At 45.0% G+C, this 263,119-nt stretch overlaps 1 protein-coding gene and 1 long non-coding RNA gene across 4 annotated transcripts; both read left to right on the top strand.

Moving 5' to 3' along the window:
• Nucleotides 1-30,816: 30,816 nt before the first annotated feature.
• On the top strand, nucleotides 30,817-137,553 carry C2H1orf35 (chromosome 2 C1orf35 homolog). 2 transcript variants are annotated; one of them, XM_029588291.1, is made up of 10 exons: nucleotides 30,818-31,198; nucleotides 52,953-53,033; nucleotides 63,916-64,014; nucleotides 73,484-73,637; nucleotides 82,341-82,386; nucleotides 91,743-91,825; nucleotides 92,959-93,031; nucleotides 101,444-101,526; nucleotides 108,672-108,788; nucleotides 136,186-137,553. In XM_029588291.1, exons 3-10 carry the CDS (start codon nucleotides 63,921-63,923, stop codon nucleotides 136,460-136,462), a joined length of 927 nt encoding a protein of 308 aa, XP_029444151.1. In that variant the 5' UTR covers nucleotides 30,818-31,198; nucleotides 52,953-53,033; nucleotides 63,916-63,920; the 3' UTR covers nucleotides 136,463-137,553. The 2 variants fall into 2 exon arrangements, with proteins under 2 accessions (XP_029444152.1, XP_029444151.1); XM_029588292.1 differs by lacking the exon at nucleotides 52,953-53,033 and having other exon boundaries at nucleotides 30,817-31,198.
• Nucleotides 137,554-139,324: 1,771 nt separating this feature from the next.
• LOC115084026 lies at nucleotides 139,325-189,201 on the top strand. 2 transcript variants are annotated; one of them, XR_003854445.1, is made up of 4 exons: nucleotides 139,325-140,347; nucleotides 182,522-182,717; nucleotides 184,793-184,872; nucleotides 185,227-189,201. It is a non-coding gene; the product is annotated as an uncharacterized LOC115084026 (long non-coding RNA). The 2 variants fall into 2 exon arrangements; XR_003854444.1 differs by lacking the exon at nucleotides 139,325-140,347 and adding an exon at nucleotides 171,867-172,195.
• Nucleotides 189,202-263,119: the final 73,918 nt, after the last annotated feature.

Here is a 263,119-nt window from a genome sequence, read left to right as displayed (position 1 = left end):
GGGTGCCAGTCTTAGACACCCTTCCACGGGGTGAGCTAGCTTTTTTGGCCAAGGTAGGTTCCTTGGAAGAGGGCTCTCTTCATGTTCTGTGGAATCCCTCTCTCCCCCACTCCACTCTCCTAAACTATTTGGCTATTTTGTTTTTTTCCCTGTGATTTAAGGTTTATGCTCCAGGGAAAAAAAAAAAAACCAGTAGGAATGTCATTGTCTATGTCCCTGTTCTGATTTCTAGCCAATTGAATAAAGTTTAAAAAAAAAAATTCATATAGAGCTTTTGGGAGATCAGAGGTTGTCCTGGTGTGTTTCTGTGCAGAGGCAAGAGACCACATCTTTTTTTTTTTTTTTTTTTTTGGCAGTACAGTCAGCATCAGCAGCGAGAAATGTTGTCAGGCTCTTCAGAGCATGAGAAGATTATTTCTCGTGGGGGAGGAGGAAGAGTATATTGCCAGCATGAGGGCAAAGATGACCAGCAGGAGAAATTACATCCAAATGTTGTTTGTTTTGTTTTTTTTGTTTTGTTTTTTACTTCAGGGGGGTCTGCATTGGTGGGTCCAACTGGTCAGTCCCCACCAGTGGGTTTAATGCTGTTTAGTGGCTATTTTGGATCCACGGGAGCGAGCTGGCAGGGGTTATGGACCTCCCTTGCTACCTATGGAGTAGAATGCTGGTTTGGGAACAATTATCACAGCACATGCAAAGGCAGCAGGAACGCTGGCTGCCTTGTCAGATTCTGCTACCTCTTGGCCTGTCCTTTCCATGGAGTTTATAGAGTCCCTCTAATAGGCTTTTTGTGTTAGGTCAGTGATGGCTAACCTATGACACGCGTGTCAGAGGTGACACGCCGAGCCGTTTTGGCTGACACGCGCAGAGTTTCGAGGACTATCAGGAATTTTTTTTTTTTTTATCGGCTGCGCCGAGCCTTTTCTTTTTCAGCTGCGCCGAGCCTTTAAATGTGTTTTTTAGTTTCCCCCTACCCTCCACCAATGCCCCCGGGCGCAGGGAGGCTCATGCGTCACAGCGATGAGGCTCAAGACAACGCGCTGATGCTCCTCCTTCCTGCCTGTGCGGCCCCGGAAGTAAACGTTGCCGGAGCCGCGTGGGCAGGAAGGAGGAAGCAATCAGCGCGTGCAGAAGAGGAGGAGCCGCCGCGGGTCGCTGCGAATCCCAAGTCGCAGCGACCCAAGAAGAGGAAGAGGCCCGGTAGCAGGGCTGCCGCGGCCCGATAAGATCAGGGCCGCTGCAGAGCCCATCCTGCGGCGACCCGCGAAGAGGAGGCCCAGAGGTGAGAGAGAGGCTGAGGGCCCGTAGAGTGCGTGTATGAGGTGAGTTGAGAGAGAGGACCTGAATGTTTGCAGAGACAGCATGTGAAAGCGTGTGTGTGTGTGAGAGAGAGAGAGAGAGCATGTGCCAGTGAGAGCCTGTGTATATGAATGAGCATGTGCCAGTGAGAGCCTGTGTGTATGAATGATTGTATGAGAGAGAGCATGTGCCAGTGAGAGCCTGTGTGTATGAATGATTGTATGAGAGAGCATGTGCCAGTGAGAGCCTGTGTGTATGAATGATTGTATGAGAGAGAGCATGTGCCAGTGAGAGCCTGTGTATATGAATGATTGTATGAGAGAGAGCATGTGCCAGTGAGAGCCTGTGTATATGAATGATTGTATGAGAGAGCATGTGCCAGTGAGAGCCTGTGTATATGAATGATTGTATGAGAGAGAGCATGTGCCAGTGAGAGCCTGTGTGTATGAATGATTGTATGAGAGAGAGCATGTGCCAGTGAGAGCCTGTGTGTATGAATGATTGTATGAGAGAGCATGTGCCAGTGAGAGCCTGTGTGTATGAATGATTGTATGAGAGAGAGCATGTGCCAGTGAGAGCCTGTGTGTGTGAGAAAGAGAAATGCATGTGAGAATGAGAACCTGACTGTGTGTTTGAGGGAAGAAGATGGAGAAAAAAAAAACAGAAAAAAAGACAATATAAAAGGAATTGGCAAAAAAATAAGAAAGGGAAGGTGAAAAAAAAGCCTGTGACCAACCAATTAGAAAACTAAGATCAGACAGCAAAGGCAAAAAAAAAAAAAAAAAAGTACTTTTTAGTGATTGGCACATGTACTCTTTGGGAATGTGCAAGAATAGCACTTTCTCAACGGATCTCACAATGTACGAGATCAGCATGGAGAAAGTGGAAGCCCACGGGGCCTGCACAGAGGAGGCAGCAGAATGGACTTCAGTGTCAGTAGCAGCAATCGGCACCTCCGCAATAGCCACGCGGCATCAGTGACAGTGGCAGCAGAGGAATGAGAGAGGTTCTGAGGTTGCTGGCAAAAGAAAGAGAGGGGGGGTCTACCTTTAGTGTGTGAATGTGTATGAATGGGACTCTGCCTGGGGGTGTATGTGTGTGAATGCATGGGTGCCTGCCTGGGGGTCTGTGTGTGTGAGAATGAATGTGTGCATACCTGGGAGATGGGGAGGGAGTGTTGTGAACATGAATGGGAGCCAATAAAAGAAACCGACTGACAGATGAAGTTTGTAACGCTTGCTTGGACTTGAAGTGTACGAAATACCAACCTTCAATTGAAGATTTAGCCAATGAAATTCAGCAACAAAAAAGTCACTAAGCAGGTAAGGTAAAGAATTATTTGTTTTTGCTTTATTAATAAATACAGTATATATATTAAAATTATAACTTTGTTGATTAGAGCTACAAATATCACAAAATTATGGATTTTTCTAGAAGTGACACACCACCCGAGTTATGCTCGGTTTTTTTATGAATTTTGACACACTGAGCTCAAAAGGTTGGCCATCACTGTGTTAGGTGGAGCTCAAAGCTGACTTCACTCCCCCTATGAGCCTCAGGTTTGTCCCCGGTGCCATAATCGAGATCTCCCAAGTCTTCTTGGCCAATGTGACAGCTGACTCTGTCCCAAGAAAATTGTGGAGAAGCTGGACTACAGTAAACCCTGGGGTTGGCTGCACCCTATACAGTAAGTTGATTTTCCTGGCAACTGGCAGGCAAGAGGTGAGATTTTGCCAAGGTGGAAGCTGGATAGTTGAAGGTCAGGAAAATATTCACATTCATGTTCTACAACACTTCCAATCAATGAGGTGATGTCATTCGAAATTTTGTTAAATGCAAATTTTAGTTGCATCAATGGGCTTGAAAGGAAAATTAGTTTCTTACCTGATAATTTTCGTTCCTGTAGTACCAATGATCAGTCCAGACTGCTGGGTTATGCCTCCCCTCCAGCAGATGGAGTCAGAGAGAAAACTGAAAGCACCCCATAGATATACTGGTGTGCCACCTACGATCCCTCAGTATAATTGATATCAAAGCAGAAGGAAATGGAAGACCACCCTTCCACCAAAGGAGCCAAGCCTTAAATATGGCAACTGACTAGAGAACTGACTAGATCAAGTAGTAAAATTCTTTAAAACAAATACTAACATTCTGCAAATAATTAACCAAACTCAACTGTAAACGAAATGGGTAAGCACTTACCAGATCAAAATTACAGGAAGAAGTTCAAGCGGACTCTCGTGAACACAGTCTCGGGCGGGCGCCTGGACTGATCCTTGGTACTACAGGAACGAAAATTATCAGGTAAGAAACTAATTTTCCTTTCCCTGTACGTACCAGGATCAGTCCAGACTGCTGGGATGTACCCGAGCCGACTTAACAGGGGTGGGACCCAGAGAGTCCCGCTCGAATTACACTGCTTCCAAAGGAGTCAGCGGACGGCCCTCTAACATCAAGCCGATAATGTCGAGCGAAGGTATGCAACGACTTCCATGTGGCCACCCTGCAAATCTCTTGGCTAGAAACCAGTTGACTTTCAGCCCACGAAGTTGCCTGAGAACGCAAGTAATGGGCCTTGAGCCCCTCAGGAACAGACTTACCGCAACCAATGTATGTAGACGCGATAGTGTTCTTCAACCAACGGGCAATAGTTGCTTTGGACGCCAGTAGGCCCTTCTTGGGACCCTGCCACAACACAAACAAGTGATCTGACCTCCGAAAGTCATTGGTGACCTCCAAATAACACAGGAGTACTCGACGGACATCTAAACACCTCAAATCTGGACCTTGAGAAGACTGCAGCTCTGTTGCCAAGAAAGAAGGCAATTCCACCGTCTGATTAACATGAAAGGCTGATACCACCTTAGGTAAGAAGGAAGGGACCGTTCTCAAGGACACGCCGGAATCCGAAATACGCAAGAACGGTTCTCTGCATGAAAGAGCTTGTAACTCCGATACCCAACGTGCCGACGCGATGGCTACCAGAAACACCGCCTTTAGTGTTAAATCCTTTAAGGATGTTCGCCGTAGAGGTTCAAAGGGGGCCGCATTGAGGCCTCTGAGGACTAAGTTCAAATTCCAGGAAGGGCAAGGGACCCTCAGAGGAGGACGCAAGTTCCGAACGCCTCGTAAAAATCGGGCCACATCTGGGTGACACGCTAGAGAGGATCCTTCAACCTTACCCCTCAAACAACCCAGAGCCGCCACCTGGACTCTCAGAGAACTGTAGGCCAAACCCTTCTTCAATCCATCCTGCAAAAAGGTAAGGATATGAGCTACAGAAGCCCGACATGGTGATATTTTGGAGACACCGCACCAGGAGTCAAACACTTTCCACACTCTAGAATAAGTGTAGTGGAAGGCCTACGCGCGCGGAGAAGCGTGGAAATGACAGCTTCCGGGTATCCTTTCTTCCTCAACTGCCTCCTCTCATGAGCCAAGCCGCCAGACAAAAGCGATCCGCCAGATCGAAAAATACCGGCCCCTGTCGAAGGAGGTTCGGTAGATGCCCCAGATGCAAAGGCCCGTCCACCGCGAGATTGACGAGATCCGCGAACCATGGGCGTCTCGGCCATTCTGGAGCCACTAGAATCACTCGACCGCAATGGGATTCGATTCGCCTTAACACCTTGCCTACTAGGGGCCACAGAGGAAACACAGAGGAGGATGTGACGAGGCCATGGAAGCACGAGTGCATCCACTCCTTCCGACCCGTGCTCCCGCCTTCGGCTGAAGAAACGCACCACCTTTGCATTGTGCCAAGTCGATATCAGGTCCAGACGCGGAACCCCCCAACGCAGGGTGATGAGATCCATTGCTTCGGCCGACAGCGCCCATTCTCCTGGGTCCAATTGTCGACTGAGAAAATCCGCTTGAATGTTGTCCACGCCTGCAATGTGGGTGGCCGCGATGCGGGATAGATGACTCTCCGCCCAAGCCATTAACAATGTCGCTTCGGCCGCCCCTGGCCAACTTTTTGTGCCTCCCTGGCGATTATATATGCTACCGTGGTCGCGTTGTCCGATAGAACCCGTACCGCCCGACCCTGCACCATCGGGAGAAGTTGGCGCAAGGCTAGACGTACCGCTCTGGTCTCCAGACGGTTGATGGACCAAGAGGCTTGGCGAGGAGACCATGTCCCCTGCACCGCTCTGGATTGACAGACCGCTCCCCAGCCTGACAGATTGGCATCCGTTGTCACGATAATCCACGGAGGAGGATCTAGGTCCACTCCCTGCAAGAGATGTTCCGGGACCAACCACCAGGCCAGGCTTGACCGGGCCGGCTCCATCAGTGGCAACTCCAGGCCGTAATCCTCGGACCTCTGGTCCCAGCGAGAAAGAAGAGCCCTTTGCAAAGGACGCATATGCGCAAAAGCCCACGGCACCATCTCTAGAGTAGAAACCATATGCCCAATGACTTGTAAATAATCCCAGGCCGTAGGTAAGGGGAGATCCAGTAGGTTCTGCACCTGAACCATCAGATTTACCATTCTCTGCTGAGTCAGGAATATCTTGCCCACCAGGGTATCGAATCAGGCCCCCAACAACTCCAATTGCTGACTCGGAACCAGCTGACTCTTTGCAAAGTTGACTACCCAACCTAACGACTGAAGCTGCTTCACTACCAACTGGACCGCCCGCTTGCAAAAGTCCTCAGACTTTGCCTGGATGAGCCAATCATCGAGGTAGGGATGCACCAGTATTCCTTGACGGTGCAGAAAAGCCGCGACTACTACGAGAACCTTGGTAAACACTCTCGGAGCCGTGGCTAACCCGAACGGAAGGGCGCAAAACTGGAAGTGTTCCCCCAACACCATGAATCTCAGGTACACGTATAGCCGGCGCCATTTTGCCTTACGGCAAAACGATTCGAGTTTAGGAGGCCGTTCCCGGACCCCCGCTGGACTTTTGGCAAGTCTTGTGGGGGTCAGGAGGCCCCCCCAAACTGGCCAAAAGTCCCTGGGGGTCCAGTGGGGGTCCGGGAGCGATCTCCTACGCTCCTGACGTCGGGGGACAAAAAACAAGATGGCGCCGGCGCTACTTCTACAACGCACCGCAGGCCCGAGAGTAAAAGATCACACCGGGACCCCCGCTCTGGACCCCAGGTAATTTAAGGCATTTTGGGGGGGTTCGGGAGGGTGGGGGATTTATTTTAAAGGGTCTGGGTGGGTTTTAGGGTTGTTTTAGTGTGCCGGTTTTTCCGCCCTCCCCCTGATTTACGATTTTTGACGATAAAACGGGGGAATTCCTATTGTATCGCGCTTCTAATGATTTTTGACGATTTAAAATATATCGGATGATATTTTAAATCGTCAAAAAACGATTCACATCCCTACTTATTATCACCCAAGTCTTTGATGAGTTGGTCCAACTCCTCACCAAACAACACCTTACCCTTAAAGGCAAAGGATCCAAGACGCGACTTGGAAGAGGCATCCGCCGACCAACGACGGAGCCAAAGCAAACGCCTAGCTGCAACTGCCAATGACATAGGGCGGGCCGAGGTTCGTAGCAAATCATACAATGCGTCCGCAGTGTAAGCGACCGCGGCTTCCACACAGTTGGCCTGTTCTGCTTCGTCCTGCGGAAGCTCCTGTGTTGTACGTAATTGTTGAATCCAGCGGAGAGTGGCCCTCTGGACCAAACTACTACAAGCCGCTGCTCGGACCCCCAATGCCGCCACCTCAAAGACGCGCTTCAATAAAATTTCCAACTTCCGGTCCTGGAGATCCTTCAAGGCTACCCCTCCAGTGACGGGAATGGTAGTATGCTTAACCACGGCTGTGACTGCCGAGTCCACCGAAGGGTCCTTGAGGACCTCCAAGGACTCCGATGGCACTGGCCGTTTCCGCGTGGCCGCCGTAGGTCTTGTCGGGGGGGGGGGCCGAGGAGCTTCCAGATCAGAGCCACTGCGCGGGCTTAAAGCAGGCGGGGAGGGAGGAGGGGAATCCCCCTCCGACGCTGAATCGGGCGACTGCCGCGTGTCCAAGATGGCCGCCACCTCACTTTCGATGGGAGGCGGGGCCGACGATCGAGCTCCGGACACGGTCGGACTGCTGTGGGCAGCGCTCTGCCCCCGAGAGGTTCCCTCGCCCCCAGGGATGCAGGGGGAGCGGAGACCCTCTCGGGAGAGTCGCGCCCCCGCCCTCCCGCAGGCCGAAGAACGCGCATCAGAGGCCGTGAAGAAAAAGCGCGCCAAAAATGAGTACACTGGGGAGAGCCAAAAACGCTGGGTGGAATCGCCACCCCCTCCGGAGTCCCTGGTCAGGCTATGAAGCGCGGCAGGCTGGGGCTGTACGTTAGGGCACTGCCTGCCGCCAACAGGACTTAAGTGTCCCCCTTTCCTTATATATTCTTTTTTTTTTTTTTTTTTAAACAACAAGAAAGCCCCCTTCAGAGTGAAACTCCGGTAACACTGCAATTGGGGGGGGGGGGGGGGGGGAGGGTGACTGGCCCACCGGTAAACTCTCTCCCAGGACCAAAAAGGGACACACTAATCCGGGAAAAAAATAGTGATAGCAGCGCTCTCACTGCCTGCTTTTATGCTGCGCCCACGGAACAGAAGGAACAGAAAGAACTTCAACAAAAACTAAATATATACTATAACTTTCCTTTTTTTTTTTTTTTTTAACACAAAGAAATAAACCAGTTGATCTAGTCAGAAATAAATTAATAAAGAACACCTGTAAATGATTTGAAAAGCTTGACAGCACAGACAGGACCGCAGGTTATGCCTCTCAATCTGCTGGAGTCAGAGGAAATACTGAGGGATCATAGGTGGCACACCAGTATATCTAGGGGGTGCTTTCAGTTTTCTCTGACTCCATCTGCTGGAGGGGAGGCATAACCCAGCAGTCTGGACTGATCCTGGTACGTACAGGGAATTGATGATTTTCCCTTGTGCCAGCACTTGTATGACCTTTGCTAAACCTCTCATCCTGAACAGGTCTGATTGCTTCAATGTCCTCCTTTGGGACAAAGAAAAAGTTAATACCACAAAGAGCCCAATAGTATCACAAACCAGGGCATGTTCCCAAAATCTCTGCCACAACACACTGCTAACGCCCTTACCATACTTCCTTGTGAAAGTGATACTTTTGCATGTTCAGACTTGCATGCAGTAAATAACAGCACAATAAAATGTTCAGTTTGAGGGATCATTTATAAAAGTATGTCAAAACAAGATGTCAAGCTACAAGCATGGTAAGCCAAGCTTCACTGCACTGTAAAATTTCATATTTCTAGCTCATTTGCTTATTACAGAGCAGGGTGCCAAAGATGCCTCTTTTTAACATAGCTCACCCCTGCATGCAAATGATGCATATCATTAGGGCCTTAATTCTGACCAAAGCAAGACTGGATCCAAAATGAAACAGAATGACTTCTGTTGAAAGAAAGATGTTCTTTCAAATGACATAAAAAAAGAAAAGATTTAAAAACTACATAGTAGAGATATTTGCACCTGAAAATTGGCAAAAATTTGAATTAAAATGACCTTGTGTTTTTGTGTAATTATATCTTTGCTTCCAGTTGCCTATAAAGCCTCTTAGTGCAAATCTTATATGTATATGCCATGTGCCATGACTACTGGTCCAGTCAGAGCATGAATCAAAGTATAGGTCAGGAGCAATGAGAAGTCAAAGTAGGCCTTATATTTTTTTTGGTAAAGTTTCTGGCATACTTTGCTGGCCCGTACTAAGGGAGGCAAGCTCATGTTATGTTCCAAACTTTGCACTGGGACTTCCCACCACTGCTTGGACCAATCCCCAAAATTTCAGGCCCCTGAAAGGTGGTGTTGGGCTGCAGCTGGACATAATGGCTATTTTAGGTTGCACAAACCTCCATTCGACTGCCTCTATTTCTCCAACCAATAGAGATACAGGTGAAAAATTTAGTATGGTTTTGTTTGAGATCCTAGAGAACATCTGTGCAAAATTTAGTTTAGTTTATTTTATTTAACAACTTTTTTATACCAACATTCGTGGGTACATCATATCGGTTTACAATGAACTAAAAGAAATACAGCAAACAAAGGAGGGAGGGGGGGGGGGAATAACAGGGCAAAGGCATAACAAAAAGAATTATATAATGTATGGTGGAATAACAATAAACACAAAACATAAGTTACAAAGGAAACAAAATAATTAGCATAACAATAATATGGTAGTTGACATAAAGCTAACAAAACAAATTAGCTTAAAATAATAACATGGAGGAGTAATCGAGGGAGAAGCTGGAAGACTTATGCTGGGAATGCCTGCTTAAAGAGCCAGGTCTTTAGCTTTTTCCTAAATTTGTACTGGCAGGGCTCAGTACGGAGATCAGTGGGAAGGGCATTCCAACAGGTGGGTCCTGCAACTGAAAGAGCTCGCTCCTTCGTGGAGGTGAGATAAGGGAGGGGTGTGGGGTGATTGTGGAGGATGAAACGTAGAGGCTCTTCCAGCCAGTTGGAATTGTGCTTGTATAGTGTTTTATGGATAATGGTGAGAGTTTTGAAGAGGATACGTGAGGGTATGGGGAGCCAATGAAGATTTTTGAGAACAGGGGTTATATGGTCGGACTTGTGGGAATTAGTGAGGGTTCTGGCTACTGCATTCTGTAGCATTTAAAGTGGTTTGATGGTGGTGTATGGAAGGCCCAGGAAAAAGGAGTTACAATAATCCATTTTTGGGCAGATGGTCACTTGTATGACTGTGCGGAGATCCTGTGCCTGGAGTAGGGGTTTGAGTTTCTTTATAACATGGAGCTTGTAGAAACCTTCTTTTAGAACTGTGCCGATGTTATTTGAAGTTAAGTTGTTGGTCAATCATGACACCAAGATCACGTACAAATGGCTGTATAGAGGTCAAGTGGAGAGAGGGGTTGATTGAGAAGGCAAGCCTAGGGTTCTGTGGATTTGATATGATGAGCAGCTCTGTTTTAGTAGTGTTGAGTGATAGTTGGAGGTTCATGAGGAGGGTGGTTATGGAAGAGAGGCATTTCTCTCAATGTTTTAGGGAATTGGTATGGGTATAAGGACTTGGACATCATCGGCGTATATGAAAAATTTGAGGCCAATGTCAGAGAGGAGATGGCAGAGAGGTAACAGGTATATATTGAAGAGAGTGGAGGAAAGTGAAGAGCCTTGTGGAACGTCTTGGGAGAGGGGGATGGGGGAGCATTCAGAATTTTCTATTTTTACAGTGTATTGTCTTTTGGCTAGGTAGGATTTAAACCAAAGGTAGGCAGAATCTGATATGCCTATGTCTGATAGACGAGAAAGGAGGAGGTTGTGGCTGATAGTGTCAAACGCAGAGGAGATGTCAAGGAGGGCAAGGATATAACATTGACCTTGGTCTGTGCCTTTGAGGAGGGTGTCAGAGAGCGAGTAATAGAGTTTGTGTGTTAAAATGCTTACGGAAACCAAATTGGGATGGGTGAAGAATATTGTGGGTGTCAAGGTAATCTTTGAGTTGGGCATTAACCACCTTTTCCATGATTTTAGCTATAAAGGGAAGGTTGGAAATAGGACGGTAGTTGGAGGGATCCTTAGGGTCAAGGGTAGGTTTTTTGAGGAGGGGTTTGATCACAGCATGTTTTAGTGTGTCAGGGACTTTGCCAAGGGAGAGGGAGCAGTTAATTATGTTGGCTAAGGGTTTGGCAATGATTTGTGGGATGGTTAAACAGTACTTTTGTAGGGATAGTGTCAGATGTGTGGGTTGCTGGTTTGATTTTTTTCAGTATAGAATTAATTTCTAGGGAGGCATTGGCAGTGTTTGGGAGTGGGTTCATAGAAATGGGGGTGGTAGGAAAACTGCTAAGGATGTTTGATATTTTGTTGTGAAAGAAGTGGGTGAGTTCTTCGCTTTTACTTTTAGCATCTACGTCGGTGATGAGGTGTGGGACAGATTTAGTGAGGTTTGCAATGTAGGAAAATAGCGCTTTGACATTGAATTTGTATTAGTGTATTTTAGTGGCATAGTAGTCTTGTTTCATCTTAAGGGTGGAGAATCTGTAATTGTGGAGGGAGGTTTTGTATATTGAGGCGGGGTAGAGTCTTTGCGCCATGATCTCTCTTTCAGTCTAAGGTCATTTTTCATTCTTTTTAGTTCAGGGGTATACCATGTTTTTTTGGTTTTTGTGCTTGGTATAGATTTTTGCTAATAATAATGGAACTAAAAGAAATGGCACATATTATTGCCCCTACTCTAGCTGCCATAATAAACAAATCACTTGAAGATGGTCAACTACCAGCCAACCTAAAAACTGCTATAATCATTCCAATTTTGAAAAAAAAGAACTTGGACCCCAAAGACCTGAATAATTACCGTCCTATTTCCAACCTTCCCTTACTTGTCAAATTGACAGAAAAAGCAGCATTAAAACAACTCAACGAACACCTAGAGAACAACATTTTTCATCCCTCACAACACGGTTTCAGAAAGACCGTAACACAGAAACCCTGCTGATCAATTTATCTAATAAAATAATTACAGGATTTGACAATAAATTAAGCCACTTATTAGTCCTACTCGATCTCTCTGCAGCCTTCAACACCGTAGACCACAAAAATCTAATATCAAGACTTGCCAGCATAGGACTAGCAGACAAAACTCTGAACTGGTTCACCTCATTCTTAAAAGACAGATTCTTCAAAGTCACCCTCAATAACATCGCCTCTGATCCATGCCCCCTTGAAACCAGAGTACCACAAGGATCCGCCCTCTCAGCCACACTGTTTAACATATACCTACTCCCACTCTGCCAACTCATCTCAAGTCTAGGCATCACCTTCTTTATGTACGCCGATGACATCCAACTACTCATTTATTTATTTATTTAACGTTTCTTTTATACCGATGACCGTTCGCACATCGCATCGGTTTACAGTTAACACAAAACCATTGGGCGAGGCCCTTACATAAAACAGATAATATATTGAACTAGGTCACATATAATTAAACTTGGGGAGGAGCCCTTACATCAAAACTATTTACAACAAAACTATGTACAAAAATTAGTGCACAGTATCAAATCGACAGGCATAAAGGCGTTCATATCAGGATATCAGAGTAACATCGGGATATCCCAATAACCTCTACTATCGAAGATGTAATCAACCTCACAGCAAACCACCTCATCTCTATCAGAAACCTGCTGATTCAACTAAAGCTATGTCTCAATATGAACACAATAGAATGCATCATCATTAAAAGAAGCAACTCAGATCAAATAACCCCAATGCCTTCCTTACAAATTGACAACAATAACATCCAACTAAAGAACTTTGTAAAAGACCTCGGAATCTGGATAGACAATGAACTGAACCTCAAAAAGAGCACCGCAACGAAAACGAAAGAAGGCTTTCACAAACTTCATATACTCAAACACCTTAAACCGCTTTTACACCAGCAAGATTTCAGAACCGTCCTACAATCACTCATTTTCTCAAGTCTCAATTACTGCAACTCGCTTTTGGTTGGCCTTCCCAAATCTACACTAAAACCACTCCAATTGCTACAAAATGCCAGAGTACTTACAGGCAAGAAGAAATCTGACCACATCACCCCTGTTCTGAGGAGTCTTCACTGGCTACCGGTCGAACAAAGTATCAAATACAAGACTTTAACTATTTTACACAATGAAATTCACAAAACAGATAACACCACCCTCGACCACATGATTCAACTATACAAAGCACCTCGCACGACAAGAACCACCAGCAAACTACAACTAATATTACCCTCCCTCCCCTCTGCTAAATTAACCAACACCAGGAATAGAGCCTTTTCTATCGCAGGACCAAAAATATGGAACTCTTTACCAGACTACCTAAGCTCAATCAGTGACTCCAAATCATTCAAAAATGAACTCAAAACTTGGTTATTTAGACAAACATTCACAGACAAAGTTGGGTATCCCAATCCCATCTGATCAGACATACTATCCCTCCCAGACCTGCATTAACTAACATCTTTCCACCCCTTTTTCTTTTCTCATTAACCCTCTTACTTTAACTGTGTCCTATTTATTTTGTCCCCCCTGCGTCTCGAGAACCCTTCCTTCCCTCTACCTCACCTTTGAAATACCCTCATTAACACACCACCTGCGTGATGTTACATTTAAATTATGTCTTTATATGCTTAGCTTTATATGTTTCACACATCATAAAGCAGATTCAGGTTGTTCTCCTTCATACACGTTTACACACTATCGCTCCATGCCTAAATGTAACTAGTTGTTTGTACTTGGTTTAATATATGTTATACGAATGTGTTATATGTATTAAGTTATTGAAATGTAAACCGGAGTGAAGGCTGACTGCTATACTTCGGTATATAAAAAAGTCTAAATAAATAAATATTTAATTGGCAATTTTGTTAGTAAGGTTATTCTATGCAGCGAGTACTGTATCAGGAGAGGAGCAGTCAAGATCATTGAGAGAGTCAGCGAGAGCGGAAATCAGATCCTCTGGAGCAGGGTTTTTTTTTTAAGATGATGATGTTACTGTGTGATGTGTTGTGTGTGGAGGGGCGAATTTAAAGAGAGGGGTGCATATATAAGTGAGTGATCTGACCAAGTTTGGAGGAGGTTGAGCATGGACCTCTGCTCCACTTGATATGGAATGACCCAAAGGAGATAAGGCATTTTATTTAACTTTTTTTTTTTGTTTGGACTACTGCATACATGTGAGCCTTCAACTCCTGGATAGCATTCTCTTTAAAAATTTCCTTCCAATATGGCAGCATGCTTTCACTAGAACAAAAGCTTTATTTATCTTCTCATTTTCCTTGTCTCAGTTCCTGCCCCCCAATTATTCCTAAACAATAAGCCCCATAATGGGTTTCAACATATTTAAATATAACAGTGTGGTGAACGAAATAGGAGAAGGCATTTTTATTTTATTTATATGTCGCTTTTCAGCCACTTCAAAAGCAGATTACAGTCAGGTATGGTAGGTATTTTTGGCTTTTTTTTTTTTGTTGTAAACGTTTTTTATTGGTAATCAGTACAACAAACAACATATCACAGCATATTCTTCTATGAGCCAAAAGTGAATACAACCCAACACTGACGGAACGATGTGAAGAATACAGAATTAACATCTGGAAATAGCAACCTGCCACTGATACCATTTAAAGAACCTACCATACAATCCCCCTCTGCACCCCACCCCTCTCCCACACCTCCCCCCTCCCCCCTCCCAGGACCAGACCAGTCAGGTACTGTACATGAGGAATGATCTGCCTTCAGGGACCAACTTGTCAGCTGATCGCATAGTGTATGCCGGTAACAAGAGAACCCACCCATTCAAACCAAACTATATGACATAAACAGAAAAGATTACGGGAGAACATCAGGGAGCTGGCAAATTTAAACCTGTGCAAGAGTCCTGTAAACGTAACCAGTCCGTATAAGGCCTCCAGACTTTATAAAAGTCCGCGACTCTATCTCGATGTAGCGCCGTGAGATGATATAACCTGTAGTAAGCATGTAATCGCTGCTGAATAGCTGCCAGGGTCGGGGCCCGTTCCTGTTTCCAGTGCAGTGCTATCTCAGCTCTGGTCGCGATGAAGATCTGTAGAACTAGTCTCTGTTCCATACGAGTGGCTCCAGGAACCGGTAGCCCTAAGAGAGCGTGCCATGGTTCCACCGAAACAGCTATATAAAGGGCTTGAGCAATCCAGTCCAAGACCTTCTTCCAGCAATGGGAGACCTCAGGACATTGCCACCATAGATGAAAATATGTACCCCTTGCCGCACATCCTCTCCAGCAGGTGTCAGGAACGTCCGGTGCGAATTTGTGAAGGGAAACTGGAGTATAATGCCATCTGTAAATTAATTTGTAACAGTTTTCTTGGAGCCCCGCTGAGATGGAACATTTTCGTGCAGCCAGGTATATTTGCTCCCATTCCTCATCCCGTAGAGGAGCACAAAAGTCGCTCTCCCATTGTTTCTGATGCCGTGGCGTGTCCAGTCTCCGGCCATTCAAGAGAGCATAAATCTTGGAAATCACTCCTCTGATAACAGAAGCATTCTTGCACAGAGATTCAAACAGTGTCCCTTTAATTCGGAGAGAACCTTTGCACAACCCCTTACATGTAAAATGGTATAGCTTAGCGTAAAGAAAAAAGTCAATCCTGTCAAGGTTATATGCTGTACATAATTGTTCTTTAGTAAGTAAAGACCCTTGTTGAAACACATGTCCAAATTTACAAATACCCGCTTGAGTCCAGTGCTGTTGATCCCTGGAACCTTCCCCCCATGGGGTAACCACATCAGTAAATAAATAGGACATCAAAGAAAACTGTTCCGGACCCACCAGAACCTTTTTCCATTGCCTCCAAACCTGCAAAGTAGTGTTCAGAGCATATGTCACTACTATATTCGTAGCGGTAGGGAGTGACGGTTGCCAGGGGATGGCATCGATGGGAAATCGGCCCAGACAGGCTTGTTCCAATTTAACCCATTGCGGCCTATCGGTATTGCTATGAAAAACTACCAAAGCACGCAGCTGAGCCGCCCCATAATACCAGAGAAGGTTAGGAACCTGTAATCCACCCCTCAGTTTGGTCTGAAACAATGTAACCCTGGCGATCCGCGGCGGTCGCCGCCTCCAGATAAATTGACCCAATATTTGCTGCCAATTCTGAAGCAATTTACTAGGGAGATAGATGGGTATGGTAGTAAAAAAATATAAAAAACGCGGTAACACATTCATTTTGATTATGGCTAGTCTGCCCAGCCAGGAATGTGAATGCTCCAACCATTGATCCAGATTAGCCTGTATCTTAGCTATAAGCGGTTTATAGTTCAGATCAAAAAGTGAATCATTGTGAGGACCCAATCGAACTCCTAAATATTTAAGGGAGGTAGCTGCCCATTTAAATGGAAAACTGCGCTGCAACACAATAGCTGCCGAGGCCGGTACCGTTAAATTTAATATTTCTGATTTGTCATAATTAATTTTCATTCCCGACCTTGCTGTAAACTTCTCCAGCTCCTCCATGACTTGGGGCAGTGAACTATGCGGATCCGTTATGGTGAACATAACATCGTCCGCAAAAAGGGAGATTTTGAACTGAGCATCCCCTTTCTGGATCCCTCGGATGGCCCCATTATTCCGAATGCGTATAGCAAAGGGTTCTAAAAATAGGGCGAATAATAGGGGAGACAAAGGGCACCCTTGCCTAGTACCCCGCTGAATGGGAAACTGCGGGCCGTAGCTCCCATTAACCTTCACCCTAGCCACAGGGTTATTATAAAGTTGACGTAACCAGGTAACAAACCTAGACCCGAAGCCCATGGCTTGTAGAGTGTGAAACAAGAAATCCCAATGAACTAGGTCAAACGCCTTTTCGGCGTCTAATGCTAGTAGAATAGCTGAGTGACCTTCCCTGTGAACCAGATCGATAATATCCACTATCCGCCGTACGTTATCCGCCGCTAGGCGACCCTGCACAAACCCCACCTGATCATTATGAATGAGCCCAGGTAAAACCCCATTCAACCGAGCTGCTAAAACCCTGGCCAGTATCTTCAGATCTATGTTAATGAGGGAGATCGGTCGGTACGAACCGCAAAGGGTTGGGTCTCTCCCAGGCTTAGCAAGCACGGTGATACCTGCAGTGTTGGCGTCCATCGTGAAAGCCGAACCATCTAATAAGGAATTAAAAGCTTTAACCATCGGCTCCACCACCACATCCGCCATTTTACGATAGTAGCTACCCGTGAAACCATCCATTCCGGGTGCTTTACCCTGCTTCAACTTTTTGATGGCCGCCAGCACCTCATGGGAAGTGATGGGTTTGTCTAGAAAGGCTTGTTGAATAGGTGTAATGTGAGGCAAAGAGACATCCCGCAGGTAAGCTTGTATGTCATCAGCCCGTATGGAATCCTCCCTAGTATACAATTTAGAGTAAAATTCGGTGAAAGCCTGACGTATGTCCTCAGAAGCGGTCACCGTTTGCCCCCCAGAGCTAGAGATCTTGGTTATAACGGTTAAGGCTCGCGCCGCCCTCAATTGCCTAGCCAAAAATTTACCAGCTTTATTTCCCCCTTCGAAGTATTGCTGTCTTAGAAGCGTGAGAGAATGACTGATAGCAGAGTCCTCTATTGACTGCAGTTGGGATTTAACGGCAAGGATTTTCTGATATAATTTTGTAGATTGTGATCGACTATGTTGTTTTGTCAAATCAGCTAGATCTGCTAGCAGCTGTGCCCGTCTGGCATTACGTTCTTTATTACAATGCGCAGACTGCGCTATGCAGTGCCCTCGAATCACAGCTTTGGAACACTCCCACACCGTCAGAGGGGACATACCCTCCGTTTGGTTATCCTTAAAAAAATCTTTGAGGTGTGATAGCAGAGTGGCGGCAAAAGATGGATCAGCTAGGAGGCTGTCATTGAGCCTCCAGGACCTAAGGCCTCCCCCTGACTCACTCAACCTACAGACCATCCACACTGGGGCATGGTCTGACCAGGTGATGGGGTCTATGTCTATTTTGTGTACTCGGGTCTGAATAGTAGCAGAGGTGAAGAAGTAGTCAATGCGCGTATATGTAGAGTGGGGGCAAGAATAAAATGTGTAAGACCTGGAATGCTCATGCCTGGATCTCCAGTTGTCCACCAGCCCCCATTTGGTCACAACCGCCTGCCAAGCCTGTCTTATGTCAACATGTGACTGTGCACCTGAACTAGAATCCAAACAGGGATCCATGACAAAATTAAAATCCCCTCCCACAATGATCTCCCCTTCAGCATGTTGGAGCAGCAAGTTAGATATATGTTTAATAAACATTTTCTGACGTTGGTTGGGAAAATACACATTTAGGAGCGTAATAATCCGATTATCTATTTTAATTTTGTTAAGTATATACCGTCCATTAGGATCCTTGACAACTAAAATCTGCTCATGCACTACAGCAGCAGCAAATAAAATCCCCACCCCAGCATATCTGAGTTCCCGAGTACTTGCTGCCCAAATAGCAGTGGGAAATTGGTGAAATTGCAATAAACTCTCATGATGTTGTTGTACATGAGTCTCTTGTATAAAAACTATGCCAGCTGCCTGTCTTTGCAGTTCTCTCTTCAGGAGCTGCCGTTTTTGGGGCGAGTTGAGACCCTTGACGTTAAAAGAAAGCAATTTAGTGGCCATATTGGGTCAACGACCTCTGTCTCCTCCCCTTCCCCAACAGTGTGATAACCATACTTGCTTCAAATCGCACCCTCCGGCTCTCACTAAAGCAGAGCTGACCCTGAAATGTCCCCCCATTCTCCAAACAAACTGATCTGTAGTGATCTGGCCTGAGCCCTACACATCCTTCGGTATCCCGGTGCCAGCCATAGGATACCAGGTTCCCGAGGGCCCGTGGGCTCCCGATCAGAGGTAGCCGCAGTTGTATAACTCCGTCCTCAATCCCCCCCCCCCCCCGGACTCATGAAAACATATCCCATGATGCAGAACATTCCGAAACTATAAACATGATATATAACTATAAACCTTCATAAAGTAGAGAGAAACCCCTCAAACACCAGCGTCTGTGTCCAGTAGTTACCAAGTGTGTGTCCGCTTAAGCCTCCTCAACCTGCAGGCCACTAAAAGACCTAAAACTTGCAGTAATGAAGGCACAGCCATCTTCATCCCTGTTCATGTTGCAAGGCTTGAGACCCCTCAGCGTGGCGACGAAGCCTCTTGCCACCTTTCCCAGCTCTTTGCCATCCTGAAGCTTTAGCTGTAGTTGCAGCCGATGCTGTTGTAGTAGGAAGGGAAAAAGACACCGGCAGTTGGGCCGTTAAGAATGCTTCATGTGCCTCCGCTAGAGAGGCCATTTTATATGAGATGCCCTGATGTTGAAATAACAATCCGAATGGATAAGTCCATCTATACCGTATGTTTCTTTCCCTGAGTGCAGCGGTAACCTCACGCATCTCATAACGCTTTTTAAGGGTAATAGGAGCCAAGTCCTGATACAAGGCAATATTACAGTTTTGCCAGGTAATTGTCTTCTGTTGTCTGGCTGCCGCCAGAATTCTTTCCTTCAGGGGAAAACTGGTTAAACATAACACAATGTCTCTGGGCTGCTGATCCCGACGGGGACCAAGTGCTCGGTGGGCCCTTTCAAAACTTATAGAGGGCGGGAGGTCCTCACTTTCCCCCTGTGCGGTCCCGGCTTGTTTTAGAATAAAGAGGCAGATGTTAGACGCTATTTGTTTTACGTCTAAAAAATCAGGAGTTTCAGGAACCCCTCTGATCCTAAGGTTATTTCGTCTGCCCCTATTATCAAGATCTTCCAGTTTGTCTTGAATTGCCTTGATTTCAGCATTAGAGGCATCACGCTGGGTCACCAGCCCATTCAGCAACTCACCCTGGGCATCTATGCGGGTTTCAGTTTCCTCCACGCGGCATCCGAGAGCCGCCATGTCCGCCTTCAGATCCGCTACGGACGCCATGATGTCGGCCTTATTTTTTTTCAGATCGGCTCTCAGCTCCATGAACCATCGACGCGCCTCATCACGATCCAAAGGAGTGAGACTGGTTCCTGCTCCGCTTGCCGTATCAGGCTGCAAAGCACCCGCCATCTCCTCCGCGTCAGACAAATCGCCATCTCGGCCCGCGGCGCCATCTTGGTCTGGATCTGGTGGCAGTTTGTCATAAGAGAATTTTCGGAGGTCGGTCGTTTTTCGTTTGCTGGTCATCTTGAATAAAAGCTGGAGCGATACCCCTCAGCCTCAGGGCAAAGTATGTCGAGAAATAATGTGTTCTTTACCGGTTTCGGAGCGATTTTAAGCCCGGGGAGAGCGGAGCTAAGGAAACCTGCGTCCTCTTACATCGGATGCAAACCACGCCCCCGTATTTTTGGCTTTTTGTCCTTAATCTGAGCCAACATTACAGCAATAGCATACTTTGAATGCTTCGACAAGATCAGAGGAGGTTCCAACTCCCTCCTCTCCAACCGGAGTGCCAGAAAAAAAATGGCTGGTCCTACCCAAAGGTAGGCGCTAATTTCTTCAGGCACAGAAAAGCAGTAAAAACTGCTTTTCTTTACACCCTCCGACTTAATATCATGGCAATATTAAGTCAGAGGTCCTGAAAGTTTCGAAAAGTAAAAAAAATAAAATAAAATTTGAATTCGGTCCACGGCTGTCGGGTCGAAAACCGGTTGCTTAATTTTGCCGGTGTCCGGTTTCCGAGCCCGTGGCTGTCAGCGGGCTCGAGAACCGACGCCGGCAAAATTGAGCGTCGGCTGTCAAACCCGCTGACAGTCACCGCTCCTGTCAAAAAGGAGGCGCTAGGGATGCGCTAGTGTCTCTAGCGCCTCCGTTTGCCCGTTTTTACCACCGGGCGGACTTTACTGTTTCAGCCTGAATGTTTCATGTTCAGAGTTACCACAAAGAAAAAAGATCTAGGCATTGTGAACAATACTTTGAAATTGTCGGCTCAGTGTGCTACAATAGTCAAAAAAGCAAACAGAATGTTAGGAATTATTAGGGATGGAATGATGGTGAATAAAACTGAGAATGTCCGTTTTATCTCTCCATGGTGAGACTGCACCTTGAGTACTATGTTAAGTTCTGGTCGCTGCATCTCAAAAAACATATAGGTTTATTGGAGATGGTACAGAGAAGGGTGATGAAAATTATAGAGGGGATGGAACAGCTCCATTATGAGGAAAAGCTAAAGAGGTTAGGACTTTTCAGCTTGGAGAAGAGATGGCTGAGGGGGGTCATGGAGGTCTACAAAATCATGAGAGGACTAGAATGGGTAAATGTGAATCAGTTGAATACTCTTTCAGATAATAGAAGGACTAGGGGGTACTCCATGAAGTTAGCAAGTAGTACATTTAAAATAAAATTGAAGAAAATTACTTTTCATTCAATGCACAATTAAGCTCTGGAATTCATTGCCAGAGGATGTGGTTAAGATATTTTGGTTAGCTGGGTTTAAAAGGTTTGGACAAGGTCCTGGAGGAGAAATCCATAAATTATTAGTCAAGTTGACATACAGAATAGCCAATGCTTACTAACCGGCATTAGTAGCATAGGATCTATTTAATATTTAGGTACTTGCCAGGTACTTGTATTCAGGATTGGCCACTATTGGAAATAGGATGCTGGGCTTGATGGACCCTCGGTCTGAACCAGTATGGCATCTTCTTATGTTCTTAAGGCACCTAAAGAGGGATCTAGTTGGCATAGCAATACAAGGAACATAGTACAATATATTCAATAAATACTTATCCAATAAACTCAAATACATTTTTAATGTTTGACCACTGGAGGGAGCTGGGCTTTTATATATATATATATATATACACACACACACACACAGATACATACAGGGCCCAGAGAAGAGACTAAATCAATCAGGTGGGGTGTAAGGAACGCAGAGTAATTTTTAGCACAGAACATCAAAAATGCTAGCAACAGCATTGCTCCCCTTTCTGCCCCTCATACTCCCCTATCATCCATTTGCCCTCCCCACTCCCCTCTCTGCCCAAAGGAAAATTGGTTCTTACCTGCTAATTTTCGTTCCTGTAGTACCTCGGATCAGTCCAGACAGTGGGTTGAGCCTCCTGTCCAGCAGATGGAGACAGAGAAAAACTGAAAGGGTATCCTATATCAGGACAGTGCTCACCCTGCGTCCCTTCAGTATAAACTTTATCAAAGCAGACAACTAGCAGTTGAAAAAAGTGAACCAGAAGAAGATCAAGCAAGTAACCAACTGTATCCTTCAACTGAAAACAAGAAATTCAAACAGATAAGAATTTGCTCTTTCATAAACAATGTAGTGAGTACCTCCGGTGCCTTATATATATCAGATAGGAAGTAGACAGATCCAAAAATTCTGTGAAAGAAACTTCGAGCGGACATATAAAAAATAGATGTAGTCAGGGCGGGAGTCTGGACTGATCCATGGTACTACAGGAATGAAACTTAGCAGGTAAGAACCAATTTTCCTTTCCCTGTACGTACCCGGATCAGTCCAGACAGTGGGATGTACCAAAGCTTCTCTAAATAGGGTGGGACCAAGACAGTCCTGCTCGAAGCACCTGCCTTCCGAAGGAGCCAAAAACTTGTGCCTGTACATCGAGGCAATAATGACGAGCAAAAATATGCAGAGACTTCCAAGTAGCTGCTCTGCAGATTTCCTGCGGAGAGACCGACTGACTCTCCGCCCAAGAAGTAGCCTGTGAGCGCAAGGAATGCTGAGATTACTTACCTGATAATCTCCTTTTCCTTAGTGTATGCAGATGGACTCAAAACAAGTGGGTATACTGTGCTCGTGCTAGCAGTTGGAGACGGATCTGACATCAGCACGGGTACATATACCCCCACAGGAAGTGCAGCAATTCAGTAATCTTCCTTGCAAAGCTGTTATGGATATATGAGTACTGACTGATCGATTAATTAAACAGGATTACGCTGACCGATTGATAGAAGCTGGAGACCGCCAGGATTCTCAACCGGAAGGCGTCGACACCCGGCAGGGTGGATGCCCTATTATAAGAAAGACATGGCTTACCGTGAGTCGGTGAATCCCCATGTATGCCGGCAGCCGGGCGGGATGCTGAGTCCATCTGCATACACTAAGGAAAAGGAGATTATCAGGTAAGTAATCTCAGCATTTCCTAGCGTGTAGCAGATGGACTCAAAACAAGTGGGATGTACAAAAGCTACTCCCGGACTGGGCGGGAGGCTGCCCGGGGTCCGTTCAGGATTGCCCTCGCGAATGCCCTCCCTGGCCTGGACATCCAGACGGTAGAATCTGGAGAAGGTATGGAGGGAGGACCACGTCGCCGCTTTACATATCTCTGCAGGCGACAGCATCCTAGTTTCTGCCCAAGAGGCCGCTTGCGCTCTGGTAGAGTGAGCCTTGACCTGTAGAGGTGGCGGTTTCCCCGCTTCTATGTAGGCTGCCTTGATAACTTCTTTGATCCAGCGGGCGATGGTTGCCCGTGAGGCCGCGTCCCCTTGCTTCTTCCCGCTGTGAAGGACGAACAGGTGGTCCATCTTTCATACTGCTTCTGACATTTCCAGGTATCTGGACAGTAGCCTGCCGATGTCGAGATGGCGTAGAATTCGACCTTCCTCTGACTTCTTCAAACCTTCTGTGGTAGGTAAAGATATGGTTTGGTTGAGGTGGAAGTGTGAGACTACTTTGGGTAAGAAGGACGGAACCGTGCGAAGATGGATGGCTTCCGGAGTGATCCGGAGAAACGGATCACGGCAAGATAGTGCTTGTAGCTCTGAGATGCGGCGTGCTGAGGATACAGCCAGCAGGAACACCATCTTCAAGGTTAACAAACGGAGGGACAGGCCTCGAAGAGGACGGAAGGCGTGTCCCGCTAGAAAGTCCAAAACTAGGGACGGGCGCCTATCAATGAACGGGCGCCTAGTAATGTGCGCCTATCGCCGTGCACGTAGCAATAGGCAGGACGCTCCAGGTAGAAGGCGATGGCGAGCAGGCAAACAAAATGGCGACCCTCTTGACGGGCCGCCCCAGAGGCACACTCTGCTACTCCTCGGATCCTTTGGAGATCAACAAGTAAAGATATATGCCTTACCTTGTCTTCAGCGCTTCCCGGCTGCAACCCGGGTGGTCTCTGGCTGCGGGGGGAGAGGGTGAGTACCTTCACCGCCGCACTCGAGGAGGTGCACCCGCTGCCTCTAGGCCGCGCCCGAACTCGTCTCGGTCGGGGGCCAAGTCCACTCAGGGACCGAGGCTGCCTCTAGGCCGTGCCCGAACTTGCCTCGCTCGGGGGCCAAGCCGCGCCCGAGCCCTTCTCACTCGGGGGCTGGGTCCTTGCCGCGAGTCGGCCACCGGACCGAGGCACTTACCTCCGAGGGACCACGGAAATCACCTCGGGAAACTCAACTGGGGGAGGACCGACTGGTATCACTGCAGGAGTGCGGGGCTCGTCATTAGGAGATGTCGTCTATGAATTTAGTAGTTAGAATTTGGAAGAACGCTCAGCGAGCGTGAGGTAGCTCCAAACTGCTTTGGAGACGGAAATTACTGAATTGCTGCACTTCCTGTGGGGGTATATGTACCCGTGCTGACGTCAGATCCGTCTCCAACTGCTAGCACGAGCACACTCTACCCACTTGTTTTGAGTCCATCTGCTACACGCTAGGAAATGGGCTTTTAAGCCCTCCAGAACCGTCCGGCCCCAACAGATATACGCCGACGCAATCGCAGCCTTAGAAACCTTGTTTCCCTTATTTGGGCCACTCCATAAAACAAAGATATGATCAGAGGCTCGAAACTCGTTTGTAACCGGTAAATATTGCACTAGTACTCTTTTTACATCAAGGCGCCGTAGTGTTCGCAATGTCCTCAGAAGAAAAAGCAGGGAGTTCCACCGACTGATTGACGTGAAAGACACAACCTTCAGCAAGAATGAATGAACCATCTTAAGGGAGACACCTGAATCAGAAAAACGGAGGAAAGGCTCCCTACAAGACAACACTTGAAGCTCTGACACCCTCCTGGCGGAGCAAATAGAAACAAGAAAAACTGTCTTAAGAGTTAGATCCTTAAGTGTGGCCTGCCGAAGGGGTTCAAAGGGTGCCTCGTTAAGAGCTCGAAGCACCAAGTTAAGGCTCCACGAGGGACAAGTAGCCTGGACAGGTGGATTCAAGTGCTTGGCCCCCTTGAAGAATCGAATGACATTCGGATGAGCCGCCACCGTGTAACCATCGATACTTCCTAAGAGGGATTCGAGAGCAGACACCTGGACCCGCAAAGAGTTGAAAGACAAACCTTTGGAAAGGCCATTCTGGAGAAAAGAGGGAACCTGGGCTACCGGTGCCTTGCGCGCCAGCACTCCTGACTCCACACGCACATTCTCAAACACTCTCCACACCCGAACGTAAGCGAGAGAGGTAGAAGGCTTACAGGCCCGCAACAGAGTGGATATGACTTCTTCCTTTTACCCTTTCTTTCTCAGTCATCACAGCTCAAAAGCGATCTGCCTGATCGAAAAATACTGGACCCTGACAGAGTAGGTTTGGGATGTGACCGAGGCGAAGAGGACCGTCTGTCGCGAGGTTCACCAGATCTGCGTACCACGGCTTTCGAGGCCACTCTGGTGCTACGAAAATGATGGGCCCCCTGTGGAGTTCTATTCTTCTGAGTACTTTTCCCACCAGAGGCCAAGGGGGGGGGGTGGAGGAACACAGAGGAGAACATCGTGAGGCCAGGGAAGAACCAGGGCATCCACCCCTTCTGAGCAGTGCTCCCTTCTGCGGCTAAAGAACCTGGGAGCTTATGAATTGTTCAGAGTAGCCATCAGGTCTAAGTGGGGGATCCTCCACCTACAGACGATCAGATCCATCGCCCCGGACAATTTCCACTCTCTGGGGTCTAGACGTTGACGACTAAGGAAGTTGGCTTGAACATTGGCAGCTTCCCACATTGCGGGAAGGAGAATCGATCCAGGTGATGCTCCGCTCCGCCCAGGCAAGCAGCTTGCTGGCTTCCAGAGCCACCGGACGACTTCTGCTGCCCCCCTGTCGATTGATATAAGCTGGCATTGTTGGAGAGCACTCGCACCGCCTTGTGACGGATCGGGGCAGAAAGACCTTGAGTACCAGACTGACCACTCGAGCCTCCAGGCGATTGATGTGCCAGTGGGATTGAACTGGGGACCAGCATCCCTGCGTAGACTGAGTCTGACACACCGATCCCCAGCCGGAGAGACTGGTGTCCGTAGTTACAATAGTCCACTGAGGAGTTTCCAGGGGCATCCCCTTTAACAGGTGGGCGAGAGAGAGCCACCACTGTATGTCGGTGAAGGTAGCATCGGAGAGCAGTCGAAACGCCTCCGAGACCGGTTTCCAGCGGGACAGCAACACTTTCTGTAAAGGACGCATACGCGCAAAGGCCCACGGAACCAAATTATAGTTGATGCCATAGAACCCAGCACCTGGAGATAGTCCCAGGCTGTGGGAACCAAGAGAGATACAGATGTTGCACCTAATCCATGATTTTGAACACACTAGTCTCAGCTAACAACACTTTGCCCACACAGGTGTCGAAGCGCGCTCCCAAGAACCTGAGGACTTGGGAGGGCTTGAGGTTGCTCTTGGAAAAATTGATTATCCACCCGAGGGAGGTGAGGACCAACGAGACCCTATTGACCGCCTTCCCACACAGTTCCTCTGACTTTGCCAGAATGAGCCAGTCATCCAGGTGCGGGTGGACTAGGACTCCTCCCGACAGAAGAAGGCCGTCACAACCATAACCTTGGTAAATGTGTGGGGAGCAGTGGCAAGACCGAACGGGAGTGCCCGAAACTGATAGTATCATCCCAGAATGTTGAAACTAAGGAACTTTTGGTGGTCCTGACGAATCAGGATGTGTAGGTAGGCCTCTGTCAGATTGAGAGAGGAGAGGAATTCGCCTGTGTGCACCGCCGCTATAACAGCCCTCAGGGTCTCCATGCGAAAGTGGGGAGCACCCTGTTGACTCTCTTGAGATCCAGGATGGGATGGAAGGATCCGTCCTTTTTTGGCACAACAAAGTAGATGGAATACTGGCCGGAACCCTGCTCCTGAGGTGGGACCGGGACTATGGCTCCGAGGGCTAGAAGCCTGTCCAGAGTCTGGTAGACTGCCAGCCGCTTCTGTGCACCGCAGGGAGAGATTAAGTAGAGGTCTGGGAGGTCTCGAGCAAATTCTAAAGTGTAACCTCTTTCGATCACCTCGAGGACCCACTGATCCGCAGTAATTTTGACCCATTCCTTGAGAAATAGGGACAGCCGACCACCTAAGTCTGGAGCGGAGGAATGGGCCGGCCGCATCTCATTGCGAGGGCTTTGCGGCGGGGCCTTGGTGGGTGCCGTCTCTGAAGGATAGTCGTCCCCGAAAGGACTGGGAACATGCTTGAGCTCTAGTGGAGGTGTTTCGTTGAAAGGCACCTCTTGGCTTACTGAACCAGCGTTGGCCCCCGAAGCGAGAGCATAACGGAAAAAATGATCTGGACTGTTTGGGGCGATTCGCAGGCAGCTTATGAACCTTGTTATCGCCTAAGGATTTGATAAGCTGTTCCCAGGTCCTCGCCAAAAAGCAACTTACCCTTGAAGGGGAGCATGCCCAACTGTGATTTAGTAGGAGTCTGCGGCCCAATTCCTCAGCCAGAGGAGACGCCTGGCTGAAACCGCTGAGACCATGGCTCTGGCCTGAACCCTGAGGAGATTGTAGACAGCATCAGCTCCGTAAGCCACCGCAGCTTCCAGCCGTTCTGCCTCTGCAGGCGGGAGGTCCTGGGTGCTGAGTAATTGCAGAACCCACCTGAGACTTGCCCGCTGCATGAGACTGCTACAGACTGTTGCCATAACTCCCAGTGTCAGAACTCCAAAGATCCTCTTGAGAAGCTCCAGCTTCCGATCCTGAAGATCCTTCAAAGCCGTGGCTCCTACCAATGGGATGATGGTGCGTTTGGTGACTGTGGGCACAGAAGCATCACTTTAGGTAGCTTAAGCATCTCCAGACATTGGTCTGACAGAGGATAAAACTTGTCCATCGCCCTTCGCACCCTGAGGCCTGACTCGGGAGATTCCCACACCCGAAGCAGGAGCTGCATAAGCATGGGGTGGAATGGAAAAGTACACGGCAGAGCCCTCAATCCCATCAAGACCGGGTCCATGGTGCTTGAAGTTAAGGCAGAGGGTGGCTCCTCCGACAGAACTTCAATACAAAGTTCATACAACACAAAGGGAATGAGTGGGTCCAGCTCTTCCCATTGAAACAGTCTCAAAACTCGTGGATCGTCCTCGTTGGCAGGCGGATTCGGGAGAGCCAGATCTGAGTCTGGATCGTGATCCGGCAGAGGCGATGGCTGAGGAGTGTCTGGAGGATCCAGTACTCCCGGCACGGTCCTGACCTATTTGTACCCGGTAACTCTGGGGGGCCCTAGGGCCCTGACCATGCCCACCCGAGGAATCTTAGCCGGGGGGGGGGGGGGGGGGGAGCTCGGGGAGGGATCATTCTGTTCCTCTAAACTAGCTAGAAAAGATTTATGCATTAAAAGGACAAGTTCTGTAGAAAAACGATGCTGAACCCTCCCAGGCAAGGGGGGGGGGGGGGGGGGTCAGAAACTGGATCTGGGGAACCCATGGGGCTAAGATCGGGTGGTGAGGAGTTAAAAATCAGCTCTGCGAGTTCCTCAGGGCTTGTATTAGAAGGGAGCTCCGGAGACAAAATGGCATCATTCCCATGGTTTTTCGTGAGGCCGGCTTAGCAATGTGCTTCACGGCCCGACCCCGGACCACCAACTTAAACGCTGCCTCGGAGGGGTCCTCCCGTCCAGGAAGGCATAAGGAGCAAAACCCATTGCGGGAGAGCCGAAAGGCAGGCTCCCCGCAGGCAAGGCAGGCCGAGGAACGTGCATCCGCTCCTGGAGGGAGGGGCGGGGGGGAAAACACGCTTGAGCCGAAGAAATGGCAGTGCCTGGCTGACAAAGCTGAAGCATGGAAACAAGCCCTGCTATGCACCTTCCCCTGTAAGTGCTGCTGAAAACGATGCCGATTGCCTTTTGACTGTTAGTCTGATAGTTTTCTTTTTTTTTTTTGTAAAACTTTAGGCAAACAGAGGAAAAACCACCTCTCTGCTATAGAACCCGAGGCAGGAGCCTCTTCTGAGTCAGACTAGGCAAGTAGGGGGAGTGACTGGACCACCAGCATCACCCCAAGCAGCCAGGCTGAAGGTCACTGGGAAAGAGGGTCCTGGGCTGAATATTCAAGGGGAACAATCCCCCTGGGACCCAGTAAGAGCTAGGAGACAACTGTCTCCCTGTGCACAGATTGTTTTGTTTTGGTTTTTTTAAACTGGAATAAATGATACTTGCTTGATCCTGTATCAACCCAGTGGGAAGAAGAGAAAAAAAAAAATCACAAAATAGAAGAAAGATAGATAACGCTAGGGAACCGAAAGGTTCAACTGCCAGCATCTGCTGAAGACAGAGTAATACTGAAGGGATGCAGGGTGAGCACTGTCCTGATATACGATACCCTTTCAGTTTTTCTCTATCTCTATCTGCTGGACAGGAGGCTCAACCCACTGTCTAGACTGATCCAGGTATGTACAGGGAACTCTTTGTTCCTCTCCCCTCCCTTTGCACCCCTCTTTTTGACCCTCCCCTCCAGAATTTCCCCTCACTTTTCTTCCCTTTCTGCCTCTACCTTCCCTTGACACTGCATCAGTATCCCCACATTCAACCTTCTCTTTGCCCTCTTTTCATTGTGCTCAACATCCTCCCCTTTTCTCCAATCCCCTTTCTAACCCCCTCTTGACCCCAACCAATCCTACAGACCTACACTTTCTCCCTTCCCCAGGAAAAAATAAAAAAGCTTCTTTCCTTAATCGCACTCATTTTCTGTTTTACCTTCCCAGGTAGGAGTTGGGTTAGGGGGCTTCATTAGATAAAGTAGGGAAATCAAAAGCTTCAGGGTAGAATTCAGCAGAGATGAAAGCATAAAGCTGTTTAATCAAAAAGTGAGAGCAGCACGATAGAGGTATACAAGAAAAGCTCTCCTGGGGGAATTCTGCACAAAAAAATTAAAAAATTCTGCACACAAACAAAATTCTGCAAACTTTATATTGGTCAAAATAACAATTTACATGTAAGTCTAAGTAATTACATTTTAAATTACAGAAAAAAGTTATTACTTAAAATTGCAGAATTGTAAATGTTTGAGCAGAATTTCCCTAGAAATTCATTGTAAGTGTCCCTTCCACATACACACACCCTCATACAGGCTCCCTCACTCTCTCACACACATCCCCCTCATACAGGGCCCTCTCTTGCATATACACACACCTTCTCATCCAGGGCCTTCTCCCTTGCATACACACCCACACAAGCTCCCTTTCTCTTTCACACATACATCCTCACACAGGCTACCTGTCTCTCTCACGCAGCCCTTCACACAGGCATCTCACACATACACAATCCCTTCAAACAGGCTAGCACCCTCACATACACACAATCCCTTTTTCATACACATGAGCTCCCAATCTCTCACACACATACACACTCCTTCACAAACTCCTCATATAGGCTCCCTTTCTGAAACCCACACTCAAGCATCCCCCCCCCACTCCCCCTCTTACCAACCAAGCTCTCACCCTCCCCCACACCCCCTCTCCTCTCTCTCTCACACACATTCTCTCTCACCGGCACGCCGCGGGACGCGCTCCGTTCGCGGCGAAGATGAAGGCCCGGCGCGCCATTCGCAGCACACAGGGGCCTTCCATTCTCGTCTTGAGCGGAGCACAGTCCGTTCACGGCACACGGGGGGGGGCTTTCCTTTTCGCCGCGGGTCGCGCTCCGTTCGCGGCATGCCAGGGTCCCCTCTGCTATTTTCTGCGCAGAATTCCCCCAAAAGTAATCTGTGCCGTCGCCTGCACGCTCCTCTTCCTTCCGTACGCCGTAATAGTCAGTGGCCTTTTGCGTCTGTTCCTTTTTTATTGTTACCTCTGATTGGCTGGTGCCGAGGTGTCATCACTCTGCGACTGCTGGCTGGGCTGCCCAAGGCAAAGAAAAAGGCGCCAGTAAGATAGAGGGCTGCTAGCACGCAGCTACCCAGTCGTCCAAGCCCAAGAGTAGCCCAGCACGCATAAAAACTATTTTTCCCGCAAAACGGGAAAAGTAGCCAGATTAGGCGTGTTATAGTCCTAATCTGGCAACGCTGATTCTTGTCGCGCAGTGGTGACGTTCTTGATGCGCGACCGCAGGTCCGGTACTGTCTTGTCTGTGCCGGTGAAAAAGAAACGAAGCTGGTACCGCGTAGAGAGGCTGCGCTGCCTCTTTTCGAACTCCGGCATTATTGTTAGCCTTATGTGTTAATTTTACATTCTTAATCCTGAGAAGCGCGCCGCTGTCCTCGAGCACAGAATTGAAGAGCTTGGAGGTAGGGGAACAAAGAAAACAAAATACAGAGAGCAAAAAGAAACAAAAAAAAAATAGTAAAGAAAAACGAATAAAGACAAGGAATTAGTTTTTTCCTTGTGCTCTGGAAATAGAAGGTCTTCACCAGGGATAGGTAACTGGTTTTCAGGATATCTACAGTGAATATGCATGAAATATGTCTCATACGATATATTTCATGCATTTTCACTGTGGATATCCTGAAAACCAGACCTGTTTGTGGACCTCCAGGACTGGAGTTGTCTATCCACGGTCTACACATTAGTTGTAGGCTAGTGTTTCTCAACCACTGTTACTGGTCTCTGGCAGTGTTTCTGCTGGTCTGTGGAGCAATGGTGATTGCAGGAGAATGAGTTGGAAGCAAGACCTGCCTTGCAGCTGGACACACTCCATGCACCATAGCTAGTGGAGACTTTTTCTTACCTTCTTCCCTGTCTTGCAGAATTAAAAGAAAAAAAATTCTTAAATGGTTAGTTACTATGTGAACATTAATTACCTATAAGATTAAATACCAGATGAGTGAATATATCTTCTCCTCCACCCCTGGCTTTACAGTTTTCTGGGGAAACCTCTATCTCCCTCCCCCCCCCCCTGTTTATCAGTGCTGCAACTGGTCCATGTAATTTATGGAAGGTAGCTATCTGGTCCCTGGCATACACAAGGTTGAGAAACACTATTCTAAGTGATGCCTCACATCAAAATTTTGACTGGTCCAAAATTTCCATTTCCTGCTCTGTTTAGTGTTTGTATTGTAGTGTTGGTGTTCTCGCGCCTCTCCTCTGAAAGGGACTGGGGCACTTTCTGGGATGTCTTTATCTCTTCTTTGTTTATTATTATTTATACACTTTTATAATCTTGCTGATTCCAATATAATTGTTCATAGACTACAATAGGAGAGTCATAAAAGCATAAGATAACATGAATCTGTAACTTGTATATGTTTAATACCTTGTACTTTGGAAGCTCTCTCTCATGTTATACTAGGTCTCTGGAACGTCAGTTGTAAGCGTATGCATGTTGGAGATTTGTGCTGTTTTTTATATTTTGTTGCTGTCCCCTTTTTTAATTATTTCACATTCATATGGTGCTCTAAACCAGTACACTTTACAGCAGATTTCATACAGGGACAATGAATCCCTTGCTCAGAAAGCTTAGAGTCTAAAAGCAAGATATGACATGAGATAAAGTGGCTTGTAAAGTGCAGAACCGCGTCAGTGGCAGAAAGAACTGAACTCTGGTCTCCTAGTTCCCATCTCAATTCGCTAACCACTACTCATTCTTGCTATAAAATAAAATTGAGGGCTGTATGAGTACCAAAATCTATCTGTTTCTTAGCATTCAGACAGATTAATCCATACCAGTGGGATATGCACCTCTACCAGAAGATGGAGACAGAGCAAAGTTAACGTCACGGTATATATACCCCTGCACTGACAGCCACCCAGTATTCTCTGTCTCCAGCAGATGGTGGATGTGCAGGTCCCTACTTGGGATTGCTTAAAAAAAAATTTGTAGAAGGAGAAAAGGACATTAATTGCCCCACTCTCCTGTGGTGATACCTTATGGTTCCTCCCTCAGTTGAATTTTCCTGAGGTGATTTCAGATGAGTGCCTCAGTCTGGGAGCTGGTTTTCTGGCATGGATTTATCTGTAGAGAGACAAACAACTGATAACAGGTGCAGGAAGCAGAGTATGATGGTGAGGGCCATTTTCCCTCTCCCCTTGCAGCCAGAGACTGAATCTGTACTCTGCCGGGATGGGCTGAGCTCAGGTAGAGTAATAAAAACAGAAAAAGGGAAGTTAATTTTAGGGAATCCATCCCTGCTGATCTGCAAGCTCGGGCGCCGATCTGACGTCTGTTGCCATCTTCAGGGGAGCTTGGGGAGTCATGGCAACTTGGCAGGTTGAGTAGCCTTTTTGGCTAGGCCCCGTTCTCAGGTTTTGCTTGGTTGCCGAATGGTAGGCCATGGTGGCGTTCGCGTGCTTTTCTGCACACAAGGCTGCCGCAAAACAGTGTCTGACATCGGTTGTGCTTGCGTGCCCAGGTGTGCACTTAGATGTGCTGATAGCGGGTGTTTATCCATGGCGCTGGTAGCAAAGAAGCCTAAGCGCCTTACCCTTTGTGCTGTTTGCCATATTCAGGCATCACAGCCTGGCATCCCCTCAAACCTGGGTCAGTGCTGCTTTGAGGCTTGGGGAGAATTTTCTCCGACTGATTTTGCTAAGCCCGGTCCTTCCTAGCATGATGCAGGAATGGAAAAGGAGGGGGAACTGCCAGAGTTTTCACCTGATTTTGGGGCTCCCCAAACTGGTTCGTCAGTGGGGAAAGGTAGTTCAATGGGCGCAGGACCAATGCCTCCTGGTTTTGGTATGGATTCCTCTGCTTTTTCATGGGCTGCAGTCCTTTCTTCAGGCACAGTTGGCAGCCCTGGCTAATCCTAACAGTTCAGGATCGCAGGCTGCGGGTAAGCATCGGAGTACTTCTAGACCTGCTGCGGGTCACGCTGATAAGGACTCAGATGGTACAGATGATGAAGCTGATCCTTACACCCTGGAGGATGGGGAAATTTCTCTGGGATTGGAGCCGTATAGAACAATGTTGCATTTCTTTCATAGAGACGAGTTGCCGGCTCTGATTTTCCAGACACTGAAGATGCTGGATGCTGATTCCATGTCTAAGCTAAACAAAAATCCCATTTTAATTTATTTGCGTAAAGCTTCATGTTTTTTCCCCAATCTGGAGGCTATTCAAGAATTGATTGATCTTAAATGGAGTGCCCCAGAAGCCAATTTTAAAGGGGGGAGGATGAGCCTTGAAGGGCTGTACCCCATGGATCCGGCTATGGAGAGATCAATTGTGCTTTCCAAAAGTGATGCGCTTGCGTGTGCCATCATCAAGTGGATGACTATCTCTGTAGAAGGGAGCAGTGTTGAAGGATGTACAAGATAGGAGAAGTAAGGCTATCCTTAAGCAGGCCTTTGAGGTGAAGGCATTGAATATGCAGATAGCCTCTTGTTGCTCCCTGGTGGCTTGCTCTTGTTTACTGCTCTCTCAGGGAGTCGATGAATCTGGTGTGAGTTCCAGGGCGGTGATGTAACTGGCAGCAGCCTTTTTGACAGATGCGGGCTGCGATCTGGTGTGCACTTCTTCCAGAGGGATGGCTTTGGTAATAGTGGTCCAAGAAAACAAACCGGTAGCCGATCCAAGATGGCTGTCAGCAATGGAAACACGTGGATGGATCGGTATAAAACAAGGTATTTATTGAAGCTTGCCCGACTCTGGCCGAGTTTCGCTCAAAGAGCTGCCTCAGGGGCTAATATAAACAAATAAAATAACACACATACATATAAAATTGAGACAACAAATAAAATGTACATCAAGTCTAAATAAATTATGTAGATAAAAACAATAACCATAAATCATATAAAACACACTTAAAAACATAATATATTAAATGAATTGATCAAATAAAATGAAATGATCAAATAAAATGCATCACAGTGTCGATATTGATATATATGATTATATTAATCTGTTTGACAAATATTACGTGTCACAAATATATAAATGTCATAATTGTATGTGTGTACTAATTACAAAAGCATACACTTGAATTGGAGATATGAACATAGGGTGTGCACGTATAGACAAGGTAAAAAAACTAAAAATAGAAATATGGAGAAAGCAAAGTAAAAAGTACAAATAAAAAATAGAAATAATAATAAATATAGAATGAAAAAAAAAACGTGTATTCAGGTTTAGATAAAAGTTGTGTGGATGGTACTAAACGTGATTGAAAATATGTAGGAATAAAATAGGTACCTTACAAGCCAATCGATTTGGCTTAAAACATCAAAGTTAACATGTAATGAAGACAATGATGATTACACAGCAGATTTCTCGGAAATTATGTTCAAATGAGGTCCTTTTGAAACAGAGGTTTAAAAATGTAAATATTATATAAATTCAAAAAGTAATAAGAAATAATAAATAATGTGTAACAATGTGCTAGATGATTGTCTGTGAGAGAACTTTTTCTAAATAAATTTAAACCAGTGAATTTTTAGCTGCTGAATTGGTAAATACATGAATAGACTCAAGGACTGTGAATGTGAAACTGTTCACTATTCGTAGAATCCGACTACACAAATTTGGAACCAAATATCGGTGTCCGAATATTAATAGATCCACAATTTAAAAATTGTAGTAAATCACATATGGTCAATGTCAGCCCTTAAACAAAGAATGTAAACCCAAGGGTTTTGCAATATATTCTTCAAATCAGGTGGGTTAGAATACTGCCGTAGCTTACTCTATTGACAGTAGTATAGATTTAGAGAATGCCTCAACGAGATTGTGTCAGCACAAACTGTATATGTCAATTGCACTTATACTTAGGACCTACTGTACCTAAACTCCGTTGGTTGCTATTCGTGGAATCCGACTGCACAAATTTGGCGCCAAATATCGGCGTCTGAATATCAGTAAATCTATACCAGTATGATTAAAACATAAAATATGCTGTCACTGCCGATTTATTTAAAAAATGTGATAAAACACATATGGTCAGTGTCAGCCCTTAAACAAAAAAGGTAAACCCGAGGGTTTTTCAATGAATTCTTCAAATCAGGTGAGTTTGTCAGTAATGTCAATTTAGTAATGGAGAGAATGTCTCAGCGAGATGGTGTCAGCACATCGCTAACTACATATGTCAATTACACTTATCAACGACTGTAATCTCCGTTGTTTATTAAAAAATGCTGATAACCAGAAATACTCAACGGGTGGTAATTCAGCATAAAAAATATAAGACAGATAATCTTACAATCGAAGCATAAAATAAAATCAATGTGCTTTAGTGGGTTTGTGATTAGTATGAAACCATAAGTGCTTAAAACCTACTGTATCTAGACTCCGTTGCTGGCATTGTAAATATGGCGCCAAAAAACGGCGTTCTATTGACCCAGAGTACAAAAATCACAACACAGAATGGTGAAGATGCAATTCTGACTTTCAATACTAGTTTACTCGAGGAAAAAAAACGGAGAAGGAACTCACCTAATGAATGCTCAACATGGATACTCGCAAGAATTGAACCAGACAGTCTAGCAAGTGATTTTATACCTCCTTGTACCGCACCAAATCTCGCGAGACTGAGTGATATGCATATCTATGAAATACAATGAAATACTACATTGTGAGTCTTATCTATTAAATATACAAATTGACCACTATTTGTAAAATAATTATCCCAATAAAAATTGATTAACAAATTATTTTTAAAAATTATTTTTAAAAAATTTATTTTTAAAACATTTTTTGTGTAGTCGGACCTAAACGGTAATAACTATCTATATAGAGCATTGAATCACCCGATCTTTTTTCTGAACCACAGACTCATACTCAAAAAATCATCTATTTAGAGGTGAAAAAGTAAATATGAGCTTGTCTATGACCATCCACAACATGATTATTTCAGACCTTAAAAAATAAGTAAATAAAACAAAATAATAAACATATATAAGAAAGATGAATGATAAAAATGATAAAATAATAACAAAAAATACTAAGTGAATAATCTAAATTGTCTACTTTGCTTTCTCCATATTTCTATTTTTAGTTGTTTTACCTTGTCTATACGTGCACACCCTATGTTCATATCTCCAATTCAAGTGTATGCTTTTGTAATTAGTACACACATACAATTATGACATTTATATATTTGTGACACGTAATATTTGTCAAACAGATTAATATAATCATATATATCGATATCGACACTGTGATGCATTTGATTTGATCAATTCATTTAATATATTATGTTTTTATGTGTGTTTTATATGATTTATGGTTATTGTTTTTATCTACATAATTTATTTAGGCTTGATGTACATTTTATTTGTTGTCTCAATTTTATATGTATGTGTGTTATTTTATTTGTTTATATTAGCCCCTGAGGCAGCTCTTTGAGCGAAACTCGGCCAGAGTCGGGCAAGCTTCAATAAATACCTTGTTTTATACCGATCCAGCCACGTGTTTCCTTTGGTAATAGTGGCCAGGCTTCAGCTATGGCTTAGGAATTGTTCGGCCGATACAATTTCAAAGTCTTATCTTACGAAATTTCCCTTTAAAAGATTACTCTTGTTCGGGAGTGAGCTGGAAAAAATGACCAATAAGTAGGGTGAGTCCCAGGTTCCTCTGTTACCAGAGGATAAGAAGCATGCATCGTGCTCCTTCAGCACGAGAGGTCGTGCTAGGGGTATCAAACGATTTCAACCCTACAGAATAGCAGCTTCTCAAAGGGCTCGACCTTTAGGTAGGTCTCAGTCTTTTTGGCCCAGGCAGTCCAGATGGGGCGCAGGCTCGAGTGGCAGTGCCCCCTGAACTTCTCAATGAAGGTGTGCCAACCTACCTCAGGGAACAGGAAATAAGAAGTCTCCTCTCTTTTTTTATCGGAGGTGGGTCGAAATCACTTCAGACCAGTGGGTTCTGGAGGTAGAGATGGCTTTGCTCTGGAGTTTTTCAGTGATTCACAGGACGTTTTCATGGTGTCTCCCTGCAATTCTCCACAGAAGAGGCAGGCAGTGGAGTGTTCGCTGTCAAGACTCCTCAGCCTGCGGGCTGTAGTTCCAGTGCGTATGTCACAAGAAAATACAGGCTGATATTCCATTTATTTCATTGTGCCCAAGAAGGGAAGGTTCCTTTCTCCCCATCCTAGTTCTCAAAGGAGTCAACTGTCATTTGTGGATGACTTGTTTCCACATGGAAACCTTATGCTCAGTGATAATGGCAGTACAGTCGGGGGAGTTTCTTACATCTCTGGATTTGGCAGAGGTGTACCTATATATTCCTATACGGCTGGATCAACGGTTTCTGCATTTCGCTGTTTGGGGTGACATTATCAGTTTCAAGCGCTGCCCTTCTGTTTGGCCAACATGCCCAGAACCTTTTCCAAGGTCATGGTAGTGGTAGTGGCAGTGTTGAGAGAGGATGGCATTCTGGTCCATCCATAATTAGATGATTGGCTGATTTGGGCCAAGAGTATGAAAGAGAGCCTTCAGGTCTCATGCAAGATGATCTCCTTGCTACAGGAACTAGGTTGGGTGGTGAACTTGGCCAAGAGCAATCTACAGCCATCCAAGATACTGGAGTATCTTGGTGTTTGTTTCGACATGATGCAAGGTAGGGTGTTTTTGCCGGAGATCCACATTCAGAAGCTGATGGCGCATGTGTGACTGTTAACAGAAACAATACGCCCGATGGTGTGGTCTTATCTACAGATGCTTGGGTTGACAGCAGCCACCCTAGAGGTGGTTCCGTGGGCAAGGACACATATGCGTCCTCTTCTGCGCACACTGCTTGCTCGTTTGAGTCGATACGGCTTCCCTTACCAATGGAGATCAGCATCCAATTGCAGTGGTGGTTGCAAACAGATCCTCTAAGGAAGGGAGTTTACCTGCAAACACTAGAGTGGCTAGCACTCAAGACGGATGCGAGCCTCCAGGATTGGGGGGCTCACTGTCAGAAGTTGGAAGCGCTGGAGTACAGAAGAATCTCTCTGGAGCATCAATTGGCTGGAAGCCCATGCCATTTGGTTGGCATGCTTGCGATTCGTCGACCGCTTGCAGGGTCAAACAGTCTGGTTAATGTCAGACAATGTGACGACAGTGGCTTACATCAATCGCCAGGGAGGAACCAAGAGCCAGCAAGTGTCACAGGATATAATCCTTCTCATGGAATAGGCGGAAGAACATCTTCAGGAGATCTCAGCCTCACACATTACAGGAAAAAACAATGTAAGAGTGAACTTTCTCAGCAGACAGAATCTGGATCCAGGAGAATGGGAATTGTCAAACGAGACAATCCAGCTCATAGTGTACCGCTGGGGTCTCCCGTTTCTAGAATTGCTGGCAACATCTCACAATGCAAAGGTTCCTCGCTTCTTCAGATGCAGGAGAGATCTAAAGCCCTTGGGCATTGATGTCCTTCTGCAGGAGTGGCTGGAAGACCAGATTCTATATGCCTTTCCTCTGTGGCCCATGTTGGGCAGAATGATTCAGAGAATCAAGAGTCCCACGGAGATGGTGTTTCTGATGGCACCAGATTGGCCCAAGAAGCCATGGTATGCAGATCTGCAAAGGCTCCTGGTGGACTCTCCAATCGACTACCAGTCCACAGGGATCTGATATGGCAGGGGCTTGTTCTTCATGAAGATCTGACTCGGTTTTGTCTTACGGTATGGCCCCTGAGAGGGCTCGGTTGCTGAAGCGTGGATATTCCACTGCTGTGATTGCCACTTTGCTGCGAGTGAGAAAGTTCTCCACTTCCTTAGCCTATGTTCGGGTTTGGCGAGTGTTGAGGTTTTGTGTGAAGATTGAGGGGTTCATCCTCATACAGTTAAGATCCCACTTGTTTTGGAGTTTTTGCAGAATGGTTTAAGGGGTTGGCCCTTAATTAATTGAAGGTACAGGTGGCAGTGCTTGCCTGTTTCCGAGGTCAGGTGGATGGTGGACCCTTGTCGGCCCATCCGGATGTGGCCCAGTTCTTAAAAGGGGTGAAGCATCTTCGTCCTCCCTTGCAGTTACTGTTGCCCTTATGGAGTCTTAATCTGGTTTTGTATTTTTTGGTGGGTCCCACCTTTTGACCACTGCGTAGCTTCACCTTGAGGTTACTTACTTTGAAGACTGTGTTTCTTGTGGCAATTTGTTCTGCGCATAGAGTCTCCAAACTGCAGGCCTACAGCTGCGTACCGTTCCTTTTTGCCAAAAGTGGTCTCGGATTTTCACTTGAATCAATCAATTTCCCTGCTGACTCTGGATAAGGAGAGAGATGCAGATGAATATTGCCTGTTACAGACCTTGGATTTCAAGAGGCATATCTTGAGGTATTTGGAGGATTCTAAACCTCTCAGGAAGACAGACCGACTGTTTATACTCCATGGTGAGAGTAAACAGGGTCCTCAGTCTTGCGGGCTATGATAGCTTGCTGGATTAAGGAGGTTTATGGATGCTGAGCAGCTGTTGCCTACTCAGGTTAGGACTCATTGCACTAAGGCTCAGGCAGTGCCATGAACGAAGATTAGATTGTTGTCTTTCGTCGAGATTTGCTGTGCTGTGGTCCTCTTTATACACCTTTTCCAGGCATTACCATCTGGATGTGCAGGCCCAGGAGATTGCAGGCATCGTGTGTGTGGTGTTGATCGGACTGTGGGCAGCCTCCTGCCGTGTTCGGTAGTAGCTTTGGTACTTCCCACTGGTGTGGATTAACCTGTCTGAATGCTAAGAAAGGAGAAATTACAATTTACTTGATAATTTCCCTTTTTTTTTAAATGAGGACACCTTCCCACCCTTGGCTGCCTGATGGTGATGATATTGTCCTTCTGAGCGGCTGCGTTTCCAGGGATTACTGGTAAGTGTCAGATCCAGTCCCTAGGTTAGTGATATTACACTCCTTGTCTGAGCTCAGTGTTTTTCTGTTAACTGATTACTTGAATGGTTGTCTGTTAATAGTTATGTTCATGTATTGTTTAGTTGTCCACAGTTGTCTTTTGCAGAGATGTCAGTGCAGGGGTATATATATCATGATGTCAACTTTGCTCCGTCTTTATCTGCTGGTAGAGGTACATAACCTACTGGTGTGGATTAACCTGCCCTCATTAAAGAAAAGGAAATTATCAGGTGAGTAGTAATTTCTCCTTTCTTTGTTTCTTTTTAACTATTTAACTTGACAAGCAACACTGACATTTGTAGATATTCCTCATACTACTATAATACATTTTCACTGAGCACAACACCAAAACCTTTATCCACACTCTTAGTGCCTCCCACTTAGATTATTACAGTCTGCTCCTCACAGGTCTCTCTGAACCCGTTATCTCCACTATGGACTATTCAAAATCAAATGGCTCTACGTAATTTCTTCAGATATTTTATGACATTGTGACCCTTTCTGAAAGTCACTCCCCATTGAATTTTGCATGAAGTTCAAGCTTCTACATTCACTCTGTAAGTCCTTATTACTTTTCCTTTCTTATCTCCCCTGACATACCTCCTTTTGACCTCGGTTCATTAGGTAACTTCTTGTATCTGTGTGCCATCTTCCACTGCCAGCTCCTGACTCTGTGCTTTTCATTTTTCTGCCCTGTATACTTAGAACATCGTGCTGCTTCTGGCCACATTTAAGTAATATATTCAATCACCAATCGGAGAACTATATTGTTACAATGTGCACTGGTGACCAGTATCACTAATATAAGCAACATCCATACATTAGTTATAACGCAGATTTCTGTATATACCACTTTTAATTTAATACATGTGAAGTGTAAGTGCTCCCAAATGAAATATTTTTTAATTTTTATATTTTAATGATCTTAGCTTTTTAGACGATGTATTGAAAAATAACTTGGATCATTTTTATAAAGACAACTCCCTCCTTAACGGTCAACCCAATTTTAGAGAAAATCTCCGCACTTATCTTGTTTAATTGCAGGACAAAGCCATCACTAGTCTCATTTGATCTATTTCTGCAAAAAATGGGGCCATCTGCCTGACACTGGCAGTATTTTGACAGTTGGCGGCGATAACGCTACAACAGAATTACTTGATGTCCAAGGACAATATTACCAACTAATAAAAGGTATAACCATGGTTGCCACCATGGCTCCAGATTTAGCCAATTTATATGTGGCTACATTTGAAAAACAGTAGCTGATGCATAACCCTTTCCATTCATATATTTATCTTTGGAAATGTCACATAGGTGACATTATCATGATCTGGCATGATTCAGAGAGTGCACTTCAACAATTTATGGAGTGGCTTAATACACACAATCCTCATCTTCAGTTTACTTTTCAATATAGTAAAGATAGCATATTGTTCTTGGACATTCAGATTGCCTTGTTCCAAGGTAAATGTCAATTTTCTATATTCCGAAAATCCACAGATCGTAACATGATTCTACATTACTCCTCTTTCCACCCCCGACATATGCGGGATAACCTTCCAGTGGGTCAATTTTTGCGCTTCCGGTGTCTTTGTTGTACGTTAGAAGAGTTCCGGGTACAAGCTGAACACATGAAAACCAGATTTGTTCATAGAAGGTATCCTTCTACAATGATTAAAAAAGCTTACAAACGCACTCAATGGGCCAACAGAGACCTTTTACTACAATCGACAAGTCCGTACAAGGAGGACAAAACAGTTTGTGTTTTGCCTTTCACACCTCAAACACAATGTCTTAAACTTAGCATCACCAAACACTGGCCTCTCCTGCATATGCACCCAGTTTTTCGAGAGTCTTTTAAAAGAGCTAGGAATTTGAGAGATATGTGGGTCCATTCACATCTACCGGCCCTTCAACAAGAATTAGAGAGTTCTCCAGTCCCCGGGCATTATAGATGGGGACAGTGTAATGTGTGTCAGTTTCTATTCCAAGATCAGCCTTTAGACATCCCAGGACGGTGTTTAGTAAAAGTGAAAAATCATGCAAGTCTGAAAGCAAGGTGCTTCTGTGAGAGTGTAATGTGTATGTGAGACAGGGAGGTTGCTTCGTGTATGTGTGTGGTGTATATGTGAGACAGGGAGGGTGCTTCTGTATGTGTGTGGTGTATATGTGAGACAGGGAGGGTGCTTGTGTGTGTGCGAGAGAGATGGAGCATGTTTTTGGCTGGCTTGAGGCTGTGAGAGAGGGCATGTGTGTGATTGAGCCTGTTTGTGAGATAGAACATGTGTGTGATTGAGAGCTTATGTGTAAGTGAAATAGAGAGAGCATGTGTGTGATTGAAAGCCTGTGTGTAAGTAAGAGAGAGCGAGAGCATTGTGTGATTGAGAGAGACTGGCCAGAGAGGTGACGTGTATGTGTGTGAGAGACTGATCAGGGAGATGACTGGCTTGTGTGTGTGAGAGAGAGAGGCTGGTTGGGGAGATGATTGGTGTGTGAGAGACAGAAACTGGTCCTGTGTGTGTGAGAGAGAGAAGAGGCTGGTTGTGGTGCCTAAGGAAAGAGGACTGTGAGGACAGCTTCAGCAGCTACTGCTGATTCTGGTATGGCCTGCAAGGGAAAGGAGTAGGAGAACTGCTGGAGAGGGTAAATAAATGTGGCTTTTTAAGTTCATTTTTTCTTGATTGACTACCATTTTAATTATTGGGTAGTATGTGATGTGTCTGCTGTTTGAAATATTTTATTGGTGTTTGTTAAAGCTTTCAAAATTTGCATGAGTCTTTAATTATTTGATGTTCTGTTCATCAGTTGTTTTGAAATTATTTTATTAGTATGATTATGATTAATGATTTATATATCTTGATTTTATTGATCGTTTCATGAGGTATGGTGAAATGTTTTTCCATTGTTGCACTGTAGAGTCTGGCGTGATGCGTTTTACAGTTCAGTTTTTGTCTGCACATTTCTATTTATACTTTATGTGGCTTTATTCTGTATTTGGTGAGAGTTTGTGTTCTGCATGCAAAGACTGAGATGAAGCATTCTTTTAGCATGTGGTTTCTCTGTAGGGATCTGTAGTAGCTTGGCCTGTTCTGTTTTCCTGATAGGAGGTGTATTGATATTTTAGATTCTGGTGTAATATTTGTGGTATTCTTTTTCATAGGTAGGGTTGAGTGTTGACAGATAGTACTGTGTTGATACGGGAGGACCATGCCGAAATATATCACAATAGGTATGATGCCATATGAATTCCAAGATGCAAAGTTTTCTTGTTGGCATCACAACAGTGCATGAAATTATCACAATAACTTGTATATTAATTTTACCTCAGAATGTCATTTTTCATGTAAAATATGTGTTAAATGCATCATTTAAAATTGTGTATGGGGAGGGGGCACCAAACTGTAAGGTTTGCCTAGGGTTCCTAATACACCAGCCCTGAATGTTGGGCAGATGGCCCCATTTTTCGCAGAAATAGATCAAACGAGACTAGCGATGGCTTTGTCCTGCAGTTCAACAAGATAAATACGGAGATTTTCTCTAAAAGCAAGAAAATTGAGTTGAAAGTTAAGGAGGAAGTTGTCTTTACAAAAATGATCCAAGTTATTTTTTAATACATCGTCTAAAAAGCTAAGATCATTAAAATATACAAATTTAAAAATATTTCATTTGGGAGCACTTACACTTCACATGTATTAAATTAAAAGTGGTATACACAGAAATCTGAGTTATAATCAATGTATGGTTGTTGCTTATATAAGTGATACTGGACACCAGTGTACACTGTAACAATATAGTTATCAGATTGGTGATTGTGTGAATATAGTTAGGAAGAACTTGAGAGGTCACATGGTTTGTTGTTTAGACTGCACATTTAAGTAATGCCTAAAAATCTACCTTTTTAAGGTTGCTTTTAAATCTTAAATCCTGGTTCTTCCACATCTTACTACTTCAGTTTTATCCTTGTTCACTGTAATAAATACATTTCCTGTAACCTCTTATGTTTTTTTGTGTTATAAGTTCTATATAGCAGAAGCTGTCCTTTATGTGTATCTCTACAGTGCTGTGCATATCTTGTGGAACTCAGAAATCAGTAGAAGAATGAGATTTGGGTTCATTCCTGAGCTGCTCCTCAGCCTAACCAGGGCTGGGGATGTAGCACTGACAGCCCCACAGTGGAGAGAGGTCTCAGCCATCATGCTGTCGTGACACTTTAATGGCTAGACTCAGGGATGCACTTACATTGAGTTCCAGAGGGAGCTACGGTCGTGATCCTGACTGAGGATGGTAACTGCAATGGCTTGGATAGATGAGAGGGAGTAGTTGTGAGTGAAGAATAATGTTCCCTATATGTACCCGGATCAGTCCAGACTCCTGGGTTTATTCATCCCTGCCAGCAGATGGAGACAGAGAAAAGCCTCGCTGACACTACTTGATAAACCCTGGTGCCACCTGCAGTAGATCAGTATTTCTCTGTCTCCAGCAGATGGCTGGTGCATAAACCTGCAGTCTTTTGTTTAAATTTTCGGGTGAGCCTTCCTCCCAGGGGGTTGGTTCCCTATTCCCTGTTCGGTTGAGGTGGACCAGCTGAGGTCCAAATTGTTCCATGGGGTGTATATCTGGTGGTCCAGATCCCTCCCCTCACGAGGCCGGTCTTGCGGCTTTCAGCCCCTTTTTTTCTTCTTCAGGGGTTTCTCTCCTTATTGTTTTGTGACTGATCTGAGCTGGACAGCTCCTTTCAGCCCTAGGAGAGGAACTTCCCTGCTATTTTCTAGTAAAGTTTAAAAAAAAAAAAATAGGACGGCTGAGTGGTAAGGCTCTGGGGAGACGCCCCCCTCTCCACCCCGTTGGTCGTGCCGGTTCTTTGTTTTGATTTTTTTTTTTGCTTCTTTGTTTTTGATCAGGATGGATCGCGGCTCGGCTTGCTGCATGTGTGGGGCAGTCCATGCGCATCTCGGTCGGGCCGGCATCTCCTCCAGAGAGTCTCAAAAGGCGGCGCTTTGATAAGCACGCAGCTGCCGCAGTCGAGCCGGTTATGTAAGCTCCTGCTGATTCCGGTTCTGTCGGCTCCCTCATGGCGGGAGCAGCGTCTATTTTGGCGCTGCCATGTTTGGAGGGGGAGGGGATGGGGATCTCCCTCTGTGGCTCTCCCCGGTCCATCTGAGCCCCCTAGAGGAGCAGGGGCTCTCCTGGGGGGGGGGGGGGCTAATCAGCAGGTCCCTTTGCCTCAGGGGCCTGGAGGAGATCAGGTTCCGATTTTAGTTCCAGGTTCGTGCCCCTTCTCACCTGATTTTATTCTCCTGCTTCATCAAGTCTATCTGGTGCAGCAGGAAGGTCTAGGGTACCCACAGTTACCTCTGATACCTCTGAGTCCGTGCCCTCAGCCTCCGGGGGGTACGTCAGGGTCTAAGCGGTCGCGTGACTTGGGGGCCCGCATTTGCCCAGCCCGGGGGGGGGGGAGGGGGTGATGGAGGGCTCAGAGTTCCTGGTCCCTCCATCAGGGGCAGCGTCAGCATTGACAGCACAGGATCTGGGATCCCCTGACTTCGATCAGGGAGATGACATCGGGACACCTTCGGTTGCAGAGGGTGATGACCCCAAGATTCTCCGTTTGTTCCGGAGGGAGGAGTTGGAGCCTCTGCTTCCTCAAGTTCTTGTAGAGCTGGGTTTGAAAGCTCCTCAGGAGGTTCCGGAGATGGATGGGACGGGCTCTGTCCTAAATAGCCTTAGGGCTCATTCTTCCACCTTTCCTTATCATAGGTCTGTGCGGCAGTTGGTAGAACGTGAGTGGGATTCCTTGGACACAGGCTTGAGGGTGGATAGAGCGATGTCGAAACTCTACCCCTTGCCGGAGCAAACCTTGGAGCCTTTTGCGCTTCCGCAGGTTGATGCGGGAGTTTCCGCGGTCACTAAGAAGACTACTATTCCGGTTGCGGGTGCCGTGGCCCTTAAGGATGTTCAGGATCAGAAGTTGGAGCTTCATCTCAAGAGAGTCTTTGAGGGGGCGGCCTTGGGGCTGCGGGCCGCCATTTGCTCAGGCTTTATGCAAAGAGCATGTTTGCGCTGGGTCCAGAGTTTTCAAGACGGGCAGACACAGCATGGATCTGACATGTCTAATGCAGATCGCGTGGAGGCGTCGGTTGAATATGTAGCTGATGTTCTTTATGATTTGGTGCATTCGCTATCTCGAATTATGAGTTCCACTGTAGCGGCCCAACATTTGCTGTGGCTCTGTCATGGGTCTGCGGATGTGTCTTCTAAGGCCCAGTTAGGTTCGTTGCCCTTCAAGGATCGTCTGTTGTTTGGGGAGCAGCTGGAGCAGCTGATAAAGCAGTTGAGTGAAACGAAGGTACACAAGTTGCTGGAGGACAAGCCTAGGAATCGTCAGGCTTTTCAGTCCCGGTCGCGTTTTAGGGACGGCAGACGATCTCATCCTTCTAGAGGTCCCATAGTGTTGTAGTTGCAGAAACCTTTTCAACCTCAGGGTTCAAATTGGGTCAGTCCTTTCGGGACGGCTGGAGACCTTTCAGGGCCCCCATGGCTGGGGGAGCTGCTGGGGTCAAGTCCTCCCAATTAAGTGAGCCAATTCACTGGCAGAGTTTTACGGGGAGTGGACCAAGGTTTCGCAGGATCAGTGGGTCCTCTCGGTGATAAGAGATGGTTACGCGTTAGAGTTTGCACGTCCCGTTCGCGACCTATTCTTAGTCTCCCCCTGCGGGTTTTCGGCGAAGCTTTGCGCGGTTCGGGAGACTTTGTGCAGGTTGTGCGAGTTGGGGGCAGTGATCCCAGTGCCTCCCAGTAGATGGAGTAACGGCCCCTGCATGAGTGGGGCAGGGGTCGTTACTCTATCTACTTTGTGGTGCTGAAACAGGAGGGCATGTTTTAGCCCATCCTGGACCTCAAGTCTGTCAACGCGTCCTTAAAGATACCGCGTTTTCGAATGAAGACTTTACTTTCAGTGATTGTGGCGGTGCACTCTCGGGAGTTTTTGGATTTCCTGGATCTGACGGAGGCGTATCTACATATTCCCATTTGTCCGGATCATCAGCGCTTTCTGAGGTTCGCAGCGCTGGTCAGCATTTCCAATTCCAGGCTCTCCCCTTCGGACTGGCCACGGCTCCTCGCACGTTCACCAAGGTAATGGTGGTGGTGGCAGCAGCTCTTCGGCACGTGGTGGTGCTGGTGCACCCTTATCTCGACGATTGGATGATTCAGGAGAAATCGTTGGATGGCTGCCGTTCTTCGGTACAAAAAGTTATTCGTCTGCTAGAGTCTCTTGGCTGGGTGGTCAATTGGGCGAAGTCTCATTTGGAGCCGTCCCAGACCTAGACTGTCTCGGGGCTCGTTTCGACACGAGGCAAGGCAAAGTGTTTCTCACAGAGGAGAGAATGATCAAGCTACAGTCACAAGTTCGCTGCTTATTAGTGTCGAGGGTGCCCCGAGCCTGGGATTTTTTGCAGCTTCTGGGATTGATAGCCTTTGCACATATGCACCCACTTCAGAGGGCCCTGTTGCAGGCTTTTCATTTACCAGTCTTGCTGGTTGTGTTGGCACGGAGCAGCCTCTTGTGGTGGCTACAGTCGTCCAATCTGCAGCGTGTTGTCAGTCTCGAGTCCCGGATTGGGTAGCTCTCGCTACCGATGCCAGTCTCTCTGATTGGGGGGCGGTCTGCGAGCGCCAGTTGGCCCAGGGCACTTGGTCAGCAGTAGAAGTCTCGTGGCCTATCAATCGGTTAGAGACCAGGGCGGTGCGGCTGGCACTTCGAGCCTTCCTCCCCCTCGTTCAGGATTGATCGGTCAGGGTTCTGTCGGATAATGCGACGATGGTAGCTTACATCAATCGTCAGGGTGGCACCAAGAGCCAGGGGGTGGCCTTGGAAGCTCAGGAGCTGTTTCTCTGGGCGGAACTGTACTTGGTTCAGTTAGCTGCATCTCATATTGTGGGCGTTGACAACGTCCAGGCCCATTTTCTCAGTCGTCAGCTTAGATCCAGGCGAGTTGGAATTGGGCATCCGGAAGAGGTAGGGTTGTCCTCACGCCGATTTGATGGCGACTCGGCTCAATGTGAAAGCTCCTCAGTTTTTCAGCCGCAGGAAGGAATATGGGGCCGAGGGGGTCGACGCTCTGGTAGTGTCTTGGCTTCGGGGGATCTTTCTTTATGTGTTCCCTCCATGGCCTCTAGTGGGCAAGATGTTGCGCTGCATAGAGAGGCATCCTGGGAAGGTGATCCTAGTAGTTCCGGAGTGGCCACATCGACCGTGGTTCACAGATCTCGTCGGTCTAGCTGTGGACATCTTCTGGATCTTCTCCATCAGGGGCCCGTATTTTCCAACCAGGCAGATCGCTTTTGTCTAGTGGCTTGGCTTTTGAGAGACGACGCTTGAAGTGGAGAGGATATCCAGAGCCGATGATTGCTATGCTTTTGCAGGCTAGGCGGCAGTCTACCTCCCTCTCATATGTTAGGGTTTGGAAAGTGTTTGAGGATTGGTGTACCGACAGAGGCATACAGGCGGTTCGTGCGTCGATATCTCACATATTGTCTTTCCTACGAGAGGGTTTAGCTAAAGGCCTTGCTTTTAATTCACTTAAGGCAGTGCTTCTCAACCGGTGTGTCGCAACACACCAGTGTGTTGGCAAGCACCGGCAGGTGTGTCGCGTGCTCCCGGTCTCTCCCGCTGCTCTTCCTTCCCTGCTGCCATTGCCACCAGGCTATCAGTAAGTTCAAGCCCAGTGGGAATGGCAGCGGTGGTAGAAGAAGCAGTAGTATCTGCGGCTGGTCTTTTCTTCTTCTCCCCACCCCCCGACCCAGAACAGGAAGTGATACGCGGTGTGCTGGAAGGAGAGAGAGCCGTGCCGCATGGAAAAACAGCGGCGGCAGCAGCAGCAGCCCCCGAGCAATCGAAGCAGCCGGTGATCAGGAAAGGAGACAACAGCATGAGCCGCCCGCGGCCGATGGGATTCTTTTTTCTGGCCCTGCGGGGGCTGGAAGAGCAGGCTGCTGCAGCTACCATTTGTGCTCGGGGGGTGGGGGGGGGGGGAGAGAGAGGAAGTGAGTGAGAGAAAGAGAGAGAAGCAGCCAGCCTGTGTCTGATTGAGAGCATGTGTGTGATTGAAAGAAACTGGTCAGAGAGCTGATGTGTGTGTGTATGTGAGAGATAATGAAAGTGACTGCTCAGGGAGATGACTGATGTGTATGTGAGAGTGTGAGACATTAGTCAGGGAAGTGACTGATGTGTGTGTGAGAGAGAGAAAAAGCATGGAAGTGAGAAATCTGGGTATGTGAGAAAGCATGGGCGTAAGAAGCCTGGTGTGTGTGTGTGTGTGTGTGTGGGGGGGGGTGTGAAAGAAAGGATGGGAGTGAGAAGCCTGATTATGTGAGATAGAGCATGGGAGTGGGAAGCCTGTGTGTGTGTTTGCATGCGTGAGAGAGAGAGACTGGTTGGTAAAGTGACGGTGTGTGTGAGAGAAAGAGACAGGTATGTGTGAATGTGAGAGAGAGAATGTGATTCAGGGAATGAGAAGCCTGTGCACGTGGAGAGCGAGCATGGAAATGAGAGAGAGACTTATGTGTGTGTAACAGAGAAAAAGTGAATATGGGAATGAGAAGCCTGTGCATGTGAAGAGAGTGAGCATGGGAGTGAGAAACCTGGGTGTGTGTGAGACACAGCATGGGAGGGAGAAGCCTGTATATCTGAAAGAGAACATGGGAGTGGGAAGCCTATGTGTGTGTGTGTGTGTACATGAGAGAGGTCAGGTGACTGGTTTGTGTGTGTGTGTATGAGAGAAAGAAAGTGATTATGGGAATGAGAAGCCTGTGCATGTGGAGAGAACAAACATGGGGGTGAGAGACTGGTGAATATGTGTGTGTGTGTGTGTGTGAGAGAGAGACAGTGAAAGTGATTATGAGAGTAAGAAGCCCATATATGTAAGTAGAACATGGGAGTGGGAAGCCTGTGTGTGTGTGTGTGTGTATGGCATGAGAGAAACTGTTCAGGAAGGTGATGGTGTGTGTGTGTGTCAAAGACTGGGAGATGATTGGTGTGTGAGAGACAGAAACTGGTCATGGGGGCATGACTGGTATGGTGTGTGTGTGTGAGAGACAAGGGCACTAAGGAAGAGGACCATGAGTATAGAGCTTAGCTTCTACTGCTGCTTCTGGTCTGTGCCACGGCCTGCATGGAAGGGGAGTAGGAGAGCTGCTGGAAGGGGTAAGTAAAGGTGGCTTTTTAAGTTTATTTTTCTTGATTGACTGCCATTTTAATTATTTAATATTATGTGATGTCTGCTTTTTTGAAATATGTTATTGGTGTTTGGAGAATTTTTAATAGTTTTATGAGTTTTTAATTGTTGGATGTTATTCTCTTCATAGCTGTTTTGAAACATTTATTCTACTTATTAGTATAGTTTTAAAATTATTTCTTTGTGGGGATCTATAGCTGCTTGCTAGTTCTGTTTTCCTAATAAGAGGTGTATTGGTTTTTAGGGCCTGATTTAATATTTGTAGTGTTGCCTTTTCATAGATAGGGTTGCTCCTGTTTGAGTGTATTCCATAATAGAGGTGTAACTGTGGATTAGTTTATGTGCATTACTACAGATCCTGGGAGTATGTTAGGTTGGTTCTGTGTCTTTTACCAAGATGAGCTATTTACTAGCATGTAAGCGTTTGTATCAGTCAAATTTGTTGTGTTTTCTCAAGAGGACATGCTATTGAGCCTGGAAGTAGAAGGAGTTTGAGTTGCTGTTACTGAGATGACACCAGAACCAGGATATCTTTTTTGTAGGGTGAGTTGTATGGGGAATGTCATAATTCTGCTTTACATCCATTATTGTGGGTCAGGGGGGTTCCCGTGGATGCAAACTGTACTTTTACATCTATCCCCATGACGATCATGGGTCAGTGTGTCACGCATGTGAGAACCATCTGTCAGGTGTGTCCCGACAGAAAAAAGGTTGAGAACCAATGACTTAGGGTACAGGTAGCAGTTCTAGCCTGCTTGCAAGGGAAGATTGGGGGTTACTCCTTATCTTCTCATCCGGGGAGTTAAGAATTTGCGGCCTCCGGTGCGGAAGCTCTGTCCCCCCTGGAACCTTAATTTAGTTCTGCGAGTAGTGTGTGACGTTCCATTTGAGCCAATTCGGAGAGCGACCCTTAAGGATTTGACTCTCAAGGTCATTTTCTTGGTGGCCATCTGTTCCACCAGGAGGATTTTTGAATTGCAGGCTTTGTCATGCAGGAGGCATGATTCTGGAGTCATGTTGCATACGGTCCCTTCCTTTGTCCCAAAGGTGGTCTCTGCCTGTCGAGCTCCCAGCGTTTACAGAGTTGGATGATTCTGTGCAGCATGCTCGGGAGCTTAAGCTGTTGGATGTCCGCAGGGCCTTGCTTTGTTATTTCAAGGTTACTAATGATTTCAGGTGGTCGGATCATCTTTTTGTTTTATGGAGCGGATCGAAGAAAGGTGCCCATGCCTCCAAAGCCACTGTTGCCAGGTGGCTTAAGGAGGCTATTGGGTCAGCGTATATTCTCAAGGGCTGTCAAGTTCCTGAGGGTTTGCGGGCCCACTCAACTCGGGCTCAGGCGGCTTCGTGGGCGGAGGCTCAGTTGGTATCTCCGCAGGAGATGTGTAGGGCGGTGACTTGGAAATCGCTGCATACTTTTGCGAGGCATTACCGATTGGATTTGGGAAATTCGGATTCCCAGTCTTTTGGTGAAAGTGTCTTGCGAGTGGGACTCTCCAGGTCGCTTTGGTTTATCCCAGGAGTCTGGACTGATCCGGGTACGTACAGGGAAAAGAAAATTGGTTCTTAACTGCTAATTTGCGTTAGTACCAATGGATCAGTCTAGAACCCACCCGGGGTGGAGGGGGAGAGTCTTCCGCTCAGCTATAATCCTTTTCAGCGTGCTTCTGTTCTTAGTTTGTTCATACATTACAAGTTTTTTTACAAGGTTTTAAGCAAGTTTTGGCACATAATGTTTTTTGGCTTGGGTACAGATTAATACTGATCTACTGCAGGTGGCACCAGGGCTTATCAAGCAGTGTCAGCGAGGCTTTTCTCTGTCTCCATCTGCTGGCAGGGATGAATAAACCCAGGAGTCTGGACTGATCCGTTGGTACTACAGGAATGAAAAGTAGCAGGTAAGAACCAGTTTTCTTCTGTAGCCCCAATAGAGCCCAGTTCCAATAGAGCTAAAAGCCCAAAAGAGCAGGAGGGAGATTCTGGGCCAAAACCCCACCCCTAATTTGATTTAGTATAATGCTTCCCTTTCCTTTGCATTTCTAAACATTCTCACAGAGAGCCTTCCTAGGATCGCAACTAGCAACCTCTGGACGTTGAAGCACTGACCTTGAGATCCTTGGCTGCCATCACTATTAGGTGAGACTGCTTGTCCTGCACTTTCCACTGTGATTTTTGTATGTGGTGTCACTGTGATGTTTTACTGCACATGTGAGCTTGGGTCAAGAAATTGTGAGTTTTTGCTGACCTGCTGTGAGATACCGTATGTATTTCAGTTCCCAGCTAGGGGATTCTGAGCTCCCCATACAGCATGGCTAATTCAGCCTGCATATCAACTGAAAAATCAAATTAGTTTATCGTAAACTGTGTTTTCCATAGATAGAAGGATGAATTAGCTATGCATTCCCGCCAAACCTCCATGGACAGCATCTCTACTTGCTCTGGATGACTTTTTTTCGCTTTGATATGAACTGAGGAGACTTCTAGAAGGCTAGTTCGCACAGGAACTACCTGACATTCCCAGTAGGGCAAAAAGCCTTAAGCTTTGAGCGACAGCTCTGCCTAGTGCTGCCTCATGACGTCACCCATACAGTATGGCTAATTTGTCCTGCTATCTACTGTTTATGGTAAGCAAACTTGCTTTTCTCTCTCAAGAAATGAGGTACATGAAATGAGTTTACTCCTTACAGTTGCCTTCAAACAATCCCATAACATTACTGGGGAAACCTCACCAGTGTCATTAGTGTGGATGACAGCCTGCAGTTGTTTAGCAAAATCTTTATCACTCAATAGGCTATCATTAAGCCGCCAAAAACACCTCCCTCCATGTGCTCCAGTACATTTTACAGCGACCCAGATTGGGGCATGATCGGACCAGGTTATCTGGCCCATATCAGCATCTGAAACTATGATCAAGGATTTATCAACTAAAAATTAATCAATATGTGAGTATGGTGTGTGTGCTCCAGAGAAAAATGTATAATTGCGGGTAATTGGATTACACAGTCTCCAATTGTCAACTAACTCCCAATCAGAGATTAAGCTCTTTACCTAAGCCTTTTTTGTCATGCAGTCACTCTTTCCCCACTAGGGATACCTAAGTAAGGATATTTTGTCAAATTGAAATCACCCTCTATAATCAGGTGCTCCTTTACCCACTCTGACAGGGCTTTTGAGAGAATAAGAAAAAAAAGTCCTTGAGCAGTGTTAGGTGCATACAAATTCCCTAAAGTATACAGTTCATTATGCAGGTATCTTCCCTATTATATATCTCCTCTCTTGATCTCTAATGACAGACCTAATGCCCACTACTAAGTTTTCTGAGAATACAATACCCACCCCACAGTATTTATTCTTAACAGTGGATGATGCAAAGAATGGTTGTGGGAAATATCCTGATCTTAATAGACTTTCATTTCTTTTACACAGGTGAGTTTCTTGACAGAGTAAAATATCTGCCTTCAAATATTCTGCTTCTCTCAACATTAATCTCCGCTTTTGTGGAGAGTTCAAGCCTTTAACGTTAAGGGATATAATTTTCATTATAGCTATCTCATTTCAGAAGAACATGAACATTATATGTTAGAAAGTCCATATCTTAGAAAGTCCAAATCATTTTTTACTAGATTCTCTATGAACCCTCTGGTAGAACACAATAATCCCTGACTCAACCAAACAATGTAATTAAAAAACATTTTACCAAGCAAGCTCCAACCATTTTACTCCCTCCTCTCCACGCCCCCATTTAGGTGTCCAAACCTCTATCTGGTGGAAGCACGCCATCACAAGGAATGATGTCACCAAGCCCAACGAAACTTGTCCCAGAAATCCAGGGCCCCCCTTCCATATGAAAACTTAAGCATCCATCCTCTCTAACTTATTGCAGTGCGCTATAACCCAAATTTAACCTGAAAGTGCAAACTGTCTTTTCACTCCTGAAAACAGCTTTAACAATTAGATCGCTCATTTATAAGCCAGCAACATGCAAGTCTGCCTCAAACCTTCATGTAAATATTTCCTTAGATGAGGAGGAACCCCCCCCGATTGCCATCTTAGCCTCCTTCCTCCATTAAACACATGCTGCCAAATGGCTGGTCCTTCCTTCATCTGCGACGATGAAGATCCCTTATTCGGAGCTTGCTTCTAGAGTGACAGACCTGCTGCATGCACAATCTTGCTGGCCTCCTCCACTATGCTCGCACACGTTGATGTCTCATTGACGGTAAAACAGAGGCCAAAAGGGAAGAGCCATCGATATTTTATCTTTTATCAGGACCGCTATTATGTCTCTGAAGTTTCTCCTCCTGTTGAGTGTTATAGGAGAGAGGTCTTAGAATACCTCAATTTGATGCCACTTCCAAACAATTTGGCCATTTCCTGGCTAGCGACAAGATGTTTTCTTTTTAAGAGAACTTATGAAAGCATACATTAATTTGTGGGCGATTTCCACAGGGCTGTCCTAAAGATCGATGGGTTCTATCCAGTTCTGTTAGGCAGTCACTGAATTCGGGCCCCTCAGGCACTCCATAAAAACAAAGGTTCCTGTGCTGAGACCTATTCTCGAGATTTTCTAGGCACCCACTGAAATCTAAATTAGTTTTTACCAGTGCGTCATCTTTATCGCTGTGGCCTACTTCAGTTACTTTTTCTGCCATTACTCCGCCCTCAGAGGCCGCCTCCTCCATCAGCACAACTGCATTTGCATAGGAGAATTGCTTTGTCACTGATTTCTTTTGAATGGACATCTCTGTGGTAGTGGAGCTATTTACTAGTCGATTTCATTACTTTGTGAGGTAGATCCACCAACATAAAACGAGGATGGCACAAGATTAATGCGGGAGCTCAGTTCCAAAGCGTCCATTTGACCAGGTGACATCACTTCCTCCTTAGCTTGGGGATTTTCACTGATTTGTTATCTTGATATCATCAGACACAATCTTTCTAAGGTGTGTCTTCTTATTGGAGCACATCAGTATCTCATCCCCCCATCATGTACTGTTCCCTTGCATGACACCTTGTGGCTGGAATTAGAACCTATGATTGCAGGGCTCTGGAAGGAGCCTGGTGCATGACCACCGGCTATGGACTGTCGCTGCAGTGACTGGACTAAAGTAACTTGGCAAGGGATACAAAATGTGGGAGATATGAGTGAAGGCTCATGATGCCAGATTCCATCTTTGCTTACAATTAGGAGCAAGGTGAAGACTATAAATAAACTGAAAGTGTGCTCTGAACCGCTGGCAGCTCTTTGAATCATGTTTATTTTATTTGTATATAGAGTAAGTTGGTGAAACAATGACCCTGAAGCATGAAAACTTTTAAAACTAAAAGATCATCAAATAGAATTCCTTGCCATACATGCCAGACCAGTCCAGACAAGTGGTTTGCCCCTCCCCCCAGCAGATGAAAATAGAGAAAAAAAAGCTTAAAGCTGATTTCACTCCCCCTATAGAGGTCTGGTGCTGCCTTCAGCTTTTCAGTATTTCTCTGTCTCCAGCAGATGGTGCCGTGAGTTCTTCTATTCTTCGTTTCCACACATAGAATAACAGACCTCTTCTTAGGCGTTCCCCACATATATACACAGGGGCATTTCCCCTCATTTCCTCTAGGGGTTACTACCAGATATTTCTCAGATGTATTATTCTAGATCCCTTACTGATAGCTGTTGAGCTCTTCCCTTGTGCTAAACATGGCCCTGGCTACCCACTGGTCAACAGGTAGTAAAGCCCTGCTTATGCATGGAGAGACTCTTGACTATTCAGGCTGAGTCAGAGCATGAAAGCCATATGGCTACAGCCAGAGTTATGCAAGCATTGAACCCCTAGGCTGACTGATGTTTATCTCAAACAGCAATTAATTTTATCTCAGTCTCTGGAGTGTAGGGAAGTTATCTTGTATTCAAAGATGAAAATGGTTGTATGGCATTGGACTTCAAGGGCTCAAGGCTTTATTTCTGATGTTTAGATCTCCTGTTTCCATGCCTGCCCCTAGTATGAACTGTTTGGTAGGTATTAGGCTCTACAGCAGTATACCTGAATGTAGTACTTTGAGCACAGACCCACATGCATCTCACTCAATTCATACTCAAATAAGCCTGATACTTCACTTGGAATACATATCCAGCACAGCTCACTGCTTCAACGGCAGAGGGGAATGAAGAAAAGAGGATTTATATTCAGACAACAACCAACAAGGACTGAATTGCACCGTCTGGGTAAACAAAAAAGAGTGGGAGTAGCTTGCTTATTGTGGCGGTTACTACCCCGAATCAATTAAGCCTGATACTTCACTTGGAATATATATCCAGTGCAGCTCACTGCTTCAGCAGAAGGGGGAATGAAGAAAAGAGAATTTATATTCAAATGACAACCAACAAGGACTCAATTGCACAGGCGAGGTAAACTAATAAGAGTGGGAGTAGCTTGCTTATTGCGGCGGTTACTGCCCCTAACCAATTAAGTTAGATACTTTACTTTGATGCAGCTCCAGCACTGCTCTCTGCATCAATGGCAGGGGGGAAGGAAATTGGAACCAAAAAGTTACCAATAAGGGTCAAGAGTAACATAGAAGTATGAGAAAAATAAGTGTGAAAGCTTGCTGGGCAGACTGGATGGGCCATTTGGTCTTCTTCTGCCATCATTTCTATGTTTCTATGTAAGGCGATATCCAGTAGACCCGTGTCACAAGGCTACTTTTCCTCTCTCTTGGGAGGTTAGAAGGAGCTTGAGCAAGTAGCTTTTCATAATTTTTCTCCTGCAGGGAATAGATTTGGAGTTTCCTTCATGGTTATTTTGCAGCATAGGCATGAGCGTTACAGATTGGAAGGGGAGTTATGATCTGGGTCTGCTGTAGCAGGGACAGGAGTCCTAATGGAGAGCCAATGGATCCTGTTCTAGGCTGACGGAGAAATACTGGCTCTAACTAGGTAGAAAGCAGCCTGGTTGGTGACAGCCAGTGTAATACCATTAACTAATGTGAATAAACTGAGGGAATCTAGTAGCCTTCAGCTACCCTTGTGAGTCATATTTGGTCTGGGACAGAGTTTCCCTGCAAGACCTAGCAGCAGTTGACATAACCGATGCCATCATCATTCAGATGTTTTGAGCTGACACTCTTGAGACCCTTAAGCATAAGCACTGGCAGAAGCAGCTTTTGCCCTATTAGGGCTCAGATGGGTACCTCCTCACATGGAGTTCAGATCAGCCCAGCAAAACTCCAAAACCAGTAAATTCTTATTTTATTTATTTATTTATTTATAACTTTTATATACCGGCATTCGTAAAAAACATCATGTCTGTTTACAGACAACTGAGAAAGGAAATTACAATGATAGATGGAGGAAGGATAGGAAGTTAAAAGGTGACAACTTTACTGTAGAGCCAACGGGCGCCACAGCTATTAAATGAGATTACATGTGGTTAACCAGGTTGGACATAAATTAATTATATACAAGAGACGACAAAGTGGGGGGTAGCGCGGGGGTGGGGGATGAAGCGCAAAGGGGAGGCGGGGTGGGGGTAGGAACTGTACAGGGGGGCAGGGGGGGTGGCGATGGGAAGGAGAGGTGGTGACTGAATATCAGGAAGCCATAAAATGGATGGGGTGGTGAGGGAGGGAGGGTGTGTAGGGGGGCGGGGGGACACTGTACTAGGGAGAGGGAAGTAATGAGTGTTGAGGAGAAGTCAAATGCTAGGGTTGAGAGGCGTTGGGATAGGCCTGTTTAAATAACCAGGTCTTGATTCCTTTTTTGAATTGATTAAGTGAAGGTTCTAGTCGGAGCTCGGTGGGGAGGGAGTTCCAAAGGGTGGGGCCGGCGATGGAGAAGGCTCTCGCTCTGGTGTTTGTGAGGTGAGCAATTTTGAGTGAAGGGGTGTGGAGGGTGCCCGCAAGGGAGTTTCTGGTAGGACGGTTGGCCTGGTGGAAGTGTGGCATATCTTCGATCCAGGGGGAGTTATTTTTATATAGCGTGTTATGTATGATAGTGAGTGTTTTGTATTGAGAGCGATAGGTGATTGGTAGCCAGTGGAGGTTTTGTAATATGGGAGTAATATGATCAGTCTTTCTTGAGTTTGTAAGGATGCGAGCCATGGCATTTTGTAAGATTTGGAGGGGTTTGATTGTGGAAGCTGGAAGGCCTATTAGCAGTGAGTTGCAATAGTCAAGTTTTGATAGTATAGTGGTTTGCATAACAGTTCGGCTGAGAAAGGAAGATTGGGATAAAGGCAAACCCACAAATCTCGCAGAGAGCAGAATCTGGCTATGGCTTGCCGCAAGGGACAGAGTCATGGAAGTTCTCTCACTATTCTCTTAGATGAGATGCTTTCTTCTGGAGAATCAAGAATGCACGCCCTCGCTGCAGAAGGTCTCTTCAACGTATTTATTACAAAACTTATAGACTGCCCATTTAAAATTCTGAGTGGTTTACAAATATATATTCATAATTAGATAAAACATAGAACATTAAATAAATACCATAAATAACTTGGTTAAAATGATTAAACAAAGCCAAAAGTAAAAATAAGAGCAACTAAAATATTAAAACCATAAAACCATCAATAATAAGCTGCAATTTCTGTAAAGACAATTTTGAATCCTTATAACTTTAAGCTGCAAGTAATTCTATCAAGGACATTCTATATACTCTTCTCATCGGGCAAGTTAAAGTCCTTTGTAAACAAATATGACTTTAATGATTCCCTAAATTTCAGCAGTGAACTTGCTCCTCTTTTAGTCTTAGAGTTGAGTTGTTCCACCATGATGATCCTTGCACACAGAAAATGTGTTCATCTAGCCTAATGTGCTTAAATGAAGGAACACTAAGTAGGCATTGAGCAGCTGATCTTAATGATCTAGAAGGTTAATAGTGCTTTAATGCCATATTAAAGTTTCTGGACACCAAGCGTGGAAGCCCTTTATAGAACAATACTAAGATTTTGAATTTTCTCCGCCATTCTGCGGGTAACCAGTGAAGTTTCATAAGCACAGGTGAGATATGTTGGCACAGAGGAGTCCCAGGCGCTACTCTAGCAGCTGCGTTTTGCACATATTGTAGTGCTCGTAAAGTTGTATGAGGTAGTCCTAAATAAAGAGCATTAAAGTAATCTAGTGAAGATTCCACTAGGATCTGTATAACCATTCTCGCATCATTCTCATTTAAAAACATAGTCTGCGAATCATTTGTAGCTTAATTGTAAATGGATCTAGCCTCCATTCCTTTCAAACCTCATAGAGTAGCGTCTTTTTAAGTGTTGTTGACGTCAATTTTCTTGGTGGCTGTCACGTAATGCCTCAGCTCTCTGGCCACTTGGGTCCTGCCAAGCACAGGCCAGGCCTTCCTGCACCTGCATATATGCTCCTTCACTTTGCAACCTGCCAGCTGGTTTCTGGCTTGCCTCTGGACAAGTACCCCACTTGCAAGTTTATAGGAACACTGGGACCCTATGACCCTATAAGTACCCTGCCTGGTGGTTTCTAGGGACACTGGGCCCTACACAACCAAAGAGTTACACAGTTCCTAGAAATGCACTCACATACCAAATACAAACAATACCGGGATCGTTAAATTAGTCCAAAACAAGGAAAGTTAACAAACTGATAAGTTTATTAACAAAAAGTAAGAACAGTGAATGCAAAAACATTTATTCCCTGTATGTACCCTGATCAGTCCAAACAGCTGGGTTTTGCCTCCCCTCTAGCAGATGGAGACAGAGAAGGTTTTGACTGACACTGCCCTTAAGTTGAGGTGCTACCTGCAGTCTGTCAGTATTTCTGTCTCCAGCAGATAGTGGAGGTGCAAAATCCTGCAGTCTGAAAGAAAGTTAAAAAAAAACAGAAAGAAATCTATAGATTCTACAGCCTCCCAGGGGGTAGTCAAGACTTGATGGAACCATTCCCTCTGGTACCGAGGCATTTGAGCAGGGGGTCAGAGACCTTGGAGCTCACTTGTTGCAGCTGCCAGGGTTTACACCGGGGAGCCAGGTTCACTCACCCTGCAGGGGAGAGTCAGGAGCCAAAAATCGCTGTAAAAAAAAAAATAGAATCCTTTGTTAGCCGGGAGTGAATTGAGGTAAGCTGTAGCGTTGCTGAGTTAGGCTGTGTGTCCGTTGCCGCCGACTCGCTTCGGGAAGGCTTTCTTCTTTTTCTCTGCCGTTCCAGAGCCTTACTCCCATGATATCCCCTTGGCTGCCATGCCGCATGGTGTGGCCTGCGGTGCCACGCATGCACCGGCCTATGTGCGGAATGTTTCCCCGGGGGAGAGGGTACCTCCAGTTCCATTGTGCGGGGAAGGATTTCTGGCTGCGAGCCTGGGAGGCATTCCTCTGTGCCCCCCCTCCCCCCCCCGCCCCGAGGACCTGTTCCGGCTGAGCGTGGGAATGGAGGCTATTTTGGCTACGCTTGCGCAGCCTGAGGAGGAGGAAGGAGAATTCCCTGTCGCTGCATCCTGAAGCCCCCGGGGGAGGGTGGGGCACACCCTCTGTAAGGAAGCTTTGGTACATCCCAGCTGTCTGGACTGATCCGGGTACATACAGGGAAAGTAAAATTGGTTCTTACTTGCTAATTTTCATTCCTGTAGTACACCAGACTCCCGCCCAGGGAGTCTGGGTTAGGGAAGTTGGACAGTCCACTCGTTCAGTGTTTGGCTTCAGGTTCTGGTTCCGTGTAGGTGTATTGTGTGGGTAACAGTTCTTATTAAATTTCCAAAGTTTCTTCTTCCCTCTGCTCGTTCGGGGGGTGGTGGGGGGGGGGAATTTGTACATAGTGTGAGTTGTATTCCTTTCATCTGGCTTGGGTACAGTTCAATACTGACGGACTTCAGGTGGCACCTCAACTTAAGGGCCGTGTCAGTCAAAAACTTTTCTGTCTTCATCTGCTGGAGGGGAGGCAACACCCAGCTGTCTGAACTGATCCGGTGTACTACAGGAACGAAAATTAGCAGGTAAGAACCAATTTTCCTATCTGCAACAGGAACAGATAAAACAAGGATTAAACAGCTAAAGAACACTTTTCATTACTTAATAGGGCCTGGGGAGGTCAGGAAAATGGCTGTCTATATGAGCTGAACAGGGCCTCAACAGAGAGATTTGCTCCTTCTATACACTCAGTCTAGACTAGAGCTTTCTAGCACGTTCAGGGCTAGTTCTCTGTCTGTAGGGGCCAATCAGTGCACAAATAATTAACTGTCAGTCCAGACTAATGACCCTCTAATTAGTAATAGCTTTCTGGCCAATGCCACTGCAGGATGTAAATCTCACAGCTTCCTCAGGGTTACCAAGGGATGCGTGCTATTCCAGCCTCCTGAGTCAGCTAACATCCTAAACCTTTGTTTGAACTACAGTGCAGAGGTCAAACACTTCCTGCAGGCCAACACTGGAGAAAAGTATCACAGGGCAGAATAACAAACCACAAAGTATGCAAAACTCCTGTTTCACCACAGGGGTCTTTGTTAATTTTAAATGAAATGGTATCTCTTCAGAGGGTAGTGTTTCCCTTCTTTTGGAATCAGGCTTTTCTCACTTATGTTACTAAGAAAGTCAGGTAATATAGGGCAGGAACAGCCATTCTCAAGTCTGTTGTAGATTATCTTTGAGATGTTTGTAGGTGACCATTTTCTCCTCAGATAGATCTTTGGTCCATTGATGCATACTGTTAAAGCACAATGATTTCTAAGGCATCGATTTCAGGAAGAATTATGTTGATGAGCACTTTGTCCTGCTCCAGCAAGAGTTTGCAGGTTCTAGAGGACCGATGAGCCTGTTCAACGAGGACAAGGGCGTTCTCTTAGATAATAGATTTTTCTTCTTCTTGGTACCAATCTGACCCAATCTACTTGTTCAGGGTCAGAACAAGATGTGTACAGCAGGGACCCCCCCCCCTCCCCCATGCCTCCAGGAGAAACATTGTGCAGCAGAAATGACTCAGAACTCTATTGTGGCCACTTGAAAGGATTCCTTACTCGGGAAAATAGAAAAACAATAAACATGTTCACAATTATCTGATTCTGTACAGGTGATTGTGTTCATGTGATTAGCACAATAGACAGGGAGGAAGATGGAAACTGAACTCACAGGTTACATCCTATCTAGATAACCCTTGTAGTCCCATATAGAGTCAGATTCCACAGCAGGGAATGTTAACTCCTGGCCATCTGGTCTGGAGGATGATCTTTTACTCTCTGTCTTCCAGCAGTAGGCACAGTCAGAACCTGTCTTTCCAGAGGATAATGGCAGGGCAGTTCCCTTGTCTCCACTGCATTTCTTGCTAAACTCTTCTGAGTGGGTGTGCAGGACAAAAGAGCTATCCCACTCGGTCTGGGTGGAGCTTGGGTATATCCCACTTGACTGGACTGGTCTAGCATGGACGATAAGGAAGGTGAAATTTAAACTTACCTGTTAATTTCCATTCTTTTAGTCTTGCCAGATCTATTTAAAACTGAGCCAGGCAAGCTGTGATGATCAAGGGCTCTCAGTCTGATAAATTCAAAAAACTAACAGTAAGTACGTCATTACCCATTCTGAAAGTAGCTGACCTAATTGTGACTTTGGTGAGGGGATTGACTTATTCCTGGGTTTAATGATCATGGAGTGAGGTTTTTTTTTGGCTACATTTTATTTTGGTTGTTGTGATGATTTTGGAAGCCAAAACAAACAATTGCCTTTGGTTGTCTTAGCTTTGACCTAGGATACTGAAGAGCTAAAGGCAACACCAGACCCCTATAAGAGGAATGACATCAGTTTTGAGCTTTTTTTCTTCTGTCTCCATCTAGTGGCTAGAGGACATAACCACTTGACTGTAATGAGTTGACAGAGTCCCTTTAGTGTTTGTATGTGACAGTGTGTGGTTTAGTGGAGACTTGTTCTTGCTTATAGGAGTCAGCCGAATGGCAGACCAGCATTGATTCCCCTGTTCTTTGTAGTGTGGAGCCTGAGGACACTGCTGAGTGCCAGGCTGGCAGGGAGAGAGCAGAGAGATGGGGACACTGAGGGTTGCTTCAGTTTTTCACAGTGTAGATTTGTTTCCGCAGTCACGATGTTTGGGTCCTCCAGAGGAGGTGTGAGAGGAGGACAAGACCAGTTCAACTGGGATGATGTGAAAACAGATAAACAGAGAGAAAACTACTTGGGTAAGAATATCTCCTTTTACTTTTTAACCACTGCATAATGGTTTCAACCATTCCAGCTTTTATTGTGAGTTTCCGTGGCAAGAGAGTTGAGAAGCCCTGTAGCTGTACTTAAACAGAGAAAGAGGCCCAGCTGTCTCTGAGGTGGATAATGGTAAAATGGTGTTTAATTTTAATTAATTCTGATTGTTTTATGACTGTTTGTCCTTTTTTTGTTTTATGTTCCTCCTGTACACTCCTGTGTATCCTCTTTGGTCATTAATACATTTGAAAATTAATTAGCTGAGAAGCCTTCTGTATCCTATGCAGTATGTGAGAAGTGCACACAGCAAGCAGAAACACTTATGCATGTTACTTGCTAAAAACTGTATTGCTTAGGGCAGGAGTGAGCAAATGGGAATGGAAGATCCGAGCAATCCTGAAGCGGGGAACACTCGGGGAAGCAAAATAGCTAAGCTGTTGAGTCTCTTTGCTGTGGAGGCCCTGCAAGCTCAGGAGGGGAGGGAGCTGCCAGAACGTAGTGACATCATTGTAAGACTGTCACAGCTTAGCCATGCGCCTCTTTCAGTGAGCTGGGGAGATCTGCTTTTCCTGTGGTGGGACCTGCGTGGGGAGAACTGTGGCAGTACTGGACATGGGAGGAGCCACTGAGGTGTTCCACGAACCAAGAAGAGCTGCCACCCTCGGGCCTCAGCCTGGGAAGAATTCCTGCTGCCACGGGGGGTCCCTATTCATGGAGAGAGATCACAGCTGTTTCCTGCCTGGGGGGGGAAGAAGTGGAAGGACTTTCTGCATCAGAAAAACCCTCTCTCCTCTGACACAAGAAGTCCTTTCAAAAGATAGACCATGTTGGGATTTGGTCTTTGCATCAGAATAAAGCTAAGTGTACGGAATTTCATTTTTATTTTTTATTGTTCTTTATTTTTTATTGGAAATTTATCAGGGTTTATTATGACTAGAAGAAAAGCAGGAGAAAATCAACTGGAAAAAAAACCTCATTCCTGTTCGTACCCCAGATCAGTCCAGGCAAGTGGGTTTTGCATCCCTACCAGCAGATGGAGGCAGAGAACTAAAAGCTTTGAGGCACTGCTACATAACCGAGAGTGCCGCCTGCAGTCCCTTAGTATTTTTCTGTCTCCAGCAGATGGTAGAGGTGCAAACCTGCAGTTAAGAAAAAAGAAAGAAAGAAGAGACAGAAGAAGAGAAGTTAGAAGACGCTCCCTGAGGTGTTAGGTACCTTTGTGGGCCATCCCTCAGGTTGAGCCGGGCAAGCGGGGGCTGGTAATCCCTGTTCAGCTTTAGCCCGCAGCAGATCCAGGGATCCTGGTTCCCTCTTGTCCCCTGAAGGCTTCTTCCCAGAGGTGTTGCCAGCAGCAGGGAAGTCTTCCTTTTTTTGAATTTCTTCCTTTGCTGTGGCTGCTGTTTCTTTGAGGGGGAAAAAAAGAAAAGTGTTACATTTTTCTTTCAGCATCAACCACTCGAGCTGTTTCTGGTTTGATCATCGGGGCAGGCCCGGACTGGGGAAGGGAGCAGTGAAACTTCTCTGTTTACAGCTTTGGGCTGCTTGGGGAGACGGAAGCTGCATTGGTTCATGTTCCCCTCCTTTCCTTCACGCTGCAGTCACACGGCTTCTGTCCCTCTGCAGCAGGCCTGGCCGCGTGGAGACAGGATGACTCTTGACAGCAATTTCCCAGTGTGGGAAAGCTTCAGGTTGCTCAGGGAGCCGGAGGCTGCGTTGGGCCATGTTCCCCTCCTTTCCCGCATGCTGCAGTCCCGTGGCTTCTGTTCCTCTGCAGCAGGCCCGGCCGCATGGAGACAAGATGGCACTGAAAGCAGTTTCCCAGCATGGGAAAGCTTGTCGGGCCGGCAGTCTGACTCGGGAACAGCTGAATGCAGCGGCACTGTGCCGGGATTTGTTTCTGGAGGGGGGGGCCCCTCCAGAGGGAACGAGGCTGATAGGAGAGCCACAGGTTCCCAAGGCCCTGTCAGGATCAATACTGGGAGCCTAAACGAAGGGCTACAGCTCAGAGGTGACGGACTCCCCTCCCTGTCGGGGGGGGGGGGGGGGGAGGAGATGCAAGCTCTGGGCCGGACAGGGGAGAGGATGACGTGGAGTTTTCCTCTGAATTTGTCTTGCTTATGCACAAAGCCTTTTTAACCAGGAAAAGCACTGGCTATAAAAGGGCATTTCTGTCAGCCATCTCATCATGCTGCAAAGAGGCCGAGGGACTCCTTGGCCAGGGGTTCAGGGGACCTCCTTCGTTGGCTGGGCTGGGACCATTCTGAGGGGCCTGGCAGCTTGGATGATTTGGACTTGGATAACCTGGAAAATGGTCTTGGAGGTTGGTCTGAGGATGGATCAGGATGATCCAGCAGATCTCACAGCAGACGTCTATCAGGATGGGGATAACGGCATGGCTGATCTGGAAGAGGTCCTGATAACAGAGCGATAGGACCCGTGGGTGGTTCGTCTGTTCTGTAAGGAGTTGAGGCCCCTTATTTCCCATGTTTGGAAGGAACTAGATATTAAGGTGGTCCAGGAAGATTTAGACAATGAAGGGGTAGATCCAGTGTTGGTTGGACTCCGGGGCCCACTGAAAGCCTTTCCTCTTCCTAAAAGGATCAAGAAACTAGTGAACCAGGAATGGGACTTCCCGGAGGTGAGCCCCAAGGTGACTAGAGCCATAACAAAGTTGTATCCCCTCACAGAGGATATCCTGCCACTGCTCGTATTGCTGAAGGTACATGTTTCGGTTTCAGCGGTCACTAACAAGATTACCATTTTGGTTGCGGGTTTGGCAGCGAGCCTGCGAAAAGCAATCTGTGGAAATCTGATGCAGAGGGCCTGTTTACACTGGGTCCAGAAGTCTCAGGAGAAGACTTCAGCAGATGCTGGTGTTAATAGCCAGGCAACTCTTATGAGAGGCGCCAGCTGAGGAAAAAAGAGTACCCTGAGGCAGTGATTTCTACTCTGCTTCATGCTCAGAAGACTTCCACTTCGCTTACCTATGTAAGGATTTGGAAGGTTTTTGATTCCTGGTGTAGCGGGTTACAGGTGTCCCCGCGAAGGGCCACAGTGGTACACATTCTCGTGTTCTTACAGGAAGGCCTGAAGAAAGGTTTGACATACAGCTCGCTTCGTGTTCAGGTAGCGGCCTTGGGCTGCTTGCGAGGTAAAGTGGACGGTACTTCCCTTGCAGGGCATCCGGATGTGGTGTGTTTTCTGAAGGGGGCCAAACATTTGCAACCACCGGTAAGACTAGTCTGCCCTTCATGGAGTTTGAACCTGGTTCTCCGGGTGCTATGTGACATGCCTTTTGAGCCTCTTAAGTGGGCTACGTTGAAGGATTTGACACTTAAAACGGTGTTTCTCATGGCTATCTGTTCGGTGAGACGGATATCAGAGATTCAAGCGTTGTCTTGCTGGGAGCCGTTCTTACGGATTTCAAACTCGGGAGTTTTGCTTCAGACGGTGCCTTCCTTCCTTCCGAAGGTGGTATTGGCTTTTCATATGAATCAGTCCGTTGAGTTACCGGCCTTTTCAGATTTGGATCGCGATTCTCCTCAAGCTCAGGAATTAAGAAGACTGGACGTTCATCGGGTACTTCTCAGATGCTTGGAAGCGACTAATGCCTTTCGGTTGTCGGACCATCTTTTTGTTTTATGGAGTGGTTCTAAGAAGGGACAGAATGCGTCCAAGGCTACTATTGCCCGATGGTTGAAAGAATCCATTGCATCGGCGTACATATGTAAGGGCCTCCCGGTGCCGGATGGTCTTAAAGCACATTCTCTCAGATCTCAGGCGGCATCTTGGGCGTAGAGTCAATGTGTTTCTCCTCAGGAGATTTGCCGAGCACACCTTTGCTAGGCATTACCACTCGGACGTCCTCCAGATATTGGTTGTTTTGGTAGCAGAGTGCTCCGAGCGGGACTTACCGGGTCCCACCCCAGTTAAGGCAGCTTGGGTACATCCCAGCAGTCTGAACTGATCCGGGTACGTACAGGGAAAGTAAAATTGGTTCTTACCTGCTAATTTTCATTCCTGTAGTACCATGGATCAGACCAGACGCCCACCCAGATAGTCTGGTAAGTCCATTGGTTTTCTTTCCTTTTCTTCCTGCACAGGAGATTTGAAGTTATAGGATAGTGAGTGAGGAATGGAAGAATCTACACTCCTTGCGGGTACATAGTTCAACAAGTTGGGACCATTTGTTATTAGTTTTTTGGTCTAGTCATTGGCTGCTAAATTGTTAAATTGTTTTTTCATTCTGCTTTGATATTGATTATACTGAAGAATCGCAGATGGCACACTGGGTTATCAGAGGGTGCCTTTTCAGTTTATTCTCTGACTCCACCTGCTGGAAGAGAGGCATAACCCAGCAATCTGGGCTGATCCGTGGTACTACAGGAACGAAAATTAGCAGGTAAGAACCAATTTTCCTTTTTTGTGGTAAAATATATGATGAAATGGAAGTGTTGTAGGATAGGAGAATGTTTTTATTAATATGAGGACAAAGTTTTTATTTGCATATAAAAATAAATTAAACAATTGTGAACTTGATATCATTTTAGAAGACCCATGATTATATAAAGGACCGAAAGAGAGTGCATTCAACTTTTAGTTACGTGAGCAAAACAGTCGCCAATTTACAAAGGTCCTAAAAAAATAAACTTAATAGCGTTTCAATAACCAGTGCACCACAGAGTTTACTTTATGATAACAGTTGCATGATTTTTCTCTGTATGAAGCTATCGGTTAGATGTTAAAAATCTTACGCGCGGCAAAGCCAAGAGATACGCATGTGATTCAGAAGTGTGCGGGCTGCATTGATTTTAAAAGGTTCGCAGGCACATGCGTATCTCCCGGTATGCATATTAAAAATGTTCTGAGGGCAAGGGCGGAGAATGGGAGGGCCGGCACTGCACCATCAAGTCAGTTATGCGCAGAAGTGCATGCCGGGATCCCAGAGGCGCGTAACTTGCTTCTGCTATGGACTGCGTGTAAGTAGTGCAATAAAAAAAAAATAGGGTAGTCAGAGGGGTTTTAGGAGTCGGGGCTAGTAGGGTAAAAGGGAGGCAAGTTACGTAGGGGGTTTTCGGAAGTCTGCTCCTTTATTGGGGCGAACTGGGAGGGAACTGGGGAAAAATAGGCTTAATGCGTCGCTGCACATACCTACTAAAATTGCCCCTCTTACGCGCTGCACAGGGCATTCGCACGCACACGCATGCGACAATATAAAATCGTGCGCGCATGTATGTGCGGATAGCTGATTTTTTGACGTGCACGTAAACGCACGAATGTTATAAAATCGGCCTGTCCATGTGCGCGCGCCAGCAAACGCAAGCACACGTGTCAGTTTGAAAGTTACCGTCTATGTATTTAGACTTTGTGGGTTTACATATATATGAAGAAACCCATCTTGGGGGGGCCCCAACTAATTCCATGGATGGAAGTGGGGGCTGTGGCTCACAACGTTTGCTCACCCCTAACTTAGAGGAGAACTCCCAGGGGCCGAGAGTGAACACCCTGCTTATAAACAGTGAGCAGGGGTGGGGCAGGTTCTGATTGGACTGGAAAATCAGGTATGGCAGAAAGTGAACTGAGTCAGTATAAAAAACTATTGCTAAATCATAATTTATTTGCTCGGGCTTGCAAAAATTGGTAAACATAGTTGATTTTATTCTTTTACACTGGAGAGTTAGTCAAAGAAGATATGAGAGGAAATAGATAAAAACTGATAGACCTGTACCTCATCTATTTTATTGCTTTTAGACATTTTTAACCATGTGTTTGGCTTAAAATGGCCTCGAGTGCTGCAGTGCAGGAGATCTGAGGCCAGCTAGACTTGATGGCACGCTTCGGCCCAGGCAGGGAAAGAAAGGCAGCTATTGCTACAGTAACCACCCTTAGCGGTCAGTCAAACAGGCCGATTCAGTACAGTGTGCTCAGGCCGAGCGCACCGTTAGCCCCCATTTGGACGCGCGTTTTCCACGCGTAGAAAACGCGCGTCCAACCCCCCCCCTCCCTGAAACTGATAGCGCCCTCAAAATGCAAATGCATGTTGATGAGCCTATTAGTTAGTCCCGCGCGATACAGAAGGTAAAATGTGCAGCCAAGCCGCACATTTTACTCTCAGAAATTTACGCCTGCCCAAAGGCAGGAGTTAATTTCGGCTGGCACTGGGAAAGTGTACAGGAAAGCAGAAAAAACTGTTTTTCTGTACATCTTCCGACTTAATATCATAGCGATGTTAAGTCGGAGGCCCCCAAAAAAAAAAAAAAAATCTTAAAAAAAAAATCTGCTCAATTTTGCCGGCATCCGTTTTCCGAACCCGTGGCTGTCGGCGGGTTTAACAACCGACGCCGGTAAAATTAAGCGTTGGCTGTCAAACCCGCTGACAGCCGTCGCTTCTGCCAATAAGGAAGCGCTAGGGACGCGCTAGTGTCCCTAGCGTATCTGCTGTTGTATCTGCTGTTACTAGAGTTACTGTATCTGCTGTTACTAGAGTTACTATATCTCTTCCAAGGCTTTTTCTTGGCATTCTTTGCGCCCTCTAAAGCAGGAGTGGCAGTGTATGCAGCTAGCCATCCTGCCTCATAGAGCATTGCAACAACCACTGTCAGAAAAAGGAGCAGTTCCGCCCTATGCATTTACAGCCCTATACAAAGTATACCTTTTGCATCAAAATAATTGACTGCATCAGCAATGATGTACTCAGTCTTTGATTTGTTGCCCAGCAAAATCAGGTTCCCTGTATGCATCTGGATCAGCCCAGACTGCTGGGTTATGCCTCCCTTCCAGCTGATGGAGACAGAGAAAAACGTGAAGGACACCCCTGTAAGTAGGATGCGCCACCTGCAGCCCCTTCAGTATTTCTCTGTCTCCAGCAGATGAAGGTGGCAGAACCTGCAATCCTGGCTAATTGATTCTAAACAAGAAAAAAAAAGAAAAAAGAGAATTGCAGTGACAGGAGTCCTTTAAATTTGTTTGGCTGAAACAAAGTTTCAAAAAAAAAAAAAAAGAGCCTGGCCTCCCGAGGAGCAGAGTCATTTCTCCTCGGGAGTGCTTTACTCTTCACTCCACTGTACCACGAGCAGCAGCCGGTGAGTGACTGGGGGGGATTTACCGGTGGGCCGGTCCCTTTCCCCACCCCGGCCCAGAGACAATAGTGAGTTGTGCTCTGGTGAGGCCAAAGCGGAAAAAAAAATAGAATTGGAACACGTATTTTGCAGCTGTGCTGCTCTTATTCAGCCTCCTGGGCTCCGGGGTTTATTTTCACGGCCTCCCCTCTTTGTTCAGCGCGGAAATGCTGCGCGCTCCGGCCTGCAAATCCTGTGGGGAACCTGCAGCACGGCTCTCCAGAGATAACCTCTGCTCCCGGTGTCTTCCCGGGGGCGAGGGCCCGTCAGTGGGGTCAGCTGGCGGCAGGGGAAGGCAGGCACATTGGTCCCGTGGTGCGGGCACCCCGATGCTGCCTGGTGGTACTCAGCCTGCCCCGCGGAACGCGGGAACGACGACCATTTTAGGAGCTTTAGATGCTGATGCAGACAGCTCAGCAGGAGGAGGGAATCTCCCTGCTCAGTTATTTCCGCAGGAATTTTGCCCCGGGTCTCCCCACGGATTAGCCCAGACGCCCGCCCAGGTTTTTGATTCCGCTCGACAGATTATCGGTTTTTATTCCTGAAATACTATAGCAGGATGAAGATGTCACATTTTGTACATAGTTGAGTCTCCTACATTTGGTTTAACCATTTAAATTTTTTGATTCCTTTTACCACTTTAATTCTGCTTTGATATTGTTTATACTGAAGGGGCTGCAGGTGGCGCATCCTACTTACAGGGGTGTCCGTCAAATTTTCTCTGTCTCTGTCTGCTGTCTGGCTGATCCATGGTACTACAGGAATGAAAATTAGCAGGTAAGAACCAATTTTCCTTTAAGCCCAACACTTTCTCTTCCATTGGTTCTGGAAGGCCCAGGGAGGTTACTTGCTGTGAGTCACACACAGCCAGTGGTAAAAGAGTGTCTTCAATTCATGTCCAAGGACTTCTCTTCTAAACCACTTCCTCCTTCAGTTAAAAAGAAATGCTTTTGATGTTTGGCAGTTTATAAGCTCTGCTTGTAGCTTTGCGACAACAACATTTGTCTTGGGTAAGGGGGGGGGGGGGAATGTAACAAATACAAAACAGCTGCTTCTAAGCTGCATGCCCTTTCTAGGTGGAAGGGAAAGGCTGTGATGGCTGTCATCATTCAGGAGGTTTTCATCCATTGTACCTGAAAACTGGAAGGTGGCCAATGTAACCCCGATTTTTAAAAAGGGCTCCAGAAGTTATCTGGAAAACTATAGACCAGTGAGCCTGACTTCAATGCTGGGAAAAATTGTGGAAACTATTATAAGAATAAAATCACTCAGCTCACGATCAAGCTCTGGAATTGATTGCCAGAGGTTGTGGTTAAGGCAGTTAGTGTAACTGGGTTTAAAAAAGGTTTGGATAAGTTCCTGGAGGAGAAGCCCATAAACCTCTATTAATCAATAGAGAATAGCCACTGCTTGTTGCCGGCATTAATAGCATTGGGATCTATTTAATGTTTGGGAACTTGCCTGGTACTTGTGACTTGGATTGGCCACTGTTGGAGACAGGATATCGGGCTTGATGTACCCTTGGTCTGATCCAGTATGGCATATCTTATGTTCAAGAAATTTGGGGATAATTTTAGATTCCCAACTGACTCTGGAAAGTCAAATTAAACATGTGGTTGATTCTTCTTTTCATAAGCTTAAATTATTAAAATCTTTTAAGCAAATTTTTCCAGTATATTTGTTCAGAACGGTGCTCCAGGCTTTATTTAATGGACTATTGTAATAGTTTATATTTGGGCCTTCCTGCTAAATATGTCCAAGCCCTGCAACTGATTCAATACGCCAGAGCTTGTGTATTAATGCATATTGGGTGTAAAGAGAATACAATTCCTGTAATGCGGGCTTTTCATTGGCTGCTGATCCAAAAGCGAATTCAGTTTAAGGTGCTGGTGCATAAGCTGCTATATGGGGATTCACTCTACTCTTTAGCTGGGAAATTGCAGAGATATAATCCCCAGAATGTTCTTCATTCATCAGGAGCAAATAAGTTGATAGTGCCTTCAGTAAGAGCATGTAGACTGCAAATAACTCACACGTGTGTATTTTCTTTGGGTGCACCTATTCTTCGGAACATGCTACCAGTAGTTTTGCACAGTGAGAGGGAATATTACTACGTTTAGAAAGCAGGTGAAAGCACTTTTTTATTTGGAAGTTTATGGGGCCCGTTATTGATTGTCTTTGTTTATATTGATTTTATTTGTTTATTGTTGTATTGCATTTTTACTGAACTTGTATTGGAAGCCATAGATTGCGTAGAATATAAGATTTCTAAATAAAACAAATAAGCTTTTGGAAGATGTGAGACCTTTTTTTTTTTGTTTCTTTTCTGTAGGGAATTCACTGATGGCGCCAGTGGGAAGATGGCAGAAGGGGAAAGATCTTACCTGGTATGCCAAGCAGAAGGGGGTGGCAGGAGCGACGCTGTCGAGAGAGGAGGAGATGGCTGCGGTGCGGCAGGCTGAGCAGGAGGCCATGATGGCAGCTCTGTAAGTATGTGAAAGGCAAAGGGTGAGTGGTCTTGCTCTGGACTCTGCGACCTAGACTGGAGCGCATATTTGCATGGGTACTTGTGTGCATAAGACTGCAAACTAAACTTGAGCACATATTTGCACAGCTACTTGTGCACATTCAACCATGGCTTATATGAGCGCGTATTTGCGTATGTACTTGTGCGTGTACGACTGCGACCTAGTCTTGAGCACTTATTTGCATGCAACCTGGAGGGGTGTGCATATACGCCCAGGTGGCACTGGTGTGCACACAGGAGGCCACCTGGAGCCCAGGGATGAAAAGGTCCAAGCACCTTGCTATCTGTGAGGCTTGCCCTCTGATAGCAATTCAGTCCTCACTCTCTCTCCATTTGTGTCAGTGCTGTTTAGATGCTCAGAGCGATTTGACTACTACAGCTTTTGTCCATGTTGGGACATTCCCTTGGTCTATGGTGTCTCTGCAGGGGGAGTGGAGTGGGAGGCGAGGCAATGGTCAGTTCTCCCTTGTTCTCAAGGGCAGAAGCTTCCCCAAAAGAGGTTGGAGAGAGCAAAATTGGGCCTAAGGACTCTGGTATAGATCCATCCTCCTCCTCCTAGTTGAAATGTTTCCAGGGCCTGCAGATCTTTCTGCAGGGGCGCCCAGTGAAGGCGAAGCAACCTACTATGTAGGGATCACGTGCTTGGGCCTCCCATTTGTCAGTCACAGCAGGCAAATGCTGCAGGGTGGCTGTCCCTGGTAGTGTTCAAGGGGATGTGGATCATGAAACATCGGCGGATTCCAATGGGGGCTTGGCCTTCTCACTTCTAGAAGAGGGAGAAATTGCATATGATTGAGAAGTGCTTTGGATTCTGCTCAGATTTTTCTTTTTTTCACAGAGATGTCTTGCTGAGTTTGTTGGCTCAGACCCTGAACACGCCTAGCGTGGCCAGAAGTCAATTTTAAGTTAAGCATCCTGTTTCTTTTCCCTCCTGTATCCAATTCAAGAGATATTGGATTTAAAGAAGGTAAATGCAGCTTTCAATGTTCCCCGTTTCCACATGGAAGTTCTGAGGTACAACTCTGTGGTCTGTCATAGCAGCGATACACAAGGGAGAGTTCTTGGCATCCCTCGCCTTGATAGAAGCATATCTGCACATAGCCATCAGGCCGGAGCACCAGAAATTCCTGAGGTTCATGGTCCTAAGAGAACATTTTCGGTTTCAAGCCCTTCCCTTCAGCTGGCGACGGCTCCATGTACCTTCACCAAGGGTGATGGTGGTTGGGGGCAGCCGCATTGCAAAAGGGGAAGGTGTGTTGGTGTATCCGTATCTGGATGACTGGCTTATTCATGCGAAATCAAATGACCTCTGTTGACAATCAGTACAAAATGCGCCAATGCGCTTGAAGTCTCTAGGATGGGGGGTGAACCTAGCAATGAGCCATTTAGTTCTCTTACATACTCTGGAGTATCTGGGAGCTCAGTTCAACATACTAGCGGAAAGAGTGTTTCTCATAGAGAGAGGTTGTTGAAATTGCAGATTCAGATTAGGCTTCTGCTAGAGCTTTCGGTGCCCAGGGTCTGAGACTATTTATAGGTCTAGGTTCTATGGCATCGACCTTGGAATTAATGCATTGGGCGTTCACACATATGCCGCCTCTGCAGGGGGCTCTTCTCCCTCTGGAATCCGTTACTGGAAGAGTTTCATCTTCCTTGTCCATTAGAGGGGGAAGCCAGGGACATAAGAACATAAGAAAATGCCATACTGGGTCAGACCAAGGGTCCATCAAGCCCAGCATCCTGTTTCCAACAGTGGCCAATCCAGGCCATAAGAACCTGGCAAGTACCCAAAAACTAAGTCTATTCCATGTAACCATTGCTAATGACAGTCTTTCATGATGTTTACTCGGACCAATCTTGAGCATGGTGCGGAATTGGAGATTCTGAATTGGATAATAGTCACCACCGATGCAAGCCTCTCTGGATGGAGGAGGTACAGAGAAGGGCTACCAAAACGATAAGGGGAATGGAACAGCTCCCCTATGAGGAAAGACTAAAGAGGTTAGGACTTTTCAGCTTGGAGAAGAGACGGCTGAGGGGGGGGATATGATAGAGGTGTTTAAAATCATGAGAGGTCTAGAACGGGTAGATGTGAATGGGTTATTTACTCTTTCGGATAATAGAAAGACTAGGGGGCACTCCGTGAAGTTAGCATGGGGTATATTTAAAACTAATCGGAGAAAGTTCTTTTTTACTCAACGCACAATTAAACTCTGGAATTTGTTGCCAGAGGATGTGGTTAGTGCAGTTAGTATAGCTGTGTTTAAAAAAGGATTGGATAAGTTCTTGGAGGAGAAGTCCATTACCTGCTATTAAGTTCACCTAGAGAATAGCCACTGCCATTAGCAACGGTAACATGGAATAGACTTAATTTTGGGGTACTTGCCAGGTTCTTATGGCCTGGATTAGCCACTGTTGGAAACAGGATGCTGGGCTTGATGGACCCTTGGTCTGACCCAGTATGGCATATTCTTATGTTCTTATGTAGTATGGCAAGTTCAGTCGGCGCAGGGCCAGTGGTCGAAACAGGAGGCCTCATGGCCTAACAGTCGGTTAGAGACAAGAGCGCTGCATTTCGTGTTGCTTGCCTGTCTGTCGGCTTTCCAGTACAGATCCTATCAGACAATGTGACGACAGTGGGCTACATCAACCATCAAGACGGAACCAAGAATCAGGCAGCGGCTCAAGAGGCCCGGGAGTTGATTCTCTGGGCAGAACAGCACTTGGAGTGGTTGGCAGTTTCTCACATCACCAAAGTGAACTATGTTCAGGTGGATTTTATCAGTTGGAGAAAGTTAGACCCCCGGGGAGTAGGTGCTTTTGGAAGCAGCAATGTGTTTCATTCTTGGAAGATGGTAATATCCTGACCAAAGAGAACACCAAGGTGTTGCAGTTTTACAGCCGCTGAACAGAACACGGTACAAAGGAATTGAAGCTCTGGTGCTGTCGTGGGCTCGAGGGATTCTTCTTTGTCTTCCCTCCCGTGGCCTCTGGTGAACAAGGGATTATAGCAGATAGAGAAACATCCAGGCAATGTGATCCTGATAGCTCCAAAGTGGTCACATTGACCATGCTTCCCAGATCTGATCAACATGGCCATAGATGGGCCCCTGACGTTCTGACATTGGTCGACTGTTTTCCACCAGGGCCTAATATGTTTAGGTCAAGCGGCTCACTTCTGTCTCGCGGCTTCGCTTCTGAGAGGAGACAAGTGAGATGGAGGGGATATTCCAAAGCGGTTATTTCTACCTACATCTTTGATGTATGTGCAAATTTGGAGGATCTTATTTTATTTATTTATTTAATATTTTTCTATACCGGCTTTCACGACTAGTAGTCGCATCAACCCGGTTTACATTTAACATTTAGTGTAATGAACATAAAACTAAATGAATTGAACTGGTGCAGGAATAGCAGTTACAATAAAACCAGGAAAAATACAACTGGGAGAGGAGGAAGCAAGAAGAAAAATATAGCAATAGGTACAAAAAACAAAATTACAAGATAATATTTACAATATGTACAAAATTAAAGTCAAGACTAAAGGTGGTCATGGGCTGGAAAAATTGAGGCTAAAATAGGAAGAGTATGATGAATAAGGCAGAGTGATGGTCTTTACACTGGGATTCTGGTAACATGGGATAGCCTGATTGAAGGGTAAGGTTTATATGGATCAATCAGGGATTTGATAGGCTTTTTTAAAAAGCCAAGTTTTTAGCCTTTTTCTGAAAGTTAATAGGCACTGTTCTTGGCGTAGCTCAGAAGGGATGGAATTCCATAGACGTGGTCCTGCTGAGGATAATGCTCTGACTTCCAATGATTTATGTTGGAAGGTTTTGGCGTGTGGAACATGTAAAGCTTCTTTGTAAAATTCCCTAGTAGGTCTGACAGAGGTACGTTTTTCAAACGGAATTTGTAGATTTAATGGTGCCTGAAGTTGCGTGGCTTTGAATATAGTAGTGATGGTCTTGTACATAATTCTGTAATGAATCGGTAGCCAGTGGAGGGCTTTCAGGATGGGGGTGATGTGGTCGAATCTCCTAGAGTTGGTCAACATTCTTGCAGCTGTATTCTGCACCATCTGTAAAGGTTTTGTATGAGAGATGGGGAGGCCTAGTAATATGGAATTACAATAATCCAGCTTGGAAAAAATAATTGCTTGAAGAATAGTTCTAAAATCTTTGGAATGGAAAAGATGTCTGATTCTTTTAAGGGTGTATAATTTATGAAAACAATCTTTGGTCGTTTGGTTAATAAATGGTTTTAGGTTTAGTCGGTTGTCAATAATTGCTCCTAGGTCTCTTATGTGTGAGGTTTGCAGGTTAGCTGGTGGGTTTGTGGTAATGTCGTTGTTTTCTGGGGCTATAATGAGAAATTCCGTTTTTGAGGCATTGAGAATGAGGTTTAGACTGTTGAGGAGTTGTTTAATCTCGGTTAGACAGCTCTCCCAGAATTTTAGAGTGTTTGTAATGGTTGTTTTTATGGGGATTACGATCTGAACGTCGTCTGCGTAAAGGAAGTGTTTCAAATTTAGTTTTGTAAGAAGGTGGCAGAGTGGGAGCAGGTATATATTAAATAAGGTGGGCGAGAGGGAGGAACCCTGTGGAACCCCTAACGAAGATGGATGGTAGCGAGATTCTTTGTTGTGGATTTTTACCTTGTATCCTCTGTTCTTCAGAAAGGTTTTAAACCAGGTCTGAACACTGCCTGAAACTCCGATGTTTGCCAGTAGGTTTATAAGGATGTGATGGTTGACCGTGTCGAATGCCGCCGAAAAGTCAAGTAAAATTAGAAGGAATGCGTGTCCTTTGTCGATGCCGGCTAGGAGGAAGTCTGTGAGAGAGAGTAGAAGCGTTTCTGTGCTTGCTGCTCTACGGAATCCAAATTGGTTAGGAGATAAAATTTGGTGGTCCTCAAGATAATTAGATAATTGTGCATTTACTATTTTTTCCATAATTTTTGATATGAAGGGGAGGTTGGAGATGGGGCGGAAATTGCCGGGATCATTTGTGTTAAGGTTTGGTTTTTTGAGTAGAGGTTTTATTGAAGCCGTTTTAAGGTCATCTGGGTAGATTCCCTGTTCAAGGGAGCAATTAATGATGTCCGCTAGAGTTTTGGAAATCGTATCCGGGATTAGTAAGAGTATTTTGGTGGGTAGTTGGTCAAAAGGGTGTGATGAAGGTTTCATTTTCTTCAGGATTGTTTGTATGTCCACGGTAGAGATGGGTTCGAATGAGTTGAAAGCGAAGTCTTTGTTATGGTAGAGAAATGAGGTATTGTAGGATGCATTTGGGTTTGGTGTCAGCTTCATAAGGAGGTCGGCGATTTTTTTATTGAAGTAAAGAGCCAGTTCATCTGCTTTAGTCTGTGCTTGGTCATCTGGGATATCTGGAGTGATGGTTTTTGTGAGACTGGAGACGTAGTTGAACAAAGCTTTTGAATCAAATATGAGGTGGTGGATCTTGCAGGCGTAATAGTCTCTTTTGGTTTTTAGTGTGCTGTTTTTGTAGAGGTGTAGGGAGCGTTTGTAATCCTGAAGTGCTGCCGGTGAGGGGGCTTTTCTCCATTTTTTTTCCTTCTGTCTTAAAGTGGTTTTGAGTTTTCTTAATTCCTCATTAAACCATGGTTGATTCTTAGGCGCATTGTGTTTGGGATTTTTTGTTGTTAGGGGACATAATGTGTTGGCTACTGATTCTGTTATTTTAGCCCATGATTGAACAGCTGAGTTAGGAGTGGAGAGGTCAATGAGTGAGAGGTCTGGAGCTAGGTGCTTGGCTAGGTGTTCCGAAGGGCATGTTTTCCTGTAAAGAAATGGTTGAGGGGGGAGCAGATTGTAGCTCGGTTTAAACAGTGAGAATGATGTGGAGATTAATGAATGGTCTGACCATGGGACTTTGATGCACTCCGGGTGTTCTGTGAGTGAAATGCCGGAATTAACAAAAAAGAGGTCCAGCGTATGACCAGCTTTGTGCGTGGGTTTGTTAATTTGTTGCTTGAATCCCAAGGCTGTCATGGCCGTGAGAAAGGCTTCGCAGTTGGGAGAGAGAGGAGACTTATCCACATGAAGATTGAAGTCTCCCAGGATAATGGCTGGTGAGTCTAGGTTTAGGTGAGCTGCTATTATTTCCAGTATAGGAGAGGGATCAGATTCAAGAAAGCTTGGGGGTGCGTAGACTAATAGAATTTGAAGAAATTCAGATTTAAAGAGGCCTATTTCAAGTTTAGTTGAAGAATTGATGGTATGATGTGTAAATCTCAGTGTTTTTTTTGCTGCAAGGAAAATACCCCCTCCTCTTTTTTTTTGCCTTGGAATGGAGAAGAGGTCGTATGTTTGTGAAGGTAGTTGGTTTAAGAGGGCGATGTCTGATGTTTTGAGCCATGTTTCAGTTATGGCACAGAAGTCTGGGTTGTTATCTTGAAGAAGGTCGTTAAGGATCAACGTTTTGTTGGTGATCGATTGAGCGTTGAAGAGGATGAAGGTGAATAATGTTAGTCCTAAGAACTGCGTGGTGGGGGAGATCATGATGGGAATGAGAGATTTGTAAGTGTGTGGCCTGTTGATCATTGTAGGTATAGTAGATAATGAGCAGGCCTGATGAGGAGTAGGATAACTTGTATATGTTGACTCCTGGATGGTAGGTTGATGTGAGTCCTGGATGCAGTTGGATGGGTGCTGGATGGTGTTGAGTGAGTCCTGGATGCAGCTGGGTGGGTGCTGGATGGTAGGTCCTGGTCTGCTATTGACAGAGTGCAGCCTCAGTCTGATCATGCTACAGTGTCACATATTTTGGCTTTTCTACAGAAAGATTCTGGTTAAGGGACTGGCCTTTAACTCTCTGAGTGTCCAGGTAGCGACATTGGGTTGTCTCTGTGGTAAGGTGCAAGGGTATCCTCTGTCCGCTCATCCAGATGTTCTATGGTTCCTCCAGGAACTAAGAACTTGTGTTCTCAGGTGTGGAACATTTGTTCATCTTGGAATCTGAATCTAGTCCTTAGAGGATTGTGTGAGGCTCTGTTTGAAGCACTAAAGAGAGCTGCAGTTAAAGACTTGACTCTTAAAGTGGTTTTCTTGTTTGCTATTTGTTCAGCCAAAAGAATTTTGGAGCTCCAGACACTATCGTGTTGAGATCCCTTCCTACCAGTATCTTTATGTATGGTGCCTTCTTTTCTGCCTGAGGTAGTCTAGACAGTAGTGTTTCCAGCTTTTATGGATTTGGATTCCTTTACGCCTCCTGAGGGGCAGCTTAGGCTCTTAGATTGGAGGCATGCATTATTGAGGTATCTAAAGGTTACTTATGATTTCTATAGATCACATCTCCTCTTTGTAGATCGTATCACCTCTTTGTCCTGTGGAGTAGTCCAGAGAAGGGAAATAAGTCTTCTAAAGCTACAATTGTGTAGTGACTGAAGGAAGCGATCAAGTTGACTTATATTTCTAAAGGGTGCCTGCTGCCGAGGGGTTTAGGAGCGCACTTGACGTGTTTCAGGCGACTTCTTGCACTGAGTCATATCAGGTGTCTCCGCATGAAATTTGCTGAGTGGTTACTGGGACGTCATTGCCCACTTTTGCTAGGCATTATCACTTGGATGTCTGAGCTCTGGCTTCCATGTGCTTTAGTGAGAGTGTTATACGAGCGGAACTGTCCACGTCCCCGTGTCTCCCCCCCCCCCCCCCCCGAGTTAAGAGGAGCTTAGGTACATCCCAGGAGTCTGGACTGATCTGGGTATGTATAGGGAAAGGAAAATTGGTTCTTATCTGCTAATTTTCATTCCTGTAGTACCACAGATCAGTCCAAAGACCTGCCCATTTACTGGAGGGGGAGAGTCTGCCACTCGTACTGTTGCTTTGTATATAATGCGGAGTTGGAGGTTTTCAATGCTGATCGCTTATGTTAAATTTGGGAAACGAGTTTTCCGTTGCTTTTTGGGCAACTTCACCTTCTTCCTGCTCATTGGAGGGGAGTGAGTTTGTTTAGAAGCTTGCTTAGAAATTTATGGCTGTTGCTGTCATCTTGACTTGGGTACAGGTCAATACTGAGGGACTGCAGGTGGTGCACTGGGCTATGTACAGTGTCAATGAAACTTTCTCTGTCTCCATCTGCTGGCAGGGAGGCAAAACCCAGGAGTCTGGACTGATCTGTTGTACTACAGGAATGAAAATTAGCAGGTAAGAACCAATTTTCCTATGGGAGTGTACTTCATTCTGTACCTGTGCAGTCTTTGATACTCCTAATGTGTGCAAGTCAGTACCAAATTGTGATGTTTTTAGAGGGTTTTTGTTGGTTTTTTTTGTAAATTAAAGAGATATTGACAACTGTTTGTTGTGACCTGGACTGAGATCCCCCAACTGAAAATACAACAGTCTTTAATAAATGATCTTTTTATTTTAATCCCTGTGATGTTTTCACAGTAACCAACTTTTGAAGCAGCTGTGGTGAAGCGATGCTTTACCAGTAATCTGGGTCTGAATAAACAGGGCTCCAAATTGGCACTGTGTATACATGATAGCAGTCTCTGCTTACTGCATAGAAAGCAGAGCAGTTACTGCTTTAAGCGCCTACATAACGAGTTCTGGAAGTGGACCTCTTCATCTCACTGTCCACTTTTTCAGTTTGTATTCTGCATTTCTTGTCTTATGATCATGTGTTTTTTGTTGTTTCAGAGGTTACAAGCAGGTGAAACGCCAGCCCACAGGCCTGAGTAAGGAGGTATGAGGAACAGCTGGTGGAGAGGGAGGGAAGTAGGGGGCTCTGCTATCTCTGTCTGTGTTTAAGCAGCGTTTTAACATGGGTGCAGTTCTCCTAGGAAGTTGCACTTGCCTGGCAGGTCCAGCTCTCCTCATACTCACCTGGAGTGCAGAATAATTGAATTAGCAAGACCCTACCTAAGTTACCACAATTCTAAAACAGATTTTTTATTTTTAATGCCTGTTCCAATATATATATAAATATATATATATATATATATTTTTTTTTTTTTTTGCCGTGGTGTGTGTGGCCGAAATCCTATTATATGTTCTTTGCATAGCACCAGTTGCTGCTACTGGATATTGCTCTTCTTTAGGTATGCTTGTTATACTTTCAACAACTATAGCAATTCAAATTGTTCCAGAGTGAAAGTTATTTGCAAATTGTTCTGTTATAAAAATGATTTTAGTTAAAAGGGAAAGAGCTTCCTTACTGAACCAAGCAAGTCAGTCAGGTTAGGATCACTAGTGGAAGTGGGCTCTATTACTTACTGTTCTGGGTTACAGGGAAGATGGGATTTTTAGAGCTGTCTGAATTATGAAGGGTTTCTTTATGAATAGGAAGTCCCAGGAAAAATAGAGTACTATGATCGATGTAATATCTTGTATTGTACCAACCCAAAGAAATTATACAAGAAATGCGTGAACTAATGCACTCCTTACTAGAAAAAAGCACACTAAAATCCCACTTTGAAATTCCCACTATAGAATTTGTACAGCTTTTCAATTCATACCCAAAAGCTCTATAATCCCAGAAACTCCAATTCTAATAACATGCAACATACTCCCAAATATCTACAGCTCCAGGAGAACAGGTTTGCTATTGACACAATAATGTTGAGCATTTTCAAGCCCCTTGTTACAGCTTCTAAGAGTGACATAGCATAGTAACATTGGCTATGTCTGTAAATAAGGGCAATCAACATACTGAGTGTGCCTGGTTGTCCCTGCCTACACTGTTCTAGATAAGGGTATTTCCAAGCTATCAGCCAGGCATGCTTGACTGCCTGTGGAAAATTAGTCCTTCTGCAGGTTGGTTTTGTCATGTTCCCTTTAATGCTCTGTTGACTGCACCATTGCCTACACTTTGTGAGGGTGCAGGATGCATACCACAAATGTGAGGGCCCAGGCTATGAGCCTCACACATGGGGGCTGATATTCAGCCGCAGAGAGGCTAGTTAAGTTAGCCGGATATAGCTATCTAACTAACTTAACGAGAGTATTCAGTGGCACAAAGGCGCCACTTAATATATCGGGATATCTTAAAGTTAGCCGGATAAGTATATCCGGCTAACTTTAGGACAGCCTTATGGCATGATCAGAATTAGCAGCATAACTTACGTGGCTAACTCTGCTCCTCCCCAAAAACCAACTCCTGCCCACCCCCAGAACGCCTCCGACATCTGGCATTTAATATCACTGGTTCCTGAACATACCCAGATCAGTCCAGACCAGTGGGTTATGCATTCCTACCAGCAGATGAAGTCCGAGAACAAAAACTCTGGGCACTGCTACATAACTGAGAGTGCCACCTGCAGTCTGTTAATTAGTTAGTTAAAAAAAAGAAAGAAAAGAAAGGAAGTAAGATAGTTAGGGCTAGTATTACTGCTTCCTGAGGTGTTAGGCACTTTCGTGGGCCATCCCTCTTTGGAAGCCGAGCGACCGGGGGGTTGGATGCCCCCGCCTGTGTCTCACCCGCAGCGGTCCAGTAACTTCGACAACCAGGGGCTTCTGGCTCCCTCGTCCATTGAAGCGGCTCCTTTTCCTCGCCTCCCTGAGACTCCTAGGGTATCTCATTAAAGTTTAAAAAAAAAAAAAAAATCAGCTGACTGCCTCAAGGTAAGCGGAGTCTGTTCGAGGGACGGGCCGTGCTGTTTCCAGCAGCCAATGGAGAGGAGGGAGCTAGACCCCCGCGGGCCTAGTCGGTGTCCCGGGGCTCCAGGTAGGTCAACGGGAAGGGGGTGGGGGGGGAAAGCCTTCGCGTGTTTTTTTCTTTTTTTTGTCTCGGCTCTCTCGGTCTCTGCCTTCGGAGCTTCACGCTTGCAGGGGATTGGTTATTTTTAGTTCCCACTGTCGCGCGGAGGTTTTCCCGACTTCATTTTTCATTTTTTGCCGACGACTGCATGGCTGCGCGGGCTGGCTCATGGCTCCCCGAACTAAAATAGCGGCCTGCTGTGCGTGTGGCGCGACAGGACAGACTCTGGATGTAGATTCCCTCTGTTCTGCCTGTAGCACCGGGCAGGAGGGACCTTCTTCGGGTAAGAGGTCTGTTAGGCAAGGCCTACGGGGGGGGACGACCCGCGTCGGATGTCGCGGGATGAGGAAGCCCCTCCCATCTTTTCCCCTGTAGAGCAGGTTTGTTCCTTTCGGGTGGATTCTGGGTTACCGAACCCCTCAGCTGAGGGGGGGGGAGAGGACCCAGGGGAGTTTTGCCCGGAGTTCGTGCTGCTGCTTCACCAGGCTTTCCTGGCTAGGAAGCAGGCAGCATTGAAGAAAGCAGCATGGCTGGACATTACATCTGAACATCAGGCTAAGCGGGCGTCCAGGGTGCTCTCGGATGCCCAACCACCTACAGGGGACCCGAGTCGAAGATAGGTTGCCGGCTCTGCTGGGGGACACCACATTTTCAAGTTTGGATCAGGACCCTGGGATGGGACCAAGGACAAACTGGATCCAGACGAGCTGCCTTCATCTGAGGGCGATGATCCCAGCGTGGTGCGCTTGTTTAAGCGTGAGGAGCTTCGATCTCTTATCCCCCAGGTTTAGGAGGTTCTGGGGGTCAAGGTGGCTCAGGATGAGTCTGACAGCAAAGGGGTTAACCTGGTCCTGTATGGGATTCATGGTCCGACGACCTCCTTTCCGCTGCCAAAGAAGGTTCGCAAACTGGTTACCCGGGAGTGGGACTCGCCAGACGCAGACTTGAAAGTGGGCAGAGCAATGGCGAAGAATTACCCCCTATCGCAGGATGTTCTGGATCTTCTGAAGGTGCCGAAGCTGGACGCGGCAGTGTCTTCCGTGACCAGGAAGATCACCAATTCTGTGGCCGGGGCTGCAGCACTGAAGGACATACAGGACCGCAAGCTGGAGATTCAGCTTAAGCTGGTCTTTGAAGTCTCTGCTCTGAGTCTACGGGCGGCTATTTGTGCCAGCCTCATGCAGAGAGCCTGCCTTTGTTGGGTCCAGGAGGCATCCGCTGCGCCGAATGCCGGCAGTGGTGGACCCTTACAGGCCGCACGATTGGAGGCAGGTGTTGTGTATGTCGCAGACGCCTTGTATGATTTGGTTTGGACCTCGGTGCATAGTAAGTATCCGCGGTCTCGGTTCGTAGACTCCTCTGGTTGCGAAATTGGTCGGCGGATTTGTCCTCCAAGTCTCAGCTTTGTAACCTCCCCTTCAAGGGCAAGCTTCTCTTCGGGGAGGACCTGGACCAATTGGTAAAGTTACTTGGGGAGTCCAAGGGCAACCGGCTTCCGGAGAATAGGAAACCTTCAGGGAAGGTTTTTCCCCCTCAAGCTCGCTTTCAGGACCCTCACAGATTTCACACTGGTAGGCCTTCAGCTCCTTCGGGGTCCAGGCCGACCCCATGGCATCAGCAGTCCTTTTGTGGAGGGCGTCGCCCAGGCCGAGAATCCACGGGCCAGGGCGCTGGACATGGAAAACCCTCCCAATGAAGCCAGGGGCACCCATTCAGTCGGAGAAGCTGTAGGTGGCAGATTGTCGAGCTTTTACGCGGAGTGGGCAAGGATTACCTTGGACTGTTGGGTCTTGGAAGTGGTCCGGGACAGTTACGTTCTTGAGTTTTTGCGCCCGGTTCTGGAGGCCTTTGTGGAGTCTCACGTAGCCTTGCGGGCCAAACGCGAGGCAGTGTAGGGGACCCTGCAACGGCTTCTCGATCTCAGGACCACTGTTCCAGTTTCTTTAGCAGAACAGGGCCAGGGCCGGCATTCGGTGTACTTTGTGGTTCCCAAGAAAGAGGGCACCTTTCTTCCCATTCTGGATTTCAGTGGGTGAACCAGTGTCTTCGAGTCCCCTGTTTTCGCATGGAGACCTTGAGGGCGGTGGTGGCTGAGGTGCGCAAAGGGGAATTTCTCGCGTCCTTAGACCTTACCGAGCGTATATCCACATCTCGATCCATCGGGATCACCATAGGTATCTCTGGTTCAAGGTCCTGGGTCAGCATTTCCAGTTTCAGGCTCTTCCTTTCGGCCTGGCGACGGCTCCACATACCTTCACCAAGATCATGATGGTCATGGCAGCGTTCTTAGTCTTAGTTCACCCATATCTAGATGACTGGTTGATTCAAGTGAAGTCACGGGAGGACTACGAGAGATCGGTCCAGAGGGTGATGATCACCTTGCAGTCACTCGGCTGGGTCATAAATGTCCAGAAAAGTCATTTGGAGCCCGCTCAGTCGCTAGTTTACTTGGGAGCGCTTTTTGATACCTTCCAAGGCAAGATTTTTCTAGCATCAGACTGTGTGGTGAAGTTGCAAGATCAGGTCAAGGCTCTCCTTCAGAGGAAGGTTCCGACGGTTTGGCATCACTTACAAGTCCTGGGATCCATGGCCTCCACCTTGGATTTGGTTCCATGGGCGTTCGCTCATTTGCGGCCATTGCAGCGTGCACTATTGTCGAGGTGGAGCCTGGTGTCAGAACAGTTCCAAGTACCATTGCCTCTGCTTCCAGAGTCAGTCTGTCGTGGTGGCTTTTGCACAGCAACCTGACACTGGGTGGACTTGGACCCGCCGAATTGGGTGGTTATCGCCACAGATGCCAGTCTGACAGGCTGGGGAGCAGTTTGCCTAAACAAATCCGCTCAAGGTATTGGGTCGCCAACGGAGAGTTCCTGGTCCATCAACTGCCTCGAGATGAGGGCTGTCCCATTGGCCCTCCGAGCATTTCTGCCCCCCTAGTCAAGAACACAATGGTTCAGGTATTCTCAGACAACGCGACGACGGTAGCTTACATCAACCGGCAAGGCGGAACAAGGAGTCTCGCGGTGGTGCTGGAAGAAAGGCTTTTGTTCGCCTGGGCGGAGCGCTATCTCAAAGGAATCGCAGCATCGCATGTCGCAGGGGTGGAAAATGTTCAAGCGGAGTTCCTCAGCAGGCAACAGCTCGATCTGGGGGAGTGGGAACTGGCCCCTGAAGCTTGGAACTTCATTTGCGCCAGGTGGGGCATGCCTCAGTTGGATCTGATGGCAACTCGGGCCAATGCGAAGACAGAATGCTTCTTCAGTCGTCGACGAGAGATGGGCTCGGTAGCGTTAGACGCCCTAGTGTGTCCTTGGCCCACGGGGATTCTTCTCTATGCCTTCCCTCCCTGACCTCTCAAAGGTCGGCTTCTCCGACGCATAGAGAGACATCCAGGCAGCGTAGTACTGGTGGCTCCGGAGTGGCCAAGTCGTCCATGGTTCACGGACTTGGTTTCAATAGCGCCTGAAGGTCTCCTACAGCTGGTTCATCTCCCATGCCTGCTCCATCAGGGGCCCATATTTTCGGATCGGGAGGATCACTTCTCTCTCGTGGCTTGGCTTTTGAGAGGCGACGATTGCGATTGAGGGGATATTCTGAGCAGGTCATTTCTGCTCTTCTTCAGGCGTGGCGACTGGCTACTTCTATGGCCTATGTTAAGGTCTGGAAGCTGTTTGAGGCTTGGTGCCTCCAGCACTCCTTGGATCCAATGTCAAAGGAGGTTCCCCAGGTGTTGGATTTCCTTCAACAGGTGTTGGCTAAGGGTTTGGTTTTAAATTCCCTTCGGGTCTAGGTAGCGGTCTTAGGTGCCTTAAAGGGCAGTTTTCACGGTCGGTCGCTGGCGGTTCACCCAGATATTTCTAGGTTCTTCAAGGGAGTCAAGCATTTACGCCCTCCCGTCCGCCCATTATGTCTGGATTGGAGTTTGAACCTGGTGCTTCATGTGCTTTGTGGAGCTCCCTTTGAGCCTTTATGCAGGGCTCAGATTAAAGATTTGACCTTGAAGACCGTTTTCCTGGTAGCCATTTGTTCTCCTCGTGTCGTGTCGAGATCCTTTCCTTAGGATTTACGATGATAGAGTTTCGCTGCACACGGTGCCTTCTTTTGCTCCCAAGGTGGTGTCTGCCTTTCTTGTCAATCAGGCTGTGGACCTGCCAGGCTTTCCGCAGTGGTCCCGGGATTCCCTTCAGGAGAAGAATCTTCATCTTTTGGATGAGCGTCGTGCTCTTTTGCGCTATTTGGAAGTTATCAATGACTTCCGTCTGTCAGATCATCTGTTTGTCTTGGTTCGGTGGACCTAAGAAAGGTAACAAAGCTTCTAAGGCTACTATTGCGCGCTGGATTGAGAAGGCCATCTGCTCGGCGTATGTTGCCCGAGAGCATCAGGTCCCCTTGAGTCTGAGAGCTCATTCCACTAGGGCCCAGGCTACCTCCTGGGCTGAGTGTCAGCTTCTGTCCCCACAGGATATCTGTAGAGCAGCGATTTGGTCCTCCCTCCACACCTTCACCAAGCAATATTGATTGGATGTTAGGGCGCAAGATGAATTGTCCTTCGGGGAGAGTGTTCTGTGTGCAGGTCTTTCAGGTTCCCGCCCAGTGTAGGGTGGCTTGGGTACATCCCACTGGTCTGGACTGATCTGGGTATGTTGAGGAAAGGAAAGTTGGTTTTTACCTGCTAATGTTTGTTCCTGTAATACCACAGATCAGTCCAGAGGCCCACCCTCTTTTCAGACTCCGAAAGACTGCCTTGAGTTGTAAGGTTTGGCTGAAGAACATTTTTTTCTTGGTACTACCAGTATTGCAGATGCTCAAGATGGAGCAGGTGCCAAGGTGGTCTAGTGGTTTTTTTGTTCTTTCGTTACAGGCGAGTGGTTGGCTGTTGTGTTTTTGGTTCCAACCCCCTTCGCCCGTTAGTTACGTTAGTTAATGTTAGTTGTTGGGCGTGGGTACAGGCCAATACTGAGGGACTGCAGGTGGCATTCTCGTTATATAGCAGTACCCAAAGTTTTTGTTCTCTGACTCCATCTGCTGGTAGGGATGCATAACCCACTTGTCTGGACTGATCTGTGGTATTACAGGAATGAAAATTAGCAGGTAAGAACCAGTTTTCCTTTAGCCATTTAGACGGATAAATGTCTGTCTAAATGTCTTTTGAATATCAACCTCTTTGTGTTCTAGTGGGTAAAGCACTGCAGTGGATTTCCATATTTCTAGTGGGTAAGGCAGTGCAGTGGATTTCCATATTTCTAGTGGGTAAGGCACTGCAGTAGATTTCCATATTTCCTGTGACCCTTGTTGTAAGATTTGTAAGCAGCCAAGGTCTTGAGAGATTGGAATGGAAGGTGGGTGTTGGCTTGTTTTATTATATTAGCTGAAGTACCATTATATCACATCATAGACCTGCAGCAGTCAAATTCTCAAAAGGAAGATGAGGATGTGAAATTTGTGTAAACTGAGTTTTTAAAAAACAAAATTTATTTTTTTTTAATCCTTTATATCATTTTAATTTAACATTCCATTCCAAGCAAAACTTGAAAAAACATATAACAGTGACTGAACAACTGAAAATAGGAAACCTCAGTCAAATTAATTATTAGTCAGTAAACTTATACAAGTTCTATATATGGGGAGAGTTAGAGTAGAAAAAAGAAAAACACGGAAGGAACAATAGCTATTTTCATAAGAAGGTCACAGTATTAATTACTTGCAATTAACCAACATCAGATAAATTATTCTGCAAAAACCTTTCCAACTGAGTTGGATCATAAAAGATAAATTACCGGTAGATCCTTTTCACTTCACTAGGCATTTGCAGGGAAACCTCAGTTGGAAAATAGCCCCAATAATCAGTGTCCTTTTGTTTAAAGGAAAAAAAACTTCTTCAGCATATTTGAGTCTCCTTGACAATATCAGAGAAAATAGAAATGCTCTATCCCAAAAAAGGTATCTCTTATTTGAAAAAATAACCTCAAAGTCAGTTGTGCTTCACACTTGTATAAAAACAACCAGTAAGGTAGCTCTACTGGGTAATAGGAGTATCAGAATTTTCAGATCTAATGAATCCTGAGCAGCTAATTGAACATCAGTAATAGGAAAATAGTTAGCTTTAACTAGCCTCTCTGGAGACCCTGAGAAAATCTGAATAACATTTCCTCAGAATCTCCAGAGGTAGGCGAAAGAGAACAATAAGGAAAATAAAAACTTCTCAAATAATTACCAACACTTTCAGTTTTTCTAGAAAGAAACATATTCTCTTAAATTAAGGCACCATTGATATCAGAAATAGCAGAGCACTGAGATTTAAGAGGAATCCATCTGATTGCTGTGATCAGAAAACAAAATGGAATCATTATTATCCTGGACAGAAGTTCTAGCAACAGTTCCCAAAACAGAGTCTATCCTAGTGGATAGCGTTGACTTTAAGTTGGTAATTGCGGTCCATAGTATATCTAAGTTGATAACTGGAGGCTTAGATGGTATTATTTTCATCGGGGTAGAAGTCGCCACAGAACTCCCCTCCCAGGGCTTACCCTCCGGGAAAGAAGGAGATAAGCCTTTCAAGGGTGTTAAATCCTGATCTCCAGGTCCTGACACAGTAGAGGTGGTATAGGACCTTGTGGGCTCTGAGAGCCTGAGGCCTCCTGCTGAATGGAGCAAACTGCTCCAAATTTCTCCGAGCAGGCTGCTGGGCTTTGAAGAGTGAAAGCCATCCAAAGTCAATTGAGTAAGATGAGAGGGAGTTACCTGAGATATGGAGGGTAATGGCTTCAGGCCAGCTTTTCTCTTTTTACCCAATGGAATATAGCCAAAATCAAGCGAGAAATCAGATCGAAGAAAGGGACAAAGGGATGCGTCCCTTAGGCGTGTGGCTTTGGTGCCAGTGGCAGCGCGCCACTGCACGCCGCAGTTAAGTACTCCTCGGCCTCTGATTCAGTCGGGGGTGGGAGGGGTGACAATTCCAAAAAGGAAATTCCACTTTCATTGGGCAGGTGTCCAGGCTTCTCACAGGCTCTCTCTTGTGTAAACTATTTTATCTATTTATTTTCCACTTCCATATTCAAGTACATCAGAGCAGATCATACAACTTCAGCAAGATATATGCATCTGTCCAGCAGCTGGTGAAAGTACAATAAATATGTAAGAAAGGAAAAGGGGATCCAAGCTAAAATGATTTATACAAATAGCTAAGAAATCACACATATCCAGTTGGCGTGAGCAGGTCTGTTTCAGATGATGTGAAGTTTTAAGAAGTGGAACAGGACTGTGGTTTGACACTTTGTGCTGCTTTATAAATCATTGCTAATGCATTTGGTATTTTTTTGTGGTTCTTATTTTTCTCATGGTAGGATCTTGCAGAAGTATGCAAGCGGGAAGGAGCCGAGCGTGATGAGAAAGATGTGGACCGGGTTTTGGGGCTTGGAAGTTCCAGGTATTGAACCCCAGGGCAGGCTTAGAATGGAGCTTTGATGACGTGAGATGTGATCCATCCTCTCTCTTTACCCCTCACTTTGCTCGAGTGCAATATAATAAAGAGATGATCTGAAAATCACAAATTAGGATTTTGATCATAAGCTCTGCCTTTAATTAGGGGGAGTTGTCTACTGGCAGAGTTTATGAAAATGATAAATCATAATAGTAAGAACCTTTTAAAATTTGGCTTCATGCAATACTCTTCGTTCACATAGGATACCAAAATGTTATAGAATATCATCTATTTAGAAACCAACATTCAGCTGGGCACTCTGGAATAAATGACATCATCCAATATTGGGGATAGGGAGGGTGGGATTTTCCCAGGGTGCAGTTTATTGGATCACAATCACAGTTCATAATGATAATAAAGTCCCTGAAAATTGGGGAAAATGTCCATTCCATCATAATAGATTTAACTATTATTCTCTGCTTATCACTTTTACCAGCATAGAGTCAGAAATGGCAGTAGGAAGTTGCATTGTCCCCTCTTGGCCAGTGGAAGTTGCTAAAGCATTATAGATTGAAGGAAGATAGGACTAAAATGCCGGGAGCATCCTGAAACATAGAGGTGTGTAGAGAGAGGCCTTGCACTCTCTTCACCTGGTCTGTATTTTGAGGCTTCCTTTTGTACAAGTTGCAGCCTTTCTGGCTTTTACTGTGAGCTTAATTAGGTAAACCTGAACAAGTACATTTCCAGGTTAAAAACAAGAGCCCTCAGGTGTACCTAATTAAGTAAAATGTAAAACCTCCTTGGGCTGAAACTGCCATGCAGTAGGAGTCTTAAAATTATTCTCTGTTTGTATTTGCTATCTTATGTTTCCAAGGGGATACATTTTATTTTTCAGCACTCCTGGTATCGCAGTGGCAGGGTGAAGTGCTCACAGTTAATTTAGAGATGTGGTTAACGTATGCACTGGATGGTAAAAGGATTGTGGTAACTGCAGCGGGCTAGGGTAGAGTGGACGTGAGGATCTTGCAATCCTGCATTTGAACTCTGCTCTGCCTCTGTGAACATTAGACACAGTCCATGTTAATGTGCAGCAGATACCAATAAACAGCAAATAACATTTTTCTTTTTCTTTCTGTCAGTGGCAGCGCTGGTAGAATGATGCTTTCCAGAGAGGACAGGGAAGCTGCCAAACTGGGATTGTCTGTTTTCACAGTAAGCACTTTTGGCCACACTTGTCGTCTTTGTTCATTTTCTACCCTATGGTTTCCATAGGATACATTCAGAGGCTAATCTTTTGGTGACTGGGCAGCATTGACACAGGAGGCATCACTTATAAGAACGATCAATTTATTGTGATGTACCTATGAATATTACATTACCTGTGTTTTCAGATAATTTTATTTCCCTGTACGTACTTGGATCAGTCCAGACTCCTGGGTTTTGCCTCCCCACCAGCAGATGGAGACAGAGAAAGTTTCATTGACACTGGGAGACCACTTCCAGTTTCGTGCCCTGCCATTTGGGCTGGCCATGGCACCCAGGAACTTTACCAAAGTGATGATTGTGGTGGTGGCGCAGCTCCGGAAGGAAGGATTCTTTGTTCACCCATATCTGGACGATTGGTTGATTCGGGCAAAGTCGGAGTTAATTTGCTGCTTGGCGGTTCATTGGGCTCTTCAGCTATTGCGATCACTCGGCTTGGTGATCAACTTCGCCATCTGATTCCTTCCCAGTCCTTGGAATTTCTGGGGGCCTGGTTCGAAACACGACAGGGCCGAGTTTTTCTGACTGGGGGCCGCATCGTCAAGCTGCAAGAGCTTCGGGATTTGTTGTCCAAGCATCCGCCCAGAGTTTGGGATTATTTGCGGGTCCTTAGATTGATGGCATCCACCCTGGAGTTAGTTCCCTAGGCCTTTGCTCATATGAGACCTCTGCAATCAGCATGCTTTCCCATTGGAGCCCGGTGTCGGAGCAATTTCATTTCCCTCTGCCTCTTACAGACTCTGCTTGTTCCAGTCTAGATTGGTGGCTCAACTCAGACAACTTGAACCGGGGGGTATCCCTGGAAGTCCCCGATTGGACGGTGGTCACCACAGACCCCAGTCTCTCTGACTGGGGAGCGGTGTGTCAGGAGAAATCGGTACAGGGCCAGTGGTTGAGGGAGGAGTCCCAGTGGTCGATCAATCGTTTGGAGACCAGAGCGATGTGATTAGCACTGCAGGCCTTCCGACTGATCCTACAAGGGAAGTCAGTCAGGATCCTGTCCGACAATGAGACCACAGTGGCTTATATCAATCGCCAAGGAGGAACCAAGAATCGACAGTGGACGGAACAGCATTTAGTCAGCATTGCAGCCTCTCACATCGCCGGGGTCGGCAATGTTCAGGCCGATTTTTCTCAGTCGCAACTGGCTCGAATCCCGGGGAGTGGGATCTCTCTCGAGAGGCGTTCAAGCTCATTTGCGAGAAGTGGTCCGGGCCGAACATGGATCTGATGACAACGTTTCGCAATGCCAAGATTCCTCGTTTCTTCAGTTGACGCCGAGAACCAGGAGCGGAAGGCGTGGATGCACTGGTTCTCTCCTGTCCAAGTAACATTCTACTGAACGTGTTCCCACCATGGCCTTTGATTGGCAAGCTGCTGAGGCGCATAGAATCTCACCCGTCGAAGGTGATCTTGATAGATCCGGAATGGCCAAGGCATCCATGGTTTGCGGATCTAGTCAATCTAGTTGTGGAAGGATGCCTCTGGCTGTGAGATTTCCCGAGCCTCCTTCGTCAGGGGCCTGTTTTTTGGATGAGGTGGATCTCTTTTGTCTAGCGACATGGCTTTTGAAAGGCAGTGTCTAAAGAGCAAGGCCTACTCTGATGTGATTGTGGCTACCCTCTTGCGGTCTAGGAAATCCTCTACTTCTCTGGCTTATGTCAGTTTGGGGGATATTTGAGTCGTGGTGATTTGAACAGGGGGTGACTCCTTTTTGTGCCTCAGTGTCGCATATTTTCTTGCAGGCAGGCCTGACAAAGGGCCTTTCATGCAGCTCATTAAGGGTGCAGGTGGCAGCTCTCGGTTGCTTGTGCAGTAAGGTCAGGGGAGTAGCGTTGGCTGTGCATCCAGATGTGGCACGTTTTCTCCGAGGGGCAAAACATTTACGTCTGCTGGTCAGGAACCCTTGTCTGTCATGGAGTTTGAATCTGGATCTCAAAGCCCTATGTGGGGCACCTTTTGACCCGTTGAAGAGAGCAACACTAAAAGATCTTACATTGAAGATTGTTTTCCTAGTGGCTATTTCCTTAACTTGTCGGATGTCAGAACTTCAGGCGTTATCCTGCAGGGAACGCTTTTTGAGAATTATGGATACAGGAGTTTTGCTACGAACAGTTCCTTCCTTTCTCCCAAAAGTTGTATCCTCTCTTCATTTGAATCAATCAGTAGAGCTCCCTTCCTTTCTTGACTTGGATCGATCTGATCCCCAGTCGAGGGGCCTGACGAAACTAGATGTGCGTTGCATTCTATTGCGTTATTTGGAGGCTACCAATAGTTTCCGCATGTTGGACCATCTCTTTGTGCTCTGGAGTGATCACAAAAGAGGACACAAGGCGCCCAGGGCTACGGTCACTCGCTGGTAGAAGGTGTATCTGCTTCAAGGCCAACCGCTCCTGGTCGGTCTATGAGCATATTCTACCCGTTCGCAGGCAGCATCTTGGGTGGAATGTCAGCAAGTTTTGCCACAAGAGATTTGTAGGGCGGCTATGTGGAAGTCTTTGCACACCTTTGTGAGGCATTACTGGTTGGATGTCCAGGCCCCAGGCACTGGGGGTTTTGGTGAAGGTGTGATCCGAGCGGGACTCTCAGGGTCCCACCCCAACTAGAAGATCTCTGGTACATCCCAGGAGTCTGGACTGATCCGGGTACGTACAGGGAAAGGAAAATTGGTTCTTACCTGCTAATTTTCATTCCTGTAGTACCATGGATCAGTCCAGAGTCCCGCCCATTTAAGCATTCAGGTGATAGAGAGTCCGCTCGTTCAGTTAATTCTTTTTTTGTAGGCTGGTTTTCCAGATATCTATAAACGCTCATGGGTTCTGGTTTGTCTTGGGGTTCGTGTGCAGGTTGAGTGTGTTGTTACATGATTTCTCTCCCCCGGTTCATGCGGGGCCGTTAACTTGTTATGATAGTTTTATCTTGTTCTGCTTTGATACACTAAAATACTGACGGACTGTAGGTGGCACCTCAGGGTATGGGGCAGAGTAGGTCAAAACTTCTCTGTTTCCATCTACTGGTGGGGAGGCAAAACCCAGGAGTCTGGACTGATCCGTGGTACTACAGGAATGAAAATTAGCAGGTAAGAACCAATTTTATGTAGTGAGGTATATCTATACCCTGCCTAGAACTGAAGATGGTGTGGGTAACAGATAAATAGGCCCTTTTGGGGTGACAGTGGGGGGTGAAGGAGAGGGAAAAAGACCCCTGCTTGGGAGCATAAGACAGTGCCTTTGCTCTAGAACCAGATAGTAAGTGTGGCTATGATGGGATGGCCAGGATTCCCTCTGCAGCATCCGCAGGCCTTTGTTTTAAAGCTGCTGAATTAGAAGATGGGGTAAAAATATAAATTGCCTGTGTCTCAGTTCTAGTATTTCTCTTGGTCACATTCCTCACTCATGTTTCAACATGTTTTTGGAGTAAAGTGTGTTGAGAAATAAGAGACACACCCCTTTTTTTTTTTTTTTTTAATCTCTTTCCCAGACTCTATCTAACTGTTCAGTATTCCTACTCAGGGCCGTCCTTTGGGGAAATGCGGGCAAACCACTTCTGGCTGTGCTACCCTTGGCAAAGTCCTTTTGTGTTGCAGGCCCGTAGAATCTCAATGTGATTTACAATAAGATTAAAAGTTACAGCAGCAATAGTACAATATATCATAAGATTACAATCACAATATAAAACACATTCAATGCATATGAAATTCTTCCATAGTATAATACAGCAATTAAACATATTACACTAAGGCCTGCTGAAATGGCCAAGCCTTCACTAGCTTTTTTTTTTTTTTTTGTTAATTAATTGCATTTTCCATAACTCTATTTTGTAGTGGGAGAGAGTGCCATATTTTAGGTGCTACCACTGGAAAAGCTCTAGTGCAGTGATGGCCAACCTTTTGAGCTCAGTGTGTCAAAATTCATAAAAAAACCGAGCATAACTCGGGTGGTGTGTCACTTCTAGAAAAATCCATAATTTTGTGATATTTGTAGCTCTAATCAATAACAAAGTTATAATTTTAATATATATACTGTATTTATTAATAAAGCAAAAACAAATAATTCTTTACCTTACCTGCTTAGTGACTTTTTTGTTGCTGAATTTCATTGGCTAAATCTTCAATTGAAGGTTGGTATTTCGTACACTTCAAGTCCAAGCAAGCGTTACAAACTTCATCTGTCAGTTGATTTTTTATTGGCTCCCATTCATGTTCACAACACTCCCTCCCCATCTCCCAGGCATGCACACGTTCATTCTCACACACACAGACCCCCAGGCAGGCACCCATGCATTCACACACACACATACACCCCCAGGCAGAGTCCCATTCATTCACATTCACACACTAAAGGCAGAACCCCCTCGCTTTCTTTTGCCAGCAACCTCAGAACCTCTCTCATTCCTCTGCTGCCACTGTCACTGATGCCGCGTGGCTATTGCGGAGGTGCCGATTGCTGCTACTGACACTGAAGTCCATTCTGCTGCCTCCTCTGTGCAGGCCCCGTGGGCTTCCACTTTCTCCATGCTGATCTCGATCCGTAGAGAAAGTGCTATTCTTGCACATTCCCAAAGATTACATGTGCCAATCACTAAAAAGTAATTTTTTTTTTTTGCCTTTGCTGTCTGATCTTAGTTTTCTAATTGGTTGGTCACAGGCTTTTTTTTCACCTTCCCTTTCTTATTTTTTTGCCAATTCCTTTTATATTGTCTTTTTTTCTGTTTCTATTTTCTCCATCTTCTTCCCTCAAACACACAGTCAGGTTCTCATTCTCACATGCATTTCTCTTTCTCACACACACAGGCTCTCACTGGCACATGCTCTCTCTCATACAATCATTCATACACACAAGCTCTCACTGGCACAAGCTCTCTCATACAATCATTCATACACACAGGCTCTCATTGGCACATGCTCTCTCTCATACAATCATTCATACATACAGGCTCTCACTGGCACATGCTCTCTCTCATACAATCATTCATACACACAGGCTCTCATTGGCACATGCTCTCTCTCATACAATCATTCATACACACAGGCTCTCACTGGCACATGCTCTCTCTCATACAATCATTCATACACACAGGCTCTCACTGGCACATGCTCTCTCTCATACAATCATTCATACACACAGGCTCTCACTGGCACAAGCTCTCTCTCTCTCTCTCTCACACACACACACACAGGGGCTCTCACATGCTGTCTCTGCAAACATTCAGGTCCTCTCTCTCAACTCACCTCATGCACGCACTCTACGGGCCCTCAGCCTCTCTCTCACCTCTGGGCCTCCTCTTCGTGGGTCGCCGCAGGTTGGACTCTGCAGCGGCCCTGATCTTCTCGGGCCGCGGCAGCCCTGCTACCGGGCCTCTTCCTCTTCTTGGGCCGCTGCGACTTGGGATTCGCAGCGACCCGCGGCGGCTCCTCCTCTTCTGCACGCGCTGATTCTCTTCCTCCTTCCTGCCCACGCAGCTCCGGCAACGTTTACTTCCGGGGCCGCACAGGGAGGAAGGAGGAGCATCAGCGCGTTTGAACGCGATCTTTGTCTTGAGCCTCATCGCTGCGACGCATGAGCCTCCCTGCGCCCGGGGGCATTGGTGGAGGGTAGGGGGAAACTAAAAAACACATTTTAAAGGGTCGGCGCAGCTGAAAAAGAAAAGGCTCGGCGCAGCCGATAAAAAAAAAAAATAAAAAAATTCTGATAGTCCTTGAAACGCTGCGCGTGTCAGCCAAAACGACTCGGCGTGTCACCTCTGACACGCGTGTCATAGGTTAGCCATCACTGCTCTAGTGCTATACTTCTCTAGTCTGATCTCTCAGTACTTGGAACCACAAAAAGTTCCAACTGAGATGATTGGAGGGAACTTGTTAGCAAATAATAAGTAATCTTCCTAGATAAATAACTTGGTGCCTGATAATATAAAATATTGAGTGCTAAAACTAACAATTTAAATTGAATCCGCTGTTGTACTAGAAGCCAGTGTAATTACCAAAGAACTGGTGAAATATGACTAAGTCTCTCTCTTATTCTAGACGCTGAATTTTGAATAAACTACATATGGTAGAGCAACTTCTTAAGGAGGCCTAAGTAGACTAGATTGCAATAGTCTAATTTTGGAATCATTAAAGCATGTTCTTAGATCTTGATATGACAAAAGATGTCAAATAAGTCAGATCATTCTCAAACAAAAATAGGCAGAGTTAACTACATTTGAAATATGAGATTTCTTAGTTATTTCCAAATCCAGCCAAACCCCATGCTCCTGAACTATCTTAACAGGATCCAAACCTTGGACAAGCAAAGGAATGGTAAACTCAGGCTCGAGGTTTGGTAAACCTGCCCATAAAAGTTCTGAGTGTTTGGAATTAAGTTTAAGACCAATGAAGAAAACAGGAAACAGCATAAGCACTGGCAAGTTAGATGCAAAGCATTGATAAGGAAGGAAAAGAGCGAATTTGAAAAGAAGTTTGCCGTGGAAGCTAAAACTCATAATAAAAACTTTTTCAGGTACATTCGAGATAAAAAGCCCACGAAGGAATCAGTTGGACCATTACATGATCAAGGCATAAAAGGGCTACTTAAGGGATGACAAAGCGATAACAAAGAGACTAAATGAATTTTTTGCTTTGGTAATCACTGAATAAGATGTAAGAGATATACCCATTAAATATAAAAGCTGTAACTACTGTCCTTGGAACAAAATATATTGAGCAAAATAGGAACAGCTGGAACTACAATATGAACAGGCGAAATGCCAAAGCAAATTTCTGTATTAAAGAGTGTCAGCTAGTCAGGTGAGGGTCTTAGACTCCCTTAAGACAGAGGGTTACCTGGACCTCTCAAACATCCACCCCTGGCCGTAGGAAAGGCCATATTGTTAAACGTAATAATAAAATCTATTTTTTAAGTAGTATTTTATAAGTTGTTAAAAATGCTTTTAGTTGAACTGCAACTATCTTTTCCAAAGTTTTGCTAACAAAAAAAGGAGGTTTTAATTATTCAAATTTAAAAAGTCCAAATTCTCCTCTTTCAACAATGGTTTAAGAATTTTCTTAAACACATCAGGAAATGTTGCAGTGGATAGTGATGTAGTAAATAAAATCACCAGCCTCTCTGTGGGTCCTCTGTATCAGTCTGTTGTTTGCATCGGATTCTGCAAAGGATCAAGATTCATTTGCTTTTGCTGGGAGTAGGGAAGGGAGGCAAGAGTGTCTAAACAGAGCTTTCAAAGATTGAAAGTATCTCTTTGTAATGAAATAGAAATCTTAGTGTGCAAGTATAGACTTGTGTGGCATCTTAAGAGTGCAGATTGATTAATATTGTGAGGGGGTGTGTGTGTATTAGTATATGCTACAGGATCCCGATGGGGAGATTTTGTTATTGCTCTGGAGGTGTGTGTATGTTACAGGAAGTCCTACACTCTTGCACCTTCTCCATTCCACTCCCCGATGATCTCATCCCACACTCTTACCTTCTTGTACTCTCTTGCACCCTTCCCACTCCACTCCCTCTTACTCTGACCTCCTACACTTTCTCACACCCCATGTTCTGTTCTCTCTCCAGCCAAACTCTCTCCCTCAGCACTATCACAACCTTCCCATATTATTCCCCTGCTGGCACCCTGCAGAGCAAATAGCAGAGTCAGGAGCCAGATGTGAGGCGATGGGGCAGGTAGGACACACCAGCAGCAATGAATGGGCCTACACGTGCACAGCCACTAGCTGTGCCTTATCTTTGGCTGAGCCTAGGGGAAACCCCATCAGTCATGCTGCTCCAGCCTCTGATATACTTTTTTTTTATATAATTTTTTAAAATATTTTTTCCTGCTTTTTCTGTTTTATGTAAACCGGTATGATTTGCATTTTAATGTAAGAATGTCGGTATATAAAAATTATAAATAAATAAATATACTATGTGATTATTTTCACCTTTATTAACATAAAACATGCTAACAAAGCATATCTTGCCCAAGATTTTAATTTCCTAAATCTTCTGAAAGGGATAAGGCCATACAAAAAACTGTGCAAGCAAAAGTTTTTTTGTAAAAAGAACTCTGAGATGTCTGCTCCCAGAACTAAGTTGTGCTTTTTGTACAAATATTTGCTTGCATGGGAAACTAACTTGCTGCCTTCCTGCAGTTTCTTCTCCTACCTGATATGAAGACTGGTGCTTTGTGTTTCTGTTTATTTAGGGAGCCCTCTTATGGGCTATGACATTCTGTATCCCCTTGAGTCTTTCCTGCATCGTGTTTGTCAGAATCCTTCACATTTTAAACATTCTTAACTTTAAAAGAAATAGGTTTTGGAGATACGCAGCAGTTTGTGCATCAGTGCCGTGTTAAAACTTCATTTTGTGTTTTGTAAACTCATAGCATCATAAAGTGGAAGAGAAGAGTCAGGAGATTTCCAGTGGGAAGAGAAAGTTAGAGGGGGAACAGAAAATGGAAAAAGCAAGGTAAGTGCAAAAATCCTACTGAATCCTTCTTGCATTGTCAAGGCCAAGATTTGATGCAAAGTTACTTAATGAATGCTCCCTGAGCTCTAATCATAAAATACTAGCAATGAATGCCATGTGTTTACAGATGTGAAATTGTATGGGCTCGGGGTTTCCTTTGCTTTGTACTATTCCAGGGCACAGATTCCCTACCCCAGTTTAGAGAATGGTCAGTCTCTAGTGAGCACATGATCATCCACGTCTTTGGCAAAAGGACAGAAATATATTGGGGATTTATCTGATGATTACTGTGAAACCAGTCCTGACCTGGGGAAGGGGAAAATTACCTTGCCCTTTAAAGCAGACCTTTTCCTATAGACACCCATTTTAAGAAAAGAAAAAGTGAGGCACAAGCAATGAATTAACAGTGCTGAAGGAAGGGTGGAAGGGACAGGTGTGTAATAATAACTTTTGGATTTTTAGTCCACTTTCCAAATGATGCAAATTTTATATTGGTCAAAATAACACAATTTACATGACAGTCTAACGGGCCGATACAGTAAAAATCGCAGGAGAGCGCTTGCTCTCCTGGTGCGCGCACAGGACAACAACGCCACTATGGTAGCGTACATCAACCGTCAAGGAGGAACAAAGAGCCGCCATGTCTCAGGAGATGGACAAGATAATGGCGTGGGCGGAACTCCACCTCTCCCACCTGGTGGCGTCCCACATTGCAGGAGTGGACAATGTCCAAGCGGATTTCTTAAGCCGTTAACACATAGATCCCGGAGAGTGGCTCTCCTCTTCGCCCGGTGGGGGACTCCCCATCTGGATCTGATGGCCACTCAAAAGAACGCGAAGGCTCCACGCTTCTTCAGTTGCAGAAGGGAGCAAGGCACAGAAGGAGTGGATGCCCTAGTCCTCCCATGGCCGTGAAACTGCCTACTTTACGTGTTACCGCCATGGCCCCTGGTGGGAAAGCTGCTTCGAAGAATAGAGATTCACCGAGGTCCTGTAATTCTAGTGGCGCCGGAATGGCCACGAAGACCGTAGTTTGCAGACCTAGTCAAACTCTCAGTGGACGGACCTCTCCGCCTGGGACATCTTCCCAACCTTCTGCATCAGGGTCCTGTATTTTTCGACCAGGTAGATCGCTTCTGTCTTGTGGCCTGGCTTTTGAGAGGTGCAGGTTGAGGAGACGGGGCTACCCGGAGGATGTTATTTCGACCCTCCTGAAGGCTAGGAAGACTTCCACTTCCACCTCCTACATGCGGGTGTGGAAAGTCTTTGAGGCCTGGTGTGAATCCATAGGTGTATCTCCACGTCATGCTTCAGTAGTCCAGATACTATCCTTCTTACAGCATGGCCTGGAGAAGGGGTTGGCATACAATTCCCTGAGGGTTCAGGTGGCAGCTCTTGGTTCCCTCGTCCGTCACCTGGATGGAACTCCTCTTTTGTCACATCCTGATATAGTCCGGTTTCTAAAGGAGTTCGGATTCTAGGTGGTCCTCCTTTCGAGCCGCTGAGAAGAGCTACCCTCAAAGACCTCACTCTGAAGACAGTTTTCCTGGTGTCCAACTGTTCTGCCCGCCGGATCTCGGAGCTTCGAGCTTTGTCGTGCAGGTAGCCTTCCCTCTGTTTCACAGATTCGGGAGTATCCTTGAGCACAGATCCATCTTTCCTGCCAAAGGTGGTCTCGGCCTTTCATTTGAATCAATCTGTGGAACTACCATCCTTCCCTGACGAGGATTCCAGAGAACTTAGACGGCTCGATATCAAACGCGTCCTAATTCGATATCTGGATGTTACAAATGAATTCCGCCTATCGGACCATCTCTTTGTCCTGTGGAGCGGACCCAAAAAGGGGGAACAAGGCTTCTAAAACCACAATTGCTCACTAGTTAAAGGAAGCAATCTCTTCAGCGTACGTTGGTGCTGGTCGGCCACCTCCAGAGGGCATCAAGGCTCTTTCGCTCCGTGCTCAAGCAGCTTCCTGGGCAGAAAGCCAGGCAGTCTCGCCGCAGGACATATACAAAACTGCTACCTGGAAATCGTTGCACACCTTTGCAAGTCACTATCGCTTAAATCTCCAATCACCAGGTTTTGGCTCTTTTGGCACTCAGGTCATTCAAGCAGGGCTATCTGGGGCCCATCCTATGTAGGGAAGCTTTGGTACATCCCACTGTCTGGACTGAACTGGGTACGTACAGAGAAAAGAAAATTATTCCTTACCTGCTAATTTTCATTCCTATAGTACCGCGGATCAATCCAGACGCCCACCCTTGGAATAGATATTGGTTTTGGGATCGTCTACACTGTACTTTTGAACATCAGCTTGAATGATTAACAGTATGAGGACTGTTCGTGTATTGCCAATGGTTCCTTTTGCAAGTTTGTTCTCACTACAATTTCTAATCAAAATATTCTTGTGCATAGTTACAGTTTGAGGTTGGTTTACTTGATCCATTCCATGATTTCTTCTTGCTTTGATATACTCAATACTGAAGGGACACAGAGGGCGCTCCAGGCTATAAGAAGCACCCTTCAAGCTTTTCTATGACTCCATCTGCTGGAAGGGAGACACAACCCACTGTCTGGACTGATCGTGGTACTACAGGAACGAAAATTAGCAGGTAAGGAATAATTTTCTTATCACACTAGACACAGGTGAGAGCTGGCAGTAGCTAGGCAACCCAGCGTTGGCGAGACTTCCATAGTGAGCGATGAGGAGGTGGGCAAAAGCCGACCCGAGATATTCCTGGTCAAGGAACCGGGGGAGCTAAGTCTTCACAATGAAACGAGGCCGATCCACTCTTCTCTTCCAGTTGTTGGGGGGCGGTTGGCCTTCTTTTACAAGAAATGGACCGGAATCACAATGGACCAGTGGGTTTTGGGAGGGATAAAATGATGACTACTTGTTAGAATTTATGTGCCTGGTGTGGGAAGCCTTCATCTCCCCATGCGCCAAACAGTTCACGACACTGGACTGTGTGAGACAACTAAGAGCGAGATGGTTCCTTGTGAAGAACAGGGAAAAAGTCATTATTCCATTTATTTTATGAGCCCGAAAAAGAAAGGGATGTTCAGACTGATTTTGGATTTAAAGAAGGTCAATACTGCTCTAAAGGTATCAAGGTTTTGTATAGAGATCTGCGTTCGGTCATAGCAGCAGTTCACAAGGAAGAGTTCCTGGCATCACTAGACCTCACAGAGGCATATCTACATATCCCAATCAGGCAGGAGCACCAGAAGTTCTTGCAGTTTATGATTCTTGGATACCATTTTCACTTTTGTACCCTTTCTTTCATTTTAGCAACAGCGCCGTGTATGTTCACCAGTGTGATTATGGTGCTAGCAATAGCCCTTGGGAAGGAAGGAGTGCTGGTACACCCATATCTGGATTACTGGCTCATTCGGGCAAAGTCGGTGGACTTCTGTCAGCTGGCAGTACAGCGGGTCCTAGAGAGGTTGAGGGCTCTTGGCTGGGTGGTGAACCTAGAGAAGAACCATCTAATGCCATCCCAATCTTTGGAGTTAGTAGGGGCTTGATTTGACATCCGGACAGGCAAGGTGTTTCTCACAGAGGACAGGATGGTGAAGATGTAGAGTCAGGTTCGCTGCCTGTTGTGACTCGTGCCCAGGGTTTGCAATTATTTGCAGGTCCGGGGCTCTATGGCATTGACGCTAGATCTAGTTCCCTGGGCGTTTGTGCATATGCGGCCCTTCAAAGAATGCTCCCCTCCCGTTGGATCCTGTTATTGGAAGCATTGCAAATTCCTCTTCCCCTCAGGAAGGGGCTTGGTCGGGTCAATCTGGAACAGGGGATGGAGTTGGAAATCCTGGATTGGGTGATTGGGACACTGACGCCACCCTGTCCGATTGGGGAGCAGTATCAGGCCAGACCATGTAGGGTCAGTGGTGAAAGGAGGAGATATCGTGGTATATCATTTGGTTAGAGACGAGAATGGTGTGCTTAGCCTTGTTTTCCTTTCTTCCAAGTTTACAAGTTCAGGCAGTGCAGGTTCCATCAGACAATGCAATGACTGTGGCTTATATCAACTGACAGGGAGAGATCAAACATCAGATGGTTTCTCAGGAGGCTCGGTTGTTGGAACACCAGGCGGAGCAGCACCTGGCAGTTCTGGCAGCATCTCACATAACTGGGGTGGACAACGTGCAGGCAGATTTTCTCAGCAGGCAAAAGTTGTAACCTAGAGAATGGGAGCTGTCAGAGGAAGTTTGAAGGCGTTGAGACAAAACACCAAGGCAACGCGTTTTTACAGTTGCAGGGAAGAACACGGAGCAGAAGGAATCAATGCTCTGGTGCTACCTTGGCCACCCGGGATTCTTCTTTACTTCTTTCCCCCATGGCCATTGCTGGGCAGGGTACTACGGCGCAGAGAAACACCCAGGTGAAGTGATTCTCATGGCTCCAGAATGGCCATGTCAGCTGTGGTTCGCGGACATAGAAAACTTGGTGGTGGACAGTCCATTAAGGTTTGGTCACCTTCCGAGACAGTTACACCAGATTCTCATATTTGCAGATCAGGTGGATCGCTTCTGTTTCACAGCTTTGTTTTTGAGAGGAACCACTTGAGATAGATAGGGTACTCCAAAGATGTCCTTGCCACCTTCTTGCAGGATGGACGGCCGTCCACATCCTTGGCTTATGTTAGGGTGTAGAGGATTTTTGAGGCTTGATATGTTGAATAGGGCAAGCATCCTACTCGAGCTTCAATTTCCCATATCTTGATCTTTTTACAAAAAGGTCTAGGGAAGGGGTCTAGCCTATAATTTCCTTTGGGTACAAGTGGCGGCTTTAGGCTGTCTTCGGGGTAAGGTGCAGGGAGTGTCCCTGGCCTTGCCTCTGGCTGTGATTGCGGCCCCCTAATGTGGAAGGTGGGTCCCTCATTGAATCTTAATTTGGTGATAGGGCTATGTGAGGCTCCATTTGAGTCATTGTGGAGAATGACTCTAAAGGATTTAACCCTGAAAGTGGTTTTTTTTGGTGGCGATTTGTTCGGCCAGAAGACTTTCAGAGCTTCAGATGTTGTGTTGTCTTGTCTTGTAGAGGTCCCTTTCTTCAGGTTATGGAGAATGGAGTTTCCTTGCATACAGTGCCCTCATTTCTGCCAAAAGTTGTTTTAGCCTTTCATCTTAGTCAAACAGTGGAACTTCCTGCCCTTCTGAATTTGGATTCTTCTGTGTCACACGCGAAGGAGCTTCGTGTATTGGATATGTGGTGTGGTTGTAAGGTATCTCTAGGTGACTAATAATTTCCGGAGATTGGTTCATATTTTTGTGAATGCAGGGCATCCAAGGCTACTATTGCAAGATGGCTGAAGGAAGAGATTAGCTTGGCTTATATTTGTAAAGGCTGTCTGTGTCAGAGGGTCTTAGGGCTCACTCAACTCGGGCTCAGGCAACCTCATGGACCGAGTGTTAGCTGGTTTCTTCACAATAAATATGTTGGGCGGCTACTTGGAAGTCTTTACACGCTTTTTCCAGGCATTACTGGTTGGATATCCAGGATACAGACTCTGAGTGTATTGTGAACGGGGCTATCACATTCACGGATTAGTATAGGGGAGCTTGGGTACATCCTAGGAGTCTGGACTGATCTGGGGTATGAACAGGAAAGGAAAATGTGTTCTTACCTGCTAATTTTCGTTCCTGGAATACTACTGATCAGTCCAGACCCTCACACATTCATTAAAGCTCACTCGTCATGGCAATTTGTTTGGTTACATGATCTTTTGCTTAATGCTGTTGGAATGGGTTTTCCATAGAGCCCCTGCCTACATTCTGCTCATTGTAGGGGGTGGAGGGTCTCAGTTATTGTTATAGCTATTCTCATCTTGGCTTGTTTACAGGTCATACTGTGAGGGACTGCAGGTGGCACTCTAGGTTAAGTAGCAGTGTCAGCAAAGCTTTTCTTCTCTGTCGCCATCTGCTGGCAGGGAGGCGAAACTCAAGACTGATCTGTGGTATTCCAGGAACAAATATTAGCAGGTAAGAACCAATTTTCCTTTCTGCTTCCCATACAGCCTGGTCTTCACAGTGGCAATCTTCTGGAACGCAGTTCTTTCCAGAATCTGCATAAGCATGTCCTTAAGAAGGTGTCCGAGTTGCAGGATGACTGAGAATTCTTCCCGTTTTCCTGGGGGCTGTGGGATGATGCCCACACAAAACATTTCCTGTCCTTGACAGCCTGAGGAGTAGGACTGAGGTCCTGGAATTGAACCTGGGTCTTATCTGCAGAGCTTTCACAATTCAAGCAGACCGTTAAGGCAACAACACAGGGCTACCCTCAGTACTCCCTCACCCAGACAATCCAAACTTGCTTCCACTAAAGCTCGGGCACTATCTTTAGCTGGGCCTGCCCTTTGGAATAAACTCCCCCCTTATCTACGGCAGGAATCCTGCCCAAAAAAATTTAAACACAATCTAAAAACCTACCTCTTCAAGCAAGCTTTTGCTTGATAACATTTCCATCACGCGTCCTACTTATTGTAATTTAACTCTCTCTAATTATCTAACCATGCCATTCTTTTGTAAATATCTCCCTCCTTTCTTCTCCCTTTATATTGTATCATATTTCCCCTTTCTTTTGTTAAACTGATGCACATTTGTAATTTAATTGAGGAATCTATCTGTTAGAAATATTATGTTTTCGTTCTTTATTGTATATTTGGTTCAAGTTTCTCTGTAAAGCGCAGTTTGCTACACGTTGTTTCTTGTAAACCGATGAGATGTTCCCAACGTTCATCGGTATATAAAATCCTCTAAATAAAATAAATAAATTATCTGGGTGGCTATGGGGCAGGTTTTCAGAGAAATTCCATTCTATTTCATCAAGCTTTGCCGTCCCTCCAGCTGATACTTATCAAAATGGGATGTGAAGGGGCACAGCATCCTCCCACCCCTAGCATTATCTGCAGCTGAGAGCACCTTATTCGCATTGGCCTCAGTTCTGTCCTTTATAGCATTATGGAGCTGATTATGTCAGTTCCTGTAAGACTGCAGATGCAGTGGGGTGGGGGGGGGGGGGCATTGTTCTGGAAGGTGGTGCCTGAGAATGCCCTCCCCTACTTAGAAATCTCTCTGTCCCAAGCAGTAAGCTTTCAGTAGGGATCACTCTGTCTGGTTCTATTTCTACTCTGCAGATCAGAAAGCAAAAAGAAGTCCAAAAAGGATAAAAAGAAGAAAAAGAAAAAAGAAAGGAAAAAAGAGAGAGAGGACCATGAGAAGAAAAAAGACTTTTCCTCAGATGACAGAGACAGGTGTGTTGTATGAAAATGTTGCTGTGCACATACACATGCTCATTCCCACCCCCTACATCACTGTCCCTCGTCGCTCACACGCTCGTGCACCATGAGCCCATATGCATTCCTTATCTCCCTCACACGCTACCAACACTCGCATCTCCATTCACACTGAGCATCCCTCCAGCCACACACTCTCTCTGTCTCTCGCGCCAACATACACTCTGCCCTTAACTCACTTTCCCTGTACGTACCCAGATCAGTCCAGACCATGGGTTATGCCTCCCTTCCAGCAGGTGGAGACGGAGAAAAACTTGAAAGGCACCCATAGTTAAGCTGGTGCACCCCCTGCATCCTTTCAGTATTTCTCTGTCTCCAGCAGATGGAGGTCATGCAAACCCTGCAGTCTTGACCTGTTTCTGGGGTTTAGGCTATCCCTTAAAAGTACCTAAGAGTGAACTAGCTATAAGTTGTGAATCAAGCAAGTTTAAAAAAAAAAAAAAAGAAGACAGAAAAAGGTTCTTCTGCAGAGTTCCCTATCTTCCCAGAGGGTTGTTAGATCCTGCGGGGTCATCCTCTCTGGTGGCAGGTTATTGGAGCTGGGGTTGGTAATCCCGTGGGGCTCCAGACAGGTAAGGACCTGGGGAAGAGATTACTGGTGGTCCAGTCCCTCTCTTACCTCGTGCTGTGCCTGAGCATTGTGTAAAAAAAAAAAAAGAATCCAAATTTTTGAAAAATTTTCTTTTTTGGTCTGCTGTAATCCAGGACCCCTCCCTGTGGAGTGGAACACCCCCCCCCCCCCTCACATGCTCCGCCGCAGGACTCTGTGGATCCAGTACTGGCAGGATTATGAACGCCGACCCGGATTTTTCTCGTCCATCACATATTTCAGCAGCTGATGACCAGGGAGTGGGATGCTCCGGATGCTGGTTTGCGGGTTGGTCGAGTTATGGATAATCTTACCCGCTGGTGGATGAGTTCCTGGAACTCCTACGGTCCCCTAAGGTAGACGCTCCAGTTTTGGCTGTTGTCAAGTTGATTACTATTCCAGTCGCAGGCTCGGCGGCGCTCAAGTAACTTCAGGACCTCAAGCTGGAAGTACTGCTTAAACGCATTTTTGAGGTGTCAGCCCTGGGTATTCGGGCGGCGGTGTGTAGCAGCTATATGCTGCGTGCGAGCCTACGCTGGATACAGCAATTGCTGACATCCAGAGAAGATCTTCCTTCGGATGAATTGGAGCAGGTGCAGCATTTGGAAGCTGCAGTGGCATTTGTGGCGGATGTGCTGTATGACCTGCTCCATACTTCCTCTCACACCATGTCGTCGGCAGTGTCCGCAAGACGGCTTTTGTGGCTTTGCAACTGGTCAGCTGATGTTTCATCCAAGGCTCAGCTTGGTGCTATTCCATTTAAAGGTGTTTTTTTATTCTGAGAGGATATGGAGCAGTTGATAAAGTCCCCGGGGGAGAACAAAGTTCCCAAGTTACCAGAGGACAGACTGAGACCCTCCAGAGGGTTCCCTTCATCCCGCTCTCGTTTTCGGGGACAGTGGAGGTTTCGGCAGAACAGGCAACAACTGGTGGCCAGGAACCAAACCTGGTCCTCGTCCTTTCGAGGATGCAGAAACGCCCGAAAGGGCCAGGGCCCATCCCTCGATCCCTCAGGTAGGGGGTCGCCTGTCCCGATTTTACGAGGCATAGGCCAGAATTACTTCCGATCAGTGGGTGCTAAGCATAATAGAACGAGGCTATGCTTTAGAATTTGCTTGGCCTCTCAGAAACATTTACTTAATATCTCCATGCGGTGCACAGCTCAAATGTCAGATTGTTCGTCAGACACTCAAACGTCTTTTGGCTCTGGGAGTGGTAAAGCCGGTCCCTCCAGACCACTGGAGGACAGGAAGGTACTCCATTTACTTTGTAGGTCCAAAGAAAGAAAGGTCCTTCCAGCCAATTTTGGACCTCAAAAAGGTAAACAAGGCTCTCAAAGTGCCACATTTTCTCATGGAGTCTCTGCGATCAGTCATCGCGGACATCGTGCGATGGGCCGAGGCACAGGACACACACAGTGTTAGGTTCCATGATACATGATCGACATTGTTCGGGACATTCTGGGCACTTTCTGAACCTGGACGCCATGCCAAAAAAAGGGGCACGAAACGGTGCCTCTCTGGATCTGATGGAGGCATACTTGCACATTCCCACTCGTGAGGATCATCAGATGTTCCTTCGCTTTATAGTTCTGGGAATGCATTGCCAATTCTGTGCTCTGCCGTTCAGTCTCGCGACCGCAACTTGTACATTCACCAAGGTCATAGTGGTTGTGGCGGCATTTCTTCGGAGACAAGGCCTACCTGGACGATTGGCTCATCAGGGCAAAGTCAAGGGATTGTTGTGTGGAAGCGATCCACAAGGTGACCTCTTTTGGAATCCCTCGGATGGGTAATCAATCAGGCCACGAGCAACCTGGTTCCCTCTCAGATATTGGAATTTCTGGGAGCCAAGTTCGACACTTAGGTCGGGAAAGTTTTTCTTCCGACGGATCGAAGGAACAAGCTGATGGGACAAGTTTGTTGCTTGTTGGTTCTTCCACTGCCCAAGGCCTGGGACTACCTTCAAGTTCTCGGTTCAGTGGCATCCACGCTAGAGGTGGTTCCTTGGGCATTTGCTCATATGAGACCGTTACAACGAGCATTACTTTCTTGGTGGGATCCCAAGTTGAAGAATTTACAATTCCCTCTGCCACTCACCGAACACGCCAGGTCCAGTCTTGGGTGGTGGCTTTGCCCGCTCAACCTGTCTCAAGGAGTGGATCTGGAAGTCCTGCACTGGACAGTGGTGACCACGGATGCCAGCCTCTCCGGCTGGGGAGCAGTCTGCCAGAATCTTTCAGTACAGGGCAGTTGGTCCCCGGAGGAGTCCGGATGGTCTATCAATCTCCTGGAAACCAGAGCAGTTTGCTTGGCCTTGCAGCACTTTCTTCCCCACTTACGTCATCAGGCGGTTCGCGTCCTCTCCGATAATGCGACGACGGTGGCCTATATCAACCATCAAGGAGGAAGCAGAAGTCAAGCAGTAGCCGACGAAGCGGAGCTGCTTATGGCTTGGGTGGAGAGGAATCTAGCGATGCTATCGGCGTCTCACATCGCCTGGAAGGACAACATACAAGCAGACTTCCTCAGTCAAAGGCGCATAGATCCTGGAAAGTGGGAACTCTCAGACGGAGCAATGGATCTCATTTCACGCAGATGAGGGTCTTCCCATATGGACTTGATGGCAACGCGCAACAGTGCCAAAGCCCCTCGTTTCTTCAGTTGCTGGGAGGGATCATGGCGCAGAAGGGGTCGATGCGCTAGTACTTCCCTGGCCAATCTCAGTTTTCCTGTACGTGTTTCCTCCTTGGCCTCTGGTGGGCAAGGTGCTTCGCAGGCTAGAGGTCCACCCAGGGAGGGTAATCCTAGTGGCACCTGAGTGGCCCCAATGTCCGTGATTTGCAGATCTCGTCAATCTGACCGTGGATGGCCTGCTACGACTCGGGCATCTTCCACAGCTTCTCCATCAAGGGCTTATATATTTCGACCAGGCAGCTCGCTTTTGTTTAGCGGCTTGGCTTTTGAAAGGAGGAGATTGAGGAAGAAGGGCTATTCTGAGGAGGTCATCACTACATTGCTACAAGCCTGGAAAACATCTACTTCCCTCTCATACAGTAGAGTATGGAGAGTTTTTGAGATGTGATGTCGTGAGAGAGAGATTCTTCCCAGACATGCTAAGATTGCTCAGATGTTAAGCTTTTTGCAAAATGGATTAGCCAAGGGCTTGTCCTTTAACTCCCTCCGGGTACAGGTGGTGGCCCTAGGCACTCTGGTAGCTCGGTGGTGTCACATCCAGATGTGGTGTGTTTCCTCAGAGGAGTGAGGCATTTGAAGCCCCCTGTCTGTCCGATATGTCCGTCATGGAGTCTTAATTTGGTTCTTTGAGTATTGAACCGCTTAAAACGGTAACATTGTAGGATCTCACCTTGAAAACGGTGTTTTTGGTGGCTATATGCTCGGCTCACCAGATATCTGAGTTGTAGGCACTCTCCTGTAGGGAACCTTTTTTTGAGGATCTCTGACTCAGGGGTTTCTCTTCGAACGGTTCCGTCCTTTTTGCCCAAAGTGGTCTTATCTTTTCATTTAAGCCATTCAGTTGAGCTTCTGGCCTTTCCTAATTTGTCAAATGATGTACAACACCCACGAGAGCTGCGTCGGCTTGATGTTCGGCGTTCCTTGTTGCATTACCTGGAAGTCACAAATTCTTTCAGACTGTCAGATCATTTCTTTGTCCTATGGAGCGGTCCCAGGAAGGGTCACAAGGCATCTAAGATGATTGCACGATGGTTGGGAGAAGCCATTTCGTCTGCCTATATTTGTAAAGGAAGACCAGTTCCTGAAGAACTGAAGGCCCATTCTATTCGCTCTCAAGCAGCTTTGTGGGCCGAATGCCAGTTGGTATCGCCTCAGGAGATTTGCAGAGCTGCTACTTGGAAGATGCTCCATACTTTTGCTCGCCACTACCGCTTGGACGTTCAGGTGCCTGAAGATTTTGGCAGTGGCATACTGCGCGCGGGACTTGCGAGGTCCCCACCTGGTTTAGGGAAGCTTTGGTACATCCCATGGTCTGGACTGATCCGGGTATGTACAGGGAAAAGAAAATTGGTTCTTACCTGATAATATTCGTTCATGTAGTACCAGGAATCAGTCCAGATGCCCGCCCAAAGATTAGGAGTGGGTAACAGGGGGATCTGTAAAGTCCGCGCACACATGTTCAGGTTATGTTATTGCAGCATACTAAGAAAGTTACGGTTACAGATTTATATGTTCTTAAAGTTCTTGCTTGATTCATTGCTAGTTTTATTCTGCTTTGATGCTCTCTATATTGAAGGGATGCAGGGGGTACACCAGCTTAACTATGGGTGCCTTTCAAGTTTTTCTCCATCTTCACCTGCTGGAAGGGAGGCATAACCCATGGTCTGGTCTGATCCATGGTCTGGACTGGTACTACAGGAACGAAAATTATCAGGTAAGAACCGATTTTCTTAGCTCCCTCAAAGCCGAAATGCTCACCATCCTTCCCTTCACATTTACACAGACTGTTAATCCTCATACGCTCACCCCCATGCTCGCTGTCCTCTATCACTTACAGGCATAACATCTCAACCACACTCCATTGCCCCGCTCACATTCACTGTCCCCTGTCCTCACCACTTAATCACCTTCCTCCACACACTTTGCCCCCTGCACATGCAAATGCAGTTACTGTCCATCCTTGCTCATTGCCCCATTCACACAAAACTGTTTCCCAGAGCATTCATCATCTTCATTAGTAAATGCATGCAGAGGCAATGGCAGCTATGCCATGAAAGGCAGCTCCAGCCACACTGGCAAAGTGCAGCAAGGAAGCAGCTGGAAAACATCAGAATCCATTGAAATCCCATATCAAGGGGATTAGTCAGATCATCAAAGGCTCTCCTAAAGCTGTAAATCTCACCGAAAACCTTATTTTTAATCATAAGCCCTGTAAGCGGGATATAAATATTTGTAAATAAATAAAGAAGAACTGAATTTATTGTACACTTAAGAGGTAATTTTCAAACAGCTTTTGCGTGTGCAAAACTGGGTATTACGCATGTAAATGGGCTTTTGAAAATTTCTACTTTTACACATATAACTCGTTGGAAAATTCACTCCCTAGGGCTGAATTGTCAAAAGTTTTATGCATGTAAATGCACTTTTGAAAATGACCTCCATGGTAGTAATTTTGTAATGGCTTGCATAAGAAAATCAGCAACAATACACATTAAGATTCAAAGCAATTTTAAAGCAAGCTAGTGCGCATATATTTGCTTTAAAAATTACCCCACCAAAACCACCCTCAGGCAACTTGCACAGAATTTTTTCAGGAAAATGATCACACATGCTTTTGAAAATCCATAACTGTGTGCACAAGTCCAAACCCACTCACTCTGCCCCCAGGTAAACCTATGCCCTTACAGAACATACGCACAAAAGTTTACCCGCTTATTGAGCGGGCTGTGTGTATAATGAGCCATTCTATTTTACCTTTGGGAATGACTCTGAAAGTTATCCCCCCTTATTTGCTTTTTTTCGAGTTTATTGTAAAGCTGGGGGGAGCGAGTTTCCACCTTTTTTGTTTGAGCCTGTGATTAGACAAGGTAACACCACTTTTTCAGTGAGGTTTACATCATTAGGAGAGTTTTTGCTTATACAACCTTGATACATTTCAACTGATTATGATTTTTTTCTGCCATGTTGTTGTTGCTTGAAATATGCAGTGAAATTATTTTAATCCTCCATTTTTCCAGATTTATATCTTTCTAATGGGTACTCCAGCCAGCACGAAGTGAACCTTTTTGTTCACTGGTAACATCATTGGTGACCCACATCACATCCTATTTCAGCTTACTAAATATCTAAGTAAAGGCGGCACTGCTGTTCTAGCTCAAATCGCAGTATTGGTGCATACCAATGTTTCACTTTCTCGCGTCCAAAATGCTCAGCATCAACAAGCATTATGGTATTTTTGAGAGAAAGTATAGCATCTGGTTTCCTTGGATAGCACTTATATCTCGCTAGTTCTTCTCCGGGGGTGCACTGCTGGTCGGGGCAGCCATTGCTAGCGGGGCCAGGCCGATGGCTTTAATGCACTGCTGTGCACCACCCTGCAGAGTGACCTGGGTCGGAGTCCTGGGTCAGGTCTTCCAACCCATGGGCCAGCTGGTACTGAGAATGCTTTGGAGGCGGGGTACACGGCCCCTTTTTTGGGAGTTCCAGTCATCACACAGTAGTGACACCTAGTCACCAAATACAGGGCCCGTGATTGCAGCTTTCACGACAGAGGACTGTCGCTGAGATGATTATGTATGTAGTTTTTCAGATGAGACATTGTGAACTTCCCAACAGAACATGCAGGTTAAAAGAATTTTTAAGTAAATGACTGGACTCAAGTGCCTTGTGAAGGGATATAAAATAGGGAAAACATCCCCAGATTGGAGCTCATGTCATCAAATCTCAGCCCTGGCTCTGCTTGAGCTGGACCTAAAAAATATAAATAAATAAAACTCCTGCTTCTTCAGTAATAAACTGCACTTTTAGGTATGTTTCTCAATTCAAAACACCTATTCCTGTCACTGTATCTGTCTGTATGCATGTGACAGGTGCCCTCTCCAGGGACAGATGTTGCTAAAATTTGGCTAGGAGCTTCTCCTGCCAAATTTCTGCTATATTCATCTAAGGGGAGGGCCCCCCCATATATGTACTGGATGAATGGGGCAGCAACAGAAGGGAATCGGAGCCTAAAACATGAAGACTAGGAAATATGCCTTTCTTATGTTACGGTACGTGTGTACACTTCTCCAACATGTTTAAGCGCCTTGGAAAATAAGAAGGGGGGGGGGGTCATTTCATTATAAAGCCATTGAAATAGCAGTGTTTTTCTTTGCTTTCTTAACATCGTTTTCTATTTACATTCTAAAAGATGCAACAACCCGAAGAGTAAAAGGCTGCTGTTTGTGGGTTTATACTCAAGTGACATCAGTGGCCTTACTAGTGAACAAAATGCACAGAAATAAAGGTTAACAAAAAATATATATGTTGATACTTTATAAGGTTATCACTTTATATATATATATATTTTTTTTTTTTGCTTTGTTAACTTATTTCTCTGCATTCAAGTGGACTAACATGGCAGCCAAACTACTTTAATGAAAAAAAATGGCTGCCTCCATGTTTGTTAGAGTCTGCGCTGAAGCAGGACATAAATCTTTTTTAATTTTATTGCATAGTTCTGGTACAATAGCTCTCCACAGCCCTTACAGTCTGAACTGATGGTAATTCTCACCAATGGATCAGTCTTGGACCTCAACTCACCATGTTCAGACAGTGTTACCTAACATTCTGCACTTCAGAACATAGATTGTATGTGCTTTCAGTATTAACAAGCTTTCTTTATGTGCAGTTCAAATAATAGCACAGCTCATGGACTTATACAGGTAAAGTCATGCCTCTCTCTGGTGGGTCCCATAGAAACATGATGACAGGAGAAGATCACACAGCCTATCTAGTCTGCCTATCCACACTAACTACTCAGCTCTTCAATTCCTATTACTTCTTTCTTGAGGAAGATCCAACTACTCCCTTACCTTTTTGCAGCAATTCACTTTCCTTTTCCCAGAGAAACACCCAGAGGCAGAAACATTATCAGGCAGCTGAGAGAGAGCTCCAGAGTTCATACAGCCCAGTGAAGCAATCTTCCTTTCTTCCAGCCACTAGGAATACTTTGTGACCTGACTTGGGGAGGGGGAGGCTAGGATAGCACAGAGGCACTGATTTACTGAAATTAATAATCAAATGCGTGGCTAATTAGGAGGAGCTTTCAATACTTTAAAAGTGAATTTCTTGAGCACCCTGCTAGACCAGTCTAGACGTGGGTTTATACCTCCCTGCCAGCAGATGGAGACAGAGCATAGCTTTTTCTCAGTGACATCACTGGTATTAGAGGTGGTACAGCACAATCACCAGCCAATATTCTCTGTCTCCAGCAGATGGTGACACATGCTGGGATGGTACAGGAGGATTCTTTGGCTCCTAGATGTGATCTTTTGGTCTTGTTTGAGAAAGGGCTTGTTTTTCATAGGGCATTATCTGTGGATTGAATACCCGAGTCAAAATGAAGTCCTTGGCTTCTGGGGCATCAAGATTTTTTTCTCTCGATTGAGCAGGCCATGGATCAGGCTCCCAGGGTGTACTCTGGTTGAGCAAGTTCTAGGGTGCTTCCTGGTGCCTTTTGGTCCTGGCTAAGCTTGGATGAAACTGAAGGTTATAGAAGTATCTGTCTCCAATTAGTCTTATTTTAAAAATGTATTTAAAATTTCTTGCATTCTGTCTATTATAATCCTGAACCTTCTAAGTGGATAACAATAAGATATATATCTTTAAAACATACAGTATAACATTAAAGTGAGTATAACAATATACAGAACCTCAGCTAAAAATTAATACTTAAAATTTATCCAAAAGCTTGTTGAAATAAAAATGCTTTCAGCTTTTTACAAAATACTTTGCAATTCTCAGGCTCCCTAAGGTTAGCAGATAAAACATTCCATAGGGTAGGCCCAGTGACTGAAAAGACATATTTGCATATCTCTTGATATGGAAGGTATTATTAGCAAGCATTTACCTGAAAAATGCAGCTGGTAACAAGGAGAATAAAGCTGTAGAAAATCCAGTAGATACTGAAGTCACTAGCTCTTAGTACTTTTAAAATTAATTAATTAATTTTAGAAGTGGCAGCCAATGCAGCTGTTGCAAAATGGATGTAAGGTGATCTCTTGGTACACAATTTGTGAATAATCATGCAGCTGCATTTTGCAACAGCTGCACATTTTGTTAATATTTGGGAAGCCAGATATATAAAGAATTACATCAATCAACTGATGTTAAAATTTAAGTCTGAATGATAACATGGAAGGCTAACCATCCACAGTTTAAAAAACGATAATCTTACAACGCTTTCAATTGAAGGCTTAGGGTTAGACAATTATCATGTAAAACTCCTAAATCCCATACTACTTCAGAGAATGAAACATTAAATCCCCACACTACATGAAATTAAGGAACCCGTGTCATTGAGGCAGTTCGTCCCATAAGAACATAAGAAATTGCTATGCTGGGTCAGACCAAGGGTCCATGAAGCCCAGCATCCTATTTCCAACAGGCCAAACCAGGCCTGTGAGTGGGACCTTTGCCAGGTCCCACTCACAGGGCTTCTGATTTTGCTAGACTCAAAGCTAACTTGTTCTGTTTTAAACTAACAATCTTAGGGGCCGATGCAATATTATTCGTGGAAAGTGGGCGCTGACTTTTCAGCGCCTGCTTTCTTAATGCATGCATGGCGCCCACAAGGGGCGCCATACAATACGCAAATTAGGAGGTTGCGCTAGCAAGGAGGCGCTAGAGTCGCTAGCTAACACGATCCCACGGTTACCAGCGGTCTGCCGGTTGTGAACACCGACGTCGAGTTTATCGGCGTGGGTTTTCATAACTGCAGTCAGCCGGTTATGAAAACCGATGCCAATTTTATTGGCGTCTGTTTCCATTACTGCAGCTGGCCAGTTGTGAAAACCGATGCCGAGCATATCGGCATCAGTCTTCAAAGTATAGAAAAGGAAAATTGGTTCTTACCTGCTAATTTTCGTTCCTGTAGTACCACAGATCAGTCCAGACAGTGGGTTGAGCCTCCTGTCCAGCAGAGGGAGACAGAGAAAAACTGAAAAGGTATCCTATATCAGGACAGTGCTCACCCTGCGTCCCTTCAGTATAATCGATATCAAAGCAGCCAAAATAGCATAGAGAACTAGGATAAGATCAAGCAAGTAAACAACTGTAACTATCAAAATGAAACAAGAAATTCAAACATATGAAAAATCCTCTTACACAGCTATCAATATATATTTATTTATTTTATTTATTTTTAACTTTTATATACCGACATTCCTGTATAAAATACAAATCACACCGGTTTACAATAAAAACATAACTTCGCCTGTGAGCATTACATAGAACAACAAATTATATTAAAAGCATACATTACCTTTGTCAGAAATGTAAAACAATTATAAACTAGAATTTGTTAACAAGGGAATAAAGATAACAAGGGGAATATTAAAATTAGGGGATGCACGAAGGGGTGCACAAAGGGGAGTTCCCCTTTGTTGCGCCCCTTCGACGCGCGGCGCATGCTGGTTTGGCACTTTTAACGGATCAGTTCCGTGAGCGATGACGTTGGGGGAGGGGCGGGTCCCTCAGACCTTTTATTCTTTTCAAATTCATCATCTCTTCCCAGTTTCAGCGCTGTCCTTTTCTATATATATATATATATCAGATACCTCCAGTGCCTTACAATTCGGATGAACTTCCAGTGTATTAAAGCTCAAATAGGAAGTAGAGAATCCCAAAAAGAACCTGTGAAAGAAAAACTCTGAGCGGATGCAGCAATGTAAATGTAGTCAGGGTGGGAGTCTGGACTGATCCGTGGTACTACAGGAACAAAAATTAGCAGATAAGAACCAATTTTCCTTTCCCTGTACGTACCCGGATCAGTCCAGACAGTGGGATGTACCAAAGCTTCCCTAAACAGGGTGGGACCGAGACAGTCCCACTCGAAGTACCTGTCTGCCGAAAGAGCCAAAGACTGGTGTCTGAACATCGAGGCGATAATGAGGCGCAAAGGTATAAAGGGATTTCCAAGTAGCTGCTCTGCAGATTTCTTACGGCGAGACTGACTGACTCTCCGCCCAAGAGGTAGCCTGAGAACGTAAAGAGTGAGCTTTTAAGCCCTCCGGAACCAACCGGCCCCAACAAATATACGCCGACACAATTGCCTCTTTTAGTCAGCGAGCGATAGTAGCTTTAGAAGCCTTATTCCCCTTACTCGGCCTGCTCCATAAGACAAAGAGATGATCAGAGACTCGAAAATCATGTCACCTGCAAATATTGCAGTAGGACCCTCTTCACATCAAGGTGCCGTAGATCTGCACCAGGCAAGTTCACAATGTCCTCTGGAGAAAAAGCAGGGAGCTCCACTGACTGATTTACATGAAAGGAGGACACAACCTTTGGCAGGGAGGATGAGACTGTTTGGAGGGAAAATCAGAAAAGCGAAGGAAAGGCTCCCTACAAGACAGGGCTTGGAGCTCGGACACTCTCCTGGCTGAGGAAATAGAGACCAGAAAGACAGTCTTAAGGGTCAGATCTTTAAGTGTGTCTCGCCGAAGGGGTTCGAAGGGTGCTTCGCAAAGAATGTGGAGAGCCAAGTTAAGGTTCCACAACAGACAAGTAGCCCGGACAGGCGGGTTCAAGTACTTAACCCCCCTGAGGAACCAAATGACATCCAGATGGGTTGCCAACACGTAACCATCGTCCCGCCCAAGGAGGGAACCAAGCGCCGAAACATGTACCCGCAAGGAATTGAAAGACAAACCTTTGGAGAGACCATTCTGCAGGAAGGAGAGAACCTGAGACACCAGAAGCCTTATGCGCCGGAACTCCGGGCTCAGCGCACATAGTCTCAAACATTCTCCATACCCGAATATAAGCCAGAGAGGTAGAAGTCTTACCGGCCCGCAACAGAGTGGAGATAACCTCCTCCTTATAACCCTTCTTCCCTAGTCGCCGCTGCTCAAAAGCCAGGCTGCTAGACAAAAGCGATCCGCCTGATCGAAAAATACTGGACCCTGTCGGAGCAGGTTTGGCAGATGGCCGAGGCGGAGAGGACCGTTCATAGCAAAGTTCACTAGATCCGCGAACCACGGTCTCCAAGGCCACTCCAGCGCCACAAGGACGACCGGCCCCCTGTGGAGTTCTATTCTTCTAAGTACCTTTCCCACCAGAGGCCAAGGTGGGAACATAAAGGAGGACATCGTGGGCCAGGGTAGGACCAGTGCATCCACTCCTTCTGAGCAGTGCTCCCTTCTGCGGCTGAAGAATCTGGGGGCCTTTGCATTGCTCAGAGTAGTTATCAGGTCTAAGTGAGGGACCCACCCACTTGTGCACAATCAAATCCATCGCCTTTCCAGACCACTCCCACTCTCTGGGGTCTAGATGCGGACGGCTCAGGAAGTCGGCTTGCGTGTTCTCCTTCCTCGCAATGTGGGAGGCTGCTAACCATTCCAGATGGCTCTCCGCCCAGGCTAGCAGCTTGCTGGCTTCCAGGGCAACCGGACGACTCCTGGTGCCACCCTGGTGATTGATGTAAGCTACCGTGGTGGAATTGTTGGAGAGGACTCGCACAGCTTTGCGATGGATCAAGGGCAGAAAAGTCTTGAGAGCCAGACGGACCGTTTGGGACTCCAGACAATTGATGTGCCACTGAGACTGGATTGGGGTCTATCGTCCCTGGGTAGAACGATTCTGACACACTGCTCCCCAGCCGGAGAGGCTGGCATCTGTTGTCACAACAATCTACTGAGTTATCTGCAAGGGCATCCCCTTCAACAGGTGGGCGAGAGAGAGCCACCACTGCATGCTGTCGATGGTAACATCGGAAAGTGGTAAGGGTGTCTGAAATTCCTCCAAGACCGGCTTCCAGCGGGATAGCAAAGCTTTCTGCAAAGGACGCATATGTGCAAAGGCCCAGGGAACCAAATCTATAGTTGAAGCCATAGTGCCCAGAATCTGGAGATAATCCCAGGCCGTGGGGACCATGAGAGATAATAGATGTTGGACTTGACCCATGAGTTTGAGTGCATGGACCTCGGGTAACAGAACTTTGCCCACACGAGTGTCGAAGTGTGCTCCTAAGAATTCGAGGACCTGAGAGGGCTTGAGGTTGCTCTTTGAGAAATTGACTATCCACCCAAGGGAGGTGAGAACCGACAAGATCTGGTTGACCACTATCACGCACAGGTCCTCTGACTTTGCCCGAATGAGCCAGTCGTCCAGGTACAGAGGAAGGCCGCCACTACCACCAAGATCTTGGTAAATGTGTGTGGCGTGGTGGCGAGACCGAATGGGAGTACTCGAATGAAAATGTCGTGCCAGGATGTTGAGACGAAGAAATCTCTGGTGTTCGTGGTGGACCGGGATGTGAAGGAAGGCTCCATCAGGTCGAGAGAGGCAAGGAACTCCCCTGTACGAACTGTCGCTATGACTGGCCTCAGGGTCTCCATCCGAAAATGGGGAACCTTGAGGGCCTTGTTGACTCTCTTGAGGTCCAGGATCGGTCGAAAGGAGCCGTCCTTTTTGGGGACGACGAAGTAGATGGAATATGGCCGGATCCCTGTTCCTGGAGGGGGACCGGGACTATGGCACCGAGTTCTTGAAGCCTGTCAAGAGTCTGGCACACCGCTGAGTGCTTCCGAGTTCCGCAGGGAGAGATCAAGTGGACTAATTTAGGAGGATGATAAGGAAGAAGACATTTAGTCTTACCTGTTAATTTCCTTTTCTTGAATCCTACTAGAGCTGTCCAGGACCTAGCCAAAAATTCAGTGGCTGCATTTGTTCGTTTGTCCTTGTTCAATAGGTTTCAGGGTTCACAGGTTTTTACGACTGTTGGTCTCATCCAGTATTTAGTCTTGGATGGATTATATCACACCAAAAGGCAGGGGCTGTAGAAGTGCAGCACTCAGAACCAGGAATGTACTCCTTCATTATTACTCATTCTCAGGTAATGTAGGCAGTATTTGCAAAAAAACGGTTCAAAAATTGAATTATGTCCTGAATTCCTGAGTCATGGGATATTGAACAGTTAGTGGGTGCAGATAATTTTGTACCTCTAACCAGCAGCATCTTAACCTCCAGTGAGGAGGCAGATGATACTGACAAGGCTGAGATTAGACACAGCAAAGGAGAAGACCTAGTCCAAGCATGAATACCCAGCTTCGTCTCTTAATGATGCTGTACGGAAATGACATCAGGCCTCCTCCAGGGATTTCTTTTAGCTTCTCTCTGTCTAGGACTGTATCAATTTGGTTGGTGCCCTTTGCCCCTCATTTGGAGCCTTGGGGTGTTCTTGCCACTGTGAATGCTTGTTTTAAGAGCATAAGAAATTGCCATACTGGGTCAGACCAAGGGTCCATCAAGCCCAGCATCCTGTTTCCATCAGTGGCCAAACAGGCTACAAGAACCTGGCAAGTACCCAAACACTAAGAAGATCCCATGCTACTGATGCTAGTAGCAGTGGCTATTCCCTAAGTCATCTTGATTAATAGCAGTTAATTGCCTTCTCCTCCAAGAACTTATCCAAACCTTTTTTAAACCAAGCTACATTAACTTCTCTAACCACATCCTCTGGCAACAAATTCCAGAGCTTAATTGCGCATTGAGTAAAAAAGAATTTTCTCTGATTAATTTTAAATGTGCTACTTGCTAACTTCATGGAGTGCCCCCTAGTCCTTCTATTATCCGAAAGTGTAAATTACCGATTTACATCTACCCGTTCTAGATCTCTCATTATTTTAAAGACCTCTATCATATCCCCCCTCAGCCGTCTCTTCTTCAAGCTGAACAGCCCTAACCTCTTAGCCTTTCTTCATACGGGAGCTGTTCCATTCCCCTTATCATTTTGGTAGCCCTTCTCTGTACCTTCTCCAGTGCAACTATATCTTCTTTGAGATGTGGTGACCAGAACTGTACACCGTACTCAAGTGCAGTCTCACCATAGAACGATACAGAGGCATTATGACATTTTCTGTTTTATTAATCATTCCCTTCCTAATAATTCCTAATATTCTGTTTGCTTTTTTGACTACTGCAGCACACTGAGCTGACGATTTTGTTCCTCTCATGATGTTTTGGGGACATCATGCCACTCTTTCAGCTGAGTTGACTCTCTGTCTCTGCTTTCTTCTATCTACATGGTACCTTGCCACACTTGGTGCCACTTTACCCCTTTCGTGCAAACTTGGAGGCTCATGCAACTTTTGCTGGTGCCCTTTGCCCCACCTTTGGTGCCTTGGAGAACACCTGCCACTGCTGGTAGCGTTTTATCCAATTGCGTTTCCTTGGGTTAGTCATGCCATTTTTGGTGCTACATTGACAGTCGTGATGCATTGGAGTGCCTTCACCCTTTTCTGAGGGTGTGAATGGGTGCCTGGGTGAGAGCTTGTGTCTGTGGGTGTGAATGGGTGCCTGGGTGAGAGCTTGCGTCTGTGGGTGTGAATGGGTGCCTAAGTGAGAGCTTGTGTCAGTGGGTGTGAATGGATGCATGGTGAGATCATTAGAAATGATTTAAAAACCCCAATTTGGGAGCTCCAGATAGGATGAATTGCTTCTCCCATTGACTTTAATAGGAAATGAATGAAAGAATAAAATGAATAAACAAACCAAACAAATAATTGTGACTTACAAAGTTAATAAACAAATCTAATTGAAATGTTTCCGTCTGCACATTCCTAATAAATATCCTTCCCACATAACAGACAGTAACAACAACAAATTATGACTGACTTCTATCAATTTGCATGTTTACCCTCAGTTTTGGGGGTTGTTTATTGCAGAGTTTCCTCACATTATCTGGTAGATCTTTTCATCCAATTATTGCCCTTCTTGGGCTTTATGATATGCTTAACAGGACCTAATAGAGTTTCCAGATCCTACTGAGATTAGGTTTGAATGCACAAGCCAAGTAGCCTTTAGCTACCAAGGTCCTTTTATTATGAAATGCCTCAAGTTTTGGAATTCATAGAGAATTGAATTATTCTAGGTCAGCACTTCTCAACCGGTGTGTCGCCAAACACTGACAGGTGTGTCACATCTCCTGGTGTCCACTGCTCCATTGTACTTTCCTTCTCCCTTTTTCCAGCCCCCGTGGGCCAATTGGAAGCTTCCTTTCTTCCTACTCCCACTGCCCAATGAGAAGCCTCCTTCATTCTGCTTGCCCCCGTGCAGGCCAATCGGAAGCCTCCTCCCTTCTACCTGCCAGTGGGAGTAGGAAGAAGGGAGGAAGCCTTTGATTGGCCGGTGAGGCAGGCATCGCATAGCCTGGAGGTGGGGTGGGAGGAATAGCAGTGTTGAATGATGAAGCAAGGCCACCACGAGAGCCCATTCCCGTGGCGGCGAAGAGGAAAATCCGACCCCAACCAAGCAAGGCCGCCACGGGAACCCATCCCCATGGCGGCGAAGAGGAAACCCGAACCCGACCGAGGCCACCATGGGAGCTCATTCCAGTGGCAGCGAAAAAAGAAGGCCCGCCGGAGTAAAGCCGCAGCAGAACTGGAGCCCATCCCTGCAGTGAAGGAAGAAGACGTTTTTGGTGAGAGCTGGTGTGTCTGTGTGTGAATGAGTGCCTAGGTGAGAGTTTGTGTCTGAGGGTGTGAATGAGTGCCTACGTGAGAGCTTGTGTCTGTGAGTGTGAATGGGTGCCTGGGTGAGAGCTTGTGTCTGTGGGTGTGAATGGGTGCCTAAGTGAGAGCTTGTGTTAGTGGGTGTGAATAGATGCATGGGTGAGAGCTTGTGTCTGTGGATGTGAATGGGTGCCTAAGTGAGAGCTTGTGTTAGTGGGTGTGAATAGATGCATGGGTGAAAGCTTGTGTCTGTGGGTGTGAATGGGTGCCTAAGTGAGAGCTTGTGTCTGTGGGTGTGAATGGATGCATGGGTGAGCTTGTGTGTGTCGGTGAGAGCTTGTGGGTATGAATGGGTGCAAGAGCATTTGTGTGTGATTGAGAGCTTGTATATAAGAGACCATGAGTGTGATTGAGAGAGAGACTGATCAGGGAGGTGATGTGTTTCTGTGTGTGAGAGAGAGAGACTGCTTAGGAAGATGATTAGTATGCATATGTGAGAGAGAGAGACTGGTCAGGAAGATGACTGGTGTGAGAGAGAGACCGGTCAGGAAGATGACTGGTATGAGAGAAAGACTGAGACTGGTCGTGGAGGTCTAATTGGGGGGGGGGGGGGGTGAGACTGGTTGTGGGCGCTAAGGAAGAGGACTGTGAGGACAGAGCTTCAGCAGCCCTTGCTGCTTCTGGTGACTGCTATTGGCCTGGAAGGGAAAGGCATAGGAAAGTTGATGGAAAGGGTAAGTAAAGGTGGCTTTTTAAATTTATTTTTCTTAATTGACTGCCATTTTAATTATTGGGTATTTTGCAATGTCTGCTGTTTTGAAATATTTTATTGATATTTGGACACGTTTTAATAATTTTTATGAGTTTTTAATTGTTGGATATTATTCTGTTCAGCACCTGTTTTGTAACATTTTTAGTATAGCTTTACAATTATTTCTGTGTGGGGCTCTATAGCAGCTTGGCTTATTCTGTTTTCCCAATAGGAAATGTATTAGTGTTTAGGACCTGGTTTAATAGTATTTCTTAGATAGGGTTGTTACTGTTTTAGTGTGTTCCATAATACAGGTGTAACTTTGTGCGGGTTAGTTTGTGTGCATTATTGCAAATCCTGAGAGTCTATTAGGTGCTATATTTTTCTTTCCATTTCTCCAGGTTTGCTCTGCATGCAGAGTGGCTTTTTTGGTTTTCCATTCCAGTTTGTCTCCATATTTATAATTTGTGGTTTTTCTGTGCTTGGTGAAGGTCAGTTCTGGGTATGTGACCGAGATAAGTATTTTACTAGCATGTAGGCATTCATATCAATCTTATTTGTTGTGTTTTCTCAATAGGATATGCATTAGTGGTAAATTACTGTCTTTTCATAAGGAAGGCTAATGTGGCTGGTAGTAAAGGGAGTTTATTTTGCTTTTACTGAGATGTCATCAGAACCAGAATATCATTTTTGTATGGTGAGTTGTATGGGTAATGCCTTAGATCTGCTCTGTACTCATTGCTGGGGGTTGAGGGGATTCCTGTGGATGCAGAGTGCATGTTTACATTTAGCCCCATGATGGTCACATGTTCAGTGTGTCATGAATGTGTCAGGTGTGTCCCAGCCAAAAAAAGGTTTAGAACCACTGTTCTATGTTACATTCAGCAATTAAGGCATGGTTTTTTTTAACCAGGCATTTATTAAAATGATTGGAATAAGATGAGCTGTAAATGCATGGCATTTTATTTTATTATCTGTTAGCTAATATATCTGTATTTATTATTTTATTTGGTATTTATTTTTTATAATCACTTTAATTTATTGATTGTTTTATAAATGTATCATATCTGTTTTTATTCTAAACCACTTTGATTTTATGAAAGGTGGTATAACAAGTTTAATAAACTGAACTGAAGTCTCAGGTTTGTTTCCTCCCTCCCTTTTATAGGAAGGGCCTGAGTCTTATCTTATAAGAACATAAGACTTGCCATACTGGGTCAGACCAAAGGTCTATCAAGCCCAGTATTCTGTTTCCAGCAGTGGCCAATCCAAGTCACAAGTTACTGGCATGTACCCAAACATTAAATAGATCCCAAGCTATTATTCCTTATTGATTAATATCAATTTATGGACTTCTCCTCTAGGAACTTATCCAAACCTTTTTTAAACCCAGTTACACTAACTGCTGTAACCACATCCTCTGGCAATGAACTCCAGAACTTAATTATGCGCTGAATGAAAACAAATTGTCTCCGATTTGTTCTAAATGAGCTACTTGCTAACTTCATGGTCCTTTTATTGTCTGAGAGAGTAAATAACTGATTTACATTTACCTGTTCAAGTCCTCTTATGATTTTGTAGACCAATCTGCTGTTCCTTGTTCTTTGCTCCTCCTCCTTTCTCTGTCTTGCAGAGAAAGGAGAATGTTTCTCATGTTATGTTTCTCATGTTATGGTTTGAGTTATGTTAGTTTTAGAAGATTTATTTTTTTCCTTCTCCATTGTTCTGTCATACACTTAATGGCTGATGATTATACTGTGCCCTTCCTAATACCAGTGATGATGTCACTGGGAAAAAAGCTCTGCTCTCTGTTTCTGTCTGTTGGCAGGGTGGCATAAGCCCACATATGTGAACTGGAAAATTAAAGAAAGGAAATGAACAGGTGAGACTAAATTTCCCCATCTCCTCAGAGCAAAAATGGGGAATTGACTTCATCTGAATGGTTTTGTTTGCTTGTTTTTTTAACTTCAAATTGAAATGATCCAGTAAATACTTTTCTGCTATTGTTGCTCTTTTAAGCATGACTTTGACATTTGTAGCATCCCATCGGTATATATAAAGTGTCAGATTAACACAGTCCCATGGAAGGAGGGATTTAACCATAACAAAATGTGCACCTTTTTGTCCCATAGAATTATTCAGATATAAGGGAGACTTTGATAGGATAAAAAAAAAGGAGATCTTGGTATTACCAAAAAGTAAAGAAACAGTTAATATGATATTTCAGGAAATCTAAATAGCATTGATTCCCGGATACAAAATTCATTTGGACATTTGCAGATGTGTAACACATGGGGGTGCTATTGATCAGGAATCCCACCCCCTATTTCTGTGTTTGGATGAGATCTGAAAACTCTCTCATATACACAGAGCCTGATGTTATAAAGGCTGTTATTCTGCCTACAATTTTTTTTTTCTGGTTTCACTGAAACCCACAGGTGAGATTTTACTGAGTAATAATATCTTTTTATATTTTTTGTAAATAACATTTTATTTGAGAGTCAGTCGCCATAATAACTAAACGTACAGAGATTACAGTTTAGTAAACATATCAGCAAAAGTATCTGACACTGAATCAACTCCAAGTAGACCTTTTAAGACAGCTCCCCAATGGTGGAATCTAATATTTCACTAAAACTAATGTACTTAGGGCTCTTCCTCACCTCTGATGCGTTTTCGCTTCTCCCTCTCCACTCCCTTCCCAGGTTATTGTTTAAATGTTAATGGTAGTTCTTGCGCATCTGTCTAATTAGTGAAGCCAAGTAATCAACAAACAGGTATACTCACCATGAGCTCAGCTATCTGAGGACCGCTCGAGCTGAAGGGTTATTCTTCATTGTTTTATATGTATATACGTATATAAACCTGTATCTGGTTTATAAACTTAGCTTGATACATTCTGAATTAATATATATTAAAATGTATAACATGAAAAATTAGGCATTTTTAACATTTTTGTATATTCTGCTTGCATTTTGCTGAAGAGTGGCAACTAATATTTTGGGGGGAAGGGATCTCCCCCTCCCCCCCCCCCCCCCCCCCCCCGTTTTTCTCCCTTAGCTATCTCTGCTATCTCTGCTGTTTCCCTTTCTCTCCTATCCCTGCCCCTCTCCCCCACCCAAGACAACATGCCCAGGTGGCTTAGGTGCCCCTCACTGGTTTGAAGTGTTGCTGCCTCAGAGCTACGCCATCAGTGTTGCTTGTTTGGTGGCAGGGGCCGCCGCAGCCATTTTCTCTCCCTCCCCAGGCTTCAGCACACGACCTTTGCAACACCTGTAAGGCATGCCCAGCCCTTCTAGATGGAGGATCTGAATCTAGAGCTCTCACACTGCAATGCTACAGCCCAGAGCCTCGAGACCTGCCATCGCCTTCCCTTTTTATAGTCAGAACAAAACTCAGCTTGCTGGTAATGAAATGACAGGTTTTGTTAGCAGTGACATCACCGGGCTTATGATGCCACAATTGTTGACTTTGGCCAGCAGTAATTCTGTTCTTGAATTAGTACACTGTCCCCCCTTTTTTTTTTTTTTTTCAGCACAAACGCTAAAAGTATTTTGCAAAATAATTTCATGAAATTACAAGTGGCATCAGTCTAAACCACAGTCAAGCACTTGAGCATAACTAGAGCAAAACAGGAAAAATATCACACCATTTGTATTAAATAGAAATCATGTAAAGTAGTGCAAACCTCTCCTTCCTTGTACGTACCCAGATCAGTCCAGACTCCTGGGTTTTGCCTCCCTGCCAGCAGATGGAGACAGAGACAGCTTTACTGACACTGCTACTTAACCCTGTGTGCCACTTGCAGTTCCTCAGTATTTTACTGTCTCCAGCAGATGGTAGATGGTGCAAAACCTGCAGTTCTGCAGTCTGGAAACAATTTTTGGTTTTAGAGCCTTCCTCCCAGGGGCTTTTTGGGTCCTAGTGGATCCTTCTCTGACTAGTTGAGGTGGACGAGCTAGGGACTGGTGACCCTTTTGTATGCTCAATCCTTGGTTCGTGGGGTGTAAATCTGGTGGTCCAGATCCCTCCTCTTCACGAGGCCGCTGAGGCAGCTGCAGGCTCAGGGAATTTTTCTTTTGAGGCAGCCTATTCATTTGGCAGCTCTGTTTTCCAGCCTGGGGAGGAAGCTTAATAAAGTTTAAGAAAAAAAATATTTTTTCTTAATAAATAAAAGAGAAGTACAGCGGTACTTTGCAGATGACTTCCTCCTTCCTGATTTTGGTGGCTGGGGTGCTTATATTTTTGGTGACTGAGTTTGTCTATTTGTTGCTGCTTTGAGGTAAGCTGTCCTCAACTATCGCTATGAGATGTGGGTTGGTATTCCATGCATGCGGCTCGATGCATTCGCAGCTCAATAGACAAGGGCTGTTCTCTGGTTGTTCAGGCAATGAGGGTTTGTCAGATAGCCGGGTAAGCACAAAAAGGCAATGGCTGACCTTCGCTTCGGTTCCTATAGCGCATCAGGGCTCACGTCGGGATGAGAGTCCCTTTCTGCTCAGCGTGGGAACAGTGGCCATATTGTATTCCTTTTCGACTGTTCCCATGTCGACGAGGGGGCGGAGGGGGATGTTCCTCCATGACTGTCCCCAGTGTGTTCAGGCTCCAGAGGGGATCAGGGGCTCAGATGGGGAAGAGGTTCCCATCATGCCCATTCCTGGAGCCTCTCTGTCTTTGGCTGGGGTCTCAAAACCTTTTTCTGTCTATTTTGTTTTACTGCTGCTGGACCCGGCTGTCTGAGGGGCGTTATTTGGGGTCCAAGCCTGATCGGTCCACAAGAAAACATGCTTCCCCCTGTCCAGAGGTTGGTGAGTCCTCCTGGTTTAGGACACGCATGAGTTGCCAGTTGATCAGATGGATGATCCGGAGGGGATTCCAGCCTCCGAGGGCGATGACCCTAAGTTGGTCCGCCTTTTTTGGAAGGAGAAATTGGGGCCTTTAATTCCTCAGGTGATTCAGGAGCTTGGGGTCAAGGTGCTCAGGAGGTTTCGGATTTGGAAGGAGCTGATCTGGTCCTAGATGGGCTGCAGGGTCCTGTGAGAGCCTTCCCATACCATAAGTCTGTGAAAAAGCTAGTTGAGAGGGAGTGGAGGACTCCTTGTTCTCTGTCTCCATTTGCTAGTGGGGAAGTATAAATCCATGAATCTGGACTGGTCTGGCTGGACTCAGGGAGAGAAAATTATCAGGTCAGATTATAGTTCTCTTTTCTGGACAGAAAGCATTTTTTGTATGTAAATGTGCGTTTAAATTAGCGCACTTGAATGCTAACGATGGGATTAGCTATTAACTCCCCCCTACCCTCCACCCCATCACCAGTGCAAAGAGGTACTTACGTTAGTCTACAGGTGGAAACTAGAGGTCTGGTCCCAGAACCTGTAGTCAGTATTTTATGCACAGAAAACATGCCTTGTGCATAAAAAATATATTTTCCAAGCATAAAATATGACTTATGCACACACAAAATGCTTTCTGTGCCAAAAACATTTTTTATGTGCAGATCGCAATTTAACAGCAGTTGGTAATGAATGCGGAATATAAATGATTGCAAATAAGTATTTTATGCACACATCTTTTTTTTCTGTGAATAAAATATAGTTGTTGGACGCAAAACTTCTTGCTGCATGGACAGTCATGTTTTGAGCACAAAAAATATTTTTGCATGATTAAGGGTTAAACTACTCTGCTGAGGGCACCTTATATTATTGGCCTCGTTGACAGTAAATCAAAGCCGTCATATAAGAGAACCTAACAAATGCCTGTATGCTGTAGGGTTAATATTTTGTGTTCATTCGTGGATTGCATTTTTCTTACCTACCCTTGTTTAGCCAGTGGGCCGTGAGCAGCCCCATTAACAAAACCAAACTCTCACACAGAGTGATGGCAGGATTTAAGGCCTGCTCAAAATACCCACACAATTGTGAGCAAGCAAACTTTTTTATTTCTTTTTTTGTGAAAACCAAAACAAATCCCAATGATTTTATAAAAAAAAATAGCATCTTTATCCCATCTATACTGCAAGTGTAGAAATGCAGCATTTTAGCAAATACTTATATAGATTTGTAAAAGAAATTTCTATGGAGATTTTTCACTTTTCTGTTCAATTGCTTTTTAGAGAATTTTAAGGAAAAGCAGGAATAGAAAAGATAAATTGAATGTATGTTTTAAACCATCAGAATCTGGAACATCTCCTTTTTGTTTCATTCCTGTGGAATCGTGTTTCAGTTTTCTGAAAGATGCTCCTACTTTCTCACTCCCAGGACTATGAATGTAAGAACAGTAGGGGCTGCTCTACTGATTCTTCCCCCATTCAATCCCAGGGACACCATAAACAGCTGAAGCCAAGACTCGAAACAAATGGGGAGAGGGAAGCTTGATCTCACATGATTTTATGAAGTAGATATGTACAAGTATGGAACTTGAATACCAGTTTTATATTGAAGGACTAACGTTACTAGGCATTAAAATGTGGTCTCTGTTCATGTATTCTGTAGTTCCAAAGTTCGTTGTTATAGTTCTCAGCAAGCTGCATACTACTCTTAGCTCTGACCTTCCACCTAACCCCATCCCAGTTTGGAAGCAAGGCTTATAAAATGAGGATGTAGCTTTAATAAAAAGTGCTCGCATTTTTATTTTGAAAAGAAATTTTCTTTCTTACTGCATTTAGTTTACAAAACTGTAGAGATCACTGAATAAAACCAAATAGGGGAAGTAAGAAAGACTAGAACCAGGTAACTTGAAATTGAACAATTCCATTTTAAGCACACATTTTTGAAAATTGACACAGAGGCGTACTTTTATCAAAGTGAAACACAAATTGTCGAATATTAAAAAATGATTACTATAGTTACCAAAGGGGCAGGCTTCCATGCTCTCTCTTTCTAAAGCACTGATAGGGGGTAATTCTGCATCATCAAACAGCTCCCTGGTTTTAATTTTCTACAGGCCAATGCAAAAAGCTGAGTGTTAAAACTGTGCAAGCTAATTTTTTTTTTTAATTCCCATTGCAAAAAGCTAATGGTATGCTAATGCATCAGGAGGTAAAAAAGGCACACAAACCAGAAAATGTGTGTGCAAAAAAGGCTTTCCACACAGCAAAACATGATTTATGTGCATAAATCATGTTTTCCATGCATAAAGTATGATTTATGCACACAAAAAATGTGTTCTATGCATAGTTAAGAGTATATCTTTTGTTGGGCCTATAACTTTTATACTCTTGATTGCTGTGACCTGTATTTGGGATTTACATGCAGAAACTGTTTTGTGCACACAAAAACTGTTTTCAGTGCAGAAAGCTTTCTTGATGCATAAATCATATTTTATGCACAGAAAACAGATTAGCATTAGCCTTGGAAACTTTACTCCGCTTTGAACTAGGAGTTGAGTTTTCGGCGCTAAGAAAACAGGAACCTGCGCACCTCTTTGCATGAGGGAATAATAACAAATGCCTTCATTAGGATGGGTTTGCATGAGAAGGTGCTAGAGAAAAGGCTCAGTTTTGAGTGCACAATGCCTTGCTGCATTAGCATTAAAGCTTGCATACAAAACCTTTGCCCTCTGCTGAGTGTACCTTATTGCATCGGCCTGCTAGTTATCAAATTAAACCAACCTTTCAGAAGTATAAAATCAAGGTTCCTGAGCTGTCAGCACTAGGGTTAAATATCAAGCAAAGTTGGGAGAAAAATACCTTTTAACGGAGAGCAATTTTCAAAGCCATTTTCAAGAGTAAAGCAGTGTTTTAACTATGGAAATGAAAATCTTTGAAAATTGTCCTCCCTTTGTGCGGGTAGAGCTATAAGCATAGTGTTCCTATGTGCATGATTTTCCCAGTGCTGAAAGGTGATATTCCTGAAGGCAAGGCTTGGGAGGGGTTTTCATGGATGTGCAAACTTTGAAATTTTCAAAAGTCTGCTTATACTTTTTGTGGGTAATGTTATCTGCACAATAAAGCAACTGCAACGTTGTGGGGTGCAAATTCCACAGGTACCAATTATCCATGGACTTTGCACATCTGTGGTCAGTTTGCAAATTGCCCACAAAATGTACACGGTAGCTAATATATACTCATGCAAAACTGCAGTATAAGTCGTGCAAAAATATCAAATAAGCTTTACTTGTACAGTTTTGCAGTGGTGCACTTTTTTTTTGTCCAAGGCTGAGATTTTTCCACAAATTGCATCAATAAATTGCACAAATAGAAATGTATTAAAAGTACCTCAGAAGTTTTTCCTAAGGTCCTAAAAGTCATACACACCTGCTCATACAATCTTATCCTGAATCATTCAGCAGGAAAGTTCTAGCCTGTAGCAAAATCTTCTACTACTACTTGTTTCTAAAGTGCTACCAGATGTATGCAGTGCAAAACACATAAGAGACAGTTCCAGCTCCAAGGAGCTTAAAGTCTAATCAAGACAAACATACATGACAAAAAGACTCTATGGGAAGTGTATTTATTATAGAGAAGTGCTTAGAATTTAAAAGAAGCTTCAAAACTGTGAGTTTTTCAACTGGATCTGAATATGACCAGAGGAGGAGTATGATGCACCAACTCAGGAAATTTATTCCATGCACACGGCGTGGCCAGGTGGAAAGCATGGAATTGGAATTTGGTGGTGGTGGAGAAATACACAGATAAGAGTGACTTGCCTTATGGAGGTCACGAGGAATGGTGTAGGGAGAGAGAAGAAGGATAGTGAAGCTGCAGAGGGAATGCATTTGTAGGTGAGTAAGGGACGCTATGTAGATACGGATGGAGCGCTAATGGAGAGACTTGAGAAGGCAGGTTCCAGAGTCACAGTGACGCATCAGTCAGTAGTTATTCAGCTGTCTGCCGCAAGTCACTGCTACTTAGCTGGATAAGGACTTTATCCAGCTAAGTAGCAGAAAACCGCGCCAGATAGCCTTATGAGTACTGTCTTATGCGTCTTTGTCGTGGTTGCTTCTGGCTTCCAGATAAACGGATAAATCGGTATTTATCTGGGTAAGTGGCAGCGGCGGCTGCAGCCACTTAACACGGATAATTCAGTACTTATGCGGGTAAGTCAGTTATTATCCAGGTAAGTGACAGTGAGTGCTGGAACTTCCAAGATAGAGCTGGAAACTTAACTCCAGCTCTGTCCAGGGGTTAAGTTTCCGGTGCTAAATAAGGCATGCTGGCCAGGTGCAGTCTCTCTGCCCTCATCTGCATAGGATTTCCATGTGTGGGGTGCCGAGTAGTACTCCCATTTGGAAACACGTTTTCTGTGCGCAAAACGCCTTGCTGCATCGTACGTTTTGCCCGCAGAAAACGCTTGTTGAAGTGCACGCAGAAAGAGGTGTTTGGCTGAACTCATCTTTCTGTATCAGCCCGTTAATTTGCAATTAGTCAAAGCTAAGCTAGAGGCGAGATGAGGCTTGTGCAGGCAGCAGGTTCACTGTGACAGATTTGCAATGTAGTGTTATGATTTTGGAAACCGGATCTTCCTTGATACAGCCTAGCCTGAGCTGGTGAACTTCATTTGTGGCAAACGAACTCTAGCCGAGTTAAAAAAAAGCAGCAGAAGCTGCCGGTATGGGCTGGACATATCCACTAAAACTAGGTGAAGCCGGTCCTTTTACAGGAGTCGTGACAGGAGCAAAGTCGATCAGACTCCAGCATGTGGGCAAGTTACACTCTCCCTGCCCTTTGGAAGAATAGGGTTTTCTTTTTTCCCTTTTGCTCCCTTTCTTGGGATGGGTGTAAAAAAAAAAAAGCTGTTGGTTATAATGTGACAGCCTGACCTGCTCTTCTTTTGTTTTGATGATTTTTTTTTTTGCTGCTGTTGTTGTTTTATTCCTGTCCCAAAAGGAAGAGAAAAGCCTCCCACCAAAGGAATCATTCATCATCTTCGCGGCAGTGTGGAGCCGGCCGCCCTGACAGCCATTCATCAAGTGCTGAAGACACACAGAAGCCGCCTGGCAGGCGGCGGCACGACACGGACTCCTCCAGCGACGGCGGGAGTTCTCCTCGCCGGGCCAGCAGCCAGAGCCGCGACAGCCGGCATTCATCCCCCCGCAGCCGAAGGAGGATGTCCTCGCCAGCACGTGGGCCCAAGCGACGGCATGACACTGATTCGGACGATTAATTGGCATTGACACCGCAGGAAAGCAATTAACCATTGGGGGGGAGGGGGGGGGGGGGAGAGAGAGACCAGGAGGGGACGGAGCTCGCTTTGCTACCGGAGGTATGGCTCCCACAAATACTGGTGGCTTCAGATGAAAAAGAAAAAAAAAAAAGACCAAAACAAGAATGACACATATTGGTGTGGACGTGGAGGTGACACTAGTCACTTTTATTCTGGTGGTGTCTTTCTGGCTCTTTATGTGCTGAACTCTGCATGATACTCTATCCTTTGCAGCTTAAGGCCTGCACAAAATTCCTGTTTTGTGTTACTCATCATATGTAGTGCTGAAATGGGATTTACCAGCCGTGTTCTTCCCCAGATCATGCTTTCTTTTATAAAGTGAGAGAAATGTGTCCCTGTCAGTGACGCAGCTGTTTTATGTCGTTAGAAGGTGGTTTCAGACTGGCAGCTGGCCTGCTCTTGGCCGAGCGTGCAGTGGCTAGAAGTGTCTGCACCTGGGCCCCATGCATGTCCTCAGTCTGGACCTCGGATAACTGTCAAAAGAGGGGAGCAGCTGTTGCTCTGGGAGTTACAATGTGGGGCGAGGGGGATTCCTGTTTCCTCATTTGCTGGATATTTGAGTACATACTAATAGAGATCCTGTTAGGAGGCGGGAAGGTGCAGTCACTTCCACAGCTCCCCTTGACCAGCTGATCCCCCAGTTCATTGAGAAGTTCGGTTTAGTCTGCTGTTTCAGCTCAGGGTTCTGTGTATGGGTGAGGTGTTGGTTGAGACTGGCTTACGATTCGTTAGGTAAAAGACAGTAGTTCAAGAATCAAAGAAAACCACGATGTGAGGGAGACAGGGGTTGATCCAGTCAAGTTTCTCAGGCATGGTCTATTTTGCAGAGTCAGGATAGAAGTCATCCTACGCATCTCTGGGAGCATGAAGAAAGAAGCAGCTCTCCCTGAAAGTGTGGGGAATAAAAAATAATCTACAGCAAGTGACCCAAATCTAAACTGCTTTTAAACAGGTGGTGTAAATTCAAGACATTGACCTTTTTGTTTCTGTTAATTGCTTAGAAAATTAAACTTGTCTTTTAAAGCTCGCTATAAAGATGTCTGGATATTAAGTGAAATAACTCTGTGCTCTCTTGGAATAGTTAGTGTGTCAATTTAAAGGTACACGAGGAGGATGAAAGCTGGGTGTCTCATCTAATATGCACAGTACACAATTTTCAGAGGTTTTGCGTGCAAAAATGCCTTGTAGGGTGAGTATGTTTAACATTTGCGTGGATTTTAAAAACAGAGTGTACGCATAGCTTGCATGATCGTATGGGGGAAAGTAAGTGCATAGAAAGTGGGTGTGTGATGGGTGGGTGTTTCAGAGCGTGGTTTAGATGTTCTTGCATACTTTGCTATTTTATAATGAATGTATGTCATCAGGAACGTGCAAATGCTTTTATATCTGCTATTTAATGCTCCATATTCATTGTCTTTTTGGATCTGGTGTTTAGCGTTTGGTGGGCTGGTTTCTCGTGATAAGCGAAAAGGGCAGTTTACTAGGAATAGAGGAAGAGTGTCTGGGGTGCTAAATGGGAAATCATTGTGCTTGCACATTAATTTGTTTTGCGCATTATGTTTGTTTTTTGCAATCTGTACTTCTGTCTGATCCAAGATTTGCTTCCATTTTGAAGGAGATGGGGGTCTTTCAGTGCATGTCACAATATTTCTGAGTGTGTGTGTGTCACTGGGGTTGACTGGGGGTTGGCTAAGTGTGGTGATGTGTTAAACAAAATGAGTAGTATAAATTTGTGGATACTTGGGAAGCAACATTTGAGCAAGGAGAGAGAACAGAGAGGAGGAGGAACCCTAGAGTATACAGGACCAGAACCCAGTTTTCTGGATCTGTCTAAGGAACAAGTCTTGCTCAGGTTCGTGTTCAACACGGAGACCATAGTATACCTAGACAAGAAGTTAGAGCAGGACCTGTGCCCTTCTACTCAGATCATGCTTTACCAGTACACCTCAAGGTCACTACTGTCCTGGCCTTTCCACCAACACCTTCCAGACACCTCTAGGGGTCACGACTGAAATGAGCCAGTTAGCTACCTCGCTGTGTATACATCAGTTTCTGGCTGCATTTCTCAGGAAAACACATCAGTAGATATATGTATATACAAAAAAACCCCTAAAAAGGGGCAAGGGAAAAAGCAGCTGCTACCACCTTCGCTGTCCTCTTCCTCCTGCCACTCCCACCAGTCTCATGTATCTGTCTCCTCTCTTTTAATCCATGCTACACCTGGTTCCCAGCCATGCTCAACTTCCTCTCCCTTGGCCCTCTGGGAGTTGTAGTCCTCCCCTTCCCCGACTGAGCTTTTGGTCAGTTCAGCCCTGGCTTGCATTCCCCTCCTGTTCAGCTGTCGTAATGGGACGTATCTCCCATTACAATATATATATATATATATATATATATATATTAGAAACCAAATAATGGCAATGTATACCTATCTAGTGCTTAATATAAAATACAAAAAAAACCCTAAAAGGCAAGGGAAAAAGCACCTTTATAGTTTTGAAATATTGAAATTTACCAAAAAAAGTTTTGAAATATTTATGTATTTTACTACGTTTAAAATATCTTCAATAAACATGCATTTTTAAATGGGAGATACATCCCATTACGACTGCTGAACAGGAGGGGAATGCAAGCAAGGGCTAAATTGACCAAAAGCTCAGTCGGGGGAGGGGAGGACTACAACTCCCAGAGGGCCGAGGGAGACCTGAAGGGAGAGGAAGTTGAGCATGGCTGGGAACCAGGTGTAGAGTGGATTAAAAGAGAGGAGACAGAAACATGAGACTGGTGGGACTGGCAGGAGGAAGAGGACAGCGAAGGTGGAAGCAGCTGATAGCTGCACAAAGGACCCTTAGGGAATTGCCGTCAGGTGGAGTAGGAAAACACTGAGGTACCTGTGCTTGTTTGAACGTGACTTTTTCAGTGTTGGTTTTCCTACTGAAGGGTCGGTGGCAATTCACCCCGGCTCCAGAGAGCCACCCGGGCTGGAGGAAAGGGAGTCTTACGGATTGTGGTGAGTGAGAACCCTGAAAGCAGGAGTAGCCATGCGGGACTGCCTTTAAAGGCTTTTGGGATTATAAGCAGTAAAAGGATGGGGAATGGGCACAGCTGGAACTGGACTGTGTTAAGGAAACCAGTGTGCCAGGATCAAGCTAAGTTTTTGGGATAAACGTTAAACGTCCTTTCTGCTACAGGCTGTTGCGCAGGGACCGGCACAGCCTGGAGGTGCTAATTCGGCGGCACCGTAGTGCCAGGACTAAGCCGGACTGACAGGACTGTGTTTAAACCCTGGCCTGCCCTGGGCAGGGATATGGGGCAGGCATAACCCGGCTGAACTGTACTTAGGGAATCCAGAGCCTTACTAACCAGTTTTGTTTACAACCCATGTGAGTGTGGATTCACCTGAGCTTGAACCCAGAGCCAGATCTCGGGGAAACAAAGGGATACTGCAGTGAGAAACCAGCGGAAGAATCTCCAGCAATGGAACTCCACCTGGTGAGCCCTTACAATATATATATATATATATGGATTTCCCATGTAGCAGACAGCAACACCACCAAAAAATGATTTCTGCCAAATTGCGTGTTTCTCCTCTGTTTTGGAAGCTCTCACTGGCACACGTGCCTATAAGGCCACCAGCAGGCCGCGATGACCCCTTCCATAACAGCAGGAGCTTCCATTCCCTCAACATGCAGGTTGTCTGCAGTGCCAAGGGGATCATCATGGACACAGCGCTCAGGTTACCCAAGTCCTGTCCTGATGCCTACAGCCTGTCACAGCAATTCAAGACCCGCTTCTAGGATGGCCACATCACTAGCAGTTGGCTTCTAGGTATGTATGCTACTCTTACTACAGTGACTGTGCATCTAACATGTACTCTTTTCTCTTCCTCTGTCTCTAGGCCCGTTCTAGCCTCACGGCAAACCCACTTGAAATATATCACTCTCCTCTGCATTCTCCCCAACAGCACTCCTACCTCTGTTCCCGAAATGTGCTTATTTATTTAGAAATTTATATACCATATAACCAGTAGAAATTATAAAAGCAATTTACAAATAAATATCCATTATAAACAAATACAATTCACAAATAAATATTAAACATGGGAGAGTAAGAAATCTTATAGATAAATACAGGCATTGGCTTCCTTATATCTTGGCGTTATGCTTTACACTTTAGGTGGTGTTCCCTTATTTAGATTTTATTGCCAGTTCTTATTCTCAAGTGCCAATAAAATATATATATATTTTGGGGAGGTGCAGAAAAATAGATTTATCATCTACTTTTTGGGATCTGCTGGGTACTTATGACCCAAACTGGCCACTGTCAGCGACAAAATATGAGGCTTGATGGACTTTTGCCCAAAATGGCATTTCTTATGTTGTTATTGTGGAAAATCCCAAGGGAAAGACCCTGAGGGGATTTCCTTGAGGCCTCTAAATTGGCTTTGTGAACCTCAGCTGAAGTCTATGTTAAAAACTTAAAGAAAAATTTGTAGTACCTTGCAATCAGCTGAAGCCAGTTAAAGTTCTTATCAATTTGCATGCAAAGTAATAAACAGGTTTCAGTCAATGACCAAATCCAGATGAAATGTCACAGATGAAATTAACACTTAAAATATGACCCGGAGACACTGATAACAAGCTTTCAACCAATCAGTAACCAAATAAAATATTTATTAGATTCCTAGAATTTATACTTAATTCTTGTAACTAATACCTGTGCATAAACGTATGTTTTGTCTGCGTGTTTTACTGGACAACTTAATCAGTAACTTACTTCTATATAAGGTAAAACATTAGCCTCTAAAGAAATATATATTTAATTAAATCTGGCATGCAATAGCTATTCATCATCTTTTTGGTTCTTTGACCTTTAGCAGTTTCCGGCAGCCATCTTATTCTAATTCTACAATGCAGTCCCAGATCTTTAAAATAGATTGAGGATAACTAACAAGGTAATCCAAGCCTGGATGCCAGAAATTTACGACATTATGTACACCTTATTATAGTCCCTTGTTCTGTAGTTCCTGCTGTGAGGTTTACCCTTATCAGAAGGGCAGTAATTGCTTTTGACACAACTACAACATCGCTGTCCGATTTGATGGTGGTAGGTGGCAGGGGAGGTGGAAGAGAAATTGGATTCAGAGGACAACCAACATGGGCCCTGACTTTTATGGTCTGGGGTACTGATAAGCAGACATAAGTGAAAAAGCACAGGACTGCTTGTAAGGCCAAGTCCATAAGCAAAACACGTCAGCGCTGTCTGAATTTTCAAGAAGGCTCATCGCCCAGTAAAAATGTTGCTACTAGTACATTTTTTTAATAGATTATCATAAGGCTTGGAGTGGCAGCTGCTTCCCTTAAGAGAAACATGGCGGTATCCTGCACAGCGTGGCAGATTCTACCTTAAGAAGCTTGCTGGGCAGACTGGATGGACCATTTGGTCCTTTCCCGGCCCCCCTCAGGTTACATGCCACTGTCAGTTGTTATGCGCTGTCTTTTGAGAGCTTCATTAGGTCCCTTGCTGTCTAGTGATAAAGTGGTACTGTGGCACAGGAATAGAGTGGGAGAAGAGCAGAGCCATAAGAGTAACCTGAAATGAAGGAGTTTAATGTAGGAGAATGAGAATTCAAACACTGTTTAAAGACATCTATTTTCAATGGCATTTGGTTCGCTCAGTAAAACCTAGCAGGCTGCCTCAAAAGCGCACTTCTCCCACTTACTTCCTCCTATCCCTTACTCCGAGCCCATCTAAGCTCTTTTATCCTTAATATCTTCTAAACTATGTTTATATGTTTTAAATGCATCTTATCATGTACTATATTTACTGTTTTAATGTTTATTATGAGTATTATCTTGTAAACTGTTTTGATGAACTTTAATGTAGTAAAAGCAGTATATAATCCTTTTTTAAATAAATAAGGCTAAGGAAACGTGCAAGGCATGAGGCAGGATTCAGAGCTGGTGGCTGAAACTGAACTGCTGCTGCTAAAAAGTCACGTCTTGCAGTGCGCAGATTTTTATGGGGATCCTTCTCTGTCGGTTCATTTTCTACTTTCCTTCTAATGACTGGATATAGATAAGTGCTTAGTGTCATTATACTTATACCTACAAGAATAGAACCACTGTTAAAATTGTAATAATGATAATTTTCCTAATATTGCTACCAGGGTACATATAGTTCTTTACAATCTTGCTTCCAGTGTCCCTGCCCTAAAAAGTTTACATGTGGATTTTGAGGAGGAGGTTAAGTGACTTGCTGGAGCTCTCGCAGTGCATGAGGGATAAGAGAATTGGTCACCAGGCTCCTTAAAACTATTAAATCAAGATTATAATGTCATTAAATCTACGGAAAAAAATTACCTTTGCATGATGCTTATTGAACAGCTGCTATGGTATTGTTACAGAAAAGTTAGGGGGTGTTCAGCTGCAGTGTTAATAAAATACCTTTCAAGACTAGAAGAATTAAAGACAAGACAGTCTTTAATTCTTCTAGTCTTGTTAATGCATGAAGAAAGAGGCTACATTTCCCTTTTCTTGAATATTAATCCTGCACGCCGTATTATCCATGGAAGGTGCCATATTATCTTATCATTTGGATATTTGTCCCTGCAAGCTGAAGGTAATTCTTCCATAGTGTGCATATTTATTTATTTAACAACTCTTTTTTTTTTTTATACCGACATTTGTGGGCACATCGTATCGGTTTACAAGGAGCTAAGAGAAATACATCGAACGGGGGGGGGGGGGGGGGGGGGGGGAGGGGAGAGCAGCAACAACAACAATGAGAGGGGGATTAACAAGGCAAAAGGCATAACGAGAAGATGGTTCAATGGATGCGAATAACAATTCTAGTCCAGAATTGTTTTGAACAAGAGATATAGCTGAAATGCATATGCATCCAACTGAAACAAAAAGGCTTTGGTTGACGCAAGAAAAACTAGGAGACTGAGAAGTGTGCACGAGTCTCATATGTGCATGGTGCCTCTGAGCTGCAGAAGAATGCAATCCACAGAAAACTAGGAACACTGCTAACCTTGGGTAACACTGGGCTTGTGCCCTGAATCAATTCGCCAGTGCCCCCAATCTCAAAAACATATGTTCTCTGCCAGGACTGGAAAAGGGAGCAGGACTATTGTTTTCTTCTCTGCAGACACTGAAAGTGCGTGGGGAGAAAAAGGAGCAGAGCAATTTGGGTTCTGTCCTCTAGTCTTATTACCCCAGCATACGCACAGATGCACATCCTATCTCCTTGCTTTCAGGTCGATACAGTAAAGTGTGCTCCGTCGGAGCGCACTGTCACCCTGCTCTGGACGCGTGTTTTCCCTTACCCCTTATTCAGTAAGGGGAGGAAAACACGCGGCCCACCCGCAGCACCTAATAGCGCCCTCAACATGCAAATGCATGTTGATGGCCCTATTAGGTATGCCCGAGCGATCCAGTAAGTAAAATGTGCAGCCAAGCCGCACATTTTACTCTAAGAAATTAGCGCCGCCCAAAGGTCGGCGCTAATTTCTTCCGGCGCCAGGGAAGTGCACAGAAAAGCAGTAAAAACTGCTTTTCTGTGCACCCTCCGACTTAATATCATAGCGATATTAAGTTGGAGGTCCCCAAAAGTAAAAAAAAGTAAAAAAAAAAAAAAAAAAAATTTTTGAATTCGGCCCGCGGCTGTCGGGCCGAAAACCGGACGCTCAATTTTGCCGGCGTCCGGTTTCCGAGCCCGTGGCTGTCAGCGGGCTCAAGAACCGACGCCGGCAAAATTGAGCGTCGGCTGTCAAACCCGCTGACAGCCGCCGCTCCAGGCCAAAAGGAGGCGCTAGGGACGCGCTAGTGTCCCTAGCGCCTCCTTTTCCTCGTTTGCACCGCGTCGCCTCATTTAAATACTGGATCGCTCGCACCGGCGAGGGGCCGGTGCGCGCGCCGGGAGAGCGGGCGTTCGTCCGCTCTCCCACGGACTTTACTGGATCGGGCTGAGGAGAGGGGCTGGACCAGACACAGACACACCCAGCCTGTGATCTCAGGATTCAGCTGAGGGAAGAATGGAGAAGGAGGCAACCTAGAGCTCAATCAGGGAGCTGTAAGTGATTGATGAGGAGGTAAATGCTTAAAGGGAGGGGTGGGGGGAGTGAAGAGGGATTGAATGCTTGTGGTGTGAAATGGGAGTGGGAAAGGATAAATGTTGGGGGGTTTGAATGCTGCAGGAGCACAAGAAAGGGCGTTGAATGTAGTATCTTCCCCCATCTCCCCGAAATCAGCAATGAAAACTTGGGCTGTCTGAAGCGATGCACAAGAACCTAGGGTATGGGAGTACATGAGAATCATGTGGGAGGTGGGAATGTGTGTGGAGGAGAGCAGGAAGAAAATACATGGTGAGAGGGTGCAAAAGAGCTGGTGGAAGAGAGTGCTAGAAGAGGGGGAGGGTCTGTCAAAGAAAACCAGAGTTGAAAATGTATTTTATTATTTATTTATTTATTTACAATAATTTCTGTTCCATCTAATTACCAAGTTCTGTTCTAGGCGGATTATAGAACATAAAACATAACAAAGTCAAAACAAAACAATTTAAAACAAATAATCAAATGATAAAACATATAGATAATTAATCACAGCTTGCAAATGCTTCCTGAAGTAAGTGAGCTTTAAGAAGTTTTCTAAAAATTTTGTAATCACTCTCTTGCCATAATGATAAAGGCAGGCTGTTCCATCAACCAGGAGCAGCTCTAGAAAAAGCTCATTTACAGGTTTCCTTTAACTGAATCTCCTTATCACTGGGGGCTTCTAACAAAAATAATTGCTCTGAGCATAATTGGGATGAAAAATGCCAGAGAGAGAGTGGGTTGGAGCAGAGATAGTGAAGGTGGGTATATGTGAGAGAGAGCCAGAGGAGGTGATGCAGGAGGAGGGACAGAGGTGAGATAGGGCTGGGGGATGTGAGAAAGAGCCAGAGATATAATGGAGTTAGAAGGAATGAGAGAGATTCAGAGATTGGGAGTAGGAAGAGTTTAAGAGAGAAAGAAGGATGATAAAGGAAGGTTTGGAATGTGACAGCCGTAAGAGATGATGAGGGACCATATGTGATAGAGAGCCAGAGAGAATATTGGGGGGAGGGGGGAGTATGTAAGGGGATGACTGGGGTTGAGAGTGAGTCAGTGAGAGAGTGATGGGGAGAAGTATGAGAGGGGTTTCATAAAGTCCATAATACAGAGTCTGCTGTTATCTACTTTAGATGTATTCTGCCATGGTTTTGATTGCGGAAGGCGTTTTTTAGTTTTACTAGACCTATCCTCTGCCTGACACTTTAAACCATAACATCTTATTAAGTCAGCTTCTTATGTTTTTATGTTCTTATCAGTGGAGAAGGACATCAATTGTGTTGTTACAGTTTAAATCTTATTTAACTGGCGGGTTTTGATGCCTTTGTTGCTGGTATTCCTCAGGGCACGGCCCTCTCAGCAGTCCTTTTTAATATTCATATGTTTGCAATTTGTCAGTTGTTAGCGAATTTAGGTGTAGGTTATTCTTTATACGCAGATAACATACAGTTTTTTATTCCCATTGTTACAACTATCAAAGAGACTTTGGGCTCTACATCCTGTTGTTTGAAATTAGTGATTGGATGTTTATTTTTATTTTATTATTTATTTGCTTGTTTATTTAAGGACTAGGGGGCATTCTATGAAGTTAGCAAGTAGCACATTTAAGACTAATCGGAGAAAATTATTTTTCACTCAATGCACAATAAAGCTCTGGAATTTGTTGCCAGAGGATGTGGTTATTTATTTATTTATTATTTTTTATATATCGACATTCAGTCTGAGATATCACATTGGTTTACATTCAGGTACTGTAGGTATTTCCCTATCCCCAGAGGGCTTACAATCTAAGTTTGTACCTGAGGCAATGGAGGGTAAAGTGACTTGCCCAAGGTCACAAGGAGTGACAGCAGGACTCTGACCCTGGTCTCCTGGTTCGTAGCCCACTGCTCTAACCACTAGGCAGTTAGTGTAGCTGGGTTCAAAAAAGGTTTGGATAAGTTCTTGGAGGAGAAGTCCATTAACGGCTAAGAGCAGGCATAATAAAGTCAGGGCGAGGCGGCTATGGCAGCAAGGTTTCAGAGGGCAATTTTGCCTCCTGAAGTGGCCGCCTCACCTTGCCTCATTTTAGAACCGCCCCTGGTTCTTATCCCCTTGTTTTTGCCAGATTCTTAAATTGTTCCCATAAGGTCAGCAGGATCTCAGTAATACTAGTGTCCTGAGTTTCTACAGGATCACTCTCAATGGGAGGCAGAGGGAGAGGAAGCTGCTCGTGATTGTTGAATTTAATTATCAAGAGGAGACTATATGGGCCTGAGTCCCATGGGCCTGTGCCCTGAGTCTTTTAAATACCGAGAAGCGGGATCACGTGATGCAGTGAGGGAAGAGGATGTAAAAATCCCTCTCCGCGCCCAGCCTCTGCATCCAACCCCATCTACACTGCCACAAAGAGGTTTACTTTAAATTAAATTTCTCAGAGGCTTTGTTTTACTCTCCCTGCCTGTCTGGAAAGGAAGAATGGCTTCCCGGGTGATTCGGAAGGATAAAGATAAGGAGAAGCCGCGTGGCCCGGAACCCCCGCTGCCGCCGGATGCCGACCTTGCAGAGGTAACTCCATCAGCTGCTTCGCTGGCTGCAATTAAGGCAGCCGTGATTGATGCCCTCGGTCCTGAACTGAAAGTAATCTCTGGTCAGCTCTCGGAGCTCTCGACCACGTTGGCTGGGTTATGAGGCTCGCTTCTCCGAAGTGGACCAGCGGGTTTCGGATCTACAAGATGACCTCTCGACGGCGCAGGCTGACATCTCAGCCCTGCAGGCCTCCCTGGTCAAACAAACTACCATGCATTGAAACCCCCCCCCCAGTCCAACCCATCCACACCTTGCACAAGGGAGGACCTTGAGAATCGCTCTCGCAGGTCTAACCTGCGATTTGTTGGGCTCCCCGAATTGCTGGGGGATGACTTGCTGGGGTTTTTTGGAAAAGTGACTTATGACTGAGCTGGGCCTCACTACGACCCTCTCCCCCTGCCGGCGGAGAGGGCACACCGTCTTGGCTCGAAGCAAGTGGCTGCGACCCGACCGCGTGTTGTCATCGCGAAGATTTTTACATTCGTGCATAAAAATGAAATCTTGAGAGCACTATGGGCGGGTTGCTCCCTGTCTTATGACAATCACAAAATCTTAGCGTTCCAGTATTTTTCAGCCGAAGTGTCAGCTCAGCGGTGTGCCATGGCTCCTTATTGTTCCAAACTGATTGACTTGGGTCTGCGAGCTACCATGCTTTACCCGGCCTGGTTAAGGGTACATACCCCTATGGGAGTTCGCTGGTTTGCGACGGCAGCAGAGGCAAAGGAGTTTGTCGAAGCACAGGAGGTCTCGGAGAACAAAGTGCCCAGTTGAGAACCTCGGTGAGTAGCTCTGTAGCCGGTACCTGGCCTTGGGTGCGGAGGTCGGATGTTTTTGTTTCTCCTTGCAGCTCAGTTGGAGAGTTCATTTGGACCTGTTCAGCGGTTATTTTTGCATTGCTGCGGCTGTTTCTGATTGGGAAATCCTCAAGTGATAATTGGGCATGCCCTTTGTTTTTTTTATCCTTTGCGAGAGCATTGCGGTGTTCTCACTTAGACATGATGCCTTAACTCTTCATTTTCTTTTTTTATTGAGGGCCGCTCTCGCACCCTTGGAGACCTTTTTAGGCATTCCCTGGTCATGGACTATATATGTTTTTCAGGAGGGGATGGCATTTTTTTTTATTGCTTGTGCAAGGTGTGGATGGGTTGGATTGGGGGGGGGGTTGAATGCATGGTGGTGTTCTCTGTATTAATGATATGGGGTGGGATTGGGGGGAGGGGTTGAACTGTGTGGTTGGAGGTTAACTCCCTTTGCTGTACAATGTGTCACTATGCGTAGATCCAGCCAGAGCATGGATACTATATTACTATGGAAGTATGCATTGATGGTGGAGGCCTATGCTGGGAGGGCCTCTATCCCAATATTGCTGTTTACTCGGCAATTGTCTCTCTTAATTATCTTGTTACAATAGTAATTATACCCAAGTAATTTCATGTAATGTATGTGGGATTAATTTGCTGATTAAACGGTCCAAGATACTTTCTATACTGAAGAAGTCCGCTGATTTGGTCTTCTTACAGGAGACTCACCTCACTGATATCGAGCATGGCAAGCTATGATGGACATGGGTGGGGGGAGTACACTACGCTTCGGCCTCATCTAAATCTGCGGGGGTGGCTATTTTGATTAATAAGCAATTTCCTATAAAGATTAAAGAAATTAAAGATCCCCATTGCCGCTTTCTCATTTTGGTAACGGAATTATATAATACTGTTGTGCTCTGTAATTTAAATGCTCCCAACACTTAAAGCCCGAGCTTTTTTCGGGAAATTTGTCATCTGCTCCCTCACTTGGCAGAGACAATAATTGTGGGTGGGGACTTTAACACCATTAAAGACCCTCAGGTGGATGCTTCTGGTAGTTGCAGGCATGAACCTGGCATGGGTAAGGGCGCTTCAATGTTGGAGAATGCGTTGCATTTGATAGATGCACGGCGAACTCTTCATCCCATGGAGAAGGATTTCACCCATCTCTCTAGGGCACATGCAACCTTCTCTAGACTAGATTATTTTCTCATTAGTTGCCATGCCTTCTCTTGTATTCGAGAGGCGGGTATTGATGATATCATTGTTTCTGATCACGCCCCAGTCTGGGTAGACATCCAGCTTACAGATTCACCAACCACCTCTAGGCTCTGGCGGTTTCCCTATTATTTGGTGGAAAATGCTCAGTTTCGGGCATATCTTGCTGGGAAGTGGTCTGAGTATGCCAAACTTATTGATCAGCCTATTTTGTTTTGGTACGCAGCTACAGCAGTCCTACAGGGGGATATAATCTCTTATGTTTCCCATAGACAGAAATCCCTGAATCAGCGCATTTTAAAGCTAAGTGCCCAACTGCGTCAAGCATGTACTAGAGTGGTGGCCTCTTAACACGGGGAAGGCTCGAGAGGAGTATTTGTCAGTGCAGCACACTGTAAATTCCTTGTTACATCAATGTGCAAAAAAAAGCCTTTTGTATTATCAGTTCCAGCTGTACCAGTATAGTAAAAAAAAGTGGGGAAGATGATGTCTAATTTGCTTAAGTCTGCCCGCACGACCTGTTTTATACCTGCACTGCAGTTGTCGGCAGGTCAGCTGGTTACGGACACTCCTATCTTGTGGCTTTTTATAGAATTTTACTCTACTCTTTATACGACTGAGGGATGGAGTGAAGAGTGTGCGAGGTTTTGTTCTCATTTATCCCTTCCGTATCTAACGGAGGCCCAAAAGGAGGAACTCAATTCTCCTATTACGGCCGGAGAAATTCAGCTAGCTATAAGGGCGATCTAAAAGTTTCAAGGCCCCCGGTCCTGATGGCTTCTCTGCTGAGTTTTATAAATGTCTTTCAGGGCAAGTAGCCATTCCCATGGCTTCGCTGTTCTCAGAGCTTATAGACACCGGCTCCTATCCTCTCAATGCAAAGCTTGCACACATCTCCCTTATTCCTAAAGCGGGCAAAGATCCCCTCCTTCCTGAAACCTATTGCCCCATTTCTTTGCTTTAATTTTGACCAAACGTTATTGGCTAAGCTCATGGCGGATAGATTGGCAGTACTCCTTCCATCACTCATTGGTGACTGTCAAGTGGGTTTTGTGAGAAAACTTTATGTTCTTTCCAATATTCAGCGAGTGTTGGTGGCTAAGGTGATGTGCCAACAGACGAACACTCCTTACTTATTAGTTTCGATGCCGAAAAGGCGTTCGACCGGGTGGAGTGGCAATATTTATTTTATGTTCTACAGAAAATTGGATTTGAGGGCTACTTTTATTATGCTGTCCAGCTCCTGCATTGTGATCCCGCAGCACTCATCACTGCTATCCGCGTGCAGTCTGAGTCATTCTCAGTGATGCGAGGCAGGGTTGTCCTTTGTCTCCTTTATTATTTATCTTTGAGCTTGAACCTCTATTGCTCGCCATTCAAGCAAGTCGGGAGATCAAAGGCATTCGTTTCCATTCAGGAATTTTCAAATACGCAGCCTTTGTGGATGATTTGCTGGTTTTTCTCACTGACCCCTTGGCTTCACTTTTTCCTTTATTACAACTGATATGGAGGTTTGGGGGGTTTTCGGGATTATGTTTAAATGAAAATAAGTCCTCCGCTCTGGCTTACCCTGACACTTTGAAGGAGCAGTGGCCTGATCCCTTTCCTTTGCGGTGGGTGGGTGAGTCTTTCTGCTACCTAGGACTGTTGATACCCAGTATTCCAGACCAAGTATACAAAGTCAATATCCCATGCCTTTTACATTCCACCCAGGATACCCTGGTGGATTGGCAAGCTCTTCCGCTTTCCTTGGGAGGGTGGGTGAATTTATTCAAAATGATTGTTCTCCTCAAATGGCTGTATTTACTGCAAAACTTGCCCCTCCAGCTTACCCATAGAGACTTATCTCTCTTTGAGGGCGCTTTTTGTGGAGAGGTGGGAAGGCCAGGATTCCCCTCTCTTGGATGAAGGAGCGCTGGGGGGTTGGAGGCATGGGGGTTCCTGACCTAAACCTCTACAATTTAGCAAGCAACTTGCATACAGTAAGAGAATGGCTATTGGACAAATCACTGTATTTATTTATTTATTTATTTATTTATTTAACATTTTTTATATACCGAAGTTCTAGCAACAATGTTGCTAATCATTTCGGTTTACATATAACATTGGGGTGACTTAACATGTGTGTCTTACATGGAACAGGAACATGAACTTGGAGAAAATTGAATAAATACTAATAACAAATAACATTAAAAACAACAGTAGTAATAGAAATGTTATATACAGGCGATTAAAATCAATTATGAATAAGGTATCTGCAAAATAGATAGGAGGGATTGGAAAATTAATTGTTTAGATGTTGAGCAAGAGGTATTATACGGCATAGACCTGGAGGAGCGATTTGAGAATAGAACTCAATCGTAGGCTTGAGAGAACAGCCAAGTTTTAAGTCTTTTTTTAAAAGTGAGGGGGCATTGTTCAAGCCTGAGATCCGATGGTAGAGAGTTCCAGTGGATCGGACCTGCAGTGGAGAAGGCTCTTTTGTTTGACGAAATTTTGAGTGGAGGGGTTTTCAGAGAACCTTTTTGCGCAGTTCTCAGTGGACGGGAGGAAGTATGTAACTGGAATGGGATCCTGAGGTCTAGGTATGAGGCTTTGTAAATGGATTTATGGATGGATGAAAGGGTTTTGTAGGTGATTCTGTATTTTATAGGGAGCCAATGTAGATTTTTTAATATTGGTGTTATGTGGTCCCTTTTTTTTGCTTTAGTTAAGATCCTGGCAGTGGCATTTTGGAGCATTTGTAGCGGTTTTAGCGAGATATCTGGGAGACCAAGTAAAAGGGAGTTGCAGTAATCAATTTTAGAAAATATGATTGTATTAACTGTATGTTAATATATTAGCGGAAGGGGCATTGACTGCGCCGATAGATCTTAAATATGTCTTACAATCTGAGGTGAGCAGTCTCCCGCCCTTCCTAGTGCAAGCTGTTATTACCAAACTTATTAGGCAGGTGTGGCTGAAGCTAACCAAGCTATTACAGTTGCCCCAGGTTTGTTCTTTTTTTCCGCCTATCGTTGGTAATGCTGATTTTCCCCCTGGCTCTCAGTCTGCAGATTTTCGGACCTGGGCGTCCAAGGGTATTTCTCAACTGGGGCAGTTGATATCAGGGGAGGGGAAGATCCTGTCCTTTATGGAAACGCGGGACTTATATGGCCTGGAGACTCGGCATACATTCCCTTACCTCCAGATTCGGCATTATCTTCAGTCTTTGCCGGTGGCCTCCACGCAGCCATCGGCCTTTCATACATTGGATCAGGTATTCTGCTTTGATCAAGACGAGGCCCATTCTTTATCTGTCTATTATAAATGTGTGCAGAAATCCGTAAGGGTTGATGTTTGTGAAGTCTTGGTGGAGCACTGGAATAAGGATGGGGATTTTACAGTCACCCAGTCTATTCTTTGGGTTTGTTTTAGGCGAATAGCCAGGATCTCTACTAATATGTACTATCGGGAGCTACAGTACAAATTTTTGGGCCGGGTATATGTGTCTGTTCAGGTAGCTCACCAACTGGCTATTGCCCCCTCTGCTGTATGCGGATGCTGCAAATCAGCTTTAGGCACCTTGTCGCATGCTTTGTGGGCATGTGCTTCTGTTAAGTGGTTTTGGTGTCGGATTGCACAATATTTGGCAGACCTATTGGATGTCTCTATACTGGTAGCTCCGTTATGGTTTCTATTTGGCTGCATTTCTTCCATATGGGTTAGAGATCCTAGCTCTCGCTTATTGATTCAGAAAACAAGTTTGGTGGGGAAGAAGGTGATTCTATCAGTCTGGAGAAGTGGTGACCCACCCTCTTTCTGGGCCTGGAGGAACCATTTCCATTCCATGATGACTATGGACAATTTGTCATCTTGCAACTCCCCGCAACGTCGAAGGACTTTTCTATTCATATGGGACCAGTATCTACAGGCACTTCTGCACCGCGCATGGAGTTTGATTTTGAATGATTGACCACGACACAGTTATTCAGCTCTACTGTTTTAGACTTTTTATTGGATTGCTTGATCTCGACAAGGACTGTCTGCAAATTGGGAAATGGGATAGGGGAGTGGAGGGGCAAAGGGGGGAAGCTAGAGGAATTTGCTGTTCTTGGAAAGATAAGATATGTGTATGAGACTGGGGATGTATCAGGACCACTACATCCTCAATGTTGTATTGTTTATGATAAATACCAATAGAATGTTTTACCAACTAAAATACTGAGAAACGTCTCTGCAGAAAACATCAAGATATATGACAGTGGGGATACGTGTAGCTAATACTGGAGAGGGTGAGTTATGGGGTTTTTAGTAGGATCCACAGAAACACCTGCTGAGTTCTGCATTTTTAAAACTGAATGTGACAGGTTTGTTTTTTTTATAAATCTTCATCTTCCCTCAGTAGTGCAGCAAAGCAAGAAAAAAGCAGATGAACGAGGGCTGCCAAGCAGTGCTTTACTCCCAATATCTTAAGGGGTCTCTCATCAGTTTTATTTTGCTCAGTGGGCCACTCCTTCTTTTCCTAATAAAAACAATGGTTCCCATGATCCCCTTCCAGCACATTGCTGTGTCCAAGCCAATACAGATGGATATCACACAAAACCAAGAATCTCAAATTAGAAAACCTCTTTACTGTGTTGGGAAAGAGTGGTTTACATAGTCTGCTTGCTCTCCGGAGGAATTCAGATTTTTGCAATAGGCCGAAATGACAGAAAAAAGCTTGCAAGGTGAGGAGGAGGGGGAGATGGCCCTTCCGTTTACACTCCTGTGATCTACAGCCCTGCAATGCAGGCGGAAGAGTTGCATAGTGATTTAGTCAAAGACATACAATGGGAGGGGGAAGCTGGTTTTTAATCCTTCAGATGTCATTTGGAGCATCTCTGCTGCAGAGATGCTGCAAAGAAATCCAGGACTGCCTTCCACAGGCAACTGGTAACAGAATCCTTAAGTGAGTGGGCAGTCCTGGACCTGGTGCTTAAAAATGGGGGGAAGGGTTTCTCATGTCGCAGTAGTGATCATTTGAGATCCAATGATCATCAGTGTGGTTTGGATGTAAGAACCAAGGTCAGAGTTCTGACTGGCAAGAGTACCGGCTTTGTTATGATAGGGCCTTCCTGTAAGGTATTTCCCCCATCAGGGAATGAACATCTAGGTGAAGCAGAAAAATAGTAGGCTAAACTAAAAGGAGCCACTGTAAGAGCAATAGAAAGGAAATATGTATTTATTACAGTAAGCTTTGTTCCGCCTAATTTCCAGAATACATGTTCTAGGTGGAATACGAATTAAAAACAGAAAACAGAGAAATAAAAGGAACTTTCAAAACAGGTGACAAAATGACAAGGGCAAAAATATTAGCACTCAAAAGGTGGAAAATAGATGGCAGGGGAGAATATCTGGAAAGACTGAAAGAAGCAGGGAAAATATGACAGCAAAGGAATAAATGACAGGAAAATTTATCTAAAGCAGTAAAGCAAGATGCAAAATCAATTTTCAATAGGTTAGTGAAAGGAGAAAGTGTGTAAGTGGGATTGTATGAGTAAGGACCTGAATTATTAAGGCTTTTCTCCCATTCCGTGCCTGTGGGATAAAAGCTTAGTAAAGCAGACCCTGAGAAGTTTGTAAGAAGAATGTTTGGAGGGTGGAGAGGAGAAACAGAAATGTCAAAGGGGTTGGAGAACAGCAGCAGACTGAGGGCAGCATTAGATATGGTCATGGAGCGGATACCACTCCATTTAGAGAAGAAAAGGTTTGTATGGAACTAGCACAATTGAAAATGGACAAAGCAAAGATGCCAAGTAAAGTACATCCTAGCAGGAAGCGACCTGGCTGCTCCACTAACAGTACTGTTCAGTCACTTTTTGGAGACAGGAGTGGTTTCATAGGCTTGGAGATAGGCAGATGTCATGTATGGTAAAAGTAGAAATAGGAAGGAGATTAGTCATTGCACATAAGTTAGTCTGGCCTCAGTGCTGCATTAATTAAGGGAGACGCTACTAAAGGAAAGGACAGTGGAGTATCTTGAATACAGCAGATTACAAGATCCAAAGCACTATGACTGGTACCAAAGAAAGATCATGTCAAATAAATTTTCCACCAAAGAACTAGGTCAGGAACAAGCACTAGATGTGATATACTTAAGTGTCAGTAAGGCTTTGACTCTGTACCACCTAGAAGGTTCAGATAAGCTAAGCAGACGGTGTGGATGGAAAGGGGGTAGAAAAGAGAAGGAGATAATACCTTTGTACAGGTCATTAATCCAGAGCATTGCATCTAATTCAACATTGCATCAAAAAAACATGAGCACATTATACCAACCCTCATCTCACTACACTGGCTCCCAATAAAATACCGAATAGACTACAAAATACTAACAATCCTGCATAAAATAATCCTAGGTCATTTATTTATTTTATTTATTTATTTCTTTTGTATACCGACATTCGATCGAGATATCACATCGGTTTCCAGATAACTAAAGGAATAGGGTGGTAACAGCCCTATTTTACATTATAACATGGTATTAAATAGATATAAGAATATTTTACATTATAACATGGTAATAAATATAACAAGAATATTTTACATTATAACATGGTAATAAATATAACAAGTTGTAACAGAACTAACAGGAGTACATGGAACATTAGACTATAGTATATAACATATATACATAACTGGCTTGTTGATGAGGATAAATTATGGTAAGGAGAGCAGGGAGTGTAAAGGGGGAAGGGGAGAGGAGGGGGTGAGTGGGAGGAAGGTAGTGATAGGGAGGGAAAGGGTGGTGGGAGATGCTTGTGTAGGGAGGGAAAGGTGTGGGGCGAGATGCTTGTGGAGGGGGCATGGAGTGGATGGTGCGAATTGGGCGGGTTATGTGTCAGGTGGGAAAGCTTTTAAAAATAGCCATGTTTTGAGGTGTTTTTTGAAGACTTGCAGTGAAGGTTCGTTTCTGAGACAGGTGGGGAGGGTGTTCCATAAGGTGGGGCCCGCTATTGTTATGGCTCGTTTGCGGGTGACGTTGAGGTGTGCAGCTTTGAGATTGGGGACGGCTAGGAGTCCAGTGTTGGTGGATCTGAGAGTTCTTTGAGTAGGGTAAGGTTGTATTCCGTTGTTTAGCCAGTCCATTTTGTTGTTGTTTATTTTTTTGTGCATGAGGGTGAGGGTTTTATACTGGATTCTTTGTGTAATGGGTAGCCAGTGGAGTTCTTTGAGCGTGGGTGTGATGTGAGGGGATTTTTTGTTGTTAGAGATGATTCTGGCGGCAGCGTTCTGTAGAACTTGGAGGGGTTTGATGTGTATTTCTGGTAGTCCGAGGAGGAGGGAGTTGCAGTAGTCGAGTCTTGACAAGATAATTGATTGGAGGACTGTTCTGAAATCGTGCTCTTGGAGAAGGGGTTTGAGTTTTTTTAATGTCTGCAGTTTGAAGAATCCATCTTTGATTGTATTGGAGATGTGTCGTTTAAAGTTGAGTTGGCTGTCAATTGTTACGCCTAGGTTTCTTGTGGACGGCGTGAGTGAGGTTTGTGAGATTTGTGGCACTCCCGGGTTGATTGAGTTTCCTGGGTGGTCAGAGGGGGTGCACTTGAGTGGATAGGAGGGATGGTCATCGTGGATGTGAATGATTTCTGTTTTGGCTTGGTTGAGACATAGTGATAATTGAGATAGTAAATGGGATAAGTTTGAGCTGAGTTTGTTCCATTTTTCCATAGTGAGTTGAATGGAGTTGTTTATGGGGAGTAATATTTGTATGTCGTCTGCATAGACAAAGTAGGTGAGGTTTGCCTCTGATAGGTATTTGCATAGTGGGATGAGATATATGTTGAAGAGGGTTGATGATAGGGAAGAACCTTGTGGGACTCCATGAGTGAGGGGCACTTGTGAGGATTCAGATGAGTTCATCTTGACGATGTAAGATCTGTTTGAGAGGTAGGATTTGAACCACTTGATTGTGGTGTCTTGGAGACCAATTTCTTTAAGTCTGGTGAGGAGTGTTCTGTGATTGATGGTGTCGAAGGCGGCTGATATATCAAGGAGTATCAGGAGGAACGATTTGCCTTTGTCGCGGCCTTTGAGGATGGTATCGGTGAGGGAGAGGAGGAGGGTTTCAGTGCTGAAGAGTTTTCTGAAACCATGTTGTGTAGGCTGAAGAACATTAAAGGTTTCAAGGTGGTCTGTGAGTTGATTGTTGACTGTTTTTTCGATGATTTTTGCTAGGAATGGGAGGTTGGAGACTGGTCTGTAGTTTGCTGGGTCGGATTTGTCGAGTTGAGGCTTTTTGATGATTGGTTTGATGATGGCGTTTTTGAGTTTTTCTGGGAAGATTCCTTGTTCTAGGGATAGGTTGATGATGTAGGTTATTGGTTTGACAATAATCTCTCTGATGAGTTTTAGGGTTTTGATGGGGATGGGGTCTAAGGGATGGGATGCAGGGTTGGTTTTTCTGATGATAGGTTCAATTTCTGTGGTAGCAACAGGAGTGAATTGTGACCATGAGTGGATAGGAGGGGGGGTGTCAATTAAGTCATTGTGGGTTTGCGGAATCTTGGCAATGATGTTGTTGACTTTATCCTTGAAGAAATGTGCTAGTTTTTCACTGGAGATGTTGCTGGGGTTTGGCGTATTGTCATTTTGGATGGGGTTGGTAAGGTCTTTGACATAGGCGAAGAGGGTCCTTGGGTTAAATTGGTAATCGTGAATTCTTGATGTGTGGAAATTACGCTTTGCTGTGTTAAGGTCAGTTGTATAGTTGTGTAGTAGTGTTCTGTATTTGTCTTTCAGGTTTGAGGTGGGGGTTCGTCTCCACTGTTTCTCAGTCTGTCTCAGTGTTCGCTTTGAGGTTTTCAGTTCTGGGGTGTACCAAGGTGCTCTTTGCTTTGTGGATTGTTTTATTTCCTTTTTTATCATGGGGCATAATGTATTGGCTATGTCTGCGTTGATAGATATCCAGGAGTTTGTGGCTGTGTTGGCGTCATTTAAGTTGATTGTTTTTAGTGCCTCAGGTAACAGTTTGGCGATGTCTTCACTGGAGCATGGTTTGGTGAATTTGATGATTCGGTTGTTTGTTTGTAGTGGGATTGATTGGAGTTGAAGCTTGGCTTGGATGAGGCTGTGATCAGACCATGGGGTGGGGGTTGTAGATGGTGGTTCAGTTGCAGATATTTTGTTGTTTATGAATATTAAGTCCAGGGTGTGTCCTGATTTTTGGGTGGGTGAGTTGATGATTTGGGTGAATCCGATGGCAGACATGGTGGATAGGAGCAGTTCGCTTGTGGGGGATGGAGGGTGGGTGTCGATGTGGAGGTTAAAGTCTCCTAGTATTATAGCTGGTTCTTGTAAGTTTATGTGGGTTGTGATGGATTCAATCAGGGGGGAAAGGTTGTGCTGTAGGCAACCAGGAGGTGCATATAGGAGGAGAATTTGGAGATGTTTTGATTTGAATAGGTTGGTCTCGATAGGGGGTGGTAAGTTTAGGGAGTGGGAAGAGAATTTAAGTTTTTTGTGAGCTAGGAATAGTAGGCCACCTCCCTTTCTTTTGTTTCTGGGTATGGAGAAAATATTGTATGTGTTTTTGGGCAGTTGATTGAGTAGGACTGTGTCAGAATGTTTCAGCCAAGATTCGGTTATACAGAATATGTCTGGTTGGTCATCTGTGAGTATGTCATGGATGATTGGGATTTTTTTGGTGATTGACTGTGCATTAATGAGGAGTAGAGTAATGAGTGTGATTGTGGTATAGGGTATGTTAGGGTTGGGGTGAATTTTGGTGAGACGTCTAGTGGTGGGTGTGGATTTAGGAGGGTGGTGGTTGTTGTGGCGATGGGTTAGTTTGGGGATGTATTGGGCTGAGGCCATTGTGTGGGTTTTGTGTGAGAAGGTTGTTGCTTGGTTGCTGAGTGGGGAGTGAATGGTGGTAGGGGTTGTTATGTTGTTTGGGAGTTGGATGATTACTTTTCAGAGATTCATATGTTGAGTGTTGGGAAGAATATAATGGGGCTGGTAGTTGTTGAGGGCTGTGGGGGGGGTTGTAGGGGAGGAACATTGAAGACAGAGGAGCATACGGGAGTACACAAAGGGAGTGCACGAAGGAGCGCACAAAGGAGCAGGCTCCTTTGGCGTGCTCCTTCGGCGCGCGACGCTTGGCGCGCGGCGCCTGGAAGACTGCTATATTTATAATTAGAGGGTTAATCAGGGTTGTCCCCTGATTGGCTGTGCGTCGGCAGCGTGTCCCTCGGAGGCGGAGGAAGGTCGGCCGATGACGTCTGCGCTTCCCGGAGGAAGGCAGGGGCTGCCTCGTGGTCGGGGTCGGAGGCGGTCGTGGGTAAGTGTGAATTAAGTAGGCCTTACCCCGGCGGGTCTCCGGCGCCGACCGCGCAGGCCCTGCGCCGCTCCAAGTCGTCTTCTCCCCTCGGCAGCGTCCGGGTGAAAGGGGCTCAGTCCGGGCGTCTCTCGGGTTTAAAGGCCAATCAGGGCTGTCCCCTGATTGGCTGTGCGTCGGCAGCGTGTCCCTCGGAGGCGGAGGAAGGTCGGCCGATGACGTCTGCGCTTCCCGGAGGAAGGCAGGGGCTGCCTCGTGGTCGGGGTCGGAGGCGGTCGTGGGTAAGTGTGAATTAAGTAGGCCTTACCCCGGCGGGTCTCCGGCGCCGACCGCGCAGGCCCTGCGCCGCTCCAAGTCGTCTTCTCCCCTCGGCAGCGTCCGGGTGAAAGGGGCTCAGTCCGGGCGTCTCTCGGGTTTAAAGGCCAATCAGGGCTGTCCCCTGATTGGCTGTGCGTCGGCAGCGTGTCCCTCGGAGGCGGAGGAAGGTCGGCCGATGACGTCTGCGCTTCCCGGAGGAAGGCAGGGGCTGCCTCGTGGTCGGGGTCGGAGGCGGTCGTGGGTAAGTGTGAATTAAGTAGGCCTTACCCCGGCGGGTCTCCGGCGCCGACCGCGCAGGCCCTGCGCCGCTCCAAGTCGTCTTCTCCCCTCGGCAGCGTCCGGGTGAAAGGGGCTCAGTCCGGGCGTCTCTCGGGTTTAAAGGCCAATCAGGGCTGTCCCCTGATTGGCTGTGCGTCGGCAGCGTGTCCCTCGGAGGCGGAGGAAGGTCGGCCGATGACGTCTGCGTTTCCCGGAGGAAGGCTGGGGCTGCCTCGTGGTCGGGGTCGGAGGCGGTCGTGGGTAAGTGTGAATTAAGTAGGCCTTACCCCGGCGGGTCTCCGGCGCCGACCGCGCAGGCCCTGCGCCGCTCCAAGTCGTCTTCTCCCCTCGGCAGCGTCCGGGTGAAAGGGGCTCAGTCCGGGCGTCTCTCGGGTTTAAAGGCCAATCAGGGCTGTCCCCTGATTGGCTGTGCGTCGGCAGCGTGTCCCTCGGAGGCGGAGGAAGGTCGGCCGATGACGGCTGCGCTTCCCGGAGGAAGGCAGGGGCTGCCTCGTGGTCGGGGTCGGAGGCGGTCGTGGGTAAGTGTGAATTAAGTAGGCCTTACCCCGGCGGGTCTCCGGCGCCGACCGCGCAGGCCCTGCGCCGCTCCAAGTCGTCTTCTCCCCTCGGCAGCGTCCGGGTGAAAGGGGCTCAGTCCGGGCGTCTCTCGGGTTTAAAGGCCAATCAGGGCTGTCCCCTGATTGGCTGTGCGTCGGCAGCGTGTCCCTCGGAGGCGGAGGAAGGTCGGCCGATGACGTCTGCGCTTCCCGGAGGAAGGCAGGGGCTGCCTCGTGGTCGGGGTCGGAGGCGGTCGTGGGTAAGTGTGAATTAAGTAGGCCTTACCCCGGCGGGTCTCCGGCGCCGACCGCGCAGGCCCTGCGCCGCTCCAAGTCGTCTTCTCCCCTCGGCAGCGTCCGGGTGAAAGGGGCTCAGTCCGGGCGTCTCTCGGGTTTAAAGGCCAATCAGGGCTGTCCCCTGATTGGCTGTGCGTCGGCAGCGTGTCCCTCGGAGGCGGAGGAAGGTCGGCCGATGACGTCTGCGCTTCCCGGAGGAAGGCAGGGGCTGCCTCGTGGTCGGGGTCGGAGGCGGTCGTGGGTAAGTGTGAATTAAGTAGGCCTTACCCCGGCGGGTCTCCGGCGCCGACCGCGCAGGCCCTGCACCGCTCCAAGTCGTCTTCTCCCCTCGGCAGCGTCCGGGTGAAAGGGGCTCAGTCCGGGCGTCTCTCGGGTTTAAAGGCCAATCAGGGCTGTCCCCTGATTGGCTGTGCGTCGGCAGCGTGTCCCTCGGAGGCGGAGGAAGGTCGGCCGATGACGTCTGCGCTTCCCGGAGGAAGGCAGGGGCTGCCTCGTGGTCGGGGTCGGAGGCGGTCGTGGGTAAGTGTGAATTAAGTAGGCCTTACCCCATCATCAAAAGAACTAGCTAAGCAAATCCATCGAAATCCATGCTCCAAAACAGAACCTACGCTCAACGAATAATTGCCTTCTCAAAATCCCTCACGCCAAAACCACAAAACTGAACACAACCTGTGAGAGAGCTATATCAATCGCCAGCCCCACATTATGGAACTCAATACCTATCGAAATAAGAACTCAACCAAACACTAAAACATTCAAAAAAGAGCTGAAAACCTGGATGTTCACCAGAGCCTACTCTAACTCACTAAATCAACCTCACTACCAGACACCCACGCAACCCAACACCAAGAGGAAATCTCCATCCCTCGATCAACAAAATAACATCCAACTATTGAATACCTAAGACTCTGTGCAAATGACCTCACATCATATATCTAACAACCTCTCAATTATACCTCAAACCTTAAAACCCCTGCTGTTACCGACCTAAATGTATAATTCACCCAAACCATACACCCTTCCTTTCTGCCTTACTCACTAACCTTTTCTACGCCTTAATATAACATGTTGTATGTAATAACTAACACGCAAACCCTGAAATTGTAATCTGATAGCAAGACAATCTGTTGTGATGATGTTCATCTAACTTTTTTTTAAGATTACTGTAAACCGTTCTGATGGTGAAACTGAATGACGGTATACAAAACACGTTAAATAAATTAATATTTCTAATGACTCTATCTCAGAAGGATATAGACAGTCAAGAGAAGGACTGCAAATATGATAAGAGTCTGCACCATGTGCCTATGAAACAAACCTTAAGGAGAAGAGACGTCTGAAGGGAGATATGATAGAAGTATACAAAATCATAAAAAGAACAAGTTAATGTAAATTGGTTATTTACTCTCTCAGATAATAGAAGGACTAGGGGGTACTCCATGAAGTTAGAAAGTAGCTCATTTAAAACAAATCGAAGAAAATTCTTTTTCACTCAGCACATAGTTAAACTCTGGAATTCATTGCCAGGGGATGTGGTTTCAGTATCAAGAGGTTTTATAATGCGGTAATGATATAAGGCTCAGAGGCAGTAGACAAAACTAACATAAGAAAATACAGTATATTTTCACAGAAAAGGTTGTGGATACATGGAACAGCTTGTCGGTGGAAGTGGAGGTGGCCGAAGCATTAACAGAATTCAAGAAAGCATGAGATAAGTACAGAGGATTCTTAGTTGCAAGGATGTGAAAGTAAAGCCTAAGATTAAGTAGTCTCTGTGGTACTGCAACAGGAAAGCAAAATTGCTTACCTTGTAATAGGTGTTAACCCAGGACAGCAGGATATAGTCCTCACATATGGGTGACGTCACTGGACGGAGCCCTATCATGGAAAACCTTCTGTCAAAGTTTCTAAAAACTTTTGACTGGCACACTGAGCATGCCAGGCATGCCATGATATTCTCTGCCACAGGGGTCTCTCTTCAGTCTCGTATGTAGCAATAAGCGTTAGCAAAAATAAAATAATAAAACGTATCGGTCTCAACTCCGCAGGGTGGCGGGTGGGTTTCGTGAGGACTACATCCTGCTGTCCTGGGATAACACCTATTACAAGGTAAGCAATTTTGCTTTATCCCAGGACAAGCAGGATGCTAGTCCTCACATATGGGTGATTAGCAAGCTATAGGCTGAGTCATTTTGTAGTGAACCAACACTGAAGAACTGTTGGAAAAATCGAGGCAGCCTAAATTCACAGCAGGTTGGATGTAGGAGTTGGGATTATGCTGGAAACAAGTTCTTTAAAACAGATTGTCCATATGCTGAATCTTGTCTTCCTTCTTTGTCCAAACAGTAATGAGCTGCGAAAGTGTGAAGAGAACTCCATGTTGCAGCTTTGCAGTTGTCAGCTATTGGCACTGAACGATAGTGTGCTACTGAGGTTGATATTGCTCTTACTGAATGTGCCTTTACTCACCCTTGGAGGGGAAGGCCTGCTTTTTCATAGCAGAAGTCTATACAATCTGCAAGCCAGTTGGAGAGAGTTTGTTTGCCCACTGCTTTACCCGGTTTGTTTTTATCAAAAGAAACAAAGAGTTGAGTGGATTTCCTATGGACTGCAGTGCGGTCTAGGTAATATGCAAGTGCACGTTTACAGTCCAAGGTGTGTAAAACCCTCTCACCCTGATGAGAGTGAGATCTTGGGAAGAATGTGGGCAAGACTATGGACTGATTCAAGTGGAATTCCGTAACTACCTTGGGAAGGAATTTCGGGTGAGTACGGAGGACCACTCGGTCATGCAGGAACCTTGTATAGGATGAGTTTGTGACAAGTGCTTGTAACTCACTAACCCTTCTAGAAGATGTAATGGCTACTAGGAAGAGAGACTTCCATGTAAGAAATTTAATATCGCAGGAATCCAAGGGTTCAAAAAGAGAACGCATGATCCTTGTTAGTACCACATTAAGGTCCCATTCTGTGACTGGTGGCCGTAAATGGGGTTTAAGGTGAATTAAACCTCTCATAAATCTACTGACAAGGGGTTGCACTGATACCGGTGCATCCCCTATTGTATGATGGTAAGCTGAGATAGCACTTAGATGTACCCTTACTGACGAGGTTTGGAGACCAGAGTCTGAAAGGTGCCAGAGATAGTCTAACAAAGATGTTATGGGGCAGGAAAAGGGGTCAATACTTTTCTGTGCACACCACGTGGTGAATCTTTTCCACTTCGAACTATAGTTTTTTCGCATGGAAGGCTTATGTGAAGCTATAAGCACTTGAAATACATTAGTTGAAAGATTGAGTGGTTGTAGAATCAAGTTTTCAACATCCAGGCTGATAGAGATAGGAATTGAAGGTTGGGATGGCGCAACCTGCCCTGATCCTGAGTTATGAGAGTGAGAGCTGTACCCAGGTGAATCGGGTTTCTGATGGAGAGGTCCGGAAGCATGGGGAACCACATTTGTCGAGGCCAATACGGGGCTATGAGTATCATGGCCCTCTTGTCCTGTTGTAGCTTTACTAGTCTTGGTTATTAGCGGTATCAGGGGATACGCGTATAGAAGACCTGAATTCCAGGGGCGAGCAAAGGCATCCCTGGCTAATTGATTTCTCTGTTTGTGTAGGGAGCAAAAATTGTCCACTTTGTGATTTCGGATGCAAAGAGGTCCATCGCTGGTTGACCCCAACGTTGAAATATCCTGGTCGCTATTAAGGGATCCAGGGACCACTCGTGAGGTTGGAATTGACGACTGAGACGGTCTGCTACTACGTTGTGAATGCCTGCCAGATAAGTGGCCTGGAGAAACATGGAATGTGTCAGGGCCCAGACCCAAATCTGTGCGGCTTCTTGACAAAGGAGATACGAGCCCATACCTCCTTGTTTGTTCAGGTACCACATGGCAAATGTGTTGTCCATTTGTATCAGAATAGTCTTGTGTGAAAGGCAGTCCTTGAACGCATACAGAGCATAACGTATAGCTCGAAGCTCCAGGAAATTGATTTGAAATGTTGCTTCGAGTTTTGTCCAAGTACCTTGAGTTTGGAGATTGTCTGTGTGAGCTCCCCAGCCTAAGGTGGATGCATCTGTAGTTAAAGTTACTTGCGGAACTGGTTGTTGGAAGGGTAGGCCTTTGCGCAAGTTGTTCTTGGTCGTCCACCAAAGGAGAGATGAACGTAGTTGGTGGGTTATTTGAACTGGGGACGACAGCGGTTGAATGGCTTGGATTCACTGTGATCTTAATGTCCATTGGGTTATTCTCATGGCCAATCTGGCCATAGGAGTGACATGAACTGTGGAGGCCATGTGGCCGAGCAGAGTTAGAAACTGATGTGCTGTCGCTTGTTTCTTTAAGCGCAGAGAGTTTGCTAATGAGGAGAGTGTTTCCGCCCGGTCTTCCGGGAGGAAGGCTCTGGAGATTATGGTGTTCAACTCTGCTCCGATGAATTGCAGTAGGCGAGATGGGATAAGGTGGGATTTTTGGTAATTGATTAGAAATCCCAACAAGTGGAGCAGATTGATTGTGAACTTGAGAGAAGCGAGAGCTCCTTGTTTTGATCGGCTTCTGATGAGCCAGTCGTCCAGGTAAGGAAAAACATGTACAATTTCTTTGTGCAAATGAGCCGCTGATACCGCTAGGCACTTTGTGAATACTTGGGGTGCTGAGGCAAGTCCGAATGGCAGAACCCGGTATTGGTAATGCTGATGACCTACCAGGAAATGCAGAAACTTGCGATGAGGCGGGAATATTGGAATGTGAGCGTAAGCGTCTTCTAGATCCACAGAACAGAGACAGTCTCCTGTTTGAAGAAGGGGAAGCATGGTGCCTAAGGAGACCATTCTGAATTTCTCTTTCCGTAGAAATTTGTTGAGATTTTGGAGGTCTAGGATGGGACGTAGGCCTCCTGTTTTCTTTGGAATGAGAAAATAGCGAGAGTAGAATCTTCTGCCCTGCTGAGGTCGGGGAACTGGTTCCACAGCCCTGGCTCTCAGAAGGGTGGATAATTCTGCTTGCAGAAGAGTGATATGATCCTTGGGTATCCAAAGAGACTTTGGTGGAGAGTCTTTTGGTACTGTGAGAAAATTCAGTTGGTAACCTTGTGTTATAACTGATAGCACCCATTGATCTCTTGTGATGTTTGACCAATGGGGCTGGAAGAGAGAGACCCGACCTCCCACTGGTAACTCTGGGTTCGGGTTGGTGGAGTGGCTGCTGTCCTCTGGCTGATTTTCAAAAGCCTGATGCCGGGCCTGTTTGAGGAGGAGGTTGAGGCCTAGAAGCTCTCTGTTGTCTAGGCTGGGTTCTTTGCACTGGTCTGGACGCTCTACCACGGGTGCTGGTGGATAGTACCTACGTGGTCTACAGTAGGGCTTTCTGGTGTCCTTCCGAGCTGTGCGACGTGGAGCAGAAGTATCTTGTGGGATAGTAGACAGTTGACACAGAGTCTGAGTGTCCCTTGATCAGAGCTACTGCATCCTGAACTCATGTTCCAAAAGGGTTATCCCCAACACAAGGGCAGATCTGCTAGCTTCTCTTGAACTTCAGGCTGAGGCCAGAAGCTCTGAGCCAGGCCCAACGATGTGCACTGATACCAGTTGAGGCTACCCATGAAGAGGTCTCAAAACTGTCATAGACAGCGGACCTTGTGTTTGCCTGCTTCCAAACCCTTGTGAATGATGTCATTTACTGAGTCCTGATACTGTTGAGGCAAAGTCTCAGATAGTTATTGCATCTGTTTCCAGAGGTTGTGCTGATACTGCGTCATATATAGTTGATATGACGCTATCCTGGAAACAAGCATTGAGCCTTGAAAGACTTTTCTACCCAGGGTGTCTAAGAACTTTTGTTCTTTGCCAGGCGGAGTTGATGAATGAGGGCGTATTCTCTTTGATTTTTTCTGGGCGGATTCTACCACCACAGATTGGTGTGGAAGTTGGGCCCTCTGATAACCAGGGATGTGCTGCACCAGATAGGTGGTATCCATTCTTTTATTAACCGGTGGTACGGAGCATGGATGTTCCCACAGCCTGTGTTGCAGGTCTACTAGGACTTCATGTACCGGAATTGCTAGTATTTTTTTTTTTTATTTAAAAACATTTATATACCGCTATTTGGATATAACCATCATAACAGTTTACAATTTTACAAATATCCAAAGTAAAAACAAACAATGTCTCCAATGACTATATTTCCACTCTTACTATCTTAAAATTTTAAAATAAATTACAGGAAAAGAATAAAACACATTCATTTCATTACTTAGTAAATACTGATTGCTTGTTCTTGCTCCAATTAATTGTTACTATTGTTTCTCATCCTTTTTTGTGCCAAAGGCTTACTGATATAACCATGTCTTAAGTTTTGTTTTAAATTGTGCTGTATTCAGCTCTAGTCTTAGATCAATTGATAAATTGTTCCAAATCGTTGGTCCGGCTAATGACAGGGCTCTTTCTCTTATGGAAGTTAGTTTTGCAGATACTAAGGATTGAATGGACAGGAGACCTTTGTTAGCAGATCTCAAGGTACATGTAATCTTATAGCTACATTTAGCCACGCAACATTTTCGTTATGAATTGCGTTATGCAAAATGCAAAGGGCTTTATATTGCCCTCTCTGCTCAATTGGCAGCCAATGAAGATCTCTTAACACTCCTCCTTAGGAGGGTCCACAAACTGTAGAACCTCTAAGGTCTTTTGTCCGGTATCTTCTTCTGACACTAATTGAAAGGGAACAGTGTCAGCCATCTCCTTTACAAAATTTGTAAAAGATATGTCCTCTAGGGGTGACTTTTTTCTGTCTTCAGGTGGGGACGGCTCAGACAAGATGTCATCTGAAGATATGTCTGTGTCTCTGTCTTCCCAAGAGTCCAATGGAGGGTGCCTTGGAGGAGAAACATGAGGAGGCATCGATGGCATCGGTGGCTTTTGTGGAGGCATCGATGGGGAAAAGAATGGTATTGATGGAGAGACCGGGATTCTCGGCTGAGAAAGCCCGGAGGGCCCTGGCATAGGTTCCGAAGGCAGAGGAGCCCCTGAGGCATCATTGTCACCGACTGGAATCAGAGTGATAGGCTGCACTGGAAGAGCTCCGATCAGAGCATCGAGCTTCGACATTAGGGGCTGGAATATTGAAAGGTCTGGTACCGGTATCGGCACTGGAACAGGCCTCGGTGAAGGCATCGGCTTCGGTCACGGCATGGGCATCGGCTCCAGTGGTGTTGATGGACGAAGATCCTGGAGAGCTTCTTTCACTGCTTGGCGGATAAATCTGTCCAGTTCCTCCCTTATAGCTGGTGAGGTCAGAGTAACTATAGGTGGTGGCAGAGAAGGCGTCATCAGCACTTCCAGAGGTCCCTGTGGTGGCTCGATGCCCGGCACCTTTGCAGGTGAGGAACATCTTGGAGTAGTAGGCCTTGATGGCTCTTGTAGACGAGACCTCTTCGGCTATGGCCCTCTCGGTGACAATAAGGCCTCTGGTGTCAACATCCATTGATGCTTATGACGATGCTTTTGTTTATTTTCCGTGGCTTTTTCAAGCCCGGATGTCGATTTCACCAATGCCGCAGACTGAGTCGGTGATAGCCGGTCTCCCTTGCCATCAGTGCGATGTTTGCGAACAACTAATCTTTTAGACGCTCCAGCCGGAGACGACTGAGTCGACATCGATGGTATAAGCTGTATATGGAAGAGATGTTCCATCTTCTCTTGTCAGCCCTCCTGCCCTTGGCGGTCATTTCAGCACATTGAGGGCAGGAAGAAACATTGTGCTATTCTCCCAGGCACAGAACACACTCGACGTGCGGGTCAGTGATCGACATTGTGCGAGGGCACTTCGGGCATTTCTTGAAGCCCGTGGTCATGATGAAGGCCGGACAGCCGTCGACGGCCTTCTGATCAAAAAATTACTTAAACCTGGATCGAAACGGGAAAAACTGTACTCACCAGCTGGTGGAGTAGGGAGACCCCTATGTAGGGGATGAAATGAGAGATATTTTTTAACTTTTATCTCTCAAAGTAGATGTGTGAAGAATTCACACAGGGCTCCTTCACCGCAATGCTAACTGCAGCGCGGAAAAACGAAGACTAAAGGGAGACCCCTGTGGTTCGAGGGATCATGGCATACTCAGTAGGCTCAGAAACTTTGACAGAAAGTTTTCCGTGATAGGGCTCCGTCCAGTGACGTCACCCATATGTGAGGACTAGCATCCTGCTTGTCCTGGGATAATGGATACCGGGCAATCTAGCTGAGCCTTGCAATCTTGATCTGTCGCGTTCTGTGTTTCTGTGCTCCTTGTTTTCCTCTCTTCCCCAGCTATTGTAAGGATGCATGGGAAAATGCCTCTAATTCACCAAGGTAAGCAGGTACATGTGAGCTATCTGTGGGGACTGAATTATAATGAGAAGTGATATGTTGGGACAGTAGCATGGTTTAAAGCCTCAATGATGGCATTGCTGTTCACAAGTTTCTACTGTGTTTATTCAACCATTTTTCTGTGAGATATTGTGCTTCCAGACTATGCTATGCAATTTTTCGGCTGCGAAAATGAGACTCCAACAGGCTCTACAATTCAGTTCTGGAGATGTCATTGAAATGGGCCACTAGGTTTCCCTTTGGTATCAGACTGCCAGAGTTGTCTATTAGTAGGACATATTTGTGCAATACTTAGTGGCCAATTTACTAAGCCATGTAAAACTTGTTCATTAATGGCGTGATTTTAATACACGCATTAACGGCCAGTTTACTGCACAATGTACTAAAGGGTGTATATCTTTTGGTGCAGGGGTGGCCAACTCTGGTCCTCAAGAGCCACAAACAGGTCTGGGTTTCAGGCTGTCCACAATGAATATGCATGAGATAAATTTGCATGCAGTGGAGTCGGTGCATACAAATATATCTCATGTGTATTCATTACGGACAGCCTGAAACCCAGACCTGTTTGTGGCTCTTGAGGACCAGAGTTGGCAATACCTGTTTTAGTGCAACAACATTGAACAATTCAGCACATCTTGCACATATATACAAAAAAAAAGCATCACATACTTTCACATTCAAAGAAAGTTTCATGCCTGCAATTAAGGTGCATTGTGTATTACATATTTTTTTGGCAGTCTTTAAAAAAAAAAAAAAGGCTTCTGAATTATTTTTAGCTGGAGCAGATAATAGTTTGCATTCCAAACTGAAAGTGGAGGAGTCAGCATACTTTCATTTGGAGTCTATTGTGAGCCTAGCTGCTGGTAACGTGATTATTTTTATTGGGTGCAATGTTAACAGGGTCATTTATTTATTTATTTATTTTTAATTTTTATATACCGAGGTTCTTATAGAGACTATAAATCACTCCGGTTTACATATAACGATAAACTGCCCAACAGAGATAAGGGGGCTTTACATAGAACAGTGGTACATATGGAACATTATAACTGGATGACAATTTAACATAATGATAATAAATAATATAGAATAGTTTTACTTGTAATTAATAAAATTATGTAATATAAACTGTATAATTTAAATATTTAACTTGGATATAGTGACATATTAACCATGCCAAATATAAATAATAAGATAAAATGAATTTTGAACTTAGAAATTGTAGTCCAGTTGCAGAGGAAAATATAAATAAGATTAATTTTTAGAACTCAAAGATTGTTGTCCAGTTGCAGAGACCTGAAGGTAGGACTTGGTATGGTGACCATAATTAGGGGATACTTCTTATTTGGAAGACTTTCCGTCTTGGTAGGATTGTGAGTCTGGGAAGGCTTGTTGGAAAAGAAGAGTCTTTAGCCTTTTTTGAACTCTTGATGATTGGGTTCAAGTCTTAGATTTGGGGGGAGCATGTTCCACTGGTGGGGGCCTGCTAAGGATAGCGCTCTTTTGCTCAGAGATGATTTTACTTGTTGGGCATGCAGTGATCCTTTGTAAGCGCTTCTGATAGGTCTGGAAGATGTGTGCGGTTGGAGTTGAAAGCTTAACGTGATGGGAGCTATTTTGTTTGTCGCTTTGTGGATGATTGTGAGTACCTTATAGAGTATCCTTTGTTTAATGGGAAGCCAATGTAGATTACTAAGGATTGGGGTGATGTGATCTTTTTTGTTAGTGCTTGTTAGAATTCTGGCAGCAGAATTCTGTACCATCTGTAATGGTTTGATCGTGTTGTTGGGTAGACCTAGTAGCAGGGAGTTGCAATAGTCGAGCTTTGATAATATTATGGATTGAAGTACTAGCCTGAAGTCGGAGAAATAAAGGAGGGGTTTAAGTTTTTTGAGGACTTGCAGTTTGTAAAAGCAGTCCTTCGTGGTATTGTTTACGAACTTTTTTAGGTTAAGATGATTGTCAAGCCATGCTCCAAGGTCTCTGACGTCCGGTGAGAACATGTTATTAGCGTTTGGTAGAGAGAAGCTAGAAGAGATTGTGAGTGGATCCTGAGAGACAATGAGCATTTCGGTTTTATTGGCATTCAATACTAGGTTGAGGCTTGAGAGTAATTCCTTAATGGGCTGTAGGCATTCGTTCCAGTAAGTGATGGTTTTTTGAAGGGATTCTGTAATCGGGAGAAGGATTTGAATGTCGTCTGCATAGAGGTAATGGGTAAGCTTGAGGTTTGAGAGTAGGTGGCAGAGAGGGAGGAGGTAGATATTGAATAGGGTGGGAGAAAGTGAGGATCCTTGCGGGACTCCTTGCTCTGTAAGGATTGGATGCGATTCTTTGTTGTTTATCCTTACTTTGTAGAATCTGTTGCTTAGGAAGGAGTGAAACCATTTGAGAGCTGTGCCTTTGATCCCTATATTAGTTAGTTGGTCTATAAGTGTAGTATGTTTTACCGTATCAAACGCCGCAGAAAGATCAAGTAGAACCAGCAGGTAAGATTGTTTTTTCTCCAGGTTCACGAGGATGGTATCAGTGAGCGATAATAAGAGAGATTCGGTGTTTAGTCGTTTTCGGAAGCCATATTGAGCTGGGGATAGAATGTTATGATCTTCCAGATATTCTGACAGTGTATTCATCAGTGTAACCCCATAGAAGCATTAGGACCCTATATTTCTTTCTCCCTGCCTAAGAACTGTTGAGTCAGCTGAACAATAATGGGGAAGAATGAGTATGTAAGTGAATCATAGATGTGGATTCCTTGTGATTACTGTCCACAACTGTTTTGTTCTTATCATGATAAAGAAGATGGTACCTGAACTAGGTGACTGGCTGCACACTGGAGTAGGTTCATCATTGACACTGAGGTACAGCCTGTTGGATGACTCCATCCATGTGACTGTTTCAGGTACTTAATTATCAACTGTTTTTTCTTTTTTTCAATGTTTGTTTAGACACTGAGACACAAGGCGGTTGGTTATTCATTATCACAGTTTTATTTCCTGTTGATACAGGCAAGAGTGTTGATCAGATGCTGTGGCACTGGGGCTTTTCCCTTTATTTTGTGTGAGGGTGGGGTTTGTATTTCACTTTTAGGTTTTGGGAGCTGGGTTGCTGATTGCGTTACGCCGGCTCCTGCAATATGGGGCAGTGGATATCTGCTATTCTGCTTTCTTTCTGGTTGCCTGGCTGGGCAAGATGAAATGTGGCTCGACTTTCAGAATGACCTGCTCCCATAAAAACTGATATAATTTAAGATTAATTTGGGTTTTCCTGAATATTGGTAGTGTGTCACTGCGCTCTGTTCTATTTATACTCTTCTATTGACAGCACCTCACATAACTTAATTAAATATTATCTATTCTTTTGTCTATGGAGGGTTACAGTCTTTCATTTCACTGCCTTACCCCCAAAAAAATCAAAAAACAAAAACCCAGCAGCACCGTCTCTTTAAGTATTTAACCTTTTCTAATTTTGCTATAAAACCATGGTGTGTTAGCTCTTCCCCCAGACCTCTCATGTTCCTGTGGTGCATGTGAGTTATGGAACTAAACTGACCTGTGGGATAAATATGGCATTCCAGGACCTACCATTGTTTCTTCTTGATTCATGCTCTGCGTCCAAGGCCCGATTTTCTGGTGGTTGTGTGATCCAGCCTGCTTGCGAGTGCAGGGGCGGCCACTGTCTCCCTAACATAATAGAAGGTCAATTAAGGAAAGCAGTGACTGGCGTCTCCCTTTTCATGAAGGGAGGGGCGGGAGAGTGTTTTTGCAATTAATCCCATTGTCGGCCTGGAAATGAGAGGGGATGGCAGAGAAAGGGCCTGTCCAGCCCTGAAGAAAACCACTATGAGAGGTTTGCCCATGATGAATGAGCTTCCTCCCAGCGTGGAGGGGGGGCCCTTAGCTGGAGCAAATCAGCAGGCAAGGCGGGAAGCAGGCAAAGGCCCGACTAACAAAAGGGGAAGGCAAAGAAAGAAGGAGATACAAGAGGCAATGTCAGGATTTATTTGCAGGCCACTGACTGACGTTAATGCAGATCTCACTGTCATTGACCCCGTGTCACTTCAGACAGGGTGAAGAGAGGCAGAGGATAACTTGTGAGGCCACTTGTGCTAAAGACAGCACCCGTGAGAATGCGCCGCGCGTATTCATCTGTCCTCTCGGCGGCCGATCCTCGGGCCCAGCTTCAGGCCAGCCTGCGCATTGAGTCTGCTCAGTATCTGTCTTTCCTGGCTCTCTCCCCATTTAGATCGCCCACATTGCTACAAGTGGGACGGGCATCTCGGGAGTCAGGCTCCCATCTCTACATGAATCCCCCCCTCCTGTTAATACATATTCCCTCTACTTGTGCCATCCAGGAACAATGCTTCCAAGCATCCCTGGTGGCGCTTGTTATTTGGGAGGGCTGTTTTCAAACTGTTCACATTGGAAGAAAGTCTGGGGGCAACTTTTAACCCATGGGCTTTGCCCCAGTTTTCAAAAGGAAGGTATGCAGTACTTTCACTTTGAAACTTGCCATGGATAAGGAAGTATGAGTGGTCCAATAGGTAATTTTTTTTTTTTTTTTTTTAATGGAAACTAATAAACCATGGAGTAGAAAATGTAATTTATATGCATTGCCTTTCTTCCCTGACCTAAACATACCCTTGGGAACCCCTCCTCTTAAGGAGGCTGAAAGTACATGCATTGTGGAACAAATGAGTAGACTTTTAATTGCATTAAGGGAGGGCAATATTCAAACAGCTGATTTAACATAGGTAAAATGCTTTTTAACCCAGGTAAATTACTTGGAAAATTCTCCTGTGTTATGTGCAGCAGAGATATCATCTCTGAGAAGTGAGGTAAACTGTATTATAAAATCATTGAGAAAAATCAAACCACCTGATCTGTCAAACACTATCATGTGACCAGATGTGAAATCTATCTGTTGTGGGTTTCGTGGACCCTTGGCCTGAGGTGGGAATTGACTCTCCCTGAGAGGTTGAGCCCCACCGTCAGGAGGCAAGGTGGAATGGAACACAGGCAACTGGACCATGGCTGTGGACCGGGAGAAAGGAGGCGTAGACGAGTTGTCTGCATCACAGCCATGTGATCGCAGACACCTGCACTGAGGCAATACTGCGGGTTGCCCCGAGGAGCAGGGTCTGAGAGAAACAGTTCCAAGTATCGCAAAGCTGGGCAGGTCAGGAGATAGGGTAAAACGAGAGGAAGGATCCCCAAGGCAGAGATGCACAGAGCAGAACTGAGGAGCGGGGAAGCGTAGAGACAGAAACTACGATATGGTAATGCCGAGGCTACCCCGAGGAGCAGGGAGCGTAGAGACAGGTTCTCTGGCAAAGTAGCGCTGAGGCTGACCCGAGGAGCAGGTACCCAGAGCCAGAGTCCAAGGTTGGAGAGCAGGGATCCAAGGCAGGAACTGCAGGTCTGGAGAATAGGCACAAGCACCAGAAGTACTCGGGGAACTCGTTGCCAAGTCGGTTAGCGTAGGCCAAAGGAGGAGCTTAAATATCTCAGGCTAGTGATGTCATCAGCCGGGGACTCCCCTGGAGTTCCTGCCATTGGGCCTTTAAAGGGAGGCCCGGTGGCGCTCGTGCACGCCTAGGGAGGGCCAGAGTCAGAATGTCGGTCGGCGGCGTCCCAACCGCCACGTGGAGTCTCGAGAGCCAGGAGGAACGCGGCGGTAGTGGCTAGCCACAGCTGCGAGTTCACCAGGAGTGGAGAGCAGAGCATGACATGACGTGAGTTGGGGCGGCCGACGGTCATAACACTATCAAAGCACAACATAAATAATGTGTGGCAAACAACAGACTTTTTAATTGTGAATAGTCACATTAGTGGTACATGTTTAAAGGCAAACTAGTAAAACGTGGTGTGAGAACATGCCGTATTTCGCATCAGGGCTGCATCAGGGGGAACCAGACCTTCCATATATCTATAAACCAAAAAGAGTAAACGAAATATCGAGCAGGTAGGCGAACACATAACTTAAAGAAGAAGAAATTTCTTGACAACAAATCGAGGAAGATGTACAGGAAGGAGGGGAAAGAACAGAGAGGAGGGACAAGCAGGAAAAGGAGGGGGGAAAGAGAAAATACATTTAAAATTGAAACAACAAAGCAGGTAAATGAAATATGAACGAATAAATCTATCAAATTGCCATGAGCACATCTTAAGGCAGTTTCAACAATACGCGGTGGCATTACAGTCTGTTCTAGATCCCCACAAATTCAGTGGAGGGTGACTGAACAAGCAATTTAAATAAGCAAAAATTGACATTTTTATTTAAAATATACACATTTTGTTTTATGAGTGCAGTGATTCCCCTTGGCTCGGCCCCAACAAATCAATAAAAAACCAGAATGACTGCTTAGGAAAGATTTCTGATTAGCTGTGCTGCAATAAATTAAGGCTAAACCCACAAACGGCAGAGGTACTATCAATTGGGGGGGGGGGGGGGAAAACCCAACAACCCAGTTACCCATACCCAAAAGGTGACTTTCAAGGGATAGCTCTCCTCTTCAGCTCCCAAATCCAGAGCCTGGGCTTCATGCTGGATACTCAGCTCACCATCAAAGTGCATGTCCTGTTAGAAACCAAACTGGCTTTCTTCCAGCTGAATCAATTCTGTCATCTCCATCCTTTCCTTGAAGGCCTGGCCTTTGCCACAGTTATCTAGGTTATCCTGCCTGGATTACTGCAACTTGCTTTGTATATTGGGTTTCCAAACAACCAACTTCTGCCACTCATACAGAATGCTGCAGCAAGAGTGGTGATAAATATGAGGAAATCTGAATCATAATGGGCCAAAAAGCCCTCCACTGGCTATCAAGTCAAGATTAAAATCTTGCTCCTAGCTTACAAGGCCCTCAAAGACTTGACACCACTCTACCTCAGCAGCCATCTCACTTCTTATACTCCCTCACTTTGGGGCCGAGGCAATATTATTCGCGGAAAGCGGGTGTTGTTTTTCAGCGCCCGCTTTCTTAACGCACGATGCCGAGTTTATTGGCGTCGGTTTTCATTACTGCAGCCGGCCGCTTATGAAAACAGAGATGATTTTTTTTTTTTTAACTTTTAAAAAAAGTACAGAAAAGCAGTTTTTTCTGCTTTTCTGTACTTTGTTTCAGTGCGCTCAGCTATTAACGCCTGCTCCAGGCAGGCGTTAATAGCGGAGCGATAAATGTGCGTCTGAGATGCACATTTATTTTTTTGCATTTGGAGTGAATGAGTAATAGCCTCATTCACATGCATTTGCATGTGATGAGCGCCAACTCATTCACTCCGCGTTGGACAAGCGTTAAAAAGGCACTAATCCCCCTATTGCATCAGGGGGTGGATTAGCGCCTATTTAACCCGCGTCCGACAGCGGGTTAAACAGTGCGCTCGGCTGAGCACACTATATTGCATCGGCCCCTTTCTATGCTCATTACCACAACCCTTGCTAGTTGTACTGACCCCTGAGGAAATACATATCACTACCACCAGAAAGAGAACTGGAATGCTTTGTCACCCAGATCTCCCATTTATCAAGAAACTATTGAAGTCCTGGCTCTTTGAATCAGTATTTGGTTCATAGCTTTAATGTGAGTCCAGAAATGTAGAACTTTGTTTCGTGTTATCGACTAAAATCACCTTTAAGCAATCCAAATGTGGGCAGTGCTCCACCTCAAAATATGAATACATTCTTGGTGTAATTCACTCCCAGTATTTCACCTATAGCTACTTGTTCATTATTTCCTTTGCAGTCACTAATCTATTAGACCTTTCCATATTACACTATTCACATTAATGCAGTATTTACTTCACTTTACCGTCTTGAGAATCCCCATCTATCACAGCAGTACATGGCTGTACTAATAGTGTACTGAGGTTCGTTGCACCTTCCCTATAGTAGATTCCCAGCCTGTTATCATACCTATATGGGAGCCCAGACCGACGTGCCACAAATGCACGGACGAGATAGCTCCAATGGACGTGCTGATTTGATGCCGGGGGGGGGGGGGGGAGCTGGGATGGCTGACAGTCACGCACAGGGACAGTAGTGCGAAGACTCATGACATCCTCATCGGCCACTGCTGAAGCTCTTGCCTCCACCACCACGGTTGCCGCCCCCCCCCCCCCCCCCCCCCCCCCCAGGATGGACTGACAACAACCGGAGCACGTCCCTCCGCCGCCGGGGAAGGGGGGGGAGAGAGCTGGGACGGCCGACGCATGCGCGGAAGAAATCTCTCAGCCAACGTAGTGAGTTGACGCCGCAAGGCACAGAGATCCTACCGACAACTGAGAACAGCAGAGAAAGACGGCGCAGCTCGCACGCACACTGCAGCACGGGCGCTGCCACTTCCCCAATCATGTCATCCGAGGTATAAGCCCCGAGCAATACACATCGTCATTTGCAAACTGCAAACCCCCATCCCATCCCCTGATGAACGGCAAGTACAGGAAAAAAACACAAGATCCGGCGCTCCCAGAAACGGCTCCCCCAACATAATCGCTTGTTTTCCGCAGCGTCAGCCCCTCCCTTCGCCACCGGAGAAGGGGGGAGGGAATAGGGACGGCCAGATCGTAACGCCAAGAGACATGAGTGAGAAGCCACAGTACGGAGAGAGGCAGTTCCCCGTAGCGCCATCTCTCGCCCTCTGCATTTCACAGGTTCAGCGGGGTAGAGCCGGCCCGGAGGGAGAGTACAACAGCATCCCATGCATCTCACGCCTAGCCTGTCACAACAGTTCCCTTCTTCCACAAACTCGCACGCAAAGTACAAGCCTCACCAGGGGCGGCGGGGGGGGGGAAGGAACGCTGTGTTGTCGTCACTCTCAAACACACAACAGACATGGGAACTTTTCAAGCTCTCGCAAGAGCACAGCAAAGTCTTCAGAGGAGAGGAAAAAAAAAGAAAAGCACGCTGGATTTATGTTTGGAGAGAGGAGCTGTGAGCGAGGTGCCGCGCATGCGCAGACCACAGTGCACTTACCAATGTCCCGCTCAAATTGTCTTTCAAGAGAGCAGCTGTCGGTAAAGTGCCGAATGCTGACTGACATCCCGCTTACGTTGATTTTCTATTTCTCTCTAAAATTGGTTAGCGTTGAATTTAGGCTACAAGCAAAAAGCAGCCAGACCTCTTAAACAAAGATCACTGGCTACGTGAATGAAAGTTGCCCCACTGCCTAATTCATACGGGCGGATTTTAAAAGCCCTGCTCATGTAAATCCGCCCGGATTTACGCGAGCAGGGCCTTGCGCGCTGGCGCGTGCAGAACCCCAGGACGCGCGTAGGTCCCTGGGTTTTTGGACGGGGCGTGTCAGGGGCGTGTCGGGGGTGGGGCCGAACGACGCGGCATTTTGGGGGCGGGATGCAGCGTTTCGGGGGTGGGCCCGGGGGGCGTGGTTTCGGGTCGGGGCGTTCCGGGGGCGTGGCCACGCCCTCCGGAACCACCCCCGGGTCGGGTCTCGACGCGCCGTGGATTTACGTTTCCCTCCGGGAGGTGTAAATCCATGGATAAAGGCATATAGGGAAAAATAACCCTTGCTATACTTAGACAATGTTATGTTCCATATTAGGAGCTACCACCCAAGAAAGAGATCTAGGCATCACAGTGAATAACACATTGAAATCATAAGTTCAGTGTGCTGCGGCAGTCAAAAATGCAAACAGAATGTTGGGAATTATTAGAAAGGGAATGGTGAATAAAACGCAAAATGTCATAATGCCGCTGTGTCACTCCATGTGTACAATTCTGGTCACTGCATCTCAAAAAAAGATATAGTTCCATGGAGAAGGTACGGAGAAGGGCAACCAAAATGATAAAGGGGATGGAACAGCTCCCCTATGAGGAAAGACTAGAGGTTAGGATTTTTCAGCTTGGAGAAGAGACGGCTGAGGGGGGGATACGATAGAGGTGTTTAAAATCATGAGAGGTCTAGAATGGTTAAATGTGGATCGGTTATTTACTCTTTCGGATAATAGAAGGACTGGGGGACACTCCATGAAATTAGCATGTGGCACATTTAAAACTAATCGGAGAAAATTCTGTTTCACTCAATGCATAATTAAACTGTGGAATTTGTTGCCAGGGGATGTGGTTAGTGCAGTTAGTGCAGCTGGATTTAAAAAAGGATTGGATAAGTTCTTGGAGGAGAAGACCATTACCTGCTAATAATTAAGTTGACTTAAAAATAGCCACTGCTATTACTAGCAACAGTAACATGGGATAGACTTAGTTTTTGGGTACTTGCCAGGTTCTTGTGGCCTGGATTGGCCACTGTTGGAAACAGGATGCTGGGCTTGATGGACCCTTGGTCTGACCCAGTATGGCATGTTCTTATGTTCTTAAGTATCATAAGAATGACGGCAGAAAAGGTCTAAATGGTCCATCCAGTCTGCTCAGCAAAATTCTTATGGTAGTATCTACCACATGGATTATCCCCATGTTTCTCATAAGGATAGCAACTGCTGCTCCATGCAGTTATCCTCAAGCCTTATGATAACCCAAAAAAATTTACTACTAGCAATATTTACTGGGTGATGAGCCTTCTTAAAAATTCAGACAGTGCTGCTTGACATGCTTTGCTTATGGACTTGGCCTTAGTAGCAATCCTGTGCTTCTTCCCTTATATCTGCATATCAGTACCCCATACTATAAAAGTCAGGGCTAGTGTTGATTGTCAACTGAATCTAATTCCTCTACCACCCCCATTCCCACCCCTGCCATCACCACCGTCAAAGCAGAAAGTGGTATTGTAGTTGCATCAAGGCTTATTGGTTAAGGGTGGTAATCCCTTGCCTTCTGTTAAGGGTAGTAACTGCGACTCCATGGGGGTTATCCCCATGCTTATCAGTTCCCCAGATCATAAAAGTTGGGGCCCTCATTGGTTGTTGTCTTAATCCAGATCCCCTTTGCAGATGCATCAAAAGCATCAAGACTTATTGGTTGAGGTAGAAACCGCTGCACCAGCAACTTACCCCCACGCACCCTTTTCTTCATTTCTAGTCTTTAGGGATCCACAGTGTTTATCCCATGCCCCTTTGAATTCTTTGACTGTTTTCATCTTCACTACCCCCTCTGGAAGAGCATTCCAGACATCTACCACCCTTTCAATAAAGAAATATTTCCTGACATTGGTTCTGAGTCGTCCTCCCTGATGTTCCATTTCATGACCCCTAGTTCTACTAATTTCTTTCCAATGAAAGAAATGTGTAGTTTGGGTATCTGAAGGTCTGTATCATATCTCCCCTGCACCTCCTCCCTTCCAGGGTATACATATTTAGATCCTTCAGCTTCTCCTCATAAGTCTTCTGATACTGACCCCACACCTTTTTTGGTTAACCTTCTCTGGACTGCCTCCAATCTTGTCTGTATCCTTTTCGAGATCAGGCTCCAGGACTGAACACAGTACTGTTGCAAATCTTAGTATCATCTGCAAATAGACAAACTTTACCTTCTATCCCTTCCACAATGTGCTCACAAAGATATTGAACAAAGACGGTCCCAAACTGATTCTTGTTGCACTCTTTTTAACACCGTTCTCGGTTCAGAGTAAGTTCCATTTACCATTTCACACTGTCTCCAGTCAGTCAACCAGTTTGTAATCCATTTCAGCTTGGCACTCGTTCCTAAGCTTCTCATTTTATTCACAAGCCTCCTCTGGTGGACACTATCAAAAGCTTTGCTGAAATCCAAGAAAATTACATAGAGGGCTCTTCCTCAATCCAATTCTCTAGTGACCTAATCAAAAAAATCAATCAGATTTGTCTGACAGGACCTTCCAACTGGGGAATCCATGCTGCCTCAAGTCCAGCAACTTACTGGATATTATACATAGTTCACTATCCTTTGTTTCAGCAGAGTCTCCATTAAGGTTTGCACCACAGAGGTGAGGCTAACCTACCTGTAGTTTCCAGCTTCCTCTCTGCTGCCACTCTTGTGAAGTGGGACCACAACCGCTCTTCTCCAGTCTTGCAGCATCACTCCCATTTCCAGGGATCTATTGAACAGGTCCTTCAGCGGATCAACTAGGGAATAGCCACTGCTATTAATTGCATCAGTAGCATGGGATCTTCTTAGTGTTTGGATAATTGCCAGGTTCTTGTGGCCTGGTTTGGCCTCTGTTGGAAACAGGATGCTGGGCTTGATGGACCTTGGTCTGACCCAGCATGGTAATTTCTTATGTTCTTATGACATCTCTGAGTTCCTTTAGTATCCTGGGATGTACCTCATCCGCCCCCATAGCCTTGTCAACTTTCAGTTTTCCTAGACCCTCCAATACATTCTCTTTTGTAAAAGTTGTTGTGTCTACCCCATTCTCATCTACAAATTGTCAACCAGCAATGGTCCTCCTCCAGGGTCTTCTTCAGTGAACTACTAAACTGTAGTATTTATGTAATATTTCTGCCATTTGTTTGTCTTTCTCTGCACATTGGTGCTTATCTTTTAATTTCACAGCAATTATATCAGCCACAAATTTGTATTAATATTCAATGTATTTTGAGGTGAATATTAGTACACATGCTACCCTTATAGTACAATTTCCATTTGAATCGGAGAGAGATCAAGTCCTACGATCATACTTTAGATATCAAAATAGCAATTTTCATGGTCAGAATGTCAGGATATTTCCAGACATTGCCCGAGACACCCAAGTTAGAAGAAAGGAGTTTCTACAAATGAGAACAGAAGTATTTCAAAGAGGGGCTAAATTCTTCTTGAGGTTTCCCTGCCGATGTATTGTTTCATTTCAAGTTGTAAAATATATATTCAATCAACCGGAACAACTGCGTTCTTATTTGAATTCACACTCTTAGATTCTCCATTGAATTATCAGCTGGTAGAAATTAGTTAGTCAGGGAAAGACACAAATTGAGTAAATATTGTATTGCAAGTGTATAACTGCTCTTAGTTTCTTTTCTCCAAAATCCCAATTATCTTATGTTGTAATTCTTAGATAAAATACATTGAATTTTTATATTTCTAAGCTCTCAGCACTGGAATGGTGGTTGTCGTGGGGAGGGGAGGGGGAACAGGGAGTGTACTGAGGTCAGAGAGAGATAAAGTGTGCTCACTGCCATTAATTCAGGTCAGTTTTGGTTTGTTTGTTTTTTTGTTGTTTTTTTTTTTTTGGGGGGGGGATTGCCCTTCTCCTTCCTCCCCCCAGTCTGACTTCCTTACCATTTGCCCCTGAAGAACGGGGATCAGTAGAGCCGGCCCTGCATTATGATTTCTTTCTTTCTTTCAGTAAAATTTGATGTGATGGGGAGGAGGAAGAATCTGATTTAGGATATCGCAGACAGAAGGGGGCGAGGAGTAGAAAGGAAATGAGCCCTGAGTAAAAGGAATAGCTGAAAGGAAATTTGCTGCCATTTCACACCATCGCTCCTGCGCTGCAAAATGGCTGGGTTTGTTGGAGAGAAATAAACCAATTTTTAACTCAAGTAAGTGATTGTCATCCAGTCCTACCAACCCCTCCCAGCCAATTCAGAGCTGGAAGTTAAAAGCCTGTGACCCCCTAGGACAGTGCATTACAGATTGAGTGGTTTGAAAGCCTCAAATTGCTTTACTGTGATTGCTTGAAAAGGCTGTAAAGGGTTTTGCAAATTCTGCTCCCTCAATCCTGTTTTGTTTGCTTTCTAAAAGTTAATTTCATGCCGTAAACAAGAAAGGAAGCAGAAAAATATTCTTCTTAGAGCTTAGGTGAAAGCAGAATAAAGGAGGAATTCCAGCCTTATTTGGCTCCTCCGTCCTAAAACAAAGAGGGTGCATGAGTGCATTTGCAGGGAAGTGCAAATTACTGTTCAAACTGCGGGAGAAAAGAGTTGTATGAGTGCCCCGTGCAGGCGAGTGTAAGGTGCACAAGCAGGAAAGAGGAAGAGAGGAGGCCCAGGAGCACCAAACTACAACCCTTCGGTGTTAGAAGCATAAAAAAATGCACAGCTCTTACTCTTCTGTAATTCTTTACCTCGAGATTCATACTTTGCGTTTTATTTCTAACCGACTACTTACTCTGTTTATTCTGAAGACCAAGGGTTTGCTAGTTGGCTTTTCTTGAAGCATTCTTGCCAGGGGCTGTTGTTCTGTCCATGGGAACATTATTTGTGAGATGAAATCATGGCTTAGCAATGTAAAGCGTCAAAAGTCTCGGAAAGCAGGGTGGAACTCCTGGAACAATTGGCTTTGCTTGGTAAACTCTACTTCCAAGGGACTGTTTATAAAAATCAATCGTGGTTTTTAAGCCTGGTGGCAGGGAATTATCCCTGAGGGGCCACAAACTGCCCACCGCTCCTGGTGGTTTGTTACCAAATTTTAGAAACGTGAAATGAAGATTGTTGAAAAATTGCAAAAATGTAAAACATAGTAATGACGGCAGAAAAAGACCAAAATGGTCCATCTAGTCTTCCCAGCAAGCTTCCCAAGGTAGTAACTGCTGCTCCGTGCAGGTTACCCTCCCGCGTTTCTGTTAAGCAACAAAAAAAAAAAAACCTCTTAAAATTTAATTCCAGGAAAAATGATTGATCAAACAAAGAATCATGACCAGATTGTGGTTTCCATGGCAACTGTGGTTACACACATTTAGCCCTCACCACTTTCCATGGGTGTTCAAGTTAGGGCCATGGAAATTTCCAAACATGCATAGCCACTGGGCAAGACTTCAACTCTTCCCTCCATCCACAGTTACATGAGTTTGGAAGGCACTGTGTCGTGCTATAAAATCATATCTATCTCATAACAATATATATTATTATTATTATTGTGCTGTGTACATAGCGCTGTACAAGATTATTCAGGCATTTAAAATGTCCTTTGCCAAAAGAGCTTACTGTCTAATTCTGAGTGCAGGAAAGTTAAGCGACTTGCCCCAGGTCCCATGGTGAGTGGTAGATAGTGGAAATGACCCAGGGTCTCCATGCTCTTGACTGTGCAGGCTGGCAACTCCAGAATCTCATCACCATGCCATTCCTGTTCTCGTAAATTAAAATATCTGCTCTCTCATGGTAATATAGTAGATGTGAGGAAGAAAAAGGCCAGCTGGTCCATCCAGCCTGCCCATTTACTCCCGTCCACATTAGCAAGGATAATACCCCCCACTGCCAGCCATAAGGTGTGATTACCTATAGGATATCACTCCTTCCTTATTCAAGACGGTTTTTGCAGTTTCCCTCCTCGGTACATCTCATTCCTAGGAGGCTCTCAAAAGCTTCTCGACAGCTTTTGGGTAATGTTACACTGATATTCATAACCCATGAGCCATTTCCTATGGCAAGAACTCTTGACTGTAAAAATAAATAAATAAATACAAGGTTTGGTTCAACTGTGCAAATCTGATATGGAATAGATCTTATGCTGTAGTGTAGACACACAACTGCTTATGCCAAAACTCCCCAAACAGCTCAAAATATTGGAATGTAAAAGATAACCATTATTTCTTATTTTCTTCTAAAAATATAAAAGTGTTTTTGTTACCAGCAGTGACAGATGTCTAGTTTTCCCTTTCTCCTATTGCTTCTAACAGAGCAGAGCTGCAGAAGTGGTGACTGAAGTGTGAGCAAGCATTTACACTGTGATGTTGGCTCAGACTAAGGATGTGAAGCTGTAAGCATTTATTTGTTTTTTATTTATTTTAAAACAGTTATATCCTGCCCGCTCTGGAGTGCGCAGCCGGTTACAACCAAACATTTACAATTTGCAATGAAAAAGAAACATAAATAAGGTTTCCTCTAGCCAATTCCAGATGTTGGTGACATCATGAGACCCAACTCTGAATATCTCAGAAGGGATAATGCTGTTGCTGCATTATGCAATTTAAAGTACGGATTGGTCTAAAATTCCTGAATGTGGGTGAATCAACTGCTCTGTCAATCAAGCCCGATGTATTTTGAGAAAATTGAAACTTGTAATAGTGTGTAATTAATATTTTAAATTCTTTTTATCTTTTTTTTTTTTCAGGGGAAAAAATCCTTCCCTCGATTCTTTTCAGCACGATAAACGTCTTTAATTATTCCTGAGACAGATCTAAGCAGAGGCAATCATCTTAATCTATACAGGAAGTCAAGATGACTTGCTCAACCTGGGATAGCTCTGCTGCTAACCATATAAATCAGAGAAAAGTAGGCTGCCACTTCTAAAGGTCAGGAAATGAAGCCAAAAGTATCCCTTTAAAGGTGAAAGGTAAAAGAATTTTAAACTGATGACCTACTAAGGAATTTAAGACCATAAGGAATTTAAGAAAATGCTAAAGACATATCTATTCAGTGATGCATACAATATAACTTAAATACACTAACACAATATACCGCTAGACCTTTATCATGTTTAAATTAGTTGTGTTTGTCTATTTTAACCTTCGTAGGTAAATTTGTTGTGCCTGACTTTTTAACTTATGTATGTATATTTGTAAACCGCCTAGACGGACATGCAAATGTCTTATTGTTTGCGGTATATAAACATTTTTAAATAAATAAAAAAAAATAAAAAAAATAAATACTAAGAGATTCTAACACAGAGTTGAATGTGAAGTTAACTCTGTGGCCATGCACTGGCCATCCAAGACTTACTTAGGAATGTATTACAGTGGAATCAAAAACAAAATGTGCTACACACTACACCTTTACTCATTTGTCTGGAGGAATTCCACTTGTAGTTTACGATTACGGGAGACTTACGGCTAAGGCTGGCACAAGATTCTTCATTGCCCCTAGGGGAATCGAAATCCACTGCCTTCAAAGCCCAATCAGATGCAATTGGGTAGGATGAATGGCAGCGGGCAAAAGTGGGAGGCAGGGTAAGAAAATTTTAAAAGAACTGAGCCCTCCTATTACACAGAGCAATTTATTGGCCATCCAGATGACTCTGTGTGCCTGACTCATCAAGTAAGCTGAGGTAGGTCCTTGCCTCGGAAGGAGATCCTCCACCAAAAGCACTTGGAACAAGTGAGGCCAGTTTGTCCTCCACTGAGAAACAGGAGCTTGGTATGAGCAAAACATACTACAGCTCTGCAAAAATAGCATTACAGCTACTGGACACACAGGGTGGTGGCACAGAAAAATGGCATCTTAGAACCAGTTTTAAATTGTGTGAGTCACCATGACACGACATCTTGACAATGGCTTAAGTGGTTTTCTCTCCGTTTTCTCTCTTCACAAATACCAAAAGTTCCTAAGACAACATTTATTTCAAGTAAGTTCAACTGAAGCAATAATTCTCCATGCAGTTATAGACTGTAGTTATAGAGGTCCTTAATCAGAAGCATTTAGCCAGCTAGCTCTGGACATTGCAGCTGTAACGCTGCATTGTTTTGACTCGCGGTAAAGCAACACGAGGCAAAGCAACATGGCCACAGGGCTGCCATCACCTTAAAAGACCTACCTGTAACAGCCGCAGCGAAAATAGTAAAAAAAAAAAAAGGTGTGCGGGGGTCAAAGTTGACCCCTTTTCACTCCAGGGCTGCCTCAAGTGGAGGCCCTGACATCTAAAGTAAAAAAGCTTGAAACCATCTGATCGCAGTGATGAGACCCTCCTCCAACCCCCCCCCCCCCCCCAACTCTGTCAACATAATAGAAATGTGTATCCCCAGCCCCTTTCAATAAAATGTAATCCCAGCAAGTTCCCCCCTTCCCCCATCCCCGCATGACACAAAAGTAATGGTTGGTGAATATGTTACCTCTAACCCTCCCCCACTCCCCCCTCGTCCAAGGAAAGCTTGTTGGGGAGTCTTTTTTGAAAGGGAGGGCTCCACCTTAACCAGGGTGGAACCAGGTTGCTGGCGCTAACCTTTAAAAAGGAGGTAGAGCAGCTTTTAAACCAGAACAAAGAGTTCCCTCCTGAATTGGGATCACGTCTCTAAAAACAGCACCAACAAAAATCTCTCTTCCCTAAACTCCTTTCCCTTTTCTTCTCTAAGCCAGGGAGGGGCCTAGCAAGGGACCACTGCCAAAACACTTCTTCCAACTTCTAGTCATCTCCAACCCCTCTGCTGTTTGCACATGCTCAGCCCCAATCCTTAGGGCCAAGCTGGCCAAACCCAGCCTTGGGAGAAGGAAACTTTTAGGGATGGTCTAAAAACTTCAGGTCCCTCAATGTTGATTAAAAGGGGTAAAGTTTTATTAGTAAGGCGTATCCCTTACACCTTATCAGAGTAACCTTGCACCTTAATGTTCATGGGCCTTTTTCCACCCTGCCAGTGCCTTACAACCCTAGAACCTATCTCATAAGCCCTCCCCCCCACCCACCACATTCACACATACTCATACCCTCTAACCCTCTACTTGCAGGCATGTCTAGCAGTTGCAGCACAATGGAAACAGGAGTATAAAGTGTACACAATCTCACTGCTCAGCAGGCACCTACCTTTTCTTCCTTGCAGTACTTCCTTTCTCAACCCTTTCAGGCCAATGCAATATTGGCACGCGGAAAACGGGCACTCATGATTGAGCGCCCGCTCTCCTAAGGCACGCCGATGCACCTCTCCGGTGCGCCTGTGGTAAAAAGGAGGCACTAGGGAACATTGTGCGCCCCTAGCGCCTCCTCGGCAGCAGGCGCCCAGGAAAGGTGGCTCTCAGCGGGTTAGGAAAACAGACGCTCAATTTTACGAGCGTCCATATTCCTAACCTTGGTGAATTGTACTAATTTCTATGAAGCTTTCAATAATCTGCTTTATGCTGGAGTTGAAAGGACTAGTGCTAGAGACCTAGGACTTAGTCCGGGGACTGAGTGTGCTCCCTGCACCAAATCGGCCAGAAGTGCTAGACCATTCCATTCCGTAAGCAGTGCGGGACCAGTCGTGGATCGTGCCAAGCACAGGAGAGCACGGACAGACCTTGAGAGTGTCCCAGATGGAGAGGTTGGCGTGGTGCAAAGTAAGGGCCCTCTTTGGGTTGTATTACCCCATATGTTCCCATCTATGTCATCAATTACGTGGACCAGCATCTTGACGAATGGATTTGGGAGCATGTCAACAAGGTCGTCACAAAAAAAAGTAAGCAAAATGAGGAGTACAGTTTGTCCAGAGACTATGAAAGGAAGATCAGAGAGCTGAAGGTTGGATGCAACATGCATAAGGACAGTGTACAAGTACCATCGGTGGGATGGTTAGATGGATAAGACCCAAACAGGAATGCCTGTTGGCGAATGGTGCATTAGTGAAAAAAAATAAAAGCCATCCTGACCACTAGAACCCCCTTCTGCTAGCTGATGAAGACGATGAGGGGTATAACTAAACTTTCTAGTATTTTTGACCATTTTTAGTGATACTACAGATGTAAAGATGCTCATGTTTCAGTGTACCTAACACTGAGGGATTTTTCCTTGCTGTGGGGGAGGATATGCTCTTCTGTTTTTTTTCCCAGATTCAGTTCTCTTCAAGCCCTCTTCAAGAAACTTGGCTTTCAAGCTCCATCAAAGAGAAAGATGGATGATCAGGGATGCTGTTGCTAAAATGGACTAATGTTTAAAAGTTTGATCCCATAAAAATAAGGGTGGGAATGTTTATTTTATGTTTCCCAGTTTCTGCTAAATCGTGGGTCATGTGATTTCCTTGGTGTTTAAGAGTTACAGATGGTGCTGTTATTGTATAATATGCATGTTTATTTAAAGAACATTACATATCCATAAAAGAGAGAGAGAGAAAAATCCATTAAAAAAATTCTTTATGACGTTCTCCATTTATTTGGTTGAAATCTGGTATCTACTGATATATAGGTCATTATTTGATCTGCCCTGAGCCTGTTTGGATCAGGCTTCTCCACTTCTGGAACTTTGATGTTTTCTTCTAATTCCTTTTCCATGGGTTTAAAGGAAATCTGTTCCCTTTCCTAATTTGCATCTACATAGTGGGGTCCAGTAATAAATTGACTCTCCAACTGGGGTGAACTTTTTTTGCACAGGTTCTCCCTGGAATTTGCTTTGGGCAAAAAGGAGTAAGTGGGTTACGCACTAATACGGTGAACATTTTTTTTTTTGGGGGGGGGGGGGGGTTCCTGCCTCCATGAGCTAGTTACAATGTTTACAAAGTAGAGGTTCTTCTCATCCCTGGGGAAGGGACTGTCTTTGTTCACAGTGCAGAGACCATGTTAGTCCCCTACTAGTAGGTAGGTGGAAGGTAACAATTGGTTTTCAACCAATTTTCACTCTTAATTATAGGCAGATTAAAGAGCAGCTCCAGAGCTGTGGATGCAGTTTTTCAAGGCCCCTTGCCCCTGCTGGAAGCCAGTGCGGGCCAAAGCACGCGCTGTGTTTCAAGTTCCTCAGGCCCCCCTGAACCCGTGAACTCGCTGGCTGATGCGACGTTTCAAGTTCTGCCTCCCCTCTCTTCCTTAACCTGCCAAAGTGCCTGCTCTCTGGTGCTGCTGCTGCTGTGGCGTTTGACGTGGGCCCCCGGCGGGACCCCCTTCCCAGCAGGCTTCCTGGCTCATACCAAAACAGAAGTGCAGAGCTCGGGAGCCTCAGCAAGCAAGCTGCCAAAGAAGGAGGGAGGAGGAGCCTGCAGCCAGCACCAGTAAGGATGAATGCTATCGCAGCTGGGGGGGGGGGGGGGGGGGGAGCAGTTTCTTGGTGGGGGCAGGGAGAAGGAGGGGCGTGCTAGGCAAGGGACGGGGGTAGAGAGGGATAAGCTGCTGAGTGGGTGGGAAGGAGACTCTGCTTAATATTATTTTACTGACCCGTCCACCAAAACAGACTCTGATATTTACCCAGAAAAATAGTCATTTTTTTTCCCCACTGATTTTTCTCCTGTTTTGTTCTTGTCATAATAAACCCTGATAAATTTCTGGGAAAAATACAAAAACAATAAAAACTGAAAATGCAGGTCCCTAAATATACCAGTGGTGTTGGGAGAGACACAACATCAACCTAGTGGTGTTGCATCTCCCCCCTGTGGAAGGTAGCAATGGAGGTGTCCCCCTGGTTCATAATGCCAGATCACCATTTCTCTGCATAGATCCTGCATTTATATTCCCTGTTTGCTTTTGCAGAGCTGTTCTCTGGCTGTTCTCTGGTTTTCCTATTAATTAACTTAAAGCCTCCATGGAGATTTATTTTTTTAATTTGGATCCACCCTTTAATCTTAAATTGATTTATTTAAGCTTGGAGTGGCCAATGATTTGGGACTCAGTTAAGCTTATTTAAGTTGCTCAGGATCCCTTCCTGAAAGAGAGACGTGTGATCGTCAATGATCCAAGGAGAGGATGACTTCCAGTCATCCTGAGAGGAATGCAGTGGACTCTATGGTCCCCCTACCAGTAAATCCTGGGTGTTAGAGATCAGCTAAGTTAGTTTAGGATGGTTCATGGGGAGGTTCCATTCAGATGCAGCCCCTCCTTCTGCGGGGTCTGGAATAGATGACGTCCCCCTGGGTAGGATACATAACGAGGGAGGCAGTCCTTTTAGGTTGACAAAGAGCTCAGAGGTAGACAGGAGCTTATCTTTTGTTGTTTTACAGGCCCAGTCAGAGGAGCCAAGCATGCTCTGTTTTGGTGGTCCTGAGCAGGGTCGAGCAGGGTTTTTCCTTTCCAGTCCACTCACTGGCTGGTCTGGAGTTTCCCCCTCTGGGTACATTTTTTGGAATTTAACCTTTTAAGTGGTAGGAGCTTTACTGGAGCCTGTTTAGTTCCTGGGCCCAGGAAACGGGGAACTCTGGGTCTAGGCCTGGGCAAGTTAGGGGAAGACCTGCCCTGCATACCCTCCACGAGGAAGGTGGTTTCAGTGACCTGCTGTAAGGGTACACTCCGGTGTTATCTTCACTTTTTGGAAGATTTAGTTTCCAAGATGCAGGAAGAGATTCTGACTGCCCTTCCTACCTGTCTGGCGCACAGACAGGCTGATGCAATATCACGTGCATAAAAACGTGCGTCCAAACTTGGCGCCCATGTTTTCCACACGTGCACGTTTCCCTCTCCTGGGCGTGCGATGCTATATTTTAATGAGCTGCCTCATTAAAAAGAACGCTCTCGGCTAAAATTGTGCATCCATAGCGCTCAAAAGCATCAGGCCCACCCGGTAGACATGGCTGTGTGTGGTCCAAGAAAATGGGCGTTCAGTATGAGCCTCTGTTTTATCCCACTGCAGATAACTCACAGGTACAATATAAACGCACGCCTGCAGCATGTACAGTGTGCGCTCAGAAATTTATTTTTTTTTGTAATAGAGTCCTTATATTTTTCCCCTAATTTTAAGCGCTGCAAGCTGTAGAACTTAGTATCGCAATGATACTTAGATTCACAACGATACTAAGCCGTAGGAACCACAGAAATCAGGGGTTTTTTTTGTTTTTTCATGTGCTCTTGACTCACGGTATGACTTAACGTCAGCTCTGGGGCAGGCATTAAATTTGCCGTGTTAAAAAGGGTGAGTTGATCAACTGGTGATATTTTTGCATCGGGGGGGGGGGGGGGGCGGTGTGATGAGTGCTATTAGCCACGCATTTGTTTGGACGCGCTAATCCCCTTATTGCATCCGGTGTTAGTATAGCGTGTCTAAAATGCATGTCCAGCCGCAGGTTAACCTGTGCACTAGGGTGAACGCACTTTATTGCATCAGCCCCCGAGTCCTGCTTCAGGGGGATCCCTCCCAGCTGGGATCATAATAAAGCAAAGAGAGAAAAAGGACTGCATTAGAAACAAGAAACATTGAAACCAACTAACTGTGAGTTAAAGGCTAATATCTGTGAAGACACCCATCTGATGCTTCTTAGCCCTGGAGAGAGAGAGAGTGTGTGTTTATCTCTTTGTGCAAAGACAGTAACACTGAATCCTTGCCAGCTGGAAGGGGGGTGTTTCTGCCCAGTCTAAGGACACCCTGCACAGCTGGGGACTCTGTTTTTCCAAAGCCCAGGAGGGTAGACGTTCCCCTGGCTCTGGCAGCTGATATTCCTGCACAGATTGAGGAGGAGTCTGTAAAAGAGAAAGATTCAAGTGGTGCTGTGGATCAGAGTTGAGCCATTTTCATACATTTTCACAGTAAAGATTTATTTGGACACCAACACAGTGACTCCATTGACATTTTTTTTGCACTGCCAGCATATACAAGGATTGTTAATTATTCCCTCACTCCAGGAAGTCAGGAGAGGAGAGTTACATACCCCACACTGGAACCTGAGAGGACTCCTTTCTTCCCCCAGTCGAAAGAGCCTACACCTTGGGAAAAACGGGAGGTTGGAGAGCGAGCCAGGGTCCCTGCCTCAAAGAGCTTATGCATTCTTTTATGCCCCCATTGGAGTGCTATCCACATCGTGAGATGGACACCTTCCAGGGCCCATGTACATCTACTGAAGATCTGGAGAAGAGGAGTAAGAGGTAGCGCCCTGATACTGCAAGAGGAGAGAGAAGAGACTGATAAAATGAGGAGGTAGGAGATAAAAGACTGAATAATTTAAATTACATCTTTGATACTTCATCTGCATTGGGAGGGAAGCTCTATAGCTTTGCCCAGTATTCAATGGGAAGGGAGAAACTAAAAGAACTAAATTGGCTTTAACATCGGAACTTACGAAGTTACAAACTTACTTAAAAAGCACTTGTACCTTCCTGAAAGTGAAGTATACAGCTGTAAAGACTTTAATTAATCCCTTAGAACTTTAATATTATATGGCATGGCAGCAGTGACCACCATCTCACAAGAGAATAAATTGTTCGTGTCATTAACTTTGTTCTCAAACAGTACTTAAGCAGGACTCCTTGCTATGCTGGCCATAGTAATGAACCCCTGTATTAGGGCTCCCCCAAGTGGTTTGGGAAAAATATAACAGAGCACTGTATCTAAAATGTTATTCGTATCTTCAGTATTTAAATGTAAAAGTGCTGCTATAGGAAAATAAAAAGAACTGAACCAGAATCCTGCTTCAAAATTTTTTTTGGTAAGTGGGAGGAGAATATGACCAGGTTTTACCAGCAGATATATCAAATAAAATCCAATAATTGAAGCAAACGGGTAAAAAATATCCCTGGACAATTATTTTGGAACATCATTTTTTGGACACCGTGGTTATTTGCTACTTGGATCCCCAGTGGATATTCTTCCTCCCTGAGAATACCACGAACCAGTGATCCAAAAGAGTGGGGTGGGTGTGATTTTTATGACTGTATCCACAACTGCACTAGGGGCCCCAAAAGTTAATCCTCACCCCCTACTGGATGAATCTGCCTGAGGAACTGCCTGGAGAAATTTGTGACCCCCTAAATTCTCCACACCCCACAAAGGGAGGGGGGGGGTTACATAAAATTGAGGCCTGTGACACTTTTGTCCATTCATCCTGATGAATGTCCGAGTTAACCTAGAATCATAACAGACATAGCCTGTTCTGGGTTATCGCCCAACTGCGCTAAGATTCTGTATTCCTAATCTTTCAGCTAAAAAAAAAAGCTCACTTATAACCTGCAATATTCAGGCCATGAGAAATACATTATGGGGTACATTTTAAAAAACAGTGCGCGCGCGAACAAAAGTACGCTGGATTTTATAAGATACGCGGCATCAGAGGGAACTTTCCTTCCACCTCCCCTCACCTTCCCCTACCTAACCCACCCCCCGGCCCTATCTGAACCCCCCCTATCTTTGTTGGCAGATTCCGGCAGGCGTAAATCTGCGCGCACCAGCAGGCTGCTGGCGCGCCTTCACCCGAGCCGGGGGCTGGTCCGGAGGCCTCGACCACGCCCCCGGGCCGGCGCCAAGCCCCGACAAGCCTCCAGCCCCGCCCCAAAATTCACGCCGCCACCTGACACGCCCCCTTTGCAAAGCCCAGGGATTTACGCGCGTCCCGGGGCTTGTGCACGCCGCCGAGCCTATGCAAAATAGGCTTGGCGTGCGCAGGGGCCTTTTAAGAGGGTTACGCGCATAACATGTGCGTAACCCTTTTAAAATCCGGCCCTATGTGGATAATGTAAAAGGGGATAGTATTCAGCCATTGGGTGGCTTGCAAAATCAACCAGATATACTTATCCAGCTGACTCTGATGGATATTCAGTGTCACAGCCACACCACTGAATATATCTGACTATCTTAAAGTTAGCCAGATTTAAGTTTATATGGCTAACTTGAGAGCTACTCTCTGGCACAACCAAAGTTAACCAGGTAAATTATCTGGCTAAATCTGAATATCAGCATTAATTGAATAATTTATCTGGCTAATTTAACTCTGCCCTGGAATACCTATTCATAATCCAACTCATTTTTAGACTAATAATGAGTTATTCAGCTAAACTTTAATTGGAGAAATGGGTGAAATATTCAAATGTAGACGTTTAGACTGTTAACTCACAAGAGTTATCCGGCTAAATGCCACTGAATATTGACCCCAAAAGTGTTGTTACATAAACTCGGATCAGCCTGCAACAAATTTTACATGCAAATAATTCCTCGTGCCATATGCTGCTTCAACTAGTCTTGAACCCCTTTCTGGATACCAGCTAAGTAGGTATAATTTTGGAAGGGTGAAGAAAGACTGAGTGGGAAAAGCAGGGGATGAGAGCAAGAGAAAAGGACAGATGAAAATAGATGATCCAGCATACTGTGATTATGGAAAGCATTCAAAAGGACAAGCTTAAACAGCTGATTAGAGTAAAGTGTAGAGAACTAAATAGGTTATCTACACTTATAGGAGAGGGGACAGAAATAGTAGTGTGTTGGGTTTAGCTCCCCCATGTGAAAGACTGAGATGGTGGAGTCCCCAGACTATACAACCTTAGGCCACCATTTTAGGGTGTGGACATTTTAGTTATCCATGGTGTGGGCAGCACATCTTTATGCTGGCTCCTGCTTTGTTTTCTTAGGAAAGGACCCTTGGGCCTAAAAAAAAAAAAACGAGGCTTGGGTGTGGAAAAGAAGAAAGGATTCCTTTACCTAACATGAGGATGGCATTTTGGGAACCTTTTTTGTATTGCAGAAGATTATTTATTTATTTAAAGACTTTTATATACCGAAGATCATGTACTAGTACATATCGCTTCGGTTTACAGATAACCAGCAATAGAATTACCATATACATGGTATACATAGAACAATAAACAGTTAACCGTGTACAGTTAATAAATAATTAAGGTATTAAACATTAAACAAGGAGAAATTATACATTAAACAAGGAGTATTATGAATTAAACATTAGGTTTTTACAGAGAACAATTAATGAATGGGTATACATTGAACATGGCGTAATAAACAAGTGAAACATTATGTATGGTACATTATAGGTAGTGTAGTATTTTATTGGTGGTATGGGAATTTAAGTGAAGGCTTCGGTGAAGAGCCAGGTCTTCAGTTTCTTCTTGAATGTTCGCAAGCATGGTTCCAAGCGGAGGTCCGAAGGCAGATTGTTCCAGTGGTTGGGACCAGCAATCGAAAAGGCCCGTTTCTTCATTGAGGACTTAGCAGGGGGTACATAAAGGGTGCCTAAATACACTGTTCTAATGGGTCTGGAGGCTGATTGAGATCGGAGAGGGCAAGTTAGATCGAGAGTGGTTTGAGAGTGGATGGTTTTGTGTATTATAGTAAGCACTTTGTATATAATTCTGAACTTAATGGGGAGCCAGTGAAGGCTCTTAAGTATAGGAGTGATGTGTTCACCTCTGCCGGTGTTGATTAGGATCCTGGCTGCAGAGTTCTGTAGCATTTGTAATGGCTTTGTTGTGATTGCTGGAAGGCCGATTAGGATGAAGTTTTTCTACCCTTCCTCTCTCTCTTTTTGGTTACCCCCCTCCCCCCCTTAAGATTTTATGTTCTTCTACCTGCCTGAGTACCCTAAGAATCAGGGGCTCAAATGTGTTCCATCTGAAAAGAGTGGTAGCTCTCACCCAGAGAGAGAACCTGTGGATTACTGTCATTCCCGGGGAGAAGGAGACCAAGGAAGAAGAAAAACTGTGGCATTCATCCGGTGTGAGCCACATATGCATCACCAGAATGCTGAAGAAAAGAGTGAAGAGGCACTATCCGGGTACCAACCAAGGGAGAAAAGAAGAGGAGGAGAAAAAAATCTGAAATAACTGGACCAAAGGTACGAGACATTAGGGATGTGAATCGTTTTCCATATTGTCTTAACGATAGAAATCGTGTGGCAGGGCAAGAAAATCGTCTTAGGCACGATTTTTTAGTTAAAAAATCGTTAAAAATCGTTTTTTCCGATTAGTGCGCACTAACTCGAGTTAGTGCGCACTAACGGGAGTTAGTGCGCACTAACTGGGAGTTAGTGCGCACTAACTGAAAATGATACAATTTGACACTTTTCAGGTCAGTTAAGGTCAGTTTAGGAATGAATATGTATTCCTATTGGCTGCCCTCTTATTTATTCATGTTACCAAGTTTCCTACTGACAGTATATGGGGGATGGGAAATGGAAACAGTTGGTAGCTTGACAAAACAAGTAATGTGATCAGTCAATGTGACTAGAACTTGTGCCCTAACCCTGATACCAGGGGTATTGTGATCTTCCTGCACACAGTGCCCTATCCCTAATACCAGGGGTGTTGTGATCTTCCTGCACACAGTGCCCTATTCCTGATACCGGGGGTGTTGTGATCTTCCTGCACACAGTGCCCTATTCCTGATACCGGGGGTGTTGTGATCTTCTTGCACACATCCCGGTATCAGGGATAGGGCACTGCATGCAGGAAGATCACAACACTCCTGGTATTAATAGGGATAGGGCACTGCATGCAGGAAGATCACAACACTCCTGGTAGGGATAGGGCACTGCATGCAGGAAGATCACAACACCCCTGGTATCAGGGATAGGGCACTGTGTGCAGGAAGATCACAATACCCCGGAGGAGTGAGGGTCAGGCAGCTCCCCCCTGTCTGTGAAGCCAGCCTCTCACTAGTAATGCAGGGAGGGAGCTGTCTCAGACTTCACCATCCTCCCCCCCCCCCCCTCACCCACACACCATTCACTAGCTGGGACATGGGGGAAGTCAGGAGTGAGGGTCAGGCAGCTCCCCCCTGTCTGTGAAGCCAGCCTCTCACTAGTAATGCAGGGAGGGAGCTGTCTCAGACTTCACCATCCTCCCCCCCCTCACCCACACACCATTCACTAGCTGGGACATGGGGGAAGTCAGGAGTGAGGGTCAGGCAGCTCCCCCCTGTCTGTGAAGCCAGCCTCTCACTAGTAATGCAGGGAGGGAGCTGTCTCAGACTGGTATCAGGGTTAGGGCACTGTGTGCAGGAAGATCACAACACTCCTGGTATTAATAGGGATAGGGCACTGTAAGAGATGACTGTAGTAGATTGAATAAAGATCTGATGTTTCTGCTCTCCTCACACCAAACAAAAACAACACACAAGCAGAAAAGCCCTTCTTACAAAGCTGAGCTAGTGAGTTAAGTAGGAGGAAAAGTAAACATACTTGTGCCAGTGTGGCTACTTAAAAAATACACTTACCAACAATCAATTACATATATTTGAACTGTACACAGTTCCAGCCAGGACCACCTTTCTAAAATGCACAGTGATTGGCAAATTCAACATGCACTAGCATTTCAGGTGCCTGCTAACAAAAATAATAAACAAACAAGTTCTAGTCACGTGAGTGCTGATCATTACATTACTTTTTTTGTCAAGCTTCCAACTGTTTCCATTTCACATCCCCCCAACCATTACCTCAGTATTAGCCTTGGTAACATCAATAGATAAGAGCACAGCCAGCCAATAGGAATACATACATACATATTCATTCCTAAGTGACCTTTACTGACCTGGGAAGTGTGAACACTTTGTTTCATTTTCTGTTGGTGTTCGTTAGTTTCCAGTTCCATTTCCCATCCCCCCAACCATCACCTCAGTGGTAACCTTGGTAACATCAATAGATAAGAGGGCAGCCAGCCAATAGGAACACATATTCATTCCTAACTGACCTTCAGTGACCTGGAAAGTGTTTATTTGTATCATTTTCAGTTAGTGCGCACTAAATCGAGTTAGTGCGCACTAACGGGGAGTTAGTGCGCACTAACTCGAGTTAGTGCGCACTAACACGATTTAACGATTTTTTAACGATAAATCGTTAGAATTTCTATTGTATCGTGTTCTATAACGATTTAAGACGATATAAACATTATCGGACGATAATTTTAATCGTTGAAAAACGATTCACATCCCTACGAGACATGGGACTGTAAACTTAGCATAGCTAAACTGGGTTATCCTCTTCTCCATCAGCTATTGGGAGGAGGCTTAAAAACTACCCCATGGATTGGAATGGAATTGGAATGAAAGGATTTGTTGGCTTTAAAAACAGAACAACCTGATTGGAAGAGTGAGGTCGCAAATTTATTGAATACCAATTGTGTAAAAAAGACTGTTGTAATTGAATACTTCCATCCACTTTCCATATTTACTCAGTAAACGTCAAGCTGGAAACCAAATCAGCTCTCAGCATGATTTTCACTGCTGTTTACACTGGGTTGGTTACTGTACAATGCTCAGGGCCTAGAAAGTAAAATTTTTCCCCCCACGACAGGGAATCTTGGACTCCAGAGGGGCTTCATGAAGTAAAAATAATTTAAACCATTCAAAGCTCCAAACGTAAAGGTGACCTGGGAGTCTCTAGGAAGGGTCATAGCTCAGGGCCTCAGAAACAAAGTGTGAGAATCGGTACTAAGTTTTCTCTCTTTTTTTTTACTAGTGTATGGGTAACTTCTTTCACAACAGCAGCAAAACTTCATTTTAACACAGATTTATTGGACATTTGTTCTCTCTGTGTCCCTTCAGAGGGTGACAGCCCACCTCTCAAATATAACAGGTTTACAGCAAGCAAGCAGAATAGTTTCAGTTACTGGTCTGCTTTAGCTACAGCAGCATGTCCCATCAGCTTTTACTTTTTCCCCAGACAGGCTCTTCTGCTAGGGGGGGTTTCTGGCTCTGCTCGGCCAGTCCTTCTTCTCTGCGGCTGGGAGCTATTCTTAGCTTGGCTCCCATTACACCTTACTTCATGACTCCTAGGCTTCCCAGCTGCCTTCAGGGCATCACATGACTGTCTCCACTTCCTGCTTCCTCAGAGCTTCTTTTAAGTGCCAAAACAGGACTCGCCCAGTGAGTCAGCAGCATTCTGTTTTAAGATGGACCTTCCTAATTCTTTGTAAAGGGCGTCCTTTCCCCTGCTGTCCCTTACAGATAAGTTTGCTGATCATGGGAATGCTCCTTTTACCCCGACACAGGCAAACGTCAAAACACGGACAGTATCGGACAAATCGGATCAAGTTGAATCTTTAATTTTTCAGTGAGGACTCCTCTTGCTGTCAGCGCAAAGAAGTTTTCTCCTATAATCCAAGATGCTGGGAAATATTGCTTTTGTTGTTAAATTTATCTATGTTGACGAATATTCCTGTGAAGGAAATTGGACTTTTGCTTTCACTTGTTCATGACATTGTGTGCTTAAACTGAAAATTTGAAATAAATTATTAAAATGTGGGGTTGATTTATCTATAGATGACTCTGCTGCCTGATATGACAGTCCCTTAAAAATCCTTATAGAGACTGACATTTCTTGGTTCAGACCTCTTTTTGGTCCCCCTGATGCATACTCCTGTCATATCTGGAAATATCATTTCTTTGTTTCTTTATTTTGATCTGGCTTTTCTTTTGTTTCTTGACATCATAACATTTTATGGACCAGATTTACATTTTAGGCAAAAAAAAAAAGAAGTGTAATAATTCAGTAAGTCAATTTTCCTGCAAATTCTAAAAGTAGCGCATCTTTTGCGCACTGAATTAATTTTGTACAGCTTCTGGAAGGGAAATGTGGCACCCCTACGGATTGGCCACTAGATGTCACTAGGTCCCTGTTGAGAACTTTAATATCATGAGCCTCCATACCCCTCAGCCCCTCCTAACTGGAAGGCTGTGGTTGGACCCCTCAACCCTATTTAGCCCAGCCATTTTAATACTCAATGTAATCAGTTTTAGAGAGCCTGAGCAATAAGGATGTTTTGGTATTACTCTGTGAGGCCTCCCAGCCTCACTCTGCACTTTTAGTTTGAAGTGATACCTCATTGAGCACTCCCTGCCAGAGGGTCCTTCTCATATTAGTTTATAAAGAAAGACTTTTACGCCAAATTCCCTTTTGGGGTGACAGGGTTCTCGACCAGAACACTGAAGACCTATGAGCCCACTGTATACCCTAGGTCAGTGGGCTCCAATCCAGTCCTGGGGGCCCACCAGCCAGTCAGGTTTTCAGGCTATCCACAATGAATATGCATGAGAAAAACTTGCATGTTATGGAGGCAATGCAAGCAAAATTTCTCTTATGCTTATTCATTGTGGATGTCCTGAAAACCCAACTGGCTGGCTGGCCCCCAGGACAGGGTTGGGGACCACTGCCCTAGGTGAGGCAAGCACCAGTGACATATCCTGCTGAAAGAGTTAGTGATGGCTGAAGATGTATTCCACTTTACCTTTAGAAGTATTTTTTGGACATTTGATATGTGGAGAGGTTTTTCCTGATTCATCCCTCCCCACAGGGATGCAGTACTGAGGTAGCCTGATCCCCTTTTTACTTTCGCTCAAGAGAAGTTCTCAACAACTAAACTATGGAGAATGTGCAAGATCAGGAGACCTCAACTGGATCTCTACCCATGGGACCAGGACAGGCTGGGGTATCCAGGAAAGATTATGGAGTCATGTAGGACTATTTTTGCTGTGAATGTGAGGACCCCTCCAACAGGATTCCCCGTTAGTCACTGGGTGAGCTTTGCACAATAAAAACCACCACAAGATGCCTGAAATTAAGGACACTTACAACAGAGAAATATACATGTACCAGCAGTCAGATAAAACTTCAATATTATGGACAAATGGACTTTTATTTAATCATTGCCAAAATCAATAAACTTTATTTTAACACACAGAGCCTGTCCTGTCTGATTTGTCCCAGCATTTCATCCTTTGGGATGCAGCTACCATCTACACACACAAAGCAAGACTCCATGGTCTGGGCCATAAGTGACAGCTTCCCCCCCGAAAATAAGGGTTACATAAATCGGCTCCTGAAGAACATGGGGCTTGAGTATGGTGGAAAAATGTGTATAGTGTGTTTTGATGAGAAATACGAAGGAAGTGTAGAGAACAAACTGCAACATTTACAATAAAATGGTGATTGTTCCTGCACTTGAGCATCGGCAGGAAGGGAAGTGCACCAAATGAGAATGCCCGTGCAACACGTGCATCTGACGTCACCACAGCATATGCGACGTACGATCAATTATGCTCTATAAAAGTGGTGGCACACTTGAGGTGTCATCTTCAGCACAAGGGATTCTGTATGGTATGGACATGGTGCGAGTGATCTGCGAACAGTAGGCTGTGACTCCTAATACTAACAGGATAACTGAAGCGAGTGATAAATCCTAAAACCAACAAACTATTTAGTGAATATCTATGGATATTCTTGATTTCTAACATGGTTGAGCGAGTCAACGACAAAAAGCAGCAATGCTTTACCAAGATAGCATGGCTGAAAAATCCACCTCAAAGTTTTCCAGCTCTAGTGAGGGCAGCCCACCCAAATCACCTACTGAAGAGTTCTATGCAGTGGTTGAGAGATGTATTCATTCCTGTATGTGGGCCAGGCCAGTACTTTATCTTCACGCAAGCGGTTAGACCAGTGCAGTACCGAGCTGGACTACGCATTACCTTTGCCGGTACGGGAGCAATCTTGGCAATGGAATGCATCGATTGTAGAGCAGTACAGCATCTGGAGCATGTCTTTACTCGCTGCTACTATTGTAAAGGCCCCCTGTTTCAAGGGTCCTGGTATTACCATAGGGTGGCAGACAGCCCTTCTGCTTCCAGCGCCTTCCACTGTTTAGTTATTTAGCGATGTGAAGACTAGGTCTCTCCCCCGAGGGGTAAGATTAAAGCAGTACCAGTACCGTAAGAGACAAAGCGGTGACAACTGAGAAGGCCCCTTCACCAAAGGTGTCAGTCTTACCTGAGGTGGCTCGTATGGCAAAATACAAGACTGGGTGGAGGTCAGACATTCTCATGTGGACATAGCTCCAACATGGTGGTGGAGGCCATCCAAGAAGATCCCCCTGCGGGTGGGGCCAGTAGTGATCCTGGCAAACTCTCCTGGGCCGAGCAGATGGAGGCTCAGGAGCAAAAATAACTGGAAGCACCAATGTTTCTGTCCATCATTGGGCGAGGCCGGTGGACAGTGAAACCTGTGGAGCTGGAGATTGTGTGGCCATCGACCCCAGTGCAAATCCCTCCTGGGCAACTTAAAGTGACATCAGCCCCTCATCTGGGCCAGGGCAATAACATTGGACATCAAATCAACGAGCTCTGTGTTTTCACGCTGTCCGAGGTCTGCATCACATTTCGGACATCAGGATTATAGAGTGGTACATGGCTGTCACTCTGTCTCAAACTGAAGAGATGTACGAGATGGTTATCCTGGAGGTTAACCTCATGGTTTGAGGGCCAAAGACTTTCAGAGAATCGTGCCGGATGGCGATGGAGCTGCCTACCTTTCCATCCAGTTTGGGCATCTCCTCCGGAGCAAAGTCTATGCTACCCAGCAATTCCCCATATTCATCAGAAAAAAGGAACACTGTGTCTGAGGGCATATTCACATCGGGAGCTTCTGATCTTTTCAGCAGAGAGGATCTCCTCAACCAACCTTTACCCGCTGAGGTGAGGGAACAATCCTGGGCAGTGCCTATCTTTTGGGTGAGAAACACAACCTTTACAAATGTTCTCATGGACAGAGAATAGTTGACCACAAGGTGCAGGGTATTTTTGGCCTCCAATACTCATACGTCATTGTGGAGAAGAACAGGGATGCCTGGCTGGCTGAGCATTCTGACAGAACCAATGTGAAGGATTCCACAAACCCTCAAGGAATGAGGGAGCACCATGACTTCAGGAGAACTTTAGACCATAAGTTGTCTGAGATGCACTTAGGGTGGAATGTATATAAACATGTAGTGGTGTACCATTGGAGGAGTGGTGAACAGAGACCTCATTCCATGAACTTTCTGCTTCCAAATGGAGTGACAATTAAAAAAACTGAGTCCTGAACATTATGAGTCTCAAAGGATTCCTAAAAGAGATGATGAACCTAGTAACAACTTAAATACCTCTGAAGTGGGATAAAGAAAATTTGAAAGACTAATCCTGATTGCTACAATAGGAACTCTGTTTTGTCTCTTTTGGTGGTTTTTGTCTGGGTTTTGTTCTAGGGTGTATCCTGTTGGCCTGGTGAGGTTCCAGTAAAAAAAAGACTTTTTGATTGCTCTCCATAAGAGGGTGAAGGTTGGATACCCCCTCTGGAATAGGGTGGTCATGACCTGACCTGGACCAAAGGCCAAGAAGATCAGAAGGTCTTATAGAATTTCTGGATTGTGTCAACCCTTCAGGGAAGGGACTTATAATTAAAATCACCCTCATCAGAATGCTATCTATTCTGATGTTAATTATCATTGATTTTTGATGTGATATGTTTTATTGTTGAATCTCATACTCATAGTTCATAAAAGTTAATACTTTATAAAATGGGTGTTTGATTTATTTATTGCATTATTCATCATTAACTTTAATTTCTTTCACAGATGGAATCCTCACAGGATCTGACACCCTGAATATTATTTTTTTATTTAATTACAGGGAATCACTCTGCTGATGAAATAAAAGCCTGTGATCCAGTCATTAATGAGAAACCTTTCACAGGATATGTGATCAGAAGTAGTGAGGAAGTATTGTGGTATACAAATGATCTTAAAACCATGAAATTGGAACTCCGTAAAATAGAAAAAACCTGGCGAAGGAACCGTCTCCCAGCCACCCTATCTCTGTTTCGCACCCAATTACACATCTACCGTAAGGCCACAGAGAAAGCAAAAAAAGATTTCTATGCCATAAGAATCCATCAATTCCAGTTCAACCCACAAGCCCTCTTCCAATATGTAACCAGCCTTATTACATTACCAGACAGATGCAACCCCGACAACGACGACGAAACAAAATGTGAGAATCTAGCTTCATACTTCCTCTCCAAAGCCATTATGGCACGCTTCACAGCTCACACTGACCCTACAAACCTATCAGCATCCAAAAATACCCCCATAGACTACACCACCCAGATCACGCAACTGTACCCTGCCACGCAAACCTCAAACACCTCTCTCTCGAACTTTGAAAACACATCTGCACTAGAAATTGAAACTACACTCAAAAAAAATCAAACCTGCCTTCCACCCCTCAGACAATCTTCCCACCAAAATGCTTCTCACAAGCCCCGCCACTATAGCCAAACACATCGCCAACATCCTAAATAAATCCATAACACTAGGCCAGGTCCCAAAGCAACTTAAGCAGGCCATTATTAAACCTACCCTCAAAAAACCGAATTTAGATCCCAATGAACCAGCCAACTACCGCCCTGTATCTAACCTCCCTTTCCTCTCTAAAATACTTGAAAAGATCATCAACAGACAACTCACAGATTACATTGAAGAAAACAACATACTCTCCTCATCCCAATATGGCTTCCGTAAACACCATAGCACAGAAACGCTACTCATCACCCTCTCGGAAACTATACTTAAAGCTATGGACAAGGGACAATCCCACATACTTGCACTGCTGGATATCTCTGCAGCATTCGACACGGTCAACCATCTCACACTTATCAAACGACTCATGGAAATTGGCATCTCTGGCACCGCCCTACTTTGGTTCCAATCATACCTTAATGACAGGAGTTACAGTGTAAAAATTGGCTGTAACAAATCCAAACCTGTCAAACTATCACAAGGAGTACCACAAGGCTCATCCCTTTCTTCAACCCTTTTTAATATATACCTCCTTCCCCTCTGCCAACTTCTTTCTAAACTGGGTATCCAGCATTTCATATATGCTGACGACGTACAGATACTCATCCCTATATCTGACTCCATCACAAACGCAATGAAGATCTGGAACTCTGCTCTGTCTGAAATAAACAAAGTACTCACTAACAATTTCCTAGCACTTAACACCAACAAAACAGAGCTTCTCATTCTTTCTCCCCCTAACAACCCCTTGCACAATCTTCCCCCCACCCTCTCTCTACCCGGCCACCCTCCTACACAACAAGTCCGCAACCTTGGCATAATGATAGACAACCAATTCAACCTCAAAAAATTCATCTCTGCCACTATAAAAAGCGGATTCTTTAAGCTCCACACCCTGAAGAGAATCAAACCTCTTCTCCACACCTCCGACTTCCGCACAGTGCTGCAAGCCATGATTCTGTCCAAACTCGACTACTGCAATGCCATCCTACTAGGCTTACCAAAAAGTACCTTACAACCGCTACAGTTACTACAAAACGCTGCTGCCCGCATCCTCACCAATACTCACCGTCATGAACATATTACTCCAGTTCTTCAGTCACTACACTGGCTCCCCGTATCCTCCAGGATAATATATAAATCACTCACACTCATACACAAAGCCATTCACAACCAAAACATGCAATGGTTCCCAGAATATTTCTCACTCTACATTCCGACTAGACCGACAAGAATGCAACACCAGGCCAAACTCCAAACACCCTCTCCTAAACTCATGAAGCATGTCACGTTTAGAGAGCGCTCATTCATTATAGCAGGAACCTCCCACTGGAATAAAATGCCTCCCCATTTACGCCAGGAACCCTGCCACAAAAAATTCAAACACAATCTCAAAACCTGGCTGTTCAAACTAGCGTACCCCGACTAACCAACGGACTCCCCGCCAAAGCTACGATATGACCACCCGACTGATTTACGCCCAATTATATCTATTCTCCCTCCTCCCCACTTCTTGTGGATCTCCCTCTCCTCCTCCTTCTTACTCCTAATACCTCACCCACCCCCCTCAACTACCTAACTGCTTTGATTAACTCTATTGTTAAAAAAAAAAAAAAAAAATGTACATATGTATATAATCCACGTATTATCTCCACCACCCCCTGTTTACCGACTCCTTGTTAAAAATTTATATTATTGTAAAGCTTGTTGCTAGGTTATGTTACATTGTGAACCGAGGTGATGTTTTGCAAACGTGCCTCGGTATATAAAAAACCCTTAAATAAATAAATAAATAAAATATTGAGAAGAGAGATTACTCAAAGTATTAAAAGTTAGTTAGTGCCCCTCCAAGAGATGCACTTTCTTGAATGGGCTTTTTCTTTACAGGGATTGAATTTGGGGATTTTTGTCTAATAAGTCTTAAGTGTTGTGTAATGCGTTTACAGTTCAAAGGATGGTGAGAGCATCTCCCTCATTCTGGGTGGTGGCAGCGCCTTTTGCTTGCCAGCAGTTGCAGTGTTGGTCGTTGGTTCAGACTAATTACTGTTCATCCTACAAGAAAAAATATAACACATACACATCCAATTTATTTATTTATTTAACAGTTTATATATTCCGACGTTCAATGGGATATCATATCGGTTTACAATAAACAGAGAACTATGCTAAATTAGCACTTAACAGGGAATGTGGAAAGATCAATAACAAAATGTAAAACTAAATAGGCTGTAAATATATACATTAACGAAATGTAATATAAAATAGGCTATATATATATATATATACAATTTACAATCGTATATATTGTAGGGGTGCACATTGTTTTGTTTTTGTGTATATTGTAGGGGTACGCACTGTTTTTTTTTTTTAATGTCATTTTCATTTTGGGTCATTATCTGTTTGATTTCATTTTTAAAATGGTTTGGGGGGGGGGGGGGGGGGGTTTCAGGTTTCCCTAATTTTGGAATTAATGTGCACTAACTGAAAATGTTACCAATATATTAAAAAGTGTCAGTTGGGGGAGCAGTTCGTTAGAGCATTCGCTTTGGTTGTTTCTTTAGTTACATGTTTGTGTTGCCAAGATTGCAAGATGGTGTTTGTGGGGGGATGGCCAGTACCTGGTAACACATTTAAACAAACCATTGATATAGAAATATAGAAACATAGAAATGACGGCAGAAAAAGACCAAACGGTCCATTCAGTCTGCCGACCAAGCTTATGGTAGTATCTGCCAGACTGTACAGGTCATCTCCATACTTATCCGTTTCCCAGACTGTAAAAGTCAGGGCCCTTGTTTATTACTGTCTGAGTCCAAATTCCCCGTTATCTCTTGCCATTGAAGCAGAGAGCAGTGTTGGAGTTACTATGAAACTTTGCGGAATGAAAAACTTCACAGTTTAAGAATGATGCAAGAAAACAGACCTACAAGATTTTTTATTTTGCCTGAAATTTAAATTTGGGCCTAGGCAGCTAGAGAGGGCTTGGCCTAGTGGTTAGAAGACTTGATTAAGAAGCAGGCAACTTTGGTTTAGCTTCTGCCACAGACACTTATTGTATCTGGGCAATTCACTTTATCTCCTGTTACCTCAGGTTCTTAAACTAAACCATAAGGTCTGTGAGGAAGGGATGTTTTGGTAAATGCCAAATGAAATATAAATACTTCTGCAATCTGGCCAGAAGATGGGGCCCTTAAGCCGTGTCTAAAAGAATCATGTCCCTTATGGCACATTCTGATGCAGAAACACATATGTAGTTACTTTGCACTTAATAAAATGTAGAATATTAGTTTTATTTTATTATTTATTAACAGGCTGATGAGAGAGAATAATATAATAGAAAAGATTTTGCGTGTGGCTTATAAATTGGAGGAAAGCCATAGACAGTGGAGTTGACCATATCCTGGTTCATAATTTTGTCTGGATCTCCAGCTGACATACAACCATAAGATTCAAACTCATGCAACCTGGCTTGGGTATTTCCCTTGAGCTGCTCACATTTATCTGCAAGCTGGCTCAGGTCTCCCTTGCTCATCAGTCAGGGAGTGGGGGAGAAGAGATAAGGGTGTAGGAAGATTTCCTGTGATCCCAGGAGCCACCTCCAGGCTTCATCTACCCAGTAACTTCCAGCAGCAGCCCCACAGCAGTTAGATATCAGGTGAGCAGGCAGCTCAGAGTGACTCCCACAAGTGAGAAAGGGTGTTAATCTTACTTTGGTGAGTAGAGCCATGTCAATAGGAACACAGGATGAGACAGTTCTGGTTTTTGAACAATGCACTCACAGATATTATCTTGTTTTCCATAGTTTCATCAGTACCATAACTCTATGAACACAATGGGGTAAAACCAGGACAAGCGTGACCTGTCCTCTTTTGACCTCTAGCAACATGACCACCCTAATCTGAATTCACTACCCCTGATCTGAAGGGAATTTAATGTATTTATTTATGAGATGTGAAGCATACAGAATAAACAAGTCGATACACTAAAAATATATACTCAAAAGCCAAAATCAAATAAATAAATAAAGGCAATATTGCTACATACGCCAATGTTTGATATCAGTTTTTAACACAGTACACAGAATAATGCCGACGCATTAGATAAACACAGGACACCTAATCATCCACTAACCCACTCAAACACAACTAGAACCCCACCAAGTCAAGCCCACTGGGTAGACAAAACCAATAGCTTTAAATTATCTTTAACTGATATGGGTGGGAGTCACATGGCGTGATGTGAGGGTAAGGACATGTCCTTCACTTGCTCCAGGATCCCACTCCCCAAAGTAACGGAGAGAGAAAAGGCACGAGTCAGAAATTGCAAAATGATGGCTGCTTTGAGTAATTTGTCATCCCCAACAAACTCGGACTTTAATATAAGTGAGGTGGCTAGTGTGGTTGTTTTGATACTTGAGGGGAAATTATAAAGATTGATGCCCGTTTTGATGAAGCATATGCACTGCTAACAGAGATAGGGAAGTGTATGACAAAGCTTGAATCAAATATCTCGTGCCTGGAAGGCAGTCCGCACTTTGAAGTCACTGGTGGAGAAATAGAGAAGTTAGAGGGCTTAGAAAATTCTTCCAGGACTGTTGTGGGCATGGACCCTTGGGCTGAGGGGGAGTTGGTGCAACTGGCAGAGAGGAGCTCAGCAGGTCCCCACTGTTGGCTGGAGGAGCTGGCTGTGGCAGATGCCCAACTGGAGATTCACTTATACCAGCCCTCATTCCCCTTATATTGAGCATTTGGGTGCTGGGGCCGGCAGGTCTTAGGTGGGGGCCCCTGCTGATGAACTGGAGGTCCCTGGAGAAGGTCACGTCACAGGCCTGGGTCCGGGGAAGGTTGGTTACAGGTGTACTTGGAGACAGAAAGAGGTCGAGGCAGGCAGCGATCAGGCATGGTCAAGAATCAGGCAGTGGTCAGTGGCTGGCGGAGTTCAAGTGTGGTCGTAGGTCAAGCAGTGGTCAGTGGCAGGCAGATTTCAGGCATAGTTATGAGTCAGTCAGTGGCAGGTGGAGTTCAGGTGTGTCATGAGTCAGTGGCAGGCAGAATTCAATCATAGAAGAGTGTCAAGCCGAAGTCAAAACCAAAGATCCTTCCGAGGGAAAATGGAACGTATAAGTAGGCAGGGAGGTGATGAGCAGCACAGGCAGCAGGAGAAGACACTAAAGAACAAAAGACAGACTACAAGATGAAGACAAGGACCAAGATATCAGGAAAAAAGACCAAGAACTCAGGAATGAAGACCAGGAATGCTGAGGGACCTTGCTCTACTAAATAGTAGTCGACCTATTGCCGAGGCAAAGAGGTGCTGCTGAGCTGGCCTTTTATAGGCCATTATTGGTGATGTCATTATCGGGTGCTGCTGGCATTTTCCCGCCGCAGGCCCTTTAAGAGAAGCAATGTGTTGGGAGGGCCTGGAGGAAGCAGCAGTGTTGGAGGCAGCTTGAGCATGGTGGCCTTCCCCGATGTTGAAGGATGTTGCTTTGGGCTCAGGGCTGGAGTAAGTGCAGTGGTCCACAGACCTGCCCCACAGACCACCAAACACAATAAGGTGGAGCAATTTGTGATTTATTGACTTCCCCGAAACGATTAAAGATAGAGATCTAGTGAATATTATAGATGTGCACTGTCTCTTTCTGGGGATGGTGAAGGACCACTTGAAGGGCCAAGCTAAGAATGCCGTGATCTATGCACCTGCCTCAGAACAGAAATCTGTAAAAGACAATTTCTTGCTATTGCTCCGAGTATATGGAGACAAGGTATCAATTAGTGAGAGGCTAAAGGAGTTCTATGCCTAGAAACAAATGCCTGGGGACTGTATCAGAGATTATGCCTACAGCCTACAGGAAAAGGCTACAAAAGTGATCACCAGAGATGCTACCTGTATGGGAGACCGCCATGGTCAAAGAGAAATTTGTCTCTGGGTTAAGGGAAGAGAACCTGTGAAGGGGGATGAAACAGAGATGCCTAGAGAAGCCTAATATGACCTTCCCAGAGCTATTACAGGCCACCGTGGGATGGGCTGAAGACGATGAAGTGATCCAGCAGTTTGAAAACAGGAGCACCATTTAGATCCTGACAAGGCCCAGAACTGAAGTGGCAGTGAGGGCAACCTCAACTGCAACTGATCCCACAGCAATTGCTATAGCTTCCTTGAACTAGAATATAGAGAAGCTCATCCTGCAGCAAGAGAAGTTTTTCTCCTAACAGGGAGGGAGAATCAACTCAAGCTTCATCTAAACACTTCAGAAGGGCCGATAGGAGTATACCAGATGTGAGGTCTACGCCAAGAAGGACACAGCTTGGTGAGCTGGTATGCTATCATTGCCAGGAGCCTGGGCATATAGTCCTAGTGCTGGTGGAGAAGACATGGAAAGGCAGAGGCAGCTGGATCTGGGTATTCCACTCCTGCAGTACAACTCCAATCAATTTGTATGATGGAGGGATACTGAGAGGATAAGAAGAGGAAAGCCTTTGGGGAAACCCCCCCCAGAAATGTTGGATGGAGCATCCTACCATTTACACACATATTGCCAAGCCACCAGCATAGGTCTAAATAAACAGCATGTCACAGTTTTGGAAGCCACCGAATTAGAAGTGCAGTAAGTATACCTTTGGATAACCCACTCCCAAAAATAATGTAATTGGCAAACCAGATTAGAAATATAAAAATCAGGTAGGTTATAAGCTTAGCATAATTTATTTGATTGCAAATTGTGTGAAGGAGTGACAGGCTCTTCACCATTCAGCGAAATATATATATATATATATATATATATATATATATCTTCCCTTCCAAGTGCACCAGTTAGCTGGGGGGCATACTCAGTGGCAGAGCTTAGTCCTGCAACCCTAGCATGGATTTTCCAAAAGATTGGGGAGGTTTAAGCCCCAGGGCCCAAGATGTTTAGATGGTGTTACTTTACACAGGTGATACTTTACACATGTGGCCCGGCTTTGTCATTAAGATTCTCCAAGGTTTAGGAGTGGGGTCGTGTATTTTTGGCATCCATTCGCTTTAAGCCCACCTTTTTGTGGGAGGCTTCTGTGGGCTATAAATGGTCCCTGGAGTATACTCAGTTTTGAGAGGGAAGGTGACAGAGAGAGAGTGAGGCGCTTGAGCCCTTTCCTGGGCCTCGTGAAAGGAGATTGTTGTGGAACGAATTGGAGTTTTGAAGATTCTAGAGACTGGAGTTGAACCAGTTACTGGAGAGAAGGGAGGAGCCCTCGGTATCTCAAAGGTCTGGGTTCTTCATCTTTCACCTTTGTGACCACTAAACAACAGAGGTTGGAGATGGCTTAACTTTATTTTATGCTGGAGCTTGAAGATGTATCCTACCCTTCCATAGGGAAGGACTGTTTGAATGGACACCGATTCAGTTGGGTAAAGAACACCCAGGGAATGTACCATGGAGTTTTTTTTTCTCTTGCTTATGATTTTTCTGTTGCTGTTTTGATTCTGCCAAACTTTTAATTTGAACATCATTTTTGGAGTCCGTGGTTCTTTTGCTACTGAGAATCCCCTGGTGAACCTAACTGCCAGCTGAGAAATACCCCTGACCAGTGCTACTGGTGTGTGGCACGAGGAGAGAGAAGCAAGATATCCTCACAACAGTACCTTGGACCCCAGAAGGTTATCCTCCTAGCTGCCGGATGAACACAGGCTTTATGTAGCTGACCTGTTTCCAGCCAACCACTACACACACATAGGGTGTTCCAAGATTAAAAGCTTTTACTGAACAGTTCAAATAAAATAGTTGTGGTCCAGTCTGCAAAGTACTCAGAATCCATAGGCAGGTATTGAACTGTATCAAGAAAGATACTCATTCTTGCTTTTTCAGCGTCCTGGGATCAACAACTCCTTTTTTATGGAGGTTTAAGGCTCCCTTGGACAGATTCTGGGCTCCTGGTATCCTAAGAAGCCCTCTTGGTACCTCCTTTTCTAATGCTTGAATCTTTCCTACCCCTGCTTCTACTTCTCCCCTCTTAGAGTCCAGGGACACTGGTTATTGACACTGGATGACTCCTTTGGACTCTAGCAGGGGAATATAGATAGAGAGCACTGGATGGGCAGCTCTCTCCTCTTTCCTGCTGATTTTCCACATATCTGGTCATCTCTGGATAGGCACCGTGCACTCAGAGGTCAATTTTCAAAGGTTTTAGGAGCCTAACTTTGAAAATTGAGAAGGACTGAATGCCTCCATTAAGACTCCTAGTTTCATTAGGCTCATAAATTTAGAAATCTAAAAAGGATCCTAATGAGGGCAAATTTAGGGCAGGGATAGAAAGTTAGGAGCTTAGCACTGATATTCAGCATGAGACTACTAAGTTAGGGGTATATTTATTAAGCCGCAAAAAGTATTTATCTCACAATAAATATTTATTGGCAGCTAGAGGTGGCAGGGGGATGGGCAGGGATTTTGCCAGACCACCAGGGTGGGGGGGCTTTCTCATGTTTGGGAGGGGTTTATTTCAAGCCATCGTGGCCCTATAAGATGATGGTCCCAGGCAAAGGGGGCCAACTTTGCATGATTTTCTCTTATTTTCCCAGTGATATTTTTTCTCATGGAATTTTTCTGGGGTGGAAAATATCACACAGTTTCTACAGCTTGCAATGCCCCTGCAGTATTTTTCTACAGCCTGCTATATTTTTGTCCTCTGCGGAAAAATGTCACGGGGTAGTAAATGACCCCCTCAGGCTCCCAAATCTAGGCATCTATTTTAGGAGCTAAAATAAGATTAATTTTCAGCTGAAAATAGGCACCTAATTTTGACCTAGATTCATCATTTTGCTATAAATTTCACAAGATTAGTGGCTGCAATAAAAAAGGGGCATGGTAAAGAGCAACTGGGGAGAGAGAAACTCTTTATAAGGCTCTAATATAAGTAAACTATTTATACCACTGTAAGAGGGGCAACTAGTAACTCGGGATGAGGATTTGATGGAGGCCTAGGTTTTAGGGAGCAGTTTTAAATGCACAGTAGTCAGAGGTACGAACAGCACAGTAGACATCTGTGAAGATTTTGTGATTTGTAGTGATGACAGGTACACAAAGATGAGATTTATACATTGTACTCTTGACCTAGCTCGATAGCAGCTAGGGCGAGAGTGCATCAAGTTAGGTAAAGAGAGTACTGGAGTGCCATAGCACTACACAAGCCTCAATATGCCCTCTGCTTAGACCTAGTGAAAGGATCACAGGCCCCTTTACATAGGGTATAGGTACATATATAGGTGTCAGGACACCTTACTAAGTAATGTGTCCCTATTTAAGATATATGCTAGACAAAGTAGATCAAAGGCATGTACCATCTTTCCAGAGCACCCCCACTGTAATATGCTGCCAAAGGCTATTGCAAGTTTTATGTTAGTGAGTGACCCCTAATGTTTTAGAGTAGAGAGTGAGAACCCAAAAGAAGGAGCTTTTTATCTATTTCTCTTCTGTATTAAATTTGTAGACCTGATGCTGACCTGTAAAATTTAAAAGGAACAAGTGTGCACCCATAAACATACACCTCATTTTATAAAGTGCATGTATGCCAACAGCCTTTATACATGAGAGAGAGACCCTTTGTATAGGGTCTGTCAGACACTCGATATAGGTACTACTGTAGAGGGGCACTTTGAATTGGGGTGGGTTTACAGACACATTCAGAGGTATTCATAGTAAAACTGACATCTCTAAAGAATTTTAATTCTTAAAAGCAATGAAAAGTCTAACAAGAGGAGTTGATTTGTACACTGCAGACTTTTCTAGCTGCATTGTAGAAATCAACTCCTTTTCATTGTTTATAAGGTCTAAGATTCTTTAGTGATGTCAATTTTATAATGAATATGTCTGTAACAACACTCCCCTAACCCCAACTCAGCTCCCAAAAACACACCCTGATTCAAAGTGCCCCTCTACAGTGGTACCTACATAAATAGTATCAGACTAACCCTATACTGAGGGTCTCTATTTCATGTATAAAAGCTGTTGGCATAGATGTGCTGAGTATGTTAAATGCTACACACATGCTTTATAAAATGAGGCATATGTTTATGGGTGCACATGCAGTCCTTTTAAAATTTACCAGTAAGGCATTAGGCCTGCAAACCTAATGCAGAAGAGATAGAGCTAAAACTGACCCTATACAGAGACAGTCTCTCTCTCTCTCGGATTAGTAGCAAGGTTACACAGGCAACATATACGTGCTGCCTTTGCAAAATGTGTGGTTATAGACATCAGTCTTGGCCTTCCCCTTTTCTACTTTCTTATTCTGAACTCAAATACAGGTTATGTACGCAGGGAGCGTTCAAGATAAGGAAAGAGCAGATTTATTGATTGAATGTTCCAATGAGCAGCATGTATGCCACACCAAAGAAACGTACCCAATATCAAGTTATTTTGATTGAAGAAGTTTTCCCAGTAAAGTTTATGTTGAGTTGGTACACCACAACCATGGGAGGACTCTATCAGTTCCCACGATACTAGTCAGTAGGGAGGAAGGCAAGCTTTCAGTTAAGTATCCTTAGTGCAGTATCTGTTCCTTCAGCAAGACGTCATTCAAGCCCTGTCATCAAGTCCTGGGGTTACATGCTGTATTAAGCAGAATAACAGTAATTTAAGAATTCAGACATGCACATCTTGGGTTGAAGAACAATTTGCAGACACCGTACAAATGAGTCGCTTTTGGTAGAGGAGTGTTCCTTTATTGGTAGCACTCACATTGCATTCGTTTGAAAATAGATTTTTTTACCATTCACTTCATCAGTGGCTGCACACAAAGTGAGCTTTTTCAAGTTAGATGGTAGTGGCTTCAATTTTACAGATTTGTCTTATGTTGGTCAATGTTCAAATTCCCCCTGAAGAAGCCAATAAGTGAAACGAGGAGGATCCTTGTTGGGTTTCTTCAAATTTGAATTTTTACATTGCTTCTGTGATTTCAAGATGGATGATTTTTGTGAAGAAGTTTGACTCTACCTCAAAGATATTGTGTCAGTGGAGCCGCTAAACAGTATACACATATTTGATGATATGGTTTTATAGTATGAGTGGTGTGCATGTATATTCTATGGTAAGATGTATGTATATTCATAGTTGAAAAATGTAAAATCCCCCAAAAAATGTTTTTGAGTTTATGTATTCAGTTTTAAGTGTGCGTTTTTTATATTTTTGTAATAAAGATTAAAATGTATTCTCTATATTTGTTCTCACAAGTATTTCTGTAGCTCTGAATCCCTTTGGGAACTGAGATAATTATCTATCTATATATATCTAGCCAAAAAAATTGGGAAAAAGGGAGGCTGCTAATTGTTTTTAAACATCATAATACTGAACTATTTTAATTAATTGAAAAACAAATACACCATGGGACTTAGATAATTTCCTGGCTTTGCAACTTGATATGCCTGTGGCCTTGTGTTTTCGGCATCCTGCAAAAACAGCAAGCAGAAAGCAGCAAGCAGAAAGGTGACTCAGTGATAAAAGAACTGCAAAAATATTCACAGTAAAAGCTGAATACAGTAAAAAAAAAAAAATAGCCCCAGATCTAAAACTGGAAAATGTCAGCATTCAAATTTATTTATTTTGTCATTGAATTTAATTCGTCTCCAAGAATATCTCCACAGAAGCTTATCCAGGCTTCCAAACAACTCCGAAAACAAGCAGTGACGCAAGTGTCTCCAACATCTAATTCTTTGCTTTCTTTTTCGTTCTCTAGATTCCTCCTACTCCTTTTGGGCTTCCATCTTGGTTAGAAGCGGCTCTTAGTGGGCCATGGTGCCATGACCTTTCATTTTCAGCTACCTGAGTAATTTTCGCCCATGGTAGGGACATTGGTTTTGCACAAGAGGCCTTTGGTTAAATCTTTGTAGCAGGGAGTTGGTAACTAGTAGATATTTTTCTTTTACTGTGCTGAGAACCTCATCGATGGGGTTTTAGTTCTCTAATTATGGGATTATGAGGGCACTGGAATGGCAGGTACTGGAACTGGCTCTTACCTCTACGTTCCCTTTTTCACCCATTCCTTTCTTTTTAGCTCCTCTGTTCAAAGTATAAACAAGATATTGCTGTGACAATGGCATTTTCTGACTGCTTTCACAGGGCGGTCAAGTGCTAGGCCTCCAGTATATTCCACTTCTTCTGCATTGCCCCACCTTCCATGACATCACCAAAGTAGGCCCAGGTCCTAATTATTTATTATTTATAATCTATAAATAGACCCAAGTGTGACCCTGGTCCCAAAAGTATAACCCTTAGCTCCATACGGATGTGATCCAATTGACTGGTAAGGGTTCAAAAAGAGCGTTTTTTAAAATTATATTTAAGTTCTAGATCTCATTAGTAATAAATAAAACTCCCTCCACTACCAGGCACATTGCAATGCACTACAGAATCCTGCTTAAAACAAACTTAGAACCTTTGTAGCAAACCTGCCATACCATAACAGCACTAACACACAGCAACGGCCCTTCCAATAAAAAGGCAGAACTGCAAAAATAGTAATGGGCCCTAGAACACCAAGAGACTACATATAAATCTCTACACAGAAACACAAGTAAAATACTTCACCTCACCGCTGGCACACACACAGAGCGTAGACACTGGCAGAATCTCACCAAATATAGAATAAAGGACTACAAATCAGAAATAGAAATGTGCAAGCAAAAACTGAAATGGAAACTCCAAGAAGCCAGATTTTGCATACAGTGGAACACCAACAAAACAAAACATAGAAACACATTTCCTCCTGCCCTATGCAAAACACAAAGTTATCAGAGATGCACATTGCCCAAAGCTGACATATTCCAATCCCGAAACTGAAAATAGAAAGCTTTTTTTCTACCTTTGACGTCCGGATATTTCTTAATCACTTTGATCCTCATCTCTTTGTTTCTGTTTTCCTCTTATTGGTCTCCTAATTCCTTTTTCAGAGTCTTCTGTCCTTCCATTTCTTCTCTTTCCTATCTTCTTCAGTTCCTGCCCTGTCTCTCTCTGACATTGATCTTTCTCCTGTCTGTCTCTGCCTAACTGTGCACTCATAGCTAGATGTTATCCCTTTCTCCTCCTCTGATTCTCCCTGTCTCTGCCTAACTGTCTCTGCCTAACTGTGCACTCATAGCTAGATGTTATCCCTTTCTCCTCCTCTGATTCTCCCTGTCCCAACTCTACATCTCCCCTACTTTCCCCTCTATTAATATCACTTTCCAACCCTCCTCAATTTCCATTCTCCTTCCCCCTCTCTCTTAACCTTCCAAACCCTCTCCTCTTCCTTACCTTGTCAACTCTTTTTTCTGTGGCATCAGAAGGGGAGCTGCTGCACCCCCTAATATAGTGTTTCTCAATATTTTGTATGCCAGGGACCAGCTACCTTTCTGTAATTATAGGAGTCAGTGGGCACTGGAATGGCAGGTACTAGAACTGGCTCTTACCACTGCATTCCCTTTTTCACCTGAGGTCACGCCCCCGGTCTGGACTATGAATGCTTGGGGTGAAATCTTAACACATGAGAAACTAACTATATTTACAGTTATGGTTTATCTTCAGGTTCGTAGCCTGAGTGGGGAATGAGACAGGGACTGATCATCTTGATACCACAATTCTGTGCCCTTCCCAAAGAACCTCTCACTTGTGGCACCACAGACCAGATAAAATCATCACACCAGAACAAAACAGTAATTAACCCTTTTACTAGTATTGTGTAAGTAGACAGTAAATCCAACCAGAATGTTAAATGAAAAAAAGTACAGTAGTGAAGTATAATATAAACTTGCAGTTTTTTTTATTTTAAATCAAGCAATGCAAAAATAGCACTGGATATGACCTGTTAGCTGGGGCAACCAACATACTCATATAAATAGTAAAAAAAATAAAATAAATAGGGAACACTACTAGAGAAAGGTTGGGGGGAAAAGGCAGTGAAGTACACCCGTTTCAAAAATTGTCTTTACCCCTGAGTACTCAAAACAAGGGAGGGAGGGAACAGATCCACCCCAATGTCACCAGTTTGTAAAGGGCGCACCCTATCCCAAACACAAAATTGTGTGAAAAAAAAACCAAACAATCAAGAAAATAAAAATGTCCCTCTTGATGATGGAGCTGGCTAGATGACAAACCAAACAGATGGGCACTGCAGTGTGTGAAAGGTCTCCATCTCCTGGGGAGCTTCCCCAAATGGTTTACTTGTACTAAACAGAAAGCTGGCCTGGTTTCAGTCTCTTATAGAAAGAACCCGACCCACCAGTTTTTCTTTCCCAGTCCTATCTCATATGGCTGTACCTGCCTTCAAGGGTTTGTGCTTGACTTCGGCAGAAAGGATGAAGCAATTAAGATGAGATACTGAATTTGGGGACAAAAGGCAAGGAAATCAAACTTCCTCCTCCTCTGCTAAAATACTCTCTGTACAAAGTTTAGATTAACTCAGTCTCATAGGAGGGTGATCCAGCCATGTGCTCCTGGGCCTGAATAGCTCTGGAAATGAAGTCTCAGTCTCTCAGCTCCTGGCATCTGTGTCCCTTGTTGGGATTTACATGTCGCTCGGCTATGAAGCAAGAATGGCTGTCTGTCTCTCTATTTAGAGAGAAAAATCAGTCACAAATAGAGAGATCACATTTAAATCAATGTGTAACCGTTTATTGAATACACAACAAACTTCCTAACTAGACAGAATAAAACCTAAACTAACACATTCACTCCATACTCACATCCATTTAAAAAAACATACATATTGCACAAATAATTTTAATTAAATATGTCTACAAAATCAATTTCAAATGTGTAAACTTTTTCATTGAATTAACAAATATTTTTTATCTTCATTGTGCATGTCTTCTTTACCCTTCCTTGTCCAACAAAAGATATCTTCGTTTCGCCTATAGCCTAGGCTTCCTCAGGGACTATTATTCATAATTAATGATAATTTCAACAAAATCTTTCTCTATAAGATCCCATATATCATGATCTTTCACATCATCCAAAGCTTATACCAATATTCAATTGCTCATAACGATATATTGGGAACCACAAGGAGGTCCATGTCAACAATGCCACAATTCCAACAAACTAGCCGGTGACCCTCATATTAATCCAGCGTTAGTCAATAAACCTCCAAACTCTCAAAAGTATTTTAAACGGAGGTGAGAAAATTCTTAACTGTTCTCCTCGGTCAACCGGATCTTCACATGTTGTGCTCACCAATTCACGTAATCCAACGCAATTCACGTAATCCAACGCAACGTAATGCGTCAGGCAGGCTGATGCATTACGTTGCGTTGGATGGGGGTGGGGTATCAGGAATCTGGGATGGGAGAAGATAGAGGACAAATCCCCCCCCCCATATCAATCCTTTCTCCCTTACACAAAAGTACTGCCTCAACTCCCCCATTCTGTTCTCCCTCTGACACAGAATCATGCCCCCACTTATCCCCATCCTAGCTTCTCCAAAATGATCCCATTTGCTCTGTCTGCTCCAGGATCACCCCTCCCCCTCCTGTTCCCTGTAATGCTGCCTGGAAGAGGGAAGGGCTGGATAAGGAAGCCTGCAGGACCTCCAGATGTTTGCCGCCCCAGGTACAGGCCTAGTGTACACGTCTGGTTATTGGCAAGCTGATTTTGCAGTGGACGTTGCATTTTTTTCCTCCTACTGCTTGACATGGCCATGAACTGAAAAGGGTTAGAAACCAGTGCTGTAACATTTCAGGGTCTCGCTTACCCTTCCCCTTCTTATATGTTTGGGGTCATATTCAGATCAGGCACAATCTCATTTATCACATAACAGCACGTTCAAACACTTCTAGACATCAGCATGCTACATCTTGTGTGCAATAATGCCAAGCGTCTGATTTGTGTCTGCCATGTATATTAAAGTAGCCTCCAGGGTACAAAGATGGCTGTGTGATTTTGAGGCACACCTGGTTGGTTCTTTCGTGAAACAATTTTTTGAAAGACCACCAAATGCACTGATGACTACTAAGTGTGCCTGGAATCACCCGCCAGTTTATCGTAACAAAAGGCAAGTTCTTGAAATACTACTGACAAAACATGACTCAGGCCCTGAGGCTCAGACCAATCACTTGATAGACAGATAAAGAAATACATTTCCCTTGTCCTGGGCTGAGCTGAAGTTCCAAAGATTGGCCTTCAGCAAATTGTTTTGAAGAAGTTCAGCAGACCTCCCTGCATCTGTCTTTCAGTAAGAGTCTTCTACCCCCAATTTTTTTTTTTAAACTAAATGTCAAAATTAAGAGATGGGAAATGCTAGAAGAACTTAACCATAAATCCAGATGGCTGTAGCTTTAAAGATGTATGCTGGATTTACAGTAAATCCTAGAATGTGTGTGTGGCCTCACTCACCAGGGCATGCAGTGTTAGAGCTGAGTCCACATTTTCTTTTGAGTGTCAGATATCTGATTATGTACCTTTTTTTTTTTTTTTTTACTGAATCATGTGCTACTGTAAAATAAAAAAGTCCTTTATGTTAATGCAGTTTGCATCCTAAAGAGAGCACAAGTCCCTGACAAACTGCAAATACTTGTAAGCAGTTTATTTAAAGGACAATGTTTGGTTTGGGTTAGTTTGTAAAGCAATAAGCTTTACAAACTTTACAGACAGATTGCATGAAAATCAGCACAGAACACTAGGGAGTTTGCACATAAGTTTCTGCGCCACAGCAGTAGGGGCTTAACTTGACTTTCAGTAGCAATCTGGTTTGCTATTTCAGTTGATTAGTTTTGGTTAAGGTTTGTCAGGCTGATCATTCTCATTCTATGATTTACAGAAAATACCTGAAACCAGCAGCGTAACAATGGCCATATAACCCACCTGGTTTACTTCTTCCCAATCATGACCTTACTGCTTTAACTCAAAGCTTCTTTAGTTTTTGTTTTTTTTTTTTGTCTGTCTCTCTCATCAGTCTTGACTAGACTGTAGTCCAGGGAGCAGGGACTGTCTCTTATGTGTCTCTATAAAGCCCTACGTATTCCTAGTAATGCTATACAAATAAAAAAATAATAGCAGCACAGAACTGCAAACCTGGAGACCCTAGTTCAAGCTCCCCTTTGCAACATTCACTGGGATTTGATGTAACAAAAGGTGCAGGGTTGTGTGCACCATTTTTTGGCTCAGACTTTTCCTCCTGATGTAGCAAGGAGTTTTGTGGGCAAAAATGTCTTCACAAACCTATGTAAAGCAGAAGTTGCTTACCTGTAACAGGTGTTCTCACAGGACAGCAGGATGTTAGTCCTCACATATGGGTGACATCACAGGATGGAGCCCAATCACGGAACACTTTTGTCAAAGTTTCTAGAACTTTGACTGGCACCTATTGGGCATGCCCAGGATGGCACTAACCCTGCAACCAGCAGGGGTCCCCCTTCAGTCTTGTTTAAAAGCTATAGTAAGTGCCAAAAAATAAAATAAGAAAACGTAACGAACCCAACACCGCGGGGTGGCGGGTAGGTTTCGTGAGGACTAACGTCCTGCTGTCATGTGAGAACACCTGTTACAGGTAAGCAACTTCTGCTTTCTCACAGGACAAGCAGGATGGTAGTCCTCACATATGGGTGAGTACTGAGTTGAGGATGTCCTAGAAAAGCACCAAATGCAACAAAGACTTGCAACTGGCACAACAACTGGGGTAAAATTTGGTAGAGGGCATTCTGAACACTAACGGTGTTGGTACATCAAGGTGCAAATAGGTTACGCAAGACAGACTGGCGTAAGATGGAATCTTGTCTCCCAGCCTTGTCTAAACAATAATGGCCTGTAAAGGTATGGAGAGAACTCCAGGTAGCAGTCCTACAAATATCAGGAAGCGGCACAGAGCGTAGGTGAGCTACTGAAGTTGCCATGGCCTTGACAGAGTGTGCTTTAACACGGTCTTGAAGTGGAAGGCCTGCTTGCAGATAGCAAAAGGAAATGCAGTCCGCTAACCAGGAGGAGAGTCTGCTTACCTACAGGTTGACCCAATTTGATGGAATGGAAAGAAACAAACAATTGAGTGCTTTTCCTGTGGGCAGCTGTACTGTCTGGATAGAACGCTAGAGCACGGTTACAGTCAAGGGTATGCAGAGCCTGTTCTCCTGGATTGCAATGGGCCTGGGAAAGAAGGTGGGTAGTATAATGGATTGATTAATGTGAAACTCCGAGACTACCTTAGGTAAAAACTTAGGGTGAGTGCGGAGTACTTCCCAGTCATGCAGAAGTTTAGTGTAAAGTGGTTAGGTAACTAGGGCCTGTAACTCACTAACTCTGCGAGCGGATGTGATTGCCAGAAGAAAAATCACTTTCCATGTGAGATAGCGAAGATCACAGGATTGGAGAGGCTCGAATGGTGGTTTCATGAGCTGACCTAAAACCAGGTTGAGGTCCCAAGAAGGGGCCGGAGGGTGCAGTGGAGGTTTGAGGTGGAGCAAGCCCTTCAGAAAACGTGTTACAAGGGGTTGTACTGAAATGGGAACATCCCCATCACCTTTATGGAAGGTGGCTACCGCACTGACATGCATCCTGATGGAAGAAGTTTTTAGACCTGATTCTGACAAGTGCCAGAGATATTCTAGAAATTTCATGGTGGAACAAGTGAAAGAATCAAGGGACAATGAAGAGCACCGTGACTTAAACCTGTTTCATTTGTAAAAATAAGATTTTCTCGTGGAAGGCTTTCATGAAGCAATCAAGACACGGGAAACTGGCTCCGAAAGGTTGAGTGGTTGAAGAATTAACCTTTCAACATTCATGCAGACAGGGACGAGACCTGAAGTTTGGGGTGGTGTAGGCACTCGTCGTTCTGAGTGATCAGAAGCGGGTCCTTCCCCAGGGGAATGTGCCTGCGAATGGAGAGGTCCTGAAGAATTGGAAACCACACTTGGCGTGGCCAGTGAGGGGCTATCAGGATCATGCTTCCCTTGTCCTGACGTAGCTTCACGAGAGTCTTTGAGAGAAGTGGAAGTGGAGGGAATGCATATAGGAGACCGGTTGCCCATGAAAGGGAAAATGCATCTCTTGGTTTCGAGTGAGAGAGCAAAAGTTCTCTACTTTGCGGTTTTGAGGTGACGCAAAGAGGTCTATGTGAGGATAACCCCAATGTTGGACTATTGAGTCCGCTACTGTGGGGTTGAGGGACCACTTGTGCGGCTGAAAGGTGCAACTCAGCTTGTCTGCCAACACATTGTCTACTCCCAGCAAGTAGGAGGCCTTGAGGTACATCGAGTGGGAAAGGGCCTCCGCCCAGATCTGTGCAGCTTCCTGACACAGGAGGTAGGAGCCTGTTCCTCCTTGTTCATTGATGTACCACATGGCCACCTGGTTGTCTGTCTGAATCAGGATGACCTAGTTGGAAAGGCGATCCTGAAACACCCTGAGAGCATATATGATTGCTCATAGCTCCAGGACATTGATTTGGTGTTTGGCTTCCTCTGGAGACCAAGACCCTTGAGTTTGTAGATTGGCAACATGTGCTCCCCAGCCACGGTTGGAGGCATCTATTGTAAGGGTTATTTGAGGATCTGGAGCTTGGAAAGGAAGGCCTTGGAGGAGATTGGTCTGATTTTTCCACCAGGCCAGGGATAGGTGAAGTGAGTTGGTGATGTGGACAACGGCTGACAGTGGTTGGGATGATTGAATCCACTGTGACCTTAGAGTCCACTGCATGACTCTCATGGCAAGACGAGCCATGGAATGACATGTCCTGATGACGCCATATGTCCTAGCAGAACTAGGAAATGACGTGCAGTTGAGCGTTGTCGAGACTGCAGCTGATGGGTGAAAGAAGAGATAGTGAGAGCTCGTTCTCGAGGAAGAAATGCTTTCGCTTAGGTGTCCAAGTCTGCTCCTATGAATGACAGGGTTTGTGTTGGGACCAAGCTGGACTTTGGATAATTGATGAGAAACCCTAGGGAGATCAGAGTATGCAAGGTGAGAAATAGGGAGGTCAGAGCAGCTTGCTGGGTGGGAGCCCTGATCAACCAATCGTCGAGGTAGTTCTAGGGAATGCTACCACTACTACGAGGCACTTGGTGAAGACTTGTGGTGCAGATGCCAGGCCGAATGCTAGCACTCTGTATTGATAGTGCTTTTGGCCTACCAGGAATCACAGAAATTTGCGATGAGACGGAGTTATTGTCATGTGTGTGTGTGTAAGCATCCTGGAGGTCTAGAGAGCAGAGCCAGTCTTCCTTTTGCAGATGGGGAAGGAGGGAACCCAATGTTACCATGTTGAACTTTTCTCGTTGTAGGTACTTGTTTAAGGCACGAAGCTCTAGTATCAAGCGAAGCCACCCAACATTTTTGGGATGAGAAAATACAGAGAATAGAATCTGAGGCCCTGTTGGGAGTAGGGCACTGGTTCTATTGCTCTGGACTGGAGGAGGAGGGAGACCTCCTGCTCCAGGAATGGTGAGTGGTCGGATGTTCCCCACATCAGCCGAGGTGGGGAGTCCGGAGGAATAGCTAGAAAGTTGAGATGATAACCTTGAGTGATTATGGTAAGTACCCACTGGTCTGAGGTGATTGTGGTGCCACTTCAGCAACATCTGGCCAAGCGACCTCCCACTGTTACATGCATTAGTGGAGGATGAATACTGCTCTCTAGAAAAGAGTCAAAAGCCAGATGCTGGACCTGGTTGAGGAGTTGTCTGTGCCTTTTGCCTGCGAGGTTGCCTAGACTGGCCTTTCTGGTAAGGCTCAGTAGAGCGACCTTTGGACGGAGGAGAATAAGATTTTCTTTGGCGGTAGAAAGACTTTTTGGGATCCTTCCTGAATGTTTGCTTAGCTGGATATTCAGAAGGCAACAAGGAGAGTTGGCGAAGTCTCATGGTGATCTTTGAGCTGTGCCACTGCTTGTTGTATCTGTTCACCAAAAAGATTGTCACCAGTGCAAGGCAAGTCAGATAGTCTGTCCTGGATCTCAGGTTGTAGGTCCGAAGACTTTAGTGAAGCCCACCTCCTCGCAGAAATAGTTGTTGCTGATACCCTGGAAGCGGTGTCAAAAATGTCATATGCTGATCTTATTTCGTGTTTGCCTGCTTCTAAACCTTTTTGAGCCAGGGCATGCAATTGCTCTTGAAACTGCTGAGGTAGGGACTCAGCCAAGTCCTGCATTTGCGGGATATAAGCATTGACCCATGAAAGACACATCGACCTATGGCATCCAGGAACTTTTGCTTTTTCCCTGGAGGAAAAGAAGAGTGAGGCTTGGAGCGTCGGGCCTTCTTTTGGGCTGACTCAACAACCACTGAATGGTGATCCAACTGGGCTTTTTTGGAAACCTGGGGTTGATTGTACCAGGTATGTGATGTCTGCTTTATGGTTAACTGGAGCCACCGAACCAGGATGTTCCCAATTCCTCTTTAGAAGATCCAAGAGGACATCATGGATAGGGATAGAGGTGATTTCTTTAGGAGCATCCAGAAATTGCAGAAGTTCCATCATCTGGTGTCTATCATCCTGTTCTGTCTGAAGTTGGAATGGAACCAATTCAGACATTTCCTTCACAAAATTAATGAAGGACAAGTCCTCTGGAGGAGAACAATCCTGCTTTCAGCAGGAGAGGGTGGTGATGGTAAATCATCGGTATCCTGGGACGAGTCATCGGTCTATGTATCGTAGGGATCATCTCCAGCACCCCTAGGATCCTTAGAGAGACAGAATGTTGGTATCCCTGAAGGCCCTGGTCTAGGCACTGAAGGCATCGAGGGGAGTCACCGGTGGCACCGATGAAGGCACCGAAGGCATCGATGGACGAATCTGTGGCACCGATGGTAGTAAAGATGCTATCGTTGTCATCGATGGCTGAGGCATCAGTAGGATTCACGATGGAGGAAGGAATGGTGTTGTTCTTCTGTGGATGAAAGAGGGATTGGAGAGAAGGGCACCGGGCCTATTGGTGCCCCTGGATCCATCGGGGGGGAAAGCAGCGAGCAGCGCTTCCATCCTCGTCAGTAGCAGGGCTAGCGCTACAGGAATCGGATCGTTAACCGGTTGAGGAATCGGCACCGGCATCGGAGGAGTATTTAAGCCTTGCATTGCTCTGCCGATGACCTCTTGAATCATCTGATCCAATTCCTCTCAGAAATCTGGAGCGTGGAACCCCGATGCTGGAGGAGGAGGCAGAGCTATAGCCGGAGGGACCACCGTTGGAGGTGGAATCCCGGCTCCTATCACCAGTCCCGGTGAAGGTTGCCTCGGTGACCTGGAGCCAGATAGGGACGGTGCCTTTTCTGGATGGGCTTTTTTGGCGGCGGCTCAGACAGTGGTGACGTCGAGGGCTTACCTGTGTCGACGGCCTGAGACCTACAGTGTCGATGTTGATGCTTTTCTCGACGATCTCCTTTGTCCTTATGCTGCGGAGGAACAGAGGGTGTCGATGGCCGTGGAGTTGTCGATGCCGGTCGGACACCAGTCGGTGCACGATACTGGCGTGATGTAGATGGTGTCGGCTCGGATGACATCAAGGCTATGGAAGGCGTCGAAGTTTGTGAGCGAAAGAGAAGTTCCATCGTCTCCATTCTAGCCTTGTGACCTTTTGGTATCATAAGGACACATTTGGTGCAAGTAAGCACATCATGCTCGCTCCCTAAGCACATTACATAGACCTTATGAGGTCAGTAATGGACATTGTGCGAGTGCAGTTGGGGCATCAATGGAACCCAGACGCCATGGCCTTTCAAAAATTTAGCCATGATGCGGTCGATGGCCAGCAGGCCGCGAGGGCCAAACCCAACAGGAATCGACCGGAACCGGATAAAAAAACTTACCGGACCACCACAGAAGTAAAAATTGAATAGGGGGACCCCTGTGGGGTATTAAATTATGAAGTAATTCCATGAGGAAAATTCCTGTCAGGAATCTCTGTAGAGCTCCTTAACCCGCATGGCTACTGCTGCACGGAAAAAAGAAGACTTAAGGGGAACCCCTGCTGGTTGCAGGGTTAGTGCCATCCTGGGCATGCCCAGTAGGTGCCAGTCAAAGTTCTAGAAACTTTGACAAACGTGTTCCGTGATTGGGCTCCATCCTGTGATGTCACCCATATGTGAGGACTACCAATCTGCTTGTCCTGTGAGAAAATTGTATACAGCAGATGAAGAGGTGGGCAGGCAAGCCTTGGGGAGGAAGAAAGGGAGGTACAAGATTATTCATGCCAAGTTATAAGATGTTCACTTGTCAGATTAGAAAAGTGAATATCTTAGGTTATACATCAAGCCTAAAGTGTGGTCCACTTCATTCATCAGCTCTTCTTCTTCCTTTCACAAGACACAAACCGTGGAGCAGGAGGCGCACTGCAACGAGAATGAAGTGCCCAGCCAGTCACAGCCACAGCCGGAGAAGCAGGAGGTAGACAATGAAGATCAGAACCTGTCAGAGCTTTCTTATGCGAAGCTGATACTGGAGCTTCCATGGGAGGATGACTTGCAAACGTTGACAGCCACCGCCACACCACCGCGTATGTGGGGGAATAGCTGAGCTGCAGAAGAAACAGACGGAGCAGTTGCATCAGCTTCCGCACTGTTGCCAACAGTCACCACCCACAATCCCACCATCTCTGCACCTCTACAGCCACCAGATATGGGAATGGCCAGCATACAAGAGGATATACGAGTGCAAGGCAGCCTACTCTACTGGGTCTTAAGAAGCATTCGCTGGGAAATTCAAATGATTTGTCAGGCCCAACAGCAACAGCAGCAAACAGTTACACTTATGCAGGGACTGAACACTCTTGAGAGCCTCCATGAATAATTTGAATACAAGCCTGACCACTGCAATCAACAATTTAAACTACCATCCTGCAAACTGTACAAGCCTTCCAGCATGCATGCCCTCAGTCCAACATCCACAACTGCCATGCCTTGGAGAAGACCCAGGCTTTCTGGCCATGGCCTGGGCAGAGGGGCCGACGAGACCCTGGCAAGAGGCCTAGAAGAGGAAGTGCTGCACAAAAATTGCCCATTATCAGGTTTCCTGTGTTATGTCATCCTTGCAGCTGGTCCTGCCCTAGCTAAAGAATCCCTCTGCCTGGATGATTGGATATATGCCCTTATGTGATATCTATCACATATTAAAAACTAGTGGAATGTGCTGCCATGAGGGCGCAGATGGACCTGGCCATGCTGCTAATATGGTTCTACTACCTGAAAAGCAAACCGGGTTACTGATGAAGAAGAATATAATTGTGTGTGGCGGACAATAACTGCCTTATCAAGTCTTCCTCAACAGCAACCAGACCTCTGTTTATTGAGTGGTAGTGAAGTGCTCTGTAAACGTTTGCCTCCACGTGGTCTCTAATCTCTTGCATCAGACTCTGTATTAGCTCATCATTCATAGACTTCCTGTAGCCTTTTTCCTACATTGCTAAACGCAGTAGTTTATCTGCCCTACAGCTATGAACTGTTTTGGGGTGTTTCACTCTTGACTGGTTGCCCGCAGCTATGGACAGTAAATATTTGGACTTTATAATGCTTTTGCTATACAGATACATGGACAAGTTCCCTTATCTAGACATGAGACCAGTGTTCTTTTCAATTGGGTTGCTACTTCGCTTAACGTGATCTGACCTGTGTGTTCACTTATGTGCTTAAGGATAATGATGACATGCTTTCAATGTTACCTTGGTAATATGGGCCTATTGTGGTAGACTATATCTACGTTTTCAAACCACTAAGGTATTTAGCAAATCTTGGCTTTTGTCACTTATCCTTTTTTTTTTTTTTTTAATATTTTTGCAAAGAATATTTATTTTATTTAAAATTATTTATATCCCACACCCTCTGAAAAGTTCTGGGTGGGTTTCAATCTCACATACATAATAAAAATATATGCTAACATCTTTACTTTCAAAAACCATTTGGTAGCTAATAAAAAGGTTATATACATGGATATATATATATATATATATATATTTTTTTTTTTTAATTCTAATCTTGTGCCTGGTATATTTTATTTTAGTTCTAAGGTGTCATTGTTTGTGGTTTGAGCATCCTGAATTTTACAGAGTCTCTGCTTCTCAGTCCTTACTCTCACATCTCAGTCATGTCCATTCCATAAGACTTGGCCTCTTTCACTATGGACTCAACTACCTTCCCAGAGGATGTTAATTAGTCCTGGAGATCATTACCCTTCTTCCCCAGGGGAGACCTTAGAGTATGCCCCCTGAAACATTGTCTGGTTGATGCTTCCAAGCCTCAAGGTTGGTGGGCAGCACTTCAGCTATAAGAGACTCAGCCTCCTGTCCAGCACATTACCTATTTCACATTTTTCCCTAACTGTTTCTAAAGGCTTGTAAGGCAGAGAGGCACCGTATGCTTTCAGGTTATGAACCCAAACATACCATTTACTGAATATACTCGCATATAAGCCTATCCATGTATAAGCTGACCATTGTTTTTTAACTTCCTAAAACTGAGAAAATGCAAAACCCATGTATAGGCCAAGATTCAAAGTTTGATAGCCTACATTGGAGCTTGCATCGAACTGTCAGAAATAGGGTAGGTATGTATCATCTCTTAACATCACACTAATGATGTAGGCATACATTTGCCTTACTTTAAGAACTTTCAGATGTAGCTTACTTGCTTTGCAAACATCTTGATGTTCTATTGTATTAAGGTAAATTTCACTGAAAAACAAAGCTGGGGTGTTCTGTCAGTTGATCTTACTGATTGAAGTGATGTTTTATGTTCTTTTACCTACATGCACAAATTGGATGTGCTCAACATCCAATTTGTGCATGTCTATATTTCCTCAAATATAGACAAACAAGGCACGATAATTCACGTTTCACAAAATGATTTAAAACATAACAGTGCATACATTTTGCATTGAAATCAACCATTTTAAATAATTAGCATAATACCTAGTTTATAGTTTTGTGAATATACTAATAGGTAGCTATGTTTGGCGTGCCCACATTGGTCTCAATGTAAAGAAACCATACTTTGCTCTAAAATTTGGCTGTAACCTGCGGATTAACCTAACTCAGTTTTTTGTCATATTTTGAAGCATAAAATTCTAGGCTTATGCACGAGTATATACAGTACTTATGGGCCATGCCATCACTAGCAGGAGCGCTCCTTCTTATACTTCCAGGGCGACCTCTAACAATCCTTGCACCAGCTCAATCTTTTCTGGAGGAGAAAGATTAAAAACTATCTCCACTACCATGCAAACCTAGTATGAAAGTGCCAAGGCTGTTAATACTGTCACTGAGGGCTTTTCCACAGGTGGTCACTGGATCTCTACCACCCATGACGATTAGCTGTCACGGTCAAACCAACCCTCTGCCAATGCATAACTGATACTTTGACATACAGGACTGACATTTCCAAACACATGCCAGGTCATCGTGTCTACTGGCAAGAGTGCCCTAGAGACTCCTACAAAAGGACAAGGAATACTCAGATCTGCAAATCTGTCAGGTGTAAGGGATGCATTAGCATGTCTTCAGTACAAAATGCCATTCTGCATTACTGACAGAGATCATGAAATATGAAGACTTCTGGAATTGTGCCTCACACTCTGCAAAAAGAATAGCACTGTTACACATAAGCAACTGCTTGACATCATGCCCAAAACAAAGGTGCCTGCATGTGACCTTATCTTTAAGACACAACCCCCACTTCCTTGCTATTGGCCCAGTACTCTAGAGCTAGTTATCAGAGGGATCTGCTTTGGTCAACCAGCCTTTATGTTTTACTGTAACCCCCCTTTGCAGGAAGACTCACAGCCATTAAAATGCTGCCACCATATGCATTAGAACACTCCCAAGGTACAATGCCTGAATTGTGGCTACTATGAATCTGATAGCCTTGTCAGTAGATGCTTGCCTGTCATCTAGTGGGGATAGACCAACAGGCAGATACCAATTTGTTTCCTAGAGGGCCAGATGTCCTTGCTAAAATATATGTGCTACTGGCCCCACATTGAATAAAGGCAGCTTCCTTCACAACATGCACTAGGAGGGAAACTATAGGAGGCCTTTAAAGAAAGAGTTCTATGCCAATAAGGGATATTAAGGTAACACACAGAGCTGCATCCTCCTTTACCCCTAAAATGTCATGTATGACTCCTCTCACCCTCCTTCCCTCACATGTACCAAGCATACATAAGCTTTCCTTCCATGAGGAAGCCTAATAAAGTCCAGGAGAAAAAAAAAAAGAATACATAACTATAGGGCAGAACACCCACACAGTAATCACTATCTAAAACTTTCCTAACTGGGCAAGACAGACTTTCAGGCAAAGAAGTGCTCGATGATTCTGTTTGCAAACTTGACTTCCACTATGTGTGTTTTCCTGATGACATGCTGAAGGGCACAGTGGATCCTCTTCCAGATCAGGGTCTCTCTCTCCTGGAATGCCAGAACTTATTGCAACATTGGGCAGCAGGTAAGTCCTATCTTATCTACTGTATAAGAGTCATACAGCAAGGCCACCCCCTTCCACTCCCCTCATTTTGTCCAAACAATCTACTCAAACCAAAGGTGCACTGTATCCCGGGTTCAGCAACAGGGGTGAGAAGCCATGGCCGGCAGCCATATCCTATATCACCTGAGCAACAGCTAAAGTGCCTGGGAAGTGTTGGCTGCTGCACAGCTCAGACAAAGAGGTTAGCCCTTCGCCCTTAAATTTCTTTTCCCTTGAAAGTGTCAATGCAACAGTCACAGTACATTACAAGGCTCACCCCTGAGGCTTTGAGACTGTGTAATACCTCCCCCTTTGAAGCTATGGCATTGGACACATTGAGACTCCTGACATGAGTGAACAAAAACATGCTAATCCTAGTCACTAAACATAAGTCCTTATTCTAAACCCTCCCCGAGCCAGATCCTACCTTATGATGCAACATCCAACCACAGTTTATATGGTATCTCTCTATTATGGACACAAAGTATATAATAGAATGGAAACTAAATGACTCAAGCTTGGGACATCTACAGTATCTGTATCCTTTCCTACATAGCTGCCAAAAGTTTTGGTATCTTTATCACCGTACTGCCACTTGTTTTCTATACTCACATAAGCATTTTTTTTCTAGATCCCATGCCATATAAGCATGCCATACAAGTAAGTCTTTTTGTCAGTGGTACATGACTTCAAGGGTTTGGTGTTAGAGGTGATCTCTCTTGAAGGCAACCTTTGTTTTTTTGGGGTTTTTTTGCACACCGGGGTAGCCTCCCCTCTTGGCTATTGCATTTGAGTCCACACCAGGTGTTGGACTGAGTCATGCCAGCAGGCAGAGTTCTGACTGTCAAAGAGACAGCCAGGGCAGTACTACTGACATGCAAAGGGCCAAACTGAAACCAGACATTGCATGTAGCAACATGTGAGTTATTCTTGAAAATAAGGCCTTGCATGTGCTGTGTTCCTATACTTTATATTCACTTTTCAACTCCAAACTTCTACATTGCCAATTGTCTTCATTTTTCCAGCCTCAGAGAGCTTACTGTGTACTGATTCTTCATCTATGATGTTGCATTCTATGATGTTGCATTCTATGATGTTGCATCAGACTTGGCTTTTTAAACAAGCCTTCCCGGACAACTCATAACCATCACCTGCTACTGCAACAATGTTACTGTAAATATTAAGTTATTATTATTAAGTTATTAATTTATTAAGTAATTATCCCTTTACAAATCTTTACTCCCCACCGTTCCCTTTTTTCTCTCTCCCCCAGTTATCTTACCCCTGTTTTTTGTAACTGCTTCCCCTTGCACAAGTTTAGTTCTACTGTTCTATGCACCCCTTGTTTCTATGTAAACCAGCATGATGTGACTTGTTCATGAATGCTGGTATATAAAAAATCTAAATAAATAAATAAAATAAATCTATAGTGCATTAAAGATTTTTACAATGTGATTATGAAGCCTCATATGTGATATTGATCACAGTGTATGAGGGATGCTTAGTTATTATGCTGTAACTGTGGCACACCCAATACATTAGGACATACTCAAAACCAGCTTTAACCTGTAGGCTGTGAAGGAGATGTAGATATCTTCAGTAGATACCACATAAACATAGCCGATCAGATCCTACAAACTATTCTTCCAGCCATATGCCTGAAAGCCTTAAAACAGAACACTCGAGGAAATGAATGTTAAAGGAGTCATCAATTGCCATACCTTCCATCCTCAAACTTCTGACAAATAGCCGAGTGCCATAGGATTATAGGCATCATGAATGGCCTCTGAGAACCTTACCACCAAACTGAGAATGCACATGCGTACATCGCATACACTTTGCACATTGAGAGATTTTGATAGCACTTTTCCCTCTCATGGGTGGAATGAGAGCCATGTGTGTAGTTCTATGGCAGCCAAAAAAAATGAGGGAGGTATGCTACACAGCACAGAAATCTATCTTCAAGGTCTGCAGCTCATGCCTCTGTGCAGGAAATCTGATGTGATCACAAATATGGAAGAACAAGACTGAGCACCTGGTGCAAGGACCTAGAAAAGCTTATTTGTGAAATTTTTTAACAGTGCAATATTTTATCATGCAATGCGAACATGTTTCTTGCAAAATGAGTCATTTAACACATAAGAAGGGTGTTTTTTTGTGCAGTAAAACCCTATCGTGGCATAGTGAATGAGTCCCTTAGATTGCAAGCTCTCTTGGGATAGGGTAATAGCTACAGTAACTGAATGTAATCCACTTTGAAGCATCACAAAAGGCAGACAAAAAAAAACAAAAAACCAGAGTGGGATTAAAGTTACTTAGGTTAATGTTCATCTATGGGGCTGAATCCACAGAGCGCATAGGGTGCGGGATCTATACTCAAAGTTTATGTGATAAAACAATTTGTGCAGAAATCAAGTTTTCTGTGCCTCAGTTTTATTTTATACAAAGAAATAGTACACTTTTACCTGCATTAAATACGTGCCTACATGTAAACCGTCGCGACGGTATTTAACTTAGCGACGGTATAGAAAAGTTTTTAAATAAATAAAATAAATAAAAAATTATGTGTAAAAAAAAACACCATGCACACAAAATATGCTTTCAGTGTAGAAAATGTTTTATACACAAACTGTATTTTGTGTGCGCCATGCACAGCTTATTACATTGGCCAAACTGTGTGGTCCGAAGGAAGTCCCTAAAAGGTGTAATTACTGCATGAAGAAAGTTATAGTTCTGATTTCCCCCAAAAAAGCAGAATTCTCTCTCCCTTACTTGCAGCAAGAGGGTAAAAACCAGGACTGGAGCGGCCTGTTCCAGGTGAAATGGAGTCGCCTGTTAAACCTATAGTCACATGACCGCCCCATCTTTAAATTAGACTACACAGCTTCCTGAGCGCACAGCCTCTCTAGGCTGACAGAGCTATAAAAATAATCATCTAGCAGAGAATTAGAATGCTCTGTTGCCATACCGATCCTAGAAAATATAAGAATACTTTCAAGTTTGAGATAGCTTTTGTTTGCCCAACAAAAAAAAAAAAAAAAATATATATATATCCTTTTCTTTTTAACATAGTAAATGATGGCAGAAAAAGATCCAAGTGGTCCATCCAGTCTGCCCAGCAAGTTTGTATTTATTTATTTATTTTTACGGGTAGTAAGTGCCTCTCCATGCAGGCTACCTTCTTATCTTCATTTCTATCCTTTAGCCACTAGGGAACCTCTTGAATTCCATTACTGTTCTTGCCTTCACCACCTCTTCCGCGAGGGGATTCCATGCATCCACCACCCTTTCTGTGAAGACATATTTCCTGATGTTCCCAAGTCTAACCCGTTGGAACTTCTACAATTTGTTTTACAGCTTTCTTTCCATTGGAAAAGGTGCGATTCTCGTGCATCATTAATTCCTTTCAGATATTTAAAAGTCTGACTCACATCTTCCCCCATCTCTCCTCTCCTCTAGGTTCTTCAGTGTCATCTCATAAGTCTTACAGTGCAGACACCGCACCAATTTGATTGCCTTTCTTTGGACTGCTTCCATCCTGTCTCTATTCTTTATGAGATAACATTCTCCTGAACTGAAGACAGTACTCCAAGGTAAGGCCCATCCAATGACCTTCTACAAGGGTATCACCTCCTTTTTCCTGCTGGTTTTGCCTCTCTCGATACAGCCCAGTATCCTTCCAACCTTAGCCACTACCTTGTCACATTGCTTCACGGCTTTCAAATCTTAAGACACTATCACTCCAAAGTCTCTTTCCTAGTCTCTCACACCCTCTACCATATACAGCTTCTTTGGATTTCTACATCCCAAATGCATGACTCTGCACTTCTTGGCATTTGAAACCCAGCGGCCAAAACTTTGATCACTCTCTCAGATTGCTTTTCATTCTCTCTCAGGGCTGGTGCTAGCTGCCCTGGGTGAACAATTACTGTGCCCCGCCCCCGATTCATTCAGTCTCTGTCCTGGGCCCATCAAGAAACAAAAAAACCCAGCTTCCTCCAGTTTTTAAAACCTGACATCTGCCAACCGCCCCCTCTCCCTCCTTTCCTACAGATCCCATGGTCAAAGGAAAGGTATTAGGTATCCTAGGCAAACCTTACAGCTTTGCACTCCCCCCCCTCCCCCATATACAGGTACATACAAATTATGCATAACAGATTTTACATGAAGACATTAAAAAATAGTCTTCTGAAGAAAAATATCACTTACAGCATGCACATTATATTTACAAACACTGCTGTGGTGCCATTCAGAAAACTCTGCAAAAAAGACACTTGGATCTCCTATGGAATTCGTCTTTTTATAATGCGTGTTGGGTTTGGCCCTCAGGAAATCATGAGTAAACGGAATTATCATTACAATATAGTAAACCTCCCATACCAAAACAACCCTAACTGCCAGCATTTAAATAATATCAACCTTATCTATGACAAGGCAACACTGCACATATTACACCAGGCCCTAAAACACCAATACAACTATTAGGAAAACAGAACAAGCCAGGCTGCTATAGATCCCTACCCAGAAATCACATGCCAGCACAATACCTCCCTTTAGTCACATAGGCAGAACACAGACAGATCCTGACCAAGTAAAGAATAAAGAGACCAGAAAGTATAAATAGAAATGTACCGAGAACTACTGAACTGGAGCCCACAACAAGCCAGCCTCTGTATGCAGAGCAACAATGGAAAAACAGAAGCTTTACTGTTCTTCATAACACATTAAATAATACAATCAAGAAATATAAAACAATCATAATAGTAAAATCATTTTCATTAAAAGAATAAATATTTCAAACTAGTTAATGAATAGAATATCCAAACTTTCTCAAACTCCAATAAAATTTAAAAACATTAAGTATTTTATATACTGTCATTCCAAAAGACCACCACAGTTTACAAAAACAACATTCATATTCTTGTTCAACATTCATATTCTAGGTCAACACAGTAACTAATACATATTCTAGATCAAGACATCAAATACATGTTAACTAGGGGGCTAGGATATTTTGTAATCTATAAGTTCCATTGTAATTTCATTTATGTATTAAGCTAAGTTATCCTCATATACTTTACATTGCTTATTATTTATTGCTCATTCTGCAAGTATTGTCTCTGATTTTAGAAAGTGAAGTTATTGGCATATTGATGTTTTAAGTTAAATCATATGCATTTCTGAAGAGCCATGTTTTCATGGCTCTTCAATCTATAATTTAAAAATGTTCTAATATTTCTCAAAAAAACAAAATATTTCAAAACAGAAGAAACATGAAACTACAGCCAATAATTTAAACTAAGGATTACAAAATCTCCTGCTCTCCATATCTGGAATCTTTTGATTTCTAGTCTCCCTAAGATTGTCATAGATTGGAGAAGATAGGGATGCACAAACTATCTTCTTTCTCACACACACACGCACAACATTCATTCTCACTCTCCCTCACAGACGCATTATGTGTGTGTGCGTACCTATGAGAGCCTATATGTGACACACAGGGTCTCTCAGGCACACACACATGCACAGGCTGTCTCTCATACACACACAAGTTCTCTCTCACACAGACACACTGCCTCCTCTTCTTTTTGGGCCATGGTGGGATGAGCTTCACCATGGCTTCCACCAGCTTCCTGTTCTCTTCGGGCCATAGTGAGATGAGCTCCACCATGACCCGCTGGCCTTCCTGCATTGAGAGAGGTGAGCAGAAGATGTGCACGGGCTTGCGGGAACACTGTGGTCTCGTTTTCAACCACTGGTGGCTTGAGCTCCACTGACGGCCCCATGGTTTTCTCCTGCTGCCAGCTTGTGCAAATGCACAGTATGCACGCCCGGTCACTCCAGGTCTGCATTCTCTCTACTCCTTCAGGTGTGTTCGACTGTTGCAGATCTTGTGTCATCCGCAAAAATATTTTTTTTTTTTTTTTTTTTACTTTTAACCCTTCCAACTATTTCAAACACAAAGATATTGAACAGAACCAGCCCCAGAACAGATCTTTGAGGCATTTCACTTAACCTTCTTCTCTCCTCAAAGTAGATTCCATTTACCACTACTGGCTATTGTGTGTCAATCAGTTTGTAGTTCATTTCACCACCTTGGGACCCACTCCCAGATTTTTCATTTTGTTCATAAGCCTCCTATACAGGACAGTATTGAAAGCTTTGCTAAAATCCAGATAAATCACATTGCGTACTCTTCCTTGATCTAAGGCTCTTACTGCAGCCTCTGACAAGAAAGCAAATAGAATGCTAGGAATTATTAGGAAAGGAATGAAGAATAAAACAGAAGATATAATGCCTCTGTATCGGTCCATGGTGCAGTTTCATTTTGAATATTGTGGGCAGTTCTGGTCACCACATCTCAAAAAAGATACAGCAGAATTAGAAAAAGTACAGAGAAGGGTGACCAAAACAATAAAGAGGATGGAACGATTCCCCATGAGGAAAAGCTAAAGAAGTTAAGATTCTTCAGTCTGAGGGGAGATATGACAGATCTATATAATGAATGGAGTGGAACAAATCAATGTTAACCAGTTTACTCTTTCAAAGAGCTCAAAGATTAGGGAACACAGTGAAGTTGCTGGGTATTACATTTAAAACTAATAAGAGAAAATGTTTTTACTCTATGCATAATTCAACTCTGGAATTCAATGCCAGAGGATGTGGTGAAAGCTATTAGTATAGCAGCATTTAAACAAGGTTTGGACAAGTTCCTGGAGGAAAAGTCCATTAACAATTAGTAAGGTGGAGTTGCAGAAATCCACTTCTTATTTCTGGGATAAGCAGCATGGAATCTATACATCCCTTGGGATCCTGCCAGGTACTTATGGCTGGATTGACCACTGTTAGAAACAGGATTCTGGGCTTGATGGACCATTGGTCTGAATCAGTATGGCAAATCTTATGTACTTATGCCCAATGGAAAAAATCAGATGTGTTTGACCCAACCTTCCCTCTGGTAAAACCATGTTGCTTGAGATCCTACAATTCATTAGATTGTAGATAATTGACTATCCTTACCATCAACAGTGTTTCCATTAATTTTCCCACCACCAAAGTAAGGCTAACCAGCCTGTAGTTTCCAGCCTCCTTCTCTGCTTCCACTTTTGTGATGTAGGAGCAACCCACCTTCTCCAGTCTTGCAGCACCACACCCATTTCCAAGAATTTATTGTGCAAGTCTTTCAGTGGACCTGCCATCCTATCACCCTCCCCCTAATTAAAAATTATAATAGATTTTACATGAACATTTAAAATAGTCTTCTGAGGTAAAAATATCGCTTACAACATGTATATTATATTTACATGCAGTGTTGTAAAACCCTGCAAAAAAGTTAAAAAAAACAATCCTTGGAATTGGTATTATGTCTATTGTGATGTGTGCTGGGTATGGACTCTGCCCTCAGAAAGTCATGAGTAAACTGAATTACAGTTTCAATACAGAAAATCTCCCATACCAAAACTGCAATAACTGCCAACACTCAAACACTAACAACCCTACTTATGAAAAGGCAACACTGCAATGATTACACCAAGCCCTAAAACACCAATACAACTACTATTAGGACAACAGAAAAAGCCAAGCTGCTATACATCCCTACACACAATCTACACACTAGCAGAATATGTCAGTTCAGTCATACATGCAAAATACAAACAGATCCTCACCAATCAGAATAAGATGACCATAAAGTAGTAATACAAACGTGCAAACAAAAGCTGAATTGTAAACCGCAACAAGCCAGAAAATGTATGCAGAGCAACAATGGAAAAAACAGAAGCTTTACAATTCCTCATAAACATCAAACAAAATCAGGAAATATAAATTAATAAAAGTAAAACTATACTAATACAAAGAATATTTCAAAAGAGCTAGCAAAAAATAACATTCATTAACTTAAAACTCATATCAAGTTTCCAAAGACCAATAAAATATTTCAAAATGGCAGACAAACACCACCCAATACTTAAAACTTAAAAAGGAATAAAAAAAATCCCATCCATACCTGTGATCTTTTGATTTCCAGATGCCCTGAGATTGCCATGGATTAGTAGGGGAGAGGAGAAAGATTGTTAGCAACAACCTCTCTGATATACATACACACACTCTCCCAAACACACACAAACATGCTTTCACTCACTTTCTGCCCTGCTCCCCATCAGAAGCACAACGGCAGCTTCAGCCCCTGCAGCAGACTACTACTATTCAGGACTCTCTTTTTCTTGAGGCCATGGGGGCTGATTGGAGAGATTACTTACCTGATAATTTCGTTTTCCTTAGTGTAGACAGATGGACTCAAGACCAATGGGTATAGTGTGCTCCTGATTGCAGTTGGAGACAGAGTCAGGTTTCAATCTGACGTCAGCACTACATAAACCCCTGCAGGAAGCTCTGCTCTTCAGTATTCTCCTCGAAAAGCAATTGTGGATATATGTGTGTTTGAATAACTTGATTAACGAACTGGTTGACGTGAATTTTAGCTGGAGACCTCCAGTGTACTCCACCGAGAAATGCCAACACCCGGTAAATATGGGTGTCCTAACTAGAGGTAAAACGAGGCTTACCCGTGCTTGTCTTGCTCTCAGGGATTCATTGTCACCTGAGGTTTCCGTATTCTGAGGCAGCCGTAAGCGGGATACTGAGTCCATCTGTCTACACTAAGGAAAAAGAAATTATCAGGTAAGTAATTTCTCCATTTCCTAGCATGTAGCAGATGGACTCAGGACCAATGGGATGTACAAAAGCTACTCCCGAACCGGGCAGGAGGCTGCCCGTGGTCCACTTAGTACTGCCTTTGCAAATGCTGTGTCCTCCCGGGCATGAACATCCAGGCGGTAGAACTTCGAGAAGGTGTGAATGGAGGACCACGTTGCCACCCTACAGACCTCGGCAGGTGACAGCATCTTGGTTTCTGCCCAGGACACTGCCTGGGCTCTGGTGGAATGGGCCTTGACTTGTAGAGGTGGAGGCTTGCCTGCCTCTACGTAGGCCACCTTGATTACTTCTTTGATCCAAGGCCAATTGCATCTGGATGAAGGTTTGCAGACCTTTAAAGAATTCCACCCAGGAAAAGGTTCCTGGGTCTATATTGAACCCAGCAGTGTTCCCCAAGGGCCCCATCTGGAGGGCCAAGCTGGGGATAGAGAGGTACGGGGTACTATCAGTGGATCTGGACTCCTGTACTGACTGGGGGGGGGGGGGGGAGCTTGCCCTGGTTCTCCCAGAGCCGTCTCGCACTGTAGGTACAGGGCAGTAGCCTCTTCATGCTGCGCAGCTCTTATGTGGCAGGCTGGGCAGAGGGCTTGTGCTTTAGCTTTCTTGGCCGGTGGTGCCATGGTTTGTGCACGTAGGGGCGATCAAACCCGGTCTGTGCGTTCATATGCACGCACCGGGAGGCTTAGATATGTGCTCTGGGTGTGCCGAGGATGTGCGTGCAGGCTGTGAAGATATGCGTGCAGACCAGTATGTGCGCTGCTGTGTGCGCAGCCGAACCCATGCGCCCGGCGCTGTTGAGCGTGGCACTATGCGCCCGGCACCCTTGTGTCCCTCGCTGTGTGCACAGCACCTATGAGCGCGCCGGTGCGCACACGTATGTTATGCGCCTGGCTCATCGCTGTGCGCATGGCTCAGTTAGGCGGACAGTACGGGAATCAAGGGGGGGAAATGGCGCCGGTGAACACGCGATTAAGATGACAACCCCCCCTCCCGGAGGGTCTCCATGTGGGAGGACCCTCAAGCCGTATCAGGGTCTAGCGTGGATGGGGCTGCTCAACCAGATGGGACAGACGCCGACAGACGATCTGTGCGGCTATCGGAGTCGCGGAGACTTAAAGTTTTCTACCTTACCTTGTCTCTGTGCTTTCTGGTCTCATGCCGGGTGGTCTCCGGCTACGGGGGGGGGGGGGGGGGGGGGGGGTGGGAGAGGGAAATACCTTCACCGTCACGCTCGGTCTTGCACCTGCTGCCTCTCAGCCGCTCCTCCCTCCTGGGGGCTAAGTCCATGCTGGGAACCGGCTGCCGGACCGAGGCTTACCTCTGAGGGATCTCGGAAATCACCTCAGGAATTCTCGACTGGGGGAGGGACCCTTTTCTTTCTTTGGTTTGGATTTCCTGAGCAAGCGTGTGTAGAGTCCCAAACTGCTAAGGCGACGGAGAGATACTGAAGAGCTGAGGTTACTGGAGGGGTATTATCTAGAGTGATGTCCGCTTTGAAATCTGACTCCGTCTCCAACTGCTATCAGGCGCACACTATACCCATTGGTCCTGAGTCCATCTGCTACATGCTAGGAAAGCAGCTCTACATTCTGTGCCTTTAGTGGGGGGCAGCACTGTTGCTGCTGCTCCATGTGCACTCGAATGCTGATGCTGCCTCTTCCTGTGATGGCCTGGGGGATGCACTTAACTTCCTTCTGCTTCTGGCCACAATTGCATGGCCTTTCCTTTTTCCTGCCTCCATGGATCCACCACTTCCTCTTCTTGGCCATGTGGGTGGGAAGAAAAGCAGGCCATGCAGTCGCCACTCACAGACCTGTGGTGTTCTAGGAAGCCACCTAGTCCTAGTGCTTACACCAGCTCTGCCATAGCTCCTCTCTTGAGGTCTCTTAGCACCTTGTGATGTATCTCGATAGTCCCCATGGTCTTGTCCACGTTCAGTTTTGTTAGTTTCACCCAAATACTCTCTTCTGTAAATGGGGTTGTTTAATATTTCTTTTTCCTATACGCTAGGAAATGTATAATTTATTGTAGAAATGTTATTTGTCTCAACTGTTCTCATAAGCACCTATGTTGTACATATAGTATATAGAAAAATCTCTTTACATTGTTACACATAAGAGATAGTGAGTGGTATTCTCCTGGTTTGTTTGCATAATACAGACTACAAAGCAAATACCACATACCATAGCAAAACCCACTACAACCTCTGGTGGCCAAGAATACCCTGTTTGACTAACTGCAAACGTAAGCCCCTCTGGTACTATGCCCATTAAATCTACCTGGGGGGATGGAAAGCACAAAAGTGTTCTGGAGGAAGCAGAGACAACTGACACTAGGCCTCCATTCTAGTAGTTTCCGAATGATTCCCTAAGAACACAAATTTCCAAAAGGTATCAAACCCCCTGCTATGCTGCTTTTACTCAATACTAGTCAGTCAAAAAGATACCTAACAGCCAAGGCTTGATATCTGAGGAATCAACAGACTTTGCTTTCCTCACAGATACTTGGCTTCCTGACAACAGAGTATGCTCCGTTTAGCTATGTCCACTCCCCCCCCCCCCCCCAACATACTTTTCTATTCGGTTCCAAATCAGAACTGGAAGTTGGGGCAGCAGAGCTGCCACACTTTCAAAATACTTCCTAACCAACCAAATGTGGTATTCCACGGGCAGCTCAAGGCAATCTGCTGCATGATGTGAGGAATGAGATGGTACTCCCTTCCCCATTCCCAACAGGTATGGCACAGGTCAAATCATTGAGAGGGCCAAGAGTGTGTGTGTGTGTGTGTGTGTGGGGGGGGGGTTGCCCCTTTGAGTCTGGCCTTTTCAGTGATTTGAAATGCTGTGAAATGGGGAAGTCTGTTCCCAGAGGCATGGCAGGTAGTGTGTCAGTGATATTTCTAGGAAGCTGGCAACCCTTCCACACTCCCAGGAACCCTACACCTGCCTCCCATCTTTCCCCAGCATTTGCTCCCTGGAGAAGTGGGAGATGGGTAAATGGTGGTGGTGGTCTGTTTGTGGCACACTCTCTCTGGGCTAGTACAAGGGTATTAAGACACTAAGTGAAGCTTAAAGATCTGCACCCCCCCCCCCCATCCCATTACCACACAGAATTAAAAATTATGCATTTATAACAGATTTTACATTAAAAAGACATTCAAAGTCTGGGGTAAAAATATCACAACATGTATATTGTTTTTACATGCACTGCTATGGTATAAATTAGAAAAGTCTGCAAAAATGACACTTAGAATCCATATGGTATCAAGCCTATTGTAAAGTGTATTGATCTGGACTTGACCATCATAAAACCATGAATACACATTAAAAAACAGTAAACCTCACATACCCAAACAGCACTAACTGCCAGCACACAAACAGTAACAACTTTACCTATGAAAAGCCAACACTGCAAATACCATGCCCTAAAACACCAATAAAGCTCACATTAGGAAAACAGAACAAGCTAAGCTGCTATAGAACCCTAACACACTAGCAGAATATTTCACTTCGGTCACACATACAGAACACAGATAGACCCTCACCAAATACAGAATAAAGTGACCATAAAGTATAAATAGAAACATGTATGGGTAAAAGGAGGTAGATTCAGTAGTCTTAATGAAATATGCATGCAACAGCCTTCCCTTGAAGGTGATGGAGACCAGGACAGTATCTGAATTAAAAAAAAAACATGGGATAAACAGAAGATCTCGGAGGGAGTAGTAGGGATCTAAAGAACGGGTCTGAGAATGCTTGGATCTCGAGAGTGGATTTGACCACCATCAACTGGTGGGGCAACCAACGCTTATCAAATTTGGCGGCCTTCTGGAAGAGGTAAACCCCATCAGTCTTCTTTTTAATGGGAGGCACTGTGAGGGGGTGTCCCATATCCTCAGCAGCAACTCAAGGATATTGTGTACCAGGTCTGCCACAATCTCATTAGGAGACTCCATGAACTGGAGGATTTCACACATTTTGCGTCCGGCATCCTCCTGTCAATCACTGAAATGGGATGGCTTCCGCCATCACTTTCACAAACCCTGCAAAGGTTAAGTCCTCAGGCAGAGTTTTCCTCCACACTTCTGGAGAAGGGTCTGATGGGAGACTCTCAGAGCCCTCAGAGGAGGACTCTGAGGTATCATCCCCTCAAGGGACATAGGGACCCTTATCCTCATAAGCAACAGGGGATGGGGCCCTAGGCGCTCAACCTTCATCCAGAGGTGCAGGCACTGGTAACGTTGGATGGGGGGGCTACAGGACTCTGTGTCTCTGCCAGCCTGGGTGGAGCTTCCTCTGCTGAGGAACTAGCAATGACCACCATATCGGCAGGGGGAAGCAGTGGTGCCCTGACAGGCACCAATGCCGTCCTGGGAACAGATGCCAGCTGGGTTGGTAACATACTGATGTGTGCATTGAGCTTCTCCAGCAGAGGTTCCAGGACGGATGGTACTGATTCCAGTGCCATCTGTGCCAAAGGACAGATGCCCTGCATTGCCCATTCCACTGTCAGCTGGATTCGACACTCCAGCTCCTACTTGAACATTGCTGATGCCAACACTGACTGGGAGGAAGGAGAGGTGGCCATATACTCTTTGGACCTGTGAGGCAGATTGGTGATTGGCATCAGGACCAGTGGAGACTGTCATGGACACCTGACTGGCACTCCTTGCAGTGGGATCACTTTGGGGGCATCAAGGCATGAACCTGTGCATGAACGGGGCCCAGTGCCAATGCTTTGGCTTCTCTTGATGCTCGGCCAGGTCCTTCCCTAGTGCTGAGGCCAATGACGAGGAGCCCAACGTCCTCGGCCTGGAGGAGATCAACAGTCGCTGGTCTTCGGCATCCCTATCCACCGATGGCACATACAGAACCGATGGTTCTGCTGATGTCGCTGGTGCGGTGTCCATCTGTGTGGCTCCAAGGTCCACTGATGCCGCTGATGCTTTGGTCTTCCTCTAGGCCAGTGGTTCTCAACCCTGTCCTGGGGACCCCCCCAGCCAGTCGGGTTTTCAGGATATCCACAATGAATATGCATGAAAGAAAATTTGCATACACTGCCTCCATAACATGCAAATTTTCTCTCATGCATATTCATTGTGGATATCCTGAAAACCCGACTGGCTGGGGGGGGGGTCCCCAGGACAGGGTTGAGAACCACTGCTCTAGGCGAAGAGCTTTTCATTTTGTTGAGCCAAAGACTATACCCCTTCAGGGTCACTTGTGCGCATAAATGGCAACCCTGGATGTCATGCGATGCCCCCAAGCAAAGGACACGTCTCATGGGGGTCTGTAATGGACATGGGCCTCTGGCACTGACGGCATCGCCAAAACCAGACGTGACCATGACGGGATGAAATAGGGACACAAAATCAAAAATCAATGGTGGCGGGCACCGAGGAACTGCTGCCGCAGAGTACGAAAGGAAACTTACTGATAAATGATGAAAACCCTGACTAGGAACACTATGCGGAATAGACACAAAGGGACCCAGCCTTGAAAAAAATGCAACAAAGAGATTAAGAGAAGTTTTCCAAAAACAGCCAAAAACCAAGATTCAAGCTCACAAACCACGAAGCTGCAGCTCTGCAGAAAGAGAGAGACTGGAGAGAGACCCTGCATGGACATGTGGTATAAGGCATGCTGGGCATTTTTGAAGAGAATTTAAGCCTGGGTGGCTGAAGTGAGTATGTTTCGTATGGGTTGCGATTATAAGGTATTAGAAAATAGTTAAAAAATTGTTGGGAATGGGTTAGTATGATTTTTTAACTTTGTGTTGCTATTGTTCTGTGTTTTGTTGTAGAAAATTGGTTTCCCTGAAGGAGGAATTTGCCAAAACACTGTCAATAGTAACAACCACCAACCCACATCAAATGTTCTTTATTTCTTTTTTTATATATCTCATAAAACCTGAAAAATCCCCCCAAAAAAGGAAGGTAATTAATTCATCAATTATGATTGCGACCAAGAATCCCTTTTCACAAAAAATTTTTCCTTAAAAAATGTAATCACAAAAAATTTTGTCACAAAAAATTGAATAGGAGGGAGGTGGTGGTTTCATAAATTTACCAAGGAGCCATTCAGGCAATCCTAGCTATAATTTTTAATCATGAACAAACCGCCAACCTTCCACATCTAATATGTTTATTTAACACAAAAAAATAATTTTTTTTTCTAAAATATTTTTGTACTTTTTTATAATTATTGTAAAAAGTCAATCCTTGTCAAGAATGGAAACAGTTTGCCACCAAAACTGCTTCCTTAACCAGCCACAAAATACTTAGCTTGGTTCAGATGCTGAGACCTCAGTTCACGAAAGCGTTTTTATACCTGAGGCCAAGTTTCAAATCGATTCTTCATCAGGGCAAAACCGCTTGACCACCACACATCTTATCTTTCTCCAGTTGTTCCTTTATAATCACATTATTCTGTGCTCACATTATTTTTCGATCAAAAATTTTAAATCAGCTCGCACTGCACTGCCTGTGTCTTTCAAAAAAATGGCAAACCTAAGTTCCCATTCAGGGCATCCTTTTTTAAAGGGACTACATCATGTGACACCTGAATGACGTCAATAGAAGTCAGCCTCTCCTTTAAACCAGCGACCAAACTTAGAGCTACGAAAACCAGTCCACTTGTTCATTTAACTCCAACGGGGCTCCTGATTTTAATTTGAAGATCCAAAATTGCTCCCTATAATTCAACAAAGATCCCAGATCGCTGAACGCTGTAGTCCTCTCTACTTTCTCAATCACCATCCACTTCAGGTCAAAAAAAAAGTGTGCCCCTGTTCAATGCAATGTTCCACCAGCAGTGTTATTAATTCGGGACCCGTGCTCCATTAAACGCACCTTGATGGCTCTTCTTGTTCGTCCCACGTAAATTTTCAGATAACCGCATGTGATTACATATACATTGTTCGTTGTACAATCTTTCGTGTGTTTGCGCCTTACTGTATATCCTGTACAACCATCCACCCAAGATGTACCTTCAATGGTGTTATCACATAATGAACAATACCCACACTTATAATGGCCCCCCGTTCCTTCAGGCTTGTTGGCTTTCTGCATCAAACTGGCCCGGACAACCTTGCCTCGAATATTAGGGCCCCGGCTAGTTGCAAACATGGGTTTCTCTTGGAATACACTATGCAATTCCAAAACATGCCAGTGTTTCTTTACTGCAGTGATCACCGCTGAAGCTAAAGTGCTCTGTTGAAGAACATACACCAAACGGTCCTGTTCCTTACGGGCCCGATACTGTAAAAGCTGCCCATGATCACTAAACTTTGCTCTTTTGTACGCTTGTCTGATAACTTTAAAAGAATATCCCCGATCCTTAAAACAACAATCCTGCTTGTACTTCAAATTCATCCTTTGAGGAACAGATGTGTTTAATCCTGAAAAATTGTAAAACAGGCAACTCCTTAAATGCTGTGGAATGATGGCTATGAAACCTCAACAAATTGTTTTTGTCTGTAACTTTCCTGTTCACTGTGGTAATGATCTGGGATCCTTGGATTTTTACTAATACATCAAGATATGCAATACTCAAATTGCTGTATTGATGGGTGAAACCCAAATTCTCATCCAGGGAATTAATCCATTCAATGAACTGATTCAATGATTCTGTAGACACCTTCCAAATGACAAAAATATCATCTATGTAACGATACCAAACGGCGATACAAGACCACCATTGGGACCCATAGATATATTTCTTTTTGAAATCTGAAACATATAAATTTTCCATAGCTGGAGCAAGGGACAAGCCCATTGGTATTCCGTGGTCCTGATGGTAATACTATTCCTTAAAGCTGAAAAAGTTGTTGAACAAAACTAACTCCGTTAAAGAGAACAACAATTCGGTCTTAATTTTAGTAGGACCTTGGTGATGCTCCAATGCCGCACTGGCAACATTCAATGCTGCTTGTTGTGGGATGCAAGTGTAGAGGGAAGCTGTGTCCATCGTAACTAAAAGTACAGGATCCTCCCCTAATTGGATGTCTGCCAAATTGTTCAAAAATTGTATAGTATCCTTAAGATATGAAGGTTTAGATTTCACCACCTGCTGGAGAAACCGGTCACCCAATATTACTGGAGGCTCCAAAACAGAATCCTTCAACACCACAATTGGACGGATTGGTGGATTCCTCAGGTCTTTAGGTATTTTTGGGAGACCATATATTACCAGAATCTTAGGATATTCAACAATTAAAAAATGTTTTTCTTTCTCTGTTAAACATTTGGCCAGCTCCACTAGCTCCCTCACTCTATCTTAGGTTAATCGCTGGATCCCCTTGTATTTTACTATACACTGCAGTGTTATTCAGATGTTCCAAAATTACTAATTCATATTTTGCCCTGTCTTGGATGACAATCGCCCCCCCCCCCTCCCTTTGTCAGCGGGTTTGATCACCAACTCATCACAATTTGCCAATGAATGTAATGCTTCACGATGCATGACCGGTAAACTGCAAAAAACTTTTTTGTTAGATCGTTCATAGTCTTCAATGTCTCAACACCAAATCTCTGAACGTAGACACCCAAGGATCTACCGGACCAGGTGGATTCCATTTAGATTTCCCTTTTACCACCGATTGGTCTTGGGCAAACGGACCTTCTTGAAAAAACAGTCGCAAATTCAGTTTTCTAATAAACCGGTATAATGATATTCTACATGAAGTTAGCAAGTAGCATATTTAAGACTAATCAGAGAAAATTCTTTTTCACTCAATGCACAATAAAACTCTGGAATTTGTTGCCAGAGGATGTGGTTAGTGCAGTTAGTGTAGCTGGGTTCAAAACATGTTTGGATAAGTTCTTGGAGGAGAAGTCCATTAATGGCTATTAATCAATTTTACTTAGGGAATAGCCACTGCTATTAATTGCATCAGTAGCATGGGATCTTCTTAGTGTTTGGGTAATTGCCAGGTTCTTGTGGCCTGGTTTTGGCCTCTGTTGGAAACAGGATGCTGGGCTTGATGGACTCTTGGTCTGACCCAGCATGGCAATTTCTTATGTTCTTATGTTCTTAAAAGGGTTATGAAAATGAGTGGGAACAAAAGACAGACCATTGTTCAGAACCTGTTTAAAATGAAGTCACTATCAACCATCCTATCTCCTCTGGAAGCTAATGATTGGTTGACAACCAATGCAGACATACATATTCCCATCTACCCAGATCACAGGACCTCTCTAAAGCTTGCAATACAAAACAAGCACTATCAGTACAAAGTCCTTCTGTTTGGCCTCTCAGCATCCCCAAAAGTCGTCACAAAATGTCTAGCATTGGTAGCAGTCTACATAAGGAAAAACAATATATGTTTTCCATATTTAAGACAATAGGCTAATATTGAGCAGATTCTTAGCAGAAGTCAAATCTTCCACAGCCTTCTCTCCCTAGGATTTGTACTCAGTTCCAAAAAAAATCCTACCTAACACTGTCTCGTGAAACAAAAGAAGATTTTCTCCTTCTCCAAAGAATGAGCAAAATATTGCAACCGATTTTTCAGTGCACATACTGTGTCATCCAAAAGATGATTACATATGAGATTACATCAATGGCACCTAAAATGTTATTGGAATCAATCATCATATAGGATACCTCTCATTCGTCTTGTCTTACACTCTCCAAAATGGTGGAATCACCAGCCCAATCTCTTCTTGAATCAGCTCTTCCTCTTTCCTCTTTTTCTGCCATCATTACTATGTTAGTATGTATCCTCCTCAAGATTCAAAAGACACTGATGATGGATGCTTCCAATCAAGCTTGGGTGGACATTAGACAAAATCTGTTCTCAGGGCCAATTGACAAAACAAGAACAAAGCTACACATTAAGTCTTCTGGAATTAAAAGCCCTCTTCAAAGCACTTATAACTTTCGAACCATTCATAAAGGGAAAGGTTATTCGGATGAAGACTGAAAATAATGTAGTCACGCACTACCTAAACAAGGAGAAATAGGATCTTTCAATGTGAAGAAGCATTCACAATATGATCTGGGCAAAAAACATTCACCTCTATGCCACATATCCTTCTAGGAGATCTAAATATTCTAGCAGATTCTGTGAGTTGTCATCTGCAAGCTCCTGACAGGTTTCTCCACCATGACACCCTTCTAAGCACTTTCAAGCAATGGGGAACCAAGCAAGTGGATCTTTTTACAACCTCTTTCAAATAAAAGATTTGTATTCCGCATCCTCTGATGCACTTGTTTGGTGTGGATAATATTTTAGCATTCATAATAATATAAACACAGCAAATAAAAGTGTAAAAAATATATCACTTAAAAGCCCCCTGGAACAGGATAGTCTTCAACCCCTTCCTGAATACTGTTAAATCCTTTCAAGGAGTGCATTCCACCATAAGGCCTCACAAGAGAGAAAGCCATAGCCCCAATCAAAGGGTGACCAAGTTAAAAAATGTTATTGTACCTCTCAACTTATGCTAGCAGATCAATGGTCTTTGAAGTTATACTCAAACATTTTTGAGATGTTTGCAAGAACAGATGTTAGTAGGAGCATAAAAGTCAAGGTTTCCTAATTAGCCAGAAACATTATGTTCCTTTCCTATTAGTAACAAATGTGCTGTGCTTGTAGATAATTATAATTAGTATCTTGGTCATGCTGACATCCTGACCTAATTAGAACAGAGGTCATGCTGACCTATGGTTTAATCATGACCTAAGATATTCTGCTTAATCATGCTCTGTAGAAAAAGTATATGTCTTATTCAAGGTATGGCATTCTCCTTGTAATATTACAAGTAAAATGGCAGCATTGTACTAGAACATATTACTCACATAAAAAGTTTTTAAACATATCCTCCTTGAAAATTGACCTTTTATGATTCTTACAAACATATAGAAAATGAATCACTAATTAATATAGATTTTAGAAAAAGCAAAATAGCCAGCTACTGAGATTTCCATGTTTGTCTCTGCCTAAACAACTTGTGCGTTTATGGTCATATCCATACCTGGCTATTGTTTCATCCACTTTTCCTTGAACCCTGGCAATCATCTTTCCCTTCCTCCATCCTGGACCATGGCGGTCCTCTTTCCCTCCCTTTCTCTCTATCTTTGTCCAGCATGATTCCTGGGGGTCCTCTCCTTCTCTCCCAGATAGCTGCCATTCACTATCACCCCCCATTAACCAGGTCAATCATGGATTCCCGTCTCCCTCTATCCTCCTCCTTTCATTCTTGTCCCATTTTTTTCCCTCTCTTTCTCCTCTTACTGTCAAACCCCAGTCCGATTTTCTCCCTTGGAGCCATTCAACTCACTTTTCTGGTGCCGCTATCCTCTCCTCATCAGGCCAGTGGCAGAGCACATAGCAGTAGTGGGTAGTTTCTCCACATTGTAATAACCCAGTTTTCCTCTGCTTTCCTCACTGTGCAGCGAAAGCTGCAAAGGTTTTTGACAGCCACAATCTGCCCATTTCTTCCCCACATACTCATGAAGTGCAGCAGTGGAGGTTTATGATTCTTGAGTTACAATCGGTCCGTCTATTCCACACCTCTGATAAACACGTGGCAGTGTGGTTAGACTTCTAATGGATATGGAGAGCCCCTTCTCCTCTTGGTCTGCAATATATATGGGGTGAATTTTTCAGGGCCATAATAGGCCTTATTCTCATGTTCCTGGCCTGTGGCAGCAGCTCGCTCATTTTCTCCCTAGCTAAAAACTTTCTGGTATCCCCTTCTGGAGGATCCCAGGTTAGGAACCACTAATTTAAAGGAAACATGAGAAAATACTTTACTGAGGGTGGTAGACACTTAAAGCTTATAGGCAGAGGTAGAGCAACCAAATATGTCAGAATTTACACATGCTTGGAACAGAGACATGCTTGAGAGACAGACATTGTTAAGGAAAGGTGTGGAGAAAAGTAGAATGAGGGAGGACTTGTTTGTTGCTCAGTTTTATTGAACTTTATGGAGGGGCAAAGAGAAAACTAGGTAATGGACAGAGCAGCGGTATGGCTGCATCAGGCTTCCCAGAACATTGAATAACTTGCATGGAGCGGCCATGGTTAGTGTCCTAATATCAATAAGCACTGGAACAACAGAATACTCTAGACCAGGGGTGGGCAATTCCGGTCCTCGAGGGCTGCAAACCAGTCGGGTGTTCAGGATATCCCTAATGAATAATGCATGAAAACGATTTACATATGACTGAGGCAGAGTGCATGCAAATCTCTCTCGTGTATATTCATTAGGGATATCCTGAAAACCCGACCGGTTTGCGGCCCTCGAGGACCGGAATTGCCCATCCCTGCTCTAGACAATAGCCTCAGTTTTGGTGGCTGGAATGTTACAAATCTGGCGGCAAATTATGAGTGGAAAAGCATTCTGGATTAAGTATGAAACAAACAAAAAGGGAGACAAGTTCTAAAATTGCTCAAAAGCAGTGGTGAAAGCTAGTGTTGCAACAGAATTTAAGTGTGATTGTAACAGGCATAGAAAGCCGTGGTAGAAAGGAAAATTGGTTCTTACCTGCTAATTTTTATTCCTGTAATACCACAGATCAGTCCAGACCAGTGGGTTATGCACTCCCACCAGCAGATGGAGTCAGAGAGCAAAGCTTTGAGGCACTGGTATGCCAAGTGTGCCACCTGCAACTCATTAGCATTTATCTATACTCAAGCAAAGTATAATTGATAAAAAAACATCTAATTCCCGAAACAAGGGCGAACAGGAAAAAACTCCCTCAAGGGCCCGAAACAAATGACCCCAATACCTGAAATTCAGGTTTGAACCACGGTTCATAACAAAAACCAAAATATTATAGAACCACTCTAATAGATTCCCTATGTACAGCAGCTAACCGTTAAGTAAGTTAGTCTTTCGGCAGTAGCACCCAGGTGGGATCCTGGACTGATCTGTGGTATTACAGGAACAAAAATTAGCAGGTAAGAACCAATTTTCCTTTCCTGTACATACCCAGATCAGTCCAGACCAGTGGGCTGTACCAAAGCCACATTAGACCGGGCGGGAACCCGAAAGACCCGCTCGCAAGACGCTCTCCCCAAAAAGCACTTGGTCTGGATACCTAACATCCAGACGATAATGCCTTGTGAAGGTATGCAGGGAAGACCAGACTGCAGCTCTACAAATCTCCTCAGGTGACGACTGACACTCCACCCAAGAAGCCGCTTGCGCTCCCATCGAGTGAGCTTTCAAACCAGTCAGGACGGGGCGACCCTTCCCGATGTAGGCCAAGCAAATTGTTTCCTTCAGCCAGCGAGCATTCTGGACAAAAGGTGACAAAAAGGTGATCCGATTTTTTGAAAAGAGTTAGTGACCTTCAAATACCGAAGGAGAACCCGGCAGACATCTAACAGATGAACCATAGCGGGATCGCGAGCCCAATCAGGGAATCCGGGTAACTCCACGGACTGATTAACATGAAAGGCAGACACCACTTTCAGCAAAAGGAAGGGACCGTGCGCAGGGACATCCTATCAGCTGACATGCGAAGGAAGGGTTCCCTACAGGAAAGGGCCTGCAATTCTGAAATATGCCTCGCGGAACAGATGGCCACCAAGAACACCGTCTTCAAGGTGAGGTCATTTAAGGAAGCATGTCCTAAAGGCTCAAAAGGGGGATCACAAAGCGCTCTCAACACCAGATTGAGATTCCACTCCAGGCAAAGCTTATGGAGGACGAAGGTGCTTCACCCCTTTCAGGAAATGGACAATGTCCGAGTAGCTGGCTAGAGATCTGCCACCTATCCGCCGGAGACATCCCAAGGCCGAAACCTGAACACACAGTGAACTGTAAGCCAAACCTTTAGATAATCCCTGCTACAAAAACCCCAAGACCTGAGGAATGGTCACCGACAACACCACTACACCCTGCTGGTCACATCAGACTTCAAACACCTTCCAAACTCGAGCATACGCCATAGACGTCGAGGGCCACCTGGACTGAAGCAGGGTGGAAATCACCTGTACCGAATAACCTTTCATCTGTAACTGCCACCTCTCAAACAGCAGGCTGTGAGAGAGAAGTGATCCTCCAGATCCAAAAAAATGGGCCCTTGTCGCAGGAGGTTCAGCAGATGAGCTAGGCATAGCGGACCTTCTGTTGCCAACCGTACCAGGTCCGCAAACCATGGCTAAACGGTCACTCCAGTGCTACCAGAATTACCGAACCAGGATGGTCCATGCATCTGAGAATGCGCCCGATCAGAGGTCATGGAGGAAAGGCATACAGGAGGATTCCGGGTTGGCCACTTGCAGACTAAGGCATCTATTCCTACCGCCCCAATTTCTTTCTTTCGGCTGAAGAACCAGTCCATCTTGGCGTTGACAATCGCCATGAGGTCCAGTTGGGGAACTCCCCACTGGGCACAAATGTGATTCCAACCCTCCCGGGATAGTTCCCACTCCCTGGGATCCAGCTGTTGACGACCGAGGAAGTCCGACTGCATGTTGTCCATGCCTGCCACATGAGAGGCTGCGATGCCTTCCAGATGAAGTTCTGCCCAAGCGGAGGTGTGCTTCCTGTGCCACGGCCGAACTCCTGGTTTCTCCCTGGCGATTGAGATATGCCACCGTGGTGGTGTTGTCCGAGAAGACTCGAACCATTCTACCCTGCACCAGGGACTGGAATGCCAACAACGCTTGCGGACTGCCCTTGTCTCTAGGCGATTGATAGACCACGACTATTCAGGTAAGGACCAGTTTCCCTGTGCTGCATGACCGAGGCACATTGCTCCCAGCCTTGAAGGCTCGTATCCATTGTCACGATCACCCAATCCGGGACTTCAAGGGGCATTCCCTTCTGTAAGTTGTCTTCTGACAGCCACCATTGCAAGCTGGATCTGATTCGCTGTAACAAAGGCAGGGGCAACTGGTATTGCTCAGACACTGGGTTCCACCACGACAACAGATCTCTCTGCAACGGTCTCAGGTAACCAAAGGCCCAAGGCACCAATTCCAACATCGAAGCCATCAACCTCAGAACTTGTAGGAAATCCAACACTCTGGGGATTGGAAGCTGTAACAAGAAACACACTTGTTTCTGCAATTTGTACATCCTGTCGTTCGTGAGAAACACCCTGCCCTGGAGGGTGTCGAAATGAGCTCCCAAATACTCCAGACACTGTGATGGAGTCAGATGACGTTTTGCTTTGTTGATTACCCAGCCTAGGGACTGGAGACAATGGATCACACGAAGAACCGTCCGCTCTCCTTCCTCTTCCGACTTGGCTCAAATCAGCCAATCATCGAGGTAAGGATGGACCATTATCTCTTCCTTCTGGAGGGTTGCTGCCACCATAGCCATCACCTTGGTAAAGGTGCACAGGGCCATCCGAACGGCAGCGCCCGGAACTGAAAATGCTGACCCAAGATCATGAATTGTAGGAATCTCTGGTGAGCGTTGCCAATCGGGATGTGTAGATAAGCCTCAGTGAGATCCAAGGAGGTGAGGAACTCTCCCTTTCGAACTGCTGAGATGAATGTTCGAAGTGTTTCCATTCGAAAACGAGGCACCTTCAAGCAGCGATTCGCCTTCTGTGGGTCCAAGATGGGTCAGAAAGTGCTCTCCTTTTTGGGAACCATGAAATAAATGGAGTACTGTCCCCTCCCCCGGGATGATCGCCTTTAGGGCCAGCAATCTTTGTAGAGTGTCTTCTACTGCAGTTCATTTGTTGCGGGAAATGCATCGCGATTCCACAAAGGCCGGCATGAGAGGCCGAGAAAATTCTAAGGCGTAACCTTTTACCACCTCCAACACCTAGCGATTGAAGGTGATCCTGGCCCACTCCTCGTAAAATTGGGACAACCTGCCTCCGATCATCCCGTCTGAGGAGTGGGCGGGCCTGATTTCATTGGGCAGGCTTCCCAGTCCGGTTCCCTGACCAAAACCACCTCTGGCAGGGTGATTGGAGCTGCGAAAGGACTGTGTACGGGAAGAGGTCCGTCTGGAATCAAAGGGTGGACACTCCTCCCCGACATGCTTTTTCAGAAATCCCAAAAACAGGATCGAGGGCCAAATGATTTCCTGTAGGGCTTTCTATCTCCCAGCAGTTTATTGTCCTTGGAATCCCCCAGAGATTCCATCAGCTGATCCAAATCCTCGCCAAACAAACTTCCCTCAAAAAGGCAGACTGCACAGTTGTGACTTGGAGGAAGCATCCACCGCCCAACTGCGGAGCCATAGGTGCCGCCGAGCCGCCACAGAGGAGACCATAGTCCGGGCCACTGAACACACCAAGTCATATAAGGCATCCGCCACATGTTACCGCTGCCTCCAGACGAGCTGCCTGAGAAGCTGACAAAATCCCAGAAGATGAAGGGTCCTGCGGTTTTTGAATCCAACAAACACGCTCCCTGAGGCCTTCTAAATGTTCCTCCATTAGCGGGTAGAGTTTTTGCATCGCCCGGCCTACCTTAAGCCCTGCCTCCGGAGATTCCCACTCCCGGCTCAGCTTTTGAATCTTCTTTGGGATGGGAAAAGCACTAGGTGGACCCCGAAGACCATCCAGGACTGGGTTCACTCCCTCGCTGTCAGAATCTTCCAGCGAGGGTCTCACTCCCAATTCCTCAAGCACCTAGGAAATAAGGGGGCGCAATTCCTCCCTCTTAAACAGCCGGACTATGCAGGGGTCGTGCCCCTCCACACTAGGTTCTACCAGATCCTGATTGTCGTCGCCCGTATCTACATCTGGCAGGACACCTCACCCTGATCTGCAGTGGTGTCCCTCGGGGGCGGAGTGGAGTCGTTCCCCTGCTGGTCGACTGCATCCGCTAGGTCCTCCCGAGCCAAAGGTTGCCCAGGACAACCATCAGTTCGCAGATGGGGATGCTTAGGAACTCCGCTTCCATCATGGGCTCTGCGCTTCACGAGCTTCCGAGCCAGAAATGCTTCATGCATGAGCAGCACAAATTCCAGTGAAAAATCCCCCCTGGTCCCGTCTCGTCACTGCTAGAATCAGTGTCCATGTCTCTCGATTCCTCTGGTCTCGGAGTCTGCGCAGTGGGGGTTGGGCTCCTTTCGTTAGTCCCAGCCGTCAAGCCTGACCTGTGTGCAGACTTTTTAGGTTTGGTTCTCTTGTCTGAGGCCCATTCCCCACTCAGTGCACAGTCCGTGCACAGTGACAGGGGCTTCTAAATAAGCTGAACATACCCCGCAAGCCTTACAGTGTTCCACCAGAGGAGTTTCTGCCATGTTCCTCCTGCAAAAATGGAAATATAACTCCCCCCCCCCCCCAGAAGAAAACAGTGCTGCCACCCAACTCTGGTGACTCCCACTAAAAACGTCATGAAAATCGGCCCCAGGAACTCTGGGGAGCCGCATGGGAGGTCAAAAAAGAAAAAAACAAAATGGCCACTGCGATAAAAATAGCTCCGGAGTCTGTGGTAAAAATGAGGCAGGGAGCCTAAAAACATCCTTGGTGGTTCTTACCAGGGCTGAAACACTCTCTCCTCTTCTTCAGGGGCCTGCCTAGCTCTGCACCACCGGGCAGACTGATTTACCCCGGAATCTGCGGTAAACAGGGAATTTGGGAGCTTTTTTTTTTTCCCTTTTTCTTCACAAAAACTAACTTCTAGCAACAGAAAAAAAATAAAGCCTAAGCTAAGAATAGAAAAAAAATCTCCAAAGGGGCTACTTCCCTGTATTGAGGGAGAGCCTTCAGGTCGCTGAGAGAGCCAGTCCCCTGGCTATCAGGGGACCTGGAACCACATGGGCTAGCACTGCCAGAGGTAACCCGTTCGCCCAGCTCTACCTGAGGGATGGCCCAGACACTGAACCTAGCACCTCAGGGAGCAAGAAAAATCCATCTCACACAGAGCTGCAGGTATACATGATCACCATCTGATGAAGTCAGAGAAATACTGATGAGTTGCAGGTGGCACACTTGGGATACCAGTGCCTTGAAGCTTTGCTCTGACTCCATCTGCTGGTGGGAGTGCATAACCCACTGGTCTGGACTGATCTAGGTATGTACAGGAAACAGGGCTGATAGTTTGGAAAAGACATGGTGGGGTGGGAAGGGGTGCCTAGGCTGATTTAATTAGGAGAGTTGATATAGTTCAGAACCAGAGAGGACAACATCTGAGCAGAATGGATGTGCCCTTAGCTCTTTCTGCTGTAATCTGTTACCTTAGTTTTGAATACACCTCTCTTATCCAATGACATCATTCACATCTGGAACTCAGGGACAGGGAGGGGTAAGAAAACTTCAAAAGGGAAACTTTGATAAAATGAGGAAAATAGTTGGAAAAAAACTGAAAAGATGCAGCTGCAAAGGTTTAAATTGTTCAACAGGCATAGGCATTGTTTAAAAATACAATCTTAGACGTGCAGTCCAGGTGTATTCCATGCATTAAGAAAGGTGGAAGGAGGGCAAAACGATTACCATCATGGTTAAAAGGTGAGGTGAAAGAGGCTATTTTAGCAAAAAAAACCCCAACATCCTTCAAAATATGGAAGAAGGATCCATCTGAATATAATAGGAAAAAGCATAAGCATTGTCAAATTAAGTGTAAAATATTGATAAGACAGGCAAAGAGAGAATTTGAAATGAAGTTGTCCATAGAGGCAAAATCTCATAATAAAAACTTTTTTTTTTTTTTTTTAATATATCTGAAGCAAGAAACATGTGCGGAAGTCGATTGGACTGTTAGATGACCAAGGGGTTAAAGAGGCTCTTAGGGAAGATAAGGCCATTGCAGGAAGCTAAATTAATTCTTTGCTTCCGTGTTTACTAATGAGGATGTTGGGGAGATACCTGTTCCGGAGATGGTTTTCAAGGGTGATGAGTCAGATGAACTGAACCAAAACACTGAGAACCTGGAAGATGTAGTAGGCCAGATTGACAAACTAGGGTAGCAAATCACCTGGACCGGATGGTATGCATCCCAGGGTTCTGAAGGAACTAAAAATTGAAATTTCAGATCTATTAGTTACAATTTGTAACATCATTAAAATCATCCATTGTACCTGAAGACTGGAGGGTGGCCAGTGTAACCCCAATATTTAAAAAGGACTTCAGGGGCGATCCGGGAAACTATAGACTAGTGAGCCTGATTTCAGTGCTGGGAAAAATAGTGTAAACTATTCTAAAGATCAAAATCACAGAGCATATAGAAAGACATGGTTTAATGGAACACAGTCAACATGGATTGACCCAAGGGAAGTCTTGCCTCACAAATCTGCTTCAGTTTTTTTGAAGGGGTTAATAAACTTGTGGATAAAGGTGAATCGGTAGATGTAGTGTATTTGGATTTTCAGAAGGTGTTTCAAAGTCTCTCATGAAGAAAACTAAAAAGTCATGGGATAGGAGGTTATGTCCTTTTGTGGATTACAAACTGGTTAAAAGACAGGAAACAGTAGGATTAAATGGAAACAGTAGGATTAAGTGGAAAAGTGTAAACCATGGAGAGCCTCAGGGATCTGTACTTGGACTGGTGCTTTTCAATATATTTATAAATGATCTGGCAAGAAATACAACTAGTGAGGTTATCAAATTTGCAAATGATACAAAACTATTCAGAGTAGTTAAATCACAAGCAGATTGTGAGAAATTGCAGGAGCTTGCGAGACTGGAAGAATGGGCATCCAAATGGCAGATGAAATTTAATGTGGACAAGTGCAAAGTGTTGTATATAGGGAATAACAACCCATGTAGAAGTTACAGATGTTAGGTTCCATATTAGGAGCTATCACCCAGGAAAAAGATCTAGGCGTCATAGTGAACAGTACATTGAAATCGTCAGTTCAGTGTGGTGCAACAGTCAAAAAAGTAAACAGAATGTTAGGAATTATTAGGAAGGGAATGGTGAATAAAATGGAAAATGTCATAATGCCTCTGTATTGCTCCATGGTGAGACTGTACCTTAAGTACTATGAGCAGTTCTGGTCACCACATCGCTAGTTGCATTGGAGAAGGTACAGAGAAAGTTGATCAAAATGATAAAGGGGATGGAACAGCTCCCCTATGAGGAAAGGCTAAAGAGTTAGGGCTGTTCAGCTTGGAGAAGAGATGGCTGAGGGGAGATATGATAGAGGTCTTTAAAATCATGAGATGTCTAGAACAGGTAGATATAAATCGGTTATTTACACTTTTGCATAATAGAAGGACTAGGGGGCACTCTATGAAGGTAGCAAGTAGCACATTTAAAACTAATTGGAGAAAATTTTCATTCAATGCACAATTACGCTCTGGAATTTGTTGCCATAGGATGTGGTTAGTGCAATTAGCGTAGCAGGGTTTAAAAAAAAAGCTTGGATAATGGACTTCTCCTTCAAGAACTTAACTGCTATTAATCAAGTCGACTTAGGGAATGGCCTCTTCATACTGGCATTAGTCGCAAGGAATCTATTTAATATTTGCCAGGTACTTGTAGCCTGGTTTGGCCACGGTTGGAAACAATATGCTGGGCTTGATGGACCCTTGGTCTGACCCAGTATGGAATTTCTTATGTTCTCCAACGAATAGCAGGAACACTCTGCATTGTCCTAAGAGCAAACCAAAGTTATCACATGTGCAAAGCCTGTGCCCTGCAGAGCTCAAACGTCCAAGCAGAAAGCCTCAAGAAGGTATGCAAGACCACATCACTGCCCCAGAAAATTCAGCCAGATATGATAATCAAGGCTCCGCCCACAATAGCTCCTGAACCCTAGTGGAATGCACCCTAAGTCACTTAGAGAAAGGAATATCGGCAACCACACAGGCGGCCGTGATGACATCCTTTTACCAATGGGCTATAAAGTTGCCTGCATTGTCAGTTCCCCTTTGTTTACCTCCACCATGAAGCAGAAAATCATATTTCCTGACATGTTTAGTAGCCTCCAAACACAACCTCAGATGCCACTTGACATCCAAGGCATGCAAGAAACAATCACTCATCTCTATTTCTGTCCAGTACGGGCAGGATAAGCAAGTTTGCTTACCGTAAACAATGTTTCTGTAGATAGCAGGATGAATTAGCCATGCTGTCATGGGAACTGTCCATCAGGGCCCAGGAGGCGAAGCTTTAACAAGCAAAGATTAGAGTTTTGAGTCTCTGTGGCTGCACATATGTTCCCGTGCTGGAAAGTAACAGATTCTCCTCAGTGTGTAATAAAGCTTGCATGTATCGAGATAGATGGTCAACTACCAGGGAGGAGGGCGGGGATGCTTGGCTAATTCATCCTATCTACAGAAACACCGTTTACGATAAGCAAACTTGCTTTTTCCCATTGATAGCAGGGCTGAATTAGCCATGCTATCATGGGAGTTCAAAGCTCCCGATCACACGTCATGAGTGTACCTGTGTTTGCATGATCTAGTAACTTTGTAGTCAAGAATGTTAAGGTAATAAAGTTTGAAGTACTGCTTGTCCCAACTTCGCATCCCCCGCTGACTGTTTGTCCAGGCAGTAATGAGACATGAAGGTATGAAGAGAGGACCACACTGCAGCCTTGCAAATGTCTACTGGCTGCACATTTCGAAGATGTGCTATTGATGTCGCTGTTGCTCTGACTTGGTGAGCACGAGGATTAGATGTGAGGCACAACTTTTGCTTGTCATAACAAAATTTTATGCACTGCACTATCCAACTGGAGATGGTGCGCTTAGCTACCGGTATACCAAGGTGGTTAGGGTTAAGAGAGAAAGCAAATGTTGCTTACCTGTAACAGGTGTTCTCACAGGACAGCAGGATGTTAGTCCTCACATATGGGTGACATCACAGGATGGAGCCCAACCACAGAATACTTCTGTCAAAGTTTCTAGAACTTTGACTGGCCCCTACTGGGTATGCCCAGCATGGCACTAACCCTGCAGCCAGCAGGGGTCCCTCTTCAGTCTGGTTACAAAGCTACAGGCAGTGCCGAAATATAAAATAAGAAAACGAACCCAACACCACAGGGGTGGCGGGCAGGTTTCATGAGGACTAACATCCTGCTGTCCTGTGAGAACACCTGTTACAGGTAAGCAACATTTGTTTTCTCACAGGACAAGCAGGATGGTAGTCATAAGAACATGCCATACTCGGTCAGACCAAGGGTCCATCAAGCCCAGCATCCTGTTTCCAACAGTGGCCAATCCAGGCCATAAGAACCTGGCAAGTACCCAAAAACTAAGTCTATTCCATGTTACCTTTGCTAGTAATAGCATATGGGTGAGTACAGAGCTGAGGATGTCCGGACATAAACCAAATGTACCCAAGACGTGCAACAGGCACAACAATTGGGGTAGAATTTGGGAGAGGGCATCCTGAACCCCACCGGGCAGGCGGAAGGGTGTTTGTATGTCACGTCGTAAATAAGTTACGCAAGACAGACTGGCTGAAGATGGAATCTTGTCTTCCGGCTTTGACTAAGCAATAGTGGGCTGTAAAAGTACGGAGAGAACTTCAAGTGGCAGCCCAGCAAATGTCAGGAAGCGGCACCAATCGTAGGTGTGCTACTGAAGTCACCATGGCCCTCACAGAGAGTGTGCTTTAACACGGTCTTGAAGTGGAATGCCCGCTTGCTGATAGCAAAAGGATATGCAATCCGCTAGCCAGGA

Source organism: Rhinatrema bivittatum, chromosome 2, assembly GCF_901001135.1.
Source record: "Rhinatrema bivittatum chromosome 2, aRhiBiv1.1, whole genome shotgun sequence".
Lineage (NCBI taxonomy): Eukaryota > Metazoa > Chordata > Amphibia > Gymnophiona > Rhinatrematidae > Rhinatrema > Rhinatrema bivittatum.
Note: the sequence above shows the minus strand (reverse complement) of the source record. Positions and strands in the feature narration are given on the sequence as shown.

Excerpts from the sequence above, each read along its gene's own strand:
- C2H1orf35 (XM_029588292.1), top strand. The coding sequence starts at position 63,921 with ATGTTTGGGTCCTCCAGAGGAGGTGTGAGAGGAGGACAAGACCAGTTC. Across the intron at positions 64,015-73,483 it reads ACAGAGAGAAAACTACTTGG|GGAATTCACTGATGGCGCCA; the intron begins GTAAGAATATCT and ends TCTTTTCTGTAG. Across the intron at positions 101,527-108,671 it reads CAGAAAATGGAAAAAGCAAG|ATCAGAAAGCAAAAAGAAGT; the intron begins GTAAGTGCAAAA and ends TCTACTCTGCAG.